Source organism: Phaethon aethereus (genome assembly GCF_964289735.1).
Source record: "Phaethon aethereus genome assembly, chromosome: 1".
Lineage (NCBI taxonomy): Eukaryota > Metazoa > Chordata > Aves > Phaethontiformes > Phaethontidae > Phaethon > Phaethon aethereus.
The window spans coordinates 204,109,804-204,398,161 of record NC_138575.1 but is presented as its reverse complement, the minus strand read 5'-3'; the positions used below and the strand labels follow the sequence as shown (position 1 = coordinate 204,398,161).

Sequence of the window (288,358 nt, the reverse complement as noted above, 5' to 3'; positions counted from 1 at the left end):
TTTACGCCCACTAGCTCCAGGAGCAGGGGGTTATTTCGAGCTGGCCGGCCTGTCGCTGTAGGTCACGTACTGTTCAGGGGAGGCCGTGGGTGAGGCGCAGAGCTCCGCGGAAGGAGGCTCCTGCCGCGGCTTCGCGCCAGTGCTGCTCTCACCGCCGGGCCTGCCGCTCCCGGGCGATCGGGGGGCGGCCGCGATGCCGGGAGCGGCGGGGGCAGTTAGGGACGGGCGCTCGGAGCGGGGAGGAGGGAAGGGGGAAAGGTGAAGAAAGGGTGGTCGGCTCCGACCAGCTCCTCCGAGGAAGTCGCAGCCCCGGGCAGGGTCTCCACCCTGCGCCCCCGCCCGCCCGGGGGCACACGCACGGTACCTGGCGGGGAGCGGGAGAAGTTGTGTCCGGCCGCGCTGACCGCCTGGATGTAGAAGTACCGCACGGGCAGAACGGGCCCCGCGTCCAGCCCGGGGCCCCATACCAGACTCCGCTCGGCGCTAACGGGCTCCGCCGACTCCGCCGGCCGCAGCAGCGGCAACGCGGCGCCCAGCAGCAGCGGCAGCAGCGGCAGCAGCCCACGGCCCCCCATCGCCCCGCCGCCGCGCCCGCCGAGCCCCGCTGGCCGCGCCCGCCCGGAGCGGGGGGCCGGGGCCTCGTCCGGGCCTGCGCAGCCCCGCGCCCGCTCCCCGCGGGCGGCCACCGCCTGCTCCCCGCCCTGCGGGGCGGCCGGCCGGGGCCGGGCAGTGCCGGAGGGAGGCGCGGAAGGGCCGGGCGGGCCCCCGGCGGCTGGAGCCGGCGCTGCTTTCCCTCCTCCTCCGTCTCTCGCCTCGGCCCGGGGCGAGCCGCGGGCACGGGCCGTCCCGCGCGGGCGCGCAGGGAGGTCGCGAAGCGAGAACCTTCCCCTGCAGAACCCGCGTGGCCTTGACCGTGCCCGGCCGACGGGGGCCGGGGCAGCCCGCACCGGGAAGCGGCCCGTCCACGCGGCGCGGGCAGGGCGGGCGGCCTGCTGCGGACACCCGGCCTCCCGCCGGGCTGGGCCGTGGAGCCGGGAGGGTGCAGCGCAGCGCCAGGTCCCGAGTCGGTGCACTTGCCAAGAGCCGGAGACGATACAGTAAAGCCGGTGTACCCTCATTGGGAAAAATTTCTTCCTTAGATCTTGTCTAAATCTACCCTCTTTTAGATTAAAACCATTGCCCCTTGTCATCTCGCTACAGGCCCTGCTAAAAAGTCTGTCCCCATCTTTCTTATAAGCCCCCTTGAAGTACTGGAAGGCTGCAATAAGGTCTCCCCGGACCCTTCTCTTCTCCAGGCTGAACAACCCCAACTCTGTCCTCACAAGAGAGGTGTTCCATCCCTCTGATCATTTTTGTGGCCCTGCTCTGGACCCTCTCCAACAGGTCCATGTCCTTCTGTGCTGAGGTTCTCCAGAGCTGGACACAGGACTCCAGCCGGGGTCTCCACCGAGCGGAGTACAGGGGCAGAATCACCTCCCTGGCCATGCTGCTTTGGATGCAGCCCAGGATACAGTTGGCCCTCTGGGCTGTGAGCGCACATTGCCAGCTCATGTCCAGCTTTTCATCCACCAGTCTGTATTGATACTGGGGGTTGCCCCAACCCATGTGCAGGATCCTGCCCTTGACCTTGTTGAACCTCATGAGGTTCATACGGGACCATTCCTTGAGCTTGTCGAAGTCCCTCTGGATGGCATCCCATCTCTCAGGCATATCAACCGCACCACTCAGCTTGGTGTCATCAGCAAACTTGCTGAAGGTGCCCTCGATCCCACTATGTCATGGATGAAGATATTAAACAGTACTGGTCCCTATATGGACGCCTGAGGGGCACCACTCATCACCAACCTCCATCTGGTCATTGAGCCATTGACCACTACCCTCTGGGTGCAACCATCCAAACAATTCGCCATCCACCCAACAGTCCACCCATCAAATCCCTCTCTCTCCAGTTTAGAGAGAAGGATGTTGTGGGGGACTGTGCCTGGGGCCTTACAGAAGTCCAGACAGACGACATGACATTGGTAACTGTTCCCTTGTCCACTGTTGTGGTCACTCCATCATAGAAGGCCACTAGGTTGCTCAGGCAGGACTTGCCCTTGGTGAAGCCATGCTGGCTGTCTCAAATCACCTCTCTGCCCTCCATGTGCCTTAGCATAGCTTCTAGGAGGATCTGTAGTATACAATTCATCCAGCAGCTGAACAACTCGTCTGGAATTTTAAAGAGGAAAAAATCATATTTCTCTAAAGCTTATTAATTGTTACTGCCTGTATCAGCTTATGTATAGACAGAAATCACTGTAAAAGAAAAAAAAAACCCATCATGTAAAATTCCTCCTCACTGTTTCTGGGATTTCCCACAGCATTGAAAATGAAGGACAGAGCAGGGACCCTGTTGGGACGTACTGGCACCTTGTTCCCTGCCACTGGGCTCACCTTCCCATCCCAGGGAGGAGGCTGAACTCACGCCTCAGCCCAGTGCCCCATCCCAGCATGGCTCAGGCACGCGCCCACGTTCAAGAGCTGAAGAGTGCTCTTGGGGCCTGCGGGCGAGGTACTGCAGGTGGCCCTCAGCAGCAGTGCGGTTATGCGTGGTGCTGGGGAAAGACGGGTCACCGTATTATTCTTTAGAAAACGTAACAACAAAGTACCTGCTGGAAGTGTTCAAAAAACGTGTGGATGTGGCACTTCAGGACATGGTTTAGGGGACACGGTGGCGCTGGATTGGTGGTTGGACTTGATGATCTTGAAGGTCCTTTCCAACCTGGTGATTCTGTGATTCTGTGATTTAAAATGATGGAATACAAGTAAGCCGGGAAAACTTCCAGTGATTTGTCTCCTAAGGTTGTTGTACCTTTTTTATCAGAAGCATTTGCTGCTACTAGGATATATTTCAGGGTGTCGGTGGATGGGCGGTCTTAGAAGGCTGTAGGAGAATTAAATCAAGCTTCTGTGCAAGCCTGGATTCTCACATGCAAAACAGTGAGAGCATGAATGAATGCTGCATGTTTTTGAATAACATGAACTTCAAGTCTCTGTGCACACAGACCATGAAAAACAGGTTCCTTGAAAGTGGAATTATCAAGTCTGGTTTCCTCCTTGCTTTTGTCTGGTTTCCTCCTTGCTTTTGTCTTTAGTCTCCTAAACTCCCTCACCTCAGATAACCACAGCTCTCCACCATGTGTGATACTCCCAGCAGGCAAGAGAAAACATGTATAGTGTTAACCTGGCGTTACGTATGTGCTTCTTAGCCAGGTAGTACATCCCTGGCTGCTGCTCTCAGGATTAGCGAGGGGTGCTTCCCTCTCCCTCTGCACCAGTTGGGAGCACATCTGGAGAAGAAGGTGACTGGGAGCAGTCAGCGTGGATTCACCAAGGGCCAACCACACCTGGCCGACCCAATTGCCTTCAGCAATAAACTGTCTCTGCAGATGAGGGGAGAGCAGGGAATGTAATTTACCTTGAATTTAGCAAAGACGTCACTGTTGCTCACAATACTCTTGCATCCAAGTTAGGATATTATGGTCTGGATGGGTGGACAACCAGATGGGTAGAAGAGTGTCACCCAGCAGGCTCGTGGGGACAGGGCAGGGCTGAGGTCAGGCAGGGACGTCACTCTGCAGATCAGGATCAGGCCCTGTGAGGAGAACCAGGGGCAGACACAGCTCTGGGATGGCTGCCGGGCCCTGGGGATGTCAGCCTGCAGGTGGGGCTGGGCTCAGCGGGGCCCGTGGCCAGCCAGGCAGGGCTGTGGGGAGATGGAGACCGACGTCCTACAGCATCGATGGGTGGGGACTGATGGCTCCAGGCTGGGCTGAAATGCTGTCCTGGGCCATGGGCAGGGTGGGGGGAGCCCTGGGGTGTGTGTCAGGGCCTGTTGGTGCTCTTGGGGCCCTGTCCCTGGGAAGGAGCCATCCCTGTGCTGGTATAGGACCGGCTGCCGGGAGCAGCTCTGAGGGAATAACCCTGAGGGTCCCGGTGGGCAGTGAGGGAACATGGGCCATCAGCGAGTCCTGGCAGCAACGATGGCCAATGGCAGCCTGGTCTGTATGAACACGGGCAGAGCCAGAGGTCAAGGGGAGTCATTATGCTCCTCCACTCAGTACTTGTTAGACAGCATCTAGATACTGATCCAGCTTTGGGCTCCCCAAGACATCGATAAACTGGATCAAATTCAGGGAATGCCACTGAGATGGTGGGGCTGGAGCACTGGCCCTGTGCAGAGAGGCTGGGGGACAGGGGCTTGTTCAGCCTGAAGCAGAGATGGCTTCAGGGAGAGGACATCACAGAAGCCCCCAGTGCCCCTGCGAAGATCACTGAGGAGATGGCGCAGGGCAGAAGCCTGAAAGACAGGAGGCGTAATTTGAAAGAAGAGAGGCTCAGCCTGGAACATGGTTCCTCCATGCGGACAGTCAGGTGGAGGCACAGGTTGCCCAGAGAGACTGTCCAGTCTCCATCCTCAGAGATTTTCAAGTCCCGACTGGATGAAGCCTCGTGCAGCCTGACCTGACCTCAGAGCTGACCTGCTGTGAGCAGAAGGTTGGAGCAGAGACCTCCTGAGGTCTCTCCCAGCCTAAGCTATCCTGTCATGAAAACATGAGATTTCTGTCCCTTCTTTCAAAAGTCATTGAGATGTTAGAAAGGTCAAAGGTCATCTGGGAACACAAGTGACCTAACGAGTGGACAGAGATCTAGACAGAAACACCTCCTTAGCTCATAAACCATATTTCCTTCTGAAACCAGGCTGAGGGACTGTGTCACTGAACTCAGGTACCCACATGTACTGGCTGTAGTAATTAAGGTTGAAAGACAGTGGCGAGTCTCACACACTGTCACACTGCACGTGGCAGCCAGGCTCCACTCAGGCCTAATTCCAGCTGAAGTGATTTTCACATGGAGCTCATCGCCTTGTAAAACTACTCATCAAATACTATGCTTGGCTCCTACATAGAGTATCGGCTCCTCAAGGCAAGTTGTAGGCGTATGGCTTGCTAAGGAGTTAACATGTCTACTGTAAAGATGCTACCGCTGATGGAAAACTGTGTACTAGAGACTCAGCAGCCAGCAGGAAAGGAGAAGGCAGCAGTTCCGGCAGCTGACTGGATCGTTAGCTGCCTAAGGGTTGCCAGCCAGTGCTGTGGCAGGCAAAGGATGCGCATCGCTCAGCCCCGGCACCTCCGTCTGCACGAGGCAGGCCTGAGCCACCCAGCCGGCATGACCGCTGCCTACAGCTGCATGATGGACCGAGGCTGGGCGCCCCATTTTAAATCTATGGCACGGTTTGCCGTCAGAACCTTGACAACAGTTCTAAGATGCTAGAATTAAATGCTAAATGCTAGAATTAAATCTGACCACGGACATCAAGGGCAACAAGAAAAGCTTCTATAGATTCATCGGTGATAAAAGGAAGACTAGGGAAAATGTCCCCCTCCGAAAGGAAATGGGATACCTGGTTACTTGGGATACGGAGAAGGCTGAGGTACTCAATGACTTCTTTGCCTCAGTCTTCACCAGCAAGGGCTCAAGCCACACTGCCCAAGTCGCAGAAGGCAAAGGCAGGAACTGGCAGAATGAAGAACTGCCTGCTGTGGAATAACATCAGGTTTGAGACCATCAAAAGAACCTGAAGGTGCACAAGTCTATGGGACCTGATGAGATGCATCCGGGGGTCCTGACGGAACTGGCAGAGGAAGTTGCTAAGCCACTATCCGTCATATTTGAGAAGTCGTGGCAGCCTGGTCCCTTCCCACCCAAAGCATTCTAATGATATGATACGATATGATATGGTTTAGGGGGCATAGTTGTGCTGGATTAATGGTTGGACTTGATGATCTTGAAGGTCCTTTCCAACCTTAATGATTCTGTGTGATTCTGTGATATGATATGATATGATATGATATGATATGATATGATATGATATGATATGATGGATTTTTAAAAATAAACTATGGCATTAACAGTAAGTGAAAAATAAACACAGTACCAATACATTTTTGTATTTTGAATGCAGAATTTATTTCAAACAAATAATTTTAAATATGAAAATCCTATAAATTATGAACATTTCTAGAATATACTTTTGCCAAAGAAAAAGCCTGGAAAAGCAGTCAAAATCTGGCTCTGCTAAACTGAATGGAGCTGATCGCTATTCAAGGGGTATTTCTCCCTATGTTTTCACGCAATTAAGTATTTTACAGAATACCATTATTCAGTGTAAATATTAGTTTACAGATCCCCAATATGCTGCACTCTTCCACAACTGATTTAAAACCAAAAGCAGTTTTTACTTGCTTACATTAAATCAAGCCACCGGATTTCCTGTACATACATAGCATAGCAAATGAAAAAAAAAATTATGCCAACAAAGTGAGAACTTAATCCAACTTCTGTTGAGCAGGTGGAAGATGTTTACAAATAAAAATGTTCTAAACCATCCACTTCTAGTCCAGAAAAAACTGTATGACCATTTACTTCCCTTGTAAACGTTTATTTCATTATTCTTTACCTTATGTAGGCTGCTATTGCCATTTTTTGGATTAAAATATTTTGCACAAATGTACAGCAGCACAAATTCCTCATGGATACTCAGCTGGTTTTATTGTATTACCCTACAGAATCCTGTATGTATAGAATAGAGCCATTTACAGAAAAACATGATTTCTCCTTAGAATACTACATTTCACAAGATTGCAATCATATGGTAGCCATTTCCTTCCAGCATTGCATATGTCAGCATATGTTTATATCCTTCCAAAACAGGCATGTCATAGAGATCAATTCTGACTATAAATACAGAGTTTATATTAGTCCTTTTATGTACAACAAAAGACAAATTACCCCATTATAAGGTAATAATACTTATATATCAGAACAGATTTGAACTATGGACCCACTTCTTTAACGAAGTTTACAGTATAAAAAAATAAGGATATCAGTTACCTCCTATAATATTTTAATCTTTTAGTTTCTTGTGGAGTAGTCAGTGATACAAGCATTGCTTGTTTTGTGTAAAATATATTATTTTATACAATACCAGTATACTGTCCTTCCAGTTACAAAAATATAATTGTCCTACAGAAATTTTACTGAATTAAAAAGTGTATCAAAAATATGGATCATCATTTTAGACCATATATGAACTTAGAAATAAAGCAGAAGTAAATATATAATTATTTAGAAATACTATCTTCTGGCTCAGTGAGCCACTTCTGATTTTGCATAAAAAGAGATCAAAGCTTAGTTGGAAATTTAATGTCCAGAGACGAGTTTTGGCTACTGAGTAATAATACTACACTGTTAGTGTGGCTGAAGAAAAGCCACTGGTAAATGTTTACAGCCATTCAGTTCGAAGGATAAAAAGTACTGTGTTGACAGCGGGAATGGCTGAAAAACACCAAAAAGGGACCGTAATTTAGCAAGAGCATTTCTTACTGGTTTTATTTACTGTGTAAAACCCTGCCAGCCTGTATGGTGCAGTCACGACCCATCCGAGTGCCCTCTTGGGCCACTTCGGGTGATGCTGCCTGGCTGCAGATGCCTCGCCCCAGGACCAGCCCAGCAGCGGGAGAACTTAGGGACATAACAAATTGTATCGGTTATGGTTGTCTTCCCCACTATTAGGACAACTTTGGATTCAACCTATGAGGTTTATATAAGGAAATAAATAGGGTAAATCTTTCTGCATTTTGTATGTTTTAAAATGTTGGATTACTAATCCAAATTAACCTGGTCCTAAATCAATGGCAGAAATCTGTCTATCTCAACTGTAACCAAAGCTGTGCTGGGTTATGAATATTCCATGTCTGAAAAGTAGATTTTTATACTCAAGCTATGTTTCTTAACATCCTCAGGAATTTCGGTGAGTTTCCCAGTGCTGTGCCATTTGACAAGGTGTTTCCCATGCACTAGCAGCACTTCTGCAACTCACATTGCTCACTGCTCTTGCAGTGCTGAGGAGAAAATCCTGGTGTGGAATCTGCCTCAACTGCACGGCAGAACAACCACCACTGGGTGTTTGTGACATTGCTGCTATGCTTCCCAGGAATGCAGAAAAAGAACATTCATACAGAATATACTGTAAAAATTGAACAAGTTTTGTTTTGTGGGGGTGTTTGTTGGGTGGGATGGATTTGCATTGTCATGCTTGATCTGGTAAATGAGGAAAATTGGAGAAACAGGAATTTATCAGCAAAGTAACCTCTTGGCTTTCTGTTAAGTCTTGTAAGAAAAAGTAGTTCAAGCTAGAATTTATCCATTCCAGCACTGCGTAGCTGGCAGAAGCCTAAGCCACTGCTTGCTGACTCACAGGAAAGTCGTCTCTGGCGTTACACTCCCCAAAGCTCCACAGTTGTTTACCTTCTATTATTTTGGGAAGGGACTTTTTAACATGCTTTTTCCCTGCTAGGAAAAACAACAATGGTGAAGCCACATATTTAATACAAAAATCAAATGTTCAGCTAACGTAACACTAACTTCTTTAAAACTAATGAAGCTGTACCGATTTATAGCAGCACAAGAACTGGCTCAAAGTATTTTACATGTTTTTGCCTGCCCAGAAACTACTGAGCTATCATGCCATCTTAGTACCATGGGCCCTTCATAGCTCCGATTCTTTATCTACCTCATCTAGGTAGTATTCATCATCGGTGGTGGTATCACTGTCTGAGTCCGAATAAGCTGCTGGGTCTTCCTGATAGATATCAGTCAGCTCTCGGGGGGATGAAGCAGATAATGAGATTTTGCTCCCAGCAGAACTTGAGCTCAAAAGCTCAGCCCTGTTTATAGAAGGGGTCTCTCCATCTCTGAGAGCACCAGGGTTATTAAGAAGACAAGGTCTCCATAATCGCCCTTCTGTGAGTGACCGCTTGATGTTTTCCAGGAAAGCCAACTGTTGTTCTTTGCCAAATATACCAAATTCAACAGAAGGATACATTAAATTTCTAGTGCTGTAACACTTTTCATTGTCCGATGCCCAGTTTTCATTTTCATCACAAGACAATAGCTCCGAGTAAGATTTAAATCTCTTCCCATGTATACCATCTTTTGGTAGAATATTGCTTTCCAAGACAAAAGTCTCATGGGAATCTTGAGCACAAATACTCTCAGAAAGGTGACGCTCACGCTGACTTTTGGCATGGCTTTTGCGCAACTGATAGCTATGCCAGTTAGCATTTTTTAAGCTAACAGACTGAGAGCTATTTTGACACTGACCAAGCACTGTCTGGGAAGTCACGTTTTGCTCTGGACATATGTCTGCCTGCAAGCACCTATTTACGTAAGTGTTTGAGTTTCTGTCAGTTAAAAGTGGCAAGGGAGGACTGCAGGCACGACTGCTAGCTTTTCTCTTATCATCATCCAGTGGGTCTGATGTAGTAGCACTGGGAGAGATGGGCTGGATTTTGCTTTCTAACCCAAGATCAAGTGTTTGGGAATTCTTATTTCTTGTGGTTACTGCTTTATCTGGAAATAGCATTGTAAGACTTGGCCTATTTTCCACTTTCACTGTAGTTTTTTTGGGACTGAGAGCTTCCTGTTGGGTGTATGAGCTTGTAAAAGACCTCCAGTTGGTGTTACTAACAAGCAAAGAAGGATCATTCTGATTTTCAGTCTTCTTATTCTCAGCTGTTCTTGGTCTTGCTGTATTCCTATCAGGGTCCAGACTGTGATTCTGATTTTCATTGTCCAACTCCGGGAATGGCTGATGGCAATCCGTTGAAATCAATGAGTCAAGGGACATGTCGACCTCTAAAGTGGCACTTCCATCATTCTGTGAAAAAATGTTACTAATGTGTGGTTTGGGGGGTAAATTTTTACTTGAAAATTTTCGACTTGTTTTGTAAACAGCTGCCAGTTTATTCTTAATTGAAGGTCTGTTTTTCCTTTTTTCTATATCTTTGACTTTGTCTCTTGTGCAGTCAGAGAGAAGCTTGTTCTCAGCTTCTGCATCCTGTGTTATCTTCTGATCTTGTGTAACCCTGAGGACTTTATCTTTACACTTAATGTTCAGGCTGCCTTCACTGTGCCTCTCCGATTCCTGCAAACCACTATAATCCTTACCCATCCAAGTACTCTGTGAGTTTTGTTCTGTTTTAATTTTTGAATTCTTTAATTCATCTGTATCTGTGCTAACCACTTCACCTAGCTGAAGCAATGGATCAGCACTGGAAGTTGTGCTTACCTTGGATTCTATGTTTTGAGACTCTGAAAGCACTCTGCTACAAGAGTTTAAATCATTTAAATTTTTTCTTGAGCTGTCAGCCCTTAATTGCAGTTCACTACATTTATTATTATACAGAGGGGTGGTTTGGTGTAGGAAATTTACTCTCTGTTTGACTTCGGTGTTATCCCTGTATGTGTCTTCCACAGGAGGATGCAGCACATCACCATGCTCTGTGTTACTGTTCCTTCCAAGGGAACTCTTCTCTCCTGGGTGGAGGACTAAACTGTTTAGATTTTTATTGGTGTTCACTTTAGGGGGCTGACAGCAGTTTTCAGAGTTTCCTTTCTGTATAACGTTTTTATTTGTTGAAGTAGAATACAAAGAATTCTCTAAATGTCTGCCTGGCTTGGGAGGGGTTGATAAAGTGGACACTAGTGGAGTGGCTGTTTGTAAAATCTCCTTTTCTTTTAGACCTATTTTTGTATTTTGGCTACCTGAAACATCAGAACTGACCTTACCTGACTTAGCCACTACTGCAGTGGACTGTGGGCCACCAAAAGAAATTTCTTTTGTCACCATGTCAGAAAGCATGTTTTCTGCTAATGAAAGATCTGCTGAACTATCTTTCCTGTTGTGTACCATACTCATTGACCTTAAAGTACATACCTTCTGAGAGCTAGGAGGTAAGTGGGAATTCTCTTCTTCACTATCAACAGCAGTTCCTAAGTCCTGAGGTGTGACCACAGCTGAAGATACTTGGTCAGAAGAATATGAAGGCACCTCTTTTTCCAAAGTACTGGGGAAAAAAACATTTGCTAAACTCACACGACCTTCATTTTTCTTGTTTTGTATTCTTGGTGACTGAGCACTTTCTTTGGCACACGGTAAATCTGCATCCTCTGGACTATCTCTAAAGAGGTTACAAAATGTTCTTGAATGCCTCCGTGGTAACGTGTAATAAATTGAAACTAGTTCATGATACTTGACATGATCTTCATCAACACAAACTGTAAATGTGCTTGTAGTTTTATATTTCTGCAAAAAATTTCCCCTCTCCTTACAATCTGAAAACACAGAGGATTCTGTTCTGCTTAGATGTTTACATCTGTCTGTCAGGTCAACTGATATATTACTACTTACTGAATCATTAGGACTTTTGTTTAAAGGACTGGGGTAATCTTTTTCTTCGTTACTTGCAGCAGCATTTAATGATGCTGATGTTAAAAAGGAATGTTTTGAGTCTAAACAAGACACATCTCTCTGATTAGAACAAAAGGCATCAACTCTATGTGGAGTTTCAGACCTTAAACAATCATATGTTGTTCTACTTTCTCTAGGTAAAGAGATGGGCGTATCTGATATAATACTACCAGCAATGCTAGCTGATTTTCTAGGCAAAGTGTAATAAATAACAAGTGGGTCAGCAGATTTGAGGCTGTTTTTGCTAGGGGAGCCAGTAATGCTGCAGCTACTGGTATGTCTCAGCAAGCTGTCTTGCTCGTGAAGCCTTTCAATACAAGGTGAATTACTCCTTATTTTTCCGCTTTCTTTTTCAAGGCAAAAAAAACTTAAACTATGTTCAGAGGTCTTGGGGTCTCCATCAAAGCTATGCATATAAATACTTCCAGAATTTCCATTCTGTGGAGAACTAGTAGTGAATTGTCCATTACAGTCCTTAGTAACTAAAGTGCTTGTATTTTGCAGTGTTTTCTGTGAAATCTTTTTGGTAACACCTATTCTGCCCACTTGAGCTGTTTTTCCACCTTCTGCTTGAGATTCAGTAACTGTGCGATTTACTGAAGAGTTAGTTAGTGTTCCTAAACATTTAGAGTTGTCTTTATGAGAAAGTGCTTGTGGAGAGCTCTGTGAGGAGCTACATGAACATTCAGGAGGACAGGACCACATGCCTTGACCCTTTGCTAATTTTTCAGTGGATGGAGCAGAAGCAAGATTCAGCAGTGAGGACTGTCTCTTTGGAGTGCTTTGGTTACTGGCCTCTGCACTCCAACTGTCGTGTTTGATGCTCTCTCTTTTTGCTGCATAACGCAGATTATGTTCCCATTCTTTCTGACTTGGAAGGAAAAGTTCTCTCCTGTTCTCATCAGCTGGCAAAACACAGGGAGGCTGACTGAACACACTGCTGGGTGGGCAATCGTTTTCCTTCATTTGTACAGTTCTTTTATCACCGTTTGATGTATACATTTTGGCAATATCTCCTCTGGCAGTGACTTGAGTTCGTGTCTTTGATCTCAGTGTGTTACAGAGAGATGCATCGCTTTGCAACATGGCAGAAGCAGGGCTGTTAGAGGGAAAACTCTGTGTGCTGATGTAGTTTGTATCTGCTTGTTGAGAAACGGACTGTAATGGCATGTCTTCATCTGGCAGTTTTATATCTTCAACCTTTTCCAGTTGTGTAAAGTCTGCCTTTGCACTTCTTTGGGTAACGACGACTGAATTCCTGTTCAGTCCTATAGGTTTTGTTTGGTCCTTCGAATTAGGAAAGACTGACTCATCAGTTCTGATGCTAGATGAAGAAACTGAAGAGTTACAACTTAGCCAAGGCTGACAGCCCTCGGTGAATTCTGAAAAAATTCTATTTGCACTTCTTTTTATCCTTTTGATATTCGTATTTTCTGGAGAATACATGTGAAAATTGTTCTGCAAGTGCTGTGAACCAAACTTGGCATTCTTTGTATGCGCCCAATGCTGGTCACTTAAATTAGCCATAATCATTTCAAAGCCGGCATCAGGGGAGATAAATGCTTCATCACTGTAATACTGAGGAATATCAGCCCAAGAAGGATAGCTGTCTTTTTTTCCATAAAGAGAATTTTTTTGGTTTGCGTACAACCTGCCATAAGAAGAAGTATCTCTATAGTAGGATCTAGAGAGATTATTTTCTGACTTGTATAATGGGTAATTTTCCCAGTTATCAAAGGGCAATGGAGAAGTAGCTTTGTCAGGGCAACTAACTCTACTAAAGCAATTGCTGCTCGAAATAGATTTTCTGTAGTGGTGTTTTGAGTGGTAACATGCGTATTTCTTGGTTTCTTGCAAAGAGCTAGGATATCTACCATGGTCCGTAGCATGAAACTCCATCAGTGACTGGGTTCTAAACATTTTTTCTTGAGCTGATGTTTGTCCAGGAGAGTCTGGTGTGTTGTTCCATACAATAGAAGACAGAGGAATTCTCTTTGGGTTCTGTCGACCAAACCTTGGTACAAAACCATTGCTGCTCTCCCTTGCCAATGTATGTTGTAAACTAGATGCTGATAGCTGGTCAGAAGATACTGATGATGGACATCTCCGAAGGGAACATACAGAGTAACTTCTGCCAGCTGTATCCCTGTTCATATAACTTTTGTGCCTAAATCCACTGTTCTGTGTTATGGAAGGAGGATACAAGCTACCTTCTGAAGACCGTCCGAAAGAAACAGAAGACAGCCTGTTGCTTAGCAGATGAGGATTTCCATCAGCTGGATCACCATATTTGTAATCTTCTGGAAAGGCTGCCTGGTGCCAGTTTATATATGCACTGTGTAATCTCCTTGGTCTGATGAAAATCTTGTGTTCATCTTTGGCTCTTATTGTTCTCAGTCCATCTGGGAAAAATGTGCTAGGTATGTCATTCCAGTCATTTCTGTGTTGCCCCCTACTAGCAGTCTGCTGCTTTGAAGTAGGGAATACACTACTGTATTGGACATTTGATGCGCTGCTAGTAGAAACTATCCTGTCCAGTGGGTCTTGGGCTTGTTCCTGGGCCAGCTGGTCATCCAGATCATTTAGAACTGCACAGGAAGAAAAAGATACTTTGTTTTGTTTTGTTTAATAATCTTCTGACTCTTTATGGTAAAAAGGTTCATGTACTAAATAAATAATCAGAACTGGTTTTGAAAGGAGTCAGCTTCTCAGCATTCAAAACCCTTCCCAAAAGACACATTCTTCCTTCACAGGACCTTTCAGTGGTCACCCATTAGGGCTACAAGGAAAAAAATGTGCTGTTCCATGACCTTGAAACTGCTCTTCATGTAAATATTAGTCTTTATGCTACTTAAAAGAAAAAAAAAAAATTTGGTCTGAATACTTACTCATGCGCTATGTGTGTGTGTGTGTGTGTGTAAACTTTCCAAACTAGTTTGTAAGCAAAATACATGGTAAACATAGGTAAACATGGACCTTTCTGTGTGTTTACAAAGCACAGTTATGATGTAGCTGCAAGAAAACACAGAATCCTGCAAACCATCAAACAAGCATATCAGTAGTCTGGCATGTCCACCATTTGTTTCATTCAGAAAAGAGGTTCTCTCCTAAATTGTAGCTTATTACTTTAAAATGAGCACTGAAAATGGCATTTTCTGTATAAAAAAGGGTAATGACATAGTTAAGAACCTGTGATTCATTCTAGCATCAAAGTTGTATTTATATATTTATTGACAGCCTCAGGAACTGGAATTGAACATGTACATCTCAGTTAACCAAGATACTGAGTCATAAGATTAAGTGACAGCAGTGTATTTGAAGTATTTGTATTGGCAAAAACAATTATGCCTTCACTAATTGTATTCTTTTTGTATTTTGAAAATAGCACACATAAGATATAAACACAAATGGATATGGCTATTTTGTTACTGCATTTCCTAATCCATTTAAATAAAAAGACTGACTGATCAGTCATTACAGATCTGTGCTAATAGTACAGGACCATTAAGAAAGCACTGCTAGGTATGTATAGTTAGAATAAAAACTGATAGAAAGGTACTGAAATTTTCCATTTTTCTAAGTTTCTCTTCAGCGCAGAAGAGAGACGACTCCTGAGAGAGTCAGTTTAGAACACGAAAAAAGACAAGTTGTTTCTTAGTCTTCCATTTGGAGGACATCAGCCAAGCTATGTAGTTTTTCTCTGTCAGTGGGCACGTGTGCATAGTTTTGACTGACACCCAAAAGCAGTGACAGGCATGTGAGTTTCAGAAGAACCACTGTCCACCATGCAGTGCTCTCCTCTTCCAGCACTGCCAACTCACCTGTTGCTTCCTGATCATGCTTTCAATCTGTGATATTTTATAATGTTGGGTGGTAGAAAGTAATATTCATGGACTTTTTTTTGCATAGATCTGAGAAAGTTTATAGAAGAACACCTCTGTACTCCCACAGGCATAGTTTGCCTTGCTTCCCATCAATGAGTTAAAAAAAAAAAAGAGCCAGCAACTTTCCACTGGTGCTGTAAGGGCTCCCAGAAGGCTAACTGAATGCCATAATGCCTCTTGCTTCTGTGGTTTGAGGCTTTACAATTCACAAAACCAGGCCCAGTAATTCATCATTATCAAAATTATGCATGCAGGAAGCTGGGTTGAAATTCTTCTCACATAACTGTATGTCTGCATCTAAAGCATACACTGTCCACCATGAAGGGCTACTGTCAGAATCAGCAGAGAGAAATAGATGCTTTTAAGGTGTGACTCTTCTGAACTGTATCAGTATGAGATGAAATAGCCACTATGCTAGAAAGTACTGAGCCATATCTTTACAGCTTATGCTTTTGCAGAAAATTCTCTGAAATCAGTCACCACAGTCACTTCTGGTAACAGTAATATCAGAACAAAGTAAGGGCACACACTTACCACTGAACACTTCCTTCTCTAGCTGTTCATTCCATTCCTGTGTACTTTTCTCCATCATTTCATTTTGGTTTGCATCAAAAGAATGACTACTTGTTTCAGTTGACATTGGAGAATTACATATTTCAACCTGTTAAAAATTGTAAAGCAACACGATTTTAGTTCTACATGTGGGTTCAAATCACATTTCATGTGTCACATCACAAATTGTGTACAAGTCACAGAGCTCAGTAAACTCTTTGTGGGTCCATTAAATACTCTATTATTAAAATATACAACTGAGGATTGTAAAGTTGTGTGCATTTTAGAGACTTCTACATAAGCAATCAGGAGATGCTCATCTTGCCCTCATACTGTAGCATGTTTTGGATACATGAGTTATAATGACCTTATAATACAGGACATAATTTACTTACTTTCTCCATATGCATCCTTATTGCATTGTATCTCTTAATTTAGTTTTTCCTAATCACTTCTCCCTTGACCAGCACATTTTAAAATTCATACACTGACCTCCCAACAGACTTTTCAAGAATTTAATACCACAGTCAATTTTCATATTGCAAGACAGCACTTTAGGGGGCTGTGATAAATTACCTTAGCAGTGGGGAAAATGTCATCTGAATTTAGTTTATATGCTAAGCTGGAGAGGTTCCCATCCCATCCATATTTCTCTCAGCTCACAGTCTCAGATGGTAGAAGTACAGACAACTGCTGACCTGCTGATCTGTTTTAGCTGAGACTCTTCCTCCTTTTTTAAAATAAAAACCCTTACTACTTTTAGTTCTCAACATTCATAATATTTTACTTCTCTAGCTATAATAGTCTATGTATATAATAGGTAGGATTCTTGGATAAGATCTTCGTTCAGTCATATATTAATACAGATTATCCCTTTGACATATGAGAGAAAGGAGGTGGCCAATTTACCTCCTCTATACCTTTGATTATATACTGTATACCTTCTTAGTACCCTCAGTCGTTATACCACACAATTGAAGAGGAGGAAAGCCATGTTAATAATACAGGGCAATAAAGTAATTAAAACAGCAAATATAATCCTTGGTAGAAGGATTGTTGTTTATTTCAACAGCGTGCACTTAAATTACATCAGAAGTAAATCTCTTGTTTCATCCTTAAATTGAGCTTGTGCTTATAAAATGGAACATTCAGCCAAAAATAATTTCCTACTGTCAAAATTTACATTTACACAGTAATTCTGCGATGGAAATGGTGCAGGAGAGGCTCTAGCTTACTGCCTGCACAAGTCAGCTACTCTTTTTCACCCTTGTACAAATGAAAAGAAAGAAAGTAAACAGATTATTTATTCAGTGTGAGTTTTGACCTATTTGCAGGTTGGTTCCAGTTGCCAAAATATGTGAGGGTTTTGGCCTAGGAAATTATCCATGCAAGTATTCCATCATTAAGAGAGAACTGAAACCTCATCAGAGCTGGACTTTGGGCTTACCTAGTAAAAGCTTTGGACTTGTATAGCTAACAGGGCAAGCTCATTCTACTGCATTCAACAGGTTCACAACAAGAACAGCAAGAATGCTATTTGAACAGGTGTTATGTCAACAGCCGAAACAAAGAGAACTAGTTTTTGAAAAAGCTGTGGTTTAAACATTCCTAACAATAAAGCTGATAAGCTACTTACCGTTGCCATTTCTTCCACTTTCGAAGATGGGCTGGCAGAACTGTCATATCTGTAGGCAGAAGGATTTAAATGTTGGGTTTGAAAAGGAACGTGATGTAATTTTACCAGGTAGTAAATATCCAGCAGTTTCTCTTTAACAACTATTGAGAAGCATCTGAAAAAAGACTGCTCTGTGAAGAATCCATCCTTCCCCTCCAAAAAATCCTGCTAACAAAAAAATGCTGGGGAAATGTACCATTCCATTTGGCCTTGTCAGCTTGCAAATGTTGCAGCTGCACAGCCAAGAATGAACTCAACCTACTGATATCTCAATGTCTGCAACAGCCATAAAGTAATTGTTTAAATCCAGCATGACGATAAGATAGTATTACTTCCTTTTCCAAACAACAATAATTTAGTAGGTACTACAAATAGCTGAAGGTAACTACTTGTAAACCTGTAAGTGGTGTGCATCTGCAATTGGGTTGTTTTTCTCTTCCATTTCACCCTGTTCAGATGCAGAGCTGTACTCTGCTCCTGAGAAGGAAGAGAGACAGACAGCAGATTGTTTGCAGTGTGAACTTTGGAACTTGCTGCTACTTACCTGAAACAGCCTTTATTTACCAATTTTTAACACATGGTAGAAAGCTCATCTGCTTTCCTAACCTATGTAAGACTGCAAGGGCTTGGCAGAGAACTCGCTAGGGTGTCTGTGAGTAATGCGGTGGTTAGAACAAGCCGAGAAGCCCTGAACATAAGAGGTCTTCTGTTCTATGGGGTGACTTGCAGACACACAAATACAAAATAAACTGAGAAACAAAAACAGGACTTGACTTCACTAAGTCTATTCGAGTCTGCAGATCTTTATTCTAAAACTAAGCAAACTTCATAAGCCCTGGAGGAAATGTTGATCAGCTCATGCTTATTGCCAGTTCTTCCTTGTCTCAGAAACTCTCCTGGTTTTTTCCCAGGAAGTTAATTCTTGAGAGAAAGTGAAGTGGGGAAAGATGGTTCTGCTCAGTCCTGTTTGTCTCAAAGTCTTTTTGAATGACCTTGTTCTTAGGCTCTTAAAACCTTCTTGTGCTCAGGTAGACTACTTTATTGTGCTTCAACAGCAAGTATAAACCAGCTTGTTGGCAGGTTCTGTGTGGCCCAGCCTTTCCTCCTGAAGTGCTTTGTCATTTGTTTGCAATGTGCTTGCAGGCAGGGAAGAACAGTTGAAAGGTGCAATTTGTTTTTGCTTCTGTAATTGTGAACTGTAAAACCAGGATTCCTCTCTGTCATGGGGTCCAAATGAAACCAAAGGAAACAAGCTTGTTGACCTCAGTGGTCTTAGGATCTGGCCAGACAATCTGAATCTGACATTCCTAATTTTTCCTTGCAGCACTGAATATGAACAGACATTAATTCAGTGTGCTACTGCTCCCTGAGGATGAAGTTTACAGAACCATGGCTCAGAGATCTATGTAGCTCTTCCTTTAAACCAAAATAATGCTGAATATGTCTTAACGCTTCTACAACAAATTAAGAATGAAACTTATGTTTCAGAGTTTTTACAATGATTTCCTGCAAGCCAAGTTCAATGAAATCCTGTGGTTTAGCAAGTTACCTTGATTTTAATTACATGCATAACAAAAATGTAAAAGCTTTTTTAGAAGTGCTCTTCAGCTTTACTGTGCAAAGCTGCTCTACAGTTCTCCCGACTTGGTGCTGTGCTTGGTGTTGTGTTAATTGCTCTTTGCAATAAAGCTACATGAAGTAGACATGTTAGTTAGAAATGTCTTCTGATAGTCTAAGCAAAAATTAAATTTTCATTTGCACCTCTAGCACTATTCTAAATTCCTCCATGTCTTTGTTGTCCCTGTTCTTTCAGAAATAACTGGTCATTGCATCCTGCTTTATTTTCCTCCCTGCCAACCTATACAGACAAGGTTATTTTAATCTTTTCCCTACGCCGATCCCTCCACTTTTCTAACTGCCTCATTATTTTTTCTGAACTCTTTTTCAGCATTTCAGAATTAAAGTTTTGCTTATTGCCAGAGAAATATCGCTTAATTTTAGGAAAAAGTAATTCAGTTTCTTTTTTAGTTAAGGATATTGAGCAATGTTTACATTAGTAGGTACATTATTTCACACACGCATGGACGCGCACATACACACATACTTGTAAACATTATCTAATATTCATAAAAATAAAAGAAGTTAAGTTACTGCTCAAGTTCAGAAATATTTACCGTCAGAAAAATACTACTTGCTATGGGAAACAAGAAGTTGTTTTTTATACTTTTTCACTTATATACATATGTATCTTTTTTATGACAACCAAATGTAAGATGAAAAGTAAAAGATAACTCTACTTACTACTATCACTACTGGCAACAATAATATAAATCCATAAACTAAAATCTGCTGCGAATTAGTATTTTCATTGACGCACCTGTCTTCCCTAGAAGAAACAGGTTTTCTTCTATACCATTCTTATCAGTACTATGTAAGAAGCCAGCTAAGCAACAAACACATAACTCAAATATGCTGAAAACAATTAAACAGCTTTTCTTTTCCAGTATGAATCACACTTACGTATCAGAAAAGTATAAGAATGAAGTCAAGAACACCGAACACCTTTGAACCACAAGTGATCAAACATTTCACTACCTTCAGACTACAGTTACAAACCTTTTATTAGCATCTTCTGTATCTCCATATAAGCATACTTTTTTTTGCAGCATCCATAATTTATTCTCACAACAAAACACCACCGCAGCTGATGAAACTGTTTCTTCAGTACAGGAAGGACCCTCTAAACAGCCATTAATATTTAGCTATTTAAAAGCTTCTGCCAGTTAGGCTTACTTACAGGATTTACTGTGCTGCCTCCTATTGCATTTCACTAACTCTCCAAAATAACTCTAGCTGGTGAGAGGCAGATTATTTCAGTGCTTTGTCTATGCATAAAGCAAACCACATGCCACGGCAACACCTAGAAGAGGGTGGAGGAAGTTTTCGACAGAGAGGCGTGACTAGAAAATGTAGCAATCGGCTCAGTTACACGTCAGGATTGACTTGTTTATTTTTCAAGCCGAGCTCGGTAAGAAATCAAAGGCATCTGAGCCTGAGATATGATAGATTTTCTGTGGAAAAGCCAGATAAACACATATTAGAAAAGCTGATGCAATGAGCAGGCACAGTTTATTTTTTTGCCTTCTTAAATTAAGAAATCATTTAAATGCTTAGATTATACAGCAAAGCCTAGACCTTTGCTTGAGCATTCACTACCTTACCATGCACCAGGATAAAGTGCCTTTGAAACGTGATTCTCAGTTACACAAATGCCCCCTTATTCAGCAGGGAGGGCTGCAGTCTGGTGTTGGTGTGCCCCAGCATAAGGGGCATTACCATGTCGCAGGAAAGAGGAGGGAGCAGATGATGTGTATGGAGCAGTGTTAAAACCTTGCTGGTTTTTTTTTCTATGCTGCATTACTATGTAGGAGAATTGTTACCAGTAAACATGCACAAAGCTAACCTCACCGCCTCTATTCAAACCTCTCCTTAAATCTCCTTCTGCTTTGATACAAACACTCCACAATGGCAAGCTGCTGTGCTATAAAACCTATGTATCAGACTAATCATTTCTTTTGAGGCTTGCATTCCCTGTCACTGTTTATTATAGCTGTTCCCTGTCTTAGCACCATGCCACCTAGGAGCCCCAGGCATGGACCAGAATATCAGCCTGAGACTCAGAGTGAAAATCAGCTCTTTGTGCCAAAGATCTTGCAGCTTCATACTTAGTCTTCAGAGTGTTGAACAATGCACCTTTATCTATGATTGCCAGTCCCAAGCACTACCCTAAGACGCACACAAAAATAATAATAATATTTCACTCGGGTATTGCTGACATACAGGACCATAAAGGACAACAGTTACAACACTCAGCCTAACTAGCCCAAGCATAGCCCCCTGTTCCCTCTGAACAGCAGCTTTAGCCCTGTGGATGGCAGGGGAGAAGGATGCTCTTAAACAGCAGCTCCAGCACTGCATATGAGAGCACCTTTGGTTCAGATCCAGCTGAAACCAAAGCCCTGACAAAGCACTGAAGCCAAAAGCTCTGTAGAGCCGCCCTGTTTGCCCAGCTAGAGCTAAAGCTGCAGGCCTGCCTCTAAGCTGCCTCTGGGCTAGAAATGGTGGGAACCAATGCAGCAGAGCTGCCTGGGGCTGGTACTCTCTGCCATGGCCTGGGAAAGCTATGCTTTCCTGTTATATCACAGCCACAGGGCACCAGATCCCCAATGTGCCTTACACCTTGTCCTCTTGAGAGGGAATTAGATAGGATGCAGCCGCTGTTAAGCCTAGGGGCTTTTGCACACTTAAAAGCCTTCATGCAAAACCTGAGCAAAATGGATTTATCCAAGAGACTTTACCTATTACTTGCCACTTAGTCCTCATTCGTCTGACACAGAACAGATACTCTCTCATTACATGACCAAGTAAAATCCCAATCTTCCCAGTGAGGTGAAAGGCAAGAGACTGGAAAAATAATTTTCACAAAGTCTTCTAAGCAAAACACAGAACAATTCATAGACTTTATAAAAGCTGGATATAATGTATGTTCTGATTATAGCTCACCGTGGTTGCTTCTGAGTCTGGTTTTTTCTTGATTTTCTAAAGGAGAAAAGCCAAGCAAAAGGTGATCTGAAGCCCAGAAAGGAAGATGAAGCGTTCTTTTGTGCTTGAGGATTTGTGCGAGATGACATTTTTAATTCTTTATGATCTAAAAATATTATAGAAATTTGATTTATTTCAATTCTTACTAAATATAGTATTAAAAATACATTAAAAGTTACATCTTCATAAACAATCTTCTTTTGCTTACCTTTTATGCCAGGAAAATCCAGTTTTGTTGACATTTTTGGAGAGACTATGTGACATGCTGGTTTATAATGACTAACTAGAAGACTAAGAGAAAGATAAACAGGTCTAAAGTTTCAAAAAGTATTATTGGTTTTGGGTGATGCACATGAGATAAATGAAGCTGATTTTCAGAAAGCAATCAGCACTCAACCATTTGAAAACCAGAACCATTTTAAAATATAGACAAATTAGACATTTGAAAATTGAGGCACCTACAATCATTAGTCACTTTCTTTTCGCCTTTCTAAGAAATATAAATATGACAACCCTGAATATACAATGGTTTAATACACTGTCATGTAGCTACATAACAGTAATTCAGACTAAGGTGTCTTCTGTGTCATATAATTCTTTATGATGAGATTCCCATGGCCACTGGAGTACATTGTTTCTGCTACAAACTGCTTATCAGAACTGTATTTTAAATGCAAGATATCATGAATGACTTCTTTGGGAAGGTTATGATTTGATTTCTTCAATGGAACATAAACCCAGTCTGCCTGTAAAAGCAGCTGGCAGTCGGTGTGAAGGAGAGGATGACTATTGCTCACAGATGAGGGAAAGAAACTGCAGGGTCTGCTATTAAAACATGCCACAGGAAACTGGAGGACATAAGAAACAAAACTTCACTCAGGAATAAGGCACTGCTTTTTTTTTTCTCATTTAAAACATCACATGCCTGGAACAATACAACAGCCTGGAAATTTCTTATCCAATGACTGTAGGAGAAAGCAAATAACACTGATAACAACAGCAAGGGGCAGCATTTTGGACCTAGTCCAAAATTAAGTGAATAATTCATGGTATTTAAATTCTGTGTGTAATACATGGCTTTCACTTCAGTGACAATCAGTGTATTACAAAATGCTGCATCCTTTACCCCTTTCAGAGCCTAAGCTCTTGGTGGCATTGTTTGACTTGACAATGAAGGTGACATCAGGGGAGTCCTAACAGCACTCTGCCAGAGCCAGGATGGTCTAGGGATGTAGACAGAGCAAGGCTTGTGGGTAGAAGTAGTACCTTTTATGAAACCAACTTATACAGTCGGAAATATCAGACAAGCCTCTGAGGCACACCCCCCCTTCTTCAGATCTGAAATAGAAACAGCAGCTTTCAAAGTTAAATACCAGTGAACAATTACACAGAGTTTAGTTAGCTAACACATCAATTAAACCATCTCTGAAAAAGAGTTGCTAGATGTGGACTAGAGGGGATGTTAGGGAAAAACGGTCAGGAAAGACAGAGATCTGTTCTGTGTAGGTCTGCGGTTTCAGAAAAATTTTTACGGTTTCACTTTTGAAATACGTGACTCTGCTTCCTGTTGCTAGGAAGCACAAATAGGAAGAGCACAATGAAAAACATGCAAAAATGTGAACCATGAAAACTTTCTGGATGGAAGATGAAAAAGACAGTACAGAATGCCATGCTTGGTATAGAGACACCATGTTTCTTGTGCATGTTCATTTTGGATGGGCAACAAATCCTGTGAAATGAGATCTCCAGAAGTTGCTTCTTGGTCAGCCCAACTTTCCAGGCTTTGTCATCCACCCTGATAATGAGCACTGGCATGCCTTTAGACCAGTGTTACCAGGAAAAGTTTTCCACTGGTACAGTCAAACCTCTCTCATCCAAACACAGGCTACCTACTAATTCCAAATGTCATTTAGGTGCTTCTAGTTTCTTTAAGAAAACTAGGTAAAACTGAAACAGTTTTTGTACAAAGTAAACATTACTGCTTTAATTGGGAAACCACCACTACATTTACTATAATTACAGCAACTTCATCTTGATTCAGAAAGAAATTTTTTACAGTGAGGACAATCAATCACTGGAACAACCGCCCCAGGGACATGCTGGAGTCCCCATCACTGGAGGTTTACAAGATGTGGCTGGACAGGGTGCTAGATAATCTCATCCAGCCTCCCTTTCCCATGAAAGGTTGGACCAGACGATCTTCCGAGGTCCTTCCAACCTGGGCTATTCTATGATTCTAACTATAGGATAAGAATATCAGGGATTTTCTGTTATGACTCCCAGCTGTGCTTTTAACAGAATCTACTTAAAGAAATATAGTAATTTTGAATAGATATCTTTGGTAAAACTTTGACATGACAAGAAACTCAATGCTACTTCAGAAACTCCTTAGCTATTTACACCCTGAAATGCTCCAAGACAAGACATTGGTTTGGTGACCATTATCATTTACATAAGGAAATGGAAAAATGCAACTCACTTGTGCTTTTGCTCTTCCTTAGCTGATGCTCTAATGGTGGTTTTAGCATTCTATTGACGTCAATGTAATTCTGAAATCTTTTTCTTTGTATTTCTTCAAACCATTCTCCAGTCACTCCCTGCAGCCCTGTTTCAGACTTCTTTCTCTTCAGAAGTTTGCTAGAAAGGAAAAAAATACAAACTAATTTATTTTTAAGCCATTTTAGATATTACAGGCACATCATTAGGAACTCTCCCTGTTGTTCATTGAAGTATTTACAATATTTCTACATATAATGACTTTTTGAAAGGTACAGTGGGACATGACACATTCAGATAAAAGTTTTAGTGACAGCAGAATTCTCCAGCTTAACAATGAGATTTATGTGACCAAGTTAAGTGGACGACTCACATGCTTGCATTATTCTCTGCCTCAAAGAAGTGCATCCTTCTCCCTTGCAAAAATGAGGTAATAATTCACAACCATTATAAAACTAATTGAAAGTAAGATTAAATTCAGCCAATAATTGAATTAGAATAAATAATACTCTAACAAAGCAATTCTTGAAATGTTTATTCACTCATTTAAGCAGAAGCAACAAGAACATTATTCTGACTTTCAAGAGGAAGCTCACTAAGGCCCTGACAGTGAGGTGCCCACCACACATTTTCTGTGTAAAGGAGAATAATAAATTGAGAATTCAGCTAATAGGTATTCATGCAACATGTTCAACGAGTTTATCAGATTTTCCTCTTTCCTTGCTGCATAGTGATTCTGCCTGTGTTTAATATGTATGGAAACAGCTAATAATGAATATGAATGTTCTGTCACACACAGGCGAAGCCTAAACAAGCTACACACATGTGGCTGCAGCTGAAGAAGCTATTTAGAAGCAAGTTCACGTTTTAGACTAAAAGGTCACAGGAATTAATTGTTTATCTGGACATAAAAGAACAAGGTACAGTTGCAAAGGAGTCGGAATAGTGCAACGGACATGCAAAGTTACTTGTTTTCAAATAACATTACACAAGTGCCTGAAGTGCAGATGCAAACACAGCAAATCCACGCCCCAACTAATTCTGATGGCAACAGAACAAGACTTCGTGCACAGCCTGGAGATGTAATCCCAATGTTTTAGCAAGGCTTTCATGTAAATCCTCCACCTTAATCAGTGCTAAAACCTAGGTCTGGGAATACAGATGCTCTCAGAGAACATAAATTATTTCATAATAATTTGAGTTTTCAATAAAAACTCATATTCTCTGAGAAAATATTACTTAATGAAACAAACTTAAAATTAAATATCTAGTCTGGAAATGGATGTATTTCCATCTGGAATTGATATAGGGTATGTCGTCCATACCAGCACCTACAGTTCATCTGGCGGCATGTGAAGAACAGGCGAGCAGGAAAGAGACATTTTTGGTAAATGAGTGAAGAAGATTACACAGACACACGCACAAGCACTAGCCATTTGAAATAAACTTATTACAAAGGCAAAAATATTAATCATCACAGATATTACCGCACCATGGGAGTGACTAAACACCGTAAACGCCATCTGCAGCATGGAAAACAGCCTAGCAGTAATGTGAAACAGGAGGAGGCGATGAACGAAGTGCTCTCAAGCGCCAACTTCATGACCTCACTCCTGTGGCCTAGGCGAAGGGGATCCAAGCTACCAGGAGGAGCAAAAGCACACAGCGCCAGGCATGAGGCGTTTTGGGAGTGGCTGCAGTCACAGCGAATGCCCGGCCAACAGGCCCGCAGCAGTTTCGAGGAAGTCCCGACAGCGGGGACCGTCTCTTCTAACCCACGCGAGGCCTCTCCGACCCCGACCGCGCGCGCTGGGCTGACCCCGACCGCGCGCGCTGGGCTCTCCCCGCGGGGGTGCCGCGCCCGCGGCCCGCCGGCTGGCTCGGCCGCCCGGCCCCAGAGAGAGGCGTCGGCGTGGCCCAGGCGCCGCCTAGCGGCGGCAGCCAACACCACACCCGCGCGCTCGCCAAGCAGCAGCCGCCCCTGGGCTCGTCCCACGGGGGGGGCCTTCCACCCACTCACCCACTGTGGGGAAGCTGGCTTTATTCATGTATAGATATCTATTTGCTTTACATTTAAGCATTCCGGAGAGAAGAAAAAATACAAAAACCGGCCCTTACTCTAACATCGACTCTATCAGGCATGGCATGAACGAGCCTTTCACCGACAAATGTATTAAAAACCTTGCACAACACTGACATTAATACTGAAATGCTGTAAAGTCTTTACTGGTACATGCTTGGCATTATCTGTAGTAATTACCTGTGAATGTGCCATTTTTGAACTGTGCTGTCATCCCCGACTCAGGAAATAAACCCTTTAATTTGCTTGTGTGTATTTATATTTACACACACATGCAGGCCCATATATTGAGCCCTATATATATAGTTATGCGAGTACCGAATAATATTAATATGATACATAATATGTAATTGCAATATCGCATGACTATTACGTATTTCTCACTTGTGATGACTCCCAGCCAAACCACATCATTTCCTTACATACATACTTGCTCCATCTAGTCTACATGCCCCCTCATGATACTAATGAGCGACAGTTGTGAACTAGAAGGAAAGCCCGTCTCAAGAAACAATTACAGCCGAAGATGGTATCTGCAGTCAGTATTGCAATGAACTTGCCTCTGAGGCAGTGCTATTGTGACTTTGATTGCAAATTATATATTGAGACACCGCTCCGTAGGAGTGTCAAAACACCTCATGCCCTCTAAACCAAATGTACTAATCCTGCTTCCCCGTGTGCTCCATCTGTCCTTCCTCCTCATTTCTCTGCAGCTGCTTTGGACATTTGCAGCCATTTCCTTTTGAGAGGAAACAACATCATTGTGACTGGGAAAAGCACCTGTAAGCTCTTGCAGGATTAAAGGCAACTCTGTTCCCAGGATAACCTACAGGAGACTGCTCCACAAACCGGAGCAGGCAGCGATCCTAAATGACCTCACAGGCTACCCTAGTTCCCTTTTCCCACCTACTACCCTGCACAGCATCTAAACTAATGAATCACTCGGAAGCAATCCCTCTGGACTGTTTTTAAAAACATCTCTTCCTTATTGGCACAAGGATGTCCCACTATTTCTTATACAGACATCTCCAGGAAAAAGTTAACCTAAATGTTTGTACATACTAGACTTTCATGTGGGTTATCATAAATATTGTGAAAAGACCTGTAGCCTCCCCCTGCCACTTCCTGCTAGGATAATAAGGAGCTTTAATTGCTACTGTAAGAGGAAAGGTATTTTCTCTACCATCTTCATCCTGAATACAAAGCAGAAGACAGATGTGTAAGGCAGTAGAAACTGGGTTGCCAAATAGGACATCTGGGGACATCTCCGCTGTCAGCAGGGGACAGAGGGCTCAATCCCACTTTTGCTAAAGCAGAAATTATGATTCCTCTTGATTTCAGCAGAAGCAGGACTTGGCCCTAAAGGTCTCTTACCACACACCTCAGGAGAGAACAGAAACACAGCAACCACCGAGCACGAGGAATCGCACCAGGTGAAAGACAAGCAGACCAGTATTTGCTCATGGGATCAAAGCTCTCAGTGTCTGAGAAGACAAGGCTGAAAGGACTGCAGATAAAAACAGTGCTGAAAGCATTAGATAAAAACTACAGCAGGGCAGATAATTTGCAAAAACAGTTACCTAAAACAAGCTTATGTCTTTACTCTGTTTATATTCCTTACTTTGTCAGTGAGAAAAGGCTAGAGATGTTAAAAAAATAGTGCCTGACGAATCAGTTCTTTCCTAATTTTTTTTCTTCAACTTACCACCTTCATATATTATGCCACACTGGTGAACTGTGCACCTCTATAATTTCTATGGCCAGTTAATTTTCTAGAAAACTCTGACTGTTATCACAGCCACAGGTAGTTCTAAAATGCATATGCAAGAATATTTTCTTACTTATAGTTCCTTTTAATTTTATAAAAGTAATTTAAAAACATACTTTCAAGTTGCCATCTTATTAAAACAACAAGGGGAAAAGAAGCATTACTGACAATGGCAAAGACTACCACAGCTGAAGTAATTTGAAAAAATTATTACCCACCATTTCATATAAACATATATAGCAATAACAACAACATTCTGGTTTCCAAGGTGCTAGAGAAGCTCCTGTGGCAGGTTAAGCTTACCAGGAAGAAAAATAATGATACACAGAGCCAAGATATTCGTTCCTAGCTTGTCAGACACACAATAGATCTATTTTCTAAGGCAGTCTTTATTCCTAGTAGCTGGTATATTTTCACTCACATTAAAGCAATCTTTTGTTTATTATTCTTTCTTACAGTTTTTTGTTTGGCTAATGTGAATAAACCAAGTCAGCTTCATTATTACATGTAAAATATTATGCAGAAGTAGGTGAATCAGAGTGGAAAACCGACTCCCATGTTTTGATTGCACAGACTACAAGATGATGTAAAAAGATCTAACTGAAAACGCTCCTATTTTTTCTTTGGCTTTTGTATTTGTAAAATTAAGCATTTCTGCAGTAGTTCTCTGAACAAACAAGGCTGCCTCTATTTTGATGAACAAAATGTGTTGGCAATAATGCATGAATCTAACTTGCTAAGTCGTTGCTAATCAACCACTCAGATTTAATTTTCTCTTCCCCCAAAATACTAGTTTTCTATCTAAGTCTTCATCCTTTTCATTGTTACTACTGCTGCTGTCAGTTTTGTAATTAGGTATTGATTTTATAATGTGCATTAACCCACTAAGTCGCCTTCAGAAGACGTATTTGTCTGCGTATGTGACCAATAAAACTAAATATGTGTATGGGCAAAGAAGACATGCCACAACAAGGAAGACCAAACAGTGTGTTGCTTGAGTGTTTCTGACCATGACCCAAATACCAATAAATGTAATGGAAGGACTTTCACTGTCCTGAACAGGCATCAGGTCAGGCTGCTGGAGAGTCACCTAATGGTGACACCTCTGGATGGAAAGGAAGTAACTGGAAGTGCCAAGAAAGGTTCACCTGAAGGACAGGGGAAACACTTCACAGCCCAGTGCTGAACTGTATGGGGTATGTTTTCAATCCCACTTTGATGGGTGCATCAAGTTGCCAGCTCAGAGTTATCCCTAAATATTTAGACTCCAGAAATGTGTAAAACCAGACGGAAACAAGGAGAAAGTGAAAAGGGAATTAATCTTCTCTAGTTTTTCCTCCCAGACTTTAAATAGGAAAAAGTACTTTAAACACAAAGATACCACTTCTGCATATGATTTTGATACCCACCCCGTAGTACTCTTTCAAGCAGCAAGCAGGACTACTTAAGCAGATAGCTGCAAACAGTAAATGGCATTTTGTCCCCAGAACACTTTTCTGAGAATAGACATCAGATTCATGCATTAAGTCCTGTTGTGTATATCAGGGATACAAGCAGGGAATATGTGAGCTAAAGGCAGAAGAATTTTTCTGCCCTTACTGAAGTTCCACCTTGTCTGCTCATGGGGAAAATCCTTCCATTTCCACCTCTCTTCTTTTAATTAAAAAGTAGAAAATCACAAAATCTGACATTATTACCTTACCTCTATTCAGATATATACCTCTACTTATTCTTTTAAAATAAAGCTGATCATCTGCTTTGAGATAGCCTAATACGGTGGCAACGTGTACATTCATTACACACAATCCACAAAGACAGCGAGACTATCAGCATACAGGAAACGTTCTCCTAAGACTCCCACTGTGCAGCCTTCCACCTCCGATGTTCTCCCACAATATGAAAGGGCCCATCAGTGAACAGGGCATACTGCTTTTCGTTTTCTGGTAGTTTATTATATGGTGGAGCCTCTTCAGCATGCGTCACCTCCTCCTCTGGCGATATTCTGAAATCTTTGCTTTCTGGACAGTCCATCATCACTTCCAAGATTCCTGGGCGATTAAGGTTTCCTATTTGAGCCTACTGTGTGATCAGTGTGACCTACTTACTCCACGTAGCATCAGTCGCGTGATGTGTAGAGGGGACCCTCCCTTTGAACATCCAGCCCAGCGTTGGCAGTCGGGGTGCTAGGAGGAGCTGTGCTTCAGCACCCACCACTTCTGAAGCAGCTTGAACCCCTTCATATGATGCCAATATCTCCTTTTCAGTTGGGAAGATAATGGGCCTTGGATCCTCTGTATCCCAGACTCCAAAAACCTAGGGGTCAACTTCAAGTCTCCCCTGGTGCTTTCTGCCACAGGCTCCAGGTAGGGCTATTCTCCCTGGCTGCAGTGTAGAGCACGTTTTTAACATCTTGTCCTGCCCGGACTGGCCCAAGGGCTACTGCATTGAATTATTTCCTGTTTAATATGTTCAAAGGCTTGTTGTTGCTCAGGGCCCCATTTGAAATCATTCTTCTTCTGGGTCACTTTATAGACAGGGCTTACAATCAGACTGTAATTTGGAATACGCATTCTCCAAAAACCCCACAATGCCCGAAAAAGCTTATGTTTCCTTTTTGCTAGTTGGTGGAGACATAGCTATTATTTTGTTGATCACATCCATTGGGATCTGATGACATCCATCTTGCCATTTTATTCCTAAAAACTGGATCTCCTGTGCAGGTCCTTTGACCTTACTTTGTTTTATGGCAAAACCGGCTTTCAGAAAGATCTGGATTATTTTCTTCCCTTTCTCAAAAACCTTTTCTTCTGTTTTGCCCCATATGATGCCATTGACATCATCAATGTAGTGCAGGTGTTCTGGAGCTTCACCCTGTTCCAGTGCAGCCTGGATTAATTAATGGGAAATGGTAGGGCTGTGTTTCCACCCCTGGGGCAGTCGATTCCAGGTGTATTGGACGCCCCTCCAAGTGAAAGCAAACTGTGGCCTGCACTCTGCCACCAAAGGGATTGAGAAAAATGCGTTAGCAATATCAGTGGTGGCGTACCACTTGGCTGCCTTTGACTCCAGTTGGTTCTAGTGTGTTCAGCACAGCAGCACTTAGTAGTGGTGTGACTTCATTTACGCCATGATACTCTACTGTCAATCTCCACTCTCCATTAGGCTTTTGCATATGGGACTGTTAAAGGGAGAGCAAGTCTTGGTGATCGCTCCTTGGGTCTCCAGGTGATGAATCAGCTTATGGATGGGAATGTTATGTTATGTGGTAGTGACTGGCACCTGTTCTTCGACCCTCAGCAGTCCCACAACCCAAGGGTCCTCTAAGACTGCGCAAGGTAGCTGTTTAATTTCCTCTGTCTCCAAGGCAGCTATACCAAAAGCCCACCGGTACCCTTTTGGGTCCTTGAAATACCCTCTCCTGAGGTAGTCTATGCCCAGGATGCACGGAACATCCAGTACACCCAGTTGCCCCCCTCCTCCACCTGGCTGGAGGCAGGGCCCCTCTAGTCCCAGTCATAGTATTTGTAATTCACTTCTTGAAAATACAAATCAGAAGTCCATTTATCAAGATTGGAAGTAAGATCAGCCCTTCTACTCTGTCTGGGGAACTGCCCACCGCAAACTGGAGCAGCAATTTTCTTGGAGGAATCCCCGTTTGTGATTATTTCTCCTTGCAACTCACGTAACTGTGGTCATCAGCTCAGTGTCCAGATGGAGATCGATAATGAGTGGTGTCCCTCACAGGTCCATATTGGGACTAGTACTTTTTAATATCTTCATCAATGACATAGACAGTGGGATCAAGGGCACCCTCAGCAAGTTTGCAGATGATACCAAGCTTAGTGGTGCGGTTGACACACCTGAGGGATGAGATGCCATCCAGAGGGACCTGGACAAGCTCAAGGAATGGTCCTGTGTGAACCTCATGAGGTTCAACAACATCAAGGGCAGAGTCCTGCACTTGGGTCAGGGCAATCCCCAGTATCAATAGAGGCTGGGGATGAAGGGAAAGCAAGCAACCCTGCCAAGAAGGACTTGGGGGTACTGATGGATGAAAAGCTGGACATGAGCCAGCAATGTGCGCGCACAGCCCAGAAGGCCAGCGGTATCCTAGGCTGCATCAAAAAATGTCCAGCAGGTTGAGGGAGGTGATTCTGCCTCTCTACTCCACTCTGATGAGACCCCACCTGCAGTATTGCATCCAGCTGTGGAGCTCTCAGCACAGGAAAGACATGGATCTGCTGGAGCAGGTCCAGAGGAGGGCCACGAAGATGCTCAAAGGGATGGAACACCTCTCCTATCAGGACAGGTTGAGAAAGTTGGGGTTGTTCAGTCTGGAGAAGAGAAGGCTCCTGGGAGACCTTATTGCAGTCTTCCAGCACTTAAAAGGAGTTTATCAGAAAGATGGGGACAGACTTTTTAGCAAGGCCTGTTGTGATAGGACAAGGGGTAATGGTGTTAAACTAAAAGAGGGCAGATTTAGACTAGACATAAGGAAGGAATTTTTGACAATGAGAGTGGTAAAACCCTGGCACAGGTTGCCCAGAGAGGTGCTAGATGCCCCATCCCTGAAAACTTTCAAAGTCAGGTTGGCCGGGGCTCTGAGCAACCTGCTCTACTTGAAGATGTTCCTGTTCATTGCAGGGGGGGTTGGACCAGATGGCCTTTAAAGGTCCCTTCCAACCCAAACTATTCTATCATTCTACTTGTGCCTCTAGGGTTGAGGTGGATTTTGCATCCCACTTCCTCATGCCCTCTCTGTGGTCATGCAGTTAAAACCACAGGGTGGCCTGTGCACCCCCTGTATCCTCTCTCCTGGGGAACATTTACTCCTAATAGCTGAGATACTCGTCCATACAGGTGGCAAGTAGGACATATCCTCTTTGAATTGCTGGAACTCCTGGGACAGTTTTTCCACAACCAAGATGCAGGCCCATAGGAAGGAAGAAAGACTTTCTTCATATTGCTGGACTTGGCCAGACAATTAATCCAATGTTTGTTCCTGTGCATCTCCAGGACATTACTGCCAATGAGTTGGCATATGGGTGGCGCGCTCCATACAAACTTCTGCCACATGGGTTGCACACACTTGACTTCATATACATCTTTGGATAACTGCTCGTTGTCCAGGTAACCATAAATCACCTCCAGAATGGCTAATTCCCTCAGGTACTGGATACCTCTCTCCATGGTGGTCCATTTGCCTGGGTGACATATAATATCACCTTTAAAGGGACACCTTCCCTTCACACCTGACAGAAGTCGCCTCCAGAGGCTGAGGACTTGTTCCCCTTTTCCAATCGCTTTGTTAATGACCTCTTCCCTAGAAAGGGATCCCAGCTGCTTGGCTTCCCTATCCTGTAATTCCAGGCTACTGGCCCCATTATCCCAGCATCAGAGCAGCCAGGTGACAATGTGCTCACCTGGACGATGGCTGAAATCTTTTCGCGTATCTTGCAGCTCACTTAGAGATAGGGATTGGGTGGTTACCGCCTCGTTTATGAGCTCTGCCTCTTCCTCCTCCTGTTCTCATTATGGCCCTGCTTCAGTCTTCCCTTACTAAACGAGCTGACTTTCACATCCAATATTTCTTCTTGCGTACAAGGGTGATTGATACCAGCATGGGCTGGTTCTCTGGTTCAGCTGCGGTGCCCATCACGGCAGTTGGAGTAGCCATAGTGCCTGTTGCCGGGATGGGAGCGGCTGCAGTGCCTGTTATTTTGTCGTCAGATCCAGAGACCTTCTATTCCGCTTGAGGGTACTGAATAGCGCTGAACAGGGCTCGGTAGGCATGGGCCAGGCCCCAGCACATTGCAATGATTTGCGTCTCCCTGGAATTGCCAGAGTGACAGCATACTTTTCCCAAATATTTTACTAATTTTTCAGGGTTCTGCACTTGTTCAGGGGTGAAGTTCCAAAACACTGGAGGTGCCCACTGTCTTAGGTATTTGCCCATACTATCCCACATACCCTGCCACTCCTAACTATCCAGCCTCAGGGCAGATCTCTGGGTGGTATTCTTAAATAGTTGTTCAACATAAAACAAGACCTGAAACACATTCAGAAGACATAGCAATAGGAACATGCTGGTCTGAACATCCCCAGGATGTTCAAAACTCTCAAGAGCTATTGTAACTAGCGTGGAGGAGAAGAGGAAGGTGAAGGAGCAGGGAAAGTATCTCCCCTTGTCTCCCCCATAAATTGGCTCTCTGAGGAGAAAGGGCAAAGAGTGTAATTATTAATAGTTTCTGAGAGATGGTTCCTGAAGTACTGCAATTCTGAGTACAAATACCAGATTAGTCACATGACCAGTGATTTTATCGTATCCTAAGCCAGTGTTGCACAGTACAGCAAAATGATAACCTTAACCCAGCCCCCAGAAGTGATGAACAGCACAACAGGGAGCGTGTTCAGCAAGTAAAGTGTTATATAACACAACTCTGAGAACAAGCACAACAACTCTGAGAGCAAATAAATCAACACTGCGACCTGTGACTATTAAACTAATATAATGAATGTTTATAACAGATCTGTTTTAACAAACTCTGGTCACATCTGTCCTTATCTCAACCCTTTGAACCCCATGTTGGGTACCAAAAAGGACCGTTGTGGTTTAACCTGGCAGGTGACTAAGCACCACACAGCCATTTCCTCAGTCCCCCCACAGTGGGATGGGGAAGAGAATCAAAAAAAGGTTAAACTCATGGGTTGAGATGAAGACAGTTTAATAGGACAGAAAAGGAAGGGGAAAATAAATAAATAAATGAATGAATAAAATCATAGAATATACAAAACAAGTGATGCACAATGCAATTGCTCACTACCCACTGACTGATGCCTAGCCTGTCCCCAAGCAGTGGCTGACACCACCCAGCCAACTCCCTTCAGTTTATATGTTCAGTATGACGCCATATGGTATGGAATATCCCTTTGGCCAGTTTGGGTCAGCTGTCCTGGCTGTGTCCCCTCCCAGCTTTTGTGCCCCCTCAGCGGCCTCACTGGCAGGGCAGTATGAGAAGCTGGAAAGTCCTTTACTTAGGGTAAGCACCATTCAGCAACAACTAAAGTATCATTGTGTTATCAATATTATCCTCATCCCAAATCCAAAACTAGCAGTTCACCATTTACAAGGAAGAAAATTAACTTTACCCCAGCTGAAACAGGACAGCATTGAATACTTCTTTCTACTCTATAACCCACAATGTCTTTTGTGTCTACAAATTTTTTAACTTAAGTACCCTCTGTGGGCCTAAAAGTTACCTCTGGTTTTTCCCAAAGCATTAACTTCTCATATTAAACCATATGAAATTAATATACTGCAGATGACTTGATCTAGCTGCTGTTTTCCTTCACCGAGTCCAACACTCCATTGCCTCTTGAAGCTTTTGTCTGTTCCCCTGGGCAAGAGCACAGACTGACACTTTCCTTTGAAACAGAAAACTAGGAAAAGTAAGGGCAAGGACGAGGTTCATTCTCATGCTGATCACATAATTCCTCTCTGCTCTGGCAGCTCAGGAATCAGAAGTTCTTAGTTAAAGCTCAGAAATCAGGAGCTCAATGACTGTCTTCATAGAGTTAAGTTTTTAAAGCAGAGCATTGAAAACTGCGATCACGGGAGCTGAGTGGCATTATCACCCAGCTCAAGCTGTAACAATGCCTCAAAACATTACTTTTAACATGAAACTACTTCTTTAGCAGCTACCCTCGGTTTACAGTGAAAACATTATTTCAGCCCTGCTGGAAGAAATAGAAAAGTCTCTAAGTATGTATCTTTTAATTGAGTTTATACATACTTCGAATATGAAAGCTTTTAGGCCCTTGGGCAGCTGGTCAACAAGAGTGAATGAGGTGAAATACCGCTAGTAATGTCACAGCTGTCGGTGACTCTCCAGCTCGGGCTGACTTTCTGCCATTTCCTCTACAGTAGGTGCAAAACAGGGGAAAGCTCCACTCTGAGAATGTTTTACAGGTGATTTACAATCTCTCTGTACAGGCTGCGAATGACAGGTCAAAAATAAAAGGTGTTACTTTATTATGTTGTCGATACTTACAAGCTACCTACCTATATTAGATGGTAGTAACAAAACAGATCCATGATGCAATGGAAAGGAAGGCTACCTATCATTTTTGAAGTGTGTCACATAGCTTCTGAATGGTACTAATTAATATCTCTAATGAGATGACTTCATTAATAGGAATTTGCATTAGCATTAATACATGCTAATAGGTGCAATGGATGTAATTCTCCATGCAAAGATTCTGATTTGCTTGCAGGGATAAATGTAGTCTCAATCCAAAACCATTGCATGGCAAGAATAAGTTTTGGGCTCCTGAATTTCTGTCCTGGAAATCTTACATGGAAATACAAATGTATAGCGCGTGTGCCACATGATGGGTTGGAAGGCTGGGGATCAGGTCTTAGGTCTCCCAGTATATCTGAAGCTAATGATTAACAGCAGACATATTTACTTTTCCAGGGTAGAGCTGCTAGTTGATTGTGAGACTTTTTATAAATATTGACAGCATGCAAAGAGACAGCCATCTATGCAAGTAATTTACTGCGCAGCCATGTATTATAAATTGAACTGCCTTACAAAGACATACACTGCGGATGCTATTCCTCATGTTATTGCATGACTTCCTTTATGCAAAACCTTTCCTAGGTACCAATATAAGGGGAAAAACAACAAAACAGACACAGGTCAGGTGAGAATTCTGGATGAGGGGAATTGGTTTCACATGAAGACCAAGGTCCCATCTCCACAAGCAGGCTTGTATATGATAGCCCATGGGTCTGGAGAGAGCTCTAAAATTGAGAGGCTCCAGACAGGGTTAGACATTTGTTTGCACAGAGATAAGCTGGAAGCCTAGGGCTCTCAAAATACACCTTTGCAATCCCAGATAATTGTCCAGAGTCTCACACAGAGCTGAAGCGAGATACTGGTCAACATAAGACAGACAGAAGGTCAGAGTGTACCTGCACACAGTTTATGTGTTACTATAACACTACAAAAGCCTCGCTTACTTAATTGCTTCAAATTAAGGAAACCAGTCATAAAAATGTATGTAAGTTCTAAAAGCTGACACAGTGTATGTTTTTCGTCTGGAAATATAAAGCTTCTATACATGTGCGTAATATATACTTACACATATCCTCTGTTATAGCAGTTTAGAATCTCATAATTTATCACAACTGGAAGTGGAAATTAGTATAATAATACATTTAAATATAATATTTATATCTACAGACATTTCTATATACACTTATAAACATATAAATATATATTTAAATACATGCAAGTCTATAATGCAGGAAGAAGCAGACTGCAGAGCCCCCCAGCCACACTGCTGCAGCTTTGCTTGACTGCAGCTCTCTGCACTCAGACCCCTGTATCTAGAAATCCAAAGGTATAGCACGCAGAAGTATTGCAGTTCCTTGATTATTCCAACCACAATTTAAACTGTGTAATTTATATCCAATAAAGTGCAAACAGACTGCGCTTTTCATCATTTACTCTTAGCTTTTGTTTTGTGGTTTTGATGTGTTTGGTCACAGCTAGTATAGTACCAGTACATACACCTATTTATTTTTGAGGTAAGACTGATAAAAAGAATATAGTTTCTGGTAGTTTAAAATGCAGGCATTTAAATACAGCTTGTTAAATTTAACAGTGTTAACATAATAATCTAGCTGCAAAGAAGGATTAGAAATATACTTCATATGAACATTTAGATGCACAATCCTGAGGAAAAATTCCCAATTTTTCCCTACGTGCTTTAATGCGTTTCTCACATGAAGTCTGTAAGTTGTGAAACTTTTCAGACTGTCAGCTCCAGGGAATCAAGTCACTTTTCAATTTAAAACAAGTACAGGAAAAGCCAAACACGGGAGAAAATTGTGCCTCTGTACCCAAAGCTAAAAACTCCATTGGGCCAAACTCCACTTGATTTGAAAACTAGATTCAGAGAGCAAAAAGATTGCAAAGGATTATTAAATTCAGTATACATAAACCATTGACAAAAACTTTAAAGAAGAAAAGGAGATGGACGCATGCAACATTTTTCAAATGCTGTCAAAACAGTGTCTGATACAAACCAATGAATGTCAACTAAGTCTTGACATACAGCCCAACAAGCTTTGCTTTCAGCTGCTAGCCAGGTCTCTCCAAGAGCAACATCTACAGAAGGTGCACGCGCTGCATGTTTAGATGGACCCAAGACTCTGAGGTACCTCAGGGACCAAACCCAGCAAAACTCCCAGACCTTGGGCTTCCCCACGGAAAGCATGTGCTGCAGTCTTTGACAGCATTACAAGACACACGTAACCTGAACGCACCACTAGAGCACAGCTGTGCCAGTACACACACTGGGAGACACCCAGCCACTCTGAACATGAATCAGACATGTTCCCATGCAACACTTTTTTGACTTCCAGGCATAACTAATTTAATATTTCTGAAATATGTGCGAGGACTTGAAGATATTGCGCCACAGAAAGTGTGTAGAAGCTGTCAGCACCTGAAAACATTTCTGGGGTCCTTACAAGGGAGCTCACTGCAGACGTATATTCATTCCTTTCCTTACAGCAATGACAGGCAGTGTATGTTACACTTCACTGGCATCACCTTCCAAAGGCCCAGTGACTCTACCACACATGCCACTGGTATTACAAACAACTTTAAGAGTCACATATAAGAAAGCTGAGCTAAAGTGAGAGTGACCATGCTTTGCTGATGTTTTCAGCATTTAAGTTCTCTTTTCCACACACCTCCATGACTCTTTGCTTGCTTAATATGGGAAGCTGTCTTCTTCCACCTGATGACCATTTCCAATTCCCACTAATGTCAATTACTATTTTAACTTCTGCACTTGAATTGTGGAGGAGACAGAGGGTGTTGAAAACACAGAGACATTACTATTGGAAAGGTCAAACCTGGGAAGTGCATAGACTTCTTACAAGGTGCACAAGTCTTTAACTGGGTCACAACTCTGTAGAAAAACTAACAAAATTGGACTCTTCTGCATTAATTATACCAGAATAACTCCCCATATTGACTGTCTACTCAGTAGTTACTAGCTTGTACTGCTCTGCTAGTTTTTACTGCTGTGCCTGACCTATTTATTCTTGAAGCCTGGTCAATTTTTATCCATATAGGACAAAGCCCAGTTAATCCTACTTTTGCCATTAAGCTTGGACTTAGAAAATGTCCACCCATGGGCTTAACAGTAAGCCTTGGCTTAAATCTCATCAGTTTCAACAAGTATCTTCTTTTTGGCAGCCCTAGTGACATCAGAAAGTGGGCTAGATAATAATAACAATAATAATCATTATGATTTTAATTTTTACAGTCTTTTGTTCCTTGAAAATGCAAACATTAGTTTGAACCATGGCACAAGGCCTGTGTTTGAATAGACATGGGTGAAAATGCCCTGAGTGTGTCCTTCCTGCTCCGGTGGGTTTGGCTGCCCAGGCCCAGGGCCAGCTTGGAAAGACCAGAGCTGGTGGCCTTGGAGAAAGCTATCGTGAAGACAGCCAGAGGCCTCAGCAAGGGCCATCCCTCCTTCCCCTGGGAGCTGCTTTTAAACGAAGGCTGTCCCACTGGGCCTTGCCCCAACTACAGCCCCCAGCCCCAGACGTGTCCTAGCTGTGTCTGTGCACAGCCATTGCTGCACTGATCCAGGCCTTGACCCATGGAGCTGACATCCCAACCTGGCCTCAGCCCAGCCACCCCACCCCTGGCCTGCCCGGTCATCATGGGGCCAAAGCTGAACCCGGTCACCATCACCAGGCCTGACACTGACATGACTTCATGGCTTGGCCTTGGCCCTGCATCATCACCACAGTCCTGCCCCATGGTCACGGGGCTGTGGAGGCCCTGGTTACCCTCACCGGGCCTGATCCTGACCCTAACTCAACCCCATGGCCTGGCCTGTGCCCTGCTGTGCCACTGTGGTGATCGGGCTGGGGCTGCCCCAGCTGTCTCACTGGGGCGGTGGGATGGTGGAGAGGCCCTGGCAGCAAGGCCCTGCCCTGCCAGCCCCGTGCGGAGCCTCTGTGGCCCCTATAATGTGAAGAATGAAGAAATACATTCAGTGCATTACCAGACAGGCTCTTCCAAACATAATACATCTCAAAAGGTGCTTCTGGGTCTCATTCTGCCGCCACACGCACTGTAGAAACCCCCCTGCTCTCAAACACAAAGAAGTGCAAAGCTTTGAAGGAAAGGACTGGCCTTTTGTTGACACTGAAAAAAAGTTTACTGTGAAAAGACAAGACCAACAAGCTGGCAGCAATGCCGGTCCGGACCCTGCTCTGTAGACGTAAAACTGGAGTTACGCCACAGACTTCAGTTTAGTTAGCCCAGACGCACAGAGCTAAAAACCGAAGTAGAAAATGGCACACGCTACACCCACCTGCCCCTGACTGCTACCACGTGCTCATGTGAAGCCCCAGCCCTTGACTCCAGGCCCCACCACAAGATAGGATTATTAAAAAACAGTGATGAGGAAGAGGCTTGATATGGAACTTAACTAATTGCCTTTGGTTATAGTACCCCCACTTGAACAAGGGGAGTCCTAAAGTGTGATTATTTATGACAGTAATTGGTTACCAAACCGAGAAAAGGTTTTTAAATCACAGTCTTCCCTGCCATTTTTGCTTCTATTTACACTTCTTTAGCATATTAGTGCGTCAGGGCTTCAAGGACCTGTTTTCATAAGTGTTTACAAACCACTAAATACGCCGGTGGCACAGTATCAGTAGTAAATAATAATAGTATCTCCTCCACAAACAAGACACAATAGAGCACTTGTGCCCTGAAACGTCCCGGGTGGAGTATCTCTTATGAAAGAATTTCTTCATTAATGCTTTGTTCAGGGAGGGAGCTCCACCAGAACAACAATATACCCAAGTGGTGCTGTCCTGGTATCCTGCCTGCTCTTCTCACCCATGCAGCTTATGGGTATTTTGGGGTTGATTTTAAAAGTTATTTGTGATTATAAGGACTTGAGCCTCTAATCTAGATCTCTAACACCCAAGAAGATGTGTCGTCTTAGTCTCCAAGAGGCTGCGAGAGGGTCAACAGGACTACTTCTGCGAATAAGCCAAAATAAAGGCTGCAATGTCAGACCCCTCAAACCGTAAGCAAGACAAAATAACTGAAGCACTAAGAGGGTGCTGAGTATGTCTACGCCTCTGCAACAAATGCCTTCCAAGGCTATGTGTATGGAAAAAGGTGAAAAAATATATTCCCCACGCAGCATTCTATTCCCACCTTCTATTGCCAGACCCGCGACAGCAAATGCCAGTCAAGAGAATACAATAAGGAATTACTTGCAACAAATGATGAACTCAGTAAATGATATGCCATAAGGCAGTAAGAACAGTTGTGTTCCTGTAACAAATAACGACATCCAAATATTTTGTTGCAGAGACGGTCTAGAACAAGGTGAGGAGGGGATTCATCTTGCCCACAAGAATCATATGTTGTTAATGGGTCACCACGAGAGGAGCAGAGTGGTGCTGACTGTACCACCCAATTAATGTTTTTTGCTTTTCATCTTTAAATTTGAAGACAAATTAAAACAAACCTCTGCTTTGCTGCCATCTGTTCTCATTGTCATAGATCTGTATGAAAAAAATCTAGTAAATAAAAAAGCCAAAAGCATAAACAAACCTGGAAATAAGCAAAACAAATTAAAGCAAAGGGAATGAGTGCCCTTCTCTCCCAAAAGCTCCATTTCCCTTTCCTCTTTTTTTCAGTTCCTGCTCATAGACAGTAGCTGATGCCTAAGATATGTTCTAGAACTGGTAAATATTTTTTTTCCATTCTTTCTACTGAAAAAAGAAAAAAATCCTTACACAATACAGGCATAGTTACTCCTCGAAACATGATCTAGCAGGTAAACTGCTACTCAGGGAGGTAGGTTCATTTCTCTGTTCAGTGGCTCAGTCTCTCTGTTATATTCAGTGTCGTGTTTGAAAGTGAAGATAACAGTAGTCCCCTTTTTCTCAAGGATTAATAAACTAAAATGGCACAAGGCTGTTGTATGTAGTCATAATAGGAGCATTATACGAAACAGACAAATGCCCTAAATAAAAGTTAATAGTGAAAGAATTCAGAGCTCGTCTGCCCTTTTAAATACATTCTCTATTTATCTGTAGCTTTTCTGCTGTATCTCCCAACTGTTCATTTTTTGGACAACCTGCAAAGGTACCAGCTACCTGTTCTCATGCCACAGCCCCCTACCTGCTGCCTCTTTTAAGAAGCTGGCTCCATGTCTCCTGGCTCCTCTCGTCTCAGCTGCCTTCTCTGGGCCCTGGTGCTGTTTCAGCAGTGGAGGTGCGTCTCTGCACCCAGTGCTCAGACAGTCTGAGGCATCGCAGCCCCAAAGCTGACCGGAAAGACACCTGCTTGGGCAGTGTCTGCCTCTCCACATTCTGCAGAGGGAGGAGCTGCCTCGGAGATATAAGGCAGCAGCTCCACCTCTGTATCCCATAGCTTCATTCCCTATCACTGCTGAGACTTCCCACAGGGACTGCCAGTCCCTCTGCTACCTGCCAGGCTCTGAAGTGCTGTCCTGCTGTCCCGGAGAGACGGGAAGCAGCCAGCCTCCCTTGCCTCCCATCGGCTTCTTGGAGAAAGGACAGAAAAGAGAAGCACCTATAGGTTTGTTAAGCCTTTGGGACCTTGGGCTCTGCATGCAAATATCAGCCGTCAATTCTTTTTTAATTTCTGTCCCCAGCAGCTGCAGAACAAAGCTTGCAAAGGTAAGATGGGTGCACCCTGAAGCCTTGAAACCAGAAGTCAAATAATACCTGGAATGTTTTTATGTCATGACTTCATTATGTATGGAAAGTTGACGGGTGGTATTAATAACTGTGCCTACAGCAAGCATTCACTGTGTCCTTATGAATTGTTAGGGAGCCATCTGAACATGATAGTGCCTTCTGAACATGCTGGATTCCTCCCTATCTCCTCCTGGGCATCTTACTGTGATTGAAATATTTGGGAGAAGGAACTTTCTTCCACAAGCATCTGCAAAATCATCAGTTTTATTAACCAGGCTTACTTAAATAGCATTTTGTAACTTGAGTTGGACTTCTGTCTTGACATTGCAGTTATTGGCCTGAACTACAGGCCAGTCAGTCTAACCCCTGCCCAGCAACATCATGGAGCAGATCATCCTGGAAACTATGCTAAGGCACATAGAAAATATGGAGGTGATTAGTGACAGTCAACATGGCTTTGCTAAGGCCAAATCGTGCCTGACAAATCTGGTGGCCTTCTATGATGGGGCTACAGCATTGGTGGATAAGGGAACAGCAGCTCACATCATCTACCTGGACTTGTGCAAAGCAATTGACGCTGTCTCACATGACATCCTTGTCTCTAAATTGGAGAAACATGGATTTGATGGATGGGCCACTTGGTGGATAAAGAATTGGCTAGATGGTTCCACTTGAAGAGCTGTGGGCAATGGCTTGATGTCCAAATGGAGACCAGTAACAAGAGGTGTTCCGCAGGGGTCAGTATTGGGATGGGCACTGTTTAACATCTTTGTTGGTGACATGGACAGTGGGATTGAGTGCACCTTCAACAAGTTTGCAGAAGATACCAAGCTGAATGGTACAGCTGACACGCCTGAGGGACAGGATGCCATCCAGAGGGACCTCGACAAGCTCAAGAAGTGGGCCTGAGTGAAGCTCATGAGGTTCAACAAGGCTAAGGGCAGGGTCCTGCACATGTGTTGGGGCAATCCCAAGCACAAATAACGGCGGGGTGGAGAATGGATTCAGAGTAGCCCTGCCAAGAAGGACTTGGGGGTGGTGTTGGTTGACAAGAAGCTCCACATGACCTGGCAATGTGCGCTTGCCCAGAGAGGCAACCGTATCCTGGGCTGCATCCAAAGCAGTGTGGCCAGCAGGTCGAGGGAGGTGATTCTGCCCCTCTCCTCCGCTCTGGTGAGACCCCACCTGGAGTACTGCATCCAGCTCTGGGGCCCCCAACATATAAAGGACATAAACGTGACGGAGTGAGTCCAAAGGAGGACCACAAAAATGATCAAAGAGCTGGAACACCTTTCCTATGAGGACGGGCTGAGAGAGTTGGGGTTGTTCAGCCTGGAGAAGAGAAGCCTCCAGGGACATCTTATAGTAGCCTTCCAGTACCTGAAGGAGGCCTATAAGAAAGCTGGAGAGAGACTTTTTACAAGGGCATGTGGTGATAGGACAAGGGGTGATGGCTTTAAACTGAAAGAAGGTAGATTTAGACTGGATAAAAGGAAGAAATTCTTCACTACAAGGGTGGTGAGGCACTGGAACAGGTTGCCCAGAGAAATTGTGGATGCCCCATCCCTGGAAATGTTCAAGGCCAGGTTGGATGGGGCTTTGAGAAACCTGGTCTAGTGGAAGATGTCCCTGCACATGGCTGGGCAGTTGGAACTAGGTGATCTTTAAGGCCCCTTCCAACCCAAACCATTCTACGATTCTGTGATTCTTACGGAACAATGCATGTATATTGAAATGCAGATCCTATATTCCATTTTTTCTCCCCTGCTAACGCTTATGATCAATGAGGTTTTCTCCAAGTTGGTGTTATGAATGAGACTGGAGTTGATGAACAACAAAGAATACTGAAGCTGTGTGTTACCCAAGTCCAAAATGAACTTGTGTTTTTTCTTTTAAATTATTAAATACGTGATTACTAAGTTTCTAAATTATTTTCAGTGTATGTGGCAGCGAACAGTCATGTGAGTTATACCAAAGCTGACTGCTGCTGATTCTCTGAACCTGTTTCGTGGGAGGTGTCCGGTATAGCTGGTTTGCTGTTGCTGTTCAAAGGTACTGCTGAGAGGAGCCACGAGAGGGCACTGGAAAGGAGAGAACAGGCAAAAAAATGCAGTCCTGGGAACCAACAGCCCAGGGCACATCAGGAGCTCAGCTCCCTATCAGTAGCAAGAACAAAAAAAGGTCCAACAGGTCACACAGTTCATTTCTGCATAAAAGGAAAAGCAATACTGAGAGGTCTCCCAGGCCAGGCTTAGAGGTCTGAAGCCTTCCAAGGGAGCTGAGAAGGGGCCGATGGTACCCAGAGGATGCGCTGGGACATCAGGAGGAACAGGGAGGGAGAGCACAAAGTGGGGCCCACAGGTACACAAATGTGCACAATTGACCACATAAGTTACACATTCCCACTCCACACAAAGGCTACAGAGAGGAAGAGAAAGGGAGATGTAGAGGGTTTGTATAAAGCAACTAGCCTTTTCCCAAAGAATGTCCCTAATATGTGTTTAATTTCACGAAGGTGTGGGCTGTCTGGGTGAAGAGAGATCCAGTGGTTCTATCAATTTTCCAGTATAGGTAAGCAATAAGAAAAGAAAAAAAAATTATTCTGTAAACAATTACTGTTACATAGCTGAGAGCTCAATGCACTTGAGAAGGAATTTGAGGAGGTCAGTATTTTATGCTGCACTGCAATACATTTGTGTTCATGTGCAAATCAACTCCCCTGAGCCATGGCTGTCATTTGTTGTACACGATAAGTCATGCAGGATGTCAGGATTCATCTTTTGATCTTATTTCCGATTTTGTCTTTCAAAATTAACTGGTGTTAACATTTTTTTATATAACAAATGCAGCTTGTAAAAAGAGAAAAGCCTGTTTCTGCTTTTTTTGATTCCAGTGTTGTATCTGGAAATGGATTTCAGTTTTTGATTGATCTTTTAAAAGATTTGCAGACAGCTATGAGCTTGCTCGTATGACATCAAACAGCACACAAAAGATCAGCACAGTCATTAGAACCTGCCTTGTGGTCTGCCAGCAAATGCTTCATGTGCCTTGTCAATCCAGTCTAGATCCGTCTATATGGGGACATGCTATATTGTAAATAAAGGTGGTCACTGAAAACACTTGACCAGTGAGCCCGCTGGTTATTATTGGCCCTGCCCAGCTCCAACTAGGGGGATAACTCACTTCAGTGACTTCATGCAAAGAAGCAGAAACTGCTCCTTCCATTCCACAGCATCTCCTATATGCCTCATTTGACTGACAGCATAAATCAAGTATCTTCAAAATCACACTTTGAAAGCATCCCAGGACTGGGCTTTCACAGTGCTCAGGCATTAGTTTAAAACTTTTGAACTGAAAAAAATGTGTACAATATTGATTATCAAAATAATAGTAATAAAAATGACATGGAGCCAAGGGAGTAGGCACATGGGGCAAAAAAGAGCAAATGCAGTTTTGTTTAGAGCCTCTGAAGCTCCCTGTGGTCATATAGGAACTTCAGGATTTGGCCCTCCAGGGTGATCACTGGTATTACTTAGATTATAGTAGCACACAGACTGGAACCCGTCTGCTCCTGATGGGAGTCCCCTGGCCTAAAGAGCTTACAGCCTAAATAAGACCAGGTAGACAAGTGGAGTGAGAAAGAAAGTACTTTTATTAGGCCCATGAGAGATTAAGAAACTTGCCCAAGGACACGTACAAAGCCTTTGACAGATCCAGGATTTAACCTAGATTTCAGTATGGTGCCTTGATCATAAACACTTCACCTATCTTCTGCTCAAATTCTGAATGCCTCTTCAACCGAGATTTAAAGTAGACTCCACCTCAGTAAAGCATCACCAGAAACGTCCTCTTATACCATGTTTATTTTGGCAGCTTTTGCATAAAGAAAGACCACTTCGTACTGACAAAGCCCTGAGTACAGAGACGGAGAAACAAATGCAAATCTGGGGGCAGGTGAAAGCCTTGAGTTCAAGAGCAGGCTGTTGCTTCACAAGCCTCTCTACAGCACTGGAAGCCTCACTGCATTTGCTCCAGCTTTAGCCTCACCCAGAGTTTTAAACTTACAACTATCCAGCCATGTACTTCTCCATATCCAGCAAAATATTCCTCCTTTTTTTTGTGGGTCATAATGGGACACATGAAACAGAAATTAATCAAAGAAAGAAAGGTAATGACAAATTATGGAAGACAGAAATCGCCAATCTTAGTTGGTGTTCACATGCCGCAGAAAACTAAGACAAGCTTTTGATGCAAGTCAATGTTGACACATAATGTTTAACCATGCCCATCATAAAATCCACGTAACTAAAAAAAAAAATACGCAGTACAAAAATCCACCTGACAGAAATGTTACTCATTAACATTCCTTCTACATCTTACACAAAAGCATTACTTGTGAAAAGTGCCCACTTGTGAATCTGAGAGGACACTGTCTTTCACTTGCAAACTTCCTACAAGGTACCTCAAGTTTCATCTGGAGAAGGAAATGATAACCGGCTTATTTTCCAGCATATTTTTTATTAATTGCTCGACCTTTGCTTTCACTACCAACACCAATAGCTTTGATGATTGCACACAGGGAAGATACAAGCTAGAAACAAGGTTGAGGCTGTTCTATTTCTTCACATGGCTCACATAAGATGTTGTGACTTGCGTACCTGACTGCAGAGTGAATTCAGTTAAGTCACTTGAAAGGGTCTTGCGAACACCCTTTCAGCCAGGTGAGTGCCTGGCTTCGTTTCCAAAAGCTGCCAGGATCGGCTCCGGGATCTGCCCGAAAGCCCTAGAGTCGCCACGTTTCCCTGTAAAAACTTTTGTCCTCCAAAACTTCCCGCCACCGTTGTCTCCCCGAGTACCGGTGTTTAGCCTTCACCCCCTGCCAGCGACACGGTGAAGGACGGAAGTGGCCTCCTCCTCCTCGGGGAAGGAGAGGAACCACGGGGAGCCGCAGCCGTCACTCAGAGCCGTCTCTGTCACGGCACGCATTCCCCAAACGTCCCCACGCTGCAGAGACTCGGGATGGGCGTCCCCGCCGCAGCAGGCACCCCTTCCCCGTGCCCCGGCAGGACCGCAGCCTCCGGCGCGGCGGCCCCGGCCCTCCCTGCCGGCGCAGACCCTTCGCCGCCGGGGGAGCGCCCGCCCGCCGCCCCTCGTCCCGCTCTACTCGGCGGGGCGCGGCAGCCGGGGGCTCCGCCGCCGACCGGGCTGGGGCCCTGCGCCGCCGCTGCCCCGCCGCAAGCCCCGCGGCCCCGCTCCGCGCCTTTACCCCGCGCGGCTGCCGTGGGCAGCGACAGAGCGGGAGGGTAAGCCTGGTACCTGACTCTGTCCTTCTCAGCCCGCCGGAGCTCCGAGTCCCTCTGCAGCACCTGAAAGATCGCCCTGGCTTCCTCCTCGTTTAAAAACCCGAGATCTGGCCCCTGAGGCGCTGCGGTCATGGCTTTGCTTATTCTCGGGCGGGCGGGCGGAGGCAGGCGGGCAGCGCTGACCCCCTCGGAGCCCGGAGCCACACCAGCATGGCAGAGCCCCGGGAGGACGGCGCACGCCGGCACCCGCGGGACGCGCTTCCCTCTGGGCGGCGGGAGCCGGAGACGGGGCCGCGGCCGCCCCGTCCCGCACCGCCCCGGCGCGCGCTGGGCGACACCCTCCGGAGCGAGCGCGGCCGGCGGGACGGGCGGGGCGGCCGGGGCGGGGAGGCCGCCCCGCTGCCGGGGCCGGGCCGGGGCCGCTCGCCCTGTGCCCGCGCCCCGCCGGCGCTGGAGCCGGGCGTTGCGCTGGGCGGTCGGCGCGGTGTTTACCTCGGCGCTGCCAGGCGGAGCGCGCGCCCGCCCAGAGGCACGGCTGCGGGCCGGTGCGGGTCCCGCCGCGGCCGGCGGCCATCACCGGCGCGGGTCCCGCCCGGCTGCCCGGCCGCGCCTCTGCCCGCCTGGCGTCGCCTGAGGCGGGCGCCCCGCGGCGGCCCCGGCGGCTCGTTCGTGGCCCCTGAGGCGGGGCCGCCGCCCCCCTGCAGCGCGGCCTCGCCGCCCCGCCCGGGTGCCGCTCGGCCCCTGGGCCGCCCGTCTGTGCTGGGCCCGCAGCGTCCTGCCGCGCCGCAGGTGGCTGTAGCCCGGCCGAGCGGACGCAAAGCGGTAACTTGTCTTCGGGGAAGGAACGGGGCAGTGTTTCGTATTCACTCTCCCTTAAGGTTTTCCCGAAGAAAGCGTAGAGAACTGAAGTTCTTGACGTGGGCGTTACAACCGCATCGCAGAAGTGATTTCATCCCGATTTCATTCTGACGGCTCTAACGTAACTCGGCTCCGCGCTGGTGCGAGCAGCACAAACAGGTGTGTCTCTCCGAAGGCTGTGTCTAGCTAGTACACTGTACTGGTCCAACACTTAGTAAGACGTCCTTTGAAAGTTTTCTGTCAAAGAAGGGCTTTATTCCGCCCCAAACCGCAGATGTGAGCACGGCTCACAAGAGCAAGAAAATGAAACACAACTTTTGTTACGGAATAGCGAGTTGGTGGAAATGGCGGCACAGCGGTGTGCAGCGGGAGCGGGGCCGAGCGGCACGCAGCCGCCTTCCTACCCCGCAGCAGGCTGACGTGGGGCTGCAGAAGAATGCTTCCTCACTACAAAGTCCTGTGGTGCAAGTGGAAATAAGGACTTGGAGCACACAGTGGGAATAACGGGGTGCAGGAGGCTCCTTGTTTCAGTCCAGCTTCTGGCATTACTAGTCTGGCCCAAAGAATAACTTACCTGATTCCTGGTGACTAAATAACAAAAACAAGGCTATGAGACAACTGATGGAAACGTAATGAAAGCTGCGAAGATTTATGATGTTTAGATCTTGAGAAGATGTCTGTCCCACAGGGAAAAGACATGGCGAATTTTTAATAGGGTCCAGGATATCCTTCCAGGTAAGCCCAAGCGTGTTTTTTCTAAAGGTGCAAGAGCCACAGCCATCACTGGTGCATTAGGAGCTTACAGAACTTCTCTCTAAGGGTAAATGTCCTGTCCTCCCCATCCTGTTGGACCAAGTGTAGTGGAGTGACTGTTTCACCAGCAGAAGCTGAGCGTATGGAGTTCTCCTGGGGACTCTCCCAGGCAGTGGATTAGACATTGCTCTCCCTTTCTGCCTGGCACCTCCAGGATATGGGAAGCAATTGCTCATGGTGCTTATGCATCACACTGGATCTGCTCCCAGAGCTGGGGTGGCATGCCATAACATTTTTTTTCTGTACATCCATTGCAATGAACCTCATCAGTGCCTACTCTTGCCTTAGAAACTCACCACAATCAGAGAATCACAGAATCACAGGATTGTTAAAGTTGAAAAAGACCTTTAAGACCACAGTGCCTCATCAATGCCCAACTCTTGCCTTAACAACAAAGTTTTCCCTTATTGGTGATGGTTTTTTTTAACTTCTTATGCAAACATTCAAGGTCAGGTTGGACAGGGCTCTGAGCTCTGCTGAGCTGGGCTCTGCTCTAGGTGAGTATGTCCCTGCTCATTACAGGGGGTTTGGACTAGATGACCTTTAAAGGTCCCTTCCAACTCAAACCATTCTATGATTTTTCCGATTCTGTGATAAGTAATAAATACATACAGACAGACTACACAGGAAGGATGTGCATATTCTTATGAGTTTGCAAAGGAAGTTAAGTACTATGGGCCTTACAAAGAAAGGGTGACATTTCCCCATAAATTTGGTGACTTTAACTATAATTGTATTTATCCTGCATGTAAGTCAAGGGTGGAATCTTATTTCTAAGTTTCTGTCACCTTTTTCTTTGTTTCTAGCAATCTGATTAATTGGCCTTTTTTTATTTTTTTCCATCACCAAAATGTATGTTGGCATATTTTCAGTGCAGAGGGAAACAGGGACAAGATGTTCATTTAACAGATGAGCAATGTATAGTCTTTCAAGTAATAACGAAGATGTTTTTCATTCTGTAGAGAGTGATGGGATTATTTAGAAGAGTGACAATTACATATGCTAGTGGCTTTAAAGGGATGCTGCCAGATGTCAAAGTGGTTATTATTTCAATGGCTTTTATGGAGAATATTTAGAGATTTGGGCATAGCCATCCTGCATGGTAAGAAGCCCATCATTTTACACAACATCTTTGGTATGTCATATCAGCATTACAAAATTTGTGTTGGATCATGATTAGGAAGAGCTGCTATCTATGGAGTCTTCTGCCAGAATTTTATTTTGTGAAAAATAATCACTTTTCTGTATGTCTCTTCATTACTACATCTCACTTTAAAGATTATGTCTTTTCATGTATGGATCATGATGGCAAGGAGGCACTGTCTGTATTCCAGTATTTAGGGTCTGTAGCACACTATGCACTTCAATTTCTGTTGCATAAACCTAAGACGGGATACATGCTCCAATTTTTTTTCCCATGATTTTTAGCTAACAGCTGTTCCAGGAAGCTACAGAAGTGTTTTCTTGTAAATAAGTAGCATTTCTTCTGTTTAGCGACCTGAAGCAGAGGGCCAAAACAGCATATGAGAGGCTGCAGACATGAGACGTCTATTAGTAATGTTAATTGCCAATGCCACTAAAGAGGATGCTGACACACATACCTTAATTATAGGGCAAATTCTTCAAAAACTGCATTTCACAAATACTGTTGTACTAATGGGTGGTGTTAACTCCACTTACTCTCAGTGAAGGATTTCAAAGTGTAGGACTCCAGAAAGCCAGGGGGGCTGTTTCTAAGAGCTGATCTGTAGCTAGGGAATCTGGGGGAATGTGCAGGAAGGTTGGGTGAATCGTGTAGCAATTGGCCTTGAGGCTCCTACGAGCCTTGAGGCTTGGAAGAACTGTAAGTTCTTGCCTGTTCCTGTTGAACTAATTACTGTGTAAATTGTCATGTAGATTAGTGAAGGCTAGTTTAATTAACTCCCTGCGTTAGATGCAAAAGGCTTCATGGCAAGGCAAAGAATAAATATGAGGCGTCTTTCATTTAAAATGTATTAAATCTGCTTGTTGTGTTTGAAATAAATATTTCTAACACTAACCTAGGTCAAAAATAGTTTGATCATACTACTCGTAAGAACAAAAGCAGTGCCTCTCATTCTGTTTAATAAGCCAATCATTCATATCTCAGTGTAACAGTCATTACTGATTTATGTGTATTAAGTTAACAACTAGAGGTCCAGCTGAGTTTCAGGGGATGTGGTGTCTTGCAGTCCATGGTTTCCACTCCATAGACATTTCCACTGAGCGGTGAGCGTCCTCCAGGATCTGTCACTGGGCCCTCCGCTCCCACTTCAAAAGAGCTTTGGACTTTCATTTAGGCCTTTTAACTGTGCAGTGGTACACTTTGAAGATTGCCTGGACGTCCACATCCAAACGCTGCTCATGTTATTATAGCTGTTTGCGTGCTACGCAGCCTGTTGTGAGGCAAGGAGGGAGCCAGGACTGGGCTGAGCAGGTTGCAGAGCATAGGCCATTGTTGACCACCCTGGAACCACCACAGGTAGTAGTCCTGCTCCCACAGGGAAAGCCAATCTTCAAGGTATACCACATTCACAAATCACATCTTGCATCCTGTATGGCTGCAGATTGCTCCTTCCCACAATTTCCTCAAGCGCTTCCTCTCTCAGTCTCTCATTCCCCTTCTCTTTTCCTCCCAATCACTTGAGCATGGGCCACTCCCTTCCCCCACTTGGACTCTGCCCTACCAACATGGCAGATTTCCTCACCTTACAAGTACCACTTGCTGCTGCTGCCGCCTCTCATCCTAGCACCCTCCTACCCTGTGTATTGTCTATAGGAACTCCTCAGTTTTTTTCTAGTACAGAGTTGTTTCTGCTGAAACAGACTTCTTGAACCCTTAGAATGGCGCAAGGGCAACATGGCAAAATTTTTGCCTACCAGAAGAAAGACAAGAGTGATACCCCAGAAGCATATTAGCACTGCATGGCAGCAAGGAAAAGTGGTCATGAGCGATATCTCTGAAACAGTGGCTGCAGTCTGACCCTTGCACTTTGTGATGCTACTTTTGAGGTATTCGCTGCAACTTTGGACAATGACTCTGTGATGCCCCTTCATTTTCCTTTTTGCTTATGACTGTCTGTCTATCCTTCTTCCTCCCTTACTTCCAGGATTCAGTTACTCACTAATTTCATTTTGAGTACTCATTGGGACTGCACTTTCTCCGGACTGGAGAGAAGAGAAGATTGTGAGCAGGATCCCTCCCTGGGCAAGACAGATTGGGATTTTAGGGTGTTGCTGCAGAGAGCTGTGGCCTGGAAAGGCATATGAAGAAGGTGGTTACCGGTACATCTCTGGAGTATAAGAGCACTGCTTGGAATGGGAAAGGGAACGTGTTTTGTTGCAATGATGCAGGATTTCTGCTTTATTGTAGGTCTGATGTCTTGACTGTCGGAGGCATAGGTTGGCTCGTACTGTGTATAACATCTGCGCTCTTGGCAGAAACTGTGTAACCTTCTCTTCCTCCTTAACTAATACGTGCATAAACATAATCACCAGAGGCCAATACGTGGGACATGGCAGAACTATGCATTTAATATATTAAGGTTATATGCCAGTGCATGCAACCTATTAAGACAGGCTTGAGTAAGGGTAAAAAGAACGAGGCATGACTAAACAATAAGGAAGAGATGTTATTAGAAGCAAGAAGGCAACTTTCAAAACACTGAAGTCATATCCAAATGAAGAAAATAGAAAAATTCATAAATCGTGGATGATAACATATAAAACTGAAATTAAGCAGATAAAAAAAAAGAGCTGCAAGGGGCAACTTGCTAAAGGACTCTAAAGCAGCACTAAACCCTTCTTGAAACACATCAAGAAGCTCATCAGAGAGTCTGTAGTGCTGATCAATGATCAGGGTATAAAAGGAGCAGTACAGAGTGACCTTTTCAGAGAAGAAATTGGTGTTCACTCTGGAAGAAACTACAAGAACCCACATGCCAGAATTCTTTTCCAGAAGAGGATCTGACTGAAGCTGAAATGACTGTAAAAGAGATTATGTGACAAATTGGCAGCATGAACATTAACAAATCACCAATACTAGAAGTTATTTCATCCAATGGTTCTAAGAAGACTTACCATAGTCCGTAACTGCTCACTGTAGTTCTTGATACCTGGTGGACTTGAGCATGGCAATAGATACCAGCTGTAAAATAGTTTTCAGAGAGAATGAAGGGAACTACGGGATTATGCATCAGATCTCTAGGCAAATTTGTGGAAACTGTAATAAAAGAATGAATGGTTATCCGGGTTCACACAAGTTACCTTGGAGGAGTCAGTGTGGCTTCTAAAAAGGGAAGTCCTCATTTACAGTCCTCTTTCTGAAAGTTGTCAATAAATATTTGGGCAAAGGCAGCCAAGTTGATGCAATCTGCTTGGACTTTTGAAGGATTTTGACAGGACCATCATCAACAGTTTCCAAGGAAACTTAACAGTCATGATATTAAATAAAAGGTCCTTTCATGGGTAAATAACAGGTTGCAAGTTAGAAAACAGAGGGTAAGAGGACTGGTTACTTATTACAGTGGAGGAAGGTCACCACTGGAGTTTCCCAGAGCTCTGTGCTGGGATCTGTGTTGTTCATTACACTCTTAAATGACCTGGAAAAGAAGTGAGCGGTGAGATGAGAAAGTTTGCTGGTGTGGCATGGAAGTTTGTGATATGAAGGAATTCAGGACAGTAAGGACAAAGGCAGACTGTGAGGGACCTCAAGAGGCCTTGGTAAGATGGAATGACTAAGAAATATGTGTGAAAAAAAAATCCTAGCATCACATATAAGCTAGCTTTCACATGTGAGCAATGGACTCTCAGCTGACTATTACCATTTGGAAGCAAAGTCTTTATTATATGGATAACTTGTGAAAACATCAAGAAAGCAAAACAAATATTAGAATTTATTAGGAAAGAAAAATGAATCCACAGTTTGCCTACAGCTTTTATATGAATATGGAATTCTGTATGGAATATAGATTATATTACTTATATACAATATGAATGTAGATTAAACTATTTATATACTCTGAATGTATATTCTGTATACTTATTCATATATATTCTCGATATAGATGATGGAAATAGAATATGGAATTCTACCCATAGAAAGGGCCAAAGTCTTAAAAATTTTGCAGCTCATTAACTACAGCTAACGGAGGGGTGACAGTTAAAGCAGAGTGGTGTCAAGATATGAGGGCTTACAGAGGGATAGGTGAGGCTGCTCTGCATGATGGCACAACTTTATAGGATTGGAAGTAGGCCAATTCAAATGACCTGTGCATTTTTTACATCCAAACTTCTTACAGGTATTAGGTTCAACCTCAAAACTCCTGTAGTTGTACCTTAATTCCTTCTCAGGCCAGCTTTCTTGCTCATGCTAGGCCTGGGCTTATGTGAACCAGCACAGGAGGAATATAGGCAAGACATGCAAGTTCAGGTCCAAGATAACATGATGGTATAGACATAGCTCAAGGGTCCCTGTGGTTCCCTCTGCATGTGTTATCATATAAACGCTCGACCAAATTTGACTTCTGACTCATTAAGCCATCAGTAACCCATGGAATTGCTATAGCTATGTAGGGTGATATATCTGTTCTTTCTTCACAAAAAACTAATACAATTTAAGAGCAGCCAGCATGATTTTACCACTGATACCTGGCTGCCTTCAATGATGAGATGACTCCTTTGAGGATGAGAGGTAAGCAATGGATATTGCTTATTTTGACTTTAGCAAGACTATCAAGACCATCTTTGTATCCTCGTAATCACACTCGAGAATGATGGACAGGATGAGTGGACTACAAAGTTATGAAAAAATGACTGGGACATGAGGCTCAAAGGGTTCTGGTTAGTAGCTGAAAATCTAACTAGCAGCCAGTTAGGAGTGGTACTCAGTGTTAGACACTGAACCTGGTACTATTTAACTTCTTCACTAACGACCTGAATGATGAGATGTAATGCATCCTCACTACATTAGCAGGTGACATTAAATTGTGGGAGGAAGATGGTGTGCTGGAGGGCAGGGCAGCTATTCAGAGGGATCTCAACAGGCTAGAGAACTAGCCTGACAGCTTCTTGAAGTTCAAAACGGCAATTAAAAAAAGGCAAGTAAGAAAAGGCAAGTAAAGCTCATCTAAAGCGCTATCTGGGTATGAAAAATATTATGCTACTGTACAAGTTTGGGACTGGCAGACTAGAAAGCGTCATGGTGAACAACCCGAACATGAGCCAGCAACGTGCCCTTGCAGCAGCAAAGGCTAACTGCATATTGGGCTGCGTTAGTAAGGGTGTAGCCAGCAGGCCAGGGAAAGTGGCTATTCCCTGTGGATTCAAGAGGCTGCACCTAGAATATCGTGTCCAGTTTCAGACTCCCGAATACAAGAAACATTATCGTACTGTAGCAAGTCCAGTGGAGGAGCCCAAAGCTGACTAGGGGGGTGCAGCCTGTGACACACGAGTAGAGGCTGAGGGAAATGAGTTTGTTCGGTCTGAAGAAAAGATTAAGGGGCTCTAACTGTTGTCTACAACCTTCTAGTGGGTGGTTACAGAGAGATCTTCTTGGAGGTCCACCACAAAAGGACAAGGGGCAATAGACATAAATTGTATCAAAAAAATTCTTACACACCATTATGAAAAAAAAAAAAAATCCTAGAATGGTTTGGGTTGGAAGAGAATTTTAAAAATCATCTAGTCCAACCCCCCTCCCATTGGCAGGGATGTCTTTTACCAGATCAGGTTGCTCAAAGCCCCACCCAGCCTGACTTTGAACACTTCTAATGATGGAATCATGGTTGATCCAACACTAGGTTGTCTCGGGAGGTTGCGGAACTTGACTGGGGAAGGCACTGAGCATCAAACATTGAAGTTATCCCTGCTTTGAACTGGGGATTCAACCTGATGGCCTCCCAAAGTCAATCTAGATTAGTTTATGATTCTGTGATTCCAAGGGGTTTATGGCATATATGTTACACTTGAAACTTCAAAACAGAGATTTGCAGAGATACATAATGCTTCTGTGTACTGACTGCAAGATGTAAATGTAACCCATTGTGAGGAAGTTTGTTTCATGGATACATCAGCTCATCTTTTACTAGGTAATAGTAACCAGATTATCAGAGATAGTAACTAACAAAACCAGTGATTGGTGTCCTTAGAATCTCATAATTTTCTCATAATCTTCACTCTCTGGGTGAAGATGAAAGTAGTAAATCTTACAAAAATTATTGCTTCAATTTTAATTTAATTAAGAAAGTTAAAATAAATGAAACGCAATATAAATCTCACAATCTGAAATAAAGTTGCATAACAGAAAAACTTAATGATATCTTTAGTTAATTGTTTCAGCTAAAAGCATATCACGCTTTGTTTAAACCCTGAAGCAAGTACAGTTATTAATGCCCCAGAGAAAACTCTGGTTTTATTTACATGCTTTGTTTCAGAGGACAAGGTACAGCAACTATCTACCAAATTCAGAATGCCTCTGTGAATATACCAGGGAAATTAGTATAAATTGCGGAGTGAAAATATCTTCCATTCCAGGCAAGAAGCAGATTGTGTAGAACTTAATTATATCACAGATAATTCTGTGATCTTTTTCTAGTGCTTAACTCCAAGAGTGCTTTTATTGCAGGAGGATCACTAGGATAAGGTAAAACCCTTACTCCACTTGGTTTGCATAAATAGCCCTAACAGAGGAAGCTGGAGTAGCCCACTTACATCTTTTCACATATTCTTTTAAGTATCAGTGGCTGTTGATGTTGGTCAGCTATGAATATAGCATGTCAGAAGAACAAATGTAAAGAGTATGATTGACTAAAAAATATTTTATCCTTGCTTTGTTTACAGCAAGCAAGTTCTACCTGGAAGATCTGATGAAATACACGTTTGTGCTTCAGTTCAAGTCACTAGCCAATCCTCTTCTACATACATTGGCAACGAGTCTAAATATCTTCAGCTGCCAGAAAAAGTATTCATTTTACTAAATATAAACAGCTGTAGTGTAGACAGCTCCCTTTAAATGAGTTTGCCTAATTACCTTTATTTTCAATAAAGAAAACCAAAGGCTTATAGTACACAATTTATCTCATTCTAAAATAGACATCTAAAATAGGTCAGATGAATCATGCCTTAAAAGAGGCTCTTTCTCTCCATTGAATAAGAAGGGAGTCTGGCATGACTAGCTCTGAAGTGTACACTGTATATGTCTAAAGTTAGGTGAGAGGAATCCCATCCCACCTGTTTGTACACTTAATATAAGAAGAATACCAATACAGTATAAAAATGAACGAACTGTCCCCAGGCTTTCAAACAAGTTGTTTTAATCTTGAGCAATTCAGCTCTTAATTTAGGGTTTGATTCAAGTCCCATTGAACTCAATAGCTGTATGTTTTAAGAGGAATTTAATGAGTCTTGTTGATTTTTTTTTTGTTTACTCTCTCATCAAGGATACTTAACTAAATTCAATGAGAAATGGATACCCAATGCTTAATGAGAAAGGATATCCTATAAATACAGGTTATACTTTGAACAGAATTTTTTTGTAAATTAGTTTTTTTTCCTTCCATCTTTTAAATTAAATGTGAGCAGTATAGATAAATCCTTAGTGATAAATGTATATAATAATTCTATTTCAAGTAACACCAGAAAGTACAGATGTTGTTTCCTTCCATAGGATGATTAGCCTTTTAATTAATATGTGTAATGTATTAAACAAAGTCCAGCAGGATGTTATTGCTCTGTTTAAGTGATGACTCTGAAACTCGCTTTGCACTGTCAGTTTTGCAGAGCTCCTCGGTGCTGAACCCCATGTAACAATAGCCATATAGTACTGTTTATAACACAGAGTACAACAGAGTTGTAGTTGCAAAGTCTGATAAAAACTTTAGCAGCCTAGTCGAGGAGATGAAAATGAATGGCTATCTAAATGGAACATAGTAAATTGAAGATTTACTCTGTAGCCTGGGTGTAATCCAGTCCTGACCTCAGCGTGGGGAATTGAGGGAACAGTGGGCGTGCACTTACATGACTGTGACCATGACATGTAACACAGGAGCCTCTGCTGGCACTAAAGGGAGAGATGAAGCCAAATGAGTTGTGTTCTCTTTCCTCCTTGCTGAATTCGTGCTAAATATTGAACTGGCTGCACAGTTCATTGATTTGCATGTGTGACTGGTACGGAGGTCTTGAAGGAGGGGAGAGAGGGAATTCTGCCAAAGGAAGGAGTTAGCATCTGAATGAGATTAACAAGCTCTAGAGATAAACTCTAAACATCTATTCTCTAATTCAGTTTCTATTTCTATCTGAAAATCTGCTTCAGAGTGATACAGGTTTGAGCTTCTGAAGCCAGAACGTTGCCAGGAGCTGTGGGAGCAGAGTGAGAGAGAAGGCTGTCGTTCCTTGGCTCCGTGCTGAGAACTGTGCCTTACAGGTTCCCCAGCCAACCCCTGTTTGACAACCCTGGTGCTAAGGCAAAGAGGTCAGCTTGGAAGGATTCTTTTAAACATATTAAAACTGAAGTAGCAACTCTGCATATTAGTAACAGGATTAAATTAAAAGAACTGAATCAGTATGGGAGTGGCTGAAGGCAAAGGACTCTCTGCAGTGCACCTGGTAGCAAAAGAAGTGGATTTAACTAGATGGGTTATAAGCATCTGCAAGATGTTAGAAACAAACAATGATGCAAAATCAAATGCTTTTACTTTTATTCTCCCTACCCCATTCTTGTGGCATGAGATTTTTGCTAAACAAGCAGTTTTCCTTGGCTCCTCTGCTGTGCCATTCCTAGCTTTCATCCACTCAGCGTCCTGGCTACCTTTGACTTTGCTACCTTCGGCACCAAATCCAGCCGCTCGTGAACAGTCAGGCCTGTATCAGCCTTTAAGGGAGAACTGTGTGCTCTGCAGAGCTCTTCAATAGTGAGTACTGACGATGACAGCACGCAATGCTAGTAGGGTGACTTCAGCACCTTTGGTGCTCTCCTCCCAGGTAAGTCCATGCTTGGATTGTTCTGATTGTGTCGACCTTTACTTAAGGAAATGTGGTGCAGACTAACTGAAACTCTGGGTCCTGAAGGGATGCAGAATTAAGAAGTTTCTCCTGTTCCAATTGAATTAACTACATTAGTAGTTTTTCTGCAAATTACCACTTAGTTAATTAACCTCGCAGACTTCATATTCCATACTGAAAGAAACATGTGGTGTGTGTGCATTAAAAGTGACAATGATACGTAATCTATTACTTAGATTTTTTATGAGGAATAATGAAAAATACAATGCACAGGGAAGGTGTTAGAGGCTGCATATATATATCGATATAATGCAGCATTTTCTGGTAACTTTTGGTACAGTGACATGCTGAAGAACTTATATATGATCTCACTTTCCTATAATATAGTCCATAAATTTTGTCTTGTACAGGTCTATTTCATCAGATAAAAGAATTGCACACAAGTTTTTTAACACTGTAAAGATAGGATGATTTTCTTAATTACTAGCACAAAAATCATAGTAAAAGCATTTTGATGGTGCAAGAGCTGTCAAAACAACTTATTAAGTTTTAGCTTCTTGTTTATTTACCAGCTCACATGAACTACCTAAAATTCTCCTTCTTAAGAGTAAATGAAAAATACAGAACCAAGATTGGCAAAGCCTTAGTAACGGCTGGGATTTATCCGAGATTTGTATGTTCAGTAAACAATCATGTTCATCTACTTTGCTGGATGTGCTGGTGGAAATGTCGCCACATGATCAGCATGGCAACAGCCATTACCAAATTAGTAAAATTGCACAATAATGATTTTGTGCCATATCTAGCATGGATACTCTATCTAGTATCACAGGCTAATTTGCAAGGACTTGCCTACTCTGCAGGTCCTTTGATACCAGTCCTATTGCATTACAGGGGTCCTTACATAGTGATGCTGGTATACCTGACAGCCTGTTTTTGAGACCAGTTGCTGCCCCGGGATACAGAAAATGGCCCTGGTAGGACTGACTACGTTAATCTGGTAGGATTGACTTCCTAAGTGTCTTAGCACACTGGAAAGCAACATGTTGCATTACCTGTGTGACACACTATTACTCAGCAAGAGCAGCAGCTGCCAGCAGCAGTGGAAGCAGTAGTATGGCTCCCAGCTGGACAAATTAATCTGGAGGGAGTTAGGAAGTACCTACCACCCTTAACATCTCTCCCAAGTATGGGCAGCCTCTAGTGATGGTAGCTACTTTTTGTATGATCTTAAAAATCATGATGATGTTAGCAGCTGGACATGCTGTCCTGGGGATGGGAAGTACAGTAACGAAAAAACAGTCTAAGGAGGAGCTGCATCCTGCTACACAGAACAGCAAAATTTTTCCCTCTTCTTAATTTCTTTGGCACTGTGATGCTCAACAGAAGATGCTCAAAAAGGAGGCATAAATAATTCTGTGCCTTTGCAATTAACCCTTGTCATATGGATGATCAGGTCAGAGTAGCAAAAATACTTTTTGATTTGAACGCCTCTTCATTCAAGGTCAAGAGCAAAACCAGGTCTTCTTCCCTGCCCTGATAGTGACACTTGTGCCTGTTTTCCATTAGCCCTGGTGACAAAGAACAGATCTGTGTTAATTCATGGCAATGAAAAGCCTTTGTCAGCCAAGGACAAGGTAGTTTGAGTGCTGTGGTGGGCTGACCCTGGCCAGCAGCTGAGCCCCCACTCAGTCTCTTGCTCAATCCCCTGAAGAGGGATGGGGGAGAGACTTGGTATAGCAAAAGCTGAAAACTCATGGGTTGAGATAAAGACAGTTTTTAATAGGTGAAGCAAAGCTGCATGTGCAAGCAAAGCAAAATAAGGAATTAATTCACTGCTTCCTATTGGCAGACAGGTGTCCAGCTGTTTTCTGCGAAGGAGGACCTCAGCATGCGTTACAGTTACTTGGGAAGACAAATGCTTTACCCATAAATATCCCCCTTCCCCCCTCCTTTCCTTAAGATTTCATTGCTGAGCACAATGTCATATGGCATGGAATATGTCAGCTTGGGTCGGCTGTCCTGGCTGTGTCCCCTCCCAGCTTCTGGCACACCCCCACCCTATTTGCTGGTGGGGCAGAGCAGGGAAAAGGGGAAAAAACCCCAACCCTTCATGCTGTGCAAACACTGCTCAGTGACATCCGAAACACTTCTGTGTTATCAACACTGTTTTAGTCACAAATGCAAAACACAGCAGGGTATGGGCTGCTGTGGAGAAAGTTAACTCCATCCCAGCCAGATCCAGTACAAGTTGCTGATCATGTTCTGTTGCTGCTGCAGCAAAAGTCATCACGAGAAAAAAGGAACATCTGTGCTGGAAGATGTACCTATAGAGGAGCCTGATGTGCCTGGGGATGGCATATCACCATGTCAACCTACAAATCGATTAAAAATCCGTAACATGTTAGATGTCTGATTGATGCTTACGTGGGAGAGAAGCATACTGTCACAGCCTATGTTCTCTCCTTTTCTCGAGTGGAATAAATTGTAGTTGTACCGATGTACATGTTTTGTCTGCATTCAAAATTCAAGCCATCGAGCTCTATAGCTTGATGGACCCAGGCTGGTTTACACTGCTGGGTAAACGTGTGGAGGAAGCTGGCAGGGAAGCACAAGACCAAGGGTGTGGGGAGCAGCCCGGCCCCTGGCACGACTTCACAGGTGGGGCTGATGCAGAGGTGTTCGGGCCAGGACCAGGAGTGGCTCCACTGCAGGGGTGTAGCGAGGGGTGCGGCCCCAGGCACGGCTCCAGAGGTGAGATAGGCACGAAGACATGAGGTCCAGGGTGGGGTGGGACAGCGGCATGTGTGCTGGCAAAATGCCCATATCCTGGCGCTCTGCCCAGAAAATGATAATACAGGAAACCAGGAAAGGACCTACCAAATTACCTTCTTACCTAGGAAACCTAATTTTGGCTCCAGCGTGGGCTGTGGTGATACCTTGCTGGCGCATTAGATGATAGAAGCAGCAGCATGGGCTGAGGGTGGAACAAAACAGGCTCTGAGGAAGGCAAATGTCCGGTGGAGAGATTGAGTGAAAGATTAGGAAAAGTCTGAGGTAAGACTCTGAAGTTAAAGCAAAGTGTTAAATTTGAACCTGCAGCATCCAGACCCAGCAATCACCAGCATCGATGACTAGGAGGGAGGGTAGGAAAAACTGGTGAAAAGACACCCGTGGAGAGTCTCACAGATCACTTGCACAGAGAGGCAATGCCTGAACTGACAAAGCCTACTAGTCCGTAGCTGACCCAGCAACATACTTGGAATAACTTTGAACTGGGAAAATACTTTTTACTACGTCATTGGTTTGTGTCATGAAGGTAAAATATTACTGACCTAGTTGTAGAAGGCTTCAGCTCCACTCTAGCGGGTGATCAAACCAGAGTGACTCCTAGAATGGGGACAGGGAAGAATGTTGATTTTGTTGCATGAGAATCAGACTACATGAGTGTCTGAAAGCAACTGGGAGGCTAGAAAGAGCATTGGAGAGCACTAGTACTGCGGCCTGAAGGGGAACCCAAAAGAAGGAGTCACAGGCTTACAGCCTTCTTCAAATCTTCAATTGGATTTTTAATTCACATTACTTAATGACATATAAATCTCTGTTATCACTGTCATGGAATTAAATAATTCTCATTTAACAGAAAATAGTAAACATCAAATTCATGTTCATGCCTGTATTCTACTACAAGAATAAAACAAACAGTAAAATCTGGTACTAGTAATTCTACGTAGATCATAAATTCTGAACTCAGACCTGTCTGGAAATAGGTCTAGATTTCTGAATGTGGAAGTGACCCTTCTGCTGTCATGTGTGGTTACTCTAGTTAGGAAACAGGACTTTGGGTATGTGATCTGCACAACCAGGATATGCAGAGAGAGAATGGATATTTTTCTTCCAGTGAAAACGATCCAACAAAATAGTCCTGAATACCATCTAGCTGCTTGGGTTAAGGGTAAACAGAGTTTATGTATACTGAGGTTTCTGGAAACTGGCTGAGTAACTTTGTTAAATGGGGATCCACTTAACCATACACTTAATATCAATGATTTGTTAGTAACTTTATGAAATAAGATCTTGCTCCCAGCGCAAAGCGACTATGAATTGGAGGCATTGTTAATAACAATCCTAGCGTATTATGTTCATGTGGTGATAACGTAAACTATTGTTCAAAGTACAAGGCAATGGAGCCATTGGGGATTTTTCTTATCTTCTGTCTATTTTTCAGTCCCCTGAGTATTACCGTTATTTTCCACCCACTCCTGCTAAGTTGTCTTCCTGATAAAAAGATAAACCCCATATTTCCAGTGCAACTGCATATGATTTTACTGTAATGCTGGATTTCTAGGTGATTTGAATCTCTTTGTTCAGTGTTCTTTGAGTCAAATTGCTGGTGGGTGGGGTTTTTTTGGTACTGTTTACGTGTATCTGTGGGAAGAGTTTGTTTCTCTGTGACCATTACATGTAGAAGCCTTTGCAGAAAATTAATGGCATCAATTCATCTCACTAAATGTGGTATCAATGCAGGTATCCATTTAAACACTTCTGAATGATGTCACTTCACCAGCTGTAGAGATTCTATATAACAATCTACATATCCTAATACGTAGCTATGCTATGGATACTATAAGCAGCAACAAGGCAAAAAACTAAAGTGTTATCTTAGAAATTACAGTGCAACTTTATTTCTTGAATTGGAAGCTCCTGGAAGACCAAAATGGCAAATTACTAAATAAGTGCACAAATACTTGTAAAATTATTTAAAAACAAACTAGCATATGCCACTGGTTTTGAAGGATACATTTTCCAGGAAAGCAAAACTTGGGTTTGTTTATTTTGAAACTCAAGGAGAAGAGGGGAAATCATATGTCACCATGTCTCATCTCCTCATATGTCACAAAAATCAGGCCTTGAGTCAGAAGAAAGGTTGAAGCGGCCCTGGAAACCCTGAAGCTTAATTTTCTTTCATATTCTGTGGTCTAGGATCAACATTAACAGAGTATAATTTTGCTCCAATAATGGTTTAAATTTAGTTAAAAATAAATATCTTTGATTTACTCCATTAGAAAGGCATGCAAATGTATGTGATATAAACAAACACAGCTTCTATGTCTGCACTCTTCCCTGAAAAACTGTTAACGTTGAATTCTATATGAGAAACTACTTTAATACTGATATCCTGATAACTGTTGATAGGAGCCATCTACTTTTGGAGACTATTCATCCTGTAAAGCGCTTTCCCAACTTACTTTAAAAGGCTGCATTTTGGTAGTAAAAGTCTCAAATGCTTCTGGGTTTTGTTCCTCTCTTGTCATCATCTGTTCTCCCTCCCTTTATTATTTCTGTATTTACATGCTGCAGAGGTAAAATTATGTGGTTAAGTCATCAGGGTAATAAACTGTGAGCTTATGTTCAGATAATGGTCTCCAACTGCAGTAGAAAGTCATGGAGTAAATCCAAGACATTTATTTTAAAGTAAACTTAAACCATTATTGCAGCAAATTTACACCCTGTTAATGTTGATCCTAGACCACAGAATATGAAAGAAAATTAAGCTTCAAGGTTTCCAGGGCAGCTTCCATCTGTCCAGTAAAAAGTTAATCAAACACAGCAATGTCAACTGAGACCATTGAGCTACTTCAAAAGTAATATACTGCGAATGCTTCTTGCACATTTAAGCTGCTAAAGACAACAGAAAGAGTGATAAATTTACAGCAAGGACCCTTAAAATTGTGCAGCTCATCAAAAACCTACCTGCACACAAGACTTTTAACACTCTGAGTACAGCCTCCTCCTGGCAGCTGAAAAGGACTGGAGAAGCCTCGCTGAGAATCCTTGCTCCTCCACGCTCTCTGCAGCCTAGTGCTGAGCTGTTGAAGAGTCAAGGAAATGCATCGCATTTAAGCATCCCCATCACATATGTATCACTATGCAAGCAGGGTTTGAGGACAGGTACTGCGAAGAACCATTTGCCTGAACTCTTCAGATAAATTCCTTACACATCAAATCAGCACGTAGAGAGCTGGTTTGATAGTTGATAATATGGTTAGACTGTAATTCCTTTAAAAGGTACAATTAACTGTGTCTATCACAGGATTTATAAAGGCTTTTCTGTTTTTCTAGAAAGAGTGTGTTTTTCAACAGTTTATATTTCACTACATTTTTTGAAATTTGAATAGATGCTCATGTCCTTCATGAAACACAGTATATCTCATAGAATCATAGAATCATAGAATAGTTTGGGTTGGAAGGGACCTTTAAAGGTCATCTAGTCCAACCTCCCTGCAAAGACCAGGGACATCTTCAACTACAGCAGGTTGCTCAGAGCCCCGAACAACCTGACCTGGAATGTTTCCAGGGATGAGGCATCTACCACCTCTCTGGGCAACCTGTGCCAGTGGTTTAACACCCTCATAGTGAAGAATTTCTTCCTTATACCTAGTCTAAATCTCCTCTCTTTTAGTTTAAAACCATTACCCCTTGTCCTATTGCAACAGACCCTGCTAAAATGTCTGTCCCCATCTTTCTCATAAGCCCCCTTGAAGTACTGGAAGGCTGCAGTAAGGTCTCCCCAGAGCCTTCTCTTTTCCAGACTGAACAACCCCAGCTCTCTCAGCCTGTCCTCATAGGAGAGGTGTTCCATCCCTCTGATCATTTTTGTGGCATTCCTCTGGACCTGCTCCAATAGGTCCATCTCCAAGGTCTTTATTTGTCAAAGCATATTTTTCCAGTCCATACTGGCCAATAACTGACACAGAATCTGTTCACCCTCTACAAGGATTTTGGAGCTCTAAAAAATTGCAGTTACCTATTCCGACCTGTAGCAGTTGCCTTGCCTGCCTCACAACCTTGAGGACTGTGAACAGCTTTGAAAAATCTATCTCTGACAGCAATCTGTCTTCCCTGTTGCATTTGTTGCCCATTGAACCCCACCCTGGAGCCGCAGTAATTGGATTCATTGCAGAAAGCCATCCACGAACAGGAAGTTTTGTGTTAATATTACTGCAAGGAATGGGGTGGAGTGATTAGAATGAAGGTGCAAAATAGCTACTATCAAGAGCAGGGATCAAAGAGAAGGTGATGAATGGGCAGTTTTGGTTGTTATTGCTTTTGAAAGGTGACTGAAGGGGAAACAAAGCAAAACATACACACAGAGATTGCTCTAAGTTAAAGCTATTGGTCTGGATTTGCAGTCCACCAAGTTCACTGGTGCTGCAGTGTTTAAAACAATTCCACATTAGGGAAAATAAATCTTTTTCTTCTCCTCTGTGAGAAGATAAATAGCAACTCAAATGCCTCTTCCTTCTTCCTAAATTTAAACGGAAATCTCTCACTGTTTATCCTGGGTTTTCTCCTCTGTTTACTTCCTTTTCAAGCATGTGTTTTTTAAGTAAAACCTGTCTTTCATGTTATCATTGCATCTCATTCAATAGCACAATATGACATATTATACTGATACATATTATGACTATTTTTATGGCACAACAAACAGTAAGCACAGATTTACAATGAAACGCAGTAACAATAATAATTGGTAGGAAGAGCAGAAGCTTTTTGTCACTCCAAGTTTGAATTCATATTTGTTTTCCTCTGAACCTGCCCATACTATCCCAAGCACAGAGGCAATGCCCGATGAAAGGACACATTCTTGCCATGGGGTGCTTCTGCGGACGCAGCGGTGTGATTAGATGTGCTGCTTACGGTTTTATTCATCCCTAAAAGGAGCCACCTTCTTTCCATGTCTGAAGTATTGCAGAGCGAAACCTAAGCCTCATGGACATCCACAGCAAAACTCCAGCGAGGACTGGATTTCAAGTTTTAGTAGTATTCGACTTGCTGTGTTAAAAGGGATGCAAGTGTTCTGGGTCTTCATCTAAGAGAAGCTAAGCAACTCAGATGTTCTCTGCTTTATTTACCCTTTGTGTGCAGTGAAGGTGCTACTATTTCCTGAGTCACCAGGCTGTTGAGGGACTGGATGGTACGCAGAGCCCAAACTGACCGATACAGGTTGATGTGAATGAACGCATGCAGTTTTCTTCTGTGCCAGACAAGGAAATCCAGAGCACAGAATATTTGCTTTGGACTTTACTGACTGACATGCAGTACAAATTCTTCACAGACCGTTTACAGTCTGGGGGGTAGGTAGAAAGCTGAGCACTGTTGCTATTGAAGTGTGGCGGGTTGATCCTGTCTGGAGGCCGGGTGCCCACCAAAGCCGCTCTGTCACTGCCCTGCTCAGCTGGGCAGTGGAGAGAAAGGGTAATGAAAGGCCCGTGGGTCGAGATAAGGGCAGGGAGAGATCACTCAGCAATTACTGTCATGGCTTGGGGAAATAAGTTTAATTTATTGCCAATCAATCAGAGTAAGGTAATGAGAAATAAAACCAAATCTTCCCCCCACCCCTCCCTTCTTCCTGGGCTCAACTTCACTCCCGATTTCTCCACCTCCCTCTCTGTGAGCAGAACAGGGGGACGGGGAATGGGGGCTGTGGTCAGTTCATCACACGCTCCTTCCTCCTCAGGGGGAGGACTCCTCACACTCTGCCCTGCTCCAGCTGGGAGTTCCTCCCACGGGGGACAATCCTCCACAAAATTCTCCAATGTGAGTCCTTCCCACAGGCTGCATTCCTTCAGGAACAGACTGCTCTGGCGTGGGGCCCTCCCCGGGTGTGGGTGCAGATCTGCTCCCCCGTGGAGCTCCATGGCTGCAGGGGCACAGCCGGCCTCACCAGGAGCTTCCCCAGGGGCTGCCGGGGACCCTCTGCTCCGGCGCCTGGAGCCCCTCCTGCCCCTCCTGCTGCTCTGGCCTTGGTGTCTGCAGGGCTGTTCCTCTCACACGTTCTCACTCCTCTCTCCGGCTGCAATTGCTGTTGCCAGTTTCTTCCCCCCTTCTTAACTCTGTTCCCCCAGAGGTGCTGCCACCGTCGCTGATGGGCTCAGCCTTGGCCAGTGGTGGGTCCATCTTGTAGCTGGCTGGCACGGGCTCTGTTGGACACAGGGGAAGCTTCCAGCAGCTTCTCACAGAAGCCACCCCTGCAGCCCCCACCGCTACCAAAACCTGGCCACGCAAACCCAATACATAAAGACCTACATGTAGCCATCCAGCTGGACAACATACACATGTACAACATATAGGGTATACAGCAATAGCGCTGGAGCTTTTGTTGCTTTTACTTTTAGTTGCTCCTATTTGTCCCTCACGGGATAACTTCTGGCTAGATAGCTAGATAGACAGCGAATGCCTAAATAAGAATCTTATAATAGATCACACAGATTTTATGGGTTGTAAAAATAAATTCAGAGCCTATCTTTGGTACATATGAAGTTGGGGTGGTTGTTTCCCATGTACATAATTTCACCTTTATTTATATTGAATTTTAATTGCTGTTTTATTACCTAACCAGTTATTCTGTGGTCTTCACAGGAAACTCCTGGTCACACTAGATAACGTACTGTTGGGAGCAGCAAGGCTGCCCTGCAAGGGAAGGTGAGCCGGGGGTGCAGGGACAGCGAGGCAGGCAGGGACAGTGTCCTCCTCACTGACAAGGCATGGTCCCATGGTGCCTGAGCAGGGCCAGCAGAGCAGGTCCTGTGGTGGTCACACAGCTCAGCCAGTGATTGCCAGACACACCAGCCTGTGGTAATCCAAGGTCCAAGGTCAAGACAGGGAGTCAACTCAGTGCATCAGTGTCCATGTCCAGATCAGCGAGGTGTATGGCCAGGCACAGGCATACTCACAACGTAGCTTGGACAAAGACCAGTACTAAGGCTTTGCCTCCTCAGTCCTAACTCCATTTTCAGATCACTTCTGAATATGTTGAAAATCACGGGCCAGAAAAGACTCTACAGATTGCCACTGGTGCTTTCCCTTTAGTCTTCAAAAGATATATTTATGCAAGGGAAACTTATAAATATAGCTTAAATATTGTTCAGGCATATTTGACTTGTTCCTTTGTGAACAAAAGAGGAGACTGCCAAGTAACATCTGCATAGATGAGTGCTGATGGTTGCATGGTTATCCACGTTCCCCCTGGAAGTCATGAACCTGAGCTCTGTGGTAGGAAGTTTATGCTGTCAAACTCTACCGAGCGGCAGAGCCTGTTAGCTTAGACCGAGTGGCTGTGGCTGTTAAGGTCCTGAATTTGGCAGGAACCAATCTTCTGCAGAGCTGTGTAGAGCTCTTATGGGTTTTTGTTTATTTGTTTTTATAAGTTGTTAAACCAGTATAATTTAAATCTGAAATAAAGATGCTAATTTCATTAAAGAATACTGAACATTTTGTGAACCGGATCCAAAAAATAACCACTGAAAGATTTGTTTAGGCTTTAACCTTCCCCTTGAATCAACCACATCTGCTGAAACAACCTGTTTCCTGGGTGTTATTGTTGACGCTACAATGATTTAAAGGATTGCTAAATGAAGTGAAACTGGAACACTAATCTGCTGAGAGGCTCAGTGGAGCTTTTTAGGTCCATGTTTTCACACGCCTCTTACCAAGTCTTTACATTTGGTGAACATTCAACTCTTTGGGGAGGGATGTGGGGATGTTCCACCTTATAGGCACTTAAATGTCATGTCTACATGTCATGCTCCCATTATATTGAGTGGAGATCTAGTCAATACAGCTAACGGACTCTAGAGGGGGATTCCAATGACTAAATGAGAAGTCTCTTTCAAAATGAGCCAAATAGCTCTACAGTTTCCAGTGGGATCAAACCTAAGTATCTAGTGCCCTAGGGTATAGAAGCCCCTGTATAAGGCTGGCAGGTATGACATGGGCATATGGGAGATCTGTGCCCTTCTGGAGAAGCAGCTGAGGCTCAGGCAGGATGCTTTACAGCGTATCAGATGGCAACAGAGCAACTGAACCAAGCCCCTTCATTTTGATGCCTATATGTACGTATCTACAGTCTGGAGCTAAATCCCATCCCTGGGATTTGAGTATTAAGAAATGTTAAATTATGATGTTGGTTTGTCTGACAAAAGTATCCAGAATCTCCCATAAAAAACATCGTTTTTCTTAACAATGTTTCTCGTTTTGCTTTTTCCTGTGTTCTTACAACCAGCAGTAGTATGGAAATGTTATTGTTAGATTCAGAAATCCAACTATTCTGGCACATGGCTGTACTCCATCCATTGTGAACTGACCTTCAGTAGGGAATTGTAGACAAATCTGCACAGCTTCATCACTGTACTGCTATCCTGAAAGAAAATCTTGGACCCTTTCCTTTCATTAGCAGGTGTGTAGATGAGGGGATTTAGTGCAGCAGCCTTTCTGTCTCCATTTTTTAGAAAGCTGCAATCATTACGGTTTTTGGAGGTCAAACGTGGCTACTCATGCTATAGTGACAGTAGCCTTTTCACCTGAATCTTGACAACACCTTCTGCTTGAGAAATCTAGTACGCCTGAGATAACAAAGCATGATGATAAATTTATTTTTGATGTGACTTTGCAGTTACGTACAGGATGAATTTGGTTTGACAACTTTACAGCTCATGCAGCTGTTACCCATAGGGGCCCACACTGGATTCCCAACAGAGGACAAGTATAGGGATTGTCAGTAGGAATGGTTGAGTGGTATGGACATGGGCATGGGTCTGGCCTCACCTCTGTCAGCATGAAAAGGTACTACCAAGGTAGTTTATCTTCAATTTCCTTTTGTCTTCCCACATTGCCTTTCTGTGACCGACTCCCAGCCAATGTCTCTTCTCTAAAATTGGTGTCATGACCCATTTTTATCAAATATGGGTCCAATGAACATAAACATTTTAACCAAATTTAATTTTTACAGCCAGAAATATGCAGATAGGTAGGGCAGGCTGGGTGGATTACACTTCACAGCCACAAAAAGAGGTGTTATTAAGTCATTATAAATAGGAGAGAACTGTGCACCTCAAAGTTGAGCAATACACCTAGTGAATAAACTACAGAATCAAAATAATAAACTATGACTCTTTCTCCAAATGGAAGAATAATCAAGCATATAAAAACAAGGATAATAAGGCATAAATGCCTGTTGCATAAAGGCGCAGTGCCATTTTCTACATATCTGACAAACTAAATATATTGTACTATGCTAATGGACTGGGAAAAACAATACATTAACTGTCTCCTGAAATAACTCTGAAATACAAAGAGCCCAAGAACTGTGCTAAAGGCAAGTCCTTTTTTCCATAAAGTTCTTTTGTCACTAAAGGACAGCATTTAAGTGCGTCATTTTTATATGAAGCCTCAGTAGCACCGTGGTGTTTACCGTTCTGTTTTGGAAATGGCGTTCTTCCAAAATGTGTGATCGTCTGAAAGGTTAACTAATCTTTCATAATTTGATTTCTCAACTCTGTATGCGAGTCAGGAAGTCAGCTCAGTTTGCGAAAGAACTGTCAAACACGTGCAAAATGAAACACGTATTTATGGAGTTCCCTGAACTGGAATAACAGCCTGTGCCCTGGGACTGCACACAGATCCCAGCCATCACAAAAAGGCAGGCTTGATTATTTAATGGTTCTTTTTAGTGTATATCCATTATGATCACAGTTTATTAGTAATTTTTATTTCTACAGGTCTGTTACGGCCTCTAGTGGCTTAGATATACCTAAACATCACTGTGGTCCCTGCATCAAAAGCTCTGAGAAGTCCGAAGTGCTACAGGGCAAACTGTAGGCAGCAGCGAAGTGATAGGACCTGCAGGGCCTGGGTGTGTTTGACGTTTCTGTGAGGGAAAACATGTTTCAGCAACCACTGTCGTCACGTACGCCTTGCAAGATTTGTCATGCTTATAATTTTGAATAAAAACACCTTTGCTGGCTTAAAGGAAAAATGTTTCAATTTTGTACTTGTTTTAACCCTCATACTGTGTCTTTTTTAAAAAAACATCTACACAGAATCACAGAATTGCAGAATCATTAAGGTTGGAAAAGACCTTCAAGATCATCAAGTCTAACCATCAACCCAACACCACCATGCACACTAAACCACGTCCTGAAGTGCCATGTATACATGTTTTTTGAACACTTCCAGTGATGGTGACTCCACCACCTCCCTGGGCAGCCTGTTCCAATGCTTAACCACTCTTTCAGGAAAGAAATTATTCCTCATATCCACTCTAAACCTCTCCTGGCGCAACTTGAGGCCACTTCCTCTTGTTCTATTGCTAGTTACTTGGGCGAAGAGATCAACACCCACCTCACTACAACCTGTAGTTGTAGAGAACGATAAGGTCTCCTCTCAGCCTCCTCTCTCCAGACTGAACAACCCCAGTTCCCCCAGCCGCTCCCCATAAGACTTGTGCTCCAGCCCCCTCACCAGCTTTGTTGCCCTTCTCTGGACATGCTCGAGCACCTCAATGTCCTTCTTGTAGTGAGGGGCCCAAAACGTTGTTTAAAAAAAAACCCAAAAAGCAAACAGAAAAAAACAAAACCCAACAGTAACATCCAGCTTATTTACAAACAGGATTCATTTTGAAGAGACAGATGGTTTTATTTAACTGAAAGTATGACACAGTGAGTAATTAATTTTAAAATTGGTTTCCATTTTATGGGTGGTCACATTGTTGGCTGACAATCTGAGCGAAAGCTTTTCCCTTGACTATGGAAGGGTTCTCTTTGTTCAGGGCTTTCATCACAACCTTCCCAATGTTCAGATGGGCTTTCACTGGCAAAAAGTTCACTTTGAGGGCCCTGTAGACTAAATCATTAATGCTAGAATCACCAACAGCAGTCCCTTGAACACAAAAAATCCTTTGACATTCCAGAAGAAATGTGTTTATGCCATCTTATTAAAGAGCTCTTCAGCTTTTTTCCTAAGGCTTTCTGTTGTATCATACAATATCGTCCAATGCTTCCTAAGCAACAGTATCAATATTCTCTGGTGTTTCTAGAGACCTGACAACCTCGTTTTGCTTTTGATTTTGAAGAAACTCAGGTAATTTTTCCCCATTGCTGTTTTTCACACACATCAAGTGTTTTTGAAGCATCACAGCACAAAGTTTAATTTTATTGTGTAAACTTAAATCTGTCCTTCAGAGGGCGGTTTTCATTTAAACATTTAGTAAGTTGGTTGCTGTCATTCTGATCAGTATAATTGGCATTTATTTAAAATCCTGGTAATCAAGAGAACAGCAAAGAATAAATCCTCTCTCCTCCCCCACTTTTCCCAGTCTGTTTCATGCCAGGTTTTAAGAGAACAGGATTATAACCTGTGTCTACTGAAAGAATCCCAAACCGAAAACTTTTTGAAGGACAATTTTAAGAACTGAGGGCTTTTGCCATAGTGGTGGCTCTTAAATTGTCCATGGCCAAAGAGAATGAGTGAAGGACTGGGTTGAAGGGGGACATATCTCTCTCCATGAAGACATCATTTCTCCTCTGGAAGGCTCAGGCTTGAAAAGGAAAACTTTCCAATATGAATTAGAATTAATAATTAAACCACTTTCTAATATTATTTTATATATGATAATTGGATTTTTCAAAATATAAAAGTATTTTATATAAAACTATATATAATGTATATTTATATAGCTATAATTTTATATATTTATAACTATATATAAAAGATATATATTTATATAGCTATAAAACTATACCAATGTGGAGAGAAAATACGCAATTCTAAAATTTTCTGTGGTAGGAACATTTAAATCTAGACACCTGTAAGAAATCTTTCAGAAGGAACTGTATGTTGCCTATGTACGTTTGTATTGCCAAAATTGCAACTGGTAGTTTGTTCTAAGAGTTTTTAAGCTGGACCATGCATTCATGTTTAGAGTTTATTTAGATGTTTATTGTTGGGAAACAGCAGCTCATTACTAAGAGGAAAGTACAAACCTTCAATTACACCACACAATATTCTTGGTCATAACTGACAATATTTATTCATCACAACTTATCCATGTACTCAGGAATTATTGAAACAGAGTGTTTCTACTGTGTTTTCAACAATCCAGATTAACCTTTAACTTTTAAAATTTAATTTACTGGGTGATAGCCCTTTTATTATAGGGCTACCCAATATAGGAAAACCCAGTTCTATGGGTTTTGTTTGTTTTTTTTTTCTGTACTCTGTCTCTTTTTTGGTGTTCTCCATTACAGACACCTACCGTGCCTCCTTTTTAGAGTTGCTTACCCTGTATCTGCATAAGAATCCTCAAATCTCTCTTTTAAACAGACAGCATTGATTTTTTACATCTTGCAGTGCTCAGAGTAATACCTTTAGGCTGAGGTGAAAATGAGTTCCTGAGCCCACAGGCAGGGGTCGGGAGAGGCTCCAGGGGAGGCTGGGCAGAGGCAGGGGCAGCAAGGTCCAATATCCCTCAGGGCCCTGACACCCACCCTGACACCCACCTCTCCTCTGAATAGTTCTGGCCACCATACCTAATAATACTAGTTTAAAGTGATTTTTCTTTTTCCAAGGAGGATTACCATTTTTCTGTGTCATACTGTACATCCTTTAGACAGATAAAATTTCATAATAACTTCTTATAGCAACATTACTTCTATTAAAACCAACATTCACAGCTCTGCCATTTCCGTATTTTTTTCAAAACAGTCTGAAGTTACATCGTAGTAGTGCAAATATTACGCTGAGGATCCATCTCTTCACTGTCGGTGTTTTCAAGCTTCCACGTCTCATTCACAGATACTCAAGCACAATCTTCAGAGGCAAGTTCTTACATACCTTCTTTCAAATCTCCTGAAGCATAGCAAGTAAGCCTTGGAAGATAAAGAGAAGAGTGTTGAGGGTCTCAGTTGAGGAAATTCTCCTAGGACTTGGCTGTTTCATTGAGATAGGCTTTAGTGGTATTTCATGGACATCTTGTAATTCTGGGGTCACTTCCTCTGGTTTGCTGGTTACTTCATTAGATAGGTGATCAAGATGATGTGGAAAAATGGAAAGAAAACAAGTTACTGCAAAATAATCAAAGATTTAAGGGAAACCCTAAAGTTTAACTTAAGCACACAAAACATTAGTTTTTTTTTTTTTTTTTAATTAAGTAAGACCAACACCTAGTTATCTTCAATTCCTGTAGAGATTTGCAAAGGAAATGTTTAACTGGGGTACATTACATGTGAATGAGAGTCTATCCAGCAGCACGAGGCACCAGAAGAAATGGCACAGCAGGAGTACAGGGAGTAATGCACATGCAGCAAGTCAAGAGCTGCTGGTTTCAAGACCAACGATGAAATGCAAGAAAGGTAAGAATAGGGAATTGGCAGCATTTGGGTGGAGGGCAAACTACACTAAGTCCATGCTGTGAAGAAAGCCCCACAACACAGATACGGAGCAACAGCAGTATGATACAACTCAACTTGGCCCTGAGGTTTTGTTGAGAGAGAATATAAAGGATACCAAAGATCGTACACCATCACCACCATTCAGGATGAACCCAGAAGTGATGAAGGCTTGACTGTCAGGGCACAGCAAGGGCTGACTGCTCCCTAAAAGCAGGGTCAAAGGTCAAGCTGGGAAATTAATTCCCCGTTCAGGATCAAATCTGGTGGCCATAACAAGGGTCATACACAGCCGTTGGTGACTGGGTAGGTCCACAGTGACGAAGCAGGTCCCAGGTCAAGCCAGGAAGTCAGTCTGCAGCTCAGACTCCCAATCAGTGTGGTCTGTGGCCAAGGACAGGCACGGCTGTGGCTAAGCTGGAGACCAACATGTTACATGACATTATATAATCCTGAAGCCGCAGGGTGGAGCTGAAATGGGGCTCCTGGGCTGGGGTGAAGGGGGAAACCTCAGGTAAGGCAATTAAGGTCTACAAGTGCCCTCAGGGCCCTGACCTTGATACTTGGTGCCCCTTGTCCTCCTTGTAACCATAAATAACCCTGCCCAGGCACATACATGTTTGTACTTATGAGTAGGAAAGCCTGAGTATATGTGAGAGTGAAATCTATGTGAGAATGACTATTAGTGAAATTGGTCTTGTTTAAAATAAAAAATTGCCACCTTCTTCTCTGTGGTCTTGTATGGAGCCTTGTAACATTTTTTGCTATAGCCATACTCCCTTCCTTCATTTTCCAAATTGCAAGTAAATGACAGTTTGTTTATTTGTCAGCTTGTAAAAGCAAATTTCTCTTTCTTTCTCTCTATTACTCAGAAGGATCTCTGGTTTTGCTACAGTTTTAGGGATGATACTATTACAAGACAACTGAAGTAGTCTTGCGTATTATAAATAAATCAAATTTAACATGGTAGAATTTGTTCCTGTATAAAAGGGAAACTTTCACAAAGCACTGGCTGCTTCTCAGGCAGGCCCCTCAGGGTGAGAGGACAGCAGAGAAAACTGAAGGGTGACCCCCAGGCCTTTGCAGGCTCCCAGACCTCCACCACGGGACCGAGAGGCTCTCCAGCATTTTGCCTCCTCCTGTGGGACACCGGACAGGCTGCTTTTGACTTTCTGGTTTTCCTTTCCCTGGTATATGGACCTCTGGACTAATGAACAAATAAATCATTAAACATCATCAGAAACATATAGGCATAATTAACAGTGTTCATCACGATAGCAGCAAAAAAGTTGTTTTAGAAATAGGATGGCAAGATATTATTTTACATATAACTTTTTTCATTGGGGATTTATGTCCCTAGTGACTCATAGGCCACTGCTGCTGTTCTGCTCTGAGATGAGCCTGTAGGCAAAACATAGCCCAGGTGAGCAAAGACAGCATGTCCAAACACAACACTTCTACCTGTACATTTACTTACAAAAAGGTTAAACTCACTCCAGTGCTGCAACAGCAGGGATTCTACACAGGAGGTTTTTTGTTTGTTTGTTTGTCCATGGACAGATAGAAAAGTTTAAAGTGGCAGCTGAGCCCTGCGACAGTCCGACTGTGTTAGACTGGGACCTTGTTCTGTATCTCAAGTTAGTGTGCTGTTATCATGGGAGAGATGTGCCAAGCCCCAGAAGCACATCCTTCCAGTGCAACTGGAAACAGTTTTTCACCAGGTACTTCTAAAAAACTCATTTTTATTTTGAGAATAAAAACTTCAGTATTCTTCCTTAGTCGTGTTAACAGCAAATAAACCCACAGAGAAAACCATTGCATTCAAAGCTGTACTGGGGAGGAGAGATCCCATCAGGGCATATTTAATGGAGATTTTTCCAGCCCTTCCTGAAATTAGCAACTTAATGTATTTTAGAGAGTAAACAAACATTTCTAATTGCAGGTTTCCCTGATCTCAGGGAGGAGGGAAAACATTTTCAGTGATACACTCACCATATGTATGGCAAAAGTGAAGCTAATTAAGAGACACTCCCTTTTCCCTGGGCTTCCTGGCATTCCAAACCCTCATCAGAGACGGTAATTATTTTGAGAGTCTTTCACTGTTCCCCTCATCAACTTGTTTACTTCCTCCTTATGACATTGCATAAATACGTTTGTAATTTTCTCTTCCTGATGTGGCACAATAATTGAGCAGCCTGCTTTTGTTTTTAATTCTGTGTGCTGATGAAGTGCTAAAACTGACTCAGCAAATCGTTGCCGCCTGTCGAACGACTGCAGAGTGATGCAGACCTTCCCTGTAGGGAGGGGCTCAGAATTGGTGCACATAAAGATAACATAATATAAATTTGCAGGTTGATTAAATCTAGTTACTTTGAGAGCTATGTGCTTCTTATAGACACCACTCTTATACCACCCAGTGTAAAACAATGCTGCATGTTTGTAGTTTGCCCTGTCATATTCTGACAACTCTTTGCACAGATCAAGGCTCTGAGCCGAGGCCATTGACTACAATTGTATTATGAAAAGTCAAAACACACATCAAATGGAGCTTGAATCCAGCATCTTAAGCACAGAGCCCACCATTTATCTTTCAATTCATAGAATCATAGACTCTTTGGGTTGGAAGGGACCTTTAAAAGTCCAGTCCAACCCCCCCTGCAATGAGCAGGGAAATCTTCAACTAGACCAAGTTGCTCAGAGCCCCGAACAACCTGACCTGGAATGTTTCCAGGGATGGGGCATCTACCACCTCTCTGGGCAACCTCTGCCAGTGGTTCACCACCCTCATAGTGAAGAATTTCTTCCTTATACCTAGTCTAAATCTCCTCTCTTTTAGTTTAAAACCATTACCCCTTGTCCTATCGCTAGAGGCCCTGCTAAAATGTAAATGTCTGTCCCCATCTTTCTCATAAGCCCCCTTGAAGTACTGGAAGGCTGCAATAAGGTCCCATCGGAGCTTTCTCTTCTCCAGGCTGAACAACTCCAAGTGTCTCAGCCTGTCCTCAGAGGAGAGGTGTTCACAGAATCACAGAATCACTAAGGTTGGAAAGGACCTTCAAGATCATCAAGTCCAACCATTAATCCAGAACCACCATGTCCCCTAAACCATGTCCTGAAGCGCCACATCCACATGTTTTTTGAACACTTCTAGAGATGGCGACTCCACCACCTCCCTGGGCAGCCTGTTCCAATGCCTGACCACCCTCTTGGTGAAGAAATTTTTCCTAATATCCAATCTAAACCTCCCCTGGCACAACTTGAGGCCATTTCCTCTTGTCCTGTCGCTAGTTACTTGGGAGAAGAGACCAACACCCTCGTCGCCACAACCCCCTTTCAGGTAGTTGTAGAGAGCGATAAGGTCTCCCCTCAGCCTCCTCTCCTCCAGACTGAACAACCCCAGTTCCCTCAGCCGCTCCTCATAAGACTTGTGCTCCAGCCCCCTCACCAGCTTCGTTGCCCTTCTCTGGACATGCTCCAGCACCTCAACGTCCTTCTTGTAGTGAGGGGCCCAAAACTGAACACGGTATTCGAGGTGCGGCCTCACCAGTGCTGAGTACAGGGGCACAATCACTTCCCTACTCCTGCTGGCCACACTATTCCTGATACAGGCCAGGATGCTGTTGGCCTTCTTGGCCACCTGGGCACACTGCTGGCTCATGTTCAGCCGGCTGTCAACCAGCACCCCCAGGTCCCTTTCCGCTGGGCAGCTCTCCAGCCACTCCTCCCCAAGCCTGGAGCGTTGCATGGGGTTGTTGTGGCCGAAGGGCAGGATCCAGCACTTAGCCTTATTAAACCTCTTATGGTTGGCCTCGGCCCATCGATCCAGCCTGTCCAGATCCCTCTGCAGAGCCCTCCTACCCTCCAGCAGATCAACACTCCCACATAACTTGGTGTCATCTGCAAACTTGCCGAGAGAGCACTCGATCCCCTCATCCAGATAAAGATTGAACAAGAGCAGCCCCAGAACTGAGCCCTGGGGAACACCGCTTGTGACGGGCCATTCCATCCCTCTGATCATTTTTGTGGCCTCCTCTGGACCTGCTCCAACAGGTCCATGTCTTTCCTGTGCTGAGGGCTCCAGAGCTGGACACAGGACTCCTGATGAGGTCTCATCAGAGCACAGTAGAGTGGCAGAATCACCTCCCTCAACCTGCTGGCCATGCTTTTTTCCAAATTTGTCAGTTTCCCTGTAATGAATTAGCAACTGAAGCATTAACAGACTTGTCTCAGAACTCTTCTCCCTGATCGCCCACAATGCTGTACTGCAGAGGGCAAATTTTGTGACAGTACTAAGCACATGCTCCTTTTCTATTAAGGCTTTATTTTTAGTCTTAAATTTTTTTTTGTTGATTTATAATCTCTCTCACAGAGCACATTTGGCACGCTGCATTTTTGCACGCTGCGCCAAGGGCTCTTTTTTTTGGATTGTAGTACACGAAGTGTCACTTTTCTTCAATTTTTGTTCAACCTCCAGAGTGGGGAGGGCCCGGGACGCCGCGCCGCGTCCCTGGCGGCCGAGCCGAGCCGAGCCGGGCCGGGCCGAGCCGAGCCGAGCCGAGCCGAGCCGAGCCGAGCCGAGCCGAGCCCTCCCCCGGCGGCGCGGTCGATGACGCTTTCCGTTTGCGCCCAGCCCCGCCCCCGCGGTCGTGTGCGTCCCATGCGGGGCGGTGAGGACAGCATGGGCCGGGCAGGTAGCGATGGCGGCGGCGTGCCGGCGGCGATGGACCCAGTGCGCAGCTTCGAGCGTTGGAAGAAGAGATACACCCGGCGGACGAAGAGGCTGCGGCTGCAGCGCAAGGAGCGGAAGCGGCCCGAGTGGCAGGTGGAGCGGGAGGGCATCGGCCGCCTGGTGCAGCGCTACCCCGAGGTACGGCAGGGGAGGCGGCTGGTACTGCCGAGCCGGGCCAGGCCGGGCCGAGCCGGGCCAGGCCGGGCCAGGCCGGGCTGAGCCGGGCCGAGCCGGGCCGAGGGGCTTCGCAGCGTGGGGACGGGAGGGCACCCGCCGGGTGGGCTTGGCGAGTCTGCGAGGGAGGGAGGAGCGGCCCCTCTCCTCGTGTGGTGTGTGTGGGGGTAGGGCTGGGGGCAGGAGGGGGGATCTGTGTATGTGGGGGTCCTGGTCGGGGGGGGGGAGTTGGAGCACCGCTAGTTGGCAGGGCTGTCCCTCTCGCTGTTGGCGGTGCCTGTAGGTAACAGGTTTGGGTGGCGCAGCTCAGCGGCAGGCAGGAGGGCTCTCACCGCCATGAGGCAGGGACGATCTTCCAATTCTTTCCTTTCTCCCTGTCGTGATTTAGCCCCAGCCGGCAACTAAGCACCACGCAGCCGCTCGCTCACTCCCCCTCCCCCAGGGGGACGGGGGAGAGAATTGGGAAAAAAACCTCATGGGTTGAGATAAAAAGAGTTTAATAGGACAGAAAGAGAGAAAGAAACAACGATAACAACAATAATAATACCGACAGAGGAATGTACAAGAACAAGTGATGCCCAGTGCAGCAGTTGCTCACCACCTGGCGATCGATAGCCTGTCCCCGAGCAGTGATTCCTGCCCCCCGGCCAACTCCAGTTTATGTACTGGGCATGAAGTTGTATGGTAGGGAATATCCCTCCAGCCAGCCTGGGTCAGCTGTCCTGGCCGTGTCCCCTCCCAGCTTCCTGTGTACCCCCAGCCTCCTTGCTAGCGGGCCAACATGAGAAGCTGGACTGTCCTTGACTACTTAGCAACAACCCAAAACATCGGCACGTTATCAACAGTTTCTCATCCCAAATCCAAAACATAGTCTCACACTAGCTTCTGTGAAGAAAACCAGCTCTATCCTGGCTGAAACCAGGACACTCCCGCAGGCAGAGGAGGGGAGGGCAGTAACCGCAGCCCCAGCCGCTCTGATGGAGGTGGCTGTGGGCAGAGCCAGGGGTAGTAAGGCCCTCAGCAGTGCGTGGTTGAGAGCACAGTGAGGAGGATGATGAAGCAGGTGGTGGGAACGGTTGTAACCAGTGGCACTTGTCCCTTCTGACCAGGAAGCATGGGCATCTGGCTGTTGGAGATGGGACATGTTTGTTTCCATAGAAGGTGTCCTACAGGCAAATATCACATTAGAAGAGTATGTTGTTTAACCTCAAGTCAGGAAATAGGTATTTGAATATTCGAGCCAGGATCAGTGGTGTTGGTTTTGTCATCCAGATTCCCTTGAATTCCTCTGGGAGATGGCCGTCTTTTTGCTGAAAAGTACTGTAATTGTGAATAACGGCTTAGATGTCCTCTGTCTGTGGCGTTGCCTAAGTCCTGCTAACTTTAGCTGAATTTGCAGCTACTGCTGGGGAGGATCATGGCAGTTTTACTTGGTTACGCAGCACTTGGCGTAGCTGGTAGTAGAGACTATTTGGTGGTTGTAACTTGATTGAGCAGAAAGTAATGACAAGAGGTATAGAAGAAACACGTCTGTTACCATGAAGAGGTTGTCATAGCTCCTTTGGTTAAGATTCAGGAAGTTAGTGGTCTGAAGTTTCACACAATCATTGACTTCACTGGTTTGAAAGCAAATGGTATGCTTCCAAAGATGGTCAAATTGGTTGTTCTGAATCACATTATTTCTCAGGGGAAAAAATGGACTTATAATTCGTTGTTTTTATGATGAAAATTGGTGATGGTAACTACATAAATGATTAATACATTTTGTTGTCAATAAATTTTGAGTTAACTTGTTTTGGCAGTAGGGGACTTAGGTGCTGACTGTGAAAGCAGACTACTTGAAGTGTTAGAAGCTTGTATTTTTCTGAGTGGGGTGACCACTGATAGTTATGTGTCTTTCATTGTGAAATGAAAAACTTCATACATTATGACAGTACTCTTGGACTAGGCTTAGATGGTTGCCTCTGCATGGTCTCTGGAGGGTGTGTGTCTGAGCAGGAGAAAAAAACTGAGTTAAAAGCAACTTGGCAAAGGCTGTGTACAGAGTTTGTGAACTCTCTGCACAGACTCAGGGTGGTGGGCTTATTGTTTATATACCAAATTGCAGTATATATATAATAGAGTGCTTTGTATTTCTGTGTATTTGCACACAGACAGGGACATGTGTAGTGAAATTAGTTTTGCGTGTTGTCAGGCCCAAATAGTTTCTATGTTTGGTAGTAGCTTGCATTTACTTCATAATGCCATATGCAAATTAGGATGCTGTGTTACCTTAGGGTACTATGGCAACATCTACCTATTCTTTCTTCTCTATCTCTTGTTTTGGAGTCCCATCACTGGTCATTTAATACCCTGAGCAGTAATCTCATAGATAAAGTGGTCAAGTTCAGGGGACACTTTTTCTTCTAATGTAGTAGACACACGTGTGCAGAAGGTTAAGTAGTATGGTGCTCTCCTGTGTACTGAAATTATATAATATGTGGTGTGGGCATATTGAGAGGCAGGAGCAGGAACACCAGAATCATTAACTAGAGGACATGCTGGCTTTTTGGTGTGGATTACAGCCTCTTCATCTGTGAGACTGAATGGCCAAACATGACTGCTATTCATCTGTCATTTGCCCTTAGTTGATCTGGATTCATTTGAGGAAGATGATGACAAAGAAAAAAAAAAATCTAATTGTTTAGAAGGAGGCAGCAAGAATGCTTGAAGTAAAAGATTTATCTTGGGCATTCAGTCTCAGAGATGAAGTGGAAGAACTATTTTGAAAAATGATCCCTGGGGAGCCAGCATCTCTTCCACTTGATGCTGCCTTTGCCTTTTTGTTCTCGCCATACACAGTGTATATGTTCTCCGTGTACAGTTTTGCCATATTTACGCTGTATGCCTGTATTAAATCCCTACATGCATCCCTATTTATTACATTAGTTCTTAGGGAGAAGAATTGCTTTGCTGTCATACCACTCTACTTTAGAGGAGTTCATCCTTGGCAGGTAGTGGGGTATGACTATGTTGGTCACAGATTTATGTAAGCAGGAGAGACACACGAGTACTCACGAAGAGTACAAGGATCTCGTTAGGTCAAGCAGGGACAAAATTAGAAAGGCAAAAGCCCAGCTAGAGCTCAGTCTGACCACAGTCGTAAAGGATAACAAAAAATGTTTTTACAAATATATTAACAACAAAAAGAGAGGCAAGGAGAATCTCCATCCCCTACTGGATATGGCGGGGAACATTGTCTCCAAGGACGAGGACAAGGCTGAGGTACTTAATGCCTTCTTTGCCTCAGTCTTTAATAGCCAGTCCAGGTATCCACAGGGTATTCAGCCCCCTGAGCTGGAAGACGGGGATGGAGAGCACAATGTACTCCTCATAATCCAGGAGGAAGCAGTCAAGGACATGCTAAGCCACCTGGACACCCACAAGTCTATGGGGCCTGATGAGATCCACCCGAGAGTACTGAGAGAGCTGGCGGAGGAGCTTGCCAAGCCACTCTCCATCATTTATCAGCAGTCCTGGTTAACAGGGGAGGTCCCAGAAGACTGGAGGCTTGCCAATGTGATGCCCGTCTACAAGAAAGGACGGAAGGAGGATCCTGGGAACTACAGGCCTGTCAGCCTGACCTCTGTACCAGGGAAGATTATGGAGCGGTTGGTCTTGAGAGTGCTCACAGGGCACCTGCAGGACAACCAAAGGATCAGGCCCAGCCAGCATGGGTTCATGAAAGGCAGGTCCTGCTTGATCAACCTGATCTCCTTCTATGACCAGGTGACCCGCCTAGTGGATGAGGGAAAGGCTGTGGACGTTGTCTACCTGGACTTTAGTAAAGCCTTTGACAGCGTCTCCCACAGCATTCTCCTGGAGAAACTGGCGGCTCGTGGCTTAGACAGGTTTACTCTTCGCTGGGTGAGGAACTGGTTGGATGGCCGAGCCCAGAGAGTTGTGGTGAACGGCGTTAAATCCGGCTGGCGGCCAGTCACAAGCGGTGTTCCCCAGGGCTCGGTTCTGGGGCCGGTCTTATTCAATATCTTTATTGATGATCTGGATGAGGTAATTGAGTGCTCCCTCAGTAAGTTTGCAGATGACACCAAGTTGAGTGGGAGTGTTGATCTGCTGGAGGGTAGGAGGGCTCTGCAGAGGGATCTGGACAGGCTGGATCGATGGGCAGAGGCCAACTGTATGAGGTTTAATAAGGCCAAGTGCAGGGTCCTGCACTTTGGCCACAACAACCCCATGCAATGCTACAGGCTTGGGGAGGAGTTGCTGGAGAGCAGCCCGGCGGAAAGGGACCTGTGGGTGCTGGTTGACAGCCGGCTGAATATGAGCCGTCAGTGTGCCCAGGTGGCCAAGAAGGCCAACAGCGTCCTGGCCTGTATCAGGAATAGTGTGGCCAGCAGGAGTAGGGAAGTGATCGTGCCCCTGTACTCGGCACTGGTGAGGCTGCACCTTGAATACTGCGTTCAGTTTTGGGCCCCTCACTCCAAGAAGGATGTTGAGGTGCTGGAGCGTGTCCAGAGAAGGGCAACGAAGATGGTGAGGGGGCTGGAGCACAAGTCTTATGAGGAGCGGCTGAGGAAACTGGGGTTGTTTAGTCTGGAGAAGAGGAGGCTGAGAGGAGACCTTATCGCTTTCTACAACTACCTGAAAGGGGGTTGTGGCGACGAGGGTGTTGGTCTCTTCTCCCAAGTAACTAGTGATAGGACAAGATGAAATGGCCTCAAGTTGCGCCAGGGGAGGTTTAGATTGGATATTAGGAAAAATTTCTTCACTGAGAGGGTGGTCAGGCATTGGAACAGGCTGGCCAGGGAGGTGGTGGAGTCGCCATCTCTGGAAGTGTTCAAAAAACGTGTGGATGTGGCGCTTCAGGACATGGTTTAGGGGACATGGTGGTTCTGGATTAATGGTTGGACTTGATGATCTTAAAGGTCCTTTCCAACCTAGTGATTCTGTGATTTAAAAGGAACACACAAACAGTGAGTTAATGAAACTACTTTTTTTAAGGGAATGATGTAACCCCTGCTTTTCCATAGTGAGGCCAGTATTCCTTTCTTAGTCTCATAAATTTTAGGGTGGTATATCTGGATTGTGGTTGGGTAGATGTGCAATTCTCAGGCTTTTTAGTTTGAGTTGTCCCTATTTTGATTTTCTACAGTAGTCTGTTCCTCTATTACTAGCCTTAACTATTTTGTGTAATATTTAAATGGAGTCACTTTTCCCTGAAACACATTCTATACATTTTATACTTGCATTTAATTTCCACTCATTCTACATAGATTTCTGTTTATACTGGCCTTATAGACACCTCTGTTAATTACTTCCACAGATACTTGCATTTATTTGCTGTATATATGGCTATGTGAATATGTATGGATGCCTCTGTCACCAGTGTCCATGTCTGCACATGCATCTGTTTCTGGGACATGGGTGATAATTCTGTGTCTCTGTGGAGCTTGTGGCAGCATAGATAAGGAGTGGGTCTTGGGAGGTTGTGTTTGTGTGTATATATAGAGATAGAAGAAGAGAGGCTGGTAGTGGTCAGGCATGTATCCATCAGAATGAAGACAGGGTAAACATATGTCTATATTAGGATAGTTTTGGGAACTCCTGGTCTCAATTCTTTTGAGGTTTTGCTGTCATCTTGCGCCAGGAGTCTCCTGCCCGTGAACATGCAGGTGGGTGTCCACCTAGCTTCCTGTCTTCAGTCCTTCATGTCATCTATTCTGGTCCCTAACAAGGTTTTCCATTTGGTCTCCCACATTTCTTCTCTATTACCCTGGACCTGGTTATAGTGAGGGTGGGGATTGTGAGGAAGTTCTATGTGCTTGGACTGTCAGGGGTCTCCAGTGAGTTCTGCATGAGGCAGATCCCTTCTAAGGGACAAAGGAATTAGAAAGCTCTTTGGTAAGCTCTTCTCTGTGAGGAGCACTGGCTGGGGTCTGCGGCACACAGGCTGTGGATAGGTTAGGTCTTCATGTGCTTTTGTCATTTTGCGTGTGGCATGGAGTAGGGGTAGCATGGCTGTTGCATGCAAGAGCATCCACCTTGCCTTCCTTCTTAGAGTATATGGTTTATAATTTCCAGTGTGAGAATGACTGCAATGGATAACCAAGACAAAATTAAACAATAATGAAGAGATAACCAAGATACTTTGTTACTGTTGTTTTTTTTGTCATGTGTTGACATGTGATGGCAAATGTGTGTGGCAGAATAGATGGAAAACGTGAACTCTAGATTCAGTGTGTCCAAATCTTGGGACTGTTTTCTGTGTTATGTGTTCACAGAATCATAGAATGGTCTGGGTTGGAAGGGACCTTAAAGAGTTCTAATCCACCTGACATGGGCAGCGACACCTTCCACTGAACCAGGTTTCTCAGAGCCCCATCCAGCCTGGCCTTGATCACTTCCAGGAATGGGGCGTCCACCAGTTCTCTGGGCAACCTGTTTCAGTGCTTCACCACCCTTATAGTGAAGAATTTCTTCTTTATATCTAATCATAGATAGATGACTTTTTTTATGGTGATCTCTGATAGGAGTTTTTTCCCCCCTCCCAGGAATGTACAAGCTTAAAGTACATGCTTCTCAGCACAAGACGTTTTATATAAATAATTCACCTTTAAGAGCTCTAATTAACATTAGGCAAAAGTTTAATTGCTCTGCTAGGACACAGTGAAAGTTTGAAATCTACCTTGCAAGAGCTTTGTCTTGAAATATGTCAAAACCAGGTTTTGATAAGGGTGTTATTACCTTTTATCTAGAGATCAAATTCATGCATTAAATTACTTTTTTGGTTTAGATTGGATATTAGGAAAAATTTCTTCACTGAGAGGGTGGTCAGGCATTGGAACAGGCTGCCCAGGGAGGTGGTGGAGTCGCCATCTCTGGAAGTGTTCAAAAAACGTGTGGATGTGGCGCTTCAGGACATGGTTTAGGGGACATGGTGGTGCTGGATTAATGGTTGGACTTGATGATCTTAAAGGTTCTTTCCAACCTAGTGATTCTGTGATTCTGTGATTTTCAGCCTAAATTCCTCTAGTAAAAACAAGAAAAGAGTTGTGTTGTGATTTAAACAGATATAAACTCTCAGGAAAAAAATAGTTTCATTTTCTATAATAGGCAGAGTCTGCGGAAGGCTTGGTACTTCGAGGACCTATAAGGCTGATCTAACAGGTCAGTAGCTCTTCATTTGAGGCCTTCTCTGAGATTGTTATCATGAGTTGTCAGGAACATCTGAGGACCATTTTACTTGGTCCCTGTGTTGGGAGGTTTCTGTGCAACAGTCTGTTAGAGATAAATGATATCTATTAAAAATGCACAAATTGTGTAAACTCTGAATTTAACATTGGGAAATCTCAGTTTGTGGATGCTAGTCAGGATAAATTCAAAGTTGTGTAGTCTACCTTTCTCTTCATCTGCTCAGGATTTATAGATACAGATATATAGATACAGAATTTTTTTCTCCAAGTTCTGTGTTTTTTGGGGTTTTTTTCTGTCCTGCTGCTGTTGATGGTTGTGAACATTGCCAGTGGAAGCTGTCCACATCTTTTGATGATCTCCTATCAGCTAGAATAGACTTGAAAGTATTATATTTTTCTTAAGATTTCTACTTGACATCTCAACATTTTTGTAAATCCTTCAGCCAACTCATGGACTCAAACACATGCTCGTGGGGTTTTGTGTATATAATTAACAGCTCTCAAGTATGCTGTAGAGGTGGATGCATACAGAGAAGTAAATTAGTAGGTGTCAGGACAATGAAATACTTTTTTAGTATGTTTTGTACCCTATAGGACAGCTCTAAAAAATTAAGTGTACCAAGTGCTAGAGGTTGGTGAGTCTGGTGAGCTTCAGGGCATAGGTGGACTCTTCTTGTCCCGATTGGGTAGATCTAAGATTGCTGCAGTTGTGGGTTCCCAAGTCCAGCCTGCAGTCAGGATGAGTGTGTATTCCCAGTAGGTGCACATGTGTGCATACACGTGTGTCCAACCACAGATGAACACAGAGAGAGAGGGAGCGCAGTGCCTTTTATCGGCATCCACATAGACACACGCACACTGCTTGTACGCACATGAACGGCATGGACAGCAGGTACTGTTCCTCTCCTACTGAACAGGATTGATGTCCACTAGTGAAATATGCACCTGCACATGGAAAACGGGTTTCTCCAGTAGCTGGCATTAGCTACTGAGTCTGTCCCAGAGCTGCCTTAGGCCCGGTTTCCCCTGGTGCTGGCACCGGCACCCTCCAGCTTCTGAGGTTCGTGGTCCCACTCCAGTTGCCGGCACTCGGCTTGCGTGCTGCTGCCCACTGGTCCAGCTTGAAGGTGGCTGGTGGTCCCTTGGGCGGGCTCAGAATAGAGGGTGTGTCCACACAGAAGGTAGATGGAAAGAATATAGGAGTAATTATTATTAATAGTAAACAATTAATTGCATCACTACATACAAATATTTAGTAAGACTGCAGGGCTGGCTGTGGTGACCAAGTGCAGGGCTCGGTCGGGCGAGCATAGTGACCAGCCAACTGTTACCCAGACCAGACCCTTTTATCTCCTTTTCCCTCTATTTTCTCACGCTGCTTCCTCCCTAGTCCACCTTGATCCCTCCCTTCCTCTAAACATCCCACAACAAGGCTTGCATGTTCCCACAACCCCCTTGAAACACCTCATAAGAAGTTGTACAATGTCCCCAAACGCTTTTCCCCTGCAGCCCCCTGTGTCCCACGTCCCTGCAGGCGCTGACCCCCGCCAGCCTGCAGGGCCTTCTGGGGAGGGGGTGGCCCCACTAATGCCTCAGTGGGGTTCACCCAGTAACCATGAGCTGAGTGCTCTCCTCCGACGGTCCCTGGGAGCCCCTGAGTCAGGGTGCTTTAAGTCAATGTGCAGTGATGACGTTATTTGGGCTCCTTCCCCGGTGTTGTTCCATTGATTCTCGTGGGGTCTTTGGGTTCATGGTCATTCATCTTTAATCACATAACCTAACGCTAAGTACATGCAAAAAAATCTTGATTTTTGATTGTAGCACTGTAGAGTCAAAATGTAAAAGTGGAGTTGCGGAGAAACGTGTCTGTTGTCTGGAGCTATTTCCTGAAGCGTTTGTTTACCAGGTCTTTACCCTGCAGAACGTTTACCTGCTTGTGTGATGCCTGATCTTGTACAGCAGCTGGAACACCCATCATCCTTTGCTTGAAGGGATCTGAAAATTCCCTTGTCCCAGATTTCCTAGTGGGAAAGGACAGCTTAGCTCTAGTAAGGTTGTAGGCTGTAGGGAGCTTGCCAGCCGTGTTTGCGTGTGTTTCTCGCAGATGAAGGAATCTGCCTTTATGGATAGGAGCCGTAAGGGTTAAGTTGCTACAAGTGCAGGTGAGCTTCTCTTTTTCAGGAAGATAAGGACTGTGTACTTTGGAGCATAGTAATGTGTTTTTCGTAAGCCAAAATGGTTAAAAAAGAAGGGAGATAGGAGCCCCCCAGTTCCATTTTGTGGGATATGACTATCGTTACACCATTTGCAGTAGCCTCCAAAACCAAACTGCTCCTCTGTGGATATTCCCAGGAAAATGAATTTATGCTTAGCGTGCATGAATCATAAACTCAGTGCTTGTTGCAGCCATACAGAAATATGAAATAATTGTCTAGTTATGTGTTTTTCCATAAATATTTTATTATAATCTCTATTGGCAGTTAGTCTGACCGGGACAGTTTTGGAGAAAAAGGCTACAGAAGTTTCAATTTTAGAGATACTGTATATGAAATGCTTAGCATGAGTTTTAATCGCAAGTTATGTCTAGGGCTTGTGGCACACTGCAATTTTAAACCTTGCTTGCATACCACAGTATCTTTAAAATGTGATTTTAAAAAAAAAAAAATTTGCCCCCCTGAAAAATACTGCATCCAACTTTGGATGTCCCAATAAGAAAAAGACGCCAATAAAGTAGATCCAGTTCAGTGGAGGGCCATTGAAATGGTGGGGGCTGGAGCGCTTGCCCTGTGAGGAGAGACTGGGGGAGCTGGGCTTGTTCAGCCTGGAGCAGGGATGACTTTGGGGTTGGGACAGGGACCTTACATAAGCTCCCAATGCCTGTGGGAAGACCATCGAGGAGATGGAGCAGGGCAGAAGGATGAGAAACAACAGGCATAAGCTGAAAGAAGGGAGGGAGGCTCAGCCTGGAACGCTTTTTCTCCATGAGGACAGTCAGGCAGAAGCACAGATTTCCAGAGGGGCTGTCCAGTCTCCATTCTTGAATGCTTTCAAGACTGGACTGGATGAAGCCCTGAGCAGCCTGACCTGACCTCAGATCTGACCCGCTGTGAGTGGGAGGTTGAACAGTGGCCTCTTAAGGTCCCTTACAGCCTGAATTGTTGTGTGATTTCATGACGGTCTGAGCTTTGAATTGTGCTATTAGCCTCCATAATTAAAGTACATCTTTTTACTTACTAAACCATTTATGCTAGAAGAGCAGTTTGGCTAAGGTCAAGCTAGTATAGATTGCCTGACCAGGTAACTTGGATCAGGTTGTACTGAACTACTACATATTTATGTTAACAGCAACTTAAAGAATGCTATTTAATTTCCCTATTATACTTAGATTGTAAGCACTGATTAAACTTACTTTGTTTCAGATAAATGCAAGTGAAATTCAAAGATTTTCAGATTTTCCATTGTCAAAGAAAACCCTAAAGGGTAAGTACAAAAGTTTTCTTCAGAAAGTATTTTAAGTAAAAAGGAATGTATTATTTATCTGCATCTGAAAAATGTTTTACTTTAAACTAAGTTTTAGATAAGTATGTTCAGTGTTTGCTAAATGGGCAAATACAGCTCTGGGCAAGACAAAAATCAAGAATTTTTTTTCCCCCCCCCTTCCATACCCTCTCTTTTCTTCCCACACTGCAAATACTAGGATTGCAGGAAGCTCAGTATCGCGTGGTAACGGAGATACAGAGGCAAACCATAGGTTTGGCTTTACAAGGTAAAGATGTACTTGGAGCTGCAAAGACTGGATCAGGCAAAACCTTGGCTTTTATTGTCCCAGTAAGTAATTTACATCCTTCCATTTGTACTTAAACCAAGTTATCCGGGAAGTATTGGGTGTCAAACAGCTTAGGTTAATAGATCCTGGGAGAAGGGTTATAATTCAGCTGATCTAGATGTTCCAAGAAAGCCAAGATACTAATTTAATAAAGCTGCTTAAAGTTCTGAAAGAATTATGTTCTTCACCCTAGGAATATTCTGCCACTTAGAAATTCCATTTTGAGTCTTGCATTAGTAGACCCTGAGTTATTTAGGAAGTTGTTTGTTTTTTTCTCTCAGGAGTCTTTTCCTGGTGCAACTCTAGTTGTCTGATTCTTTTAAGATATGAATACTAAGTGTATGGAATAGAATGGGGAAATTTCTTCAGTTCCTTAGGCTTTTTTTGTGATGGGTGGTTTTCAACCCTTTAAAATGTTAGGATTTGGACTTAAGCTTAGTGATTGTGGACTCCCTTTTCCTTATTGTCTTTTGTGGACTCGTTAGAAATCACCTCCAGGTAGAAGTGGGAAAACAGGATGAAAAACCCTGCCATGAATAATATATGTTTGACTGTTTTACCCAAAATGTCATGCTCTGCATTTAATTGCTTTGAGTTAAAAGTATAATTGGGAAGTTTGTTTGCTTAAAGTGCGCATGTAAGTAGCTACAAACCCCATCCTGTTATGAATTTCTTTGGAGCCTACTCTGTCAGTAACTATGGGAACAGTAGTAGGTGTTTTGAATACCCTCTCTAGCTGAGAAGGCTTATGCTTGATGCTGTTTCTTTTTTTTTAAATTTCTTTTTTATTAGTAAAGAATAAAAAATTGCAGGTGGCTTCAAAACATAGTCTTCTGAACTGGAGAGAAAAAAAAGGGAGATTGCTCAATTGGTTAATATAGAAGTACTTTGTTTTACAACCCTTATTTTAAAACCATTTTAGGGGAGAAAGATGGTAAGAGCTGGAGAGAGGAAGAGTGAAAAAAAATTAGTTGTACAAGGATGCTTAACAGCCTTCAGAATTTCAGAATGCTTCATACCTATAAAATCTCTGTGTTAGGATTAGCTGACTAAGACAGTCTTTCTGCAGTGTAAATTCATAACGGGAGGAATCATCCTGATCTGAGGTGTATGGCAACTTTAGTTGGAATGCTCTGTTTATAGCATATGTGGATATTACTGCTTCAAGTCTATGACCAGGACTAAAGCTGCAATAATTTATTGTCTTCTAGTTGCTCATTCTGTTTCTGGTTCCCACAAAACCTTATGAGCAGGGAGGTTCCTTGTGTTTTGTATAAACAGTTAAGGCTGAATTTCCAGAATTTAGCAGAGTAGGATTAATTATGCAGTAAAATGCTTATGATTTACCACCCATTACTGTCTGTCATTTGCTTCAGCAAATATCATTACCATCAGTTAGAACTGATATATAATCAAACTATGTGAAATGTATACTGATGTTTTGTCAAGTCATTATTTTAATTGGTATGGCTTTATCTTTCTTTTACGACACTTTTTGTTACAAATTTGTTGTTGTTACATATTTTCCTTCTGAGATATTTATAATGAGAATACAGTAATTTTTTCCAGGCTTTGGAACTCCTGTATCGCCATCAGTGGACTTCAGCTGATGGACTGGGAGTTTTGATAATATCGCCTACCCGGGAACTGGCATATCAAACCTTCAAGGTTCTGCGTAAAGTGGGAAAGAATCATGAGTTCTCAGCTGGCCTTGTCATTGGAGGAAAGGTGTGTCCTCTCTCAGAGTTTGCTGCATGGAAGCATAAATGAGTGCTATATTAAGTGCTAGTTTGGGAGGGAAATGCTGGAAATGAAGTGTCAAGGAAAAAAGTAGTTAATGGGAGCTTACCGATGACCCACTTGTTTTCCTGTCTGTGTACTCTGTCTTTTGAAGCTTTTGCTTATTTACAGTCTTTCCAGGTTACATGACTGGATGGACCCTCCTGCCAAGCCTCCCAGGACTATGCTATTAATTTAGACTATTCTGAAATACTTTTTGCTTAAGACATAAGTGTGAGTCTGCTGAAGAAATTGTGATATCCCTGTACAAAGAGGAAGGGCTGATCTTGACTATTCTTTCTAAAAGCTAGCAATAGGTTAAGCTGGCCTGACCATCTCTGGTACTGGGCTTCTAGTGTGAACAGCTAGAGCTAAGGTGGTTTTTAACTCCTTTTCAGGATCTGAAAGAAGAGTCTGAAAGAATCCACCACATAAATATGCTAATTTGCACTCCAGGACGGCTTCTGCAGCACATGGATGAAACTTCATATTTCTATGCATCTGATCTGCAAATGTTGAGTAAGTTTTTTGAGTACTTGAAAGTACCCAGAAATATTTTGTAGCAGTTCATAATTGTGTAGAGCACTTCCTTGGGTAAAAAGTTTGTCTGAGTCATGGTATATAGATGAAATGACATTTAAGTTGACACATGTACAAATTAAAAAACAAAACAACAAAACACCTTTCTTGTTTCTTCTCTGAAACAGTTGCTGAGCATGCCTTCGTTAGGATGATAAGAACAAGTAGGTGAGCTAGTAAGGAGCCCAAAACCAAATGTAGTGTCCCATATAATTCTTTAGATCTGTCTTAACTAATGCTGGCCTTTCCATTCTGGCTATGGCTCTCATGTTTTTCCTGACATGATAATTAACTATATGGAATATCCATTGCAGTGTGTATATTTTGGTCCAGTTCTAGAAAACACTTTTCTTTTGAATTTTAAGGCAGGTTGCTGCTTCTTTCTTTGTTTTTGTTAGCATTGTTTCTTTTCATCCTTCCAACCTGAATAAAAATTTCAGTGTACTGAAGAGGTTTGCCTGCCATTAAGGACTGCATGATCTTTAGCATAGCTTGAGGAACTTAGAAGCAATTAAGAAGCTAATGAAGCTGATAAAATGTGAAATTATGCTTGCTACACTCAGTACAATTCATGGCAGTTAGACAACTGCATTAAACCTAGGCCCTTTTCTTAAAACTTTGTTGCTGTGCTACTCTGTTTGTACCCTGTGTTTCAATGGTAAATTCAGCTTAGGTACAGGAGAGGCTGTTTTGCTTTTTAATGAATAGTACAGCATTGTTTTATATTCCATGTTTTGTTTCAGTAATAGGACAGGCCATTTGTAATTTGCAGTTTGTCTGCAAATTGCAACTGTTTACTTGAAATGCTGATCTTGTATGCTTCAGCATGTGAAACTGAGGGCTGTAGTGCATAGATTATGGGAAATGCTATGACTTCTGTTGCAGTTTTAAAAAAAACATATTTTATGGAGTGCATGAATATCTAAAGAGAATCCTGTCATATACAGTAATTAAGTTAATCTCTGCAGTTTAACTAGGTATGGATTTTTGGACTATATAGATTCAATGTATGATTTTTAAAAATATAAATAAAGCTAAAACCAGTTTTTCTCAAACTGTCTCTTAATTCAGTTCTCGATGAAGCTGATAGAATTCTAGACATGGGGTTTGCTGATACAATGAATGCAATCATAGAAAATCTACCTAAGAAACGCCAGACCCTGCTTTTTTCTGCAACACAAACAAAATCAGTGAAGGATCTTGCACGGCTGAGTCTGAAAGATCCGGAGTATGTTTGGGTTCATGAGAAATCCAAATTCAGGTATGTTGGGATATTTTTTTTTTTTTTCTGGGGGTAGGGTTAAACAGATGGTCATCCTCTTAACTGCTTCTCTGACGGTCAGTTCCCTGAATCAGAAGTTACATCGTGTATCCTCCTTCCTGCAGTGTTGGATCCTGTTGTGTGCCTTCCTGAAAGCAAGGAATTTCCAGATAGGAGGGTACTAGTTCTGACTGATTCGTTCCAGGGAGGCTGAACCTGCACTTTCTTTGTGGCTCCTCAGGCAGCTTTGCAGAGTGGAAATTTTCTTCCTTGGGAGCAAGGCCCAGAGTGGGTTATAGCTTAGATGGAGTAGTATCCTGGCTGTAACACTGGCTTCTGAATTGCTACTTTTTTGTTGCTTGGCTTCCTTGCCTCCTGTGTGTATGCACTTACTGTGCAGAACCACCACATGTGTTGCACAAACACAATTATTCTGTGCGCCATTGATAAATATGGCTTTCTGAGGAAATGCTACTCTGTTGGGAAAGTGCAGAATGACAGTCTTGTTTGTGTATTCAGTATTAGGTGCCCAAGGGAAAGCATGCAGCATTAGTTCCTGTGCAGTAAATCTTGTGGCTTCCTGATGTGCTGGGTTTACTGTGCACACAAAATAAATTTGTCATGCCATACCGTTTGGATCAGAATGGAAGGACCTTGCAAAAAGTGCAGTATGTGGTCTGCCAAGCTCAAAAAATTTAATGTGTCACTAAGTGAAGAATGTTATTTAGTATGTTGCATTTCTGTGGGTTCTATCATCTAAGTGTCAAATTGCTTATGAATATGCATGATTTTTTTTCTGCTTTTCTGTGAAGTTTGCATGTATTTCCATATGTAAGATGCACGAGAAAGGTGAAGCACAGTGATAAAAATGGCTTTCCCAAGAGCAAACGAGGAAGCAGCAAAATGAACAGCACAGCCAGGTTGAATTCTGAGGCAGTTTTAACAGTTTGATTTCATTATCTCTGTATTGTACTGCAAACACCTTTTTTAATCAGTAGTGCTATCAAAGGCATCTTAAATAAGCATGGTTGCCTTAGAAGATTGTGTGGCTAATAGCCTCTTAGCAGAAGAGAATGTACAAGCCTAGTATGTAGTCTTCATTTTGAGTACTGACTGTTTCACAGATCTCACATTTTTCGTGAATTCTTATTTTAAATTACATTTAATTTTTAAAATATTTGTGGAAGTGCAATTAGATAATAATCAGAATCGAAAAGGAAAGCATTCATTTGTTTTAGAATTTACTGCCTGGGTACAGAATAGGTTATTGCCTTATGAAAACAGTTTCCTCTGAAAGAATTACAAAGCACAAGGTGCTGCAGCATAATTCAAACTGACTAGCAGAACTGGAGCAGCGTCTTGTAATTTCATCCTCCTAAGTGGCACCTTTAATAAAATAATTGTGAATACCCTTGGTCTGTTTAGGGTGAAGCAGAGGAACTGTGAGAAATGAGCATTTAGATGTATTTCAAGGGCAATTATGCCAAAGAATTTTTTTATTTAGTTTATTTTGTAAAGAATGGAAAGGTGAGTTAAGATGACAATTCAGGGCTTTACAAAGTCACTTTGGATGTCGGGATGTAATCAGTTGAAGTACATCAGTGCTCTTTTCTTGTGTGTTATTAGACTGTGCTTTGACATTGCCTTAAGCACAAATGATGCTTTAATAGGACTAATAGACAAAATTGCATTTTAAGTCAAGGCAATTTGAATGTCACTGCGTAGACATGTAAGGAGTTTGGCTTGCTAGTAGTAAACAAATTCAGAAGTAATGTCAAAAGTTGTCCCTTCCTCCCCACTGCTTTTAGTAAGGAAATTGATTCATCTTTAAAGAGTAGCTTTCTAGTGGAGCCGCTAAGACTTGTTCCTCAAAGTGTTCCAGCCTCACTGTTTTTTTTTTTCTTTTTTCTCCCCCCCCCCCCCCCCCCCCCCCCTTCTTTTTCTGGCTATTTGTCAGACATTCTTGACTTAAAAGAAGGGACAAGCAGCTCTATAGATATTGCATGCCTGTGTATTCTTTATCTTCCCTTCTTTTCTTTTTGGTTTTAATGTTATGGGAACTAACAGTATCTAAATGTACCTTTGGTTTTTTTATTTTTTAGTACCCCGGCAACTTTGGATCAGAACTACATTGTTTGTGAGCTTCAGCAAAAAGTAAACATGTTATACTCTTTCTTGAGAAGTCACTTGAAAAAGAAGAGCATTGTGTTTTTTGCAAGCTGTAAAGAGGTATGGCTATTCTCCCCTTTCACCGTAGCATTTTAAAATTGTGAAAATTAAGATATTTATGTAGATATCAAGGCACGAGAGAGGTGTGATTCTGGACTAGTTTGCATCAGGAAATTGGGGGAGGAATCAAACATCACCTACTCCTCTAGGCACATCGTGCAGGGCCTTGGCTGCCAGGAAGCTCAACGACCCAGGCTTGATGCAGGATGGTTCTGGAGACTTCAGTGTACTCAGCCATTTTTGTGCTCTGCTGTTACAATGAATGCTAAATGCTATGTCACTAAGTGCCAGCTATTTCAGTTTTGTCTCATGACACATTTTGTAGTTGAGTTACAGAGTATTTTAATAGTTTTACCTACTTTCTTTACAAGCTTTTAAATCTGTCTATATAAATTATAATTGTGAAATAGTGTAGGGAATTTTTTTCTTACGGTTATGTGGGAAGTAATCCTTCAAATATCTGCTTGTGTAAATGTCCTGGGACTATTCTGTTAAAGTTATTTGTATGTGTTTGTATGGCATAGGTACTTATTCCTATAACTACTGGATGTATCAAATATTTTACAACATACAGTGGTGTAGTAAATATTCATTGCAGTTATTCCACTTGTGCAAGAGGTTACAATATTTTTGTTGTTTCGCAGTTGGCTGGTGAGTACAGTGAGGTGGTAGGCTTAGTTGTACAGAAATTCTCTGAGCAGCAACTGTTACTCCAGTATGTGCAGTTTCTGTAACTATTTTCTTAAAAAAATATTAGATATCTGCCTGCTATAAAATAATGCTGCATCATGGAGCATGTGTGTAGGAGTAAACACACTGCTTTAATGAGAGAAGCTGTTGAAGCTTGAAATAGTAAACCAAGACTCTGTAGATTGCTTTGAGTTCAAGCATAAGACACTACACCTCTACAGTATTGTCAAGAAGCAGTGCTTCTGATGAGGGTAGACCTTATTGTGCTACAACTACCGGAAAGAGCGTTGTGGTGATGTGGGTGTTGGTCTCTTCTCCCAAGTAACTAGCGATACAACAAGAAGAAATGGCCCCAAGTTGCACCAGGGAAGGTTTAGACTAGATATTAGGAAAAATTTCTTTACGGAGAAAGTGGTCGAGCACTGGAACAGGCTGCCCAGGGAGGTGGTGGAGTCACCATCACTGGAAGCGTTCAAAAAATGTGTAGATGTGGCACTTCAGGATATGTTTTAGTGGGCATGGTGGTGTTGGGTTGATGGTTAGACTCGATGATCTTAAAGGTCTTTTCCATCCTTAATGATTCTGTGATTCTGTGACTTTTGATACTTCGATCATTTATATATAGCCTAACTAGCCATGACTCAAGTCATTCTTGCTGTTACCTACTCTGGTTCCTTTTAGGAAATGCCATCAAAAGGCAAACCAGTCTTGTGCTATAGTTCATTTCCTCTTCTAGTACCTGGGAGTGTGACAAAGTCTCAAAATGGCATCTCTTGTCTCTGATGTGGAGAAAAGTATATTTCATTTGATGTGTGAGGTCAGTTGCTGTATACTGGATATGATCTTCACAAGTTTAGCATTGCATGTTAAATTCTTTTTTTTTCCCTGGATTTGTTGGGTAGGTCCAGTATCTATTCAGAGTGTTCTGTAAGCTTCAGCCTGGTCTTCCTGTACTGGCACTCCATGGCAAGCAGCAGCAGATGAAGAGAATGGAAGTCTACACTTGTTTTGTTCGGAAAAAAGCAGCAGTACTTTTTGCTACAGATATTGCAGCTCGTGGCCTGGGTATGTACCCACAGAAGCAATAGTTAATCACAAAGTGATGATCTAACCCTGTTGAGACTTTATAGGACTGTATGCTCTGAAGGCCAACCTGATTTGTAAGAAGTGAAGGTGTAGTTTGCTTAAGAGCTCATTAGGGTTTTTCAGAACAGATATGCTTCTTAAAGTTCTGCCGTTTCTTTACTGAAGAGGCCCACATCATTTGTGCTTATTTTTTCTTTTTGTCCTGGAAAGGCCTATATTGTCACTAGTTTTGTAATGGCATTTGTTAGTGAGATAGTCAGTGGAAGCTGTCTTTTATTTATTTTTTTAAGTCTGGAGACAATCTAGTTTTTCCAGCCTTGTTCTGTGACAAATATCTGGAAGAGGAAAAAATGGAAGTAGTGATGTATTTGCTTACTACTACATGCCTGATGTGTCTGTATCCTGTGGGTTACTCCAAAGGGTATGAAAAAAGTACTAACCTACTAGTATGTGGGAATAAAAACCTGAAGAAATTTTTATGTCTGAGCTATGGGTGGCATTATAGGACTGTATTCTTAAGGCAAAAAATAGATGAGGGGAAAAAGCAAGAATATTTGTAGGACCTGTTTTGGCTCAAGTTTCTTTCCTCTAGTCATTACCTACTGAATTATGATTTACTGCTTTATATTTTCTGTGGAAACTTTGGACTTTTTTTTTTTTTTTTTTTAGTACTTGGAGGAATCTAGGTATGACACAAGACTGTTTTCAGGAGTCTATGTGTTCTTACTTCAGACAGTAAACTCTGTTGTCCAAAATGTAAGGTTTTGTCAGTATTCTACAAAAGGGAGGAAGGTGCACTAAAAACTGAAGGCAGAAATGAAAACTCTTTATCATACCTTCTACAGTGCTGAAATCTCACTAGTGAGGATCTAATGTGGGTGTGGTTGTTTAGGTTTAGAATGTAGGTATGATTGTGGAATACAGCGTAGCTACAGATTTGGTCGGGAATTAACACACACTTATACCAAAGGAAAACATGGTGCTGCCGGGTGAAGTGCAACGGTTAGAAAATGCTTATTTATAGTATCATTCACATTCAGTGTTGATTTCTTTGTAAGGCTTGGTCACGCCCTCTCATCTTTGAGAGGGACTATCATATTCTGTATGTGGACAGCTGAAGTAGCGCTGTCTTGCCACAGCTAACTTCAAACCCTGGTGGTGTAGGACATTGATACTGTAGGTGAAAAGTGGGTCAGATATTGTTACTTAATTATTAAATGTAGTGGTGTTTTATCATCTGTGTGACACAAAGCATGCCTGTTCTTGTCAAGTGTGAAATTATGTTCCATTCAGTGCACTGTCATAATTTAGGAAATGAAGACACCATTAATTTAGCTTTCTTTGAAGAGGGTGATTGTTTATGATATGCTAATACATGCAATTAATTTTATTTTCATTTCAGAGGTTGCATCCAATGCCTGTAAATTGTTCTAAATGATAGTTCTTACAGGAATTAATGCTCCAAAATAATGTGTTGCTCTTGAATAGGAGGCTTTTGAGTACAGTGAGCTTAAATTTTGACCCTTTTTTTCTTTACACAGACTTTCCAGCAGTGAACTGGGTCATTCAGTTTGATTGTCCAGAAGATGCAAACACATATATCCACAGAGTGGGAAGAACAGCCAGGTTTGTTTTCACTTTTCATTAATATTTTGACTTTTAAAACTAACTTACTGTAGGGACAGATAATTGACTAAAGACTCACTTGAAAAAACCAAGATATAAATTGGAAAAATCAAGATAGAAATTGGAAAGAAAGAAGGGCTGTTATCACCAAAAGACTCTTTTGATTAGTTAAAGGTAATGGTTTGACTTAATCGTTTTTTAGTGAGCTTCAGAGACTCCTTATGCAGACATTAAAAATATGCCCAGTTGTTTAATCTGATCAGGGGAGATTAGTAGTGAGGAACCAAAATCTTTTGCACTTGGCAAGATTATCTCAAAGGCTGAGTTAAGCATGTTTGTGGTTGGAAAGCTTGTTTTGCCACTGCCATTTATAGATAAATGCGGCTTTAGACTGTGGATCCAATTTCTTTGTGTCATTGAAGACTCTTCAAAAGAATGGAAATATTTCTTCCTTATTTGAATTTGGGGAGGAAAGAATCAAAGAATGTTAATTACAGGTTAAATTTTTAATTTTCTAAGTCTTCTGTAGAATTACATTCTTAGGGATAGCTTTAGTTAAAATATTTGTGGCTAAGCCTTTATGATGGGAGTTACCCAGATATACTGTTGAAAACTCGGTCCTTGATCTCTAAAGTGGATTTTTAAGAGAAACGGCAGTTGTTGTCCTGTATAAATCGGTAGATAAAAAACTTTCCGCAATTATCTGAAGGATGAAATGCAGGACCTGGTATTATATCTTGTACATAATTTAATTTGTAGTAGGGTTTGCAACATAGGCAGTTGTCAAACATAATAACAGAAGAGTTTCTTAGAATAGGACTTAAGCACTCTGCAGCACAGGAGTTTAAAATATGTCTTTCTGGATCAGATGGCATTAAATTTTGGTGACTGTAATAAGAATGTGTACTTTCAGCCCTCTTTCAGAATGTGGAAGTTCTAGCCATGTTTTTATTGTAATTTCTGCCCCATCCTTTCCTGTGTCTGCCATTTTCCTATCTACCTGTTATAACAGAAGGGAATAATACATTTTAAAATGCTTTTGGAAAGAAACTGTTGACGAACAAAATCGGTAAATGTTATACATAAATAGTTAAAACATGTAGCTATTTGGCTAAATTCAAATGTAGATGTAATCTCACAGAATCACAGAATCACTAAGGTTGGAAAGGACCTTCAAGATCATCAAGTCCAACCATTAATCCAGCGCCACCATGTCCGTTAAACCACGAAGCACCACATCCACATGTTTTTTGAACACTTCCAGAGATGGTGACTCCACCACCTCCCTGGGCAGCCTGTTCCAATGCTTGACCACCCTCTCTGTGAAGAAATTTTTCCTAATATCCAATCTAAACCTCCCCTGGCGCAACTTGAGGCCATTTCCTCTTGTCCTGTCACTAGTTCCTTGGGAGAAGAGACCAACACCCACCTCGCCACAACCCCCTTTCAGGTAGTTGTAGAGAGCAATAAGGTCTCCCCTCAGCCTCCTTCTCTCCAGACTGAACAAGCTCAGTTCCCTCAGCTGCTCCTTGTAAGACTTGTGCTCCAGACCCCTCACCAGCTTTGTTGCCCTTCTTTGGACACACTTGAGCACCCAAAACTGAACATAGGATTCGAGGTGTGGCCTCACCAGTGCCGAGTACAGGGGCACAATCACTTCCCTACTCCTGCTGGCCACACTATTTCTGATACAGGCCAGGACGCTGTTGGCCTTCTTGGCCACCTGGGCACACTGCCGGCTCATGTTCAGCCGGCTGTCAACCAGCACCCCCAGGTCCCTTTTCTGCCGGGCAGCTCTCCAGCCACTCCTCCCCAAGCCTGTAGCGTTGCATGGGGTTGTTGTGACCGGAGTGCAGGACCAGGCACTTGGCCTTATTAAGCCTCATACAGTTGACCTCAGCCCATCGATCCAACCTGTCCAGATCTCATGCATCCCTATAGAGAGAAAAGTATATAGACTTAGAATTCTGTGTCTTTGGAGGGTTTTTCTTCACATCCACCCCCTCCCCCCCCACCCCGCCCTAATCCTTTGTGGCTTCCACAGAAGACTTGTAATTTTGTCTTTATGGCATACTGTCATCATGGAAGGAAGGGAAAACAATATATCTGGCACTGTTTATTTGTCAGTTTCTGGAAGGCTTGTTGAGCTCTTCCTGAGCCGTGTCACTGAGTTAAAGTACCTTCCTGGAGTTGCAATCCTCAGGCCTCGTCCCAATTCTCATTAGGCACTGAGAAGAGTGATTGTAAGTAGGTTTAGAGAGGGGAAGCAGCTCATCCCCCTTTTTGTCACAAAGACAAACCACCACCCTTTTCCACAGTGCTTTTAATAAAATGTCACTCTGATGAGGATGTTAGCCTTGCAACCTTAAGGGTCTGCCTTCAGCGGCCCCTTAAATAAAACCTTCTGTGATTGCTTGTGGTACAGATTTAGACAGAAAATCGCGGCAGAAGGTCGGCCCCGTAGGCCATGGGCTGTGCTGGATGCCTGCCCCTTGCTTCACTGGGATGTCATCTACATTTCCTCTTACGTGAATTTTTCAGTAGCCAGACCTTACTGAAATTGCTAATACATCTGAGCAAATTGTTTGAGCTGGGTGGTGACTGATGCTGAATGCAAATTCCTTCTGTAGGAGAAGCTTTATGGGTATTTTCTTTCTCTTAATCTGATACAAAGATCAAGGAAGGTTCTGCCTACACTGGGCTTTTGTTTTGGAGAAACATGCAGGCTCCCTCTGTCCTTAAAGTAAAGCAGTCCTGGAAAGCGATTCGTTCAGTGAACTTGACAGCATGAAATAAATCCTTGAAAAGAAAACAACAGCGATGTCTAATAGTTTTAACTAAATACTGTGCACTAAGTAAATATGCAAATGCAGTTTTACATGTGGATAATTGAGAATGTACTTCCCAGTAAACTCTTAAGGGTTGAGTAGGAAACTTCACTTGTTTTCAATAGCTACAGTTAGCATGAGAAGCTTGTGTTTCTTTTTGAAACTTGATAAAAATGAACTGAACTGCAGTTTAGTAGTCCTCATTAATGAGGTTAGAGATAATTACAAATTTTCATGGGTTACGGGAGTGTATAATTGCATGAAATGAAAGCTACATTAAATATATCGGCTAATTAAGAGACTGTGTTAAACTGTAATTAAAACTGGGATGCCAAATACTGTTTACTTTTGAAATCAAATTATTTTGATACAAAAGTAAATATGAAAGTCAAGGGAGAAATTATTTTGGGGATGGGTCTGAAAAACATTTGACTAACAATCGTGGATGCGTTCCTGCATCTACTTTACAGTTTTGCAAAGCCTTATCTAAGGTGAATGCTAATGATTTTTAAGTGGATGAGACCACAGTGTTCCCTAAGTAGCATTTCTTGCATTTTATCCTACTGAAGAACATAAATTGCATCTCCTGCATTCTTGATTTATGGTAAAGTAAGATCAAGAAAATCTGGGTGTTGTCCAGTAATGCTTTTACTTTATAGTAGCACTGGCATATCTTGAGGTTGTTTTTTTTTAAGCTTGAAAGGTATGCTGCGACTGGCATGATTGGAAGCTATTTCTTCTAACTGCTTTGAAAGTATTTATTTAAAGTCTTAACTAGTTGAGTAACAGAACTTCTAAAATACTGCCAGGCCCATAAATATTTTTGGCTATATTTTTGTCACGCAATCTCTTAGAAAAGTCTGTAATTTAAAATACTAGATCACAGTGTTTTCCTGTGGGTTTTAGTTTCCAAAATTCTAAGTATATAAGAGCTGCTTGTAGCAATTGTCTGTAAAACTAATTTTTTCTGGCTCTTAATTTCTATTGATGCCTGCTACGAAGCCTACCATTGAAAATAGTCTTTGATCAATTTTGTGAAACAAGTTACAGAGCCACTAGGGGACAGCAGATGATAGTAGTTTTTGAAGCATACTCATACTCATTTTTTTCCCCAGCTGTTTTTCCAAACATAATTTGTAAGTTGTATGGCATGAAAGAAACATATATAGGGATGTTTTTCCTTCAATTGTGATTGCATTGATGAGTAGAAAAGACACTGAAAAGTCTCTTTTATCTTTCTATTCATGCGTAAATATCTTGTATTGCGGATGTACCTGTGTCCTGGCATGTCTCAGTAATTAATTTCTGTCTTTCCTAGCATTTAGCGATTTTTCTGTCAGGAGTAGTTTTTTTAAAGATGCTGACAGCGGAACGTTAAACAGAATAAATCTTTTTGCTCTGCGGTTTTTGTCTGTGTTATGTCCAGAGCTTTATATAGGCTTTAGGTCTGACTTAGGCTCAGACTTCTGACGGTATTTAATCCAGGCTAGTAGGTTTCTTGGGTGCTTAAGCTGATTTAGGAAAGTCGCTGTAATTCAGTTGTTGTCGTTAAACGTAGTGTGCATACAGGCATGTTTGTTTTGTCTAAATCTACATACGGTTTTTTTCTTTTGGTAAATTGTATTCTGAAAACAAATGGAATAATAAAAGTCCTTTTTCCCAAAGCAGGCAACTCTATTGCCTACCATCTTTGTACTGACTGGTATGATGATTAGAGCCAAGAAGTATGAATAAAGACTTAAAAGATCTATAGTATTTTTGATGCCTTGTGAATACTGAAGAATACATACACATCAAATTTTGGAAAGGTGAAAGGGGCAGGTCATATAACAGTCTTATTCTCTCATGAAGTAAAATGCTTTGAAGCATGTTCATCGGGGCTCTCCCTAAATAATTGCACATTATATGTGTGAAAGTGAGACTAATAAGCCTTTAAAGTAATCCCTGCAAGTGGCAATAAAGCATTTAAAAATGTGAGTGACTTAATGGAACTTCTTTCCAATGGTGGAAGCTTGATTTTTTTTTTTTTTTGCATTGGGAAATATATCCTGGGGTACATGTCCTGAATAAACAGTACAGTCAAGGTGGCAGGTCCTTGTTTGATTATTTTTTATATTTAGGACCCACTGAAGCACTTTTACTGATGTTTCTTTAAAAATAAAAGCAATATTTAGACCATCTTATATTATATTTCAGTCAAGTCATCATCCTAACTCAAGTAAAAATAGCTGCTAGTGGAGGTCACAAGACATGACACCACATACTTAACTTGCGATTCACATTATTAAATTCTCTAAAATAAACACTGTACCCTAGCTTCACTCCTGACAGCAGCAATGCTGCAGTTGTACTGACTGGCACTCTGTTATCCATGAGAATTCTCTTCCGAATGGCATGGTATGAATGTTCCAATACACTGAAATATTAAGTGGCTAAGGTTATTACCTGTTGACATGAAGCTATCCTGTAAGCTCTAATAAAAAATGAATAAGCACATGTATTTTAATGCAGTAGAGTGGACACAGCTGCTGTAGAAAAGGGATTGCTTACCGTCTAAGCTGGAGGACCCAACAACCTCCGAAGGCCTTTTGGATTCAATTTATTCTGAGACTAGCGTGATAAGGTTGGTGAGCCACTGCCTGTTCTTGTCCATTATTTCTTGTGACTAAGTCTGTCTGGCAAATGCGGACACTTACCCAGGGCAATTGAATGAAAGGGATTATGATTTTGTGGTATGAATAAAACCCAACTGCGTGGTTCTCAGAACTTGGCAATAAATGAGGGCTACTGTCCAGACAGGAGGAGGAGAAGGATATTAAGTGACCAGAGGAAGGCAAAACAAGCCAAACCCCAAAATAAACAAACCCTGAAGCAATCTGTGACTTCATAGCAATACTTACTGGTAATTTTTTTGGGATACTGAACTAACGTCTATGCAGTGGAGAAATAGGAGTGAACAAAGCTGTAGAAGGGAGCTAAAGCAAAAGCAAAAGATGAAGGCAGTTCACTTTTTGTGATTTGTTTTAAACGTTCCATGGGATGTTGGACTGTTCACAACCCATGGGAAAGAGCTTTTCTCCCTGGCTGAATCAAGGGACCATCAGCGATCGGGCTGTCTGTGTGTTTGCTCAGCTGTGAATAGCAAGCACGCTTTCTAGTCTATTGTAATTTTTGTTGGGCTGCTTTAGTAGGACTTGCTGTAGATGATACAGCAGAGCTTCGGTTAAGCAGTGCACACAGATCTCTTGTTAAAGATTTGTTGTTTTAAAGAAAAATATCTATCACCAAAAGAGACCGTTGATGATGTAGATGGGATAGAAATTCTGATATTCATGCATTTGTTTTCTGTGCTCATTTGTGACTTAAAAAGAATAGGTTAACAAATTACCATGTTAGGGAAGAAACACAGCAGTGTAGAAGGTGTGATACACAGTAGATAAAACTCTTCTTGCTCCTGGGCTTGGAGAAATAATGTTTTCTTGGTTTGAAGCTTAGATTTCACCAGTCCTTATCACGTCAGAAGGCCTGGAAGGTAGTATAATTAGAAACAAAGTTTTGCCTGAATTGAGCCCAATACGAGACCTAAAGCTGTTACTTTAAGAAATATGTTTAAAAATGGTAGTTTATATAATCAGATTAATAGTTGAATTTTAAAACAAAACTATGAATTATTGTATTTCTGTGGAAGGCCTTAGGGGTAGATATGGATATTAGTTTCTCTTTGCTGAAGGATAGTGTGTGGGCAGATTTATTCATATGCATATCAGATTGAAATAGGTCTTCTCAGAATAGAACTGTCCGTTTTAATACGTTTTGGATATATTTTTACAGAAGTCTTAAATTGTTGCTTTACATAGAAAGAGTGCAACAGAGACCAACGTCTGCATCAGTGAAATGCTTTTTCCTTCACTAACATAGCTATTTGAAATTGAAAATAATTTGAAAATAAAATATGAATTACATGCTAGAAATAACAGAACTTGACTCTAACTTTTTTCTAATCTGTATTATATTAAACATGATTGTTAGTTTTTTAGATAACCTATAGACTGGGAAGACACTGTTTGTAACCTAGCTTCTAAAAACTAGATGTATATTTGCATACTCAGATGGTGATTCTCTCTTTTCAAGTACTGTTTAAAACAGATGAAGAACGGTATGATGCCAATTTTTTTTCTTCCGTGACCTCAAGTCTTAGTTGCAATAGTGGGTACACTAACAAATGTCTATATAATTTCACTGCTGTATTCTTTCAGTCTTTATAGGGGTAAATATTTGCTCTAGAGGCAGGAATTGGTGCTGCTTTTTGAGTTTTGCTTGTCGGTTATTCCCTGTGATGGAATTGTCTTGTTCTGGATTCTTTATGGAAAAAAAAATTGTATGCAAAGGCTTAAAGAACGTTATTGTTGCAAAATCAGGTGCTCCAGAATATTTATGTTCTGAGAAGAGTATGAATGCTGCACAGTGAATAAATGATGGCTTACATGGTGAATAATTTAGCTTCACAGTGGAAGTAGCTATAAAACAGTTTTATATTAATAGTTTGGCAACCATGTCTGATGGACAAAGGGTCCAGTGGAATCACAGAATACAATCATAGCACAGTTTGAGTTGGAAGGGACCTTTAAAGATCATCTAGTCCAACCTTGCTGCAGTGAGCAGGGACATCTTCAACTTGATCAGGTTGCTTAGAGCCCCAGCCAACCTGACCTTGAATGTTTCCAGGGATGGGGTATCTACCACCTCTCTGGGCAACCCCTGCCAGTGTTGCCCCACCCTCAGTGTGAAAAGTTTCTTCCTTAGATCTAGTCTAAATCTCCCCTCTTTTAGTTTAAAACCATTACCCCTCCTCCTATCGCAACAGGCCCTGTTAAAAAGTCTGTCCCCATCTTTCCTATCAGCCCCTTTTAAGTACTGAAGGGCTGCAATAAGGTCTCCCCGGAGCCTTCTCTTCTCCAGGCTGAACAACCCCAACTCTCCCAGCCTGTCCTCAGAGGAGAGGTGTTCCATTCCTCTGATCATTTTTGTGGCCCTCCTCTGGACCTGCTCCAACAGGTCCACGTCTTTCCTATGCTGAGGGCTCCAGAGCTGGACGCAGTGCTGCAGGTGGGGTCTCACCAGGGCAGAGTAGAGGGGCAGAATTACCTCCCTCGACCTGCTGGCCACGCTTCTTTGAATGCGGCCCAGGATATGGTTGGCTTTCTGGGCTGCGAGTGCACATTGCTGGCTCATGTCCATCTTTTCATTCACCAGTACCCCAAGTCCTTCTCGGCAGGACTGCTAGCAATCTCTTCATCCCTCAGCCTGTATAGATACTGTGGATTGCCCTGACCCATGTGCAGGACCCTGCCCTTGCCCTTGTTGAACGTCAGGAGGTTCACACGGGCCCATTCCTCGAGCTTGTCCAGGTCCCTCTGGATGGCATCCCGTCCCTCAGGTGTGTCAAGTGCACCACTCATCTTGGTGTCACCTGCAAACTTGCTGAGAGTGGACTTGATCCCACTGTCTATGTCATGGATGAAGATACTAAACAGTGCTGGTCCCAGTACGGACCACTGAGGGACACCACTCATCATCTATCTCCATCTGGACATTGAGCCGTTGACCACTACCCTCTGGATGCCACCATCCAGCCAATTCCTCATCTACCCATCAATTCCATATTTCTCCAATTTAGAGGGAAGGATGTTGTTGACATGGGGGACCGTGTCAAAGGCCTTACAGAAGGCCGGATAGACAACATCTGTAGCTCTTCCCTTGTCCACTGATGTGGTCACTCCATCCTAGAAGGCCACTAGGTTGGTCAGGCAGGACTTGCCCTTGGTGAAGCCATGCTGGCTGTCTTGAATCACCTCCCTGTCCTGCATGTGCCTTAGCATAGCTTCTAGAAGGATCTGTTCCCTGACCTTCCCAGGCACAGAGGTGAGGCTGACAGGTTGGTAGTTCCCAGGGTCTTTCTTGCTACCCTTTTTAAAAATGTGTGCAATGTTTCCCTTTTTTCCAATCTCCAGGGACTTCACCTGACTGCCCGGACTTTTCCAATCTCATGGAGAGTGGCTTGGCAACTACAGCAGCCCATTCCCTCAGGACTCTGGGATGCCTCTCATCAGGTCCCATAGACTTGTGCATGTTCAGGTTCTTCAGGTGGTCTTGAACCTGCTCTTTTTTCTTCCAGTGGGAGGGACTTTTCTCCTCCAGTCCTTGACTTGCAGTCCATCCCCTCAAGGGGTATGGGAAGAGAGATTGCCAGTGACGACTGAGGCACTGAAGTTGCTGACTACCTCAACCTTGTCCTTGTCCGTTGTTACCAGTCTGCTAGTCTTGCTCATCGGTGGGATAGGTGAGGGTACGCTTTCTTTGACCTTGATTTTCTGGCTGATGTATCTGCAGAAGCCCTTCTTATTATTCTCTGCATCCCTTGCCAAGTTCAAGTCCAGCCGTGCCTTGGCCTTCCTGACTCCATCCCTGTTCTCATCCCAGCATACCTGTCCCTGCTTCCACTGCCTGTGCATTTCCTCTTTGCCCTTTAGTTTGCCCATCAGGTCTCAACTCATCCATGCTGGCCTCTTGCCTTCTGTTCCTGATTTCTTACACCTGGAGATCAAGAGGTATTGCGCTCTGTGGAAGGCACCCTTAAAGATCTTCCAGCTCTGTTCTGCACCCTTGTCCCCAAGGGCAGTTTCCCAGGGGGCCCTATTGACTAACTCCCTGAAAAGCTGGAAGTTTGCTTCCCTGAAATTCAAGATCCTGACTTTACTCTTTGTTTACCCCATATCCCTCAGGATTGCAAACTCCACTGGTGCATGATCACTGAAGCCCAGGCTGCCTTCAATCTTGACATCACCCATTAGCTCACTTGCATTGGTGACCAACAGGTCCAGTATGGCATCCCCCCTGGTAGGGCTGTCTATTACCTGGCATAGGAAGTTATCCTCCATGCCTTCCAGGAGTCTCCTGGATTGCCTACAGCTTGCCATGCTACTTTTCCAGCAGGTGTTGGGGTGGTTGAAGGACGAGAGCCTGCGAGTGTGATATCTCCTGTAGCTGGAGTAGGAAGGCTTCATAGACTCCATTTGATCAGGCAGCCTGTAATTAGACACCAACCACAAGGTTCCCTTTGTTTCCTTGATTCTTAGCCATAAGCTTTTGAGAACAGCTTGCTTGTGTCTGTTTTCAGAGACAGCTGTTCACACTCTATCCGTTTATTGGTGTAGAGGGCAATGCCTCTGCCCTTCCTTCCTCGCTTGTCTCTTCTGAACAGCCTGTAGTCATTGATAGCTGCACTCCATTGTGGGATTCATCCCAGCAAGTTTCAGCAGTCACAGAGCCATGTATTATCTATATTAACAGATTGTTTCTTCCTATGTTGCTGCCCACAACTGGAAGGAGAGAGGAAAAAATAACCTGTGTACCAGACTCCCTAACCAACCGTCCCAAGTCCCCAAAGGTCTCTTTTGATTGCCCTCGGACTATGAGTTGCAGCTTCATCGCCACCCACATGAAAGAGTGGTAGTGGGTAATAATCTGAAGGCTGCACCAGGCTAGGGAGTTTCCTAGTGATGTCTTTAACTCGGGCCCCAGGGAGGCAGCAGACTTCCCCAAGAGAAGGGTCTGTCCAGCATATAGAAGAAGTGTGAAAGTAGGTAATTAGAGTGTATCATAATGCACATGCAGAACCAAGCAACTTAGTGGGCTTGTTTTTGATGGTATTCCAAATGCTTAACTTAGTTACCTTAATGGTTTAAGGAAAGCAGTCTTTTGCTTACTTCTGGTGAGTCTCTAGCAAAGTTGATCTGGGTGAGAAAGAGTCAGCTGAGAGGTTGATTTGGCTTCCTTGATGCCTGATTTCTTTTCTCTGAAGGGATCTGCTGTGGAGTGTTTCTGCAATTCTGATGTATCTGAAGGGGACTTGTTGGCTTGGAGTGCAAGATGTTTTAGGAATGGGCTTTCATTTAAGCTCACAAGTTTTGCAGTGATACCTTACTTCTATGTCTTTTGACAGATTAGATAGCAGCATATGTTGATACTATCCATCCTGGCCCAGTTAGGCTAAAATTAGATCTTTAATCAAGTCAACTTGGTACAGTCCTATTTAAGTTACAGATTTAAAAAACCCAGAAAACACTTTTTTTTTTTTGAGTATGGTGGTAGATGTATGACCTCCAAAGGATAAAAATTATATACTTATGAGTCCTTGCATGTTTCTGTGTGGTAAATACCTTCAAAAACGTTATCACAGACTTAAGATTAAGTTTTCTGTAATGGGAAATATTCCAATTCAGGAAACTGTAATGCAAGTATCTTTATATCTGCAACCCTCCTCCCCCAAATTTTACGATTATCTCATCATCTCAATTTTCTCCTATGCCAGTTTTTAAAATGGATTATTTTTTTCTTGCCAAACAAAGCAGAAATACTGCTTTTAAGTCTCTTGAAATTTGGCATCAACTTCTATCTTCTGAAATACAAATGTTAGGGAAACATGTTGCAATATGTCTGTTCAAGACAACCTGGATAACATTTCCTGTAAGGACTGCATATCTTAGTTCTTTTTCCATTGCTTTCCCATCTTTTTTTTCCTACTGGATGTCTGCCCTACAGCAGTACACTGCTGCCTGATGACCATCAATCAGGTGATTCCCATTCCTATTTTATTCTCTTATCACTGACTTGTATGTCACTGACAATATATGGTGCATTCAACTGAACTACATGTTACGAAGGTTGTGGCAAGGATGTAAGATGACTGAATGTAGTTAGAACAAGCTCAACTCTGGCTGCGTGGCAAGGTGGAATTGATTAGTAACCATGGTACGGTTTCATTTATCGCCTTCGTGGTAATGGTAGTAGTGTTTGCTTTAATAGTATTGGCTAGAGGTTTATGCAGCCTTTGTCTGGATCTGATCAAGGGTAGGTTAAGATAGGTTAAGATTAGCAAAAATTGAGTGTCTGTTTGGCCTGCATGAAAAGCATTTTTTCTCATCCTGTCCTCAACAAATTGCTGCCATGCTCTTAGATAGTATCAAGCATCAAGGAACTGTCAGCTCAGAATGACTTTTAGCAGATGTTTAAGATAGATTCTGTCATGGTGAATAAACTATCCTTTTGATTTTAGTGTTTTGAGTGTTTTATTTTTGGCATGGAATGAAACTGTTTGGCAACTCTTTGTGGTTTCTTGCTAGGGAAATGGTGCTCTTGACATTTTAACCTATTTTTCTCTACTTCTAATTAGCCAATACCACATTGTCCGAAATAATTTATCCCATTTCCTTCTTTTCCAGCCTTTGATGCTTGCCCTTGATTGTAGGCATCCGTTTTCTCATTTGCAGTCAGTGTAAACATATCATTCCTACCCTTTGCTTTATAGTGCTAATGATTATTTGTCACAGCTTCCTTGCTTGTAAGTCAGGACTGAGTTGCAGAGAAATTATTTGCCTTTTTGAGAAGTGTGGAAGCCAATAGACTGTAGAAAGTAAGACAGGTTTGAACTAGAAATATGTGAAAACTTTCTGCAAGCAGGATGCTATTTTCCATAGAATTGGAATGAATTGTGTTTGGTATCCTAAGAGACTGTTAAAAGCACAATGCAGAGATGAGTCCCTGCTCTGGTTTCTTGATCACCTTGAGGAGATATGACAAGATAAGTAATATCATCAATTACTACACAGTCCAAGAAAGTTTGGTTAGTTTGAGGTTTTTAATTTACTTTTCTCCAGCACAGTTGAGGTGCATAGTTAGTGAATAATAAATCACCAGTATTAATCAGCCTTTTAGGACAGATGTTTGATTTTGGTGATGATAGACAACTATCACCATTAGTGTTTAGCATTAGTAACACAAGAAGGCCTTTCAGGAGTCAGATTGAAGGTTCATCTGATCCTTCATCGTGTTTTGAGAGTGACCTCGTGTGTACTGAGGGAAAGCTATAAAAGCAAAACTAATGTAGAATGACATTTCCTGTACTATATCATCCTAGAGTTTGGGTTTGTGGCTTGCAGAGAGTATATCTGCATTCTCTGGCCCTTGATGGGTATTCCTTCCATGGTTGGTATGGCACTGGTTTTTCACAGTGTTGCCCACTGAATAAAATAAATATAATAAAGCAACAATTTAAGAATGCCAAGTCAGGCACTCCAGGATAAGAAATACCAGAAGCAACAAAACTGTGCAAATCACTTCATGCCTTTGATCAAATTTAAGGAATCTGCAAGAATCATCCTTGTAGTGTTTTTTTTCCTCATGACAAATGAGGAAGATTCTTGTTAGGAGACTAAACAGACATTCTTTCCAGATATCGGATCATTCTCATAGCTCTTTTCAGAATCCTTTCCTTTCGTAGCATCTGTGTTGAAGAGAAGAGAAGAGCAAAGCTTATTCTGTACTCTAAATCGGTGAGACCGGTATTGGCAGCAATATTTTCTCTGTCTTCTTCTCTGATACAAGCCATTGGTAGATAAAAGAGAATATTTTCATCCTTCTTTCCAACCTGAAACCTTAGGTTCGTTTGAATAATTAGCTGCCTTGGATCTGTCATCATCAATTTTTGCCATAAAATGCAAAGTCCTCTAAGGTTCAGTGACTTTCCAGGATTCCATTGCTCATTCAGGCAGTGTCTGACATGACCTACTTTGTGGAAATATCATCTGGAATCTGGCTGGGCTAAAATATATACAGCTTTCTTACAAGGTACACTTAGTCTATGTGAGCAAGTCATTCCCAAACTTCATTATTATATAAAGGGCCCAAACATTCATGGGATGTTTGATCACCAGTGACTTACTTCCTCCTATGCTGTTGGTAAAGATAACACATTGCCTTAAACCAAGCTTAGAGGTTGCTTTCGAACTCTTCTATTAGAAGGATTCTGCAAGCTGATATTTCTGCATTACAAACATTTTAGGTCTACTAATTAAATGGATTAAAATCAAGTTAGTGTAGTTTTTGTACAGTATCCCTCACTCACAACCCTAAAGCAGCATTTTTTGGAAGAAAGTCCAAATGCCTTGCCATTTCTTTTGGTGCTTTTACCAAACCGCATAAAACCAGTAAATTCACAAAGTGTTGGTGTGTGACAGAGACTCTCCTCTTGTATCAATTTGATTTCCATGTAGAATTTCAAAATCGAGAATGTAAGGGTTAAAATCTCATGATGAAAAAACTTGTTAAACATTTTAAAATTACTTTTAAAAGTCCCCAAACCCACTGTGTATAGCATTGGGGAAAAAAAAAAGCAGCATCCAAGAGCATTTTGTTGTGATTTTTCAAATTCATCAAATGAAAGCAGAGAGCTGTAATAAAAGCTGTCAGACTGTTTTAACTGCAAATTTTGTTGCTACTTGCATTGCTTACTGTGCTGTGACAGATAGTGTTTATAGTTTTCAAACAGTTCTGCAGCACTGTCTTTGCCAAGTGATAACTGTTTGTACTTGGAATATAGGGAGCCCACATCTCTCCATCTGAAATGATTTTTACCAGTTAATGGTATGATTCTTTTTTGGTGTGCCTGAGAACATCCTTCTGCGCTCTCTGGCCTCCAACTTAAAAGCTCTCTTAAGTCAAGGACTCTTGACTAATACTTCCTTAAATAGCACTTATGTCCCCTTTTCTATCTTCAAAGACTGAACTTGCGTTTTCTTCTGTCACTGCTGAGCTTTTATTGGAAAGATATGTGACCTACCCTAGCACAGTCTTGTTTTCTGTGGTCTCTGATCCAAAGACCAACTAATAACATCTCATACTCTTCTGCTGACAGTTTATACCTTTTGTATAATACCCTTTCCTTGATGGTTCTCTTGATGGAGAAGAGTGAATGCAATTGGAGTAAAGACCCAATGGGAGTATGTATGATGAAGTAACAGAAGCTGAAGATTTATCAAATAGCAACAGACTGAGTGGAGGAAAGATAGGAAAGTTTACTGTTTCCTTTTATAGAAAATGGAAAGGACAAACCAGATATGCTTAAGATGGATGAAAAGTTTTACTAGCATAGGAAAAAAAAAAAAGACAAATATGACTGGAGTAGGAACTAAACCAAAGGCCTGTTAAGGTAGTAAATAATTTGATATAAATTGACACTTAAAAATTAATATGATGAGAATTTTCTGTTTCAAATAAATGGAATACTTGTAGTCATAGCAGTTTATGTATAGGCTTACAACCTGCTGCTGCCTAGGGACTTCCCTATGAGTAGCTCTTGTCAGTTAAGAGCTGCTCTACATAGTAACTTATCACTCTCTTATTTTGCTTTATCCCACACATTCATAGTAACTTATCACTCTCTTATTTTGCTTTATCCCACACATTCCTCTCATCAGTTGGTTGTGAGTTGGCTTCTATCCAATTTTGGTATATTTCTGAAATTAAGTTGGATTGTTGTTTTTTATATAATGGAGGACTCTATGCAATATTTTCCTATCAATACGTACTGTAAATGAAGAAATAATACATGTGTTAAAATAGACATGGACTTAGATAATGCAGGTAAGCTAACTCATCATTACTACTTTTTCACTAGGACTTAGACACGTCTTCTTTGGTTACTAGTGCTATTAGGTATATTTTTTTTTTCTCAAGTTGCTAAATTGGCCAAAAGTAGGAACTGACATTTTCTTTCACAAAAAGAAAGTGAACAAGAAGATGCTTTAAGAATAAAATAGAAGAATTTTTATTTCTTTCCAAACCATGTATCTTGAGTAATTAGTAACTCTGCTACACTTGATATAGCTGTTAAATGCATTGAAGAGTGAATACTAGATATGATCTTATGGGATCAGTCTGACTGTATTTTTTCTTTTGCACCTAAAACCCGCTTCTATAAGTAAAAGAACTCCTGTTTTTATGCTTTTCTTTCAGTGATGACTCTGTGACCTGTTGGAAAAGTAGCAAGTAGGAATTGTTGTTGTTTGGGATCAAGGCACTTATCCTTTCCTAGCCTTTACACTTGCACGATATGCAAAGGAGAATCAGTTGTTACCAGGTGTTAAGACATTCCTATTGGTAAAAGATGAGTGCAGGTAGCTAGATCTTCTAGTACTGTATAGCTTTGATCAAGCGCCGTTTGATCACTACAGAAATATTTCTAATCTAGGGAAGAAAAGATCCACTGATCTGAATCTATGTCTTAGTCCCAGATGTTTAGGACTCCAGGTGTAATTTTGAAATCAGTGCAAGTGGAGATGTTGGCAAGTCGCTGGTTTGCCTTTTCTTTTCCCTTTGTAAAGTGAGAATTTTTGTCTGCTCTTTGGGCTTCTTATAAGGAAGCAAATGTAAATTCTCATTGGTTAATGAAAACATCAACAGAATGTTGTATTTTTTTGCATGTTTGCTTAAGGTCTCTCTTTTGTGTTTTTTTCCCCTATCAGATACAAAGAAGGTGGTGAAGCTTTGTTAGTATTGCTTCCCTCAGAAGAGAAAGGCATGGTGGAACAGCTGGCACAGAGGAAAGTACCTGTCAGTGAAATCAAGTAAGTAACTAATGGCTTGTCTGTTGATTCAGCCTTATTCCTACAGGAATAATGTGTGATGAGTCTATGACAATTCTCATGGAGTAAACTGCTTGAATTGCCTGGAGCTGGACAAACAAGGGAGATTTTGATAGTGGTGTAGAAGGAAAAAACCTTGAAAGGTTACGTATTCTGTTCCCTTTCCCAAAGGCAGGACCAGCTGCACAAATCATTCTTATCAAATCCTTGTCTAACTTGCCAATGAATATTTTCACAATTTCCCAAAGTGATCTCATCTATACTGAACAGCTCCTGCCATTACAGTTTGTTCTTCAAGTGTCTGATAAGCCTTGTAAGTAATTTAAGTGAAGTATTTCTTTTGTCCTGTGCCAAGAATATATGGAAAATTATGTCTTCCCTTACTTTTTGTGACTACTTTTTCTGTAGTTGAACATTATCATGCTATCTCTTCTTGTCTTTTCTTTTGCAGTTTAAACAATTACAACTTCTTTAATCTGTCCTTGTCTGTTTTTATACCTTTTATCATTCTCGTTTCTCTTGCCTGTCTTTTCTTTAGTTCTAGTCTCTTTCTCCAATTTGTCATGAACTTTCTGAATCAGTTAGTTGAAGAACAGGAAATAAAAGATGTGGCTAAATGGTCATTTTGCATACCAGAGAGAGTATTCCGATGGAGACCTGTAGAGATCTATGCTATCTGTACAAAAGAGAATTGACTTTGAAAGACTTGCAGAAGCATATAATGATACCATGTAAAAGAAAAAAGCACTTATATTTCCAATTTCTATTAAATGCGGAATAATGGACCTGTAGGAAAGACAAAAACCCTAACTGTAAAAATAATAGAAAAAACTCACACCACTAAAAAGCATTGGTGGTAATTTCTTAATCAGCAGCTATAGGTAGGAAGGAGTTCATTGTTCTCTGAGCTTATCAGTCTAATGCTAAATGAAAAGAGGAAACAGAATGTGAAGGGAATATGGAAGAAGAATTGAAAGCAAGCTAGAAAGTGTGGTATGAGCCTGACTCCATTTTGAATACTTACGTAAGGTTACACCATGCCAAAAATCATGGAGTGGAGCTAGAAGAAATCCAGAGAAGGGTGATGAAGTAGAAGATCTGTACAAGTGGGTATGAGCAAGGCCAGGACTTCTTTACTTTGAAAAGCTGTGGTTTGAATGTGAAGATACAGATATCTAAGCAAAGAAGATAATTAACTGTATGAAGAAAGTGTTTGTGGAATAATTGTTTTTGAGAAGAAATCAAAGCAGGGTGAAACTTTTAAGTGGTTATTATTACCTTGTTGCTTAAACCTTCACGTCTGCTCAAAAGTAACTATACTGAATTCTTTGAATTCTGTTGTAACAAAGGATGGTAAGAAATTACCACTACTTACAGTGTTACTGTGTTTTATTGCACTTTCCATATACATTTATGCCAAAACTTGGGTTAAGGAATAAAGTGAACACATACTTTGGGACTTGTCATTATTAAAATCTACTAAATGAGACTCTTTTTCACTTCATTAGCTTTTTCTATTTAAATTCAATAATAGGATGCATTAAAGTAAGTCAGGATAACCTGTTCAGTTGCAATTTGATATGATGTTGACTTCTAACAAACTTCTTAATTTGTTTTTACAAATGAAAAGGAAGGCTTGATCAGCTATAGTGAAGGGGAAAGAAGCAAGGACTTGGAATGATAACCACAAATACTGTCAGTTCCTGCTGAACCTTACTCTTTTTATAGTGCTCCAGCGTTCAACTTCACTAGGCTGATTTTTCTGTTTGGTTTCCCTGAAGATTGCCATTTTTGATACCATAGTTGGATGTCATCACTCCAAGCATGCCACACCTGGACATAAGTTGTCATTTCTGCAGAGAATAGAAACATGCAACTAGCACTTTCCAGCTTTAAGGTTTATTTTGATTTTTTTTTTTGAAGTATTTTTGATGTATGGGATATGCATGAGAGGCACTTGAGCACTGCACTGGTGCATGCTGCTTCTATGTAACAGACTGAGTACACAGCAGCCAGTGAAATAAATACATCTTTTCTGGTCAGACACGGGTATCAATTCTGCGTAGAACATGTGTAAACTTCAAACATAAGATAATTTTTGCTGAAACAGTGAAAATAAGGACTAGAATGGAGTGAAAAAACTACCAACAGTCTAATTGTGCTTAAAGCTTTATTTTGACATTGCTGTTTAAAAAAACCCACACAACAACAACAAAAAAACCCAAACAAAAAAAACCCCAATGGAATGTGGACAATGTCAGTTAGGAAACGGAATTCAAGTCTGATACTTTCTTTTCCTTTAAGCATCATAGTGTTTTAAAAGGATCTGTTGTATAACCACCGCAGGCTAAGCAAATCGTCTCTTTTTCCAGACTTCATTTTTCCTTCTTAAAACGATAATTATTCAAATCATTTATCTTATTTTGATATTCACTAAATAAATGTCTGATCTCATGGTTATTATAAATATTTCACCTTTCTTTGGCAGCCAAGCTTTTAACTTCTTGAGTAATGCAGTTAATTGTTTGAACAGCTTATCATAGAACATGGTAAAAAAGCCTCTTTAGCCTGTATTTATTCATGCAAGCCCAAATCAGTGTTTTTGTACTAGAATAACAATTAAATTTTGTTAAGGCAAATATTTCATATCCCCCCAATAAATGTGTCTTCTATTTATAATCCAAGTTAGATGTGTCTCTGGAGAGACATCCATGGCTGCATCTCGTAACACGTTATTGCTAATCTGGTGTTACATCAATGGAAAACTCTTTGCTATTTTTTTTTTAAACACCACCCCAAAAATTTATTATTTTACCAAGCCACTAGGGCATATATGTAATAAATACACTTAAGTAACATTCTGAACTGGAATCATTAGAAGCAAATTCTGGGCTTTTGATTGATAAAGGCTGCCCCAACATCCAGTTTTTCAGTCTGTAAAACATACCTTACTAGTGTTTGTAACATCAAAATGAAGGGGAATGCTTTTACTTAGTTATCTACCTAGTATGGTTAAGGCTTAAATGGTTTTGCATTGTACTTCTAAGATGCTAACTAAAATCCTTTAAAAAAATTCTTGTAATTGCTTGTGGATTGCAAACCAGTTTCATCCTAGAAGTTTTAACTACTAATTTTCTTAGCTTGTTTACTTCTAGCTGGTTTCCCTATTAATACAACCCTGGTGTGTTTTGTCAGTTGATAAATTGTTGAAGAAGTGACATCAACCCATGGATCATGTTGCAGGTCTTCTGCTGAAGTCTTTTGGTGATGTTTGTGCATATTCACCTAATTATAGATTCTCAAGAATTGATTTAACTTGTGAGTTAGAAGGTAATGAGCATTGCTTGCTGCCGGCAGAGTTTAACTCTTCAAATGTCTGAAATTCATTCTGAAAACTTTTTGTTTCTAAAGCATCACTGTCAATTAAAGCGTTTGTTTTGCTGTTCTTGCTTACCTGTTATCTTACCTAGGGATTGCAAGAACCAGTTTTCTGTTACTTTCCTTAGTTGGTATTTTCTGACTTACAAACAACTCTTAACATTTCTTTATTTCATTTAGACAGAGCTTTCAAAACAGTTCCATATTTTGAAAGGAGAGAGGGGAATAACTTTTTTCTTTTCCTGAATAGCTATTCAAAAGGCTTGGGTTTGGGCTGTTTTCTTAATTTTCAATTTTTAACCTACGCTCCCTGTAGAGTCTGTTAGTATACCATACCTTTCTAATCAGCACAAGCTGCCAATTTACAGGTGGTGCTTTTAACAATACATCTATTTTTCATTGTTCAGAGCCAGAGAAAATGCAAAATATGCAATGATAAATATTGTATTTCAGAGCATTAAAATATGGCAAAAAGCTACTCTGAGAGTATTAAATATAATGTACATATTTATAAGGAGTCTATAGTTTCAAGCTTTAGATATAAGCTGTAAACTGAAATTATTTTTTATAATATCTTTAGACTACTTCAGGGCATCCAGTTTTGTTGAGTAACATGTTAAGTGCTGCTTCCTAAGGGGTTAGTGTAACAAATTTTGTGTCCAGAAAATTTTACCAGAGGCACTGCAAGTATGTAGATACCCATGATGTAATATTAGTTTCTTTAATGTTGTGACAAAAATGTTGTTCGTGAAGAAAACCACGATAACAACAATAAAGCACCTTTTTTTTCTGGCAGTGGGGAATACTGGCATATGTATTCCACGACAGTAATATTAATACTAGGGAATCTATTAAAACTTCCTGCCTCCCAATTATCATCATTACTGTAGGACAATCCACTGGTGTCACTCACCGATGTGGTTATGCACCTGTACGTGATTTGCTGGTGTGAGACTGGCAACTCTGAGCAACCTTCCTTAGGTCCCAGCTGTTCCATCTCTCCAGCCTTCCAGGTTGTCCAGTGTAACCATAGGGAGCCACGTTCCAGGCTGAGAGCACAGAGCAAAACCACCTGCTGTTTGGAAGCTGGCTGGAATATGGAAACTGTTTTGCTACATCATGTCAGCATGGTCTCTTTGGTGGTTGTTGAGCTTTTTTGTTTAAATTCTGCAAGGGGAAGGGCGAGTACCTAGTTAAAGCAGTGCTTGTATCCAGGTGTTAAAAACAGGGGAAATGAGAGGAAAGCAGAGAGTGTGTCTACCAGGAAATTTGGAGAGTGCTGTCTGATCAGTTCATAAGACGAAGCAAGCAGAGTTCATATTTATGTCATAGCACAGTCAAGCGTGGCCATTTATGCCACTGCTAGGCGAAACAACAATTTCAAAAAGTTATACTACTCCTTAAATGCAAGATTTGTACTCACTGAGTAAGAAAAGAAAGAAACAACCTATTTAAAATCATGGAGAATATCATAAAATCCCCTTCTAAGTCTTTGCATAGTTGGTTCTAGCTTACGGGTTCTTAGCTGTTTAGGCAACCTTATAAATTACAATAATAAATTTAAGTGCTTAGTTTTTATGTTTGTCTCTCCAAATAGTCACATGTATATAATTGTTGTAAGGACTTTGTTTGTTCAGAAAGAAAAAACATGCAAGCTCATTAAAACCAAAATCTGATTTAACAATGACTAGCATTTTTATTTCTGGAATCCCAGCATGAGATGAAGACAGTGTTGGAGAAGAGAGAATCCAGTATTATGACTCTTCTTTTTAATATGTAGTGTTGCAAATTTACTCATTCATTATCAAACGCATAACCTCAAAATGTGCTTGGGGCACCATATTCTTGGTTGACATTATCTTGCTGTGCCTTTAGCTGTAAAGTATCTTGTGTTTTCTGCTTTTTTCAAACCCTTTTCTTGCAAATTTCAACCAAATTACTCAAACTAAAAGTCATATTCAGTCAACAAAATGTTGTTACATCTTGTCTAAGATTATTGTCCTTTATGCTTGGGGCCCCAATGATGTAGTCTCCTGTAAATAATGGATCACATTCCTATAATAATCAAGTCATAGAAAATCATGAGTCATAGCAGACCCAGGTGAGAAATGGAACTTGGTATGCCTTTTGAATTTGAGGCTGACAACAGTGAGTAGTTGACAGTCCCAGCTATTCTTTAAGTGTAGCTCCAAGGCCAGTTTTGCATTTACGTAGATTTCTTTTAGACGATGTTTCCCTAGCTTATGAGAATGTGCAACTGCCAGATGCTTTGCTGACATCAGATATGACACCTGCTATTTCTTTCCTATTCTTAAAGCCTACTAATGCTGCTATGAAGCATAATCAAACTGATTAGTCATGTTTTGCTTCTGACTAAGCCATTGTGTGTTTGCTTATTTTCTTCAGGTGCTTACAAATTCTTTTCCGGTATCAAGAAAAAAGTTAAACAATTAACTTCTCTTTTTTTGCCCCCTTTGAAGACGACCACTATGTTTACCTGCTCTGTCCCATAGAATTTTTTTCAGATGAGTTCCAGGAATAGATAACAACTATTACTCAAAGTGGTCTGACTTTCTAAGTTGCTATGGAACAAATTTTCTTTTGACCCAGCTGATTTATCCAAGTACCTGTTATTCCATGATTTGTAATTCTGGTGTGAGCTTGGACTGTGCTGTAGCTCTTGTTAGCTGTCTGATTGCAGCTGCCACTTGCACTGGCTAATTTAAGTGCCTTGAGGTCACCTCTTAATAGCTTTCCCGTAACTTAACAGCAATGCAACACTTCTCTGGGCTGTCTTACTGCTGGTGTTCATGTTAATTTTTTTTTTTTTAATTCATGCTATCCCTTCTTTACTTTTTGTATCTCATTTTGTGCTTGTATTTCTTCTTTTATCCCAAAGTAATTGTGCTATTTTTATACTTGTCTTCAGTTCTACTTTAAACTTTCTTCTTGAGTTTCAGGTCATTGTAAACATGGTGATTTTATCTAGCCAGCCTTTTTACTCTTCCCTCATCTTTCCTCTGGGGCGAGGTAGTATACTTTGTGTTTGTACCTTCTAATACAATTTGGTATTAAGCAAACCACTGCTTTTATTTTGCTATTCTACCATTTTTCCTTTGTTAGGATCGTAAATATTTTCATTGTCACCTTCTAAATCTTGTTTTATAGAATAAAATCTAGAAGAGCCTTTTCTCTATTTACTTCTATCTTTGGTATTTTGTATGCCTTCCATCCTGCATTGCATTTCAAAGACTTGGTCAGTTTGTGTCCCACTGAATTTTTCATGCCTCTTCTTTTCTGTCTTACAACTTTACAGTTTCAGAGTAAATTGTTTGCTGGCTTGAAACGGGAACTCAGCTTTTTGATCTTTCACTAAAACTGAAGCTAAATAGCTTTTCTGTGCACTACCGACTTCCACTGGCTGTATCTGATAGAGATAAGAAATTGAAATGGTGAGGGAATAAAGCTCAATGTCTTTATAAACTGAAGTATTTGGTAATACCCTTCAACCCCTTGCTTAATTGCTGCTTCTGTATTTATAAGAATAACTGATGATCATAATGGCTTATTTTACAAAAAATGACTATGAAGTATTTTTTATTGAGAATCATGTGTTCTAGACTGTTCTCTATGTGAAGCAACATGATTTTGATTCTTTATTTTTCTTGACTTCCTTCAGCATGGGATGAGATGGCACACAGCAGCAAGAACCAGATTAAGAAATCTGGTGGTTGTGCGGTTTTTTTCTCTGCTTGAGGGGTACCCTCCTACCATGTTTGGTAGGTTGTAGGATACACTTGGGTGGCACTAGCAGATCAAAACTGGAAGTAGGTGAGAATAGATTTGGGCAAATAAACCTGAAATAGTGTATGTATCACTGGAATAAGTGAAAGAATCCAGAGTCTGGGAGAGGACTTGGATAACTTCTTACTAGGTTTAATGGCATTTTCTATAATACAGTCACTGTTCTTTGTTCACCTGATCAATATCTTGAGGAGCTCTTAAATCTGTTTAATCTCAATGTCCTTCATTTTTGCTCCTGGCTGTAAAAAAGTAGTATTTAAATTTCAGGATTCCCAGGGCAATGGATCTTATTTAAGCTTTCCAAAATGCTGAGAATTTCCTTAGGAAGACTGCTATCTCAGTATAAAGTAGTACTATAATATATTATGCTGCTTCTATATTTTTTTTCTCAACATTTTTCTGAATTCAAGAAGTTCTTTACTGCTGATTTTGGCTTTGCTTTGGAAGAAGTTTCACCACCTTTCCTGAAAACTTCTCTGGATAAAAAGTCTGAGCTCCCATTTGTCTTTTCTATATTATTCGTTTGAGGAGGAGGAATTTAATAGGTGCTTATTTTTGCATGTTCTAATAATAAAGCTAACTTTCTTCTTTTATTTTTTCCTCTTTTTTTCTTATATTAGAATTAATCCTGAAAAACTTACAGACATCCAGAAGAGGATGCAAGCTTTCTTAGCTCAAGATCAGGAGTTAAAAGAAAAAGCTCAAAGGGTAAGTCATCTGCTGCACTATAGTTCTTGAGGCAAGCTAGTCAAATAGAATTGCTGTTGGAATAACTGACCTGCTCATATGTGCCCTAGCAGCAGTGTTTAGAATGACTAAATTGTTCTTATTTTTAAGCTTTAGAACAAGGCATCAGTAGAAACAATAATCATGCATTGGCAGTTTGTGGTAAACACGCCTATTATAGCCTGTGTGAGTTGACATGGGCTCAACATGGGCTCAAGACCCTAATGTCTGATGAGCCACCTGACCTTCTGCTGTTGTGCCAAAGTTAAGGCATAGGTGGGGACGTATGTATTTTAGAGTCTTGGGTATGCAAGCAAGTTTTGCTTTAGTAGTCACTGCTTCTCAGCTGTTTGAGGGGTTTTACTGTTTTGCTTGAGTCTTTCCCAGCTGAGTCCTGAACCTGTGGAGGAGAAACCCCATACACCAGTACAGGCTACGAACAAATGGCTGGAAAGCATCTTTGCAGAAAATACCTGAGGCAACAGGTTGTCCTAGTGGACAGCAGGCTGAACATGAGCCAAATGTGCCTTTGCAGCAAAGGCGGCCAGCTGCATTCTGTATGGCATTAGGTAGAGTGTTGCTGGCAGGTCAAGGGAGGTGATCCTTGCCGCCTTCTTTAGTCAGCCCTGGTGAGACATGTCTGGAATGCAAAGCTAGATTCTGGGCTTTAAGTACAAGAGAGACATGGACATACTGGAGACAAGATCAATGAAGAACCACAAAGATTACTGAGCACTTGTAGTATCTTCTGTATTAGGAGAGAAGTATAAATTGGGTAGAGCCAGAGGCTTCTGAGTGGTGCCCAGTGGCAGGAGAGGAGGCAACGGGCACAGATTTGTATACAAAAAACCTCCATTTAAATGCAAGAACAAAAACTTCTATTTTCAGGGTGGTTGAACTCTAGGAAGAGAGGCTGTGCAGTCTCCATTGTTGGATATGGAAGTGGTTGAGTCACCAACCCTGGATGTATTTAAAAGATGTGTAGATGTGGTGCTTAGGGACATAGTTTAGTGATGGACTTGGTAGTGCTAGGGTAATGGTTGGTCGTGATGATCTTAAAGTTCTTTTCCAACCTAAATGATTCTATGATTGTGGTGGGTTGACCCTGACTGGATGCCAGGTGCCCACCAAAGCCACTCTGTCACTCCCCTCCTCAGCTGCATGAGGGAGAGAAAATATAATGAGAAGCTTGTGGGTCAAGATGAGGACAGGGAGAGATCAGTCAGCAATTACCATCACAGGCAAAACAGAGTCAACATGGGAAAATTAGTTTAATTTATTACCAATCAGAGTAGGATAATGAGAACTAAACCCAAATCTTGAAACAGCTTCCCCCCGCCCCCCACCTTCTTCCCAGGCTCAACTTCACTCCTGATTTTTCTCTACCTCTTCCCTGCTAGCTGTTCAGGGGGATGGGGAATGGGGGTTGCAGTCAGTTCATCACACCTTGTCTCTGCTGATCCTTCCTCCTCAGAGGGAGGACTCATACTCTTCCCCTGATAAAGTGGGGAAGACTGGAGGACTTCTTGTCTCTGGAGGACTCCAGAGACAGTCCTCTACGAACTTCTCCAACATGAGTCCTTCCCACAAGCTGCAGTTCTGCATTAACTGCTCCAGCCTAGGTCCCCCCACGGGTGCCGTCCTTCAGGAACAGACGGTTTCAGCATGGGTCCCCCACAGGGCCACAGGTCTTGCCAGCAAACCTGCTCCAGCCTGGGCTCCTCTCTCCATGGGGCCACAGGTCCTGCCAGGAGCCTGCTCCAGTGCAGGTTTCCCACAGGGTCAGAGTTTCCTTTGGGCATCCCCCTGCTCTGGCGTGGGGTCCTCCTCGGGCTGCAGGTGGAGATCTGCTCCCCCGTGGAGCTCCATGGCTGCAGGGGCAGAGCCGGCCTCACCAGGAGCTTCCCCAGGGGCTGCCAGGGACCCTCTGCTCCGGCGCCTGGAGCCCCTCCTGCCCCTCCTGCTGCTCTGGCCTTGGTGTCTGCAGGGCTGTTCCTCTCACACGTTCTCACTCCTCTCTCTGGCTGCAATTGTTGTGGCTGTTTTTCCCCCCCTTATTTATGTTATCCTAGAGGCACTATCATTGTCGCTGATGGGCTCGGCCTTGGCCAGTGGCGGTGGGTCCATCTTGTAGCTGGCTGGCACTGGCCCTGTAGGACACAGGAAAAGCTTAGAATCATGGAATCATTTACATTGGAAAAGACCTTTTAAGATCATCAAGTCCAACCATTAACCTAGTGCTGCCAAGTCCACCACTAAACCGGGTCCCTAAGTACCACATCTACACATCTTTTAAATACCTCCAGCGATGGTGACTCAACCACTTCCCCAGGGCAGCCTGTTCCAATGCTTGACAACCCTTTCAGTGAAGAAATTTTTCCTAATATCCAATCTAAACCTCCTGTGGTGCAACTTGAGGCCGTTTCCTCTTGTCCTAATGCTTCTTACTTGTTACAGTATTGCAGGTGCGGCCTCACCAGTGCCAAGTACAGGGGCACAATCACTTCCCTACTCCTGCTGGCCACATTCTTTCTGATACAGGCCAGGATGCTGTTGGCCTTCTTGGCCACCTGGGCACACTGCCGGCTCATATTCAGCCGGCTGTAAACCAGCACCCTGGGGGTCCTTTTCCTCCAGCCACTCCTCCCCAGGCCTGTGGTGTTGCAGGGGGGTATTGTGACCAAAGTGCAGGACCTGGCACTTGGCCTTGTTGAACCTCAGCTTCTCAGCTTCTCACAGAAGGCTCCCCCTCCCCCGGCCCTGCCCCACTACCAAAACCTGGCCACACAAACCCAATATAATGACTCTATTCTATGATTCTATATTAAAAACTGGGTTTGTTCATAAGCAGCCTGCTCTACCTGACCTTACTTTGAGCAGGGGCTTGGACTAGATGATCTCTGGAGTTTCTTTTCAACTTCAACCATTCTGTGATTCTGTAAAGCATAAGGTTGTTAAATTAGTACAAATATATCTCTTTTTCATTGTGTGTCCATGGTCCATAGGACTGTGCACCCTTTTAAGTTCAGTAACCCTTTTGATTGAAGAGGCTAGGTAAATTGGTAGTTCTTCCTGAGAGGACTTTTCTTGGGGAGCTGGTATAGAACATGTTGAAATAATAGTAATAAAATAAGATTACTGAAAAGTAGGAGATCTCATTTCTTGCTTTAAAAAGTTAGACACATGAAACCATGTAGGCCTCACATGCCTACTTTCTTAATCAGTTGTTATTGTATCTCCTGAATATATATGACTGTTTATCTTCTCTCAGTGGTAAATTCAATGCATTGAATAAAGCATTTCAACTTTCATTTGGATTTAAATGAGAGGCAAAATAGCTTAGAATAGCTCTTCCAGGTAAGATGGAGAAGTGTGTGAATGGGACTATGAATGGGATTTCTTTGCTGTGCTGATTAATGTTGGGAGACTCCCTGGACAATACGTGAATTTCAGGAAGATAGGAAAACTTAAAATAACTGGGTAGGTTCCTGGACTAGAATGAGCTACTTGTAAAATACACTTTCCATGGAAGATGACTTGCAAAACATTTCTGGGCATCACGCTGCCTCTTCTTGCCATCGGTAGAGAAGCTTATTGGCCTTTCCCTGCTTTTGTAATATCTTGAGGCTGTGAACTCTTTGGGATAGAGCTTACTGCTTGTGTTGTTGAAGTGCTGCAATGTGTTGGTTTTCTGAGGTTGGTTTGCTTGTTTGTGTTTAAGTAGTGTGGGTATCATGAATTCTTTGGTTGCACCAAGTGTCTTCCAAATTATGCAAAATCAGGAATTCAAACTGAGATGCAGGGAAACAAGATGATTAGAAGAAAAATATGAAAAACTTTTAGGTCACTTTTTTTTAAATTTTATAGGTCAAATTTAAGACCAAATGTTCAGAAATCCATAAATGCCAGAGCCTGAGAAACACAAGTTCCCCCCAAGAAAAAGGTTGCATAAACTCCAGATTACTGTAAATAACTTTTTATTTGTCTGAGCTAGCATGAGGATTGATGACACCGGAAGGTATTCTGGTAAACCTGAGTAATAGGGTAAAATGAAAAGAGGATCATGAATGCTTAAAGGTAGATTAAGAATTGTAGCCTTTCTGCTGAACTTGGATGTAAAATGAGGCAAGTTGCCATATTTAAAATTCTTAAAGGAATTTGTTCACCACTCCCCATGGGCAGGCAGATGTTCAGCCATCTCCAGGGAAGCAGGGCTCCGTCATGCGTAATGGTTTCTTGGGAAGACAGACGCCATAACTCCGAACGTCCCTCCACCCCTTCCTTCTTCTTTGTCCCAGCTTTATATACTGAGCATGACGTTATATGGTATGGAATATCTCTTTGGCCAGCCTGGGTCAGCTGTCCCAGCTGTGTCCCCTCCCAGCTTCCCGTGCACCCCCAGCCTGCTTGCTGCAGGCCAGCATGAGAAGCTGGACTGTCCTTGAGTACTTAGCAACAACTCAAAACATCAGCACATTATCAACATTTTCTCATCCCAAATCCAAAACATAGCCTCACGCTAGCTTCCATGAAGAAAATCAACTCTACCCTGGCTGAAACCAGGACAGTGAGGTACATATCACCTAACTTTAGGTGTGCTATAGGAGCTAGTCTGCCTGAGCTTTCATTTCAGCCGATAGAGAGGAATAGGCACTTCTAGGATGCATCCTGACATAGATACCTTAAAAACCCTTTGGGATGGGTGCATGGCAGTTTCTTTGCACTGCAAACGGAGCCTGTGTGATGTGACCTAGCTTGGATGCCTGCAGTAGACACCCTTACTGGGTCAGAGGAATGTCATTCTTCCTTTCTTAAACAAGGCGTCTTAAATCAAAGTGCCTGAGGAAGTCAGTGGGAGCTTTGTGAATAAAATGTCTAAGTTCAAGGGACTACTTTTAAGACTATTTTTGGCATTTGGGTGTTCCAGGTTTTTGTAGCGCACGAAGTGTTAGTTGTAGCATGTGGAATGTCAGTGTAAGCTTTATCCTAACACTGCACAGGCCAGATGTACTGGTGGCATGTTACGATCGTCTGCACCTGCCACAGGAAGTTGCAGTTACACCAATTTGTATCAGAAGTGACAGAACAGCTGGTTAGAGGGAGGATGAGAGTAGGAGGAAGCCAGCATCATCTTACTTGGAATGAAAATACTAACAAACCTCTCTGTTTCTGGGTTTGGCTTTTTAGCATCTCTTAAAAGGCAGAGAAAGATCATTCTGAACTGGACGAAAGAAAATAATGATAAGGTTTAAAAATAATGGAAGAGTAAAATCAAGCATGGTCTGTCTGTCAGTGTTACAGAGAAAAACTTAAATTAATATTGGAATTTTTAAAATTGCCATTTAATTACTCTTTCAAACCATTTTTGTTGCAGTTTTTCATTTATGGGTAGCAGTGTAGTGTCAACTTGCAGACAAGCTTTATATACATTCAGTTTTTGAAAATTTTGAAGTATGGACAAGTGATTTATCATAGAAATGTCCCTACTTAATAAGATTTAAGTATGAGTGTTCAGACATACTATGCAAATGTGCCCCAGTAGTCTTACATATCAATGTGAATAAAATAAAAAAAAAAAATTAATTATGAAATCCTGACCTTGGATCCTTATTTGCAGTGCTGGATTTCTCAAAGGCACAGGTGTTGTGCTGTCTAGCCTGTCTGTTGCAAGCTGCCAAATTCTTGACAGTTGTAAGAAATAAATTCCCTACCTGAATGGATCAGATAGCAGTGAAACAGCATAGCTATGCACAGAAGTTCATGTAGGATGTAGTTTACTGCGTTGAAGGCATGAGGTCTAAATGTTGTCTCTGTTGTCTAAGCTTGTTACAGGGTCACACAATCATTAAGGATGGAAAAGACCTTTAAGATCATCAAGTCCAACCATTAACCCAACACCACCATGCCCACTAAACCATGTCCTGAAGTGCCACGTCCACACATTGTTTTGAATACTTTCAGAGATGGTGACTCCACCACCTCCCTGGGCAGCCTGTTCCAATGTTTGGCTGCTCTCTCCGTAAAGAAATTTTTCCTAATTGCCAATCTAAACCTCCCCTGGCGCAACTTGAGGCCATTTCCTCTCATTCTATTGCTAGTTACTTGGGAGAAGAGACCAACACCAGCCTCAGTACAACCCCCTTTCAGGTAGTTGTAGAGAGTGATAAGGCCTCCTCTTCTCCAGGCTAAACAACCCCAGTTCCCTCAGCCCCTCCTCGTAAGACTTGTGCTCCAGACCCCTCACCAGCTTTGTTGCCCTTTTTTGGACGCGCTCCAACAACTCTGTGTCCTTCTTGTAGTGTTGATTTACTTCAAGATGCTTTTACTTTGCTTAAAAAAGAAATGAAAAAAGCAAATTCTTGATTACTAATTGCTTCAACAAACTTCATGGTTCATTTGCTAGGACATGGCTGCCCTGCTGTTGCTTGGAAAGAGAGAGGGTGAATCAGACTGGGGCTCCTTTGGAACTTTTGCAGTTCCTTTCATGGACTGATGCTGCCCTTTGGCATTTCTTGTAATTTTAATGTTTAATGTGTCAATTCATCCAGTTGTGAAAAGCAGTTTAAAAAGAATGTGTTTTTCTTGCTGGTTTGAATGTTATTGTGTAGGGGGTACCGGGACACTGAAGTTATGTCTATCCATTAAATGCTTCACTTATCCCAGAGGGACGTGCAGGGTGTTGCAGCCTGAGATTCCACTCATGTGCTGTTACTTTGAATTCTGTCAAAACAGCACATAAATTGTGTATGGTATAATTTTAAAAACAATTATCCAAGAAATAAATCAAAATTTGAATGTAGCAAATTAGTAGAGCATAGTACTTGTTGCCTTATGTGTTTCTAGTACTTGTACAATAATCTCAGGCGGTTTTGAAGGCCCTTAGCTACTATTGGTAGTAGAGCTGTAATAAGTTTCTGATGCCCACCATTAACATTTTCCATAAATTAATTCATATAATATTTTTGTAATGTTCAATTATTAAAAAAAACCCTTGAAAGTGATACTGAAACAGCAGAAATAGCAATGGACAACAGCACTTGATAAAAGAGCAGGAAAAAAGTTCAGACCGACTAAACTAGGTCTCCCTCAGCTGTCCAGTGTATGTGCACAGAGTGACCAAGTCGTAGCAGAATTGAATAAAATCCAAGAGAGATGATAGTATTTTAGAATGAGGTTGAAATGAAGGTTCTGAAATCAAATAAAAATCAAAAAAGTCATTTGCTCTTTCTGTACTTAGTTTATCTTTTTGTAAAGTAGAACAACTCTTCTATGTTGTATTTAACACTTCTAGTTTGGGTGTAAGCTCTTGGAGTAGGGAATATCTTTTGCTGGAAGTGTATACAGTGCCTAAAATAATAGAGAATGAGGTCAACTGAAGACTTTAATCATCACTGTATTACTATTAAATGATCTTTGAAGCATCTTACCTTAATTAGATGCCCATTTATTTGAACACAGAGCAATATCATCCTGCATCCAGTCCCTGACAAACTTGAAAAATTGTTTTGAGTCTTAGTGGGCTGAACCCTATTGATGTGATAGACGTGAGTTAGAGCATCTGACATTTGTTTGGTGTTCATTCTTAATTATTGTAGGGCTTGATACATGTGCAGAAGATGTGTTCTTTCTGTCCCTTATCTATTACTTACTCATTTCTAGACCATATGTACCAAAGAAATACTAGTAAAATAAGTGGATGGCTTTATAGGTTATCCAAAAGGGAGAATGAGATTTCTACCCTGTGGCATGTTGTGACTCATGTAGATACTCAGATCTATAGGTGTTGCAACTCTCAGATTCATGGGAAAGATACTTCTTGTTTAACCTGCTTTTTTCCATCTGCCAGTACAGAGAAAGAAGAGAGTCTGTCATTTCTTTTTGTAACTGCTTGCTAGGCAGCAATAGATCAATGAGATCTGTTAAATTTGAAGACTTTCCCTAAGGGTTCTAGATATCTTCGTAAAAGTATTAATAATTTAATGTGAGCAAACAAGTGTTTTATTCCACACCTTGTTCTTGGTAGCAGCTGAATGGATTGTGCTAGCACCTTCCACTACTAAAATTAATCGAAAGACATAATCTGGACAGGAAACTTTACCCAAAAACTTAGCATTTGGAAAAATAAGCAAATGAAAATTTCCTTCTGTAAGGAGGTATTGGGCAGCTTTAAAAGGATGTCTCTTAGCTCTACATAACTCACAAGTAATAGTTCTTATTTCAGTTTGCCAAGGGGAAACGTCTGACTTTATGGCATTGTCTAATTTACCATCTCATCTTTCTTTTCACCTTTGGAAGAATTTTTTCTCTTATACGCATTTAAAGAATCCCCATAAGAGATCGATGCTCCTAGCCTGTGGTCTTTTCCTCCTCTATCTCAGGTTAACAAGAAATAGATTTTTTTTTTTTTTAAATTCCACATGAATTATTAATACAATAATTTTCTCCAACAGGTGCCTTTACATAGCAGAACAAGGGTGTGATTGTAGTATGCTTGAATATAACCCTATGAGCTTAATTTGCTATTGTTACTAGTGTTTGCTGGTTTAAGCCTTGTGATAGGAGTTTTGGGATGTGTTAGATATTAGGTTATGAACAACAGAAATCCACGGACATTTTCTGATACTTAACATATTCCAGTATTTATGCTGTTGCTGATAGGCAGAAATAGACTACATAAAAGAAAGATGAGAAGAAAAATGTAAAAGAAAAATGGGAAGAATAAGAATCTTTCCTTTTGGGAAAGATGGAGGGAAAATACAACAGAAGATTAATTTATTCTGTTATGCAGTGCTTCCAGTTTTCTTGGTGAAAGTCAGAGATTAATTGAAACTTCAACCTTGGTCTTAATAAATGTTGTATAGTGAACTTCTGTTGGTCAGCTGAGTTGCATTCATTGACTGCGTGTATGTCATGAGCTGATGGCAAATGCGAGGTAATATGAATTATTCTATGCCACAGTGAAAGGCAGCTACATCGAATTGAATCACTTTCTGTTAGTGGCTAAGATTGTCAGGACACCTCAGATTGATAGCAACTCAGTCCATTCTTGCTTGCACATAATTCAGATGTCGGAATAGCATAGCAACATTCAGAAAAGCTGCAAGAAAAAAAAAGTTGAATCAGTGATGATTCCTCCTCACTAATTTGCCATATTTTCTTTCTAGTGAAAATAATGTGACATATCGTTGGGAAATTCAACCAATTAATGTGTATTTAATGAAATATTTGAATACTTGAAGTCGCATCACTTCTGTAGTACTGTTAAATTTTGGCTGATGGGCGTTGAGTAAAAGAATTTTAGTCCGAGATCGATGTTAGACCAGTTAAATAGTGGATTTCTATTTTGTGTTTAGAGCAACAGTGTAATGTTAGTTTCGTGTGTTGGTAATTGAATGGTTTCTTTTTTGTTAAATACTTTTATTTTTCTTTCAGTGTTTTGTATCCTACTTGCGTTCAGTTTACTTAATGAAGAATAAGGAAGTATTTGATGTTTTCAAATTGCCTCTAGCAGAATACGCCCTGTAAGTATGATCGACTTGGAAAGTGGAAACTGTATAATGAGAAGTTTCACAGTGTATAATAGCTTTAGATAGCTGTTTTGACTATGTTAACACACAGAATTGGACAGTCTTGTAATGCATTTACAGTTTCACATTTATGCTATGCTTTTGTATATTTTTAAAGACATTCTAAATAGAAATTATGTGTAAAAACAATATATCTCTACAAAGAGAAATAACTCTTACAGCCAAAGGTACATTTACAATACACAATAGAAGACAAAACTTGTGAAGTAAAAGGATAGAAAACAATATAACAATAGTTTTTTGGGGTTTTTTTTTAAGATTTGACCTTCAGTCTCATAACTAAATGCCAACGTGTAATGTGTATTATTGAAAAAGAAATTGAAGTATCTAAGATGATACATTGCATTCTCATTTTGAGTGTGATTGGGACATTGCTCCTTGGACACAAATTACTTTTCAGAAGATTCAGTGCATTTGGTAAAGATGAAACATCTGCACTGGACTGAACAGCATGCGTTTTACTCTATTTTTGTACATATATGTGAACCATTCCACATTTTGTATGGGAGGGAAATTAACTTTGACAGGTTGACTTCACAGATAACAACCATCTGAGATTGTTTTGAGATTGAAGTTTTTGAATAATCTCGTGGGACATAGGGTAGTCAGAAGGTGCTCAAAGATGTATGGTAAATTAATTTTATGTCTCTGGAATTTCATACAGAGGAGACTTAAGTCTTCAAACTTGTCAGCACGTGGCATAACAAACTAAAATGTGACAAATTACTAGACTGTAGAACACCTGCTCTTCCTGTGCTGTGCTGCAATTAACATGATTATGTTTTTTAAAGTACATAACCCTATTGTAAAATATGCTTTTTTACTTTATGGACTGAGAAATTTTTAAAAAGGACAAAAACTTGAGAAGTTTCACTATGTGCATTGCCTGCCCCTTCACCTGTGTGATTTGTTAGCATCTTTAAAACCTTATTGTATGTCCTGCTATGATGAATGTAAGTGGCAGAAGATTAGACTAAAAGAGATGACCATACAAATTTAACCAGTGTGTTAAGACAATTCTATGAAAAAAACAACTGACAGATGGTGGTAATGCTGAATTTTTGGAATCGTAGTGCCTCTTTCTCGATTTCAGCATGGTGTGCTGTCTAGTATCTGACATTGATGTAGACAGAGTAGTCCAGTTCTGTTCTTCTCAGGCCTCTGTGCCAGGATTTGGTCCTTTATCAAAGTCAATTCTAAACCTAGCTATGCAAATTTACTAGTAAGTCATTCCTCTATTAAAATGGAAGAAATCAGACAGTTGTTTGGAGAGAGTAGCAGAGGTTTAGTCAAGACTGAAATACATGGAAGCGTAATCAAAAAGTCTAAGATAATAAATCTGGGAGATAATTTGAGGATTCTGCACTAAATGAGCAGTTTGTTGGCACTCTTCTTCCCCACTCTCCAGACTGCTAGTCTACCTAAACACACCCTGCAGTCCTCTGGCTTTCAGATGCAGTGGATCAGTCATTTAAATTTATCTGAAAGTCCCTCAAAGTCTGTTTGAATTCTACATTCAGAAGCAACCTTGGTTTATGTTCTGTGCACAAACTAATGGCAAAACCTGGAATGAGAATCCTTTCTTCCCTTTACCTTCTGTGTGTATTCTCTGAAAAGTATTTCAGCCTCTCTGTGGATATTTACTGCTAGCTTGATAGATGTTACTTCGCTAAAAATCCTAAAGAGAAAACAGGCTGCTTAATGCCCCTATCAGGTTTGCATTTCAGGCTGTTGCCCACTTTCTCCATTGCTTTCTTGCCTGGCATGTCTGTGCACTGAGATTCTCTTAAGCTCTGTTGGTTGAGTATGCAGAAAAGCAGTAGGCCTTTTGATTTTTGTATATTACATAAAATTATTTATATGTTACATAAGATTATTATATATCTAGAAAACAATATATATTAAAAATGTGTGTGTGTGTGCATGTGTATTCTAGACATTGATCACCTTTAAGCTGTGGTACATTACTATTCTCTCTAGTATCCTCTCAGTACAAATTGCTATCAAGAATAATTTGCTGGAGGAAGACTTGCATAGGCTTTGCGTTACATAGGCAGCCTTTAAGTTCAGTGAAGGAGAACCTCTGTCCTTGCATAAAAGAGAAATTTGTCTTTTCGTTGCAAAGGACAGCTTTGGAAACATAAGAAAATATAAAAGAACAACAGGGTAGAAAGGAATAATTAGTTAGTCTGGTCTCCTGGATAGGAGACAAGGTAAAGAGGATTTGAAATATTTTACTTCTCAGGCACTTTATTTTGTTAAATGCTGACATGTATCTATCAGTCTCCAGGGGCAGATCTTAAAAGGCGAGTGTGCTGGTTGGACAGGTTAGTCACAGCTCTAAGGGGCTGCTGCCAAGGAAGATAATTTCCTCTGTGATTTTTGCCATGTCTTCCAGGAGGAATGCAGCGTATTTTTCTCTGTTTGTCCCTGTATTGGTACATAGAGAATAACTAAAGCAGCAGGTTGAAGCCAAGATATTTGGGAAATTTCTGATACACACAACTTAGCACACAGCTAATTTTGTAAATATTGCTTACAGATCAGTGTTTAAACAGAAGTAGGGAGCTGCAGGGTCTGAAATGGGTGATACCAGGCCACATGATCTGTCTGTCCTCTCACTGACCAGGGAAAGCACCCACTGCACTCTCACCCCAGTCTCCTGGCTGTGGATGTAGACCTGACCCTTACTGCATGGTCAGGGCAGAGGGTTTGGTTTGTTGTCTTGCTCCAGCTGCCACGAGCAAGTGCAGGGCTGCCTGTCACGTCCTCCAGACAGTGCCCATCACAGGCTTTGCACATCTCATTATCCCTGTGCTGGTTCTTGGCCCTCCTTCTCACTTCCCTTGTCCTTGCTTTCTAGACACCAGTCTCCTTCCAGCGAAAAAGCCTGCCGCTAATTACTTTTTCACAGTTGTTTCCAGTCCTCATTCACCTGTAACCAGACTTCATCTTTCTCATGCTGTTACCTAGTTAATCTCAGCCTCGTGGTATTACTCATACGCATCTCAATATTCCCTCCAGTGATCTGTAGAGTTTGGGTGTTTCTCATGCAACTCCCCCTCAACCACCTGTGAGATCCAACCATCCCTTTCTGAGCTTTCTGTAACTACTTCTGTAAGTTTCTGAGCTTTCTGATCCTGCCATGCAGATCTCTGAACAAGCTGCAGTCTCACCTCAAGTCCAGAGTCATTACTCTCTTAGTCATCATCCTGGTTTCTTCTAGGATCTTGAGCTGCCTTTTCTCACTGTGCAGCTGTTGTGGTTTAGCCCCAGCTGGCAACTAAACACCACACAGCTGCTTGCTTGCTCCCCCGCTCCAGCTGGGATGGGGGGGAAAATCAGAAAAAACTTTGTGGGTTGAGATAGAAAGAGTTTAATAGAACAGCAAAGGGAGAGGAAATAATAATAATGACAGCAACAACAATGGTAATGATAAAGGAATATACAAAGACAAGTGATGCACAGTGCAACAATTGCTCACCACCCAGTGATCTGGGTGTCCCCGAGCAGCAGTTCCTGCCCCCTGGCCAACTCCAGTTTATATACTGAGCAGGTCGTTATATGGTGGGGAATATCCCTTTGGCCAGTCTGTATCAGCTGGCCTGGCTGTGTCCCCTTCTTGTGCCCCTCCCTGCTGGCAGAGCATGGGAAGCTGAAAAGTCTTTGAGTATAAGCACTACAACTACTTAGCAACAACTAAAAACATCAGTGTGTTATCAGCATTATTCTCATGCTAAATCCAAAACACAGGAATATACCAGCTCTTAGGAAGAAAATCAATTCTATCCCAGCTGCAACTAGGATAGCAGTCAAGCCTGCTATTGACCTTCACTCATCTTAGAAGTAAATACACTTGCATATGCATGAATAGCAGTTCCAGCAGAGTGCCTCTCAGAGCTGGCTAATCCAGCTAACTTGGAGAAATGGCCTTTAATGCACTCTAGAAATCTCTGTTGCTTGTGCTCTGCTGTGTTGCCCTTTGAGCAGGTGTCAGGGTGGTTCAGGTGCCAAGACCACCATGGCCTGCAACTGTGACGTGGAGGCTTCTTTTACTTCTGTAGAGAAGGCTACGTCTCGATCTTCTAAGTGACTGGACTTGAATAATGACAATCCTCTTTGTTGGCCTTCTGTTTGATCCTGACCCCATAAACTATTGATTAGATTGGCTGTCCTTATTATTAGTAGAGTACCATGCATTTGAGCTCCTTAATGTAGGAAGCTAAAGCTGGCTAGTCAAATAAATAACACAGCAAAAGCAATTTCTCTGTTCATTTTGCTTATTAATCAGGCCCTCTGGAAAGCCTATTAATTCAGATTTGTGTCACTTCAGTTGATTTGACTTGTCCTGTTTTCAAATTGTGGCTCATCCTGTCTTCTGAAAGCATTTTAAATGTTAGATGTAGATGTGGCATATATTGCAAGGCAAGTAATACACATTTCTTCTCTTGAAATAGCTTCAGGGAGTATTTAACCTTTTTCAGGCTATTTTAAATCTTTGTCTGAACCTGTGCTACAGTAAAAGAAATCACTGTGCTGTGTTTTCATGTGTTCAAATCATTCTGAAAAAGTTCACTAGTAGAATATGTCTTATATTTAGTAAAGGTAATAATTTAATATTAGAATGAAGCACTAACTTGTGTAAAATTGTTGTGCAGCAGTTCTGCAGAAGTGACCTCAGATTCTTTACAACTGGCTCATATTTCAAAAAGGACTGGAAGTCTTCTAGGTGCAGATTAGGAACTCTTATGAAACTTAAAAATTAAAAGATTATACTGGTCTTAAATTTCCTGTTTGTTTTGTGCAAGGACAGACTTTGCTCTAAGATGCTGCCTTTTTGAAGAGTTGAGAGACGTGCACAGCTTTTCACCCAATCTAAGTAGAGGCATAGTGAAGTCACCCTGTTAATGTAAACATACTCAAGATCTTTTTATAAGCATAATTAACAAACCTCGGAAAAGGCAGTATTTTAAGTTTCATACACCATTAATTTGAATTAGTTTTTTAAAATGTTTACTAATGTTTCATTTTCCTTATTCAATAGCAAAAAAGTGGTATTCCTCTTAATGCCATACAATGTTCTTTCTTTTTTTAACTTATTTCCTGAAAATAACAGGCAGCTTACTTTGAATTGAAGGTGGTACCTCAGCCATGTAGGTGTTTTGTTCAGTTACTGCTACACCTTCCCCAATCAAGTTAGGGAATGGTGATGTCTGGCCACCCCCGTTTCTGTTGATGAATAGAACTGTCAGCTGTACTTTCATTTAGGGTAGCAAAATAATCCATTATTTTCAGTATTGCTTTTAGAAGCTGATTTAAAATGTCTTTCTTGCTCGCTCCCAAGAAGTAATTGCATTTCACACCAAAATATGAAACAGGATTATATTTTGGTTTGTCAACTGAATTCATGTTGCCATTTTAAGGCTACTGTTGTCTGCAGACTATAATGTGGTGTTAGCATGTTTTCAGTGTTCTCTGTTAGAATTTATGAAATCTCACAAAATAACTGATTTTTGTCTGTCTTTATGAGGAAACCTTGCACATTTCTTATTCCAGAAAAGTGTGTGAATGCTAGCACTCAAATCAAAGCATAGATGTAACTTTAGTCGGAATAGGATTGTGGTCTGAGTGGCATTTAATGAATTAATGAAAACTGATATTGCCCTTTTTAGTTGATGGAAAGAAAAGCTGGTTAATATGTTCAGTTTTTTTAGTTTGACTGAACTCTAGATTCAGCAAATGATTAAGAAATAAATTCTAAAGAAACAGTTGAATCTTACAACATGAGGAAACTTTTAGCAGTAGTAGAATGTGTTTGTCCCAAATTGTTCTCCATTTGGAATATACTATAGAAAAGAGGCAATAATGAGCCAAAATGCTGACATTTCTTTGAGAAGTTATGTAATTAAAAGTTTTTGGGATTGTTTGTACACAACTTCATTTAAGCTTACCTACTATTACTTTCTTACCAAATTTGATGTTAATGCCTTCCTTCTCCCCTAGGTCTAAGGGCTGTATTCTTTTGGTTCAGATGTAATTTGAATTCTGATAGCACTGGTCTTTTTTGGTAGGGTTGCTAAGCAGTGTAGAAAAATTGGCTAATGCTAACTGATAATTAATTGTATGCAATTATTAAAGAAAGATGTCAGTGCAGAACAGCAGTCTGGTGGGTGGGATTTCATATTTGAATGAGGAAATCTGTGCTGAAGTCTCCTCCACATCATGCCTGCTCTTTTTGACCTATCTTTTTTTAACTTTTCCTATGGAGAGAGTAGTTTCTTTACCTTGTCAAGCTTTCCTCTGCAGCCCTTGACACAGTCCCCCACAACATCCTTCTCTCTAAACTGGAGAGATAAGGATTTGATGGGTGGTCTGTTTGGTGGATGAGGAATTGGTTGGATGATCACATCCACAGAGTAGTGGTCATCAATGTCCAGATGGAGATTGGTGCAGTGGTGTTCCTCAGGGGTCGGTATTGGGACCAGTACTTTTTAATGTCTTCATCAATGGCATAGTGGGATCGAGTGCACCCTCAGCAAGTTTGGAGGTGACACCAAGATGAGTGGTGTGGTTGACACGCCTGAGGGAGAGGATGCCATCCAGAGGAACCTGGACAAGCTCAAGGAATGGGCCTGTGTGAACCTCATGAAGTTCAACATGGCCAAGTACAGGGTTCTGCACCTGGGTCAGGGCAATCCCCAGTATCAATACAGGCTGGGTGGAGAATGCATTGAGAGCAGACCTAGATGAAAAGCTGGACATGAGCTGGCAATGTGTGCTCGCAGCCCAGAAGGCCAACCGCGTCCTGGGCTGAATAAAACACAGCGTGGCCAGCAGGTCAAGGGGGGTGATTCTGCCCCTCTATTCTGCTCTGGTGAGACCCGACCTGGAGTCCTGCGTCCAGCTCTGGAGCCCTAAGCACAGGGAAGACATGGACCTGTTGGAGCAGGTCCAGAGGAGGCCACAAAAATGATCAGAAGGATGGAACACCTCTTCTGTGAGGACAGGCTGAGAGACTGGGTGGTGTTCAGCCTGGAGAAGAGAAGCCTCTGGGGAAACCTTCTTGCAGCCTTTCAGTACTTAAAGGGTGCGTATCAGAAAGATGCGGACAGACTTTTTAGCAGGGTCTGTTGCGATAGGACAGGGAGTAATGTTTTTAAACCGAAAGAGGGTAGATTTTGACTAGATCTAAGGAAGAATGTTTTCACCATGAAGGTGGTGAACCACTGGCAGGGATTGCCCAGGGAGTTGGTAGGTGCCCCGTCCCTGGAAACATTCCAGTCAGGTTGGACGGGGCTCTGAGCAACCTGATCTGGTTGAAGATTTCCCTGCTCATTGCAGGGGGGTTGAACTAGATGACCTTTAAGTATTGCTCAACTATTCTAACCAACTATTATTGGTTGGACTATTTTATGGTCCTGATCTTTGATACTAGCTTTGGAAACGTGGAGGAGAAGCTGTGATAAAGTTGGAGTTTGCAACTCTACGCGTGTTTTTTCAATGTCTGTCTGCATGAGAAAGAGAACACACATTGCGTAGTTGCTGTGCTGTGCTACTGCTTGCAGTACTTTGTCAACGTTTGCCAGCCATACTTTCTGTAGAATAATGTGAAATCTGGAAAAATAAAACAGTGTTTCTTTTGTAAAGGATTTGTTTTGCCACTTCGATCCTCTTGCTGAAGAGATTGCACGTTCATTGACGTTGCAGCAGGCTCTTCACGCATGTTTTACCATGCTTATTCTTAAGGCCCAATTCCAGGTTTGAATCTTCTACAGCTGCTGCAGTGAAGCATTACATTTGTGTAGTTTGGTTATTTTTGTTTCAGTTAGTCAATAGGCCAAACTTTAACATGTAGTTTCATTGCCAAGGTAATGTGTTAGCTGTCAAACACTGAAACAAGTTTATGACTGCTGGTTGCTCCAATTTCAGTTCCCAAGTGTGCTGTGTTATCCTCTCAGCAGTGCGCTGTCAGTAAATGTGCAAAATACACTGGATGAAAACTGACTTTGATCTTTTTTTTCTTAGAACTCTCTTTGCTTTACTATTGCTGTTAATTGCTTATAGAAGAAATGTCTTGGGTTATCAGAAATACTTAAACAAAATTAAATTGATATATAGGCTTTATTTATTGAAGAATGTGTTCCTCATCCTAACAGTGTGGGCTGCTTTTTGGGTGCATGTCCACTTTTCAGTGTTTTAGCCTGTGGCAAGTACCAAAACTTCCCCATTTAACCACAGATGTGGTTGCGTTTGGTGTTTTTTGGGGGTTTTGTTGTTGTTTGTTTTTATGAGTTATTTAAACAGGGAGCCTCTCCTGTTGACTAGCCTGTCCCATTGGCAGTTCAAGGCCTTCTGGAGCCTACAGTCCACTCTTGCTGCTCTGCAATATGGTTTGAGTGCTTTATGGGCTGTTTGTAATGACATTTCCACCAGGGAGTATAGATTTGATTTTCCTCCTGTGACATAACTCAAGTGTTTTTATTCAAATCTGTATGGTGAAGAGGAGACGTAATGTTGTCTACTTGAAATGAGCAGCACAGAGGGGAGATATAGTGTTTAACTGCGTAATCTGAATCAAAAGAGACTGGTCTTTTGTATGTGTGGCTGCACATGTATATATGTAGGCTTTTTAGCTGGTTAAATGCTTTACTCCTTTGCTAAATATATGTACAAGCCCTGAGTATTGCAGACACTATCAGTTCTGTATTGTGTGTTTTTAAATGTAGCTGTGGTTGACATGTGTTCCTTGCACCGTACTGATGTCCCCTCACATATTTTATTCACCTAATGAGAAGGCTCATGAAGTCTGAGAGAGACTTAAATACTGTGTTTTTGAGTTTGGATTTGACAGGGTCAGTTGTAATAATAGTGGGCAATTATGAAGTTTACTGAAGTCAAATGCTCTTTTGGAGACAGAGTATTTGTTTCCATGCAGTGCTCTCCAGTATTGTTGATATACAGTATTTTTACTTTTTGGCTAATTTTTGACCCTTCATGTATAGAGTATTAATATAACTTTGACTTGGCATGAATGGGTAAAATAATAGTATTTTATTGGCACTGCTGGTTACATATGCAATGAAGGTAAAGCCTTGCTGTAGAGGGATATAGGCAGGTGAGATTTCCTTTGAGGGAGAAATGTCTCTCCCTTAGCTTTTTCTGCAATTAGTCATTTCTCCACAGTGTATTTGTTCTTATAGTCTTTCTATCACTGTGATATGATGATGGGGATAATGGTCCTGGGTGCACTTCTAGCAGTGAAGGACACTGACAAAGAACAGTACTATCTCAGTCCTTGACATGACATCTGTGTATCTTCAATACCAAATTACATTGGTGTTTCTTCCACCATATTTTACTGTGAATCATAGATGCTTTGTTCATCTCTACAGCTTTTCAGATTCTTCGTTGCTTTCTTTTGTTGGAGGATTTGTAACTGTTCTTGAGAGTTCTCAGTTACTTCATCTTCCTTGATCTCCCAATGTTCACTTGCGTTTTTCACCCTAGATTGTCCTGTGGTAGGCTAAGTATTGTTTTATAAATATATTGGTCAAAATGTATCAATCTGAATTACCATAATTAAAATTGAATCACTTGAGCCAGCAATGAGAGCTTCCAATTTAGTCAGCTTTACTATATCTACCTTTGAGTTTAATTTCTTTGTTTAATTCCATGCTTTAGATCACTTGGTCTTGCAATGGCGCCTCGTGTGAGATTTCTTCAAAAAGTTCGGAAACAGCTGTGTGCAAATGAGGCAGCTGATGGGATGGATCGCTTGAAGGAGGCAGAGCAAAATAAAAATACCATCTCCTCATTAAACAATGAAGGAGTAGAGAAATGTGGAACTAATCTCAGTGGAAAGCTATCTGTTAACAAAACAAAGGAAAAAGAGAGAAGGAAAGAAGCTGAGGAATGTTCTGCTTCCAGTGAAGGTGCTGAGGAGAGTGATGAGTCTGAGGATGAATCAAAAGAGGTATCTGAGGAGGATGAAAAAGAAGTTCCTGTACCAAGCAGTGTTCCAAACCCAGTATGCATGCAGTTCTTCGAAGATGACGATGATGATGACGATGATGATACTAAAGATCTTGATTTGCTGACAGTGAAGCGACGGAATGTTTTTGGTGTGGAAGCTAAAGATAATCCAGCACCAGTAAGTTCACTTTATAATAAAGCTTATCAATCTTAATGATTTTATATTGGACATCCTCGAAGAAAGGAAGAGAGGAAAAGAAAAAATTCTGCTTTTAGCAGAGTACTTGATTGAAGTCAGATGTGTTGTACATATGTATCAGAAGTCAGAATTGCTCCCAAAAGATAAGTGATGTGACTTACGCTTTTATAATTTTATGTTATTAGCAGAAAGTAATTTTATTTGCATAATGAATATCCTTGTAGTTGTTTAAATTTATGAATAACATGATTTGAATACCTGGGAAATTTGGACAGGTTTAATTCTTATCACTTACTAATTTGCATGTGCCTCTGAAGTAGCTGCCACTGTTTATGGCACTGGGAACTAAATTGCAATGCATGATGAGCCACCTCCCGATACAAATTGTAATAAATAATCTTTTCAAACCGTGATTTTTACTTTCAACAGGACCTTTGTTATTAGGAATTGAGCCAGTATTAGAGAGAGAGAGTGCGTGTGCTTCTTGTGAAGCATTGTTATAAAGGGTTATTAAAAGTATTCATGTAGATCTTTCATTTCCTTGGCGAGTAGCTTTATAATTCAGCATTTCTCTGTGCTTGGTGTTCTGAGAAATGTTGCTTTCATTTAATCTTTAAATACAATGTTATAGTAAGGATGGTTTTGTTTTTTAAAAAATTATTTCTATAAAGCAGATTTGGTATGTGCATATTGTGAATTTTTTGTGTATCCTTTGCTATCTAGCAACTGAATCGCTGTAGTAAAGAGATCCAAATGAAATAGCCATCTGCTTCAGCAAGATGTTTTTCTAAACTCATATGCATGCAAGGGGAGCCTCCTGTTAAGCAAAGTATTTATTTTCCCAACTGGTATTTTAAATCTTTCTTTTTCTGTGCTGTTATTTAGCAGCACAGGGCACTTGTCGTGAACTTACTCCAATTGGCCCACTAGCTGCATTTATAAGCAGCATCTTTCCTGTAGTATTTAGTGAAGTGTTATAAACTAGTTTTATCAGCTAACTTTGTCAAAGATGAGCAGTTGCACAGTAACCTAACGACTGCCTGTGCTTTCTCCTCTACTCTGAGGAGGCTGCTGCAGGTTGCCATCTTGTCCCAGAACTATGGGAGGAGGATGCTCCTGGAATTACCTTTCTGTTCCTGTTACTCTAAACCTGAGATGTCCTGCCTGGCACAGCCATTGCCTGGCAGTAGCTTATATTTATTAATAAATTTCAGTTTCATGTAGAAAAGATATTGCTGTTTAAAAAATGAAGTAAAAGATTTCTGCCTCAGTTAAAGAATGATGTTCTCACAGCTTTCATATTGCTCCCCCAGTTTTCCATGATGAAATAGACAATTTCATGTTGCTTTTGTATGTTGGAAAGTGAATTGGGAAATTTTGTTCAGGAAATCGTACAAGGAGAAATTTTGATGTAAAGGAATGAACAAAAGAAATTTTATGAAACATACCAGTCATTTGGAACCTGACTGGGTAATCTTTTAACAGTTTTTTAGTGTTAAACATTTATAGGTTAGTTAATGCTCAGGCAAGTCAGACATTACTTTCAATGATTCACATTGATAAACAGCAGTAAGGGTTAGTGGTTTGTACTTGTTGTGCAAGAGTGGAAGACCTTGTATCACCTGAATCCTCTTGTATGTGGGGGTATAATAATGAAATATTTAGTTATTCTTCTAAGCAGCTGTGAACAAAAAAGTAAAAGTTTCAAGATCTGTATCATGAAGAACTGAAATATAATTTAAATAATCTCCTATAGAAATGTCTGGGATAATAATAATAACTGGGAACTACTCTTGATTGATGCATATGGTAGAGTGGTGTTTATTACCTTATGTTCTTGTGAAAATTATTAATAAATTGTGGAATACTTTAAATTTGAAGTTTCTATTTTCAGTAGGAATAAGAGAATAAGAGAAAAAAGGTATACATCACTAACCATGTATTGTCTTTTAATGTTTTGGTATACAAATACACATAATGGAAATTACATAGAAAGATTCAGGCATTGTGCATCTTTTATTTCATGTGTATGCCTCAGCACCACATTTTGTGGATGTTGAAAACAAATCGATAACTTGAAACACTTTTAATATTTTTTTTTCCCCCCCATTTGTTTATTTTCTGGATAAAAGTTTTGAAGTTGTTATCATTGCATTAAAGTAGATCGGTTCACACCTAAAGAATTAGAAAGAACCGGTTCCTCTGGGGTGCGAGAAGCACCGAGCACTGTGAGTGCAGCTTTCCTGTTGCGTGTTTAGAGTGCCCTTCTAGGGAGGACTCGGCAACCAGTTTGACTACAGCGTATGGGATCATGGCTGCGTTTCTAGGCTGAAGCAATGCATTAATAAATAGTATCAAATGCTGCAGAGAGTCGAGCAGTATGAACATAGAGTGTGTACTTGACTGGATCAGTTATGAGTTTTTTAAAAAAAAGTATTCTGTGTGCTAAATAAGGTGGGAGTCCTGTGGAAACATGAGTATGTGATCATCTAATTGGGAGATTATGAGTATGCCCACAAAGGTTGAATTCAGTTTGCATTTATGCTTTTAATGTCTGTGATTGATTTTGCAGTTTCACAATTCTTATATTATGATCACTGTTGACAGCAAAACAGTCCCGCTGTGATTGTTGAGCTTTAGGATGTTTTTGTAAATGGAAACATCACATTCAGCTTCAGTTTCTGAATAGCTGTTGTTAGAGGCAGTATGGCTTCCTCATCCTTGTGTATTCCCTCGCCCCTCCAGTGGAAGAAGGAGGAAGAGGAGGTGTTAGGCTGGCTCCAAGTATCCTGTGTGGTGGTGTGAGCCCACCCCACCTGACCTTGGCGCACAGGTGGGGTGGGCTCACCCATCTTCGTAACAATGGAAAGGGACTGGGCAAAAAACCAGGGGTTACTTAAACTGATGGTGGAGTAGAAGGGGATTTGTGTGACTCTTTTAGAACATTTAGCTTCTGTTGAATGTCCATGGTACCCAACCTAACAGTGAAAGGTGGGTCATGGTGTGAAGTGAGACACATCCAATGTTAGTTCCTTTAATAGCATGACTTCAGCTGGATTCCGCTCTTTCCTCTTTCCCTTTCTTAGTGTGGCCCTTGACCGCGTGTGTACTCTGTCATTTTGTGACAACAGATACAAAGAAAAACCTGTTCTCTCTGTACTGCTGTATAAAAGGAGAAACCCTGGGTAAAGTGAAAGACCTTGGCAGATGTTACAATTCTGTTATGAGCTTCTAATCTCGTTTTTAAAGACATACTCACTAGCTGCCCTGTTTATGAATTTTACTTAAATATGTCAGGATTTTTAGCTGGTGATATAACTCATGGGGCTTATTTAGAAGTACAATGTTCTTATGCATAAAAAGAAGGTCAGCTATATGCACAGAGCTATTAGCAGATATGCAGTATTTAGCTGTTAACATTATGGAAATTATTTGTTTAAAGTGCATTTAACAATATTAACAGTATTGATGTTGCAAAGACTGTAAGTACTCCCTGGTTACAAACTTTGGTTTTTTTCACGCTAATTTTATGAATTGGTTGTTGCATTTGGAAATGCAAAGGCTATATTTCTTAAACTTCAATCATTATTTATTTTGAGAAGTAAGATTAAGGCTATAGTATTTTTTCTCATTTTTGTTTATACTTTAATTTTAGTCATCTTGTCAGACATATCACATACTGTCAGGCTTGTCTCCTGCTATTGAATTTTCTGGTTTAGGATAGAGACTATTAAACTACTGAGTTCTTAAGATTGCTGTGACTTCTTCCCTGTTCCCCCATCTCTTGATTTATAGAGCCTTAAAACTTTTCAAGTGGGGCACTTACTGGCTGCTTGGAACACTGTAGTAAGCATAAGCTTACAGAGGGCTGCCTTAAACAGTACTTGCAGATGCCTTGGAGGTAGTCTGGACTCTCGAAGAGCCTGCCGTTTGATTACTGTGGCTATGGAGGGAAATTATTTTATATGTCATGATTCTGTCTCAGCTAACTGGCTTGCCTTGTAATCCAGTAATATTGCATAGAGTGTCATTTTCTTACACTTCCCAGACACATGAACACTGTAAACTGAAATATTATCATCTGGATATGTACATGTTTATAAAAGCAGGAGAGAACAGACAAGGGTAAATCTCCTTCGTTAGAGGTGACGAGGGAGTCTATGCCAAGAAGCAGAGAGTGATAGCTGGACTTTACACAGAAAACGTATCAAGGAAACGTAATTCAGTGTGCACCAAAGTGAGGACATAGTCCTCTAGAATTTTATTCTGTGATGTTGAGAAGAAAGCTTCTTACCACTCAGAGAAATCAAAATTAATTTCCAGAGTTGTGATTCATCTTGATTGCTTCTCTTACATTGGCTTTTCATCCTGAATGGGGTCTCTCTCCTTCTGTTCCATGTTATGAGACAGATTTTTCATCAATCTTGTGTTTATATACTGCTTTTTCTGTGTGAAGCATCTTCTCATTCCTCTTACTATCTCTAATTCTTATGCTTTCATATTAATTTACATTAAATGTGTGACTTTGTCTCCACGGTGCTTTTCAGGGGAGTGGCGAGACAGAAAATACCCAAAGGAGGGAAGAAGCAATGGAGTGAGCTGGTTGACTCTGGTAGTGGCATTGTGTCCAGGAGAAGAAAGCTGCTCTGGGCATCCCACTAGCTATAAAAAGAACATTATTCCCTGTAGATATGTTGCAAAGCTAGCACTCTGGCAGAGAAAATACAGAAGTTACTTGTTTTTAAGTTAAATAAAAGTCAGTACTGTGATGCATTATATACCATAAATTCTCCTTCCTACAGAACGTTAAGTGCCTTAGGTTCTCAGCCTAGTAACAGTGTGCCTCTGCATTTCTAGTTGAATTATAGCAAGTCATGACTTTTATGAAGTACAAAATATTTGCATACAAGTGAAGTAGGCTTACATTTGGATATTAGCCAAAGTGCTTCAAGAATACAGTGTTATGAAGAAATATCTTTTATCAGCTGTGAGTGGAAATGAAACCTGCTGACGGTACCTCAAGCTACTTTATGCACAGCAGCTAACACAGAATGCATTCTACAGAGTGGATGGAAAATTTTAAAGAAATCACATTTTCTTTCCGTGTAATTTCAGTAGCTTAAGTAAAACCAAAACTTTTGTTTTAAGAATGTCTGTGATGTCCAGTTATATTATATTCTATGTAATTTAAAAAAGTCTTGTCATTCAGGAGTGCTTCTGCAAGCTACACAAAGGACAGAGTAAAAACATTTCTCTATGTTCTTGGACAACTTTTGCTCTTGATATTTGCAGGGATGTTCATTCCGCTGGCTTTATTATTTTTAAGTAGAGCATGCATGACTGACTGGGTTAAACTGTGTAACAGAGGCTTTTCAGACAGTCCTTTGTAAAAAAACATAATTCACATTAAACTCCAGATCCATAGATCTCTTACTGTTTTAATCTTTCTTCATTGCTCTTTCATGTTAGCTGCTTTAGCACCCTGCTGTCTGCTCCACATCCGTCTTCAGATTTCTCTCTAATGGTTTCTATTTCAATTATTTTTCTTAGCTACTTAATAAAAACTTCTGTAGTGTATGAAAAAATGGCTGTAAATATTTGAGTTTCTTGCACTTTTAAGGCAGCATTCCAGATATTTGTATCAATCCCTGTGATGTTTAGGAAAACTGGAAAATCTGTAGGATTAAAATTCTTCCTGAGTTACTGGTAGGCTATATATTTAAAATAAATGGTGCTATATATCTCTTAAGGTATGTGTGCAGCATAAAATGGTAATCCTAAATATTTTTAATAATTTTAAAAATCTGGACAGAAAGTATAATTTAGAAATTCTATTTTAATATCTGCCCCTATCACAGATCTTAGCTTTCCGTATCATAAGCTACAGAGTACATAATTCTGATGTGCTGGGCTTAGCTTCTGTGAAAAGCTTTATATTTCAAAGTGCTTTTGAACCATTGTGGACTGTGGTATTTTTGATGTCCACAGTCCCATCTTCTGGGCCTTTGTTGCTTTTGTAAATAAGAATCCGGCATAGAGAGATGCCACATATGGGTGACTTGCTTTGAACAGTTGCGTTGCAGCTCTTTGAGAAGTATCTTCTCTTTGAGCCAGGAAAGACTTCATCAGGTCTGATGGGACTTGTTCACAAGCCAGTGGCTTTGCCAGCTGGTTGCAACGTGCCGCTTGTCTTCTAGAGCAAGGGGTGTTCACTAGTTAGTAGCCACTGTAGCATACTCCTGAACAAAGCGGTGACACCTTTATATTTCAGTTACTGAAGCTGTGGGTTAAAAAAAATCCTTAATTTCATATGCCATGTGAAGCAGCCTCACAAGTCATCTTCACTCTGCTGAAGTATCACATCATTTGCTGTCCTGACAAGAGGAAGCTATTTTGCAAAGTGTTTCTGTGGCTAATGTGTATGAAGTACTTTGAAACTCATGTTTAACTGTGTAAGTGGTGAACCTGTTCTTCAGCGAAGATCTTGCTGGTGGATATAGATGGTTTGTGCAGTGCAGAGTGATGTGTGCAGGCTAGGCTGTTACTTACACACTCAGGTTTCAGCGTCTGGTGCAAGGAGGCACGTTTTGTCTTGTGATTGAATAGACCTGAAATGACAGAGATGCGTGGTCTTGTATCTCAAGAAATATTAGGATACTGTATGATTTAAAATGATTCACTAAAATACTATTCATTAAATACTTCTAGTAGGTTACTCAAGCCTGCTGTAATACCCTTAGTTTTAATTGTGCTTAATCACTGATTTATAGCCATATTTAATATATTGCAGCAGTTTCATAGATGAGTGTGAGCCAAATACTCTGCATTAAAACTGCCTAGTTGTAATCATTATTCTCTGAATCCATGGGATTTGTAAATTGTAAAATGCCACAATTTCCTTTAAAATCATTAGTGCCTGAATGCTTGCTGAGTGATGGCATTGGAAGTATTTATAACTATGACATAGGTTTTGGATAAGTGATTTTCCAGAAGCTGAGTGCTAAAATTGTGAAATGCTACTGGAAATTATACAGCACTAATTTTTAAAGGAAATGCTGCTTCCTGAAATAGTAGTAAAGCAGACCTACTAACAAATACATATCTGGAGTCTCCTGACTAGTTAAAATTGAGAAAATGAGAATTATTCTTTATTGTATATGTGAATGTCTCCTCTGATACAGACATCTGCTACTGTAAGAATTACTTAACAAACTACTCATGCACATTTTAAACAATATTTTGGGGCAAGCTTCTGAATTCGTATCTGAGCTGTGTGATTTTTAGCTGGAACTGTTTGATAATTATGGGGGAAAAAATTTTGTGGTTTTGGTGATGATTCATCAGCTGTTAGCTAAAATGACTCTCTGGGTAATTCATTACAGTATCACTAACATGCAAATTGTGATTTAATGACTATTTTAAAAAGGAAAAATGTGTGTAGTACACTGTTTCCAAATAGTTACCTGCTGACTGACCAGGAACTAGGCCAGTGATCACAGAAAATCTGCTTGTTTACATGGAGCTGATGCTCCTTGTTTCCATGAGACTTTGATTTGTTCCAACTGAGAAGAGTTGTGGAGTTGGTGGGAACAGCAGGGAGGGAGTCTCTTACCTTCTGTAGGCTGGGTGCTCCACTCTCCATCTCAGGTAAAGAAACAGCTACTGCCTCTGAGGATAAAAATCTCTTAAAGGACCTTTGCTTTGAATGAGTGAAAGAAAATTAAAACAGTTAAGGCCAGAGCCGCTAGCTTTATTTCAGTCAGAAATAAATGAATCACAGAATCACAGAATCACTTAAGGTTGGAAAGGACCTTCAAGATCATCAAGTCCAACCGTTAATCCAGCGCCACCGTGTTCCCTAAACCATGTCTTGAAGCCAAGAACAAACATCCACATGTTTTTTGAACACTTCCAGAGATGGCGACTCCTGGGCAGCCTGTTCCAATGCCTGACCACCCTCTTGGTGAAGAAGTTTTTCCTAATATCCAATCTAAACCTCCCCTGGTGCAACTTGAGGCCACTTCCTCTCGTCCTATTGCTGGTTACTTGGGAGAAGAGACCAGCGCCCTTGTCGCCACAACCGCCTTTCAGGTAGTTGTAGAGAGCGATAAGGTCTCCCCTCAGCCTCCTCTTCTCCAGACTAAACAACCCCAGTTCTCTCAGCCGCTCCTCATAAGACTTGTGCTTCATATTTATACTTATATGAAGTATAAATCGCCTTTAGGCCAGCCTGGTGGGGATGTCTTAGAGGTCTTCCCATCCCTCATTATCTACACCACGCTGCTGCTGTGGTAGCTCTCTGCTTATTTCAACGCAGCGTTGTTCCTCTCCTTTGCCTGAGCTGCATGTGGGTTTGTTCTTCCAGCGGGAAATCTTATCTAGCTGGTGCTCACCAGATCAAGAGAGACCACTTTGCCTGCTCCTTATGGCCCTTTTTGAATGGGCATTTCTAGTATGTACAGCTCTTAGAGCAGTTTAGAAACAGTGTTGGAAGAAGGAGGTGCACTGTAAAAGAAAGCTCCATAAATAGTTGTGACAGAAGCTATCGGGACTGATGTCAAGAGGCGATTGAAGGGAGAAAGGAGGGATAAGGTGAGAGACCAGAGCAGAAAGGCCATAGTTTTGTACAGAGATGACAAATGCATGAGGCGTCTTTCCATCCTGATCCTTGGGAAGCCCATGGGATACTGTCAGCAGATTCCTGTCGCTCTTAATGTCATGTTTCATGAAAATTTATACTACCTCTTTTGCGCTGATTTTTTTAAAAACACGTGTTAGTGTGTTGCTCGCTACCACAATTTAGAATATTGACTACTCATCTGGTATGTGATTTTTCCCTCCCTTCCCTTCCTTCCAGCTCTTTAGTGCTACAGTAGTTACATTTTATTGATGTAAAGGGAAGCGGTCATCTGCTCTGACTTCCCTGGATATCATAACCCTGATACCTTACTCTGTCACTCCTCTATTGAATGCAAAAATTCAGATTTTACTTAAGTGCGTCTTTCAAAAGGCATCCTGTCTGGATCTGAAGACACAAAGAGATTCAAAATCCACCACTACTAGTATTTTTTTCCAGTGGTTTTAAATTATTTTTGCTTGTTGCCTTAAAGAGATGAGTATGTGATTGAAAAATAAAGACAGCAGAGGACATAAGAGGACTGCAGCTGAAAATAAAGGTATTCCAGCAAATATTCCTTTGATGTGCAAGAGAGACTTTATTTTAGCACACAGGGGAATGTGAGAAGAAAATGCGGTACTGTTACGGAGGAGGTGAATGATTATATTGATATAAATTAAAAATGCAATGTGCAAATGCAAATTAAGTTAGCATTTAACTTAGGGATGCTTTGTTACTGAATATTATCAAATGTTGCAAGTAATTTGGAAGGCATCCCATAGTTCCTTAGGTATGGAAAAGATGGTTGATGAAGGTTGAATATTTTGACTAACTGGACTTGAGTCAAATTTCTGCTCCTTGCTGGTTCAAATATTATAATTAGCTTAACAAGACAAGACTTAAAATAAAAGTTTTATATACCACCTCTGCAGGTAATTTTTCTTTCATGGGTTTAAAGATCAGCATTTACTCTAAGCTGAGGGAATGTTATGTTTTCATTAGCCAGTTTTGTTCTTGTGGCTGTACTCTCACAATCCTTTTTTAATGTGTGAAATTTAAAGCATAAATTACTTTGACTTCTCTCCATTTTCAAGAAGTATTTTATTCTTCTTAGTGTAGCAAAATTTTTCAGTGGGTCATTGAAGCTAATCAATCTTGATATTTCTCTGTTACTGCTAATCTTCTTTTATGGTTGGAAAACACATCTTCATATTTTATTTTAACTTTGGACACTTTTTAACCATTTATGAGCAATAGTAGTCTTCTAAAACATTTCATGATGTACTGTCAAACAGCCGCCAGTCATTAAAACTAAGACAGCTCTGATGGAATATTTACTGAGTAAATTGCGAAGACCCTAATAAGCAAATAGTGGTGTGAGAAATGCTGAATTCTTCTAGTGAAAAAACATTGGAGAATTGAAATGTAATCATAGAACCATAGAATGCTTTAGGTTGGAAGGAACTTTAAAGGTCTTCTAGTTCCAACTGTCCTGTCATAGGGACACCTTCCACTAGACAAGGTTCCTCAAAGTCCCATGCAACACTTGAACACTTCCATGGGTGGGGCATCCACCACTTCTCTGAGTGACCTGTGCCAGTGCCTCACTACCTCCATAGTGAAGAATTTCTTCCTTATATCTAGTCTAAATCGATCCTCTTTCAGTTCAAAGCCATCACCCCTTGTCCTTTCACTGCATGCCCTTGTAAAAAGGCCCTCTCCAGCTTTCTGGTAGGCCCCCTTCAAGTACAGGAAGGCTGCTATAAGACCTCTTTGGAGTCTTTTCCAGGATGAACAACCCCAACTCTCTCAGTGTGTCTTCGCAGGAGAGGTGTTCCATCCCTCTGATCACTTCTGTGGCCCTCCTCTGGACGTGCTCCAACAGGTCCATGCCTTTCCTGTGCTGAAGGCTCCAGAGCTGGATGCAGTACTGCAGGTGGGGTCTCACCAGAGCAGAGCAGAGGGGCAGAATTGCCTCCCTTGACTTGCTGGCCATGCTTCGTTGGATGCAGCCCAGGATGCGGTTTGCCTTCTGGACCGTGAGCGCACATTTCTGGCTCATGTTCAGTTTTTCATCCACCAGTATCCCCAAGCCCTTCTCGGCAGGACTGCTCTCAATCCCTGCATCCCCCAGCCTGTACTAATACCAGGGGTTGCCCCAGCCCAGGTGCAGGACCCTGCCCTTGGCCTTGTTGAACTTCATGAGGTTCACATGGGTCCACTTCTCAAGCCTCTCCAGGTCCCTCTGGATGACATCCCTTCCCTCCAGCGTGTCAGCTGCACCACTCAGCTTGGTGTTGTCTGCAAACTTGCTGAGGGTGCCCTCGATCCCACTGTCTATGCCTCTGATGAAGATATTAAACAGTGCCGGTCCCAATACGGACCCCTGAGAACACCATTCATCACTGGTCTCCACCAGTAATTTTAGGTTGAGTCTTTCCATCATGTGTGAGCATCTCAAGGAAACAGAAGTCTTGGCATGTTCTTTTCAATTTGTACTTTAGTTGCTGAAATAACAGTTAAAAGGAATTTCAAATGCTGCTGTTGTTATGTACTCACCTTAATATAGTGCAAATGCTGTGGTCTCTGAAATGGGTAGGGCTGTTCTGGCACCCACACTATCCTAGTGTTGGGTAGGTGGTAACTGATGATGTTGAAAACTGATTTTGCCTGTCCATTTTCTGTGGGTCTTCAGCTAGGTGAATTTTTTGCCTGTGTGGCTGTACAAGCCTACCAGCATATTCTCTTGTACTGGAACTTCTTGGCCATAATATCTGCAGAGCCAGTCAATTCTCAGATAGTTTGAAAAAATATGTAAATCGGAGCTGTACTTAATTTACATTTCCATTGTGTGCCTCTTTGAACATTAGGAGGGAATTTAGAAAAGGGCACATTCTCTGCTAGTGCAGGGTATTTGCTACCAAGTTGACATAGCAACTGATATATCAGTTAGATAAGAATACCTAAGAAGATACTACCCCCTTATGGTGAAGGAGAAGGGACTTAGGGAGGAGGCTCTTTGGGGCATTTGACTTTTGCGAGGGTGAGGCAGGTGACAGACTGGAAATCCTTTTTTTTCCAGTTGTTTGTCTTTGCCTGGACAGGGCGGTAGCTGTGTCCCCGGGGGAGGGGGACAGCCTGCTGCCGCTGCCGTCAGAGGCTCCTGCGGGCAGGGCGGGGGCTTCGTCGGGCGAGTCACAGCTGCCGCCACCGGGCCCAAGGTGGAAGTGCCTGTCCTGGTTTCAGCTGGGATAGAGTTAATTTTCTTCACAGAAGCTAGCGTGAGGCTGTGCTTTGGGTTTGGGATGAAAAAATGTTGATAATGTGCTGATGTTTTGGGTTCTTGCTGAGCAGTCAAGGACAGTCCAGCTTCTCGTGCTGGCCTGCCAGCGGGAAGTTGGGGGTGCACGGGGAGCTGGGAGGGGACACAGCCAGGACAGCTGACCCACGCTGGCCGGAGGGATATTCCGTACCATATGATGTCACACTCGGTATATAAAGCAGGAATGGAGAAGGAGAAAGGGATGGAGGGATGTTTGGAGTGATGGCGTCTGTCTTCCCAAGAAACCATTACGTGTGATGGGGCCCTGCTTCCCTGGAGATGGCTGAACCCCTGCCTGCCTGTGGGGAGTGGTGAATGGATTCCTTGTTTTGCTTTGCTTGTGTGCCCAGCTTTTGCTTTACCTATTAAACTGTCTTTATCTCAACCTATGAGTTTTTTCACTTTCACTCTTCCAATTCTCTCCCCCATCCTACTGTGTGGGATTGAGCAAGCGGCTGCGTGGGGCCTAGTTGCGGGCTGGGGTTAAACCACAACAGTGCCAAAACTGGCACTTGGCCTCTGCTGCTAATGGGATTGAGCCACACTGATAGTAAACATGTATCCTTCCTTGTGTCTCACCTCTGTCTGCTGATTTAGTTTTTACCAGGAACGGAATGCTGCAGCATTCCCCCTGTCCCGAAGGAGTGACTTTGTTGTGTGACTTGTGGTGGGTTCTGTGGTAACTCTGAAAATACTCACGCAGTTAGATACGGGGAATTAATGGCAAGGATTTTAGTGTCTGAACTGGAGGAACAGATAGTTGTACTGTTGCTTCTCTCTCTCTCTGAATGTAAGGAGGAAGCTAGGTCAAATCCACAAAAAATAGCCAAAGCATTTTTCATGCACATATAACTGTGTCTAAATAAAGCTTTTACAGCTGAAGAACTATTATTAATCTGAGAAATTCAGTGCTTCTAAAAGACATATTCCCAACTAAATTAGTTCTCATTTTTGCAGCAGGAAGGCTCAAATCTACATTAAAGTATTTTTATCAAAAACAGATTAAATATAAATTCAGATGGAAGTTGTATAGAGGTACATATTTAGCAGGTTAATGTTTATATTAAATATTCAAGCTTTTAAATCTGGATTATTGATCAAAGTGTTCTTTACTTTGCATGTATTTCAGATAGTCTTCAGTGATACTTATGTAGGGTTTCAGAGGACTTGGGTTGTGTTGGGGTGTAACCTAGAGCTCAGTACCTGCACAGAAGGACCATAGGAAACACTGTGTGTGAAAAAGTGTGTCTGAGGTTGGCTTTCAAGAAATAGAGTGTGTACATCCTCAAAGGAGAAGAGAGTAATGTATCAGTTTGGGGTGGTAAGGGGGAAGGGAAAGTGTAAGCTAGGCTAATAATGTTGCTACAAAATCATTAAAATACAACTATTAAATTTCTAAATGCTACATTTACTAAATTTGTTTCAAGAGTAACCCCAAACTTTCATATTCTTAATTCTCTTTGGCACTTTTGATAAACTCCTTTAGACTTTCATGCTCCTTGAAATGTGGTGGGCATTTGTGATTCATTAAAAAAAGTGCCATATGTTGCTGGAAGCCGTGAATATATTTGTGAAGAGATACAAAGCTCTTAAAGCTCAAAAGTATCTTTATAGGTATCAGTGACCGGGGTTTACCTTGGAAATGTTATTGGGGTAGCTCAGTGTAATAACAAACCAGTTGTTCAGGTATGGGTAACATGAAGTTTTTCGCAAGTATAGCTGTGTGTTTGGGTGTAGTGACATTAACGTAGGGTGATTTAAGTTCTTCAGTCATGAGAGATTATATAGTGGTTAGGGAAGTTTAAAGTGGTGGGAGAAACCTAGGTTATTGTTTTTAACTGTGAACCTGTAACCTGTTTGTTTTCCTGTATTTGGTTTGTTAATTCTGAGCATATGCCATGATCTCCTTTTCCATGGTATGCAAAAATACTGTTTTTTGTTACACATAGTTTGCTTAAAATTCATTGAGCGGTTCTGTGTACATTGATGTCCGGTGTTTGTGAAGCCCCTGTTGCTTGCATTTGCAAAATGATGGAAAACTGTTGAAGGTCAAAGCTTATGTCTCATGATAACCTGTAATGTGAATATGAACAGTGCATTTGGGCTTTTTAAACTTATCCTTTCCTTTTTTATTTATTCTTTGTGTATATCTTAACAAGGAAAAGCTTTGGCTTTTATCTTTGAAGTGCTCTGAAAGCAGGACTTCCTATCTTGCCTAGATTGATGAATTATAACTCAGTTTCATTGTCTTGAGACAGACTTTTGCCGTTCTCTTACCTTCAGCCGAGGGGCTGAAATCTATCAGCAAGAGCAGTTTAGGGCTATCTGTCATCTGCCTTTTCAAACTGTCCTTCCTGAGATCCTGCTGGAGCTCCTGCACACGCCGTGTTCACAGCCTAAAAGGACTTGGTACAAAATAGAAATTCAGCACTTGTGCTGTGAGACCTGGGGCATCTGAATGTCAAACTCTATCTGATGAAATTGCATTCTTCTCCTGCTTTAATGGGATTGCGAGGATAATACAGTTTAAATTTACAGTTGTTATAAGGGTAAGGTCAGCAAGTACATCAGAGATAAATTGGAATTGACCCTGTTTTCTTTTCACTTGAGCTAATTTACTGACTTAATAGGCTACCAGTTGCTCTGGATTCAGTTTATGACTAAGTTGTGTGACAGGTTGGGTTGTCTTAAAGTTTTTTTTTTTTTTTTTAAATGGATTATATGACTATATATGACTTGTATACATAAAATATTTAACCCTTATATATATAAGGGTTATTTAACCCATGTATATAATGTATGAAGATAAAATGTCTTATATAAAACATTCATTTATAAATATTTCATATATATAAAAATTCATATATGTCTGTGTATATATATGTATGTCTGTATATATGAAAAAGATGCCGCCTGAATACTTCTACCTCCAATGTCTTCCCCAGGAAACCTTATTGTTGAGTCCCTGAACTCATCACATTTTGTATGGGATTAATTTTGCTAATGTTTTCACAGAATCAAAGAATCATTATTAAGATTGGAAAAGACCTTTAAGATTATCAAGTCCAACCATCAACCCAACACCACCATGCCCACTAAACCATGTCGTGAAGTGCCACATCTACACGTTTTTTGAATACTTCCAGTGATGGTGACTCTGCCACCTCCCTAGGTAGCCTATTCCAATGTTTGATCACCCTCTCAGTAAAGAAATTTTTCCTGATATCTAGTCTAAACCTCTGTTGGTGCAATTTGAGGCCATTTCCTCTCATCCTATCGCTAGTTACTTGGGAGAAGAGACCAGCACCCACCTCGCCACAACTCCCTTTCAGGTAGTTGTAGAGAGTGATAAGGTCTCCTCTCAGCCTCCTCTTCTCCAGACTGAACTACCCCAGTTCCCTCAGCCGCTCCTTGTAAGACTTGTTCTTCAGACCCCTCACCAGCTTTGTTGCCCTTCTTTGGCCATGCTCAAGCACCTCAGCGTCCTTCTTGTAGAGAGGGCCCAAAACTGAACACAGTGTTTGAGGTGCAGCCTCACCAGTGCCAAGTACAGGGGCACAGTCACTTCCCTACTCCTGCTGGCCACACTATTTCTGATACAGCTGGTCTTTGTGGCCACCTGGGCACACTGCTGGCTCATATTCAGCTGTCTGTCAACCAGCACCCCCAGGTTCTTTTCCACCGGGCAGCTCTCCAGCCACTCCTCCCCAAGCCTGTAGCATTGCATAGGGTTGTTGTGATCGAAGTGCAGGACCCGGCACTTGGCCTTATTAAAGCTCATAGAGTTGACCTCAGCCCATCGATCCAGCCTGTCCAGATCCCTCTGCAGAGCCCTCCTACCCTCCAGCAGATCAACACTCCCACCCAACTTGGTGTCATCTGCAGACTTCCTGAGAAATATAAGTGGCAAGAGTCTGATGATTAACATTTTGATTTTTGTGGTATTTCTTACTGTCTCAGCTAGGAGTACCAGGGTTTTGTGATCATCTGGAACCTGCCCTGTTTTAGAAGGCAAATGGCAAAGGCTGCAGAGAAGCAGGGTACACCTCTCTCCCAGGCAACATTTGTATTGTATTTCATACAATGCTTATAGGATAAACTTAATGTTGTACAGGAGCTGTGCCTCGCTTTATGTCCCCCTTCTTCCTTACTTCCTCTGTGTTGTTTTTCTTTCTGTTAGTGCTGACTCTATCACAAATGCAGGAGTTAGCTGACTTGGGAGGAGGAATTTCTCACCAATCAGATAGATAATTTCTCACCAGCAGAAAGATAATCTGCTGACTCTCCCAGCTCTGTGTTTATTCTGAAATGTTGGTTGTTAGATTTTCAGGAAAGACAATGAGTTGATACCATCTTGAGCTCATTTTTGGAAGTAATCAAGGCTGGATGCAAAGATTTCCTGTTCATACCAGGGAACAGTGGTAGGAGTTCCTGAACCACTTTTCAGGAGTAATTGTAGCAACATAAGGAATCCAGTTGGTAGGATTCAGGTTGAGATGAAGATGTAGGTTGAGATGCTGGAGGATAATGTTTATGTTATGGCTGTGTATGGTAATGAGTAGCTAGACTTGAGGAAAACCAGGTCATCCCTTTTGGGTTATTCAACCTACATGGTTTCCTTCAGTCTAAGTGTTTATGGTTAGTAGTTGGAACTTTGGCATATGCCCCCTGTGCATCAGGAGCGGCAGAAGAAGTCACCTAACTATTGCTTACTGTTAGCTCTAATTACTTAGAGGGAGGGAAGGTATTTGGGTTTTTTGATTTTGTTTTGTTCTAGGCAAATTTCAGGGAAGGTATTGGTCAAGCAAAAGGCTTATATAATAGTAATACAAGCAAAAGGATATGAGGAATAGTAGACTTTAGGAGAGAAGGCAGAAACACACTGATATGTAAACAGAAATGTGAGTTTACAATTTAGAACTTTTTACTTCTTGTGGAACATGAGTTAATTTAAAACGTATGAATTGTTAATACTTCACCTTTTTATTGTATTCCTTATTTTGCGTTGGATATGCTAATGGCAGTTAAGCTAGTGAAACCTACTTCTGTTCTTCAAGCTGCTGCAGTTGTCAGACATTATTTTGTGACCATCTGTCACTTTTAATATTGTGTTGGCAAACCCCCAAACTGGTAATGAAGAAATGAATTCTAAGATCTGAATGGGCTGTGCTTGTATCAGAAAGCTTTGGTGGCTAGCAAAGCTAGCACAACAAAGACTGGGTCTAGACTAATTAGGCTATTCTAATATATGGGTTGTTCATGAAAGCACTTAAAACTTTAGTTGAAAGAATCTACAAACAAACAACAACAAAAAACCCCAACAAAAAACCCAAGAATTCCTTCTTGAGATTCAAATTGAGAAGTATTGCTAATCCCAGCTGTGTAATCGGAGCAATGTGCCAGCTGTCCCAGACCTGGATTTGACAGCTGACTGCTGTAGGCAGAGCGATGAGTGGTAGACAACATGAGAGATCATTTTTCATGCTGTCTGGGGGAGAAAAAAACACATAAAATATTTTTTTTTTTAATGGTTGCTCAGTACAGAATGAGAAAACACTGAGGCAGCAGAAGCACCAGCGTCCCTTCCTCACCACACAGGCATTGCCACACTGAGAGCAGCAAAGTGCTGCATTGAATCAGTGTGTTTTTTTGGCAGATGAGCTGTTCAGTTCTTGAAGATATGAAATAGGATATTTTTCTTTTTCAGTGTTTTGAAGGCATTGAGATACATGGGTTATGGTGGATGAAATGTTCTGGGTAGGCTCAGAAGGTGAGAAAAGGTAACTGCTTTCTTCAGAAGGAGAGAGAGAAAGTTTGCTTTAGGAAGCGTTACAGACCTTTCTGCATGGCCTGGGTCACCCAAACTTTCTGGCCCTTTTGCAAAGTGTTTAACATGTGTGCTTAAGCGTAAATCGTTATTCCTGTAAGTGCATTCATAGATTCACAGGTGCACATCTAAATTATTTGTCTTTAGTCACCTGTGAAAAGAAGACAGTATATTTTTGAGGGGATAAATCACAGCTATTTTTGGAGTGCTCAGATGATTGCAATGATGGAAGCCACATAGGTTCTGGCATAAAACCCCTGCATTTTACCAGGTAGGGCCTCTGTGCTGGATGCATTGCATTCTGTGGTGGCAACGGCCATGTGCTCCAGAGCTGGGTGGCTTCAATGGACGTGGTAAAAACTAATACTTCTAGTTCTTGGGAAAATTTCAGCATACCATTATTTTTTAATTGTGTTTAACCAAAAAAAAAAAAAAAAAAAAAAAGCCAGCAAAACCCAACAGCTGATGATATTCTTAAATTGGAGACTGTTTCCCTCTACACTTCTCTCATATGAAGGAAATCTCTCAAACTTTAATTTCAAGAAAAATGATTTGCTAAAAAATACCTGTTTGATTCCATAAGAATTCCAGAGCATTCACTTTTATCTTTATTGGTTAGAAATAAAGATGAAGAGAAAGAGGTTGAACAAATGCCTTTTGCAGATTTTTTTTTTCCTCTTAGGAGATATTATTATAGCCAAGTACCCTGTAGTTCTATAAAGTGTAATGCTTTTTTGATCAAACCAAATTCTTGGTTTCTTCTCACTACCTGTGCATGAGTTTCACAATCTAATTACATATTATATGAAAAAGAACTTCCTACCTTCTAGCTCAATTGTGACTTTTTAATTTCATATAATATCTTGTTCTTGTACTATGAAACAGAGTGCACCTCTGCACTTACTATATGCATTTTTTAAATTTTTAATATATTTTTTCTTTTTAAGGGCAAAGATTCCTAATGTTTTTATTTTCTCTGTGTACAAAAGTAACTTAAATGTTCTTCACCCTTCCAGTCTTTCTTCTGTGAACTTCCTATAATTGTTTCTCAGTTGTCTCAGTAGAGACAAAAGAAACTCATCAAGAAATCAAAACAAAGTTGTTGCAAAGTAGTAGCTTTAAAGCGTGAATTTCTGGGAAATTTGTAGCTTGGTGTGAGAATTAATATTACTTAATATTACTTTCAACAGTGTAATCATTTGTTCTGGTGGTATTTATGCTCCTTTCGTTTTGATAAAGAAGTCATTGAAGGTTGTACCACATAAACCGTAAAGCTATTGGCCTTAACAGTGTTCTCATGCTGAAACTGTGTGGTCAGAGGCATCCAAGCAAACAATCAAGAGTGGCAGAAACCTCATGCTTGACTTGCAGAATAGGATTATGGTTAGAAACTAAGTGCTAGAAGTCTGGAAGGAAATACATAAAATGGATAGTAGTACAGAAGACCAACAGCGTCCTGGCCTGTATCTGAAATAGTGTGGCCAGCAGGAGAAGGGAAGTGATTGTGCCCCTGTACTCGGCACTGGTGAGGCCACACCGTGAATACTGTGTTCAGTTTTGGTCCCCTCACTACAAGAAGGACGTTGAGGTGCTGGAGTATGTCCAGAGAAGGGCAACAAAGCTGGAGAGGGGTGAGGAGCGGCTGAGGGAACAACCCCAGTCTGGAGAAGAGGAGGCTGAGGGGAGACCTTGTCGCTCTCTACAACTACCTGAAAGGGGGTTGTGGCGAGGCGGGTGTTGGTCTCTTCTCCCAAGTAACTAGTGATAGGACGAGAGGAAATGGCCTCAAATTGCACCAACAGAGGTTTACACTAGATATCAGGAAAACTTTCTTTATGGAAAGAGTGGTCAAGCATTGGAACAGGCTGCCCAGGGAGGTGGTGGAGTCATCATCACTGAAGGTATTTAAAGGATGTGTAGATGTGGTGCTTAGGGACATGGCTTAGTGGTGGACTTGGCAGTGCTAGGTTAAAGGTTGGACTTGATGATCTTAAAGGTCTTTTCCAACCTAAATGATTCTATGATTCTAGACATTGAAATCTTGAGTAATTCTGCTTCTGCTGTGCAAAGAACGTTCTCCAGCTTCACAAATCAGTGGAAATTTTTACAAGGTATATGCTGCTGAGTTACCATTAAAATATGCTCAAACTTTTCCCACAGCAGCTGGAGATAGGTAATAAATTGGCATATGTTATCTACAGAATCTGCCAGGAGAAAAAATTCAAGGCTTAAAATCTGGACAGTTTTAGTGATTAAAAAGAAGTGTTTCTTTCAGTCTGATATTGGAAGAACTACTGTCTGAATTTGCTTTTGGCAAAAAAGGCATGGATGAGCCTTTCTTTTAAGCAACTGATCTAAGTTTATTTTCGTTAACAATTTATTGTTGACTGATTGTTTAGCTTTCCTAAAACAACCTTAAGAAATAATTTTCCAAATCGCTTCTTAATTTAGGTGAGTAAGTAGTAGAATTTGAAAGTGATTTATTTGAAAGAAAAAGCCACGAAACAAGACCAGGGTTTTTATTAGAACAAAAGTATGAATATTGAAGTTCTGTTGTGTAAGTGACTCTTCACATGACAAAATTTATTTGCAATAAATGCCCTAAAAATAATTGTGATTTTTTTTGCTACCAGTCAGCCACAAGCAAGGGAGAAGGAAGTAGTTGTTATTGTTTGTTTTTCTTTTTGATGGCGAATGGAAGCATCTTTCCTATTTAGCTCCACAGTTACATTCTACCTAGTGCTATAGCTTTCCGTCAACCCTGAATGTTCAGCATTTATTCCCTACTTCATTTTGATACGCTTTCTCCTTTTCAAAAGGAAGGAATTTTTTCTGCCAAGCATTTGAATTTGGAATCTGCATCCTTTGTTAGCTGGAGATTTTTTTTGTATTATTATGTGTTACCTGCTTACACATCATATATATTTCTGTGGGATGTTAATTTTGAGTAGTTGCTTGGCAGACAAGATAGAAGAGGTACAACACTCAACAGAAGCATTTCCATTATACTGTCTGAGTAGATGCAATATTTTCTTTTTAAATGAGGAAACAGTACAAAAATGAAGTGATATAGCCAGGCTGTAATAACTACAGTCATGCAGCTAAGCTAAGGTCACACACGGAATGGTCACGTCTCTTATGCATCTGCCCCCTTGAAATACCAGGAGTGTGGAAGGGAGGCTGTTCTCCTCCTTCACTTCATCCACAGAAAAGTCTCATTTCACAGCTGTGGATTTAAATGATGAAGAATGGAATCACAACTGGAGCTTTGGTGTCTTTGAGTTGTGAGGGAGCAAGCAGGGAACTGGAAAGTGGAGTCATTAGAATTTAGTCGTGCTCTGTGCAATTTTGCTGAAGATGGTTAATAATATTGTCTTGAAATGCTGCTGTAAAACCAATGTTTTGTGTTCCTCTCACCCCTTCTGAAAGCAAACAGGTTTAGTGCCAAAAAGCCTGTGTAACACACTAGTTACTGGATGCAGACTCATCCTTAAAAGTGTTGTAGTGCATGGTAAAGGTGACTTGGTAGACTACTGCTTGTAACTTTTCCTGACAAACTCATTACTGAACATAATCTTTGACATGAAACCCTGAATGAATTCACAGCTGTGAGAAGAGTTAGCGGATATGCACAGAGTGAGGGGCTGGAGTTTAAAATATAAATGGATGATTTACTTTGATAGTAGCTATATGTATGCAAATCTTTGGAAGCCTTCCCTACATAAAAGCAAAACCTGATAGCTTCATAGGAATAGCTTTTTTATGGGAAGTTTTATGAAAATGTTGCATTCTGTTGGTAAGCATAAATCAGCTCTGTGAGACAGGCTGAAGTGCTGCAACTTATTTTGCAGAGGAAAATAATACCTTGAGCTGGGCAACTAGAATATTCATAAATCACCTTTAATCTAATCTCATATATATATGTGTGTATATATATATATACACACATAGTTAAATGCTGAGGTGGACAGACTGCTGCACGTGCATTCCCTTTTCCTGCCATTTCCAGTACTCAAGCAAAGTGTTCTCATGTGTAGATGGTTTGAAATTTGAAAGCTCCTGTCTCTCTGAACAGTGTCAAAACCCTAAAAAGCACAGCTCAGGTCTCTAGACTTTCTCAGAAAGTGCTTCTTCCTGATGCATGAGCTGGAACGCTAACCTCATTCAGCTCATCTGGCCTGTGCCCCATGCTTTTAAAATAGAGTTGGTGCTTATATCTAAAATGGGAAAGTTTAAAAGTAATGTATAAAATACATTAATGTAACCAAATGTGTGATGATTCTCATTTCAGAAATGCTTCTCAATAGCTGTGGCAGCACCCAGCTTGCAGTAGCTATCAGTGCATTTCCTTGTGTGTGAAAATGTACTTCAAATAACCCAAAAGTTTCAAAGTACTTTGCTTGTGCAGGTTGTTATCAAATAATTGAATTTGTAATTTTGTAGTTTACTCCATGAGTATAGTTGTCTCAGGGATATGTCCCAAGAGATGCTTTTGTTTTTTCTTGAATGACAATCTAAGTGCTGCGCTCAACCACCCTAATGAGTGGGCTGAGCATACGACTGGAGAAAGGAGCTCTTACTGACAACATGTTCCCTTTAGATTCGGTTAGGGCAGTAAATAAAAGGTACATAATTTACATAAGCCTATTAAGTGGTATTCTCAAGGGGAATAGCATTATTTTCCAGTGCTATTTTCAGTGCTGACAGCTGATCCATTTACAAATTAGATATTGAAAAGGATTCCAGTGAAAGGATAAGGTGGATTGGCTTTTGTGGCTGTTAGCAGCATCAGGAAAATGCGGAAAGTGTTAAGTCCTGTGAGCAATCAGTGCCCAGTCTCATAAATTGTCTGGAGTAAATGGAAAAACAAGCTATACCAGTACTGTCTTACATTTGAAGAGTAAGATGATTTCAAAGATTTAAATACTGGTGCAAAGAGATTAGTGAGCACAGTGTAAATTACATGTGGGAATCTTACTTTAACCTGAGAGTATACAGATGTTTGTCTCTTCCTGCATAAAATAAGCTAAAATGAATCACAATGAAATGCGACATATGTTGTTGGCAGTGGCTTATTTAAATCTGTTTCACAACAAACATTTATTTGAACCACTCAAATTTGTGTGGAGAAAAAAAAGCATTTGTGGTTTATGGTGTTTCTTGGAGTGGCAGATTGGAAAAGTGGCGATATATCATCCTTGTTAAATAGAAAGCTTCTGTATGCTGTCTCTTTACAAAGGGACTTGTAGAGTAACTTGACTTGGTAAAACTCTATGAAAAGGCAAAAGTAAACTTTCCTTTGTCTTTATGTCGTTGTTTCCAGTTTCTCATTTAGATGTCCCCCATAGAAGGTCCCCCATTGTGTTACCTTACCATTCAAGAGGGTGACACAGTGGTAAGGTTGGCCAACGTTTATGAGTCACTGTCTCCCAAAAATAAAAATGATTTGTTGATAAGCACAGTTATGAAATAAGTATATCAAAATCCTCCTTCTTTCTTCAGAGATGGAAAAGTAGTCTAGCCTGAATTGTTTGGATGCCAATATGTGCTCAAAATAGAGCTTTAAAATTCGTCTAGGATGTCTCAGAAGCAAATGTTTGGGTCTTGTTGTCTTTTATCACAAATGTGTAAAGAGTTTTTGGTACAAAAGTTTTTGAAAATGTTGACTGGTATAGAAAAATGTGCTCTAGAGACAAAAAGAGAAAAGACTTGGACTGTTTTAAACCCCTTCATTATTCTAAAAAAATATTTGTCACAGCTTAAAAAGCAGATTTTAATTTGCAGAATAGCGAAAATGTTATTCAAAGTCAACATTGGATTGTACTCCTAGGGTTTGAAATTATGATTTTATTAATACTGTGTAATTACAATGACAAGTGGAAAATTAGGACTTGGCATTTGGGAATAGCTTTATTGATATATTCCATGATATGTGTTGCGTGCTTATGCAGCCTGCAAGTGTGCATAACTTCTCAGACTTTTGGCCGTTTGTTGAAACTTAAATTAATGACAGCCTTTTCAAAAGATACTACAGAATAGTTAGTAGTAGATACTGACTTTGTGAGAATGATTAAGCTCTGGTCTCTTCACATACTCTGAAATACTTGCATAGGTGTCACGGAAATGTTTTAATAACTATAATTTATATTTGTTGAATGCTTTCGGATTTGAAAATGTGTTGCCTTTATGCCCAGAATTAATACATCAGGTTATTGTTGCAGCAGTTTTCAGTTCTGTACCAGTAAAATAGGCAGCTTCAATTCCTTCAATGCAATTGACTGCATTGCAACAGTTACTGAATTTGTCAAGTGAGACCTTTTTGGATTCAGCATGGAAACGCTTGCAGCAGGAGGAGCTTCAGACTTTGCCAGTTTACCTACTGTTCTGTGTCTTAAATGGCAGGACTTTATCCTAAAGGCTGTCATTCTTTTAGGCACTTCCTTGATCTCTACTGGAATTCTCAGAGCTGCACAGTATCAAGATAAAATATTTTAAAAAATAAGTATTTGGAGAACAGTCAATTTGGAGAGCAGTCAATCACTGGAACAACCTCCCCAGGGAGGTGATGTAGCCCCCACTGCTGGAAGTTTTCAAGACGTGGCTGGACAATGGATAATCTCAGCCAGACGTCTTTTCCCATGGAAGGTTGGAACAGATGATCTTTCGAGGTCCTTCTGTGATTCTGTTTTAATGTGGTTATGTGACAGATCGGTCATATACCTGGTGAGTGTGTGTGTAAACTGAGGAGTATCAGGAGCTTCCCAAAGTATAGTCAGGGCTCCCAGCATCAGCTGTTCAGTGCAATGACCTTAACTTGCAGCACAGCCAGTGCTGCTGGATGCCTGACACAGCAGTCAGCTCCTGAACATGCCTTTTCTGGTATGGCACTTCAGGGTGAAGTAATCCGCTTTAATAAGTCAAAAAGCTTATAGTTATACTCTGCAAAAATTCTAGAGCTGATGGTTGAACAGCTTTTTACGTTAATGTGGCATGAACATGGCAGGCAGCACAGTCAAGCTTAAATTGTCCTAAGCTGAGCCACCACTGACCCCAGTCCTTAAGGGGGTCTGATAAGAAGCCATGAGCAAGCCTGGCACCTGGGCTTGCTCTAAAGTGCTTAATCCTTCATTTCCTCTATTGCAGTGAAGCAGGCAAAAAGCAAATATTACTGCTGATTTCAGAAGACTTCTGGGATGGGTCTAGGATTATTGTGTTGCTGTCTTTTTTTCTTGATTTTGTGTCCAGTTTCAAGTGGAAATTAAAACTGGTGCAGACAACTGTGCATCCTGGTTTGGATGCAGGTGCAAATGCTGGAGTTGAGATTGTAGTTTTAAAAGTTAGGGACCAGTGTTTTGCTTTTTCAGATTCTCATTTTTCCCATATGGCTTGATACTGTGCTGACTTCAGGAGATTTTTTGGGAAAAAAGTTTAGTTTTAAAAAAAAAAAAAGTCGTATAGAAAACTTCATAATTACTGGACTGCCCCTAAAATAGAGTAGAAAATGTTGTATTCTTTTGTGCTTTTCATTACAAAAACAGCGACAGAACTAATTTCTGCTCTTTCAAAGATGTTAAGGAATGATAGGAATAGTTAAATTTCAAAGTTGTTTTGAAGCTGGTTAAGTAAAAAAATCTTTAAGTTAACTGTTATCACTTTTTAAAAGAGCGTCTGTATGTGCTTTATTCTTCTTGACTATATTGCTTTGAATTATATGGGTGCAAATGAGTTTAAAAAAAAAGAAGGGATTTTCTTTGGATTTTCTGAGACTGTATGGATTTTAACACCAAGCTGGAATGATTTGCTTGGTCTGTACAGCACATACACTTCCTAGTGTCACACATGGCTCTGTAGAAGGGTGGTTGGGAAAACCTGAAGCACTCATGGTCAAATCTGAAGTTATTTGTGAAGACTCATTTACTTGAAGGAATGGCTTATTGTTAAAATAGGAACTTGTCGTGGTTTAGCCCCAGCCGGCAACTAAGCACCACGCAGCCGCTCGCTCACTCCCCCTCCCACAGTAGGGTGGGGGAGAGAATTAGGAAAAAAACCTTGTGGGTTGAGATAAACACGGTTTAATAGGGCAGAAAGAAAGAAGGAAACAACAATGATAATACCAACAAAGGAACGTACAAGAACAAGTGATGCCCAATACAGCAATTGCTCACCACCCGGCGATCGACAGCCCGTCCCCGAGCAGCGATTTCCGCCCCCCAGCCAACTCCAGTTTATGTACTGGGCATGACGTCGTATGGTAGGGAATATCTCTTTGGCCAGTCTGGTTCAGCTGTCCCGGCTGTGTCCCTTCCCAGCTCCCCGTGCACCCCCAGCCTCCTTGCTAGCAGGCCAGCACAAGAAGCTGGACTGTCCTTGACGGCTCAGCAACAACCCAAAACATCAGCACATTATCAACAGTTTCTCATCCCGAATCCAAAACACAGTCTCACACTGGCTTCTGTGAAGAAAACCAGCTCTATCCTGGCTAAAACCAGGACAGAACTGAAGACATTTCTCATTCTACTGGTGGTGAATCTTCCCTTTCATGGTCTCAAACAGCATTACTTACTCTGCCTCACTTTCTTCTATTCCATACAACAATTATAACAAAATACTTGCCTAGATCAGTGTTATTTCCAGGTCAGTGGTGTGCTGAGTCAACAGAATACTCAGACTTCAACTTGCCATTGTCTTACCTGTCCCTGTGTTGAGTCAGCAAACTTAAGAACTAAGTCAAGACCCTTATACTGGGCTTAACTGTGAAGGCAAATTTTGCTTTATATGTGCTGCTGTACTTGTTCTGAGGGTTTTTTCAAGTGGTACTTCAGTGTTTTAGAGGGATATTTAGAGCTACTACATAAAATCACACAGGTTTGATCGTATTTTCAGAGCACTCAGTGCAATCTTTGTTCCTTTAAATGATGCCTTTATTTTCATAGAATTTAAATGACAGAGACAGAGTGGGTCCTTAGAGAAATCCCTTGACGCCCAAGTTCATTGCAGACCAAGAACTGCTATGTTAAAATGCTATTCTGGTTTTTAAACTTTCTACCTTCCACAGTAATTGAAGTTTATTTATTTAAATAAACATTTTATTTAAATTGCCTTTAGCTGTATATATTAAGAAGTAGTGGAAAAAACTGTAAATTAAAGCAAATACTAGTTTGTATCCCCTGTGCCAGTGTCATTGTAAAGAAGTTGCTGCTGGAGTAGTGTAATACATATTTAATTTGGGGCCTTTTCCTCTCATAAATACTGATAATTTAGCTGATACCAAATGAAATGTTTGGAAGTTTAACTGTACAAAACTAAACTGAAAACTAGTTATGATGCTTTCTTAATTTGATGAAAATGTGATGACTTAATGAAAACTGTTTTGAATAGGAGTTACTGATATTTATGAGCATTTTAAGCTTAAAGAAAAACTGTGGACCTTCTGGTATAGATTCTTAGTTTTCCCTCTTCAGTCCAGAGCTTTTAATGCGCTTAAAAGAAAAATAGGTTCTTTATCTTTTTCTTGCTGTTTATGTTTGTCAAGAGGAAATGATTTGTACTGCTATGGACATATAAGTTATAAAAGTAAGGGATCTTTTTGTTGGTCAAGACGTGATGCATAGCTCGAGTGTTTTACTCCGTTTGCAGATTGGCTGCATACTTTGTGTTTTGCTTTCTTAGAAACAACAGCAGAAAATCTGCCATTCTTATGCTGAATCTTTACACCAATCATTCAGTGATTGTCCTCTCATCTCAAAAAGAGGAATGAACATTGGCTTCAGTACTGAAGTGTCAAAGTTGCCCACATCTTGCATGTGGGATGATACTTATCTGGCTGATTTCCACCTTGTATTTCGCTGCAGCTAAAGTTTGCATGCCTTCCGCAGGGGTGCACTGTGCGCTTTGTAGGTCACCCCGTCACCACGTGCAATCCAAGTCCATTGGGATGGTGGAGAACGGGGGAGAGTGTGTGGTGTGACCCAACAGCTCTGTGGGAGCTGGTGGGAAGCCAGCGCAGCCCTCACCAAGTGCTCTGGCCTCTTGTCTGTCCCTTGTGCAAGAAGCACCATACTGCATATCTTTATTGTTGGCCTCCTTCACCGGGAACGAAGTCTGCTGAGAATTTTATGTGCCTTTAGTTTTAAATAGTGCAAGGCGTTTTCACTGATAGGGACACATGTTTCAATTTCTGCAAGGTTATAAAGTTCTGTTGTGCATTTTATAAACTTTAACAGAAGTATGTTTAATGTATGGGACAGTGAGTCCTTGATTGTGCAAGTAGAGGCCAGTACTTACCTATCTGTTCCCCAATCCCGGCTGCGCATATGTAATCAGATTAAGCTTTAAAATACTTGATTTGAGAAATTTTTTCTGACTGACTATATGACATATTTAATATAGAGAAAATGTAATGGAAGAGTAGGATTCTGACAAAGGCACACTGCGCCCATGGAAAACACACCAGGGATTTTAATAACCTGGAATGCTCTTTTCTCTTTGCATTATGAAAAATGACACGTTTAAGCATCCAATCTCTAGAAGATTTTTGAGAATTCATGCTTGTTCTTTACCTATTCCAGGAGAGCTCTATTTTCTTTGGAATTATTTACCATGTCAGGGACCTGATTAATTGAGATCTAATATGGGCATGTCCTAACATAGTTTGTTTAATTCTAGATATATCATTATCAACCTCTCTGGCAGGGCACCCCACTAACACAGATGTGTCTCATTCATGTATGACTAAATTCCATCTCTAGTGTACTGCCTTTGTTTCTCCAAAATCCTCTGATCCTATTTTATTTAGTGTCCACTATTAGTGAGTTCAGCAGGCCTAATTCTTGTACATAGGGTGAATTTTGTGGTGAGCAAAGTGATTATGGATTATTTGCATGGGAACTAATACTGCAGTTGGAAGAAGAACCTTTGTCATCAGGTTGCAAGGCTTTTTTTGGTGTGCACATGAATTTGGCTAGCAAATACTACATGATGCTGTTAGTGGTCTCTAGCCCTTAAATGACTGTTTCCACTAAAATATAGATCAGGATGTTAACACTTTCTCTCATATGTGACAGCACATAAGCAGGCTGTGTTCTGTAGAAGACTATATACCAACCTGGCACTGTGAGGGGAGAAGTGGAGATGTATAAACTGTCAAGACAGTCCTTCAAAGCCAACAGATTTCACAGATTTTTCCGTTCGTTCTTCTTGATAGCATGGAATTACAGAATTACCTGCATCTGTAGCTGCAGAGGCAAGCAGTGTAATGCAGTAAGAGTCAATCTGCAGAGCAAACCCCATGTCTGCACTACACGCAGTTTTACTTTGATCTCATCTATTCCTGTGGACTGACTACCCATAAACAGTCAGAGCGTGTAAGGTGCGCTCCTGGGGTGCATCTGCAAGTCTTGTTTCACCCAAAAGGAATCCATTTCACGTGCTCTGAGACTACTCTAGTGCGCCCACCATGGTAGATAGGAATAATCAGAGAATAATTTCAAAAGCATCCTTTCATGCAAACTTAGACATCACTGGAGACACACCCTGTAATGCTGATGGTGTATTTTGTGGCTTAGTTTAAATTATACCTGTTTTAGTACATACTTTTTTGTGGAGTAACTTTTCTCTCTACTTATCACTGATGTTTATTCAGCACAAAATGCCTCTGATCTACCGTATCAATTTACTTTCATTCTTAGATTATAAATTGATGAATATGTGTATACACATACCCACAAATGTGCATGCACATAATTCTGGCGAAGAGTTTGTATATCAATTGGTCTTGTTACAGTCTTGTTTCCTCTGACACAATATAGTCCTGGTAGTGATTCAGGCAGGCATTCAGGATGGAGAGATGTCCCAGGAGTCATGATTAACAGCATACACTGTTATAATGTCTTTCCTGTACTGAAACCAGCTGTAACCGTTATCCTTTTCAGATCAGTGTTGTAACTGCATTTCCCAGGACCAGGTTGTCTTCCTTTCCATGCAAATGGAGGACTGCATTGTGCTTGGACAGGCTTTGGGAGACCTTTTCATGACTTACTACTCTCATTAGGCCTTGCCTTATGAGATTACTTCAAACAGTGGGACATAGTGACTTCTAAATGTATTGTTCTCTCCTACAAGTTCAGTGTTTTTTCCCTGAATTTTTATGCAGTTCATAACACAGTTCTCATTTTTGATATTGAGATGTTACTGTAATGTGACTTCTAATTTAAAGCAGACAAGGATTTATAATTGATTGCTCTAATTTGCTTATGAAAGCTTCCAATGTAAAATTTGAATACCCAAAGCTCCTATTAGATATTCAGTTGAAATTCTGTGCTTCCATTGGGGACATAAGAAATGGTAAGCTCTTAAAAGACAAGACTGGGATCATGAATGAAAAATATGTCACAGCATGCCCAGCCCCAGTCGGTGCATCCAAAAGTGGGGTTTACAGTGTACAGTTAACCTTGAACGATCTGCACCGGTGTATTTCATGGGATTTAAGCCTCCACACCAATATGAAATGTTGCTACTTCTCCAGATGTGTGTGTGGCTTTCCACGTGTGGAGCTGATAGTGCCTGGTGGTATCAGCCAAATGGGGATCATCTGCAAGGTCATGGGATTCTGGGAGCTAAGCAGTTTTTTTCAGTGTTTTACTTGAGCATTTGTTGGGATCAAGTAAAGCTGTCAAATTGGCCTTTTACTCCAGGACTGCTTGTCAGTACTGGTGGTAGGGGCAAAACAGGGAAGGTTTCTGCAGGCAGTGCCTCTAGACTGCACAGCAATTGCCGTATTAAGAATTCAGAGAACTCTTTACGGTCTTCTCTAATACTAAAATCTGCCACAGCTTTTACAGGGAAGATAAGGCAGATGATGTAACTTCTCTGTTCCTTCTTGAACTATAGATATGTCACTGGAGGGCGCGGGGAGGGGGGAGAAATTAAATCTCTGGTTCTGGATAGAGATGCAAAACGTTAAATGTTATTAGCTATCTAATGCAGTTTATAAAACAGCATAGTTTGAATTTAATAGTTCTACAGATTAAATTTCCTGTACAGAAAAGTGTGTTTCTAGAATACAGCTAGAAGGCAAGAAGATTCTACTATCAGATCTCTGTTGAAACAATATTGGGTTTGTCAGGTCTTCGTATCCTTATCTGTCTTCCTGAATGTAACTATTATTTCTATTCTGTAAGGTCACACTGAACCTTGTATGCCACCAGGATATTTGTCACTATATGCTCCTTCAAAATTTTCTCCTTTGTCTTATTTTTTCTTTCAAGTCCTTCCTTTTATTTGGTTGAAATTCATGGATTCACAGCATTTTCTTTATGAACTGTTGAAATCTGAAAGAGTTTTATCATCTTGGAAATTTTTTTTTAGGAACACAAAGTCTTTGAATGGACTTTTGGATTTCAGGATTCAGGTTCCTACGATTGCATAGAGAAGCACCATCATTTCCTTCTCTCACCCCTCCCTCCCCCCCCTTTTTTTTTTCTTTTCCCCTCTTCCTTTTTTTTCCTCCCAGTTCCATCTTAGGACAGGCTTAAGCTTCTTGCTTGAATTACTATTTGGGAAGCTGGACCTTTACTTCTCTAATGATTAAAAATTTCTTGTTTACAGATCTCTTTTATTTTTTTTAAGATTTAATTCATATCTATCTCTTCCTGCACAGGCTATAGTTTTAAATATAAATAAGTTAAATTTTTTATTTACTCTCAATATTTTAGGGGCATATCATTTGAGTCTATGTTGTGTGAAGGAGAGTTTTCACAAGGATTTATTATGTTACATACCCTCATCCCTGTGGTCTGTTTAACACGTAGGATTTGCTTGTGGTCACTTTGTACTGAAGCCGCTTCATACCTCTGATTATCTGTCTTGCTTTGTTCTGTATCTCTTGCAAAGGGTCTGTGTCTCTGAGGCAGGATAATCAGAGCAGATGTAGCTATCAGAATGCAGAGTGTATCATGAATATATAATGCTTAGTTTTCTGTTTTGTTCTTGATTTATTTGCCTTTTTGATTGCCGTTAAGTGGTTAGCTCATGTTTGAAAAATTAGGCACAGTGATTCTGGGATCTTAAAGTGGGCAGATCTCTTTAAGTGGGAGCACGTTAAGTGTGTGGATAGTGCTGTGTAGCCATTTTTCTGTGTTATTTTGTGTTTTCTGTAATTCAGTACATAATTTTATCCTCAAGTTGCTCGATAACACTGTGATACTTCTTTGTTTGTTGTCTGCAGATTTTTCTAACCTAGTTATTCACTCTTCTTCAAAATTTCTTGGGAATGTGTGGAGCCGTATAAATCCTAGCTTAAATCCTTGGAAGATCTTTTTAATAACCTTCCTATATTGTGAAAAATGTCCTTCACCCTTTTCAATAACTTAACTCTTTACCAATATATGAGGGGGTCTGCCCTCTCATCCTGCAGTATTTCTTCCTTTATGTTCTTTCCTGGTCTTTCCAGGCTGTGACTGCCTCCCTGTTCTTTTTCCTCAGCAAATACCTTTAACGTGGCCTTTGTGCAAAAGTAATTAGTTCAAATTCTGAAAATAGCAATGCCAAGATTGATACTGCTGTTGCCAGAGTGATAAATGTGGGCAGTGGGCAGCTGAGCAGTGAGCAAGCAGGATGCAGACGGTGACTCCTGTGGGCGAAGCAGCTGTGGGAAGAGGACCTCGGCTGTGCCGGCAGAAGCCACGCTGTGTGGAGCCTCTTGGTAGGAGTTCGCTGAGCTGGATTGGAGGCAGATAATCCAGAGCTGGAGGCAGATAATCCAGAGAGCAGCTGAGTGCCTGGAGATGGCCATCCACCAGCCAGGCAGATTCAGCTCCTTTAGGTGCGTTTGCAGTTGCTTTGCTCTTGTCCCCTTCTACAATTTTCCACTGCTTTTATTCTGTTCTACTACAAACAAGCTGAGAGGGCTTCAGTTTATTTCAGCAATTCCTTTCTTCCTCCAACTGTTCATACTTCCTTGCCTTTCCACCAACGATTTCTTTGGCTTTTTCCTTCCTCTCTTCTTAGGGACTCTCAAATCACACAGTGGCAGCTGCTGGTGTTATTTTGGGAGGTTCATTCATGGGCTACTTACATTATCAGTTGCTTATGCCGCCTACAGGCCATTTAGCATGTGCTTAAGGGATGTGTAACCTCCTCTGCAGTCCTGCATTTAAACTTGCAGTAACACCTTCGTGCTATCTTCAGTGTTGCTAGATGACTTGTAGCTAAATTACACCAACATCTCTTCTTTGACTTAAGTAGTAATTTTCCATGTGGCACCGTATCAAAAGCTTTATTGAAGAACAGTTTTTTCTGCATTTCTTTTCCTAAAACCTTTTCTTTTGATAACTGAAGATTATTGGTTTAGCCTGGCATCTTTGGTCAACCCTCGTTGAATCTTGTCCTATTTTATATTTTTATCTTCTGTTACTGTTTCCACCAAATGTTGTTCCAGATCCTTTCATCCCATTAAGTCATCTGGTGATAGCTGCTCTATGTTCCTTAGGCTCCATTTGTTACTACACTCCATTGTTCTGAAAGCACGTTCAGATAATCTGTGAATCCTTCTTTCTTCCTGCATAACAACTCCACCAATATTGTTTTTATTCTGTCTTTATGTGCAGTCCTAGGAATCAGTTTGGCTTCAGTCTTATTAGCTGACTTGTATGATTTCTCTTTCTCACACGGATCCTTATTTCTGCTCTGTTTAGGCAGACCAGTAAGTTTTCTTGAAATGGTTATTTATTCAAGAAGCTCTGTTATCCTAAAAGTATATTTTTGCTTATATATATATGTCCTTAAGAATTTCACACTTATTGGCAAGACCTCTTTCCTAATGAAGCTGATCTGTTCTCCAGCTGGTCTTTGGTTTCTTAGTTTCTCAGCCTGCCCTTCGGGGGCTTTAGTTCTTCATGCTGAAAGCATCCAAGGCAGTAGGTGCTGGAGCTTGTGCCACTGATGCTCTGCATCTGGGAACCTTAAGTCCAGAGGGATCGGCTCCTTTGAGAGAATGAAATGCCATCTTCGGGGACCTCAGGCCAAATTTGACTCTGTGGCTAGTATTTGCAATTCCGAAAAAAATGCTTTCCTAAAATGCAAACTGATAGTTTTTAATTCTGTTGTTGCTTGGGTCTTGTTTCTTTAGCACATTATAACAGGAATATGCACTGCTTTTGCTATCAGCTTTCTGTAGCGCTTGGGGGAAAGGAAATGAGATTACTTAATGTCCATTTCATATCAGACATTATTGACCATTAATGGCCAAGGACAGCAATAAAAAAACCAAACAAACAAAACCTGAGAAAAGTAGATTCAATATGAAAGTTATAACCTGTTAGTTCTCATAATAAATGAATCAATCTTTATTTCACATAGCCACCAAATAGCTTGATATACTTCATCCCAAACTCCGTCAGAATCATAGGTTATTTTTGTGTATTATATATTTATTGAGAAGTTTATTGATGTCATAACCTTGATTTGTGTCCTTAAATTTTACTTTCCTCTCCTGAAAATATTTCTTTTATTAAAAATTATGCTAAATAATCCCCTTTTATTTTTTTACCTTAGTGTTCCTTCTTTTGTTCATTTTTTAAATTACTTCTGAATGACTATGATAGTTATATCAAAATTGTCCAAAATTGGCAGCTTTTCTCAGCTTTTCTCACATAAAAGTGATCATTTTAGTTGCTATAAAGAAGCAAACATTTTTGTCATTGGCTGTATACACAGAGACAAATTTTCAAATCTGCTTTTAAGAGATCACGATTGGGAAAAAGATCTTTGCACAGGAGTTAGCAGGGCTCATTGAAAGAGCTTTAAACTAGATTTGAAGGGAGAAAGGGACAAAACCAGGCTCTCTAGAGATAAGCCTGGGGGTGGCATGCCAACGATTGAGGGGCAGTGTGCTAGCAAAGCCCTTTGGTCTGCCATCTCAGTGGAGGTAGGGAATGGAGATCCATGTGCCCCTGTACTCGGCACTGGTGAGGCCGCACCTCGAATACTGTGTTCAGTTTTGGGCCCCTTACTACCAGAAGGACGTTGAGGTGCTGGAGCGTGTCCAGAGAAGGGCAACGAAGCTGGTGAGGGGTCTGGAGCACAAGTCTTATGAGGAGCGGCTGAGGGAACTGGGGTTGTTCAGCCTGGAGAAGAGGAGGCTGAGGGGAGACCTTACTGCTCTCTACAACTACCTGAAAGGGGGTTGTGGTGACGTGGGTGTTGGTCTCTTCTCCCAAGGAAGAAGTGCTAGGACAAGAGGAAATGGCCTCAAGTTGTGCCAGGGGAGGTTTAGATAGAGTATTAGGAAAAATTTCTTCACTGAAAGGGTTGTCAAGCATTGGAACAGGCTGCCCTGGGGAAGTGGTTGAGTCACCGTCGCTGGAGGTATTTAAAAGAAATGTGTAGATGTGGTGCTTAGGGACGTGGTTTAGTGGTGGACTTTGCAGTGCTAGGGTAATGGTTGGACTTGATGATCTTAAAGGTCTTTTCCAAACTAAATGATTCTATGAATCTTTGTGTTACCAATGAATGTAGAAATTTTTAACTTTATCTCCACTGGTGTATCACCTTATGCTCAGTGTACTTCTGTCCCAACTGATGTGCCTTTAACCTTTTGTGTCTCTGAGGAGCTCATTTGTTTACCTTTAGCCGAGCATTTCTTTTATAGCCTTCCTGTATATAAAACTGGAAAATATTTCAGTAAAAATTGCTTTACATTTTGGCTTTCCACTATTGGGTTGCTTTTTAAAGAAGTTTTTCTTTTCCTTTTTTCTTCTTGCCGTGTTTGCCGCCTATGGAAGTTGATTTGGTCTCTAATGAGCTAATCCTGTGATTTAAAACAGAGCCCTACTGCTCTGTGATGCTGTATCTGAACATTTCTCCCTTTCTGGTTGGACCTTAATTTTTTAATTTCCTTTTTGTTTTTCATCTCTCCTTTCACTTCATATCTTTTACCCGTTTCCGTGGGATAAACTCTTGTTTAGGAAGGGGGGGAGAAAAAGGCCATGCTTGAGAAGAAACAATAGCACTATAAGTAGTGTATGTAGAAGAATTAAACAAGCAAATGCATGAAAAGTTTTGGGGTAAACTGCTCTTTAGAGACTGAAAAGGAATTTCAGAAGGTGACTGTTTGGATTAATGCTTTTTGGTTTTTTTTTTTTTCAGATGGATTTTATTCTCAGAGCTTGCTATTTGTCTTCTGTGTTTTTTATTTACTGCATTATGTAACCTGTGTTTGCTGTAATTTGGATTTCTGCCTTCATGAATATATTATTTTTCAGAAAAATTTTGAGTTGATGTAAAGCTTTATTGAAATTTCTACTTATTTAGGAAATATATCTCTAGAGGCTCCAGAAGAAACAATATCCTATAGTGTTAAAGCTTTCATATTACTGAAGTATTTATTGTTTAAGAAGAATTTATAGAGAAGGGGAGTGGTAGGATATTAAATGTGCAGTCAAGATAAAAATTGTTGTATGGATATAATTTGAAAGATATCTAACACTGCCTTCATTAAATGATGCAAAGGCAAAGACAGTAATGGATTTTTAAGTATAAAGCTTGCCTTAGAGGTTAAGAGTTTATATTTGAGAAAGGAGAGTGGTATAAAGGCTTAACACATGTAGTTTCCTTTTTAACTTATTAAAACAACTGATGAAATGCTTTCTGTCAGATCTATTGCTTCATCTTGTCTTAGCCACGTATTTCCCTAATGTAGAGTGGTATTTTAGCAGAGTGATTTGGTAATGGCTCAGCAATAAGCTGGGGTCTGATCTGGGCAGAAGAGTTCTGCATTCGATGTGTTTTCTTATATAGTGCAGTGTGCAGCACACAACTAATGCGGACGTGTAAACTGTAAAGGAGAAGGTTGGGACACAAAGGAGATGTGCTGCTTCACTGTGATGCTCACCCGGTGGCACAGTAAATGAGAATTTCCTTTGCAGTCTACAACTACTGACAAATAGCACTGGAGAAACTGGGGGCCAGGAGCGCTTACTGTAATCACAACACTGACAACGGGGAAGCAGCAGGATAAAAGTAAACACCTTGTATTTCACTGTGCCTTCCATTACTGTAGCAGTGGAGATTTCTGTATGTCTTATGAGCGATGGGAATCTTCCATCTGTGGATACTTCAGGCTGAGTCCAGTTAGAATGTAGTGAAACATTTCAGCTCCAAAATTAATCTAAGATGCTGGTTCCTAAGTTTTGGTCTGTGGACCAACACTAATCCTTGAGGTTTATGGAATGAAGCTACTCAAAAACTGAGTAGCGTTGGAGGAAGCAGAGAGGAAAGATAATGAAAAGGAGAGTGTCTGTCTTGAATTCTGTAGATTAGCAGCTCCTCTTCTACAATGTAATGTAAAAATTTTGCATTTGAAGGCAAGGGAACACTAAAAAATTATTTCCTTTACTAACTAAATCAACAAAAATGCAACACATGATTTGTGGATGTTAATGTACATTTTAAATAGTCCATGCACAGTCCTGACTAACTGCAGTTTTTATTTTGTTTAGCATAGATTATAAAATCTCTAAGTAAAGGCTGGGACTTTGTTGCACTAGGCACTTAACATACTGAATATATGCTGTGATGGAGTTGCCAGTTCAAGGTCAGAAAACAGGTGGACACAAAAGACAGATGGGGAAACACAAGGTAATGGAGACAATTATGAGTGTTGTAATAAGCTGTAGTTCCAGTGTACCATCTGCCCAGCTATGGAGAGAAATTTTGTAATTTTTTTTTTTTATTTTCTCTTTCTGCCTTAAGGATGTAGCAATGCATGTGCGTATATAATTACATGCCTGAGCGGTGTTGGTTGGTAAAGTTTATTATGGCGGCAAAGAGTTGTTTGTCAGCTCTTGGCTGCATTCAACACCCACATTTGTAGGTTGGTAAGGGAATATCAGTGAATGCTGATCTTTAATACTAATCCAATACTATTTGTTCCAATCTTGCAATGAAGTATTATTGCATTACTGTTTTGACTAGATTTGAGTGAGTTTTTAAAGATTTTTACAGTGAATACTCAGCTAAGAGTAGTCATTTTTTCAGACAGTGCAAAAGTACCAGGGGTCTAAATGAGAGCACTTCTGTCAGTATTCACTTTTTTTTTTTTTAACCTATCCAGTGTTTGGCTTCTCTTGCCCAAATCATCCTTTAAGCCCTGATGGGGTAAGTCGGCTCAAGTCACCCAAGTAATATGTTTGATTCCTGCCGCCTTGCCCCACCCCTGCTGAGCGTCCAGGAAAATTAAATAGTGAGACTGTTATACCACCGTTTCCTCAAAAACCTCTTTTCCTCAAAAACCTCAAAATCCAGCAGATTTGGGAATCTGTTGACTAATTTGATACTAGGTTTAGAGTCAAGCTGACTGTGGTTACTAATGCAACTGGATATATAGCAGGATGATGAAAATACATTTTAAAGAGAAAGATGGGTGGAGAAACTACAGTTAACTGTTAACGCTATTTGGGAAGACTGGTGAAGCTTTTTTGCATGGGGAAAATGTGGAGGAAGATTGCAGGTGTTTCAATAGAAGACACTGACACAGCTGTAATCACAAAGCTGTGATTTCTTTGGCTTTTTTTTTTTGTCCATTGTAGTAATAGAATGGCACATCTGAGAGGCTTTAACAGGGCTTAAACAGAAGGTTTTCTCATGTCTGGAACGTTTTGAGGACTTCTGGCAGTGTCCTGTCCTGTATAACCTGGTGGTTGCAAAGTAGGGCCCACCTCACTTACAGAATTCATAGCATTAGATGTATAAATATATCTGATGCCTGCCAGCATATCTGTGTCATCTGCAGCCTTTATGTAGAAAGTTAGGTAAGGTAGATAATAAATACCAGTATTGGTTTCTTGCAGCTTAGTCTAACTTCTGTCTTCTAAGCTTTTGTAAGTCAGAATGTCGTATGAATGTTTTATGTGGGGAACTTCAACCTGAAACAAAATTTCTCAGTAAGAATTGAATGGAAGTACGTTAATGAGCTATGTCTGCTTATGAGGGCAAGCTTAAAACAGTGTGGGGAGAGTCTGAAAGGTGGTTCTGGAAAGAGCAAAAATAGCAAGGAATTAAGATATTTGCATGGAAAGGCTGATGCTGGTAAGTTGTACCATTTGAAATACAACTGGTGTTGTGGCCCAGTACCACACCACGTTTTTGTGGTGGGGGTACAGTAGCAGAGGGCATGTAAAAAGTATGAAGGTTTCTAGGAAAGAGAATATTTAGCAAGGAGCTGGTACATTTTGGGGGGGAGCAAGTGAAAATTGCTAGAGCACATCTTGAAGAGTGGGTAGGGGTGACCATAACGATAATCACAATTTTTTTCTGGGTAGGCCCGTCATCCAAGGTTATTCCTGTAGGGGAGAAGGGAGGTGATGCTTCTCCAGGAGTTGATTCAAAGCCCCTAATGTTTACCTCCTGCTCAAAATCACTCCCCTTTTTGTGTAGAGGCATCTAAGAGAGAATAGTTTTCGTTTGCTTCCTTGTGTGCTTCTCTGCTCTTCTTGTTTGCTTTGTCCCCGCTTCAGGTAGGAAAAGCACTAAGTCTGTAAAATATAGTCCTGCCCTCTGCAGAATGCCTGCTACTTGCTCTGTAGAATATTTGGAAGGAAAAAAAAGAAATTATATAATTTATTTACCCTGTACACAGTTGATATTTGTACTGCATTACAAATTGTGCTTCTATTTTCTAAGTAAAAGTGACTCCTCTACAGCTGAAAAATAACATATCAAACTGTGTCTGTCTTCTGGGTTATTTAGCATGAATGGACTAACATACTAACGAAGGAGTTTGCTGCATTATTGTTAAAACCCTGCTACAGAAAATCTTTAGCCAAAACAGTTGGTGAATCATTGGCCCTTTAGATGTAGAAGTGAAATAATTGCAGTTTTTACATGATCTGATCTGAAATCTCATGTTAATGCTTTGGACTAAAATGACTTCATAATAATCTAGACGGCAGAACTCCTAACTATTGTGTAGTTACCTGCTGGGCAGTAAACTGCTCACCTCTATGGTTTTGTCTTGGGTTATGTCAGTAACAGTTGCTTATGGCTAGAGGTGCAGACTGCATTGAAGCTGGAATGTAGTAATGATGACAATTGTTTTGTGTTGGGTATTTTAAAATTGTAAGTAGGTTTGGTTTTTTCACCCAGTTCACCCTTGAAAGAAAAATATCGTTCTGAAATTCATTTTATTTCCCTCTCTTTCTTATCCTTCTAGAAATGTAGTACTTTTCCAGATAAGATTTCCAGAAGGTTCGAAAGGAGTCTCATGTCTGATTCCCTTTAAAATTAAGTTAATTTCTCAAACCACCTAAGCAACTGAGAATGATGCTGACTGTCCAGAGTTTTGACATCCTTATGAAGATTTTGAAAATCCCATACCAGAAAACAAACTCATGGTGGCTCCTTTGAAAATCCAAGTGTTATAATTTTGCAACTGAAGGACTTAATAGCCACAAATCTCAAAAAAGAAAAAATTGAGTCTGTCTGAACAACAGTACTTGCAAATGAGCAATCCTTGAAAATATGAACAAGTAAAACCTGATTGAGCAAATGTTCATGGAAAAGGAATTTATTTCTGCTGTGGGAAGTGTGCTCAGATTTTCAGTTTGAATATTCAAAGTCAAGATTTTTTAATGGCAAATACCTGCCGCCACTTTCAGCAATTTTCTTCCCCAAAGGAAGAGAAATATTTCCCTCATTTCTTTTTCCCCTTTAAATTTGGTTTACTGGGTGAATTATTTTTTTTGGAGTAAGTATGACTTTTTCTTCACATATGTTTTATTTTAAGCAGTGAGAGTGGGACTTATCAAAAGAGAAATTTTATTAAAGCAGTGTAAATAAGTGAGCAGATGGATTCTGAAGTTAATAATCTGTTTTGCGTGAGCTTCTATTAAAGGTAGGTATAAAATATATTAAGAGGAAATGTTTACTGGTGGACTGTCTCTGTGTAATATGTCCTTTTGATTACTGATCATTCCAGTTTTATCCTAGCTAAAATATCGGCCTCTTTGCACTGATGGCCTGTAGCTGCCTCATTATTTTTCCTGTAGCTGTACTGCATATTGAAACCTACTGATGTTATAAAGAGAAAGTAGATAATGGCCATAATTTATTATCTTATTTATCTTCTGAGAACTGCTAAACTGATAGAAAACGTATGATGGTTATGTCCTTGAAAGAAGGTTGCTTGTGCAACGTCATGTGAACTTTGTCATGCTTCATATCATGTCCTGATTATTGACCACTGAACACCCTGAGCTGCTTTTTCCTTTTAAAAACACTCAAATTCCCTTACTTTATAAGGGAAGTTTCATGTTAGACAAAGCATAAGAGATAGCTGCACAACTAGACTGAAATTAAAAGATTACCTTTTATCCGTAATGATCTCTCAGACTCTGCTTATCTACCTTAGTCTAAACTCTGGTACGCTTTTTTTACGTTTTTCCTCAGAGCAGTTCAAAATGATAGATAAAGAGAATCTTACCCACATTTCTGTAAATGGCTGCAGTAATAAAATCTATTGAATGCATGATAAAAAGTTACTGCACCATAAAAAGCTGTACTGTTACAGTGCTTCTATGCTTGAAAAAGTGCTTGTAAAAGCATTTCAGATTTTTTTCCCTGCGAGAGTTGGAGTAAGTCATAGGATCTTCTCCCTTTTGAGACAAATCAAAACAATATCTATGCAGCAATACAGTGGGATAACCTCTGTTTCTGCTGATGCAATAGCAAAAATTACTTTCTTGAGTTTTCTTCCTGTTATATATGATCTCTCACTATCTTGGAAAAAATATATGGATGAGATGCTGTAAGTGTTATCTCAAAGTAACATACTTTGTGCCTTTAAATTCAGCAGCTTGTGCAGAAGGTCAAATTGCCTGTTCTTACAAACTGGTGTGTTCGCGACAGCTGTATCTGGCTGCATTATCACAGTTACAAACTTGAGAAAATACTCTCTTTGGAGAAGTTTGGAGGTTTAAATCACTCTTTACTGAAGTGGTTCCATCTTGGATTACTGTTTTGAGTAGAAAAAGATCACCAGCAAGGCAGAGAACATGGATATCTTCCCACTCAGCAGTGCTTCTTATTTAGGATCTTTTAGGAAAGAAATTTTCTGCTGGCAAGTTTTAAGAGGATGATTTTGTTTAATCTAGAATAAGATGTGTCAATGTGAATGCACATGTTTAAAATGCACGTTTGGGTGTTGGTCTCTTCTCCCAAGTAACTAGCGATAGAACAAGAGGAAGTGGCCTCAAGTTGCACCAGGGGAGTTTAGACTGGATATTAGGAAGAATTTCTTTACTGAGAGGGATCAGGCTGCCCGGGGTGATGGAGTGATGGAGTGATGGAGTCACCATCACTGGAAGTATTCTAAAAATGTGTGGCCATGGCACTTCAGGGTATGGTTTAGTGGACATGGTGGTGTTGGGTTGATGGTTGGACTTGATGATCTTAAAGGTCTTTTCCAACCTTAATGATTCTGTGATTCTGTGAAAATCCATTTTCCACATTGGCAGTTGATTTGCCACTGTTCCTGATTTTCTTGCTTTTCCTAACTTTTTCTCTGCTGTTGAGACTTTCTCCAGCTGCCTTTATTTCCATTCTGCAGTCGTGCACTTTCCAGGTAAGTAGTGCTTGGGGTTCTTCTAGCTGTGATCAATGAGCGGCTCCTGGCACAATGTGAAAACACTTGCAGTCGAAATAGGAAACATCTCTCACCATCCTCAAAATCTTGACTTTCAGACAGATTACCCCAAACTGAACAAAAGTCATCTGCCATACGTGACCCATGCATTCTCAGAAACTATTGCTTTTCATAAGAGGTGTTTCCCTTATCTCTTATGCTACCTATCTATATATTTTTTTTAAATGGAGACCGCTAGTGAGATGGCAATAGGACCAACATGTTAGCCCGTAGAGAATACCTGTAAGGTATAGATCTGCCAGCAAAGCTTTTTTTTTTTGAATAATGATAACATTCCTAGGCATAAACCTGTTTTTATTTCCTTTTCTCTCATCTGTTTCAAATTACTTTTTCAAACTCCTGATTTTTCACTACACTGAGGTAGGTGAGCTTCCCATGTCACTGGAGTGAGAATGAGTATGGGGCAGGCCTGGGGGGGAGGGGGTCATGATTGGATTGCGGTGGCCTGGTTGTGCTAACACAATCTGCTGTGTCTCCGCTGTATTACCAGCTCTGGGCTGTTCTGTTTGCTGTGCTGGATGGCTCCAGCTTGCTTCTTCATTAAGGCAATGTAGCAATCTGTGTGTGCCCAGGAGCTTAGCTAAGGCTCAAATGGGATAAATTTTTGGCGGTAGAGAAGTGCAGTAAAGCCCAGCCAAGAGATGTCTGTCAAGAGAGGATTTTTTAATTTAGGGAAATTTCTCAGGAGAGCGTGTTCTTTGAAATACAAGGATGGGAATTAAGCCTGAAAATGGACAACTTGCACCTTTTTTGGCAGTACTCATAAAAACGCTTCAGGAATGGGAATGTGTTACTTAGTTTGTATTGCTTAAATTAGTGTGGTCCAGCTATTGACCTATGTACCCAAAGTGTCCTGCAACAGAATTCCCAACAAGTCACTGCACTTCCAGTGGGAACACTGGAGATCTCTCTTTGGGTGGCAGAAGTATGTTCCATCACCAAATGTTGAACCTTTTCTTGCAAATGGTCTGGCACTTACAGCTCAGATGGTAAAGCCACTCCTGTCTCCTTGCTTGTGCCTTCATGGGACCTGGCTGCAGTGTTGGCCTTGGCGTGACGACAGGAGATGGGGATGACTGATCAGTGCCACATGTCTTCCTATTGCTGGATTCAGAGCATTCTTTGCTAAATCAGTGATGCATTTCCATCAATTCCGGTTTGCAAAACTTCATTGTTAAATTTTAAGGATTTTCAGTAAGCACAAGAGACTTCCAGGTCTGAGCTGTGTATTTTGGCAAATAGCTAACAAGAAACACATTTGCTCCTATGTTATCCCTGTAGACTTATTTTTCTGTCTATGCAGAATGCAAAATACACATTTATTCAAAAGTAGTACAATTAAATTTAAAGGGAGGAGAAAAGTGTGTAATGTTATATAAAAACAGAGTTAATTTATGATGATGAAATAACTGTAGCAAGTAGATTATGTTCATTTCTTCATGTCTTGTAAAGTCCAGTGCATTTCTCTATAAATAATTGCTATTTTGATTTCAGCTTGACTTTCTTCCGAGGATCTTTAAAATATGAGTATTATGGCTCTTGCAGGATAACTAGAATATAAATTTTCCCAGAGACAGTAGCAGAGTTGTAAATGCAGCTTAAAAGGAGAGATTAGGTTGAGTGTTAGAATGCTGTTAATTGCCCACCATAATTTTAAGATAATCAGTATTGTGAATGGCAGATGTTTGTTAGACTTTCAAAACAACTGTCATAAATGAATATAGAAGTTCTTATAAGCTTGGGAGAATGCTATTGTCCCAGATGGACTCTCTGTAATAAATATAATAAGGCATAGGTTTTTTTTTTTTTAAATAATCCACTCTGCTAGAAGGTTTTAAAGTTTGTAGTGGCTGATATTTTAAATGAATATGTAAAAATAGCATGAGCTCAGTAGTATAAGAGGTGTATTGCGTGCTGTACTTACTGAAGACGCCCTCTTTGTATAGAAGCTCATTGTAATAGGTGGAATTGATACTAGATTTTTGTACATTCTGATGGCGGTTTGTATGCTTTTGAAAAATGTGGTGCCTGAAGACATAGGACCATATTATAGTCTAAGGATTTCTTCACCGAGTGGTCAAGCATTGGAACAGGGTGCCCAGGGAGGTGGTGGAGTCACCATCACTGGAAGTGTTCAAAAAACGTGAGGATCTGGTGCTTCAGGACATGGTTTAGGGGACATGGTGGTGTTAGGTTAATCGTTGGACTTGATGATCTCGAAGGTCCCTTCCAACCTTAGTGATTCTGTGATTTGTCTCACATCTCAGATTGTTTAGCGGTAAGGTGGGAAAGTATTACCTCTACTTTGTGGCTTATTAAGGTACAAGAAGTTGACAGTCAAATCAAAAGACAGTTGATTCAGAGCTAGCTTGATGTAAAAGTTCATGTGTGTGCATAATTTCATGGCATGGTCAATGGAAAAATTCTGTACAAATACATGGAAGAAACCTTAATGCAGACTTAAGAAAAGGTGTGGTCTGTTTTTTAAGGGTCAGTGGAAGTCATCATCTTGCCTATGTGACATCTCTGTGACATGAGAGAGTCCTTCTTAGTATAAAAGTGGAACTGGTTTGAAGGGGGGGGGGGGAAGTGGTCCTTTTTGGTTCAGTACTGAAACCCAGTGTTGCATCTAATTTGGGTTGCTCTTTTTTATTCAGTGCTTTAAAAATTCAGTGCTTTTTAGAAATATTAAGCTCTAATGTTTCTGGAAGCAGAGTTTGGTTAAGTAATGAACTTCTGAAGTTATTGATAGTTACATCAATCGTGTTTGGTGCTAAAGTTTATAAATTCTATAGACACATTGGATCCATGTCTGATGCCTGACGGCGCAGAGCTGAAATGTCCTTTTCCTGATTTCTGTCTTTTTAGTTTCAGTATCCATCAAAGTTTGCTTTTGACCTTCTTTTTGAATAGTTTGGCCAAGTACAGAATATGTTTGTGATAGCAGATGTCTTTTAAGAAGGCAACTTCTAAGGAATGCTGAGAATTCAAACTTCAAAGTGGAGTTCTTCAGAGTTAAAATTTTTTTATGGAACATGCTTTACCAGTTTTTCATTTCTGTATTTTATTTAGTTTCATTGTGTTCAAAGTGAAAGCTCAGATATTTGTAACAGTCTCTCCACTTACGTTCTTAATGCTGCCAATATCAAACTGTCATTTTGTACAACAGTGGTATATAAGGAATATGAGATACTGCACAAAATAATAGCCATACTGAATTCTAAAAGCAACATTAATTAGTATCTTGCTGTAAAATCAGTGATTTCTTTCAATAATTCATAGAAATATTTTCTAAAAGCCTGAAATATAGGAGTTTGTTGCAACATAAGGAACATAAACACACACTTGTGGAAAACAAAAGCATAATTTCTTACACTTGTAGGTTAAAGTTTGTTCTCTAATATGCTTTTTGGTATTTCTCTTTTGGCTATTTATCACTAGTATACTTTCGTTTAAAAATTATTTGGGAACTGGAGTATTGTATATGCTTTCATGGAATACTAAAGACATGATTTTATTGTGAAGCCATTTTAAAAAAAGATGATAGCAAAACTACTCTATGCATTAGAAATATTAGAATTAAAACACTGTGGAACATCTTTTTTGTTCACTTTTAAGACAACTGAAAAGACTGATGGCTTTCAAAGATTTTAAACTACATTTTAGCATACTTGCATTTACTAAAGTGACTGAATATGTCATAGGTTCAAATATGGATTAAACATTTTTTTAATTTCTTAATTACTGTTCTGTTGCAGCATTTGATTTTGTTTTTAGCTACAAATTAAGTCCTGATCCTTTCAGGGTCTAATGCTCTGATTAGGTTGAACCTAATCCCTGGGGTATTGCAAAGAGACGTTTCAAACATATCAGGTTCTTTTTATAAAATTATTTCAGCTATTTTTATAAAAGAGTAGGATGATTGCCTTTATTCCTATTGGCAAGAGCTGTTTTTGAGATTATTCTCTATCCAGGTTTATTTTCCAACACATATTTTCATGGTGAGTTTATACTCACTTATTCCTGTTCCAAGATTCTTCTCAAGCTTAAATGTTTTTTCTCACTCTGCTGTGTTTATCCCAGATGTGCTTACAAGAAAGCTGTCATATTCCCTCTGATGCTTCATTTAGCTCTTTTCATTTCCTTTTGAAAGATGAACTCTTCATCCTTGTAACTTTTCTCTGCACACACTCCATCTGAATTCATCTTGATCAATGGTTTGAGAAGCAAGAGGTGTGCATAGCATACCACGCGAGTTCACACCACTGCCTTCTCTGGTCGCATTAATCCGTGTTGTCTTTTACTGGCAAGGACTTGCCCAAGAGGTCTTAGGGTGTGCATTTGTCTCTTCCGTGGCTGCGTGAGCAGTGGAGCTCACGCTCATCCTGTGACGGGAAGTGCCCGATTCCTTTTCTTGTTCTTTCTTCAGTTTGAGCTCTCAATTTAAATTTAAAATTCTGAACAGCTCTTGCACTTTGTGCTACTGAATTTCATCCCATTTTAATGTCTCTTGTTTTCAGGGCTGTCTCATTCTTTTGAGTAACCTGTTGCTCATTCTCTTGAGCTGGCACCAGCTTCCAACTTTGTGCCATCGGGTCATTTCATCACTAACTCTGCTGGGCAGAGCGGAGACCATGGGGCTGTCTGGAGAGAATCACTAGTGGCCTGGTAATTTGTGTTTCAGCACAGATCATTATAGCCACCATTTGTAACTACTCTAATCCTTGACTTTTTTTTTTTTTTTTTCCCCCCCCACTTCAGCTAATACTTTTCAGTGTGGTACTATGTTAAATGTTCCACTGGAATTTCAATTAATTAGTCCTATTATGTTGGCTTTGTCTAAAGAGTCAAGATAATATTTTTATTACAAATGTGCCTTTGGCATTCCTTTGCTATAATATAGTAATTATTCCAATTTCCATTTCACTTATGTAATCCATCATTCCTCCAAGACTCGCTTTTCTGCTTTGTGTTTTGTTGAGGTCAGACTGAGGGCCTGTAATGGTCTGGAGTAGCCATATTTCCTTGCCCTTCACCATTTTTTGTAAGCATTGGTACTTCCAATTCTAAATCACCTGTAATTTCCAGTAAGAAAGTTTTATTAAAAAAAAAAAATATTCTACCAATTTTGTGATTTCATGTGCAAATACTTTCAGAATTCCATGTTAGGGATTATCTGATCGTTTAATGCCTGAATTGGGAAAAAATAAAATAGTAATTAAAGAAACTATTTTTTAAATTTTGGTTCCACATGAGTGAACAGTTTTCATGGCGTGGTTCCTGGAAGCTAAGTTGCCTTTGCCTGTCTAGTACCTTCGTAGTCTGACTGAGAGCTGAGTTAACATTGAGGTCACGGCAAGCTTATGATCAGTATCTACCTCACTCATACAGCTTAGCAGTCTCAATTTTTTGTTTGTTTTAATTTTAGTTGTGTTGCGGAGGAATTCTTTATTGCTTCTTTCACAAAGTCTTGGCTTGTGACCCTCTATACCTTCATCTTCTCACAGTCAATATGTGTTCTTGCATGGTGATAGGAGTTCCCCCTTTTCTTCTGTCTATTCCTGTTCTCCGTTTTGAGGTGATTATTCTATTTTGATCTGGACCAGAATTTCTGGTCCTCTTCTCTATAAAGGTATAAATCCTGCCTGAATGTTTTACCATGAGGACCTGTGTGCTGAATGTATGCATTTTTTTATACCTAATTGCCATGTTTTTAAAGGGAAAGAAAGAAAATGACAGTAAACTGAGAAGGCTTCTTGAAATCTGCACATTTAACAATTTAACATTTAAATTATGTGAAGTGATAAAGTTATTTCCACCTTTGCTGCTTCAGAAGCAACAGGGAAAATCTTAGTGTACTTCAGCATATCAGCCTACTACATTTTGGTCACTGTATCCTGGCAACTGAAAGTATTTCTAAATGAGTGCTTCATTTTTTTAATCAGTCTATCATTTTCATCAGTCTAAAAATTGTAAAACTGAAAACTTCCAACAAACTACCTAAAGGAGTGAGAAGGACGGACAAAATACTTACTTCAAATGAAACAACATCGCTTTGGTGAGTATTTTCTTCTAGCAACATCCCTTTCATGTGTAAGACATTCAAGACTGAGTTGTGTGAAAACTATCGAAGGCGTAAGCTCAGAGGAGAGCTGTTTGGGACCAGCTGACTCTGGCTGTACAGTGTGTCCTTCACTTGCAGGTTTGCTCTGAGCCCTCCCATTTGTTCTTAACAGATTCTTAACTCTCTCTCATAACTAAGCACTGGGAGTTAGGGAGAATTTAGACTACCTGAATATATACTGTTGAAACAATTGAAAACTTTTAGTTGCTTCTGCTGGAGACGGGGATGCACATGATTTTTAAATTAAAAAAATAAATTGAAAATATATGTAAACTTCTATGTGAATTTGACTTCTTGTTAGAAGTTGACTTCCGCAAAGAAAAGAGGTGTGCAGGCTTCAGCTCTAAGGCAAAATGTTTCAAAAGATATTGGAAGGGAGATTTAAACTCTGGACAATTTCAGAGCCCTAAGACAAGTAGTTGCTAGTGCTGAGATTTATTACCTGTTTATAGAGATGGCTATGCTTACAGTTCTCAAACTCTTTCATACAACTTTGAGTGGGCATCCTTTTTGGCAGGGATTTCTGCCAAGGCATTTCCGTAGCAGAACAAAAGCAAAACCCGAGCAGACTGATTTGGTCATGCTGGCTGTGCTGGTTCAAAATGGCTGTTGGACCCTCTGGTATTTTTTTCTCACCGTGACTTACTGGGTTTGGAGAGCAGCGTTGCGCTATGTGCTTTGTGTCCTTGCAATGGCAGTGGCACCAGGCACACATGCACTTTTTCTCATGTTTATCAGTGCTTGAAGTTCTCATTGTGTGCCTTGAGAGCTCAGAGTAAGTTTTGCTACTTTCCTTACCTGGATTTTCAAACTTATTTAAGTGCCTTTCCATCTTACAGCATGGCTATGATGCTGGCTGGCCGTTAATGAAGGGGCTGCGTGTCCCTGCTTTGCCAACTCCTTCTCCCTTTCATGAGCCTGCAGGAGTGCTTGTTTGACCCTGAGAGCAGAAATAGCAGAATACAGTTTGCAGTCTTCTTAATGTTAGCTTTCTGCCAATTTTAAGCAGTGAAGCAGCTTTTCTCAGGGTTGGGAAAGGACCTGTGCTAGCAAAGGGCAGCGGTGAGAGAGTTTGGAGGAGCGGCGCACAGGAACTACAAGACTACAGACTGCTTCTCGCAGTATCGTTAGTCTGTATTGAATACACGAAGAAAGGAGTCAAAATACTCAACCTTTTTTAAAGAAGAAAAATAATAGACATGAAATATTGTTTTATGGTTGTTATTATTATTGTGGCTTCTCTGCCAGCCTTTAGTTGTGAAGCACTGATGTCTTTCCAGATGATCCTTGATTGACATTTGGTTGGAAGAAACTGCCTGCGTTCTTGGGTCTCTTGCCAACAATGAGCGACTCACTTGGTTGACACCTCTTTTATTCTCCTTCTCTTTGGTGTGTGTTTCTCATGTTTGCTGTGCTGTAGCCTTTACCCCAGCTGGGTCTCCAGTGCTGAGCTCTTGGTTTGTTCAGTGCATGGGATTGTGGAGGAGGCCCTGATGGAGTTCTGAGATGGAATTGTGTGCTTCCTGCTAGGGAGCTAAATTGGAATAAGCCTCGTTTTGAAGAGAAACCGTCCCAGGCTGCCAACTAGCATTACCTCTTCTTTCTCTTTTAAGTGGCCTCAGTATCGCTGTGCCCAGGTGGAGGCCAGATGAATGCTCTCTTACTTGTGTTGACTCCTGTGCATTGAGAAGTGCACTGAGAGGCCTCTAAAGGGGAAGGAGTATGTGCCATCTGTGTCAATCAAAAGCTGAAATCAAACTCTTTGAAAAATAATGATGGTTATCACACTAATCTACTGCTGAAAAACACCGCCCAAATAAAAAAAAAAAACAAAAAACACAACTTTGGGTATTTAAAAAAAAATGCAGTCTTTGCTGTTTGCAGTCATAGCCTGTGAAGGATGTCATTCTGGTATGGTAATTAAATGGGCATAGTTTTTGGTTTTAGCATACTTTTTTGTTACTCTCTGATGGCAAATCAGGATAATGTAATGAACAAAATGTTTTAAGAAGCTTCAGCCTTGGCTGCTGCTGTGTTCCTGGGGCCACACGTGGTGGCTTTTGAGGGAGAAAGGGAATGTCATGCTGCTTCTGGCTGGTAAAATATATTCAATATTAAAGAAAAACAGCATGAAAATAGGATCTTCTCATCTCACCTTTTGACCTAAGATTCCTCTGCAGAGTATTTTTAAACTATAATTTTAATGATGTTATGGCATTTATTTAAGCCTTGGCTGCCTTAATGATTATGCAGAAAAAAAATATTTTTTTTTAGAATAACTGTGTCTTACTACTAGAAAATACAGTTGCATTAAAAAAAAAGATCTTTACTCTTTAACTAAAAAAAGCCCAAAATTGTTCATTAAATGTCAGCTCAGTGTTGCCTTCTTGCTGTATCATTCAGTAATTACATTTCTCTGAATATTTCAATTTAACTGTCTTACACTAAGATATTAAGTGCAGCCTGGGAGAGAAGGAGCAATTCTGGTTCTTCTGGAGACTGAAAAATTACAAGTTCCAGAACATAGCACATTCTTAGCACACCTGAAGGACTTAAGGGTCCTTCTCATCCTAAAACAAGGCAAGGCAACCCCCTGCTCCCCTCACCCCCATTTTGGGTGTGGGCCTTGCTTCATGTCAGATATGAGTGGGGGATTGATAGGCTGGATCTTCCACCTGCTGGAAAGTGAGAGAAGATGTCAATGTTGTCATGGTTGGAGATTTGTAATAGAACAAAAGGTGCAATGTAGATGCAGGTCTTCTAGCTCCTCAACTGCACATTAATGTGTTATGGGATTTGGGTTGGAGTTGGTTGGTGTTTTTTTTGTTGTTGTTTGCTTTTATTGGTTTTGTTTATTTTGGGTTTTTGGGATTTTTTTCTGTGGATTTTTTTTTTAGTGACAAAAGATGTCTGTTTGGAATCATTTATGATTTGGTTCAGTATCAGAGACATCTTTCTTTGCCATGTTTTGCTGGAAATAAATAGCATCTTCATGATGGCCTTTTCTTCCTCACAGAAACAGACACTCTAGAATAGGGAGGATGAAGAGCAGTCAACAAAATAATGTTTTTTGCTTTTTAATTGGTGTTGTATGAGAAACACTTGTTCATTTACTAAGATGTAATCATCAGCTTAGGATAACTGCAAGCAGTTCATTTACTTTCCTTGGCTGTAGAAGTGGTAGAGAATTTGACGGTTACTCTGTGTTTCTGTTGGATTTTACGAGAGGAAGATCGTGTTGTAATGATGCATTATCTTGTAATGACAGGGAAGGGTGGAATGAAAACATTTTATATCTTGATCTGCAGTTACTGCAGTTACCGGTGGTATTGGACATTATTGTATACTTGTATATTTTCAGTCTGAGGCAGTCCTTGATTTACTAGGATATCTTAACCTGTACATGTTTCTTTGAAATACATCTTTCTACCAACCCTAACCCCAAAAATAAACCAAAGCTGTGTTAATATGTTTAGTTTAGAATTAGTCTTTAGGAATGTCTTTACCTTCATTTAGTCAGGCATACTCAATTATAGCTTAATTTAGTTTTTGCCTAGAAATATGTATAGCAGTTCACTGTTCTGTGTTACACCACTTTAAATAAACTGCAAGAGAAGTCATAGTCTTGTGTTGCTGAAGGCTTAATGCTTTAGAAAGGGATGTCATTGCTGCTTATGCTTGCAGGTATTGGAGATTTTCAGACTAATGCAATAGCTGTACTGAAAAGTTCAGGAGTCCGGTGCATTGCATAGAGACATCTTTCAGAGTGAGATTTTATCTAATTACTGTAACTCACAGATTTTGTAAATAGTGGTTTTGTCTGTATTATATCTTATAGTGATAAACTTAGTTGTTATTTTTTGGCCTTATTTCTTATAGAATATTCTTATACTTAAAGATTTGGAAAATGAGGTGCAGTGATTTTGCAGATCAATGATAAAAACTGTTTGTTGGCACATGCAGATACTAGAGTTGTGTGTACAATTATGTAATTTGTGTTATTCAAATCTATGTTTGTTTTGTTGGCTGAGGAAGCTCAGCTCTGCACTAAAGCATTCTTTAAAATCTTCTTGTTCTGTGGAAGAGCCAGAGATATGTTAAAAAAAAAAAAAGAAAGCAGAGGGAGAGGGAAAGATAGGGAGGAAAAAAGGATGAAAAATTGATTGTGCAGTCCTGCTTATTCATGGTTCCTTCTGGTATCGTGGGATTTTGTACTGGGTAAAATATTCTTGTTTTTCAGTATAGAAAACTAAAGCAATGCAAATTTTCTCAGGGATGGAAGGATATAGATGCACTTTTTTTTTATTTTCAGAATTTGGTTTAAATATGTAGATGATAAATGCTGCTGTGAGGATACAGGAATTGTGCTTCAGAAGACATTTCAGGAGTAGGAATGGTACCCAGGCATTTCTAAATTACCTGTAAAGAAACAAGAGGAAATAGTTAAAGCAGAAGTAAACCTCTTAACGTGAATGGGGGGTAGGGGTGTATGTGGAATAAAAAAATCCTTTCTCTCATCTAAATTCATAGTTGGAAGTTCAGAGCTACTGAGGAAACTCCCAATGTCCTGCAAAGAGGTTTGTGTTGAAAACGCTGGTGTCTTTGCCGTTGTTTAGGTGGTTATGATTTTAAAGTTGTAATTCACAGAGTAAGTTCAGTAATTTAATGTAAATTTTGGTATGTCAGCATCTTTTTTTTAATCTCTCTCAGCATCTTTTTTTACTGACTTGCGATGAAAAGAAACTTCAACCTCTATCTCTATTTAACCTTTGCGAAAACTCCCCATTTTAAGTCTTAATAGCAGCTCCTGAAACGAACAGTCATGTATCACATGGAATATGCATTCACTCATAGAAAAAGCGTAATAATTCAGTAGAAAATCATTTTAGTTGTTTTCAGTGTTTTGAAAGTATTCTAGAGAAATACTGCTATGTGGTGGCAGTTAGAAATGGGAGTAAGATTTATCACTGAAGAACCATTTAATAAAGATTTCTGTTCTTAAACTTGGTTCTTGTCTGTGGTTGGAGAGAAATACTAGGCATGGAGCCATTTACTGGCACCTCTTTCTCCTTTTTTCTGTTATCATAGTCCATATACAAGTAAAAATGATCTCCTAAATTAGTCTTTTTTTAAATACAAGGAATTGTAGCAAATACATGTCTAAACATAGAACCAAGCTCATAGTGTAAATGTATTGCAGAAGATTCGTTGTTTTAACAAGTTGTAAGTTGGCAAGTTTTTTATTCCTCCCTCTTGCATTTTGTGTTAAATACTGAGATTTTAATCTTAAATTTAGTTCTTTTCAACTTTCATGGCTTAATTTAATTTGTTTTGTATAAAATATCAGTATGTTGTTTACTAAGGCATCGTCTCTAACAAAACTCTTGCACCCAAACACAAAACTGTAATGAAATTCAAATTCAGATGTAATCTTCTGTTCTAATGGTAATCAAACCCAAAGGCAAGCATCATCTAAGCGTGTGGTTGCCATAGTACAGTTCCATCCTCACTGTGGTTTCTTGTATCTGTTGCTGTTTATTTGATCTGAAGGGTAATTTAAATGGGAGTGATAGTGTGATGAACTGCTGGTCTTGTGGTCGTTGTCCATAATGGTGAGCAATATTGAATAGTGGTTATTAGAAGCTTTTCTTATTTCCTCTGATTTTTTTTTTCCTGTTGCTGTAATTTTGAAAAGCATCATATCTATCCTACTCTGTAAGCTTAGAGTGCTGTTTTTCTTTTGAATACCAACCTGGATTTATCCTTATCTTCACAACTGTTACCATAAAAGCCATGTTCTGTTCTCTATATAGGTTGTTCCACCCTATAAAATGGTCTTTTTCAAAATCAACATTCTTTCAATAGTTTTAGAAAGTAAATAATATTTACTTTCTAAATATTTACATGCATAGATGTAGCACCTAATTTAGCTGTCCAGAATGTCCCTGTTCAGACTGTAATATTGCATAAGAAATTACCAGCCAATGATTTCAACTTTGTGTTTTTTCATTATCTTGGTTGAAATCTTGCATGATACTAGTTAAAAAAACAAAATGACACCCTTCACACACCCCGTGAGGAAAAAACACCCTGAACCAACAAGAACCCCATCAATCCACCCTTTTAATTTAAGCCACCACTTGAAAAATTCAAGATCATGTTGATCTTGATACTTGGCTGATGTGCTTTAAAAGTTCATAGAGAAGCAAATAGAAAAACATGTAAGGAGTGCTGGTTTTGTCTTTTGAGTACCAACCTGCCTATTTCTGTATCTTCACAACTATCAGGGTAAAAGCTGTGCTTAGTGACATATATAGATGCTATGCAAGTTGGTTGCATAGTCTCTGCTAATATAAGCTTCCTAATTTTTAAGATTTGATTAAAAAAAGGAAAAACTTAGAATACTTCACTGAAGCAAAGTTAGCCTCACTTGTATGACATTAAAAAACCCCAATACATTTTAACCAAAGTAGCTTGTTTTCCTAGGAAAGGTTGCGGGAGTTGTGTTGTGGAAGTGGAGGGATAATTTGAAGAACTTTGCACTGCTACTTCTCAGTGGCTTTGGCTTGTTCTGGTGTTCACAACAAGTGGCCTGTGGCTTGTGAGCAGTCAGTAGAAATCAGGAAGGACTGAAATAGCTGTCATTGCAGAGAAGTGGGCTGGAAATTAAAGTAGAGGCCACCCAGCTACCACAGATCATGAAGGAAAGCAGCATCCATACATCTCCTTGTGGTCATGCTGCATCCTAGGATTTCTGCCTCTCTGATCCTTTGTACTCAACAGGAAGACAGATGGCTGGTTGAGTCAAATTGTATTACTAAGAGGAAGCTTTTTGGTGTTTAGAGTTTTGTAGGTGCTTGAAGTAATATGGACTAGACTTCAAAGTCTGCATATTTTGCTTCTCTTGATGTTTTCCTTAAGTTTTATAATGATGTGTAAGGTGTGAATTTTGTATCTCACTGCTGCTCTATGGTTAGGTATTTGAAACCTTATCTCCATTGTAGGTAATCAAAGCCTCACAGTCTGAGTTTGGGAAGTTTATGGAGTTGATGGGTAATGTTTTATGGTTAGGCTGCTTTAGACTAGTAGTTGGAGGATACTCAATCTTCTGAAAGTTTTGTAGTGCCTGCCAGATGAAAACCGTGTCTATATGCTCTCGATGGTATGAAGAGGAAAATGGCCCTTCTTTTTGTCTAAGGTTTGGTAGCTTCAATCTGGCAAGCCTGTGGCTTACTCTTTGGGGAATGACATGAGAGTCTGCACTTCGTACCTTGACGGGGGGATTGATGTGATAATACAAATCTGATAATACTTGCTCCTACTGTTGTGGGCAGTACCTTGAAGAAATACGAAACAAGCATGTGAAATTCAGTACCACATCGATTTTTGTTTCTTGGAGGCGTTGCTGTTGAATTCTGGGTAAAGTAATGTTGGGAGAAACTGAAAAATATTTCCAGGTACAGCATCATTCTTCCTAGGAATTGTAAGGTATAAGCAGGGGGGCAGAAAAAAAGCCCACAAAAACCCTAGAAGAGCATTAATGCTTATTATAGCTAATACGACTGGAAAATTGATTATAACTTTTTTCCTACTGGTATTTTACCCCACCACAATAATGTAGTCCTGTCTTTAGACAGCTTCTGTAGTGAATATGCTGTGCTTGCTTTCACAGGCTCGTTGAGTTGCAATTAAAAAGGAAATTATAGTTAGAAACAAACTTTACATTTGATCATTTGTAACACTCCAAAGGTCAAAGCAAATGTGTTTGTCTGGGTTATGGTAAGAGACTGTAAGTGCTTTGATCCTGAGTTACTGAGGGTTACATTCTCAGTCTAAACGATTCACTTTAAAAACTGTATTAGTAAGAAAAAATTATTCCATATTAGAATAGCAAAATTTACTGACATTTGTGTTTCTGATGCCCTGTCTTTTCAGAAAAAAAAATATAATTGAAAAATAGTAAACCTTATGTCTTAAACTTGTCAGTATCTTCATTTAGAAAACCTTTGTCATAGATTCAGCTAAGCATATCCAATCTTTTAAGCCAGAAAACAAAACCCTGCTCCTTCTTGAGAAAAATAGAAAAGAATTTGCATATTAGCTGTATTGTTTCTGATTATATATCAAAATGTTTGAATTTTCTGTGCTTCTAGGAGCTAGTTTTTATTCTAACTCATTAAATAATCCAGCAAGCCATCTGGCATGTGCATGTGCATATGCAAAAGGAAGAACAAATTTAGGCTTTTGGTTGGTAACAATAGAAAGTCCCTCAGCCCCGCAGCTGAGTTTACATTTTATGAAATTTTTATAAGCTCACATGACTCTTAACTTCTAATGCTTAACTGTTATATAGCATTTCAAAGAGGCTGATTATCACTCTGATCTTGTTTGATCAGTTTAACTATCGCCATACCCTCACAGAGGAAGAGGTGAGACTTGAGGGCCTGTCCTGTTGGGCGTAGGGCAAAACGTGCGCGCTGATGAGCAGCAGGTAGCCTCTTCCCATCAACAGGGCCCTGTGTGTGCTCCGGCTGGTGCCTTCACTTGTGTTACCAGGTTGTGTTCAACCGCAGAATCCCTTTGATACCTAACAGCAGCATGAAAACAGCAGCATGCCCAGATCATGCATGCCCACTTTGTTTGGATCGGTGGCTTAATTGATGGTATAATTCAGCTTTAGAAATGGATTTACTAAGGTAGATCTTAGTTGAGCAGGTTTTGATACACAGTGTTTTCTGAGTGAGCCAGTGAGTGTGGGGAGCTGCTATCATCTCTCAGCTCACTTTAAAATGCCCAGGCCTATGGCTTGCTCTGGCATTAGGGGCAAGGTCTGGTTGTGAGCAGAAACCCTCCATTCAGTTATCTCTGCTGATGTGACAGTGCTTCTGCCTGCAAAGCCCTCGACCCCGGATTTCAGCTGTTTGCTGAGCAGTTTGAGTGGAGTCATTGCTTCTGCCATGGTTGTATTCTTTGCAGCACTTCTTTAACAGATGGAGGAGATCTTTTGACAGCCTCTAGCAGCTGGTGTTGTCTGCTGGTGTGGTAAACTCATTATGAAGAACAGAGATGAAGGTATGGAGAATGTGGGTTAATGCCAACCTGCTGCTTGTAAATTGTCAGTTATCTTCTAACAAAAAACGAAAATGGGAAATGAGTAAGCAGAATGGCTCGAAAACGCAGGGAACTGGGGGTTGGCACTGAAGATTAGGAAAGCCTGAGGTATACTGTCCGTTGGTGTTACGCTTTTTACAATGGATGAATCGGACTCCTGCTTGATGGGAAATTGGTGTTTCCATGTAGCTGTCCAAATGTGATGTCAAAGCAAAGACAGGCGGTGGCATTAGAAATTTGGGTGAGGGCATTAGGTATTTGGGTGAGGGAGTCACAGGGGCAGCAGGGGTGGGAGAGGAGGCCATGAGCTGAGAAGGATGCGACTGACCCATTCTGCATCAATACTGCAGCCAGTTGGAGGAACTGCTGGCTCAGATATGTTCAAGACAGAGTGGCAGCCACTGGGGCAGGCGGTATGGGGAGAGGCTCCTGAGATGTGGTGAGTAGATGCTCTGTAAGATGCTAATGGAGACATGCAGGGAGAGACTTAGGTGACAGAAGAGAGAGACTTCAGAACTGTATAGGAACTCCAGAAAAATGTGAGAGAGTTTCTCAGGAGAGGACCAAAGCAGCATCTATGGAACCCCACAGTAGCCCCAGGACTGTATACACCCTATGGCTGACCTTCCTCGACTCTTCTCCTGGACCATGTAGCCTCCCCCTTGGGACAGGGAGGCCATGTCAGGAACCACTGCACTAATCCACCCAACTTCCCTCCTGGGCTGCATCATATCTCCTGCTGAACAGTGAAGTCATGTAGTTTGTAAAATTGTGCCTACGTCTGTGATGAAAATGTTTTGGTCTCTGAGCCCATTCGGTCTTAAGCTGTGACAGTCAGTCAGGAGATGGTGTCTGAAGCTGAGGGAGCCTTGATAGCCATTGTCTTTGGTAGCCATTGTTCAGTTTAGTAAAGCAGTGAAAGTGCCCTAATAAAAAACACAGTTTAATTATCTGTGGGGTGTGTCAAGTTGAGGTGTATCTATTGAGGTGCTAGAGCGTGTCCAGAGAAGGGCAACAAAGCTGATGAGGGGTCTGGAGCACAAGTCATATGAGGAGCAGCTGAGGGAACTGGGGTTGTTCAGCCTGGAGAAGAGGAGGCTGAGGGGAGACCTTACTGCTCTCTACAACTACCTGAAAGGGGGTTGTGGTGACGTGGGTGTTGGTCTCTTCTCCCAAGGAAGAAGCGCTAGGACAAGAGGAAATGGCCTCAAGTTGTGCCAGGGGAGGTTTAGATAGGGTATTAGGAAAAATTTCTTCACTGAAAGGGTTGTCAAGCATTGGAACAGGCTGCCCTGGGGAAGTGGTTGAGTCACCGTCGCTGGAGGTATTTAAAAGAAATGTGTAGATGTGGTGCTTAGGGACGTGGTTTAGTGGTGGACTTTGCAGTGCTAGGGTAATGGTTGGACTTGATAATCACAGAATCACTAAGGTTGGAAAGGTCCTTCAAGATCATCAAGTCCAACCATTAATCCAGTGCCACATTGTCCCCTAAACCATGTCCTGAAGTGCCACATCCACACATTTTTTGAACACTTCCAGAGATGGTGACTCCACCATCCCATTTCTGATATGGGCCAAGATGCTGTTGGCCTTCTTGGCCACCTGGGCACACTGCTGGCTCATATTCAGCCGGCTGTCAACCAGCACCCCCAGGTCTTTTTCCACCAGGCAGCTCTCCAGCCACTCCTCCTCAAGCCTGTAGCATTGCATGGGGTTGTTGTGACCGGACTGCAGGACCCTGCACTTGGCCTTATTAAACCTCATACATTTGACCTCTGCCTACCAATCCAGCCTGTCCAGATCCTCTGCAGAGCCCTCCTACCCTCCAGCAAATCAACACTCCCACCCAACTTGGTGTCATCTGCAAACTTACTGAGGGAGCACTCGATCCTCTCATCTGGATCATCAATAAAGATACTGAACAAGAGCGGCCCCAGAACTGAGCCCTGGGGAACACCCCTTGTGACCAGCCGCCAGCCGGATTTAACGCCATTCACCACAACTCTCTGGGCTCGGCCATCCAGCCAGTTCTTTACTCAGTGAAGAGTGCACCTGTCTAAGCCATGAGCCGCCAGTTTCTCCAGGAGAATGCTGTGGGAGACGCTGTCAAAGACTTTACTAAAGTCCAGGTAGACATCTTCCACAGCCTTTCCCTCATCCACTAGGCGGGTCACCTGGTCATAGAAGGAGATCAGGTTGGTCAAGCAGGACCTGCCTTTCATGAACCCATACTGGCTGGGCCTGATCCGTTGGTTGTCGTGCTGATGCCCTGTGAGCACTCTCAATCTTCCGCTCCATCATCTTCCCCAGTACGGAGGTCAGGCTGACAGGCCTGTAGCTCCCAGGATCCTCTTTCTGGCCTTTCTTGTAGATGCGATGATGATGATCTTAAAGGTCTTTTCCAACCTAAATGATTCTATGATTCTATAAACAGCAGGAGTGATGGAATAGTACAGCTTTCTAAGCTGTTAAAGGTGTGCCTAAGTAGTAATAGCTGTACGGTGCAACAAAAATCATATGACAGTACTGAGGACATAAGTGCTGCTACAGTTACTATTTTCTTTAATAGTAATTTCTTGATAACACAGCGCAGTAGCTGTCACAAGCCATTTTTCCTGTTAGGAAGACTGTAATTTTTCTCTTTTATAGTTCATATTTCAGTGCATTAGTGTGCTGACTGTAATGATAGTGACTTTCTGAGTTAATTTTTTTTTGCTTCCTTTTATAGTGGATTTGGTATAGAACATGAAACTGATTAAAATGACCAAAATAAAAAAGTGAGAAAAAGAAGTTCAGTTTTTTCTTTCTGGTTGCTTTGACTACTTTCCATTATTTATAGGTGTTTAGACAGTTTAGTGACTGTTTTTCAGCATTTTTCCTGAGTAGTGGACCTTTGCACTCGTTTATCATCCGGTAAAGAGTTATGGGTCTTCTTCTGTGGCATCTCCACATATTCCTGTGGAATATCTTTTGCTATAAAATACTTTCTGCAATGAGAGTTGTTGCTTAAAATGTCCTCTATATGTATTGTGTCCCATTAGATGCCTGAACACATACAGCCTTTGTTCTTGAAAGGAGAGCTCTCAGAAGAGCTGGAGGTTGGGAATCTCCACGTTCTTTGTTTCCATGATCTTGCCACCAGATGGCTGTCTCTGTGAAACCTATGCAGGCCACCGGTGGATGCGACGATTTATTTTCCACTGCATTTTACAGAAGTAATTAAAATGGTCCTCCCAGAGTTGCAAACTATCTCCAAAATGTAAAAATACTCTAGATAAATCCACAATCTCTGTCAAAAATGGAAGTGACCTCTTCACCTCTTCTTTCCAAAAGCAAGATTGCACACACAAAAAATAAATGTAACTTCAGTATCAGTGTGTTTTACATGGGAATCCTGTTTTGCTGATATTATTTGCTTTTTCTGGCCAGTGTTGCTTTCTCAGTGGGAGCCAAGAAAGAACAAACTCAACCTGTTGGAAATGGTGTTAGTTTCTGGGTTTCACAATCTCTGCTGACTCACTGTATTAGTTTCCCTGGTGTCTTCACCACATTGTTTCACTACAACTTTTTTCCTATGATGCTACTGACTTTCGTGATTCTAAATGTTATTTAATTTGGTAAGCATCTTCTAGCACTGATATTCTGTACCCTGATGAGAGTGTAAGAGACAAGTTATGAAATAGGAAGGTTCTTGTATGGCCATTTGTGCCCTTCATTGGCACAGAAATAACTCAAAAACTGGTGTGCTGCAGTGCCTGGGGACAACATGAAGACAAGTGAGATGAAAGTGGTATCTGATCAATTGTAGCTAATGGCTGCAGTAAGTTATACTGGATTTCTTGTCTGATGAGGCTTGCGAACATCATGAGCTGGTGAATATAGCGTCCTTGTCCCAAAAAGGTTAGTGAAATTTGAATGAGTCAGGTGTCCTGCTGCTGGCAGAATTTATGTTAAGCTGAATTCTTATCATAGTAAATGAGTTCCTCATGATATGGGCAGCTTAAAACATTTTTATGAAAAGGTCTGTTAGCTAACATTTACTGTAATTTACTGGTAATTCCTGAAACACATGAATAAATTTTAATACATCTAACTGCTTTAAGAAAGTTTGAAGCATATACTCTGTGACTAGAAAAAAAAACATAAGAAATCTCATTTTTCTTTTATACAGAATGCATCAAAATCAAAGATGAAGAAAAAAACAACTAAAACCCAAGAAGCCAAAAAAATCTTGAAGAAGAAATTTAAAGTCAACACAAAAATAGTCTTCACAGAGGATGGAGAGGTAAGATCAATTCAAAATAGTTGTGTTTTGGTGGGAACTGAACCTGTAGTTTCTATAAAGACAAAGATACTTTGTATAAAGAGATATGCTTTTGAAAAGTCTGTGGTTTTCATAATTGGTTTAAGTTTGGCAAAACTGTTCATCTTAAGAATTCAGTTCCACTGGGAAAAAGAGGAATGCTGAGCACTGACCTCTTTTCACCTTTTTATGTGCAACATACTTGTTACAGAGCGAGCGAGCTTGTTAGTGGATTTACAGGAAGAACTATACCTCTTTTCTGCTTATTAACTCCAATTTCAGGTGGAATAAAGTGCCTTTATTATTTTTCCTTACAGAAATATAAAACAATTTTTCTGTAAGTATTTGCCAAAGCTCCCCCAAGTCTTGAGTTAATGTACTGGAATTAAAAGAAGTCCTTGGTTTTCTTTTCAGCATTCACTATTTCTAGATTAAAAGTTTTGTTAGGAAAGCTAAGGAAGTATCAAATTTTCACATACGGATGCTGATATAGCAGTGCATTGAAATTTGCCAGTAATTTAATTGGGTCTTTTAATAACCCCTGGAAAAATGTATCGATTTTATACTGAAAGGAACTGTTGTGGATGCTAGGGTTTCATTTTAGTGATAACCTCACTAGCAAGTCTACACACTCCATAAACTTTTCTAACATTTGATTTCACAGCTTCAGATGCTGTGTGCATTGGTTTTCTATTTCCAGCATTAAGAAAAAAAAGTAGCCTTTTTTTGTTAACTCTAGATTAATTTCAGTAAGGCATAAACTGAATGAGAGGTCACCTTTACAAGTACATAATCTTCTTTTGTGACCAAATAAAGTAAAGCATTTTCTATTGCTGGTGGAGGGAGTATAGCCATATAATTACTGACATTAGACAAAATTTAGAAAGTTGTAGAGGTTATCCCATTGACTGGGAATTGTATCTTCAGATATTTTTAGATATTCAAAAGCTGTCATCTCATCTTACATAAAACATTTCCGTATGTATTTTATCTATGCAATGAAACAAAAAGGTGTGAGGATGGAGGAAAAAAAAAAGCACAAAGATTATAGTTAGAAAGGTAGGACAGTAGAGAAGGGGTCACTTATTTAAGGAAACATAAAGTTTGAATCTATGGATGTTGTTCCTGCTTTTTTCCGAGATGGGTAAAACTCTGCTTTAAAGTTTTACTGTTCTACTCCATATGCTTCTCTTTGATAAAATAAAACTCCTTTAAGAAATGTATCTTTCTAGAAAATACAAGTACACAAACGCCACTTTATGAAAGGAAGTGGAAAGACTGGGTTTGATTTATCAGTATCTGGGTGAGTAACACCCTGTATGCATTAGGGAGTCCTAAACACATTTGATTTTGCATTTTTATCTGAAAGACATTCTATATTTTCTGCCATATAGTTTCTTTTTAAGAGTTACTACTCTACTAATCCATAAGAAAGAATGATTTTAGAAAGACTACCCCCAGATGATGTCAGCTCATACCATGAGATATAAGCTATTAGGTCATAAGATAGGTGGGGATATTTTTTGGTCAATATGTAGTCTTTGTCTTCGCTTTAGAGTTTCAGGTATTTAATCATGGAATCATTGAATAGTTTGGGTTGGAAGGTGTCTTTAAAGGTCATCTAGTCCAACCCTCCTGCAGTGAGCAGGGACACCTTCAGCTAGAGCAGGTTGCTCGGAGCCCCGTCCAACCCGACCTGGAATGTTTCCAGGGATGGGGCATCTACTACCTCTCTGGGCAAGCTGTGCCAGTGGTTCACCACCTTCATTGTGAAAAATTTCTTCCTTAGATCTAGTCTAAATCTCCCCTCTTTTAGTTTAAAAACATTACCCCTTGTCCTATCTCTACAGGCCCTACTAAACCGTCTGTCCTCATCTTTCTTAGAAGCCCCCTTTTAAGTACTGGCAGACTGCAATAAGATCTCCCTGGAGCCTTCTCTTCCCTATTTAAGGGAAGCTGTATGTGTTCAGCATGTCATCCACATGACAAAACTTGAATCATCAAACATTTCCAATCTAGTTTTTGTATAATAACCCATAAAACTCTCCACATCTGTTTTCCTTGCTTCCCCCAAAACATGAACACGCAGTCACGTTTTTTTGTGTACTGTGTGATGAAGACTTATCTTGTTTTTCTCTCAGTTAATATGTTGGAATGTTGATTGTTTACATGAAAACATGCTGTTTCGATTTACTAGTGTTTTGTTCTGTTGCATATATTTTGTAGACTCATGTCTTGAAAGCAAATATAATTTTTCTCCCAAAATGACTAGCAGGATTATAAATTACTTGTTCCATTAGGCAGAGAGAAAAATAGGAGAAAAAGTCCCAAGTGAATCCATTAAACAGTAATATGGTGTAATGGAGACATTGTTTTGAAATATTCATTTTTGACTGAACGTGATATTTAATAAGGTATTTGAGTTTGTATTGTGCAAAAGTTTTGTTTGCTTGTTTCCTTTGCAAATGGCCTTTTTTTTTAATCTAGAAAAATAATGTATTGGAATGTTTAGGGCATCAAAACTTTGATGTGGAAAAAATTATTCTAACCATTATTTTTCTTGTTGACGTGTCATTCAGTTAGTGCAGCAGTGGCCACCTGTGCAAAAATCCAGTTTGGCGAAAGCAGATGAGGAAGATGATGCCAGTGGCATCAACTTAGATAAAGCAAAAGAGATACTGCAGGAAGAAGACAAATTTGACAAAGAAGAATACAGGAAGAAAGTAAAGGAAAAACATAGGGTAAGTTGATTTCTACTTCAATTACTGAAGTGCAGAAATAGATACTGTGTATGGATTATAGTACAAGTTCATCTAAATTCATCGTTTTTTCAGGACTACATTGCACACAGGAAGATGTTCTGATGTAGTAGCTGGATAACACAGAGCCTTATGCAATACCAGTTGCTGGTAACAGTGGAGCTTTATTTACAACTTTAAAATCTGGTGAGAGTTTAGTGGGAGCATCATTTTTTTTTAAAGTAGCATTTGTTTCACAAAAAGAAAGTGGTGTTTGGCATACTTGCTCTAACAAATGCTGAAGACGTTTAGGAGGAAGGGGAGGTGAAGGAGTGTCTCTGACGTCTTCAGACTATCACTTGTTTAACATTCAGTATCACAGTTCAGGCAGGCAAAAATGATAACTTTTTGCATCGGTGTTATTAGGACTATCAGAATTTATTTCATGAATTATTCAAATAGTGTCATGTAATTTTGGCTGTAATTGAAAACTTTAGTATCTGCAGTTTGGCTTCTCTGGCATTTAAAAACCTTTAAATTGCAGACCACAAGTTTGCAAACTGCTTTTGTATTATTTTTCATGGACCAAAATGGAATTTTCTGACCTTGTCATGTACCAGTCATATGGATGTCTGTGAGTTCAGGGATCATTCTGTTAGTCATTGTGAGAAGGGTTTGGATTTCTCCAGATAATGGATAAACATGAGAGCCCAGGACTACGTGTTACTAAAGGCCTGCTTTATACTCAAAGCTTCTAATTTCCAAAGCATTAAAAATCGTTTTTTATTGCCCTGCTCTGCAAATGATGACTTTACCCAGTTTCACTTTATTCACTGATTGCTAGATATTAGTGCTAGATGTTCTAGTGTCTGTAAAGGTTTGTATTTGAACAAAATAATTTAGAGGGGATTTGTGAAATCTTCAAGTTACCTTTGGGCACTGAAGTATTCCAGCTAAAGTCAGAGCATGCTTCACACATCTAATTTGAAGGTCTATTCCTGTAGTCCTTTTACAGTCATTTGGCATCTACAAAAAATCTCGTCTCTTCTTTAGCCAAGTGTTGCGTTTGAAACTAGCTGCAAAGAAATGAAGTTTTCTGTCTATAGGTGAAATCATGGTTAATTTTACAGAAAGCAATGCTATGAGATTTCAAGGATGCAGCTTAATAAACAAGGAAGGAGAGACTGATTTACGACTTTCCAGTCAACCTGCTATTCACTGGAAAATTCATATACTTTGAGTGACGCTGTTGTATGTTTGACATCAGACTTCAATGATTAATACTTCATCAGTGGGTCAGTTAACATTGTTAACTTCATTGTTGTAATGCCAAGGAGAACAAATGACATTGATCAGATATTTACCTACATTAAAAAAAATATTACAACTGTGGAGATACTATGAAAAGAGAATGCCTTTTCAAAAGTGAGGCAGGCAAAATGAAGAGGACTGGCCACATCATCAATATCATGTGTTTTTTAAGTTACATGCTTTGATCCCACCTTATACATTCCCTCACTGGCATTCAGCAGTCCCTTTTATATGAAGTCTTAAATCCATCGCTTGTGACTGTCATTGCTTCTTTTAAAATCCTCTGTACTCCACTGTCAGCCAAAAGACATCATGGCATAGCACGAACTCTGTTGTCTGACCTTTCCTTTCTGCAATAATGCTAATTATTTCATGCCCACCCTTTTATTTTTAATTTTCTTCCTGCAAGCAGACTGCTGTAGATCTTTGTCCATTTGACATTTTTCTAATAGCAGATGTGACAGCTCTCTGTTTCTTGGTTTTCTACCTTAGTTACTGAATTCTCCTAAAACTTTCTCCTTCCTAGCTTTTTGAAAAAGCCATGGTTAAATTTTTCCTCTCTGTTTTTGCTTCACATTTGTTCAAGATTTCTGATTAACTTTTTGATCAATTTAACTTTCTACTGTTCCTTGACTTTCAGCAAGTTTCATCTGTCTGTTTCTTGATTCATATTTCTTCCTCTTAATTCCTTTTCTTCCTACCGAAGCTGATGCTTCCAGATGTTTGTCTGTTTTTATTTTTTCCTTAAATTAATTTTGGAAACATGCTACATCTATTAAAGTTATTACATAGGTAGACTAGAAGACCACTAGAGACAAATCTGGTTTTATTCTGTATAAACCAAACGTAGCAGTCTGCTATATGGATAGGTACATCAGTAATCAAAAAGTCCTCTGAAGCTAGATGTATGCTAATACCTGAAGTCTCTACATTGGCCTTAAAATGGTGACTTAAAATAATAAATAGACTATGGAAGGCTGTGAGAGCATATATTTTTTCATCCAGTTTTTTATGTCTTGCACATGGCTTCAGATTTTGATTTCGATTGTGAGTGGATGTAGAGAAAGCGGTGTTTTTATAAAGCTTGTCATTTTGTAGGTCATCTTCCGCTGAGAATCCCTCTGTTATGGTTTCTTCAGTATAATCTTGAAGATTAAAGATCTTCGGGGAAAAAAAATAACTTTTTAAAATCAAAACTTGCACAAAATACCTGCTTTTTTTTTTTTTTTTAGGTGAATATGGCCTGTAAGCTTAATATGAACTTTCCTTGCGGAATGGTTTCTGATGAAGAGCAAAACTATTCAGAAAGTATCCACAGGCCATTGCTTTCAAATCCATTTGTGAATGTCATTTAAATGAGGGCAGTTTTCAGTATGATCAGAAAAATGCTTTGGTGCATTCACGAGATGGTTGGATTAGATGAGATGTGTGTTGCAGTGCCTTAAGGCTTGTGGAAACTTGCAAAGCATCTACACTATAATTAGGTTTCCTTCATGAGTCTCACATTTTGTTATCCTCTCCTTCCTCTGCAAATGGGGGAAGATTGAAAATCAGATGCATAAAAGTAAATAAAAATCTGAGGTATAATTGTGGTGTAATTAATGCGTATTAAAGTTTTGGAAGCAAAGTAAATTTTAGCAGCTGAAGACAAGGGAAAGGGCAGTAACACTGTTCAAGATGTGAAAAGAATTCTGCATTAATGGATGTTTAATGACAGCCCAGTGAGAAATACAGATTTGAACTCTTTTGAAATGTGTAACATGTTTTAAACAACAATAGAGGGAGAAGTGAATAAAGTATTCAGAAGATGCTTTCGCATTCCATTTTTCAAGTTTTCAACTAAAAATGCACTGTTGTTAGGAGTAAAATAGTGGCAGAGAGGGATTAATCTCATTTCTTAATAACCTCTCTTTCTGTGTACGAACCCAAGCTCAGAAAAATGCCCATTGGTGCTGAAGGTAAAATGAATAGGAGCCTTATTTCTTACTTTGCTTTCCAGCAAGTAAGATATGCTGTGAACTTGGGATGATCAACATGAGGTGATGGCTGGAAACATTTTTAATTTTTTTTTTTTTTTTTATTTGGGTGGTATTAGTAATAATTGTAGAGGTGTGACAGCAGTTAGACTTCAGGTCACAGATGGGGATCTTTCAGAAGATGCTACACTATAAGCATTGTACCACAAGTCTGTATTTTAAATGTAATGTATATTTTGTATTTTTGAGACTCCTTGCTAGTGATACTGCTGTTGCTGGGAGGAAACTGGAGATATTTTGGGGCCTTTGTGCTACTGAAATGGTGCTGATTTGTATCACCTGAGGTTTGGAGTTATGTGGTCTCTTAGTTTTACTCGTGCTGTTCTTAATTCGGTAGAAAATACAGAACTGTTTTAGAAACTGTATTGAAACAGAGTACTTCTGTTTGGTTTGTCTCCTTTTCCCTAAACACATTTGTTAATGGAAGAGTGGACAGTTTTAATGAGGAGGATACGCTGTGATACTTCACCCTTTGTATATTTGATCTTCCAAATATTATTACTTAATTATTTCCATGGCTAAATGAGGAAATTCTTCATACCAGACTTTACGGAAAGACTTTTATAAAATAAATAACTTCTTCTCTTCAGCTTCAGGAAGAGTTTACTTATCCCAGTGAATTTATTCAGTAACTTCCTGATTAAAATTCATTCTTGAAAATGGAAGGTTGCAGACTGGTAAGGGGAGCGAAGTCATTTGGATTTCAACTCGGGAGGTTTCTTCTGCAGGTCTGTGAGATGCAGGCTGCTGCTGTTCCAGGTTACAGCCTGTCGTGGTTTAACCCCAGCCGGCAACAAAGCCCGATGCAGCCGCTCACTCACTCCCCCCCGGTCGGATGGAGAAGAGAATCGGAAGAGTAAAAGTGAGGAAACTCGTGGTTTGAGATAAAGACAGTTTAATAAGTAAAGCAAAAGCCGTGCACACAAGCAAAGCAAAACAAGGAATTCATTCACCACTCCCCATGGGCAGGCAGGGGTTCAGCCATCTCCAGGGAAGCAGGACCCCATCACGTGTAATGGTTTCTTGGGAAGACAGACACTATCACTCCGAACATCCCTCCATTCCTTCCTTCTTTGTCCCAGCTTTACATACTGGGCATGACATCATATGGTATGGAATATCCCTTTGGCCAGCCTGGGTCAGCTGTCCTGACTGTGTCCCCTCCCAGCTTCCCGGGCACCCCCAGCCTTCTTGCTGGCAGGGCAGCACGAGAAGCTGGACTGTCCTTGGCTGCTTAGCAACAACTCAAAACATCAGCAGGTTATCAACATTTTTTCATCCCAAATCCAAAACATAGCCTCAGACTAGCTTCTATGAAGAAAATTAACTGTATCCTGGCTGAAACCAGGACACAGCCCTAGCAAGGCTGCGCACAGATGCACACACACAATACACACGTGTATCCACAGAGGCAAGAGAGGTGGAAAAGATAAATGCAGGCAGCACTCACATAAACATGAACAGCACAGGCAGGACAAACTTATTCCTTCTTGTTGGCTGATTGGGGTTGACATTTGCTAGCAGAACTATGAACGCCCTGTCCTGGTTTCAGCCAGGATGGAGCTGGTTTTCTTCACAGAAGCTAGTGTGAGACTGAATTTCAGCCAGGATGGAGCTGGTTTTCTTCACAGAAGCTAGTGTGAGACTGTGTTTTGGATTTGGGATGAGGAACTGTTGATAATGTGCTGATGTTTTGGGTTGTTGCTGAGCCGTCAAGGACAGTCCAGCTTCTTGTGCTGGCCTGCCAGCGAGCAGGCTGGGGGTGCATGGGGAGCTGGGAGGGGACACAGCCGGGACAGCTGACCCAGACTGGCCAAAGAGATATTCCCTACCATACGACGTCATGCCCAGTACATAAACTGGAGTTGGCCGCGGGGCGGAAATCGCTGCTCGGGGACGGGCTGTCGATCACGGGGTGGTGAGCAATTGCTGTATTGGGCATCACTTGTTCTTGTACATTCCTTTGTTGGTATTATCATTATTGTTCCCTTCTTTCTTTCTGTCCTATTAAACCGTGTTTATATCAACCCACGAGGTTTTTCCTAATTCTCTCCCCCGTCCCACTGCAGGAGGGGGAGTGAGCGAGCGGCTGCGTGGTGCTTAGTTGCCAACTGGGGCTAAACCACGACAGCCCTCACTCCCTTGATTCACAAGCGTACTCACATTCACTGATCCCTTAAATAATAGCATTGGCTCTAGATATGTCCAATATCCATACCCACACCACAGGGCCCTTACACAGTCACTGGCCTTGACCGTGGGTTTTTCCAGGTGCTGGTCTATCTGCGCAGCCTCACGGTGCCTTTCAGATATTCCGTAATGTTTGCTCTTTCCCATGAGACTGATAAACATAGATAACCGTGTTTCTCTTGTTCTTATCAGTTACGAAATCTTGTGTGAACCTTCTCAAGGTTGTGCTTGTGTGGTTCCTTTAGTGTTCATCCATCAGTAATAGTTCAGGTCTCTTGTTACTGTCTGCCTTACTGCTCATTAGGGTTAGTGTATTTGATGTTCAATTTATTACTTTTTTATAGACTCATAGAATAGTTTGAGTTGGAAGGGCCATCTAGTCCAACCCCCCTGCAGTGAGCAGGGACATCTTTAACTGGATCATGTTGCTCAGAGCCCCGTCCAACCTGACATGGAATGTTTCCAGGGATGGGGCAGCTACCACCTCTCTGGGCAACCCCTGCCAGTGGTTCACCACCTTCATTGTGAAAAATGTCTTCCTTATACCTAGTCTAAATCTCCCCTCTTTTAGTTTAAAACTGTTACCCCTTGTCCTGTCACAACAGGCCCTGCTAAAACGTCTGTCCCCATCTTTCTGATAAGACCCCTTTAAGTACTGGCAGGCTGCAATAAGATCTCCCTGGAGCCTTCTCTTCATCCAGACTGAAAAACCCCAACCTCTCAGCCTGTCCTCAGAGGAGGGATGTTCCATCCCTCAGATCGTTTTTGTGGCCCTTTTTCTCCTTCTTGTCTTTGTCTCACTCTTAACAGGATACCCTTACAAACCACATTATTACATTAAAGAGACCATTCAGGTAGATTTAAACATGGAGTTCAAAAGGAGTATTTTCTAATAATTTTTGCATCAGTATATAGGGGTGAAGTAGGATGAGTAGGACAGTGACTGTAACTTCATTAATTTTATATTAATTCACATACAGTTCTTTAGGATCTGAAAAGGATGTTTCATCTAAGGAAGAAAAATGGAGTTCTAATACCAGGGACGATACAACAATGTCAGTACTGAGTTTATTGCTGATGATTAAAAAACGTGAAGATTTCTGGGAGCTTTTAGGGAAAGAAGAGGTACTATACAGCAATACAAGATACCTAGCATGCTTGGAGAGAGTATTTTAAGAGCTATGGTCACCTCATGATGATTTAAAATCTGTATGAATTTAATTGATCCAAGGAAAGATGCAGTTGATGTAGGAATTTGAAAAAAGAGACATAAGTGTACTTATCAAGGAAGAATTCTTTTCCTTTGCAACCTGTAGTTGGCCAAAGTTTAGAATCAAACTGTGAGTTTATTTTTAAAAGCAGTAATGCTGCTAATTTTAATTAGTAGGAAAAGAATGGTGTGACCAAATCAATTAAGATGTCAGCTGATATTTATAGTGGATTATTTCTCCTTTATGTATCTCATGCCACACTGCATTCCTTGGCATTTACTTCCTGCTGTAATGCTGTAGCCTTTGTCTCTCTCCTACCTCCAGTCCATGTCACAAGCCTCACCCCATGCCTTGGCTGAGCACCCCCATGCTTGGCTGAGCACCCCCATGCTTGGCTGAGCCATGGTCTAGGTGGGGGAAGCTCCTGGGGAGACCACCCTGTGCCTTGCCCCTTCCTTTGGCAGCCCTTTGGCAGCCCCGCTCCTACTGGAGCTCTAGGCTCTGTCTCCCTCACAGTCCTGCTTTTGCAAATGATGTCTGTTGATGACAGAGTAGTTATGATTTAAACATGTTTGCTTTATAGTTCTATAAAATAATAGTAAAAGTACTTGTAGGATATTGTAATAGATTGTTGAATAATGTGTATAACAGTTCAAGAAACAGAAAAGACCCCCCCAGGGATTTTCTTTATTTTATCAAATTTTTACTCATGATTTTAAAAAAAAATCCAATTAATAAAAAGAGAAATAGATGCTATACAGCGCAAACCATTCAGTATGCTGGAAGATAAATGCAGCCATGTAAAATAGTATTTGTAGTTTGACGTCAATCAATACATTAATTCTGAAGAGAGATTACATCATATTTCAAAGGAAATAATCGGAGGGGGAAGTATGCTCAGCGCAATATTATACTCCTTAAGTAAAGCACTTGAATATGCCTTCACTTTGAGGTGAAATTGTCAGATTTCGGTGTAACTGCACAGTTGGTTTAATGTGGTGCTGGGTGAGGATGATAAAATTCTCTTAAGTAAAGAGTGTGCCGGCATAGGAGCACAATATAAAGGGAAGAAAGTTGCTGCTGAGAGGAGCAGTTAGCTGAATGGTAAAGAAGAAAAGTATTAGAGATGGAGAGGTGTGTAAAATAAATCAAGAGAGTATTACTTTGGTAGACAGCCTATCTGAGCCCTTTCATAGCTATTGTGTGCAGCCAATGCCGCTGTTACGTGCCCAGCGCAGAGCTATTAAGATCAGGGGAATGGACAGTGACAAGTGGGTTGACAGGCATCCCTTTTCCATCTTAGCAGCAGCATCAGTCTGGCCTGGCTGTGCTGTGGGTGGAGGCAAAGCCTTGCTCACCGTTTGCTTTTCTTTCACTTCAACAGCTGGATGGGCTACACGTAAAGCTGGAAGTGACCTTGAATGTTTTCTAAGAGTTTTCCAGCAAAATCAGAGTTCTTGGCCTCATCTTGTTGATGTGAAAAATAAGAAAATGACATAACTCTGAGTAGGTTGTTTGTGTACACCCTAATCAGATGAATGCCAAGAAAATGCAGCTGTGTGTGGAGGCTGAAGCAGTGCAGGCTTAGCTTCAGCTGAGGTGGGGTTGCAGCCTTAGTGGTGTAAGGGAGCTTCATGCCAGGCTGTTTCTCCTGCCGAAGGAGCTGACCTCTACCTGTGGCTCTTCGGGGCATCACAGCAGCTTCTGATGGGAGCTGCACCCTTTGCTTGCTGAGGACCCAGGTACTGCTGGGTACCTGTATCTGCATGAGCAGGCGCAGAGAGTTGTGGGGTTTTTCTGCCTCAGTCAGATCTGGTGTCTGAGAGCTGGGTGGTTCCTTAAGAGAGGCTGCATTAAGACAGCTCAAGAGTCTCTGACCTGTCTAGATTATGAAGTCTCACTCTTAAATGGTATCACCCCTTCAAAACCAAAAGCAGCCACAGAATCAGATGAAGTGCATCTTCACCAGCTTTTTTCCTCTACGTTTTTCTAGCAAATACTAGCGTGTTTTGCAGTGCAACTCCCATTGACTTTGTCATTAAGATTTTAGTTCAGAGCTTTAAATGTTACTTTTAAACAACATTAAGGAACTTAATTCTTGATGTAATTATATTGAAACTGTATTTTGAGTTGAATTAGGGTTACCTTTACCTGTCTTACTGTGTGTGTTTGTGTATATGGGGTGGAATGGAAAGGTCTGTGAATACATTTGAAAGAAACCCTTTGATTTCTGTAGGTTCAGAATCTGTCTCAGATGCCATTTGCACACATAAAAGATGTTCACTGGAATGCCTCTGTATTTTAGTTACTATGATTTAATATCTCTTTCTTACTGGAACGCTGTCAGAAACAAACTGTATGTATACATGTGTCCTACCTTGTGTCTCTTTCCTTTTCCATTAATGAACATCCAAAATGGCTTTTGCGACAATATATATACATTAAACATATATATGTTTAAAGCAGATGGCCTACTTAACAACTTTAAAAAAAAGAAAAATCTATCCGTAAAACATAATCGGTGTGTTCAGGTGTTAAATGAGAAAGGAATAATGTTCAGTTTTGTCCACTGGTTTCCTGTGTTGGTTTCTTTCTAACAATGTCCTGTTAAGGGTCAGCTTCTCCTAGTGTTTTCTTCGCTTCAATGAGAATGCCTTTTTTCCAACTGCCTCTAAGACTTTTTCCAGTGCTTGTTTAATGTTTAAGATTGTCGCTGTGCTGTCTTTCACATGCCTTTCATGTCACACTTTTCCAGTGTTGTCTTAAATTAGTCATAGTAGACCTGTGTTTTAGTTTCCCTGCCTAGAAACTCTCTATTGATGAGGTTCACATAATTATGTTTATATAGTTTGTTGCTTGAAGAGGTTATTTAATAGATTTCTAAAGCCAAATGTTAAGAGATTAATAAAACCCAAAACAAAACAAACACAAAATAATCAAAAAGCTTTTGCTTTTTTCCCTGACGGTATTAAGACTTGTTTATTTAATAGTAACAAATTTTGTACTTAATTTCCAGATTATTTTTTCTAAATAATATTCAAAGGAATACTAATAAGTTGATTCAATTTTATCTTTCAGTTGGGAATGTTGCTTTGTTTTGGTGGTTGGAGCATTGCTTGCATATAGATGATTTGCTGATCTCTATAACAAGACAAATATTAAACTACATAAAAATATAAAATGCAGCAATGGCCAAAAAGCGACTGCGAAACGGAATTTTCTTACTCAACGTGTATTCAATCCTCCCCCATTCTGTTTATTTTTGAGTAATTTAGAATTAGTGAGAACTATTTATTGGTTTTCTTCCATCCACCTGTACAGAGGAAAACCACTATGGAGGAGGGCACATCTTGAATCTGTGTTGGCTCGTGTGTGGTGACTGTGTAGCTAGAGGTTAGAAATCTTACTTTGTGGGCTTAGGTTGAGAGAGTAAAATACCGAGAAATTATATCATGTACTGGTATCAACTAAGATGTATTATCAAGTAAGATGCAAATGACAGCCAGTTTTTTCCAGGCAACAGGGTGTTTTCTTCCAAACCTCACATACCTCTAAGATCCGTTGTGTGCTAGACCATTACCTCAGCGGTTAGATAGAATAGGTTGGTAGCTCCAAATTACGGCATCAGTATGTAAAAGATCAATTATTAAAAACGCAGTGTTAAATTCTTTGATCAAAACCTGTGGGAGTTTTTGAGCATTTAAGTAAAAAGACTTCAGATGACTCAGATGACCATGAAAGTTTTACAGGAAATAGGTTTGTCATAGGCTTTCTTAATGCTCTCGGGGCTAAATATGCCATAAGATGCATTAGTTATATTGAGTGAAACTATTTCTTGCCATTAGGTAAGCAAATAGAAGAGGCCAGTGAAATTTTAGGCTGGTAAAACTGCAGTATTTTGAATTTATTTAATGTAAGCCTGAGCAGTTATGACCTGTGTACAAATTCTTTAGGCAAAACAAAGGAGACTTTTATTGTACAAATTGTTTACAAATTAAAAAGCTGAAAGAAAAATTACTATATGGAACAAAGTTTTTAATAATATATGGCAGTAAGCCTTATTTTTTTTAATAGCACAGTTAACCCTCTGGACAAAGTAAAATGAACTCTTAATCAACTGTAGAAAGAAGAGAGTCAAAGGAAGAGGGGATTTCCTGGGGTGGGGGAGGACAGGAGAGAACTTCCAGCTTTCAAAATTGGTAGATTTTCTTCTTTTGTAACTAAAAACTTAGTTTTTAAACTGTCTATATATTCATATTTCACATATTCCTAACCTAACCAACTAGAGAGAGCTGCCATGCTACTATTCATTATTTTTTTTGCCTTGACTTGAGAACATTGAATGTGAATGTTAGAATATTTCTTTTTAATGTCTGTTGGAGTCTTGAGGAGAAGTAAAAGGGGTATGAGTTTTTGGTTTAAAACCCAATGAAAGAAAAAGGAAATATTAGTGCAAAAGAAGCCAGTGGCAGACTTCTTAACTTCAGATTTAAGAACAGTGAGTAGCTTTTCCGTATATTAGAAGCCACTTTAGCTCCTTGTTAGGCAGAACTGGTTCTGTTGTCGACTCTAGAGCAGCAAAGGTAGAAGCTTTCAAGAACTATAACTCTTCTTTGTGTAGTTGAAAGCCAAATGGTTTAGCCATATTACATGATGATACATAAAAACTCTAACCCCTGTGATTACTGAGATTATTAGCCATCCTTGTTAACTAGATGTGTAATTGGGGAGGAAAAAAAAGATGATTTGCAGGAAGTTTTATAAAGCCGATCAAGAAGGTCTCTGAGCTATGTAATACCATTAATGAAGAACTAAATGAAAGGAATATAATGCTAACCAGTGTGGTTTTGTGGAAAGTAGGTCTGTAGTTAACTGTGTGTGTTTATGTGTTTTTTATCAGAGCAGAATCTGGTTTGTAAATCAGATTATGGAATATGCTGAAATTTCTGAAATTATTTTGAAATATTTATTTCTATTAATAAATAAACATGGCACAAATTAAATGGGCCAAAACCTCAGTAACTGGAACGTCCCAAACCAGTGGCTTCTGATTAAGTATATGTTTCTAGTGGGCCATGGGATTTGTTCCATGGGACGTGTATTATTCCAAGATTTTTTTTTTTAGTGACATGGAAGAAAACTTTCTTGCTAAGTTGGGCTCAAAGAAAGCTGTGTTTAAAGGTAGGCAGAAATAAAAATTTCTAGGAAGAAGAAATTTAGAATAGAATTTTAGGACTGAGAGTTCTTCTCTTAGAGGTATAGATGTTGGAAAAGATTTGTGTGATGTAAAGGTTGATTAAGTCAAAGTGAACTATTGCAGTGTTTTTCTGACAGGATCAAAAGGGTGGGTGGGATTATTGAATATACAAACAGACGTGACAGGTAGCGTTGGGGAGATGGTGAGATCTCAGATATGTCCGTTCCTGAAGTATTTAGGAAAGTAGATCTATATGCTGAGAGACATCTTTTGCAAGGTGAAGAAAATCAACTCCAGAAAAAGTTAAGAGGAAGCATGATAAGCATGTATCTACATAAGGACCTTAACCTTGATAACGGAGGTTCCTTTATACTGGTCGAGAGACCAGTTAGACAGTTTAGATACGGTCTAAAAATCAAAGATAAGTAGGCTCAGACTAATAACATCAATAACTAGTAACAGCAGCTAGGTTTGAAAGATTGTGGTGTACTGTCCTTAAGTGAAATGTTTTAGAAATCTAGGTAGAACATCCTTCTAAACCAGGATATGACCACTGCAGTAAATGGATTCAGTGATTCAGTCCTACAGACTGTGTTGTGCTAGTCAGGCACATTAAAACAGGAGAGGTGATGGGATCATAAGTACCTGAACCTGCCGTTCTCAATCTACCCAAACTGTTCCTTAACTGATGTCTAGATAAACTGCATTTAGCCACTGTTCAAAACCTGCATACACCATATTGCTGACCTAAGATGATAAATGAATGTTCTGGCTACTGCCTTTAAGGTGAGATTGCTTGGTTTTGGTCTAACGGGGCTGGAAGCACTTTCTTACGAGTTAAACTACAACAAATTATTGCATTGATTTTTGGTTAAACTGCTTTCTCATCCTCAGTGTTGCTAGCCTGGAAAGGACATGACTAGATCTTTCAGCTGTGAAGAAGGTGCTATACAGGTGCAAAAGAGAGCTGTTCAATATAAATGTGAAACAAAATATGGATACTTGCCTTTACTGTTGTACATAATGGAGTATTTAATCAGATTGTGATGTTTTAGAGCTTTATCTGACAGCCTCATGGTGCTGTGTTATGAAGTTATGCTATAACAGAGTGTCAGCCAGTAACATATATAATTAAGTATTCATACCTTGAAACATAATCTTGTGTTTCCTGCCATAGTAAATTGAAATAAATGAAAAATCCATTTAACCTCTAAATTGTGTGCTATTTCTACAAGTAATGATTTACAGCTTGATAGAACAGTGATAGAATCTGGCATTCTTACAGTTACACTTCAGATATTCCAAGAAAATCCAGACTTTTCTGTTATTTTTTTCTAATGTGTGAAAACCAGTGTTGGACAGCTTCATACTTACACATAGTTACAGACTTACCCGTAGATGAACAGAATCTATTCACATGAAATAAGTCAATATCGAACTGTTTGACTGGTTCAACTTTCCCTCATTTGATTACTTTTTACAGCTGTCTTACAGTATGTTGTCCATATGTGTTCTGCATGTGCCCATATTTCTTCCTAGCAGTAGCAATGTGAGAATGAATGACATCGTAGTTAAAATACTCAGCTGAGTCTTTGGAGGTCTGTGTTTCTGGCTGTGCTGTAGCATTTCTTTGTAACCTAAGGCAAGGTAGTTAATTTCTGGTTTTAATGCAGTCATATAAAAGGGTGTCTTTATTATGTGGGGATATTACCTTGGCACAGTAGAACATACGGTTGCCCTCTAGGTAAAAGGGAATAAGGTCCTGACTGGGGAAAAGTATTTAAGCATTTGCTCAGCACGCTGTATGTACTTACACATGTGCTTGAAGCTGCGTATAAATTAAGCAGTGACTTAATAGGATTGTTTTCCAGAATTGAAACCTAAGTTAAAGCCTGATGGCTATTCCTGCATTAGGAAGTGAAATAGCCCGGTAAGAGCAAGACTAAGGAGTAAGGTCGTTGGTGCTGAGAACCAGAGTGCGTACCGTGTGTTGATGGGGGGCTACACTGTGTTAGCTCTTATCTGGTGCTTTGCACTGAATCACTTTGAGGCAATTCATTCCTCTACTCAATATTCATGACACCCTATGCACCACCACTACCCCCCGGACGGGAGGGCGTTGACAAACTACAGTGAGTTCAGCTGAGGTCACTGAGATGGTGGTCCAGTGAGGAGAGGCTGGGGCAGCTGGGCTTGTTCAGCCTGGAGCAGAGACAGCTTAGGGAGGACCTGATAGCAGCCCCCAATGCCTACAGAGAGGTCATGGAGGAGATGGAGCCAGTCTCTTCACAGCAGTGCAGAGCAAGATGGCAAGAGACGATGGCCGTAAGTTAAAATGAGACATTCAGCATGGACGTAAGGGAAACTTTTCTGTGTGAGGACAGTCAGGTGGTGGCACAGGTTGCCCAGAGATGTTGTGCGGTCTCCAACCTTGGTATTTTGACCTGGCTGTATGAGGCTCTCTGCAGCCTGGACTGACGTCAGAGCTGACCCTGCTGTGAGGGGTTGGATCAGAGACCCCTTGATGTTCCTCCCAGTCGGTATGGGGTCATAGTGTTGGTTGGAGTGTATGGGCTGTGCTCCTGAAGACTGCCTTGTAGTGTGAAACATGGTGGAAGCGGGCCTGATTAGGGTATTGGCTTTTGAAATGCACTCCTAATTCCAGCTCAGTGCCAACAGAGATGCACCTTATGCAAAATCTGCTTTTGTTTTGCATTGACAAGGAACCAAACCCTCTCAAAAAAACAGAACAAACCAAACCACAAAGGAAAAAAAAAAAAGTCTTGATGGCATCTCCTGTTGATTGCTGCTCTGTCTTGTTTTTCTTTTGTACTTCTGATTTCAGCCTCTGCACCTATCAACTTTAGCATATTTTGTGTCTTTACTGTTCTTTAGAGACTTACGTATATTATGCTGTCTGGTGTATTCCTGTTCTATGGTGTTATGTCAATGTACCGCTTTCACAGCTGTCTTTTCAGTGCTCTGTTGCAAATTCCTTGAGCAGGAACTTTGGCTGCTGCTATATTGGCTTAAGGCTGTTGCTGTAGTTAAGACACTGTGTTTTCCTATGCCGTGTAATTTTTCTATCTAAAACTTTCTGGACTATCCAATTTAAAAGCTGCTTTATCCTGCTTTGGAATATCTGGTGTGTTACTTTCTAGCTCTGTTCTCTTCCACTGTTTTGGCAGTAAAGTTTGAAAAGGACCTCAGTTTTAGCAGAAAAATGAGAGAATCCCAACAGTGACTCCAAAGAGCGAAGAATGCACAACTAAACCATTTTAAAACAGAGCAGGTGAAAGTGGAAAATTTGAGTAAAATCATTAGAAAAAAAAAATCATAAGAAAAAATTATCAGAAATAAATACAAATTTGACTTGGAAGAGAAGAAATCGTAACATGGATGACCATGTTATGACCGTGAGGTCACAATGCTTAGGTCTAGCTTGTTGGAGAGCAGACTGCCTGTGTCCATACCGGACAGTACTTGGTCTTGGTAGCTTCTTTTGCCGCATACAATGCCCTTGTGGCCTTATATGTAATTATTATTTTTTTATTGCTTTTTCTTACTTTAACAAACCTGAAGTAAGCTGGGAGCTGTGTTGTATCTGTCTACAGTTGTGGGGGTTTTATTTTGCTTCATAGCATGCGTTGAAGGCCCTGGCATGTAGAGTGTATTGAGGTGTTTGCACCAGACAGCTTTGCACACAGCATTGGAGAACTGTATAAAGCAGAGACACACAAACCTCATGCAGTTTTGTTTCTGTCTTTTTTTGGGGGGGGTGGGGGGTGGGGAGGGAATTCTATCTCTTTAGTTTTGATTTGGAGAGAAGAGGTTGACTTACAGAGTTTGAAAGTAAGCTAACACTTTTGTAGTTTGGGCAATTGGAAGAACAGAAAATGGCACATAGCAGACAAATGGCTTAAAAGAAACTGAATTTAGACAGCAATTTTGAAAATCTTGGCAGCTGTGTTCTCCTTTTCCCAGGTCTGCACTCAAAACACCTGCTTTTCCAGACAACTTTGTGTGGTACCTACCAATATGTGTTGGTAGCATCATCATGATGATATGGCACCAGGACTGCTGGAGCTGTAGGTTTCTTGTTACTCCCACGAGTGAGCTGAAATGTGACTGGTTTTCAGCCTTATATGTGCTGAGGTGTTGCCCCTGGACTGATGTTAAAGTAATATCCTCTTTTATGAGGACTCAGTTCTGAATGTGCTGATGCTAGGGATTGCCTGTATTGCTCAAAGAAACTGAGTGTGTTGTATTCTGGGAATATTTTTATGCTAGCATAAAATAGTTTCAACACCAATGTCGTCAGCATTACTAAGACAAAAGAAAAAAAAGGAGCACTGTGCTTTTCCACGGGACATGTGCCCACACCTCTGAATTTCTGGCCTTACCTCATGAAATAGTTAATTTAAAGGACGTTCAATTGCAAAGACCTGACAGAGTCTAAATTAGAGATAATCCTTCACTTGGTTTAAAAATAAACCAATCCTAAAAAGAACAACAAAAAAAGGCAATAAATGTCAATTGGATTAAATATCTTGGACACTTTGGTGTGCTCAGAAATCTGTCAGGCAGCTTTGAATGAATTTTATCATTGTGTTTTGCTCATTTTCCCACAGCAGCATCTCTTTGGTGGAGGGAAATTAATGTTATGGTTTCTGAATTGGTCGATGCAATCACGAAGCAAATGCTATTGTAGAGTGTTTGTTAATAATGTAATACGAAAGCTAGGGACCACACGTTTTAGCTTTCACTCCCCAGTTGCTTTAGCAATTCTGAAGTTAGGAAAATTATCATTTTAGTTTGTTAAATAGATTAGATTTCATATTAAGCCACTGAGAAATAAGGGAAGTCGGATCTCTTGGTGCCATTTTTAACTACCTTGTTTTAGAGACAAATATTAACTTTGTCAAAATACTTAGCTGCATAATTTCTTTAAGAGTAACAAGGCTTCGTGAAGATAACATATGAGTTTGAATCATTCTTGTAGTTTATTTCCTTTAATAGCAAGAAGAATGACTAATATCTCAATCAGATCTTTTTATTTATCATTTTTCATCAGCAACATACAGGGTGAATATTGTCAATATATCATATGTACATTAGAAATATCTAGGTGGCTCAACTTTAACCTTAAAATATTACAAGAAAAAAACCCCAGGAGTTTGCTTTAAAACTGTGCATCTTGTTTGTTTTAGGAGAAGAGGCTGAAAGAAAAAGCAGCAAGGAGAGAAGCCAGGAATAAGAACACACAGGTAAGGATATCTGTTGTTTTGATCAAGCTACTGATTGTGGGTTTGAAACCATTTTTTAATAATTTCTTTCCTTTCTTTAATAAGCAATGTTGTGATTAACAATTCTTTAATGGCATTTTCTGTTTGCTTGCCTTTTCTTACTACCTTGCTCTGATGTGGTTATAATGACTTGCTGTGGAAAGATACTGAGAAAGCGTGAATGTGCGTGTGTGCGTGTGTATCTCTGTGTGTGTATGAATATATAAAATGTATGGAAGCCTTTTGGAATTGCAGCCTCTTTATTCTGTATATCAAGTGAGTTGCAATTTCAGCTGCAGTGCTGATGCCATTTTTATTTCTCTGAATACGTGGTCATGTTTATAACTTGCAGGCAGTAAGATTTTTTTTTTGTGAAATCTCACTTAAACCTGTTTCTGCTGAGCCTTTTCTTTAAACAGCAAGTATTTACACTGAAGTTTATTCCTTCCCCTTGCTAGACTCACAAATAAAACTTTTGTTATCCTTTTCTTTATATGTATGTTACTAATTTCCTAGAGGCTGTTCTAGTTTTCCATATTGCTGCAATGGTTTTCCAGAATATGGACAGAGTAATGTGTGTCATTACTCATGCTGCATCTCCGTATGCTACACATGAATAGTTACTTTTTGTTCTTGGCAGCTAGCAAATATCTTACTCCCTTGAGAAAATCGATAAATGTTCTTTGTCCGATTTTTGCAAGCTGGCTGTGCGCTGGAAGGCTTAAGTATAGGAAGATGCTTTATTCTCTAGTTCTGACGTGGGAAGTAATTACAGTTTAAGATGAAAAGCCTAGTTATACTAAGTATTAAGTATGATTCTGTCTTCGGAGATGGCAAGCTATGAGAGCTGTTGGCATTGTAACTCCCCAATCAAGCAATAGAAATTTTCTGCATGTAATTGAATGTATAGAGATGCATACTTTTTAATGTATTGAGCAAGCATTTTAGGAAAATTATGGATTAATTATTAACAAACTTCTTAATATAGAGAGAAAACATTGATCAAATCAGGCTGTATTGCATTCGTAAATGCTGCTTGTTAATATTGCCTCTTTTTAAGGAATAAAAAAACCTCCCAGTGTCATGTCATTCAGCAGCTGGAGAAAATAAACCTATTCCTTTCAGAAGGATCTGCTTGCTGATGTACTTCTGTCCTGCTCTTTGCCAAGCAAATGAAACTCTCTGTCCTATTGGAAATCGCATGAAGTTGATCCCAACTGAGGAGTGATCTGTCCGTGTGTGGGGTGTTTGTCTATGGGTACAGTATGGGTTAAATGCAGAGCCTCACCCCCAAAAGTACGTAAGACAAAACCACAATTTGATGCACCTCTGCCTCTCTTCTGTGCACTTGGAAAGCTGATTTACTGGTCCTGGTCTAGCGCGAGATTGGCATATGCTTTCTGTGCAAGTACCAGCTGTGCAAACCTGCTATTACTTTGACTTAATTTTATTCCTGAAGCACTTAGCTCACTCTCTGCGAGAAGGTGCAAGCCTCAGTAGCTGATGTCTCCTCAGTGAAAACCGTTGGGCTCTTGTTTAGAGGCTATTTTTGCCAGAACTGTGTGCAGCCGTGTCCTGTCATTTTCAGTGGGGCTCATTTCAGGAAAATGCTTCCCCTGGGAAAGGCTGCTGGCTTGGAGCTGGGCCGTTCACGGCTGGAAGTGGAAGGGAGCAGTAGACGGTAGATAAAGGTGGCAGTTTCCGTCTGGTGGGTGTCTGAGGAATTAATTAAGAACACTCCCCACTTCACAGAATCTTAGAGATGAAGCCACAGTAGCTGAAGCTCTCCACAGTCTGTGTGGGATATGACTCAAGCAGCTCCTACGAGACACCTAGGGAAAAAAAAGGAAACATTAAAACACAGAAACTGTTGAAACAGAAACTAGTTTAGAATATGTATGCTGCCTAAACCAGGAGATCCAAAGTGTTTGCATTTTCACGAGTGCTTTCAGAATATGGCTTGTGACCCACTTACTCTGCCGTATACAACTCCTTTGGCAATTAATGGCGTTTTCTTAAAAGACAAAGCAGTAAGGAGAACCAAAAAAAAAAAAACAGAAAAGGTATTTTTAGCTCTATTAATGCAGTTCAGCAGCTGGAGAAAAGGGCTAGATCAACAATTATGAGCAGCCAGTCACTGCAAAGCAGCTGTGGTTGTAATATTGGTGTTCCCAGTCTACCTTCTTTATTCCCCTTCTTTGTTTTATTAATTGCGCCTCTCTCGTGTTATAAACCCCTTGGGTTACAGAGTATTACTTGTTATAAGTATGCAGCCCACTGGGTCTGACATGACCAAAATGGCAATTTACTTTCCCTTTCTGAACATAAAATAATAATTAATCTTTTATGATTTTTGCATGCCTGTTTTAGTATAATTCTTGTTGTTCTGTTGTTGGTTATGCTCTCTTGCTGTCTGGACAGGGCCTGGTATGTTATACTTAATGTATGCTGTTTTTTTCCAAAATGAAAAGGGACTTTATTTGGAATGAAAACTTTATGGTTTACAGTTTGTTTATTTTCGCCCTTTAAACCGTACACTTGTGGGTTTTAATCTTGGTCTTAATTTAACTTTAGATCCTTGGATTGTGATACTCCTAGGAGTTCTCTGACCTGTACATGTTGATCCCTTTCCTGTGCCAGGAATCTTGACTTCTTGACATTTTTCATTTACTTTACCTATATTTTTTAACTCATGGCCTACCCTTTTTAATGACAGCTTTCCTTCAGTTTTATACCCCCTGTTGTTTTGGGGAGGAGAGGGAGTATCTCCATTTTAATTGTGGGGTGGTGGGTTTTTTTGGTTTTTTTTTTCTTTTCAAAGTTTTAATGCCTTGCATGAGTGCAGTTTTTTGTCTGTATGCCAACAGAAAGGAAGGATCACAGGAGAGATGGGCCTCCTGCTTTTTCTTCTGGTGCCACAGGAGCAATTGCAGGGAAGGTTTTGCTCGGCCGTCGCTGTGCTGGGGCAGGGCAGGCTCCGTGCAGCTGGAACTGAGCAACCAAATTCTGGCATGCTCTGCTGAGTGTGCTTGAGCAGGGGATTAGATGAGTAGGTAGCTGCAGTGTTACTGACTCCACCTTGGATAAATATCCATGCAATAAATAAACTGGGTAAGAAGTGAGGGCTCTTAGAGGATGCTTTGGAGAAAGTATTTCTTGGAATTTATTACCATTAATTAAATTCAAGTGGAAAAGGCTGTGAAAAGAGATAAAAGATGTTTTGTCTTATATTCCTATTGAAGAAAAACTGGAAACTTAATTTTGGGGGGATTTTTTAATCGTCAGATATTTCATTGTCTCCCAGTTTAGAGTTTTTAGAGTTGATGAGTTATTTGCAAACGCAGCATTTTAAGATGAAAAAAGCAAATATTTTGTCCTCACTCTGTACTGATAAAATCGCAGTCCTCAAGCCCTCGAACAAATTTTGATACTGTTTGCTTGAAGATGGTCTAGAGAAAATTAGGCAATCGTGTTGTCTTTTGACCAAGAAGTAAAGTGTTGTGCGGAAGCAGCAGCAAGCATGGACGGCTGCTGCGAGGCCGTAGCTGGGTGTTACTCGCTGAAGCCAGCCCCTGGCCTCAAGCAGGATGTCCCTGTGCTGGGCAGTGCTCCACTCTTGACTTTGGTCTTTTACTTCTAGTAATCTATCATACACTGATTTCTTAGTATACATAAAGGACTTTTATTTTAGGTTTCAACCAGCATTTAAAGGTCTGTGATCTGCAAGCAACTGCTAGCTGCAATGAAGCTAAACAGGACTGTATTTCTCCTTTAGTGAGTTTAGTGCTTTGCTCTCCTGATGCCTTAAAGCAGTATTGATGCGTTAAGAATTATGAAGTGAGGAAGGTTTTGGTTTCGTTTAAAGAAGAATATTTTTGTAGGAAGGGCATTTTCCAGGAGCAGTTGAACAGGTCTGTGGGTCAAGGTGGGGGAGCAGAGCAGGAGTCAGGAGAAGGTGCTGTTTCCTGCCCCAGCACTGACATGCTTTGTGATCCTCAGCCATCGATGCCCAACAGCATGCAAGAAATGATAACTAGCCCCTAAAAGAAGGCATCGGTGTCTGCTAGAAATAGTTTCAACAGCATTTGTAAGCACTGCCAGAAGGTAAAACTTGCTCAGTCATGAAGTTTAGTGCATCAGTTCAGCCACTGGCAATCCTATAGCAGTTACACCATGCTGCTGTCCAAAGCAAAACAGAAAAACCTGAAAACAGGGCTGAGTAGCAGACCAGAGGTTGTTTGCCCAAGGTCCATATGAAAAATGTAGCCTGCTGAAAACATAGGGAAATCTGGCTTGAACACATACTCCATAGTGAGAGGTTTTTGTCTGCTTTAGAAAAGAATGAAGAGGACAAATCATTGGAATAAAGTTGAGGATGGGGATTGTTTTCAGGCTGGAAAACTGACCTCTGCTGAGAGAGATCCAAGCACTTGGTTGTCAGGGGCGCTTTTTCATAGGAATAAATTCTTGCTGAATAATTGTAGAGCATTAAAAAAGGTGAACAGCAACAGCAGGATAATAAGTATCCTTTAACTTTTCTCATGTCCTTCCTTTCTCCCTTGCTCTCTCCCCAACATATTTTGCCATTCCCAAAGGAATTAGTACTTGTGTGTGAGATTTTACATATTTTACAAAATTTATACTTGATACATTTTATATATAAAATTTAAGATTTTCACGGATTCACAATGCAGTTAGGAATCTTTCAACTCTATTGTGAAAGGATTTATGTGAGCATATCTACAAAATACACCTGAGTGAGCAGGAGGCACATACTTAAAGATATAACAGATTCAGGCAGTGATATCTGCCTGCGTTGCATCACTTCGATGATCACTTCATAATCCTCAATATAGCATTCTGTTTTCTGCACCTTCTGCCATGCTTTAAGATTTTAACCAGGAAAATACTTAAAAAGACTATTTTCTTTTGATCTCCAGTACCCTCCATGGGATTTGAGATACGCTTCCTGAATGTAGCTCAAGAAATCTTTGCACCATGTGGCAAAATTCAATCAAGAAAGAGACAGTCAGATCTCAGGTAGCTATTGCTAATAATCCTCTAGGAGAAATATAATCTTTAAAATACGATGAAAATTCTGCATCCACTGTGTATTGTTCCTGTTGTTACTTGAACTGACTTCTACTACCTGACAGGTCTGCCTTTGCCTTGAATTTCCTTTTCTTTGAGAAGCCGGTGTTTTAGGCTAGAGGATCTAGATGTGAACAGTAATTTAAGTGTGGAAAGGGGTTTACAGGAGTGAAGGAGAAATTTGGTCTGTACCTCCTGTGAATACAGGTTCCCAAATCCCTTTGATCAGTTTATCACTAACTGTTCTTGGGAAAGTCTCATGGGATGCCCTGCATACTGATGGTTAATGGTGAAGATGTTTTGGTTCTGGATCACCTCTCATGACCCTCTCATGGATGGTGTTGAGGAGCCATTGCTTTAGGTCCCTGTGATTTCTGGAGCTGGAGCAGGGTTTTCAGGGCTAGATCCTTCTGGTGGTCTGGAGGATGTAGAGATTATGGAGTTTATTTTATTCATAGAAGACCTCAAGAGAGGTCCTGATACAGCCTCAGGACAGGCTACATCTTGTCACTGCTGTTTGGTAGCTGCAAAGGACTTAAAGTTCTTCTTCCTCAATAATTTCCTTCCAAAATTCTTGATTCTGCAAACCACAAAGAACAGCAAAATGTGAAGCAATGATACTTGTGTTCAGCTACAAAATCTTCCAATGTCTCTTGTGTGGGGAGCTTACAACTGAAATTACCATGTGAATTAGATCTCTTTTATTAAGTCAAGCGTCCTTCTTAAAACAATTTAACCTTAATTTAGAAGTAGCTCTGGTCTGTTAGCTCTTGTGTTCTGTATGCATACCTAAAAAACGTAAGTAGCTTTATTTATTTATTTATTCATTCATTACAAGTTTGTGTTTGTATTGTTTTGAATTTCCTTGAGAAGCTCTGTGGATAGAGTAATTTGGAATATCAATATTTTAACCTACTAATTTAGCAATTTCAAACAGGTTGCTTCAGGGAGAATCATGATTTCAGGTTCAAGTTGTTAAATGGAAAATAAAGAAATTACTGATTCTGAACTATTTCTATACTGAAATATTTTTAAAATTAACTTATTCTACAATATTTAAATTAATATTTGAAAATGGGTATTACGTGACTGTATGGAAATGTTACCTGTATTTTGCTTTTTGAAAATAACATGTTGATGATTCCAGTTAATATAACACTTAAATTGCTTTAAGTAAAGCTGAATAAGTCCTGTCTGTTCTGCAATTAAGAATGTATGTGATTAAACCAGTATTTCTGTGTCGTAACCCTGAGTAAGTAACAAGGAAGGATTCTGATGGATTTATTTGCCAGTTATGCATGCTTCTGTGAACCTTTTCATTGCAGCCACCAGCACACTGAGGATTTTAAATGCATTTATCAGATTGACCATTTAAACTAATTTGCCATAGCCATAGCAATTGAATTTTGTGAGTATAATATTCACAACTTGTTATTTTTAATCATATGTGGTATGTGATGACACTCTCCCGCTCTACATGCAGTAAGCTGATGATTTAACAGTTGCTGAGGTGATTTCTTCATAGTCCTGGCAGAAGCATAGATTAGGGGGGCTGTGGACCTCACACATGCCCTCTCATCCCCTGAAAGTCTGCTGGGATGAGGTGGGTGCACAGTGGATCAACAAAAATGCATCTTCGTTACAGTGTCTGACATACCTATAACCTATGCTTTGTTTTCTGTTTGCTTTCAAATTTATGGTAAAGAGAGGAAACTTCTTTTTTCTTTAAATTTCTGTTTTTTTCCTTATTTTGGGGGGCTGCAGTTCTAGGGGAGCTTTTAATGAAAGATGTAATATGGATATGTAAGAGCAGAGGAACAGAATTTCTGGTATGTTAGGGAGTACAAAGGTTATTATCTTACTTGATTGCAAGTTATTTTCTTAAATTTCTAGGGCAATACTGAAGAAATTTCTCCAATAGCTAGGCTAAACTCCAGGAGGATTACACTGTTTAATTCTTTATTCTTTAGGGAACTTTTTGTTTCTAGAATGTCCATGTAGGTTTGAGAGCATTGGAACAGGAGCTTTGGAGCCATTTTAGACTTGCACTGCTGAGCTTCAGAGCTTTCAACATGTTAAAAATTAAATATTTTTGTTTGTTTTGGCATTGGGAGGAAAAAAACCTCAGTTTTTTTTTTTTCCCTAAACACTTAGGCTATCAGAATCGCAGGATTGGGAATTGAAGTAAGTATGTGCCAACATATATGCGTTTCTCTCTTCCTCTCGAATTATGTGGATTATCATTTAATTGGGTTGTATGGTTATGGATAACTCTTGGTAGTTGTAGAATTAAGGAGTGCTTTGGCACTGTTCCACCAGGTTCAGCAAATAACTGAGTGGCTACTCAAGTCGCTGCTTGAGTTCTGTCTCCCCTTTGAACAAGGGAGGTATGTATTATTCCACTTCATTTTTCCTCTTTGCCTGTCTCCGTGGATATTAGGAGTGGGATTCCACCAGCAGGTTCTTCCCTGCATATGGCAAGTGTGGTGGAGCACAGGGAAAGCAATACAAGAGCTCTGTCAGTCTTGCACAGATGCCTTTCTGAGGCATCTTCAAGCCCAGTAGCTAAGGTTATATTCATTTTTCTGTTTGAATACACATTTCATCAATTCAGGCAACATATTTCAGTTCAATACATGTATCTAGAAACACAGTAGGTATGTCAGAAACCAGATAAGAGCTCTTTGTGCATTGCAAACATATATTCAAGGGCAAAGACCTTCCCACCTGAGCTTCAGATTTTCATTTCAGCGTTGATTGAATATTTTCACGCTAACTGTATAGCACCGTGTTCTGTAAACTTAAATAGGGAAAAAAGAATGCAGTGGTAGTTTGCTTTGTGATCACTGTCAATAAATATGTAAACATTTCATTTTTGAATATGCTGTCTTGTAAAGGTGGCAAGCGTACAATTTAAACACAACTAGCCACTTCAGTGTGGTTTGCAATTTATAAGCAACTTGGCAGCGTCTTTTCTTCTTGGCTTCCAAAATTTCTTGTTCAGTTTCTTCACTGATTTGACGCCTTCTTCAACTGTCCCAGTCTGAGCAGAACACAAATGGTCATTTTGCCCCTGCCTGACTCTGGCCGAGGAATAGAGACATTGGGTGGTGCTGGAGCAGCACATCCACCGGTATGAAAGGGGAGGGGGGCAGAAAAAGGAAAAAGACCCTGTTCTAAAGTGTTATAAACCATCCTTTAGGCATTTACATCTTAGTAAACACATGCACTATATGAAGTTATTATAATGATATTTTATTTGTTAATCTGTTCTATGCTTCTAGTTAATACTGTCTAGTAACCAATATTTGAAATTTCTCTCCCTCTAAAGCACAAATTTTAAAGCTGTTAAACCAAGTTCATTTGGTATGTTCCATATGTTTCAGCAGTAAACCAAGTTGTTGTTTATTAGTGTGGCGTTCTTGTTCTCTTTGCCTCACCACAGTCCTTTGATGCCTTAACCAACATAGTACAGTAGAATAGCAGGGAACTGAACTTTTGGAGATCTTAACTTTCTTTTCTGCCTCCACTCTCAATCCCGAAGATGTAGGAAACCCCATACAATCCAGAAGTAATGATCTGAGGCTTGCAGCAGCTTTTTCTCAAAGCTTACATTTAGGAAATGGAAATTCTTTCTGGGTAGGTAGGTCTTTTTCACTTCTGCTGTGAAAAGCATGTATATTCACATGCCTCAATTCTGTCTGTATAAATATTATGGTTCACAAGTAAGCTGGATCAGACTGTTCAAATTTGTTTATTTTGCATCTTGATTTGTTCTGGTATTACTCTGAGCCACTTCCCAGCTTTCCTTATGTGTTTGAAACTTTCTTAGATTATAGGCTTCAGATGCAGGGACTCTACTGCATATCTCAGGTATGAATGTCTTAAGAATGAGTTAATTGCCTGATGAGCAGGGATAATCTTTCAGATGTGTTTTGATGATGCTGACATCCTCATGCAGTAAGGAATCATAGTTAGTTTTAAATTAAGCAGCTCTGTTTTCTCAGCATCCCCCCTGTTTATATTCTTGGAATGTGTTGCTTGCAGTATTGTGCGTAGTCTGCTATAGCTACTGTCGGCAGTCGTAATTGCTACTAGTGATGAAAATTGATTTGTGCAATCAGAAAACCATTATCTGCATTCTGACTGATAATGCTGCAGTTGCCAACATTTTAAAATTCTTCTGACAGCTGTTTTCAGAATAGTCCAGGGTCATGTAGTCACCAGGATGATTCCAGCTGCTTTATGCTGAATCTTACGTGAGCATTAAAAGAAAAGGAAAAAGCTCTTAATGACTCTCTCAGTGTATTTTTCTTTTTCCAGACAGTTTTTAAAGATTTTGTGTTTTGTCAGAGGCTTCATTTCCCAGATATACTAGATCAGGAGTAGTGCGGTATCCCGTGTTTTACCACAGTGTGCAGTGTTTATAATAGCGTTAAAGTTAGCAGAAAACCTATCAGCTGCATTGATAAATCAATCAGTTTGTTATTAGGAAATGCTAAACTAGGAACTAACACATACGGTTATTTCACAGACTGCGTGAAGAGTCTGGTAAGCCCCGTACTTCCCCCAAATGGAGCATTACCTTCTTTTGGAGGGGTCCTTTAGGACCTGTGTCTTCCTATGTTGACTCCAAGTCTCTCTCAAGGTTTCTTTTCCTTAAGGCAATGCACAGTTTTTATTTTCTGTTTTTACTCCACATATTGTTTCCTTTCCCTCATGTTTTTTTTCTCTTCTATGAAATTTTTTGAGGATTTCCAGGCTTCTTATCTCTGGCAGTTTCCTCATTCCCTTTTCTGTCTCTTCTGAAGGAGCTAAATTGAAGCTGCTGCTCTTTCTATTTGGTTACTTTCTGCCTTATGGAAACCAAGAGTAGAAGCAATGGGGAACAGCAGGAAGAAAGGTAACTATCAGCTGTGAGCAAAGCTATAGGAAATGCACATAGTATTTTTAGGGAAAAGTTTTGAGTGTCTGTGTGTGTTTGTTTTGTTTTCTTCTTTCTGTACTGTCTCATGTTTTCCTGTCATTCCTTCAAATAAATACATACTGATTATATTTTGCTGGGCTGGCAGTTCTAGTACTGCTGGATAAATGTTGGGTTTCCAGTCCCACTATTCCTTTGTTGTAGGGAGAGCTGGAGGAGCTTCAGTCTCTGTTACTCCTTGCACACATTTATCTTCTCACAAGAAACCTTTTAGTAAAAGAGCATCAGCAAGGGTTCAAAGCTAAGCACTTGTAAACTAAGAAAAGCCAGAATTAAAGTTGTCACTGCTTGTCCCTTGCTGTATAAATGGAGTGATCCAGATCAAGAGAGATGAGACTGTTTCTCCCTGTCTGCTGGCCTGCAATTCCAGCTGACCCACATCCTCAACTCGGCGTTTGCTTAGTGTGTAGTAACGAGTGGAGGTGACCGTACATTTTCCAGCTATTGAGTGTTTTCATTTGCTTATGGTATGAGTGCCATCTGTTAGATAAATGGATTAAAAATCCTTTGACAAAAAGCAGGTACACATAAACTGTGAGCTGGACTGTTGCTAACATTCTTGTTTCTAGCATTTACTGATTTTTTCAAATTTTTGTATCTTTTGTCTGTATTTCCCAGAATACTCAGGTTTTCTTTCTTTGCTAACATTTATTTTGTGAAGAGGAGTTGGATCCAGGAAACCTGAGTTCTCTTCCGGAGTAGAAATTGTGATATGTAAATTGTCTTTTAGATGGTGCTAGAAATAGCATGGACTCACATGACACCTGGTTTGCTTGTTTGGTTTTGGTTTTTAAGTTTTCTCTGGGAGGTATAAATACAGGGAGCCTTAGTGGAGTCGTGGAATTATGTGCTGTTCTGGCCCCGCTCAGCTCAGAAAGGATGTAGTAGAAAGAGGTCCAGAAAACATCAGGGAAACCTCAAAAAAGGCTGATGTTGGTAGAGAAAGAGGACAAGTGAGGGGAGGTACAAAGACATTTCCTAAATGATTGAAGGAAGAACACACAGCTCTTTATCCTTCATAAGGAAAAAGGCCCCCAAGTACAATTCCTTCTGAAATGAAACTTATGCTGCACTGCATGGCACAGTGTGGATTTGGCCCAATAAAGGCATTGAGCTCAGCCTCCTCTCCTCCCCACCCTGTCTACCCTGTGCAGATGCCATTAAAAACTGGCAGAATGTGCACATGAAGCTGGACATAGAGAACATGGAGCAGGGTGCTGTTCTCAAAGCTTATGCTTAAGCGTAAGAGCTGATAATTGAAGGTCAGTGAAGGATTGGTTTGCAAATGCTTTATTTGCCCAATGTTTGCGATTGGGCTTCTTAACTTGGTTCTTTAATTTCCTTACTATCATTTCTATCCTTGTTATCACTGGGAAGTGCAGTTTGTTCTATTGTAATAACGGCAACTGTGACTTGTGTATGAGTTAAAGTGCAGTTGGGGTGACTGTGCTGCCACCAGGACTCTACACGTAGTTCTTCAGAAGTGTGTGGTGGCATTCCTACCCATTCTTTTTCTTGGTGCCTCAAATTCCCTGAGGTCTGGAAATAGTTTTCCTTTGTGGTAACTCCTTAGATGCCCAGATGTTAGTGGTGATTTTGGTTTCATAGATAATCACAGCCTGCCTTGCCATTTGCTTGGCATTTGCCTGTAGTCTCATTTCTTCTTTTCCTCTATTGTGTTTGTGCAGTTTCTTCCTTTTTTGTTTGGTACTTGATTTTCCCCTTGTCTTTGAACTTCCATTTTATTAAGGAAGGGGGAAATTAGTGTCTTCCCACATGAGATTTTCTAAATTACTACTACAGAATTGAACCGTATCTATAATAATCTGAGATTTTTTTTTCTCGCATCATTTTGCATTTAGAGCATCAGCTGGGAAGGGGACCTTGTAATTACAGGGTTTTGTACTAGTTCTGGGCTTCTCTTGGGCAAAACTTTCCAACCGTTGCCCATGTGGTGGTAGACATCAAATACAGTCAATTGACCCTTTAGACTAATGAGAGATCACCAAGTGCCCTTCTGTTTTGTGACATGAGGGAAAAAAGGGTCCCATATCTTTAGAAATGGGTTACTGTGCTTTCACAATACATTGACACTGATCTTCCTCTTGCTTTGTGGAAAGTGCTTACAAATAAGTACAATTGCCTTGTAAGCAGTTATGCAAAGCAAACAGTTACTGATAGAAAGGTAGGTTAAGTATTTGTTAGTAAGGAGAAAAATCCTGATGACAAGCTGAAAGAGCATTTCTAACCCTATTTGCTACTTGATATTTCTATGTATAGTTATATGGGTAGCAACATAGCATCCATTAATGCATGGTTTTTAGGTTACTGTTTATGTGGTACAGTATTTCAGTATATTATACCAAAATCAGTTCTTTCAAATGGATGTTCAAAAGGCTGAATTGATTTAAAAAATCAGTTAGCAGCATGTAATAGGATTAGACTTGGTTTATACAAGTATATTGCTGTCCTCTGTTCATTCTTCTTGGACAATCTGCCAAAGCTTTGAAATGTTCAGCAAGAGAAATTGTGGGTGGACAAGGGAAGGTGATTGATTAATTACAGTCACAGTCAACTTACATTTACATGATTAACATGAGTGGCTATTTGAGCTGAAAGCTCATAAAGATCATTAGGCTTCATTGTAAATGGTAATCTCAAACAGTCCATTTTCTTTGATAATTCATGTACTGTTAAAAATGTCAAAAGTTATTAGCATTTTTTATTTCCCATCACCTAATACTCTAGCAGATCACATATCTACAAAAGTAGTGCTTAGCGTAATTATCACTGTTCAGGGTATTGACTTAGGACATGCACAGAGTTCATGAAATTCATCCTTCCCAGGCAATGTGTGGCAAAATTCTATGAATAATACAAAAGGTAACCCACTTCTTTGGTTAATATTACATTATTCCGATTTAATTTTAAAAATAATTCATGTGCTATTGTTGTCATATTTGGTTTAGGAGAACCCTCAAGTTCAGTAGTATAAGTGAACCCTCAGTTCACCTGGTTAAGACTTGCCACCATTTCTGTGATACTATTACCTCTAGAAAGTTAAACTGGAATGAAGTCTTGTTTACCTTGATGAGAAGGGCAAATGGAACAATTATCCCTGAGCTGGTTTGGACAGTGGGGTATTGGGCAGGGATCATGGTCTGAGCACACAGCAAGAGTGAGTGCTAGGAAACGGGTTTTTCTCAAAGCTGAGGCTGTAGGTAAATGCATCTTCCTCATAGTGTGATTTGTCATGCTTTGGTCAGAAGATACTTTATACTCCTAGAGCTTAGTTTTTTGTTTCCTGTACAACAGCAAGGAAAACTGAATAGGTGGATTGCATGACTACATGATCCAGGGAATAACACAGATCTGTAAATGCTGGTTAGTCTTAGCTGTACCTTATTTTGAGAGCTATTGCCCACTTCTGTACAGCACTAGAAAACTGTGCTCAGGACTTGAAATAGCTCTTCTTGTGCTCTGTTGCAGGTACAATGACGGTAGTATGTATAAAAGCAAAGATATTCTATTAATGTTTGCTCAGTGCTTTCAAAGAAGAGGTGCTGGTGTAGGTGCTTAGTGCTACCTAAGTGGCTGATTTACCTTTCAATTATTCTTTTCTGACTAAAAATGATGGTTTTTTAGGTGTAAACACATACGTTTTGGGTTCTTTCTAAATGAATTCGGTCCTTTTTGAGGTATGAACATTTTATTAAATCACATTGGTTTGGAGCTTCAGTTAGGCCATCAATCAGGTATTCATCATATCTGTTTTGGGCAAATACACAATACTAGGTTCCCAGCTCAGGTCTGTTCTTCCTCTTTATTTATGGTAAAATGTGAGCATGTTAACTCTCCATTTGCAGTATCTGAAAATGTTTCCCAGCGTGCTATCTTAAAAGGTTATTTTGCATAGTTTTGCTTTAAGGAACACTTCTATTTACATATTAGGTTTTCAGTAACGTTAAATACTTTTATTGTTACTTCTGAAGCGGGTGGATGTGGAGAAAGTGATTAGGGTCCAGTCAAGTTTACCAAGATTGTCTGGAGTCTAGAGCACATGATCTGTAAGGAAAGGATAAAGGAGCTAGATTTGTTCAGTGTGGCGAAGAGGAGGCTATTAGGGACAATCTAATAGCATGTTTGAAGGGCAGTTACAGTGATCATGGAGCCAAGCTTTTTTTGCTAGTGGCAAATGCGGTAAATTTGCCAAAAATTGTGACTCAAAGGCTTCAGAGTGGATCCTGAGGAAAAACTTGTTTACAGGGAGGGTAATGCTGATGTGAAATAGATTACCCAGAGAAGTTGAACTCGCCTACTTGGAGGTTTTTGAGACTTAGGTTAGGCTTAGAAAGCCTCAGCTGACCTGACTTAGTGTTTGTGGTAGTACCATTTTGTGTGGGAAACTGGCCTAGGGATCTCCAAATATCTCTTTCCACTTACCTTTCAATCTCTTTCCTAAACAGCATCCTCAGTTTTGGTTCCTTCCTCCAATCTTTCTACTTCTAGAGTTAAACCTTGGAGTTTTCAGTCAGCAGGAGGTGAACAGATAACAGGCAGTAGCTAAATCTGGCATTGAAAAAATGATTGTGCCACCTGCTTGTTCCTCCAGAACTCATCTCTTAGCACTACACTGCTACATATGATATTTTTGTTCTTTAAATAGTTGCATTTTTCCCTGTGAAATTATACAAAACTTACATAAAGGTCCCAGTTGACAGATGTAAAGCAAAGAAACAGCTAAAATTAGAAGAGGTAAAAATAGAGGTTGGGAAGTTGTCTGAATGATCTTATAAAGCAACAAATTTATGCTAAATTCTGCCAGCTAGGTCTGCTCTATTTGTTAGGTCATACTGTAGCTCAGACAGAGTTCATAGCAAATAAAAAGGTGTCATGCTGAAAAACATGCATTTAAAATTTTATTGAAGTCCATCAGAAGTTGACATGTCTCTAAAATTGGTTGATAGGACCCAGGCGTTTGGATTTGGCCCTTGGCAGAAGGGCCACAGCCACTGTTTGAGGGCCATATCCACTTCCTCCTCAAGACAGGAAGACAGATTATTTATAAACTTTGAAGATAATTTATGTACAAGCATATCAGAAATGTGCAACTGTATGATGCACTGAATAGTTGGTGAAAGGACTTTTGACGTCATAGTGTTGCATCACAAAAAGGAGTTTTCTAGTGAGTGTATTTGTGGGGGAATTCCATCCAGTTCCCTCTGTTTCTGGTGAATGCAGACCTAATTCGTACCATGGCAGAAAAGACAGATTCCTGTATTTAATTTCTTTTTTAAAGAGTTGGCATATGGACACAGTTTGGGAAGACGCTTGAGGTCATACTTGCTGCATCCTGGCTTCTCTGTGTGAACGTGTTTATTCATAAAAAGGCTAGATAGCCATTGCTTTTCTGAGAGTGGTCTACTTTGCCGTGGGATGAAAGCACTTTAAGAGTAGTCAGCGAGGACTCGTCGTGAGTTCACGCTCTAGTTTACCCTGTAGTGTTTTTTAATGTCTCCTTTTTCATAATTGGTAATGCCAGTGGTACTGAAAACATTCAGAAAACACCTAAATGTAGACAAAGACTGAGAGATTTGTGGACATAATGTTAGTGACTTCTGATCCACCAACTAAAAGAACAATTCTGTTAATTAGCTCTACTTGAAAAGGAGTTGACATACTTAAAGTTGATTATTACAAATCCATGAGAGTAGTTTTTCAGGTGCTAAAGAAAATCTGCTGTATTGTTTTTCCTGATAGACATTTGAAAGACAATTGCCTGTATAATTCATTAGGCATTGCATTTCAAAAATAGTCTTTGGTTGAAATTGTTCATATTTTTACAGATTGCTAATTGCGTTTGACTGCCAGGGACTGAATTAATTAAACTCCTAGCAGGCTTCTTGGTAGGAACACAAAAGCGTATTAAAGAGATTAATACAGCCTGTGTATTTAAAAGTGGTTTGTTTTTTTTCTATGTCACTGAGGATATTCACAGTAGCATCAAAATATTTCAGACTTTTGGAAGGATATCCCTTTGTATGACTGCCTAGAAGATATGTAACAAAATATCGCTGCACCTGTTAAAAGATGGCTAAAAGAATATTAGTATGTTAAATTATTGTGTAATCCAAGGCTCTTTTCTTTCTCAATAAGCAGGTATCGATTTAATATAAGGATCAGTTTGTGACCGTCCAAGACCAGTATTATTCTAGAGGCTTTCCTTGTGTTAAAATCTGTGATTGTAAGGATGGATTTCAGTATTAAAGGATGTGTTTTCTGCCTCCTATTTTTAACTGTTGATGTTATGAAGAGGAATCAGAAAAATTTAATTCAGATCTGGTTTCTGATAGTCAGAGCAAAGATACTGGCTTACTCAGCAGCCCATTGTTCACTTATGGATAACACCTAGTGAAGTCTTTTCCAGACTGCAAACGGTATGCCGGTTTTGGAGCAGGTCCATAAGCCCCTCTGGAGAAGTGAGGTAGAGCAAAGTGACCTGGCCAGGGATCAGGGAGAGCTCCTGGCTGGAGTAGAGCCGCAGCAGCAAAGGTCTGAATGGAGTCGTCGGTGGGCCTGGTGGAGCGCTTCTGATTAACAGGTAGAAACTGGGACAGTGGTTCGCTCAATCCTCGTTGCTGTTCTCTGCCATTAGCTTCTGCTTAGTAACTTCCAGAGAAAGGCAAGGTATGTCGTAAGCTTTCTAGTCAGCTTGGGTTGTTGTATAATAGGTTTTAGTTCCTTCTGTAATCTGGTCCAGTGACTCCTGCACATGCTGTTGTTTGCTATCCCATTTTAAGCCTGAAGTTACAAATTTTAGTCATAATAAATGACTAATTCTCATAAACATTATAGTGTCACTGTGCATGAGCAATGCTGCTGTAGTCTTTTGGTTTCACCTATTGTTTGGCTTCTGGCTACGGCCTGAGCAGCAGGGGCTGGGGAGGAAGAACATGTTCTTTAGTGAACAGGTATTGGCAGCAAGATTTTTCCTGGTTGCTGAATTCTGGAAGTGGTCCAAAGAAGGAGAGTGTTTTCTAATTGTGTGTGTTGTTGAACAAAGATCATTTGGCCATCGTGAAAGTTTCATGTTGTAAATAGACTTGTCCTGCAGTTTTATCCTTCTTTAAAAAATGTTTATCAGCTGGACCTCAAAACAAACTGCACATCTTTTCAATATGGAAGGTGTTTGATATTATATCCAGAATATGCACAAGAGAATAATTTCAAACACACAGCAAGAAGTTGAAATTTTCAAGTTTGGCCTTGTTTTTTTTTGTTTGATCTGCTGTCTTTGTGGTGATTTTGAGTAGGACTTGTACCTTGTCCCTCTGCATGCTGATCTCTCAAATTACCTTTGGTAGTAAGAAGCCTCTCTGAAGCGTCTTTGAAGTTGTGTCTATATAGTACCATCCTTAGAAAGACGCCTTTAGCTCAAGTGCTTTTCAGATATTTGAATCACAAGCTTTATACTAGAGTGAAATGTTATAAACTACTAAAAAAAAAATGAGCTACTCACCCTGATTTGTGTTACATTATCAAACCAAATCATACAGCATCTTTTCAGAACAATTCGCTGTCTTCCTGGCTCTTCAGTATTGGCAGCTTGAAACATCGAATAGATTGTAGCTGCTCGAGTTACTCATCCATAACCCTCACCATTCAATGGAAATATTTTCAGTCCGTTTTTGCATGTCACTGCTTTTAGACAGCTGTATGATGCCAAAGATGTCAGGACAGAAGTCTCCTTGCCCATCAAACATTACAGCTACAATTTTTCTGTTGTTACAAAACATGCATTTTAAGTATGATATTTGTAAGCAAAAATACTGAGTTGCCTATTGGAAAATTGTGACAAAGGCTGGTGATAAACTTCTGTCTGTATTGCAATACCAAAAACCATCTAGCTTATTGAAGGAACTGGAGATGTCATCTGTAACTCTAGCTGTATTTAAAAAACTGGCCTTACAACAGCTTTCCCACTGTAAGGAGCTGCTAAATGAAGTGAGCCTGCCGTTAGTGTAATTGAAGGTATTTCTGGAACACTTATTGCTGGTGAATGTAAGCCTCATTTAAAACAGTACTATATAAGTCTTCACGGGCTGAATTTTTAAACTGTCATTTAGCTCTGAATTTTAAAATACTGTTCCTGTGCGTGCTACCTAGGTGGGTTAATAAATTGTTATCCAGTATTTTAGCCTATGTAAATTTTGCAGACCTTGTGACTGTAGTACTGAGTGCCTCGTGATCTTTTAATGTGTTTTTCCTCACTGCAGTCTGTGATCAGGATTTACTTCTGTTCCCGTGTGCAAGCAAAGAGCAGAGGGAGATACTGAGTGAATTCCTTAGACTTTGTTTCTGACTTCAGGCTGGAGCAGAGAATTGAGCCAGTTTTCCCAAATGTCAGGCCAGTTCTTTGCTTGTTTGACAGTCCTTCCTCTCTCTTACATGAAAGACTTTAAAAAGAGAGAAAATGTAAAGATGGAATTAAAAAATTGCGATGCATATATGATGTGATGGTGGTACAAGCATTTCTTTCAGCTGATTAGTAACTAGGCTAGGCCAGGTTGACACTAGACTGAGTCAGTTGCTGATAACATCATCTTCCTTTTGAGAGGCATTTCCAGAGGTGTCTTCTAGGCCATGTTGTTATGTAGTGGGTATCAAAATTTCAATACCTTTGTCAATTATTTGGCAACAAACCATACTGACTTTCAGATGTGTGTAGAGTACAATAAAAAATGCAGATATGGATTATGGTGGCTTCTTGAAAACAACAAATGTTTTTGTAAGTGTGTAAGTCCTTTCCAGGTGTAATATTGTACAGCCACCTTAACTTTTCATTAATCGATTGCCAACATTTTTATGGCACTATTCCCTGAGTTATGGCAGTAACATTTGCATATCACAGTGTCAGTGCAGCAAAACAGAATAAACCACAGTACTCAACCTCCATATTAGAGTCTCATTTGGAGAGTCAAATTGCAAAGATGTGGAAAATGCTGCTGGAAGGCCTGAAGCAAGTAGTCTGGAGGCTCTGGGTATGGAGTGGCAGCTTCCATAGTACATGGAGGGGTAGAGGATGGTGGACTATAACTTCTCCTTGGCAGTTTTGCCTGAAATGTTCTGGGCTCATTTGGAAGATGGGTCTTTGCAGTTCTTCAGAGAAGTCATACCATTTGAAATTGTGATACTTTCTCATTGTTTGTGAAGCATCCTTGCGAGTCATCTTTTTTGGAATGCCTTTTAAGAGGCAGTGGGACAATTATGTGGGAATATTCTTTATTATGATCAGGCAATATCCAGTACTTTGTGGAACAACTGGAATTTTTTTTTTTTTTTCATTTTGGCCATTTTATATTGATTTTTGTAAGTTTATTCATCTATTGGTTACATCCCTTCTTACAGCTTTGAAAGTTACTTAAAATGAAAAGGCCTGTCCTAACCTGCTGTTGGAGCTAAGCTCCTGACTTTATGGAAGCTATTTAAATGTGTTTTTTAAAAGAAAATCTGAATGTAGTTTTCTATTTTTTGTATCTCTGATGATAGACTTCAATTTTACAGGAATCAATAATAAGTATTAGTTTGGACAGTAGCAGGTTGGGTTTTTTTGAAGTCGGAAGTCTTCTGGTATTATACATTTGTTGCGTTAAGAGGCAGAGCAATTTGGCAGAAACTAAACCCCCTTGCTTTCCAGTCGATCCTCAGATATCAGAGGGACTGGGGGCGGCTGAGCTTAGGTTCTGAGTGATGCCCAAAGTCAGTATTAGTAGTCCAGCCGCGCCCAACACCTTTGTTGGACTATTGGACTATCACAGGTCCGGATGCACTACTAACATCACACTACCTGCTCAGCCAGACACCTCCTGAACTAACACGGCCGCACTCAGAGGTACGGTCGCGTTCAGGGACAACCGTTAGTAGTCCGGTCGCGCCCAACACCTTTGTTGGACTATACACGGCTGAGTCAATCAATGGTGTGATTTATTGAAGCAACAGATATACAGATTCTTTGGATTGCCGGTGATAAATTCACTACCTATAAAGCACATGCAAATGCTAAAACTACGAGGGACACTACTTGGCTATAAACGCGTTAAAAGATGTAAAGTGACTCTATATAGAGATTTCTAAGTTTCCCGGGGAGGCACTTGGTATGACCAAGGGTTCGAATCTTACCCAACGGCATCCCGATGTGGGGGAAGAGAGGCTCAGCCCATCGACTGATCCCAGAAGTTAGAGTGGTACACGACGATGGTATCTTCCCTAACATCCAGCTCTTAAAACATTATTTTATAGTGTTTTACTTTGCAGGTGGAGCTTGAGTGACTCTAGTCATACATACCTTTATCAGGATTGGTGCAGAATCCTCTCGCTTCGCGTTTAAAGGTACAGACTAGGAAAAATTCAGTGCGCACACTCATTGAGGAGGGGTCGCACCTTGCGGGGGTGGTAGCTTTTGAGAGGGGTGTGCGTTTTAGTATTGTAATGATATTATAATTAGCAAAGTTCACTCTAAGTACCGCACTTCATCAAAGTTGACAGGTCTTTGGCCCAGGACATTGTAAGCGCAGCTTATCAATTTACATCCTGTGCATCCCTAAACTCCCCTGTTCACAGAGCGTGGCCGCGAGGTCTCCACTCCGCTCCACCCTCCATGTAATCTCTCCCAGAGTCAGCACACCAGGCGCCTCTGATGTTGCCAACATCCAAGGCCGTTCAGGGAGTCTCCATGTCACAGACCCGTTGTACATGAGTGCTACGTTCCACCTGGTTTCAAGGCTGTTCTTAGAGGGTAAATTTCCAAAGTACCCCTCAGCGATTACTCCACAACATTCTTCTTGTACAAAAAGTATTTTAGAGTAGCTTAATACTAATGACTGTCACTGAACAAAAATGTTGATTTATTAAGTGAAAATGGTCTTAAAAAGTAATTAAAATAATGCATACCAATGACATGTATTTCTGTGGTCAAGTGGTTAGAGAGGCTATCAAAAGCAGTATGAGTAAGCTGCATTTAAAGGAATCTTGATGAGCTACGTTGGTTTGGCTTCTATAGCATCATAGAATGACAGAATGGTTTGGGTTGGAAGGGACCTTTGAAGGTCATCTAGTCCCAACCCCCCTGCCTTGGGCAGGGACAACTTCCACTAGACCAGATCGCTCAAAGCAAACCTGGCCTTGAGCACTTCCAGAGATGGGGCATCCACAGCTTCTCTGGGCAACCAGTGCTCACCACCCCCATGGTGAAGAATTTCTTCCTTATATCGAGTCTAAATCTACCCTCTTTCAGTTTAAAGCCATCACCCCTTATCCTGTCACCACATGCCCTTGTAAACAGTCCCTGTCCAGCTTTCTTGTAGGCCCCCTCCAGGTACTGGAAGGCTGCAATAAGGTCTCCCTCCTGGAGCCTTCTCTTCTCCAGGCTGAACAACCCCAACTCCCTCAGCCTGTCCTCAGAAGAGAGGTGTTCCATCCCTCTGATCATTTTTGTGGCCCTCCTCTGGACTCACTTCAACAGGTCCATGTGCATCTTATGATCAGATTATTAAGTAAGGGTTAAAATTAAAAGGAAGTTTTTTGTGTATCTTTAATATGTTTTGGTATAGTAATGATACATTTTAATGTTCATTTTGTTTGTGACTTCTTTCTGCTTTCGCTAGAAGCTGAAGTTAGAATATATTGCTGAGGATGGTTTAAAGTCTGTTAGAGACCTCATGGGTGCATTTTGCTCATTAGGGTTGTGGGTTTCTTTTTGTTTTGCTCTGTAATTAGAGGTACAGCATCCTTTGAAAATGTCCTTCCACAAATTCCTAGGTCTCACAGGAACTAGGAGAAATCTTCTTCCTGAGGCATTTTATAGCTGTGGGGTTTGGTGTTCATACTGGATCTGAAGTTTCTCTTGTAAAGTTTTGGGAATGTTTTAGTATGTGCTGCAAGGTTATTATGGAGTGGTTGCCTGCAGTTGTGAGATGATGGATCCAGTGACCAAGACAAGCGCCTTCCATTCCCGCGTTACTTGAATTTTTGGTGCTATCTTAGATTTTGTTTTCAAGCAATTGAATTGTTATTTCTACATAATAAATGATAAAGATGTCAGAAGGCTGTGTTGTAGTATTTTTCTCTAGTTTTATTTCCAGAAGTTGTTACTGTCTTAGGGGAAATTCCTAGTGTCTGAACTTACATAAGGGCCGTTGTGGGAAGAGGTTCAGTGAACTAGGTGACACTGAAGATGTCAAACAAAATGAAAATGTAAGCGTGTCAATATATAAAATATTGTAGTATTGTCTAAACTGAAGTACCTTGCAAATATTTGTTGATGTAGTGGCACTTCTGGCATGGTACTGCTTGTAAATACTGTTGCTCTGGATGTGATATTCACTGTTTGGGTGGTATTACAGAGTTTAAATAAAAATTAGAACCATCTGTGTCAGATTTTCTGTACTCTGTAATCTCAATTACTTGAAACCGTACTCAGAGCAGCTGTTTTAATCTCTCTCCCTATTACATATATTATCAGACAAGAAAAAAGCTGAAATGATTAACCCCTGGATTATTTTTGCATCTTGGTAGGTGATTTCTTGTTGATGTTGAAAAACTGAGCTCTCTGGAAAGATTTGTTTCTTCAGTTGTTGTGACTTCCCCTGATTGAATTCAGCTCCAGTTGAAAAGAATGAAAAATGATCAGGTCTACGGAGTAGCACTTTGTTGAAATAAAGAGAAAAGATAATTGTAAAGCAAGCAGCTTGATGAAAATGTATTTAGTTGGAGGTGTTGCTGTAGCATCTAGCCATCCAAACATCTGAATGTTTTCTGAATAAATTGAACATCTTTTTTGCATGTGTCCTTATGGCAGCTACATTAGTCATAACTGCACTAAAGGAGTTGCATGCTGGCAACAGTTTTTAATTTATTTTTCTTAAATGAAGAGTTCATAAAAAATGTCTCTATCACGTATGTCTTTAAGTATTGCAACATTATAAATGAAATAATACATCAACTGATTCATGTAGCTACATCTTGGGTGAGATAGTGGACTTTGTAGGGGGAAAACTTGTTCAACTAGATATAAGGAAGACATTTTTCACACTGAGGGTGGTGAGGCACTGGCACAAGTTGCCCAGAGAGGTGGTAGATGCCCCATCCCTGGAAAAATTCCAGGTCAGGTTGGACTGGGCTCTGAGCTACCTGCTCCAGTTGAAGATGTCCCTGCTTACTGCAGGGGGGTTGGACTAGATGACCTTTAAAGGTCCCTTCCTACCCAAAGATTCTATGATTCTAGGAAAGTAGCTAATTGTTTTCTTTAAACAAGTCAGTGCAGATATTGTTTGCGTTAAAGTGGCACCTTTGTTTTATGGAACTGGCCTAATTGTTAAGGAAAATAAACGCTAAACTTGAAAAAGGATGCCTGAGAGTATTTTTTAAGTAACTGTGAATAACTGCATGTTCTACTGATTAACATTTGTAATCAGGATTTATATTAAAAGCCTATATTTATTCAGATAATTAGCTAAGAACAATTGAGCCTAGTCTTCTTTGAGCATCATCTAAGCTAGGATTAAAGTTAGGGCATTACAAAGAACGAATTTTTTAAAATTTACAGGCAAAACAACACTACTTGAATAGGCACAGAGCAAACAGAGTTAAATTCTAGGCTTCTCTCTGAGCTGTAACCCAGTCAGTGTGACACACACTAAAATACGGGTGCTTTGTCTTGACTAGGTGTTAGAGGTTGTTTAGATTGGAAATTTGATCAACTCTGTGTAACATCTGATTGTTGATCTGCCCGTTTTAGCACTGTAAAATATCTCTGAGATCCCAAAATGCTGCAAGAAGCTACTGTTGTAACAAGCTAACAGCATTTGGATGTATGCAATCAGGATTAACATGATCTAGGAGAACATGGGCACATGACCATCGTATTTTGGAACACATGACTGCATTTTATGCTTTCACGTAGAGCAGATTAAAGCAGATCCACTTGTTTCCTCTGAGCCAATCCTAACTGGAAGTTGGCTGCTTTTTCTCGTAACTCATCTCCTGAATGTTGATTACTGATGGAGAGATGTCAGTTCATTTAATTAAGAATGAGTTGGTAGATATTGAACTAATCTTCTGGTGTAAAATTGCTGCTGACCATCTCCATAGGAGTGCTAGACAGTGCAGTAGTGTGAAGAAAGCTCATCTATTTACTGAGGGTGACTGAAGTGATTGCGTATTTTTCTGCATCAGACCATAGGGGAGCCCATCTTGCTGTGGTTCTGGGCAGCTTCAAATAGGGTGAAACTTCCTATGAAAAGATAATTTGTTGAAAATCATATTTACCTCTGGTTGGAAGTACTCCTGGAGAAATAAGCATGCCTGATTTAAATTAGAGTGCATAATAAACTTAGTTTTGTTTCTTATGTGTGAATTCATTGACATAATCAGTCTTTCAGCCCTTCCGCTGTAGCCTGCTGGCTTTTTTTTGTATACTTGCATTAAATATTAGAAATTCCTGACTATAGGAAAACATCTGATTGGTGCAGCTATGCAAATGTTCTCTAAATACCTGATATATGACAGAGTAAATCACTGCTCTTACTAACAGACTAAACAGAAATGAGTTGAAATAAAAAGAATAATAGAACATGTAATTAAAAGCAATAAGGAAATCTTGAAAATGTTATATACCAACATGCACTATTTTTATTAAATGGACAAACAAATTAGAAATGATAATTTTGCAGAGGTTAGCGAAACATTCATTATACTACAAAAGCATGAAAAGGCTCAGTATATGTGCAGCTCACTCTTTGTTAGCCAATTATTTTTCTTTAACATCTGGAAAATTCCTCTCGTCAGTGTGCAGAGGAGGAGGGATCATCAGGCTTCCGTATTGCATCTGTGAGGGACTAGTATGCTGTTCACAGGCCATGATTTTTGAAACAGTGTGAACCTCACTCGACCCTCTCTCTCCAATGCTTGATATTATTCTTAGGAATCCCCGTCTGTGTGTGCGTACCTGCATTGAGCAATTCCTGTTTAATGCTTTGTTTGTAAAAGTGAGAAGAATAATGAGCATTAGGTCTCCGTCAAAAATGTGTATGACCTACTGAAAAATGCAGATATAATATTCTTCTTTATTAACTGTATTGTAAATATATATATTTAAATCACAATATTAGTAAGATACAGGTAGTTGAACATTCACACAGGGTAACGCTATTGCTGCACTCAAATCACCATTCAGTTAAAAAAAGGTCAGCATCCCCTCAGTGTTGGAAAGGTTCCAGAATTAACTGGTCTCAACTACATTTTGTACAAATGTGCCACGATGTCTCTTATTTTTTCCTCTAAAATGCCAGTTTTAGCCATCTGTAGAATTATTCTGTTTAGGCCTTTTGTTTAACTCTTTTGCTTCTTTTGAAGAAACCAGAGACTGAAGACTGATCAGCTGAAACCTCTTCAGACTTATTACAGCATATTCAATATATTGGTTCTTGCCATTCTACCTATATTGGAAAGAAAATAAAATTCATAAATACAGTACGTGCAAGTAGAGCACTTTGGAAAATCTCCGTTTCAGTTTTGTCTTTATTGTGCCTCAGCTTAATGAGCCACATTTGTTCAAATTCAGAGGTGTCAGTGGAGCAGCAGCAGGAATGTTTTGGCACAGTAGTTCTTGTATGTCTTGCAGTCAGTGGCTCTATTTAGCGTGCAGGAGTTTTATTGTAGTTCACTTCTCATTCTTTCCAAATGCTATGCAATATAATTTGGTGCATCTTAATTTCCAAATAAGTGTTCTTTAACAAAATGAAAGTGACTGCAGCGTGCATTATGCAAGCCATATCAAATGCACTGAGTGGATTGAAAAGGTGAGGAGGAATAGGAAAATAAAGTTAAGGACAAATCTGACAAACTGGTTGTCCAAAATTCTCTCCAGGAAAATTCTAGATTGAAATTCTAGTTGTCTCACATTTGCAAAATGAAATGGATTGATCTTGAAAATGCGGTACACTGCATGCCTGCAATAAAATGAATTTAACAACATTTTAGCAATGAAGCACAAAACAGCAAAGCCAGAACCCAAATTGCTTTCCAATATTTTAATTTTTCCTTATGCTAATTTTTTGATGGTAGTTCTCAGTTTATCCACACACATGTTTAAAACATTTTGCCTCCTTTTATTTGTGCTGTTTACATATATGCAGCATTTCATCAGCATGTGCATACAATCTGTTTGTTATAGGAATGATATAGTCAAGAAATAACCTGAAAGATGAGTCTTTTCTTGGTATTTTGTGCAGAAAATCTTGACTTCATGGAAACTTGTAATAAGTGTTGTGTATTTTGTTTGTCTGCGACTGTCATCTGTGCAGGATGCTTGCTTGCACAACTCAGTACACACAGAATGTGTTGGAAATTCTTTGTACCAGCACATGGCCATGCCCAACCGTTGGCTACCTACCAGTCTGAAAATGAGAGGAAATACACCTGTAAAATCTGAATTTTCTCATAGTACAGATTACTTAAGAGATTTAAAAAAAGGCAGCTTAAAGCACAATTTTTGCTGAATTAGTACTGAAACTTTAGCAAGTGCTGTATTCTAGCTGCCCAATTCCCAGGAAATGGAGTGAAGTTGCTCAGCTAAATCAGAAGGTGCTCAGATAAATTAGAAGTTGTTAGTTTCTTCTCTTGGATACCAAGTAGGTTTCTCTCCAGTGGGAAAATAACTTTCTGCTCTTTCAATAAAGGCATTTTTCCAAGAGAGAGATTCTTTCAGCTTCTACTTACTAGAATTTGTAAATATAAATGTGCTGATTCCAAGGAATTTCTGTTTGGACCGTTCTGAAATGGTATTTATCCAGGTCAAAAGACGAATGCTATAGCGCTAGGCTCTATTAATAAAAAATATTTCTCGGCAAATGTAGAAAGAGTAACCTTTGAAAAAAAGCATCGTAATGGGAAAAACAAAAAAACCCAAACCAAAATCAACCACAAAACCACCCCTCTTTTGTGTCACGCTGTCAGTATACCATTCTCTCATAGGTTTCCTGAAACTCAAATTAGCGATTCCTTTAAGCTGGGCTTCCCTTTTTTGAGAAGTACATTTTGGTTTTAGTAATTTGGTTTGCTAGTTATTGCAGTTTCATTTCTTGCTGGAGACTAATTTGAAACTTCATTTTGCAAGTGGAGTATTTAGAGGGACAACACTTGATAAATTTGCTGCTGCTGTTTGTTGGGTGAGCAGTCCTTTGGGTTCACAAGGCTGCCCTGGATTTAACAGGTATTGCCAGCTTCTCCTGTCTAGCAAAGATACAACCGCTTCTAACGTGTGTCTGCGTGCAAGATTCGTGCATGTGGTATTCATGCCCTGTATCACCCAACGATCTCATTTATCAGCCTGTCGTCACAGGAAGTAGTATTTGGGGAGCGGAAACGGATTGCCACCGAGGTGGCCGAAGCCCTCAAAGAGGTAGATTAAGTTCATCAGTGATGCCTCTTCATCACAAACTGTGAAGAGGAGTTATGGAACAGTGACTCAAATTATGAAGTCCCTTTAAGAAAAGGCATTTACAAAAAACTTTTTATCTCTTTTTAGTTACGCATAATGTATAAAACATGATTCTGTGCCTGTTTAATAAAAATAGACTTAATACAAAAAGCAAGTTTAATTAAAACTCATAACTGGAGATGTCAGAATGCTGATCACAGTTTTGAATATACCTCTTTCTAAATTTAGTTATATATTCTGAATTTCATGATGGATATTATGTATGCGGTGCTTTGGGAAGTCATGCATAATGTAACAAGGATTTTCACTTAACAGTACCTCTAGCAAATGTTCTCAGTGCCAATATTGTATGCCAAGTAGAGTGCGATGTAAAAAATATTTATTTATTTTCAATAGGTCATTAAATTTTATCCTCAACATTTTGTGAAAGTGCAAGAACTTAAAAAGGAAGCATAACACATTTAAGTTACATTCGTGAGGAGATATGTTTGTGGGTGAAATCAAATCGGAATTTAATTTTATAATCAGGTGGCTTTACTGCAGCAGAAATCATTTTAGTTAGTTCATAAAGCTAAAATCCTGTTGCAAAGAACAGTAGTCCTGAAGAAAGCAAAAATATTATTTTCAAGATAAAATATTCCCCGTGCAAAGATACGTGACTTTTGTAAAGAGGACCAGGCGCTTAGTGTCCACCATTTCTCAGATAGAGAAATATGCTATGTCTCTAAAATTATAATAATATTTAACATTGTGTCAAAGTTGCAGTTCTTTTTGTTTGTTTCTTTGTCTCTGTTCAACCTAACAGATGAAAAAGCTTTCTAATTGAAAAGGAAAAAAAGGATTGGTTTTCATCTGTCATTTTAAGTATTAGGTCAAAAATTGAAGAATTCTGTAAATCTAAGTCATTACATGGCAGGTAGTGGAGAAAGTGGCAGTTGAATATAATTTTATGTATGGGATATGTTTTGGTTGCTGGTTTTGGATTTTTGTTGAGATTGAAACGGTAAACACCAATGACTTCTAATTGATCCTTTATGTGACTTTGTAGGTTCTCAGACCCAAATATATCTTGAGGAAGGGTTTCTAGGAGGTACCAAGATGACCACAGGAAACCCTGTATGTCCCTTCAGCAGTTTAGGAAAGATTTTTACATGTTTATTTCTGCCGACGGTAAAACACTTATATCAATTTGAGTTTGGTTGGGTTGGCTTGTTTGTTTTTCTGAAGAAGCGGTGATCTGCATTAAAAACAGAAGTTATGGGTTGGAGTGTCATCCTCCAGTCTGATGCACTGGGTAGATTATCGTTGGAATCCTGTGGGGACCTCAGAGACGCAGTAAAAGGCGTCTGTGCTGCTTCGGTCGCTTGCTGGGGTGCGTAGCTTAGCACGCTGAGGCCTGTGCCTGGGAGTTGGGTGTTCCAGTGGTGGGATGCAGCCAAGGCCACCAGGACCCTGTGGTAGCCTAGATCCTAGGACTGCTCACAGTTTGCAAATTTGAGTGTGTGTCACAGAAACCGAACTGGCTGTGAAGGTTTTTTTTAACGATAAAACTGTATGATTTGAACTTGTTCAGTGTGAAAACAAATAATGTGGCGCTTCCTCCATTATTTGTGTTATATATACTATCCTGTGTCAAGGCTCTCAGTGCTCCATGAAGACTGGAGTGGGGTGGACCAGGGTCAGCAGGGGAGCCCAGCTGAAGTGGGTGGCTGACATGGACCTCTGATGACACCCCACTTGGCAGCAGTTCTTCTCTCCCACACTCTGCTGGCACACTTTGCTTCTCTCTCTCCTTCTCCAGTTGCTACATTTTTCCTCAGACATGAAGTGGAGCGGATGTTGGTCTCTTCTCCCAAGGAACTAGTGATAGGATGAGAGGAAATGGCCTCAAGTTGCGCCAGGGGAGGTTTAGACTGGATATTAGGAAAAATTTCTTTACTGAGAGAGTGAGCAAACATTGGAACAGGCTGCCCAGGGAAGTGATGGAGTCACCATCACTGAAGTGTTCAAAAAACACGTGGATGTGGAGTTTGGGGGCGTGATGGTGTTGGGTTGATGGTTGGACTTGGTGACCTTAGAGGTCCTTTCCAACCTTAATATGATCCTATGAACGTGAGTACTTGTCGGACTGATCAGTCAGTCCATCTGCTGATTGGAAGCCAAACCAACTGGGAGATGTGTTTGTTTTCTTAACTGGTGATCCATTCAGAAAGTAGGCTTGTGGAGTCCTTTTGTCCTGGAGCAGGACAAGCAACAGCTCTGCACCTCAGTTTTCAGAAGGTCAAAAAAATGTTCTTCAAACCTGTATACAGGCTGGTGAGCTTGTACGTTTTTTTTATGTGATCTAGAGGAGAGAAATTAAAGAAATAGGTCAAATACTTGAAAAGTAAATGAGCAATCTGTTCTCAGACCAGTGCATAAGAGTAGCAGGTTTCTGGCAGGGAGATTCAGTATAGACTCTAGAATTATGTTCCATTGGTGAGATTATCTCACTGGAGAGTGAGTATACTCACTGGAGTAAGTTTGTGAGGAGACTGGGCTCCTTGTTTCTGAAGGCTTCAAAACCAAAGGTGGGAATGATGGAACTGTACCCTATTCTCTGGGGAGAGGGATGGATGGAGTCAGTGGCCACCAGCCCTGTTTTTCTGCAAGTCTTTATGTTTTTTCTTGACACAGCTGCACTTCAGTGTGTGTCAGAGAGGCTTCTGTGCCAGGGTTGGAGATGTCCCAGCTAGGAAGGCGAGACATGTAGTTTTTGGAACGTGGCTGTTTCACTGGGTTTTTACTCTGTCAGAGAGCACTTAACAGTGTTTTGTCTGTGGGTATTGAAATCATCAGTGTAGTGAGAGTAACCAGTCATCCAGTTGCTGTCAGGCTCAAGAAGTGGTTGTTACAGCAGTTCAACTAGTTCATGTTTTTGAGCTTCTTGCAGCAAATCTGAAATCAGGAATGAATTAATTTTGTTAATTTAAAAAAAGCAAAGGTTCTGGAGGATGATGATATAATGCAGAGTTAGAGCCTAAACTTTACAGGATAACACTGTTTTAACTCATGAATATTACATAGTGTCAAGCTTATGTTTTATTTGGTCTGTTTATTTTTATTTGTAGTGAAGATAGTGCTTTTCATGAATGTGACCTATAGAGAAAGCATGTCATGGAGCTGTACTAAGTGCTATTGCTGGTGGAGGTCTATTAGGGTAATAAAAGCTTATTCCTTTATATTCGTTGTGGTCAGCAAATTAATGAAAACTGGCAATATGTCTACACTCAGATCACTAGATCCTGTTTTCAGTTTGCTATTTCTGTTCCCGGTATTTACTAAGGTATGGCAAATCATAATTGCAAGCAGATTGTGTAAAGCCAAAATGTCAGTAGAGCAAATGAGCTGTGTACACTGGAGTTCATAATGAGCAGTAAAGTTAGGCTAAAATTACTTTTCTAAGTATGCTATGATTTATTTTTAAATAAATGAGATTAACATTTATCCTTGTTGTTCTCCCTTTCCTTGATACTTTGTACGTATGCTGCAAGTATTTGGGGGAAAGGAGCAGGGGGGGAACCATCTTATAATTATTAAGAACATCATAGCTAAAAATCAACAGTTCATTAAAAATACCAAAACAGTTATTTAAATACGTATTTTCATTTGTTAGATACATTCTTTTCAAGAACTTAAAAATGGTAGGTAAAATTAAGGTATTAAGGAATGATCTATTAAAACATGAACTAGAATAACCTAAAAATAAACAATTCAAGGAATAAAGTTGCTAATAAAGTTTCAGATAGTGATGTGATTTAGAGAACAATCATTAACTGGGAAAGTTAACTGTGTTTTCATAACAAATTGTATCCTTTCCTGGTTCTGAAATAATATTTTCTTCATTTAGATGTATTTGATAAGTTCAATTCAGTGTGCAGTTAAATGTTGAAAAATATATTAGGATTTGAGGAACTGGATATGTTTGTTTATTCTTATTGTCTGCTTTCAGGCTGTGCATATAAATTAGGTTTGAGACTGTTAGCCATACCAAAATCTTATACGATAGGGTGCTCAGAAGTATTAAATTTTGTTAGCAACAGAGAATGTATGCCTTCATAACTGTTAAATGTACAATACAGCACCTGCTTGGATGAACTTTATTATTCTTCCGTGTATCTGCTGTATTTAAGATGGTTCTACTTAAACTATTAATTTTCAAACAATATACATAAGATATATATTTTCAGAAAATAATTAAAAATCTGCTTGAAATTTGTTTCAATTTCAGATGGAATAAGAGTCAACTTGACAGTAACTGTGATGAAAAATGAATAGTAATCACTTGGCAAATAAGTGATGGCTCTTTTATCATTTGCTAATGTCATTATGGAAAACAGAAATGGAAAAGGAAAAATTGGGATTTAAAATAGTTAGCATGAAATAGTACCAAATTTTGTGTGAAGTCCAGTGTAAAACAACCATGCTTCAGAATACTGAAATAAAAACAAAAGTAGCAATGGTTACTTGTGTAAACCACTGCCGGGTTAAATCACAACCACCACTGTGTGAATTAAAAGTTTGCTGATTTTAATAAGCATTGTAATTAGTGATTTAAAGCACTGACTTAAACTGATCCACCCTGACTTTATTATCTCGGATTCCTCGAGAAACATATCTAATACAGCATTGTTTTGGTACAGTATGAAAAGTTCAAGTTTGTACCTGCCTGTGCAATGTTAATAACATTATGTCCAGCCATACTGAAGTTTGATCGTTCAGACAGTTTTACCAAAATGTAATTTTCTGGGAGTCCAATAGAGCCGTGTTTCACAAAAGCTATTCCCACAAGAGCTAAATGCCAAGGTAATCAATCATACAGTGTACTGTATCCTGTTGTTACGGATATGATACATTATTTATGCTGTATAAAGATTTTTCAGATGCTGTTGAAATGAACAGCAAGCGAATGAACAGCTATAAGGTATAATATGTCCTTAGCTAGAAGTTGCAATTTCCTAGGTTAAAATTTGTAAAGGTGCCTTCAATGCTTATAGCACATTTGAGACTAATTCGTTGCAAGTATGGACTTTCGGGGAGTAGCAAGAAGTCAGTTAGAAATCTATAATATGTAAATGATACCTACAGATGAGTGCCAGATCTTCTACACCTAGTATTTGTATACCACTTGTATTTCAATTACTAAAACCAAAAGTTGTTACTCAGTCACTGGAAATAAGGTAAAACATTTTGGCAGCCGTACAAAACCCAAAGACTGTTTGAGGTAGTACAGTGTGGGTTCCTCAGTGAGCCATTGCATATGATCGCCACTGATATGTTTAATAAATGTGATTAGGAACAGGCTTAGGCTTTTGATAGAAAGTTGTCTCAACTTTTCCCCTCACTGCATTGTTTCAAACTTTTTGTTCTTGTGCTGAGAATGACATGATAGTCATCTTTGCCAGATTCATTTAATAGACTGATGTTTGTACAAGAAGCCCTAAAAGACTTGATTGAAAACAGCATAGCAGTGGCAAAAAAATTGCTTCCATAAATGGCTACATACTGAAATGAGGGCGACCTTCTTCCCTTCTGCCTGTCAGCTCTGGCAGTTCTTTCTATCTGGTTAGCAAGAAAATCTGCAGTCGTACCTGCAGAGTATTTTTCAAACTGTGATCTTACTACAATCCCTGGCTGAAGAGATCCGCAGTTCCAGGACTTTCAGGAGCAAAGGCACAGCACTGCTGCAGTTACTATTCCTTGATGGATTTTTATTACTGTTACCTACCTACCTACTTCTTGAGCCCATGTAAACTCTTAACACCTTCTGTAGTCTTGGCAAAACATTCATGGCTTTGTCACTTGCGACGTGAAGAGGTGCCTTCGGGTGTTTAGCCACACGTTTCCTAGTTCTGTTTGCTGTTGTTGATTTAATTCCTCTATAGCTTCTGCTAGCTCTTCTCCCTCTTCACTGTTTTCCTACCTCCTTCTCAGTCAGCTCCGGTGCTGTTCTCATGCCTTCTTACTCTTCCCCTTTACTACTCTTCCTCATTTTTAAAACAGCTTTAGTCATCACTCTGTCACCCCCATCAGATCTTCTCTCGATAGTCATTCTGTCTTTGGCCCTCTCACCTTTGCCGTATGGTTCTTCTCTGTTCATTTTTGATTCCCACTTCCACGCTGGCCTTTCATACTTTTCAAGCTGCCACATTTCTTCATGCCCTCCTATTCGTTTGCACATGTAGATACGTTTCAGTTCTACTCGTCATCCTGTTCTTTAGCAACTGTTCTCTGATTTCCCTCTTACACAGCTCCTTTCCTCTGAGAGCTCTGATGTTAATAATGTTCATAATTTCAGGAATCTCATAGTCTTCAATATCCTTCTATGACGTTTTGCACAGCTCTGCCTTTTGCTTTTTTCTCTGTCTTATCTGTGAAGGATTCCTGTCCATGAATACAAATTCATGTGTGTACTAATGAGTCTTACCTCAGTCTCTCTATTCCAGCTCTACCTTTCTGTCCAAATTAAAATCTGAATTTGACGGTTCATGGGTTAGGCAATTCTCAAGAAAAAACATCAACCTTCTTTGCTATCTTCTTTTACGGTCACTGTGAGTATCACCACTATCTCTCACTTTAGCCTGTGCCTTAGTATTGCCATGGTCACTTTTTGGTGCTTATCTAAATCCTTCTTAATCCTTCTTTTGTCCCTTCATTTTCCACAGATGACAAATAACATGCTCTGTCTTTCCTGAAGGGAACCCTGCTGTAGCTTTCCCCTGAACTAACGTTACCCAGGCCTATTGCACACATGATGTTACATTTTATCTCAATTCCCTGAGCAACATGAACTTTCAGCAATTACTCTTAATTTGGGGGTTTTTGGTTTGTTTTGAAGTTGCTTTATGTTATTTTAGACCTGAAAAATTGTGTTTCTTTCAATTAGTTGATCTAGAAGATCCTGCCTCATAGAACTTTCTACTTGGCATTTCTAAGACATGCCTTTCCTATTCGTTCATGTAGAGAAATTTGTTATTAAAGGATATTGTGATTTTCTGTCTTGGTTTCTGCAGTGTCTTCTGCACCTGCCTTTATGAATGCCATTTTGCTCCATTAGATTCCAAATGCTGCTGCAAAGTTACCTCTCTTCATATGTCTCCACAGGCCCTGAACTTTCAGCAGCTTTCATAGATTCTCATCTATCAATTGCTTAAGAGCTTAGTTCTCACTGGTTATTGCCTGCTTGCTTATTTTTCAAACACCACCTTGACTTTTGTTTTGGCCTCAGCTTTTCCTCACGCTTAATAAAAACTGCTGGTGGATGGCTGCCAGTCTACCTCAGAAGCTTTTTCAGTTTCTTCATCCAGGATCCCCATTGCAGCAATGCCTGTGGAAATATGAGAGGGCAGTTCTCCTTGCTGTGTCATGCCCGTTGCTCATAATCCTTCCCAGGCAGCTTGCTTCCTTGTCCTTCACCAGGCTGTGTTCATCTGTTCTCTCATGTCTTCTACATAACCCTTAGGTAGGCTCTTTGGACCAGGAGTTGTGTTTTGCAAAGTTTTGTAAAACTTTGTTTTACAAAAAAAAAACAAAGCAAAGTTTTGTAAAAAGGGATTTCATGGCTTGGGAAAGTGGATTCGACAACAACGGCTGCGGAGGGTGGATTCGACAACAACCCTGCAAGTGTTCAGCATCAGTCAGGTGCTTTCTGATTTTCTGGTTAATTGTTTGAATATTTGAACGGATGTGAATCTATTGCTGCTAAATACATCCTGAACGAAGGCAGACAAGGTCTTGTTCTCACAGCAAGCAACTGAGTTAGTGCCACGAGCAGCAATGCTACTTCTGGGTTTCTTTTTCTCAGTTCTGTATGTAGAAGCACCAGTAGCGGTTCAGATAACTTTCACTGGGAGGAATTAATTTGATTCATATTTTTCTCCCTGTAAATGTGCTATTTTACATAAGTATTTTGTAGAAGCTTTTAGAGTACGTGACTTAAGCAGTACAGTGAAAACATGAAAGTCTTGTCATAGGACAAGCGCATAATGCCAGTGTTGCTGTTTCTCATGTGCTGAATACGAATCAGTTGTTTCAAGAAGAAGAACAGAACTAAACATTTTACAGAATTACATGATTTATGAGGTTTCCATTCTGATTATTTCATGTCTGTGCTGCCGTTAACCTCTTCATTCTTGAAAAATACACCAGTCACTAAGCAAAGAGTGGTTTCTGCTCCCAGTCTGTGCTGTGAGTAGTGGTGGAGGTGGGACACCTCTGCTGCGTCACAGCAGAGTATGCAGTTCCTTCAGGCTTGTTCAAAAGCGCCAGAAAGCGATACAGAGAAAATTCTCTTGTGTAGGCACCCTCTCTATGGATATATGCTGAGGTTCCCTGGAGAAGACTGATGTGTTGAAATGTTTGAATGCAGAGACTACTTTGGAGAATTACTTTGGAGTATTTGAGCTGACAGCCAGGACTGCTGTGAACCTAAAAGTGGAGAGAAAGAGGGAGTGTAAAGAGACATTCCAAGGATTATGTGTGGAGAACATAGGTTTTAAAACAGTGTTCTACATTGTGGTTTTCTGGTTTTTTGAGAGGGCCTTAGACTTTTGGACATGTTTGTTGGCATGTTTAATTCTCCAAGACCTTTTTATAAGGCACAGCAAATAAAACACAATTGTTTTTTCCCCCCCGTACTACTTGCATGGGTCTTATAAGAGCAAATAAAAAAATGAAAAGCATGAGGTCTAGTTGTGAGACATACCCACTATAATTCAAATGCAGGTAAGAGCAAATACTTTTTAAAAATAAAGGATCTTTGAGTAGATTTAGAAGTTCTCAGCATTTCATTTTGAGGTAGATGGGTTTGTAATTCTAAATTTACCAAACTATATTATCTTTCTCTATATGCATTCATTATGTTGCTGTTAATTCTGGTACGGACTGTAAGTCCTGTGTAGAGATCAAGTCTGCAGATAAAACATACACTTACTACTATGAAAATGACAGAAGCTTTACTAATATAAACCAGCCAGAATGTGTGGAAATTTCTATGATTTTTCTGTTTTCAGTGGCTCTGAACTGTGCTTGTGGCAGGAGCCATTTCCAGCACAGATTGCTTTGCTATAGTTACACAGCAAAGATTTGAATGTCAGTATATACGCATCAGTGTGTGCTAGTATGGAACACAGGCTTACCCGTTCACTGACCGTAAAATGTGGGGCATTTAGGAATGCCGAGAAAGAAATTAAGTACATTCATGTACGTTATTTGAGACCACTGGTAAAAGCAAGATCCTGCTGGCTAAACTAGGCTGATTGTATTATTTAAGATGTCAGATTGCTTAAGAAGAAATAAAGAATGACTGGATGAAGTTGAGCCTTGGTGTGACTGCTAGTGATTGGGAAGGGTGAACGCTCTGAAGATGATGCTAAGAGTTACCTGCCCTTTCTACTGAATATAGAACGATATTCTATAAAGTGGTGTGAAAACCAAGAACTATGGCTAACTCCTCCCAGAGCCTGAAGATCAGTTAGACCATCTTAGTGCAAAGACTATGTCTGCCTGCCTGACCTGCTACCTTGGTTTCTCCGATTTTTGGTTACCAGCCTTTCTGGCCAGACCAATAGAATTTGGCCAGTCCTTTTGAAATAGTTGACCCTGTTTGCATCCACATCATCTTCTTTCTGTGCTGTGCCTTGAATGCATCTGTATGCTTCAGACCATGAGAACAGAAAGTCCTGCAACAGCAACCTGTTCTCTGCTCTTCCCACCCTTTTGTATATCACTTCCTACTTATCCATAAGAAGAAACAAGCCTAGGAGGAGTGGCAAAAGCAATTGTGGAATGGACATGTATGTTACCTATTAGAGTTAATGCTCAAAGTTGATGCCAATGACAAAGGGTAGACGACAAACAGGAAGAAAGCTCGCATTACTTGGTAATTCATGAAGATTCATGAAGGTCAATCTTAAACTCCACTGCACACATCTTAGAAATGTGGTCAAAAGGTGGCCTTTCCCTTCTAAGCTTGCAAGAGCCTTCCCTCAGTGGAAATGATGCTTTCTGTGTTTATATTTGAAGGAAGGCTATTGATGACTGTTAGATGGTACGGAGTGTAGTTGTCCAATTTTGGCATGGATTAGGCAGCTGTTTGTATGTCAGATCAGCATTTGGTTCACTCCACTGGCTCCCAGTCAGTTTTCAGTATCGTGTAAGACTTTGGTCTTGATCTTCAAAGCAACTGTTGGATCAAACACCCCAGCTAGATCAAAGGCTGTATTTCTATTGGTGAACTGACAGAATAGCTGTATTCCTTTGGGGCAATGCAGATGATGAAATATCAGAGCAACCATGCATCATCTGGGGACACAGTGTTGTGGGTTGGGATTACAGGCTATGGAAAAAAAAACCCTGCAAGGCAATCAGGTGAATCCAGAGTAAGATGTTTTAAAGGAAATGCTACAAAACTTCTCTGTCTGTGAATGTGTTCCATCATGAACATGATGCAGAAACAACTCCCATTTTTATCTGAAAAATAATTGTCAAAAAGAAGAAAATAAATAAAATTTGGAATGCTGTCCGATCACAAAAGGGATTATATTTTAAAATATCCTTGTATATAAGTGGTAATATGCTACATTTTTAAAGGTTGTGCACTTCTATAGGGTAACCTCCTAGCAATATTTAAAGCTTACCTTTTCTTAGCATTGAAATTGCAAACACCACCTATTGGGAGAGGCCAAACTATTAGCAAAAGCTAAAGGGTGGCATAGTGCAAAAGAGTCTGAATGTTGTATGGCTGTTGATGGACCCAGGTCTGATGAACTTCTGAACAAACCTTAAAGCTTTTGTTTTTAGTGATCAGAAATATTCCCCCACTGTGCTTTATAAAATACTATGGACAGAACTGATAATGCAAAAAAATTCTTTCTCCCCCTTCATCCTTGTTGCTAAGAACTGATAAATTGCTTAAAGGGTTGAACATAAAAATTGCAACTCCAGACAATTTAATTGGGTTTTAAAACTCTCTATTAAATTGGATATAAATTAAATACCATAATAAATACACATTCTATAAATTAAATCTTGGAAAATATGACATTTTTTAATGTATGTGCAGGTTTTCATGATATGTTTTTTGTCCCGTCTTATCCCATGGTGATAGTTTACACCTGAGTGCCTACTGCCTGGTAGAAATGAGACATCATTCTGCTATTTCGAACATCTGAGTCCCTTGAGTGTCTGTTTTAAAAAGGTACATCAATTTCTTCATTTTAAGCTCCTCTTAGGCTAACATGTTTACCAGAGCTCCGCCAGCCATTTAGCCTTCTTCACGGAGAAGAAGTTGTCATTACATCTTGTAACAAAGACAACTATGAGTTGAATTGAGGTATTCTGTCGTGTGGCAGGGCAAAAGCTCTAGAGAAACCTGCCCTGTTTGCCTCATCTGACACATGATTCCAAAATGCCTACAGTAAGGTTAGAGGGTGATCATTGTTGACTTGGTACAGTGTGAAGGGTTGAAGGCAACTAGGTTTCCAAAACCTCCAGCACAGAAATTTTGCTGAATTTTTCTGAAATGTTGAGTTTGCATAAGAAGAATCTCCTTATCCATCAGAGGGAGACTATGTGAATGCAGAAATGTTTTCATCTCAGTGCCATGTTCAAACTGAAAGTCTTCCTTCAAGTTTCTGTGGAACTAGATTGCAAAATACATGAGCCAATCTGTCTGATATAAAAAAAAAGAGAGAGCTTGTTACCCCTGAGCAGAATGAAAATAGCAAGGTGAGTGTTACTGAATCCTGTTTTCCTGACCGGCCTGATTTGCTGTCTGAATGGGTTTCCTTTCATGGCTGAACTTTGTAATAAATACACTCTCCAAAGCACATTGTCACTAACCTTAGACATAAACTACAGGTGGTCAAAATCTGTTCTTCAGTTAATCTCTTCTTTGATAGTGATTGCCTTAGGAAGGATCTGATCCTGAGTCTGTAAATTGCATCCTGTTTGTATCTGAAGAATTTTTACAAGTGTTATCTTGAGCTATGATTTGACTTTTTTTTTCTCCAGCTCTTGTGGTGAGTAATGTGAAGTTAAGTCACAAGATTTCTTCTTCCTGACTGGCTGATACAAATTTGAAGCAAGAAGGGAAAAATAATGAATTTCTATTGTTCAGCTGTGGATGATAAATGTTCATGCTCAAGTTCTTAATAGTTTCAGGGTCTTATGAATATTTTAATGAATATTTAACAGGTGATACTCATAAGAAATATGACCTGATGATTCCTGATGAATTAAAGAGGCATCTTTGCCAATTATTTTTTTTGTGATGGTAAGCATTACCTTGAACACATCTCTGCAGATTTTCTGCTGGAAAAAATGAATACGAATGTGTAACAAAAACATAGGTTTGATCTGTGTATGTGGAATTGTTTTATGTGTGCATATATAAATGACAAAACTTAGGAAACAATGCAATCTCAATTTTACTGGGATAACTGAGAATATGAATGAACAGCCCAAGTCTTAAAAGGTGACTGTCAATAAATGTTAGTATTGCAGAACTCGGTTGCATAATGTCTCACATACTTTCTTCCATACAACAGCATTGTACTTCTTTTTAAATTTTTTTCTTTTTAAATATGTAATTGGTATGTGCCAGTTGTATTGAAAGAATAAATGCAATGGGAAGGACAAGTAAAGAGCAAATACTTAATGGTTAAAAGAAACTGAAATAAACTATAATTCAGAATGCTTTTCAAATATGGAAATCCATTAACAAAAAGGTGATCTTCAAAATAGTTTTCTGTTGAGTTAGTAGTGCTCTGTAATATTGTACTAAAAGGTGAGCTAGAAGACATTTTTTGTAAGAAAAGAAAAAAAAAAACCTTTAAAAAAACCCATACCAAAACCAGCTTTGTTGTGAACTAGCACCTGAAGTTCCTGGTAATCAACATGCTTTTCAGTTAGTGGTTATGTTACCTTAGGCAATTTACAGTGCTGTTGAGGCTGACAATGCTTGTCGTAATTTTATATGCCTAGCTATACAATTACCTTTACTAGTATTTCAAAATAGTCAAGAACAAAATGTGTGTTTAGTATGTTTTTTCTTCTGCCTTCTCATTGCAAATCTGGCTTTTATCCCTTTCTTTTGCTTACTTTCAGTGCGCTGCAGAAGTGTCACTGCACAAGCAATAAGGAACTATTGCAGTGGTGACTAATCTTACCCTTCAGCAGCTCATTTCCTTTCAGTCACTCTATATGCAGATATAAAAGGGATCTTCAGTATGGGTTTTGTTTGTTTTTTAAATTTATTTTCATTGTGGTGAGGTGTGTGCACATAAGGACAGTTCTTTTAAAACCTGGTGATAGATGGAAATGGTGAAAAATTGGAACAAATATGAACTTTAAATACTTAATGATATGAAGTTATTTGTAGAAGGAAAGATTGTTTAAATGAGTACTGTTTTGGAAACCCAGCTGTTGCATGTTGCATGTGTGCATGTTGATTAGATAGAGAAACAAAAGGTAGTGATGTCTTTAATTATAGTTTCTTTGCATTTGCTTTTGATTTTCAGCATAAATATGCGTGGATCTAGGGTTCACATTGCTTAGAAATGCCTGTAAGCTTTTTGTTTGCATTTTTGTGTCCATATACAATTGCATATTCCTTCCAGTCCGTCTGCTTTCATCATGCCTGCTAGCAAAAATTTATAGAAGTGATGCCATCAGTTCAGGACTGCGTAGAGAAGAACCTATATCTGCAAAAGCAGTCAGCTTTATCGTATTATTGAAGACTTCTACGGAGCAGCATTTTCTGTGCCCTCTTTGTTAAGGAATTAGTGAGGCATTTCTGCACCCTGGGGAAACATGCCAACACCAGCAGACCTGCTGTGGGGACGAGGGAAGCTGATACCCAGAGAGGAGGGAATGAGGGGCTCTGGGGGGAAGCCTGAAGAACATGCGTCACTTGTGGTGGATGGCTGAAACTCCCTTAGAGCAGTTAGTTCAGCTTAAGCAGTATTTTCGTTTTTCACTGCAAGGACATCCAGACAAGTCTTAAATCAGAATATTTCATGAAGTATACCTTAGAGCAGTGATTAATGTGTCCACAAGCTCATATCTCTTTGCCAGTGTGTTTCTGAGAGACAGTAAAGCTTCATATTACTTAAATACTTGCTTTCAGATGACTGTTGATTAATTGCTGCCCAAATCTCTCTTAGATTTGGTAGATTTAAGGTGACGATATTGGGAAGGTAGAACATGAATGTAAATCCTTATGCTTCCTTTTTGAATAATACTTCTTCAACTTTTAACAAACAGCCTTGGAGGAGAACACTGATGATGACAGAAACGATTCCATTTCCCCAGCTATAATAGCAGTGGCCTTTGACTGTGGTTGAGGGCAATGGTTTTGGTTACATCATCCCTGTTAATGGGGTTGTGACAAGTAACATGGACTTGTTTGCTTGTCTTGTAACTCTGCATTTGTCACCTGGCAGGCCGAAGAGGAAACAGTGGCCTTTCTTGCGCACAGTGGAAGCGAAGAAGAGTTTGATCCAAGTACTCTTCCAGATCCCGATAAATATAAAGATTCTGATGAAGAGCAGGATTCAGAAAGTGAAGACAGCTATAGGTATGTATACATCTTCTACGTTCATTTTGAAATCTTCATGTTTTTTAGAAACTGGTTTGTTCAGATGTTAGGAACTCATTTTACAGTCATCCTCTTGCTCCCAGGAATTAGTATTTAAGTTTGTTTGTGAGGTAGGTGCTGAACAAAAATCTGTGCTAAAGGCTATTATTTTCTTTTGTGAAGCTGTATGAGAAAGATTTTTGAAGCAGTGTTGAAGGGATCTCAGTGAGACTGTTCCACATGGAAAAATCTTGACAAATTCCCTGGAGGTTTCATGTGTTTCAGAAATACATTTCTCTACTGTCACATTACAGGTTCTGTTTGAAAGAAAAAACGTTGCAGTCATTTGAGGATTTGGATGAGCCCTCTGTACCTGTGCTATATTAAATAAATATTGCATGGTGAAACTTCATAAGTTTTATGAATCAGTGTTGCTCAGACTGTCCAACAGTACAAATTAAGCGGGATCTGAGTTAGAAGTAAATCAATAATAAAATTAACAATGTTAAACTTTTCTTCTTAATTTAAAACAGTGGTTTTGATTCTATAAACCCAAAGATTTTGTTTCTTGTAGTTTAACAGAAAAGCATAGGGTGGGGATGAGGATCCATAGCTGATGGCAACATACTGCAGTTCTTCAGCATATACTGCAGGAAGACATGGGATATTGCATGAAGTCCTGTGTGTTTTAAGTCCATTTGTGTGTTTTTGACAAGCAGCCCATTGTGTAACAGATTCAGAAATGAGATCTTGACACTTAAATGGGAGTATAGATCTTTATTTTGCTGTCTTCTAGATGTCTAGATTCATAAATCTCTTGCTTTTCACATCTGAATCCTAGTGGCTAGATAGTCCTTTAGCCTGGTGTCACTACATGTTGTGGGGGCAGTACATAGGACTGGGTGTTTGGACATGGATTTAGGGACTGGGTAGCCCTGAGTTAAGAGGCTCATGACCATGTCCTCTGTAGCCAGTGTGTTGGTCAACAGAACTGACAAGGATGGGGTAAAAGCATTGCTTTTTCTGAGCAGCAGTAAATTGTTCCTTCTTTGTTCAAGGGGAAGAAAGAGGGTAACTATAAGTTTAGTTATAGTTTCTTCTGTTTTTGTCTTCTGAAAAAGCTGTGTAAAACACCAGTACAGCTTCCTAAAAGCAAGCAGAAAATGAGTCCCATCATTCTTAAACAAGATTCTTCCAGATCCTTCTGTATTTATGACTGCTTGACTCTGCCCATCAGCTTTTGGTGGGGGAAGCAACATAATTTGTTACAGAAGTTCTCTTTTAATGAAGTTTAAGATTTGGTATTTATTGGGGAGGGCTATATAAGAGGATTTGTAGGTTGCTTTTCACATGTTACTAGAGTTGAAATACATCACAGAATCACAGAATTATTAAAGTTGGAAAAGACTTTTAAGATCATCAAGTCCAACCATCAACCCAACATCACCATGCCCACTAAACCATGTCCTGAAGTGCCATGTCTACATGTTTTTTGAATACTTCCAGTGATGGTGACTCCACCACCTCCCTGGGCAGCCTGTTCCAATGTTTGACCATTGTCTCAGTATCAATCCATATTTGATAAATTCATCTGTAGTGGTATTCGTATATTGCTTGTAGCAGAACCACGTTAAGATGATGAGACTTTATTCTCAGCTTCCCCCAGGTACCATCAGTAATATAGTTAATGTTGTCTTTTTAATATATGAAATTCTGATGATATAAGGCAGCAATTTGAGCTAGAGGATCCTGTAAAACCCCATTTTGTTGAAAAGGACCGTCTCTGTTTGGTCTAATATTAACTATGAGACAAGGACCAGAAGAAAAGTGTATTCAGCAGTTCTGGATTTATGTAGGACATAAACAGAGGTGCCAAGAGAAGTATTTCAGTATGCTAATGCTTCTTCATCTGGGACCGTAGCAGTGCTGGTTCTGTCTTTCTGCCTTCGAGAGCAAATTCTGAGCTGACTTCTGTAGTAATGCGTTGCTCCAGGTAACAAAGTAGAGAGGGAATCTTGATAGTTATTGTTAGTTTGTTTCTTGGAAGGAGTAAAACCAAGAGTGTATTGAGAAAGTCTGAAGTAAAGCTTTGGCAAGTGATTGGACACTGAGCGACACTTGCCTCGTTTATTGGTGTGTATGTTGCTGCTGAAGGACAGATTCCAGGAATCCGTTAAAACTGATGGGAAGGAGTTACCAGCAACCGAGTACAGGAAACCTAGTGTCACAACACGACCTATTAAATATTTAATTACCTCAGGCATTTCCTAGTTACTGCTAAATTGTTGCATACTTCCTGTAGGAAAAAGGTAGTGTTTTAGTGCCGCATTTCTTGAACAAGATTTTGCGTTATTTCAAATAGTGGCCTTAGCTACGCTGAACTACCTTGACAATACAATGTTTTGTAGCATACCTACTTCATAAGTATTTTGAAAAAGTTATGAGGTCAGTCAGTTTAAAATTGGGAGTTTTATCTAGTTTATTCCAGTATCATTAAGTAACCATTTACCTAGGAGAGATCACTTCTGTCTTTTTTCATGTATTCATACATCACTTTTTTCTATTGATCCTTTCCCCAAAGATGTCAGCTAGACTCAAAGTTAGCTAAGATTTAAGAATAAAAGTTGATAGAGACGGACAGATTTTTGGCAGTGGTAATCAGTGCAGATTTATTTTTGAATCAGTGGCTGATCTGGCCCCCTGGAGTAAGAATGTCTGCTCTCAAGGAGGGCTAAGACTCAAAGAAGGTCTAGGGCCTTGGTCATTTTCGCTTCCTATGAAGTAGGTTGGAAAAGAAAGAACATACAAAAAAGGAAAACGGGAATGTAGTAATAATTTCTGACAAAGTATTTTACTCAGCAAATCTCAAAACACTTTAAAAAGGAGGTCAGTATGATTTTTGTAGGTAGGAATGTTGAGTCACGTAGTAACTTGTCCTAAGATCATGGCAGTGGCACAGGTCTGGGAATAAAATTCAGCCAGCCAAAGGGCCCATTGAGTCCTCCATCCACTAGACATAGAGAGCATTCCCTTTGAAACTACAACTATTCACATGTGGTAACTGATTTTTTAAAAATATTTTTCTTGTTTTCACTAAGCCAGGTTTACACATGTAAAGACACACTTTAATCCTTTTTGGTTTTCCATTTTATTGGACTTGTCCTTACTTGAGTTACTTTTTCAGGGAATATTTTTGTGGAACTTTGATGTCTACAGTATTTCAGTTATCCCCAGGAAGTTAGTCTTGAATGTAATTTGGGCACAAAAAATACTCCTTCTCGCTTCTCCCCCATCCCCCGATTCAACTGGAGTTGACATACGGATTATTTTTCTGCCATGTATTAAGGCTTATCAGGTTTTAATTTACTAAGTGTACTTTAAATATGTTATTTGGAGGTGACTTTAGAACAAAGTGCAATGTTAAAACATTTTCTGCGGTACGCTGCTATCTACATTGTATCCTTGTATTTGAAACACAAATTAAAATGTAGGACAGTTTTACCAATGTAATTTTCTTTTTTTAAATTATGAATTTTGTCTTGAGCCTGGCAAAGGATCATTTATTTGGAAGGTTGGATTTTATTTGGTCTTTGTAACTTAGATGTATGTGGAAGCTAATTTGTCTAAAAATTGTATTTCAGATTTTGAATAGGAGATGCCAAGGTTCATCAAATGTAACACATTTTATGTTATCATTTCTTTAAGATTATATATGGATTTAAGATCTGTATGTTTGAAGTTGATGACCATTTAAAATCTCAATGTTACTCAGTTCTTTAAAAGGTGGTCTTGCAAAGAAACTGTTAAAACATAAATTTTTTTTATGATTTTCACATGCAATGTCGGCACATTCTTGCCATGCAAACCCTGCTGACTTACACAGTTACTTTTTTTTGGCGTTAATTTTATGACTACAAGGTTGCAATTTGGTTTTGCATCTGTAAGTATAATGTTTGTGTAAATCTGTCATGTCCATTTAGTGCTCTGGGGTTATAATCTGGCTGGGTCACTTTTTTGATATCAGTTTGGGGGTCGGGGGTCTAAACTTGCCCTGGCTAGGTGCAAGACATTCTTGGGGTAACAAACATGTCTCAAGACCTGCCCTCACTTGAAACTTCATAACCAGCCTCTCTCAACTTCAGGACACAGTAGTGGTCTCAGTTGTCTGCCCTGACTTTTAGTTGACTTTTTAGTAGTAGGAAAGGTTCTTAACTTCCTCCAAGGGCATTTTTAAAGGTTTTTGTTCCTTTTTCCATCTTTATACAATTGGACTGAATGCTTGCATGCTTTTCAGTCTTGTCTGTGTTTGCTGGAGGACTAGGGAAATGGATAGTAGATTTTTTCAGTCTTTGTTAAGAAGGCAAGGGGACTAAAATTTGGAAAGTGAGTCAAATTGCTTCAAGTTCTTCTCCAGCATTTAAGCTGAATGAGAGTTAACAAGGACCCAAAGAGCAGTTTCAAACAGCCTAGCTAGACCTGACATTCAGAGCTTTATAGAAGAGGCCACATCAGTTTAGGCACTGCTCCGATGGGAAAAGTACTACAAATAAACTTGTAACATCAAAGACCATGATTTTGAGTTTATTATCAGCAGTGATTTCCAGAAGCAGATAGGAGAGACACCAGCATTACATTATAGCCAGGGACAGGCCAGGGGTGGATTTGTCAGTAATTGCTAAGGATAGTAATTAAATTGAAGTGAGTGGTGAGAACAGCCAGGGCAGGTATGCAAAAGGAAGAGGAGAGCGAAAAACAGTGGGATGCTCAGAAGGGCAAGGGTAGGAGGTGTCAGTGTGCCAATAGATAGATTTGGAAGATGACAAAAGGAAGAGGAGAGCGAAAAACAGTGGGATGCTCAGAAGGGCAAGGGTAGGAGGTGTCAGTGTGCCAATAGATAGATTTGGAAGATGACAGGGTCCAAGACAAACTTACATTTCTAGGAGTGCCTGAAAAGAGTGTGTCAGAATTAAGAGCCATTGATGTCTTCGGTGTGCAGTGCAGCATGTGGCGGTTAATCCCATGCCGGCTTGGGCCTGCCTAGGGAACATCAGTCATGTCTTTACAGGCTAAATGGATTTGGCCAGAGTGCGAGCTTAAGTACTGGCAGATGATTGTCCATATTGTCCACAACTGCTGTGACTTTGGATGGTGCCAACTAGAGCTCTTCTGGACAATGGCCCAGTGTATTTTGGTGCAGTAGGACAGGCCAAGGACTGTTTCCAGTAGGCAGCATTGATGAAGCCATGTTTCTTTTAGGTGGGTGTGGGTGAAAAATGTCGTGGTCTGTTCTCTAGCTCTGAAGTCAGCTTTGCGGCTGAGTGTCGGTATGTCTGGAGATTTATGAGGTGCTCTGAGCATCCCTTAGGAGGCTTTTGTGAAAGCAGAGGTATAACTGAAAGAGGAAGATGCAGTGAAGGAAATTAATTTAGGGCTGTAAAAAGATGAAATCAAGAAAAGCAAGAGAATTTAAATGACCAATAAGCCTATCTATGGGTAAAGGAAAGTGTAGCTGAAGAGGCTGGTGGTGAGCATAAGGCCATGGAGAAGTGGTATTGATTTTGCATGAGGGAGGAAAGAGGTGGAGGGGATGTATGCATGAAAGGAGGAGGGAGGATGATAGGGATTTGGTGGGTCAAGAAGAATAAGTACAAGGACAGGCAAGAAATCTTGCTGCTAGTGGGAAGGAAGGGTTTCTGTTAAATCAACACTCATGCCTCATGCACCTTTCTTAGAGCTGTCACTGAGTTGTATGATGAGTTGCTCTTGGGGCTGGGAAATATTGACCTAATGATTTTAACGAAAACAAAGCCTAGAGTAGCACACAGTGAAATTAGGCTCTGAGATGAGAAAATACAACTCTATTCTGTTTTATATTTCCAAAATTCAGAGATTTTGCTCAAAGTGTTGAATTAATATAGAAATATGTTGGGCTACACTAGCTGCTATTTGCTGTAAAGGGAAAAAAATGCTTCTAAAAGGGATAATTGAAAGCCAGGATGTGAGACCTAGAGTATCCTCCTTCAATCGCCTTTAAAAATAGATCATCTGTCCATAGTTTAAGAAGTCAAAAATGTTGTTAATCTTTTCTCCCACCCCCCAGCATTTTTTTTTAAATTGGGGGAGCTATACAAATAATGAGTTAAATTTGCCTTTGACTAAAGTTCCCTTCCAGCCATACCTCTACAAGCAGAGTAATTAATGACTCCAAGCATGTAATATGAGATTAATTTTTGTATATCTAGCAACATTCATCATATTTGGTTTAGGGCTATGAATGTAAATTGTTAATGAGGTGAAAAATTTTAAGTGTATCAAATAGGGTGGAAGAAAAGCAGCTGGATTTCTTAAATATTCATTTTGCAGTCAAATTGAGTTTCTCATACTTCTAATCCTTCAACCTCTTTAAATAAAAATGTTGAGGAAGAACAAGGTTACGATTGATGTCATCACTACCAGCTTTAAATCTTTCATAGGTGCGACTGATCGCATTAACTCTTAGATCAGCACGGAAAAGATCTTGGGCCTGAGGGGAAAGGAGAAATGTCTCAGTTCTGGTACTGTTTTGTTTGTGATTTTATGGCTGGTCACCAGCTGGCAGGTGTGTGAGTCAGCAGTCAGTCCTACTTGGTTGTGTACTTTCCTTTAGTTATGAAAATTGTGGCCATATTGCAGTTTCTTATACCTTCGTATACCAGGATGCTGATGTTGACCTCCTAAGTTTTATGTGATAATCTTGATGTGGTTGACATTACATTGTCTTCTGAGATGATTCATCTGCAAATCATGGTGCTCCCTCTAACAAGTATTATTCAGGTCATATCTTTGACATAGACTTTGTAACAGCTAGAACTTAATGTTGTGATGTCATGAAAAGCACCGTAAGACAGACATTGTAAAAGGTCTCTGTTTAAGGGCTTGATCATGCTGTTTAGCTGCAAAATTGGACATTGAGAGACTGGATTGCTCTTGATAGAGATGTGATATTCTTATGTCATTAAAGTCTTTATAATACTGTAGCTCAATATATGAAATGGACCTGATGGTAGAATTTCCTAGTGAAATTTGGTAACCTGTGCTCTGCAGGTCAGACTAGATCCTTCCTGTGGTTCCTGTAAACTTGTCAGCTACAGACATTAACTTTAAAAAAAAAAAAAGTAGTATGTCATCAGCAAGTGTCTGCATGAATGAGGGAGAAATGGGATGAGTATTTACTGAAACTCTGCAGTTCAGAAATTAAGTATCAACAATTGGAGGAGGATAGTGGTCACACAAAAGAAAAGGAGAGGAGCAGATTTGAAGAATGTCAGTGTCAGATGAAGCTAAGGAAGAGTGAATGGATGTGAGGGTTAGGTAGGTGGTTAGCAGCATCTCCAAAGGCAGCAGCGCATTTTGTAGAAGGTTAAGCCTTTGACAGAGGGACATACAGCAAATAAAAGTTTTTTCATTGAAGCCATAGTCACCTCCAGCTGGAGCAGTTTCAGCCCAGAGAGTCAATCCTGTCAAATCTTCTGTATGCTTCCCATGCACTAGTAAGAAATATTAAGCATACTCTCTTGCTGGTCTGGTTTCCATTTAAATATATTTTTTTTTCCTTCTTCCAGATTATGGTACTTCAGCTCCGAGACAGACTTGTCTTTTGCTTTTAGTACTATTACACTGGTATTTCATTACAAGTAGATTTTTCATGCCTTTTCCTGCAATTGTTTTTTATAAATCTAGTTTTAGAGCTGTTTTGATTTACATCAGTGAAATGGCCAGTAAGGGAAATAACACAACACAATATATTTTCATTACCATTTCTATGCACTGTAGCATTCTGACAGCAAGTATGAAAGAAGCTGCACTGGGCTTTATGGAAGGGACTGCAGTAATTAATCTTCATTAGGATTGCTGCCATGGCCTTTTGAATTAAAATTTATTACATGGAAAGAGGTTTGTGGCACAGCATGTTTGATTAGCAAAATGCCAATATTTATGGGATAAATTATTCCTAACTTTCCTGAACTGTATTTTATTAGCAGATTCATTCATTATTCCTGTACATTTCTTTGGTAAAGAGCCTGCGTGCACTATATTGCAGGCTGGAAACTTGACTTATGGCCTGCCATTCTGTGGCAAGGGTGTTCTGTTTCCAGAGCAGTTCTGGTAAACCTAGACTCCAAAGCAAGCTCTGATAAATTAACTGAAGCAGAGCCTGTCTGGAGATTTCACAGTACCATGTTGTTTAAACAGCATCAGCTTGGCTGCGTGGCTGCATGTTTCAAATGGCTGACTCTCAAGCACTTAAAATCTAAACCTTACAGCTTGTCAAGACATACCTTGAAGCCCAGAAGGGAGTCAACTACTAACAATTAAAAACCTTCTATTTTTGTCCTGGTATCACCTCAAAACACACTTGTGAGATTATTTGTTAGTAGTTAAATTAAGAGTTTCTTGTTGTATAGCTGCCAGGGTCATAGTTAGACCCCCTGTTTCCCAGATGCCATTCATATGCTGGCATTTATTTAAGGGACAGGATTCATAAACCCTGCTTTAGTGTTTGAGTAATAAACATTACCTATGAAACATTAGTACCTGCCTTTGTTATTACAGCTGTGCAAACGGTGACTACAGAAATTACCGCGCCTGTTGGTGAGTCGGCTGTTAGTACCTCCTCGTCTGTATAAATACAGCCTGTCCCAGTAAATCCTTCCATCAGGCAGCTTCAAACTGTATGGGTCGTTCAGGCAGCTGAAAAGCTAAATTGCACCAGATGGTAAAAGGAAGGAATTGTAATCCAGCTGCACGTGCCACTTTCTAAATGTTATAAATAGAAGACAAAGAGATGCACTGGCTTTGGTTTGGATCTGAGTTGTGGGGTTGCTTTCTAACTGCGTTGTTCTATTAGAAAATAATTCACCTTAGAATAACTTTATTTTGTTTTGGCTATTTGTGGATGCCAGCAGGTAGTGCATCATGTTGGGTGTTTGTGAGGAATAGGCGGCCATTTATGTCCTTGGAAGTGACCGACGATGAAAAGATTGGTTCTGCAGAGTGGGCTGACAGGTCTTTGGTCAATGGAGACTGAGGAGTTTGCTTGACAATAAGTGCAGAAGTCATCCTCAGAAGTCATCCCCATATCGCTGCCCTTTTACATGCGCAGCTGAGAATTACACCTATTACATCTCCTCCGAAGAGCTTTCTGTCCAAACAGTTGAGGGGAAGCACCCAGATGGCGTACGGGATACCCCTTGGCATCATGATGCCAGACATCTCTCCTGGTGATTTTCCAGCTTCCTTCTAAAATTGCCGCTTTCACCCTTTGTAAAAGCTACATCTTTGTCTGCTCCTCCAGAGTAGTACAGCCCATCTCCACACCACACAAACCACTGCTGGTGAAAATCCATCCTACAGGAACAGGGCTGGGGGTTGGACTAGTTGATCTTTAAAGGTCCCTTCCAATCCAAACCTTTCTATGAACACTGTCAGTCTTCTCTCTGCATCTCAAAATTATGAACATCTTATTCGCATGTTCCACATGACTCCCTGCCTTCCTTCCTAAGTTTCCTTTATTAAATACTGTTTTGCTTCTACTTTTTGTGCATCATGAAAACACAAACCTTTAGCTCTCTTCATCACTTGATGCCTTTGCTGCTGCTGCTTCCTGTGTTATACATCCCTCCTTACTCACCTCTCCAGCTTACAGCCCAGTAGGGGTCAAATTAGTGTGAAAATACATCTGCTGACATGTAGATACATCTTTAGTATGCACTACTAATCGAGCACCATGGTTCCTCAGTAATAATAAGAAACAGCTTGACTCAGCATAATCTTCTCACAAAGCTTATGATGAAAATTAATCATAATTGTGTTGATGTGCTTTTGTTTGTGGAAGAAATTAAAAATCTCACAGTTTCTTCTGAATGTGTTTTATATTTAATTGTTATACCTTACAGACATCTAGGCTTAATGGGCCTCTGAAAGTCCAAAAATTAATATAATTTTTTGTATTTAAAGTCTGTTATTTTATAACTTGGGAGATTTCTGCATTATTTTAATTGCTAAGTTGTTTTGAACTAATGTCCTAGATGAAGCATTAGTCAATTATGAATACAAAATGGGCTTCAGAGTCCATTCAAATGCTGGAAATAATTGGCTCTTTTGCAAACAAGCTAAAATGCTTTTATTTAATGAGGTTTGAGCCTTATGTTTTTAAAGTGAACCCCCATACTCTGTGTTGATCAAAGCGAAACACCATGAAACTCCAGCCCAGACTCATACTGGCCACTTGGAAAAGTGAGAAGCCGTAGTGCTTTAGAGTATGTTCATATACTGTCAGTATAGCTTCAGCATTTATGGAGTATCTTAAGCACTACAGAGAGAAACAGCGGGATCTTTCCCCAGAAAGGAATAAAATAAACGTTGGTAGCAAGCAATGAAAAGTCACCCCCATGCAAATGACAGCTCAAAGGCAGCGAAGTTGCTATATCCTTTGAAATGTCCAAATTTTAGAAAAAGTATTCAGCGATTCATAGAATCATAGAATGGTTTGGGTTGGAAGGGACCTGTAAAGATCATCTAGTCCAACCCTGCTCCCATGGGCAGGGGCATCTCTCACTGGATCAGGTTGCTTTACACTATTTCTTTTGGATAGGCAGGGAAGGACAGTATAAATGTAGGGTGTTTCATTTATTTTAGTTGTGGAAATGCAAGGTGTTTCTCATAGGATTTCCCTTCTCTGTGCTGTAATGAGTAGGCACCATTCTGCCGTGAAAGGTGGGGTGGACCAGAGAGGGAGGCAGGTCACACGTCTGCAGGCCAGTGCAAAGCCATCAGATCTCGTGTTGCTCCTTACTTCTGATGAAGAGGCAGCCAGAAAGCACGGCGTACGAGCCGGGAAGAGGGAGGAGCGTGGTGCTGCCGATCCCTCTCAGAGAGCATTCAGGAACTTCTTGAAAACTGCTATGTTTTGGGGTTGCTGTCTGGGCTGGTCTGGTTTCCCGTGAGTGATGAGAGTTTCACATACTGGTACCTAGTCCTATTAATGGAAAAACAAGGTGGGCAGCTGAAGGTGGTTTGAATTGGGCACTGGGTTCCTGTGCCATGTTGGTTCGAAGGACAGTATTCCCCAATTTGAGTTATTTGTTATAACTGCTGTTTCTAATTGTTAAGTCTCTAAACAGTATTTCTGAAAGAAACATTTCACAAACATTACATGTACACTTAAGATATTAAAAAAACCAAGGCAATTAAAAATTCTTGTTGAAACTTTTTCGTAAGTGGATTGAATTTTCTGGGTAGAAATTTTCCAAATTTTAATTGAAAATCTGAATTTAACCATCTGTTTTAGAAAAGCCTAAACTCAGTCTTTGAAGTGCCATTTTTATTTTTGTTAAATTGTTTAAAATACAAACATTAGAAACTGAGAATGCCATTTTGTTTCAGTTAACTTGTTTGGAGAGGTGGTTTGGGGTGCAAGAGGTTGCATTCTGCTTTTATTGGTATGAATACTCATTCTACCCTACAGCATATGACAGACAGCTCTCTATACCCTGTACATGAATATTATAACTTAGACTAGATTTTGTTAGATTCAATTATTTTACTCTTAGATAAGATGAATTATAGCAAATTTTCTATGTTACGGACAAAAAACACATGAAGATACATGAAAGCTTGTGGTTTATTTCTGTTTCTGTCATGTGGCCATGTGATAGAAGTCAAAGTACTAAAACAGATTTGCAGCTGTTTTGTCCAGATTGAAGGCTACAAAAGGCAATTCATTCAAGTCTTAAGAAAAGCAGCAGAAGAAATAGGAATTGGCCAGGGAAAATAAAGGGGTTTGGGTTTTCCTCTTCCTTTCATGGCAAAGAGGTGGTTAATAGCATCCAAGGAAAGCTTCTAAAAGAAGGGGAAGAGTGGCTTGGATGGGATGGACCCAAATCAAAACTCTGTTAAGTGTAAGACTTGACAATGAAATGACAGTTCTCTTTTTTTTCTTTTTTCCCCGCATATTTATTTTAGACAGCATCCTGAATGCATGTCAAGGTCCACTGACATATCACTATATCAGTTTTGTTGAGTTGTCTGTCACTCTATAATGCAGCAAATATTAGATAAGGCTGATGGCAATATCTTGATATACTGTAATCAATTAAGACAGCAGAGCATCCACTGCCATCTCAGCCTGAAAGCAGTTCTAATTTAGACATTCAGAGTTCATCAGCTTCTATTGCTTCACCCTTCTGAATTGTAATTTTGTTTGCTCTTATCTTGACATAAATTTGCCTTGTTTAAAATGAATTGTTTGATTACATGATGATATTGATTACCACAGTTGTTAAAAAGACTAATTGATTTGTTTCTGCAGTGAACTTGAGAAGAAGAATGGAAAAAAGAAAAGAAGCTATAGCACCAGTAACGCGGCAGAAGAAACGCCACTGAAAAGAAAGAAGGCGAAATTCAGCCAAGAGGAGGACCCCTATTCGCCATTAGATACTGGGCTTTCTCTGGCAGAGGATGAAGAGCTTGTACTACATCTGCTCAACAGTCACAGCTAATTATTTTTCTGCACGTTTTCTTTTCTGGGACATCTCCACAATTTTGTCAGTAGTCTGCACAAAATGGATTTGGCATCTGGGCAGCTGGGTACCAGCGGACATAGATAAATGAGTTCCATGTGCAATGGGATTGCCTTAGATTGGCTCATAGATTATAGACAATATTTAGTTTGATTTATAAAGCTTTCTAAACCAGCTTTCCAACTTAAATTCCCAGATGTCATTTTGCAGTAACACATTAATAACTTAAAATTTCCAAGTTTTGAAACAATTATCTTTTTTTATTTTAATCTTGCTTTAAATAAAAATAGGATGCTCCTTTCTTGACTGTGTCAGGCTTGTTATTTTAGAAGATAAATGTGTACTAAAATGATTAAAGAAGAAATACTGTTGGCAACTCAAATTATATTGCTTAAAAATAACATGCATTTTTTTCTTCTGTGTATCATGCACATATTTTAAAAATTTTTTAATAAAAATTTCTGAAGCCTTGGTGTCTCTTGGTAAATTTATGGTGTTTCTTTCAGCTTTGTTATGAAAGAATTTATTTATTCTCCAGTTATAATTTCTATTGCGATTCTATCACTGGTGTTAACCAATTCAGAAAACCACTTTTCGAAGCTAAAACTCAATCTTGCATTTGAATTCCATATGAATGAAATCACAGTGATGCCACAAAAAGATAGAGCATAACAATGCCTGATAAAATTGGTTACAAGGTAGATTTTGTGGCAGACTTACAACTGAAAGTGAGCTACATTTTTTTGTTACTACCAAATATAATGAAGAAAAATAATTTATGGTTGAGGCTAATTTGGAGTTTCATCCCATCAAAGCATGGTTGGTTGTTGCAGATTTTGTGCATGCTTACCCATAACTGCTGCACCTTGATGAACACCAACAAGACATACGCTATGTGAGCCCTTTCCCGGGGAAGGGAAGAAGTGGGCATTCTGTCTTAAGCAGAACAAAGTATTAGTACAATACCAAAGCCTTAGTTATTTAAGTAGATTTTCTTCTCTTGCTTGCACCCAAATGCCAGTTGTCTTCTTGCTTGCATTCTTGACTATCCCCTCAAGAATATTGGCACATCGTTGGAAAAAAGCATGATAAACCCTTGCAGGCAATATGGAGAATGGTGAAAACTGCTGAGAGTTTTACATGTGTCCGAAATCAGGTAGGCAAAGGAAAGGCTGCTGTGTAAGAAGACGAAAGAGAGCAGGAAAATCTGGTGTTTCGTTTGCTGACACAAGTCTTTTTGAGAGCAAACAGGCATGTAAAGTGGTGATGGTTTTCAGCAGACCCGTGTCTTAGTGAAGTTTATGTGGCGAAGTAGAGAGTAAAACACTGAGTAGGTACAAATGCCTGTGGGCTTTCCCCTGTTGCTTCCCTTCAGCAAATCATAAAGTACACGTCTCAAAAAGCTCTGTTTGGCCTTCCCATCACCTATATAAAGAACATATTAAAGTAAATACTCCTTTTTTTCAATATCACTTTTTCAATTTTTTTTGTTACAGAAATCTATCAGCACTGGTTCAGTACAAGCCTGTACCCCGTGCTATCTTTTAGCCTTAGTTACCCAAACCTGAAAATATACTGCAAATTCTTGTCTCCAAATGTTGCTTCCGCTGTTCTGCCAACAGGCAGGGTATCATCAAAACAATATTACAGGCAGAGCACATCTGCCATCTGCTCCTTCCCGACAATGTGGAACAAGAAGAAATGACCGAGTTTCACAAACAGCTAAACGTGGAAGATGGGACCTGCTTGGCAGCTGGTGCACGATGGGGTTTAGTCTATGGTCCCACAGCAGGCCTGGAAAATACAGTGATCTAGGAATAGTATCGCTCAAGAATTTGTTAATGAAGAAGGAGCCGATGTGATGCTGTTGTGAGTGTGCTTAGGCACCATCATGTGAACGGCTGCGGTGAATGTGATGAGCAGCGTCAGCGCTCAGCACTGGGATAACGGGAGTCCTGCTTCTGCAGTCGTGGAGGAAGGCGGTAAACTTCAGCGCAAGGAGCACCAACAGCAGAAAGCTATGCAAAGATGAGCGGGATGTAGGTGATCATACATACGGTGGTGTATACATCCTATTCAGAGGTATTCGTAGATTCACAGTGTACTTTGTGGTGATCAGTTGTCTTGCACGTCACCTGATGTCTCTCAACTCAAATCTTTGCTGTGAGAAGGCTGAATATAGTTTTTTGGAGCAAGTAAGTAAAAAACCAAAAAACATGCCGTTTCTTACTGGAATAGTCTCATGCTGGGGTGTGAGAGAAGTATTCTCACCCAGTGAGCAGTAAGACAAATTAAATTATGTATATTGGAAGGATTGTGCTGCACTTCTATTCTTGTGATGTTTTCATTACATAAAATAATTTTTCAAGTGCTCTTTTGTATTTTGGGATAATGGAATGGAGTTTCTAATGTATTTGTGTTGCCTGATAGAGAGCCATTGTTTCTCGAATCCTTACGAAGTTTGTCCATCTATTTCAAACATGGCTGTCCTTGAGGGGATGCATATCCCGAGTGCAACTCCCACAAGAATGGAGCCTTGTGAAAAAGTAGAGGGAAGGGGCTTAAGGCAGATGCTCCATGTGATGAGTGTGTCTAAGAACGGGGAACTGCTATGTGTGCTAGAAAGAACAAGACAAAAAAACCCCTGGATTTGTCGTTTTGAGGCAATGGCTGTGGTTCTGAGTTATCATTCCTGTCAGCTGTAGATCTGGTTTAAGAGGCTCCTTGCCAGCCCTGCTTTTAGCTGTGCGGTAAAGTGGAGCAAGTAATCTTACTTTCAGGGTAAGAACAGAAGTGCAAAGCACACAAACCAAATACTAATCTCATAAACGCAAGGATTGACTTGACTGAAGAGTGTTTTCCAGGGAGCTTGTTTGCATCTCACACCTGTGGACCTCTCAACCTGCTGCCAAAAGACCCAGTACGTGTGTCCAGGGCTGACGGGCAGGTGGAGCGGGGCCAGCTGGGGACACCACCCATCGTCTCCCTTCCTCCTGGTCCCAGGTATGGCATGTGCTGCTGTAGCATCGGAACAAATCCCAAGCCTTTGCAAGTTAGTACCTCGCATGCGCTATAATTCCAGCTTTATACAGGAGAAATGGAAGTGTGGGAATAATTTGGTTCACCTGTAATCAAAGACATTGTTGATGGTTTCATGTAGTGGCATCCACAACTTCTAAACCACTGGTGATTTAGCAAGAGCAGGTTCCCACTTGGCATCTGAAGTGCCTTCTGTGCTAGGGCCCCAACCTCCAGGTGTGGCGGTGTCTGGCAGTGTGAGCACCCCGGGGTGGGTTTCAGGCTTCCTTCTCACCCCCGTAGGCTGCAGCCCTCCATGGGGAGGAGAGAGAAAGTGGGGAGGCTCCTCTGGGAGTGGTAGCAAGGTCTGGATATGTTGGTGAGCGTTCCTCAGGGCCGGTGGCCAGCCTTAAATCACCAAGCAGAAAATCTTGTTTTAAATAATGAATTTTCATATTAATTTGCATTTGTACTCTATATTAATAGTGGTTGATTTCCGTCGGCTGCTAGAATGGTTCCAGTGTATTGATTTATAGCTGGGTATAGTGTTAAGACTAAATCTGGTACATTTAGCTAGTTCTGAGGATGTACTTTAGGTGTTTATGTAATGGTATAGTTTAGTAGGCTTTTATTCAGAGTCAAGTTTTCTCTTTGTTGCATACAAAATAATAGAGACATTTGTTTACTGGGTAATTTATTACAATTTGTTTGAAGCCTCTTTTGAATGGAAACTGGAAGTTGGGTAGAAGTCAGGAGAGCATTGAAGAATTTGGGTTTTTTAGATTAGTTAGGCTGACAGTAAATATGCTAGCTACTGAAGGAGTCCAGCTTGCAGTATTTTCATGAGCAATATAAAATGTGTCATTGCAAAGATACTGCTCTGCCTCAGCATCATAGAAGTTTCTGTTAGGTGTTCACTTTGTGAAGATCTTATTGATGCAGCACATTAAATTGTGTGAAGAGTGTTATAGCCTAAATTTCTTATACAAGTGGTTGCAAATTAATATTTAACATTTTGAATGTTTTTTTTCCTTTAAATATTGTCCAAATAGAAATAAAAAATATTTTTTATTCCTCCTGCAACGCCTGAGTCCAGCTAGAGCATTGACTGGTGTGTCCTGCTCTCTGGCCAGACTCATAAAGAGAGAGAAATGTCTGAAGCAAAACATTAAAAACCAGAGAGCTGTGGTAGAAAACATTCAATTCAGACTACAAAAACTAGTCCAAGATCTGAAGATACTTAAATGACCCTGTGGGTTCCTGTAATCCTGGATACATGTGATAAATTTGATATAAAACATGAGAAGAAAATGTATCTTAGTAAAGGTTGCAAATGGATATTTTTTATGCTGCTCTCTACTTTGACCCGATTGATGCTTATTTCTTGGGAGAGGTTGCGTATGCCTTGTAGCAGGGATGCTAAGCCGTGGTGGGCCGCTGCTGCAGAAACGGCCACTGCGGTTCAGGGTGTCGCTGCTTTTATGCTGGAGGTCACTGGCCCAGCCATAACCTTCCTCTGACTAATAACCTGAGTTTTATATTAAGCTTGTTGGTTCTATCCCGAAACAGATGAATCCTTAATGCCGTCCATTTTGCTAACTGGGCAGAGGGCTGGTAATGGGCAGCTGAAGGACAGTGACACTTTCTTGTGCAGCAGCTGCTTTCACTGTTAATTTGGTAGGGACCTTGAGCACAGCGTAGCCAAGCCTTGCACCCAGCGTGCTTCAAGCTAGAAGATCCAAAACGCATCTTAACTCCAAGAGGAATACCATTTCCAATCAATAGTTCTAGTAAGGTAAGACTGTTACCTTCACTTTTTGACCGTATTTCATTAGATTTCTTTGTTTTATTGCTCTCTCCTTTGCAGCTCCTGCTTTGTTTTATTGCCCTCTCTTCTTCTTTGCAGCTCCTCTGAACTTAATCTCATCCTTTCAGATTAATTTTTTATTCGCAGAAGGAGCTGCAAGTTTTATCTTTAAAAGGTGGAACTAGATGTCAGAAAATTGCGTTGTTGTTGTCTTTGTAAATCATAAAAATTGCTATCACAGCTTTAGTCTACATCAAGTGAACATTTTTATAATGAAGTACTCCCCAAACTTCAAAGGCAAATGAGTCAGTCAAGAACATCAAGGAATTAGAAAGCCGAACGCAGAAGGTTCTTTAGCAGGCCTGTTAGGAGGTATTGCTACGATTAAATCAGTAGCAAGAAGTCGATCTCTTCCAAGAATGCCTTGTGCATTGCCTATTTTTGTCCTTGTCTGGCCAGAAGCCATTTTTTGCAAAGAAAACTATTCATCAGATTCAGTCATGTAAAAATGATTGCTTAAATTACACTGGGCTATCAGCTAGCGGTTTTACCCAGGAGTATAATCTCTTGGGGAGATGCTATCTATAAGTTTTGCACATCATCTGAGATGTGTTTTGTCTATAAAATATAGATAAGTTTAATTAAACTAAATTAGTTTTGTTGAGCAGTTTTTGAAATCCTTTCGAGTTGAGAAGTAGCCGTGCTGAGATTTCAGCTGCATTAAGAGGAAACTAATGAGCATTGCTCTCCTAATCACGTCTGGGATCCTGGAGAAAGATAATGTTCCTGGCTATGGCCTCTCCAGGGCTGCAGAAGTCCTCTCCTGCACAGCTTGTCCCTCTGATGCTAAACCTAAGCTGTTACAAAAAAGCCGTGTGTAAGTACAGGCTGTAAATTGAACTTTCTGTTACTGGTGTTGATGTGCTTTAGCTTATCACACTTAAGGTGAAATGGAATTCGGCTGATTTTTTTGCACATCCATCATATGTACATTGTGCTGTACTTCATAAGGAAGTAAAATGGTTCTGCCAATCTAGCTTTAATGGCCATACTCATGTGATCATTCCCACCAATTGTATTTGATTATACTGAAATGCAACTTGTTTTTATTCCATGAACTCAGTGAAAGTTAATGAATATAGTGTAGGAACTAATTTAAGCTGCCTAGTCACCACAAATGTCTTACAAATTGCATCTCAGCAGGTTACAGGTTTTTTATGCCACTGCCCCGAGAACAGTTTTTTATT

At 40.6% G+C, this 288,358-nt stretch overlaps 3 protein-coding genes across 5 annotated transcripts in view; 1 reads left to right on the top strand and 2 right to left on the bottom strand.

Annotated features, from left to right (window-relative positions):
• The window catches only part of POGLUT3 (protein O-glucosyltransferase 3), a gene marked incomplete at its 3' end in the record, with an annotated part of 15,974 nt that extends 15,367 nt beyond the window's left edge, over window positions 1-607 (bottom strand). For all 3 annotated transcript variants that reach the window (XM_082002855.1, XM_082002856.1, XM_082002857.1), the window contains exon 1: window positions 365-607. In XM_082002855.1, coding sequence (XP_081858981.1) covers window positions 365-575 — 211 coding nt within the window. In that variant the 5' untranslated portion in view covers window positions 576-607. The remainder of the gene's footprint in view (window positions 1-364) is intronic.
• A 7,986-nt stretch (window positions 608-8,593) lies between these two features.
• Window positions 8,594-48,783, bottom strand: EXPH5 (exophilin 5; the record flags this gene model as incomplete). The annotated part of the gene is made up of 7 exons (XM_082014220.1): window positions 48,521-48,783; window positions 24,549-24,706; window positions 22,278-22,352; window positions 22,031-22,175; window positions 17,429-17,477; window positions 15,775-15,901; window positions 8,594-13,944 (listed from the first exon to the last, which is right to left on the bottom strand). The coding sequence occupies exons 1-7, from the start codon at window positions 48,637-48,639 to the stop codon at window positions 8,594-8,596; spliced, it is 6,024 nt and encodes a 2,007-aa protein (XP_081870346.1). The 5' UTR covers window positions 48,640-48,783.
• A 32,295-nt stretch (window positions 48,784-81,078) lies between these two features.
• Window positions 81,079-282,265, top strand: DDX10 (DEAD-box helicase 10; the record flags this gene model as incomplete). Its single annotated transcript, XM_082001371.1, has 18 exons — window positions 81,079-81,288; window positions 91,937-91,997; window positions 92,215-92,345; window positions 93,913-94,071; window positions 94,521-94,641; window positions 95,773-95,962; window positions 98,065-98,191; window positions 99,784-99,946; window positions 101,509-101,593; window positions 117,783-117,884; window positions 125,705-125,792; window positions 135,243-135,331; window positions 145,079-145,547; window positions 207,438-207,551; window positions 210,149-210,310; window positions 227,463-227,519; window positions 269,593-269,726; window positions 282,076-282,265. 18 exons carry the CDS (start codon window positions 81,079-81,081, stop codon window positions 282,263-282,265), a joined length of 2,652 nt encoding a protein of 883 aa, XP_081857497.1.
• Between the last annotated feature and the right edge of the window lie 6,093 nt (window positions 282,266-288,358).